General features: G+C 40.4%; 2 protein-coding genes across 3 annotated transcripts; both read left to right on the forward strand.

The window, feature by feature from the left end:
• Nucleotides 1-60506: 60506 nt before the first annotated feature.
• On the forward strand, nucleotides 60507-62141 carry hrh1 (histamine receptor H1). Its single transcript, XM_060835844.1, has one exon. It carries the CDS (start codon nucleotides 60507-60509, stop codon nucleotides 62139-62141), a length of 1635 nt encoding a protein of 544 aa, XP_060691827.1.
• A 6208-nt stretch (nucleotides 62142-68349) lies between these two features.
• Nucleotides 68350-206150, forward strand: atg7 (ATG7 autophagy related 7 homolog (S. cerevisiae)). Of its 2 annotated transcripts, XM_060835145.1 has the most exons (18): nucleotides 68350-68548; nucleotides 68700-68754; nucleotides 71788-71905; nucleotides 72754-72831; nucleotides 76483-76599; nucleotides 80658-80804; nucleotides 82795-82883; nucleotides 84287-84408; nucleotides 85763-85853; nucleotides 88861-89005; nucleotides 90160-90318; nucleotides 114730-114924; nucleotides 117864-118064; nucleotides 118670-118785; nucleotides 119631-119706; nucleotides 128503-128583; nucleotides 139580-139702; nucleotides 205429-206150. In XM_060835145.1, exons 1-18 carry the CDS (start codon nucleotides 68395-68397, stop codon nucleotides 205459-205461), a joined length of 2100 nt encoding a protein of 699 aa, XP_060691128.1. In that variant the 5' UTR covers nucleotides 68350-68394; the 3' UTR covers nucleotides 205462-206150. The 2 variants fall into 2 exon arrangements, with proteins under 2 accessions (XP_060691128.1, XP_060691129.1); XM_060835146.1 differs by lacking the exons at nucleotides 68350-68548; nucleotides 68700-68754; nucleotides 71788-71905; nucleotides 72754-72831; nucleotides 76483-76599 and having other exon boundaries at nucleotides 80688-80793.
• The last annotated feature ends 52987 nt before the right edge of the window (nucleotides 206151-259137 follow it).

The raw sequence follows: 259137 nt of genomic DNA on the forward strand, positions 1-259137 counted from the left end.
GCTTATGAATCAGACTCCAAGAAGAACACCATCGTGCTGCTATATCTGAATGTGAAGGCACGGTGTTGTGTCAAACCTGTCAGCAGAAAGTAAGTGGTCAACCAGGTCAAATACAAATTATGCTTGACTATCTCCAACAATATGTTTCCCACATAGCATTTTCCTTGAATATTCATATGTTGATATTTGAAGAATCAATAACTCACAGTATTGAAGCCTCTCAGCACTCACATTTATGACACACAATTTAACAATGTATATTTAAAATATTAACAAAAATTGTTAAACTTTATTGCAATTTGCTAATACTTTTATTTCCCCACCTGTTTCATTTTCATCCTTTGTTATTTTAATGTGTTATGACTCTGGTGGCAGGAGTGCACTGGTAATCAAGTCCCACAACTCAATGAGCCATACCAAACATTGGAATGGCTTATATAATTTTCAATCACAGAGGGTTGTTTGAACATTTCTCCCGATTTTCTCTCTGGTTCCTTTCCCAAGACCTCTGTCTCCGACTGTTCTTTCCTTGTTACTGAGTTAAAATCTCAGACCTCATTTCCTAATAGCATTGTGGGGTTTCCTTCAAAACTTAGATTGTATCGTACTTACTCCACCTAACCTACTCAATTCTTTAATACCTCTCCCCAACCCCAACTTTCTCAGTTATAAGGAAATCAATCCCAGTTTCTCTCATTTTTGCACATAATCTCATGCCTGTGGAAACATCCTTTACAGCATCTTCAATGCCTTCAAATTCTTGCAAAGACGTAATACCCAGTAATATACTCAGTATTCCTGATGAGGGATAGTCAATGTTCTGTCAGAGTTTAACATAACATGCTCACTTTTATAATCAGTATCCCTACTTGCAAAACTAAATATTCCAACTGTTCTAACCAGTTTCCACCATCGTCAAGAGTTTGTGACGATCGATCCTCAAGACCCTCTGATGTTGCACTCTCTTCCCAACCCACTTTCAAAATGATACCAGTCAGAACACACTGTAGTGTGAAGTTTACAGGCCCCACCTGCATTTTCAGAAATGGGGATGTCATATAAAATAAACTGGTAGCTCACCACTGGTCTCCTTCACACCTCCTGTCTGATCCTCATATTTTGGTGCTTAAATAAGCCATCAGGCAGCATTCCTGCCCTTAGTCATATAATGCTACTGGGGCCCTTAAGCTGCCAATTAAGGTCACTTATGGGTTTATTTCCATTTCCACACCATTACACAGGGAAAGCCAGCAGGAAATGACTAGTCTGCTAATCTGAGGGCAAGAGTCAAAGGATGTGAGGGTTACCTCTCTTCAGAGTGTGGTCACCTGTGACCATCAGAGATACCCACCTTTTGTGCCTTCCTCTGGATTACTTTCTGAACAGGATTACAGAGAAAATGCTCAGAGGGCCAGTGTAGGTGCAATGATCCAAAGGACAACCTCCTGAACCATGGCAATTCAGTGATGACAGCAATTCAATTTGTGTTGTGATGTTAATTGAGAGATGTATTAGCCAGGTCATTGGGGATAAATTGCAGTGGAATATTTTGCCCCCATTAATGGTCTGATCACATTAGAGGAGTGTGCTGCAGTCTCTGGTGTGGAAATTTGAACCCAAAATCTCATGATGAAGTAAGACTACTACCATGGCTGACAGGCTAGTGGCATCATAGCATCTGAGAAAACTGAGGGCATTCATTCCAAAAATAGCCAACTGACATTCAACCTTCAATTGGCTGGTCATTATTATTTGAATTGTGAAATAACAACACAGAGACTGGTATCCTGTCACCAAGTCATCCTTTATTTACTCATACACTATCTGTCGCCACCAGCTCAGAGTCAGTCACCTGTACTAAGAAGGTTCTAATCTTCTGCTTACACCTATTTTTCCTAATCAATCTGTTCAGTGATGCTATTACATGCCTCTGGAGCAAATGGGACTTAAATCTGTGCCTCTTAATTTAAGGGTCACCACACTTCAGGCAAGAGCAAGGAGTTGAGGACCTTCATAGTAACCTCAGCTGGTGTGGGAAATGAACCCATACTATATTACAACCCAGTCACAAGTTTGGAGTAGGGTGGCCATTAACATTAGCCAGTTTGGTGATTAAACCCATGAGCTTAGCTTTATCATCAGTACTCTAGAGCTAATCAGCTACATCTCTGGGTTATATTGGTCAGCCAGGTCTTTCCTGATTGGCCCAGGTTAACAAATCCAATCAACAACCTTATAGTCAACAAGGTCAACCTGGTTCTAATCACTACAAATTGATACAAATATAAAGTTAATAAGATTGTTGTTTTGAGAGTGTTCCTTTAAGTAAGGGTAAAATGGAGGAATGAAGGGTGAATTGGCCAATGCTGAATTTGAATTGACAACAAGGTTGCTTGGCTGAGCTGTTAAAGCAGAGCTAGGCCATCATACTGAGAAGAGGATGTAACAAGAGCGTGAAGTAGCTATGTAGGTAAAGGGACTTTATCCCTAAGTCCCATGGAGATATTAGCAATGTTATGTTTGCAAATAATTACTCTTTAAACTAATTAATTTCAAGATAGGATGGGGCCAGATGTCTAAAAGATAGCCAGTTAGCATTCTACCAAGAAACAAGACTCAAGTGATTCATAAAGGTGAGCTTGAGATGGAAAGAGTCAATAATATGCCCTACAGTCAAGTTATTAAGTTTTTTTTTTAACTTAATATAACAGCATAGTGGCTCAATGGTTACTACTGCTGCCTCACAGTGCCAGGGACCAGGGTTTGATTCCACCTTGGGTGACTGTCTGGGGCATTTGTGCACTCTCCTTATGTCTGCATAGGTTGCCTCTGGGTGCTCCAGTTCCTTCCCACAGTCCAAAGAACTGCAGTTTAGGTGGATTTGCCATGGGAAATGTAGTGTTGCAGGAATAGGATAAGGGGTGGATCTGGGTGGGATGCTCTTCAGAGTCAGTTTGAACTCAATGGGACAAATGGCCTGCTTCTACACTGCAGCGATTCTATGATATTATGGAATCTGACAGAAAAACATAGTCTGAAAAGATCTGCGAGAGAAAAGAAATCTAGTATTAAGACAGAGACAGCTGGTCCTTCACCTTAAGCAGAGAACATGCTGACCTTGTCAGTAACCAGCAAAAATGCAGGTGAAACCTCCTATTCAGATTGAAGCGACCTAGTTTGTGAAGTTTCAAAGGTGGCTGCAAGATTTGCCTCACTTGGTTGTGGAGAAGTATTATATGTTGCAGTGTCAACCACTGGTGGACTGTGGTTTGGATGGTGTCCTACCACAATTTCTCCTTTTATGGAGTCATACAGCATGGAAACCAACCCTTTTGTCTAACCAGTCTACACTAAACATGATCCCAAACAAAACTCATCCCATCTGCCTGCTCCCAGCCTGTATCTCTCCAAACTTTTTCATGAACTTATCCAAATGTTTTTTAAAACATTGTAATTTAACCCACATCCACCACTTCCTCTGAAGGTTCATTCCACACACAAACCACCCTCTGTATTAAAAACATTGTTGCTCATATCTTTTTGGGAAAAGACAACTGCCATTAACTCTATCTATTCCCAACGTTATTTTCTAAACTTCTATCAGGTTGCTTCTCAACCTCCTACACTCCAATGAAGAAAATTCCAACCTTTCTTTATAACTCAAACCTCTGTACCTGGTAAATTTCTACTGAACTCTCTCCATCTTCATAATTTCCTTCCTATAACTTTATATTCTTTGAAAACAAAACACTAATTCAGGTTAATTAGCCCCTGTTAGTGCATTCATGATGTTTAAAAAAAAGGTAGTGAAAGCTTAGGAAACTAGAACAGAAACTTATTAAAATAATAAAATCAAGGGTGATGATGCACCACAGTCTCTGCAGTACCCATCTGTCTCTAAGGGCTTCTAATGCACTCTCCTTTCCTTTACTGAGTCCCAGTACTAATTTAATTAGCAGAGGTAGAGAATAAACCACTATTGAGTCTTAATGAAAAGCCGCACCTGTGTTATACAACAGGATACAGCTTACTGCATGATAGCAAAAGCTATAAGCAAAATTAACTATTTAGGCATGAAGTTAAAAACCACACAACACCAGGTTATAGTCCAACAGGTTTAATTGGAAGCACACTAACTTTCGGAGCGTCACTCCATCAGGTGGTAGTGGAGGGCTCAATCCTAACAGAATTTATAGCAAAAATTTACAGTGTAATGTAACTGAAATTATATGTTGAAAAATTAATTCTATAATTCAATATATAATTTCCATTACACCACACTGTAAATTTTTGCTATAAATTCTGTATGTTAGGATTGAGCCCTCGACTATCACCTGATGAAGGAGCAACACTCTGAAAGTGAGTGTGCTTCCAATTAAACCTGTAGGACTATAACCTGGTGTTATGTGATTTTTAACATTGTACACCCCAGTCCAACACTGGCATCTCCAAATCATATTTAGACATAAATACAGAGACTATCATGTACCAAGGTTGGCACATCTGACTTGATTGGGACCGTCTCTACTTCTTTTCTACCCAAAAACTATGTTAAATCATGAGGTTAGGTGGAGCATAATTAACATTTTCAGAAGCAACAGGAAGGATATTCAATTCACCCCTCACTAAATAAATCACTTTTGGGAATTTTTTGACTGGAAAGGGAAAAGGAATGGGCTAAGAATTGTTCAGGCTCAACCATCATAGAACAACAGCAAGGTCTCAGCATTCACTGGCATTGAAAGATTTGGACCATTACGCAAGGGGACCAAATTCTTGGTCTCTAGTGACAGCAATAAATACATTTGAGAGTGTCTGTTTGGCTGGATTTTGCTGTTAAACAATAGTGTTTGGAGTAAATGCTTCCTCCAAATTAGGTTTACTCAATTGAATTCAAGATTATGTTGCACATATTATAGGTCAAAAGTGCTAACATGCTTCCCAGATGGTGACACCAGATTAATTTTCTCCTCTCTCCCAGAAGACATCAATCTCCTCGCTATGCACAGTTCCACAGGAACCAAGCCCTTCCACATCTTAATGCAAGAGCCATTGCTCATGGTTGAGTCCAAATATGGTGGATTGGCAGGCACGATAGGATTGCAAATAATTCAAAGATTATTTAAAATTCAGGTCATTTAAAGAAATCAGCATATAATTGCCCATTATAAATGTGATAGTTAATACACGAGCAGCTACATGCATTTTCAGCACTGATGTACACCAGACCTCTATAATTATGCCTCACAGCTAAGATAGATTCTCTTGAATAATCAAAACTACATTATTATTTCCTTAGCATAGACATGTACCTTATCTTTGGCATCCAGCTGAGATTGTAATAACTGCAATAGCTTTGTACTGATCACAAGCCTTGTAGCTAAAAATCACGCAGATTGTCACAGCACTGATCTGTCAGCAGACTGAGGGAACATTATTCTCAGGAAAAGCAGTTCAAGATGCCCTGTACATTTAAATGAATGGAAAAACAAATTAATTGTAATTTAAATGTACAAATTTTGGGGCCTAAGGAAAAGAGAGATAGTTAAAGGGAAACACAATCCCATAGCCACAGAGAAAGCTGAAAGTGAATAGTAGATTGATAACTGAAACAATAAAATTTGAGAAAGAAAATACTTTAACAACTGAGGTGTAAATCTTCATTGATAAGTCGAGCAAAAGTTTATGCCAGAAATGTAAAACTCTGTTTCCAAATTCTGATTTATTTCTTGTGATACATGAGCATTTCCATGACGGTGAAATGTAGCCTCTGATTGGATTTGGTTTTCATGGCTCAGCAGGTAGCAAGGTTTGTCCAACAATTTGGACAAGAATCATCAGGTGCCTGGTGTTCCACTTCAGCCAATTAGTTAACATGGAAAGAAACAACATTGATAGAATAGCAAGAGCATAAAAAGGAGCAGGTAGCTTTAATCCCGATGATTGTGTCTTTACATCATTCAGAGCGGACTATCAAAGGGCAACTAATCAGCTCGGAGTAGCTCTCTTACCGAAGTCCATACAATGTAATTGCAGGGGGCGCATAGACAAAGTTTATAATGTGAATGATCTGGCCAGGTAAACTGGTGTTCTAGCCAGGAGGCAGCTGAGGAACTATTAACCAATGGCTCACCAATCATGAAACCAGGAGTAGAAAAACAATTCTGTATCCACAAAATTATTATGTGCTACTGTTCATCTCATGCAGTAACCCACTTGCATCACCTTCATCCCTTTCCTCCCAAGTTGCATGACCCCACCCAATGCATTTAGCTGCCTGCTTGTTTGGTATCTACAGTTTGTCAAATTCAAATGAGGTCTGTACTTACAATTGCAGTGTTCTGTTATCTACTGCAGAATGGGAATATTCAGCATGTTCTATCAGTCACCACACGAAAGGCGAAATCACCTTCCATGTCTCTCTCAGTGGAGATTTTGAGATAAAATATCAAGAATAAAGACAACAATGCAAAATAATAATCAATGCAGAGCCTAAACTAATATAATGTGGTTGCTGATTAACATCTACATGCTTTTTGTTTTGAGCAGCTCCACTTGATTGTGCAAGGTCCTGCCACAAGAGGGTGCATTGCATTGTCCAAAAGTATTCTGTAAATAGCCATTCTGCAGTCTGCACCTTGTTTTTAATTGCAACTATTTCTTCAATTCAGTAAAATCTTGAACATCCCCAATATGATGCATCTAAAATGATAATGCATATTATAGGTATTAGGAACAAATCATGGCATCACTCTTTGAACGATGAAATCATTCTTTCTTTCCCTCTCTTTAGGTAACTCAACTGATGTTGAATTCAGAGCTGAAAATGTGTTGCTGGAAAAGCGCAGCAGGTCAGGCAGCATCCAAGGAACAGGAGATTCGACGTTTCGGGCATAAGCCCTTCTTCAGGAATTCAACTGATATTGAATTCAACCACACGAATTTAAACTTCCTCCTTTATCATCCTGCTGTTAATTTGGTAATTCTTCAATCTGATTTATTGAGATGTGTGCTCAGGACCAAGATGCCAAGCTTTCGTCATTCAGGACATTATTGGCTTGTTTTCACTGACTTGCCATGTTATGAAGGGGCTTCATATTTAATATTTCTTAAAGGATTTATGTGAGGGATATGTGAGATGGAGCTCAGAAAGAAAGATATATGGAAGAGACAGGTAAACAAGAGGATTATGGATGGCAGACCAGGACAGAAGAGAAGCTGAATAAATGTGATAATGAGAGCAGAGAATGTGTAGCCTATGTGGAAAGCAAAGCATGAAATGTGATAATAGGCTGGAGGGTAGATGAAAACGGGTTGGCTGTGCTAAAAGCAACCCACTGCGTAACAAGACTGGTTTGGTGAAATGGTGTGGGTGAAAAACATGAAAGGAATCAAGCTCGAACGTTATTGAACTCAGTGTTGAATCCTAGATGCTGTAGGGTCCCCAAGTGGAAAACGAGATGTTGTTCTTCCAGCTTGTGCTGAGGCTAGCTGAAACATTGCAGCACACAATGACAGAAATGTTGGCGTGGGAACACAGTGACGTATTGAAATTACAGATCATAAAAATGACCCCAAACTTCCAGTTGCTGCTCGATAGCACTATTGATCAATACTTCCATCTCCCTCCTGATGATTAGGATTAGACTGATGGGCTTGGGTTGGATTTGTTTTTATATACAGAATATACTTAGGCAATTGTCACATTGCAAGGAAGGTGGCACTGCTGAACTGGAACAGCTTGGCTAGGAGTTGGCGAGTTCTGGAGCACAAGTCTTCAGTAGTATTGCCAAAGTATTACCAGGACCCGCAGTCTTTGCAGTATCCAGTAGATCTTGCCATCACAGGTGATGCAATGGCTCAGTGGTTAGCACTGCTGCCTCACAGCACCAGGAACCCAGGTTCGATTCCAGCCTCAGGTGACTGCCTGCATAGAGTTTGTACAATCTCCCTGTGTCTGTGTGGGTTTCCTACCACAGTCCAAAGATATGCAAGTTAGGTGACTTGGCTGTGATAAATTGCCCTCAGTGGCCAGGGATGTATAGGTTAGGAGCGTTAGTTATGGGAAGTGTAGGGTTGTAGGATAGGGGAATGGGTCTGGGTAGGATCCTCTTTGGGGGGGTTGATGTGGACTTGTTGGGTCAAAATGATCTATTTCCACTCTGTAGGGATTCTATGGTATCACATGGAGTGAATCTATGATGCTGGGGAGTCAAGGAGGCTGAGACAGATCTTCCACTTGACATTTCTATATGAAATTTGTTACAAATGCTTCAGTGTTAATTTTTGCAATAATTTGCTAGCCCTTCCTCCCATCACTGAGGATAGGGTTATTTAGGAAGTGTCCTCCTTTCATGAGTTGTTTGATTGTCCATTACCATTCACAAACTGGATGTGGCAGCCCTGCAGAACTTAGATCTGATCAATAGGTTATGGGATCACTTAGCTCTGTCTACTACGTGCTGCTTGTTCGGTTTGACATGCAAGTAATCCCATATTATCACTTCACCAGTCAGACATCTCATTTTTAACTATATGGTGCTGATCTTGTCATGTCCTTCTGCAGCCTTCATTGAACCAGGGTTGATCCCTTGATTACAATGAGAGAATATCCTGGCCATGAAGTCATGGATTATGTTAGAACATGATTCTGATGACATCTTGTGGATGCCCAGCTTTTTGTTCGATCTATTCAAATGTAACACTGTGGTCATGTTACAAACACAAGATTGAGGGATAAATTGAAGGTGGGATGGGTGGGGCAAACAGGTGCTAATAAGCAGGAAGTTTCTTAGTTCTGATGGCATGACACTGCATAGACCCAGATTCAAAGTTGAAGACTGCCAAGACGATTCCCTGGCCATGTGTATTCCATTGTACCACTACCTCCTCTGGTCCTGCATTGCTAACATACTGGACAAACTAAAGGATGGCAATGGTGAAGTCATGGACACAGCCATACTTACAGAATAAAACCTTACAGACAATGCCATGCTATTGCTTGAGTTAACCTCAGATAGGAAGATTTTTCAGGGTTGACACGGCTGTCATTTCCAGTCATTTCCCCCACGCTGATCTCCCTCACCACGCCTAACCGTACCCCCATGCCGATCTCCGTCCCCAAGCCTAACCCCGCCCCCACTCCCAGCTCCAGCCCCACACCAGGTCCTAGCTCCCAGCCCTGCCGTATTTTCACCATCCCTCCAGAACCACCCCTCTCTGAGGATGAAAGATCAGTCCTCGGCAGAGGCCTCACGTTCATTCCCCTATGCTCTCGGATTAATGAGTTCAACATGCGGCGAGACATCGAACAATTCTTTTGCCGCCTTTGACTCCGTGCCTACTTCTTCAACCAGGATTCTCGCCCACCCTCTGACGACCCCTTCTCCCGCCTCCAACATACCCCATCCACCTGGACAGCCCGTGCTGGCCTCTGACCTGCCCTCGATCTCTTCATAGCCAACTGCCTCCGCGATATTAACCGCCTCAACCTCTCCACCCCTCTCACCCACTCCAACCCCTCCACATCCGAACGTGCAGCCCTCCACTCCCTCCGTTCCAACCCCAACTTCACTATCAAACCGGCGGACAAGGGAGGTGTGGTGGTAGTTTGGCTCACCAATCTTTACATTGCTGAGGCTAAACGCCCACTCGCGGACACCTCCTCCTACTGCCCCTTGACCACGACCCCACCTCCCACCACCAAACCATCATCTTCCAGACCATCCAGGACCTCATCACCTCAGGGGATCTCCCATCCACCGCCTCCAACCTCATGGTCCCACAACCCCGCACTGCCCATTTCTACCTCCTGCCCAAAGTCCACAAACCTGACTGCCCCGGCCGACCCATTGTCTCAGCCTGCTCTTGCCCCACCAAACTCATCTCTGCATATCTTGACATGATCCTGTCCCCCTTAGTCCAAGAACTCCCCACCTATGTTTGGGACACCACCCATGCCCTCCACCTCCTCCAGGATTTTCGCTTCCCCGGTCCCCAACGCCTTATCTTCTCCATGGACATCCAGTCCCTGTATACCTCCATCCCCCATCATGAAGGACTCAACCCCCACCGCTTCTTCCTTTTCCGCCATACCAACCAGTACCCCTCCACTGACACCCTCCTTCGACTGACTGAACTGGTCCTCACTCTGAACAATTTCTCTTTCCAATCCTCCCACTTCCTCCAAACCAAAAGAGTAGCCATGGGCACGCACATAGGCCCCAGCTATGCCTGCCTCTTTGTAGGATATGTGAAACAATCCATCTTCCACAGCTACACTGGTACCACACACCATCTTTTCCTCCGCTACTTCAATGACTGTATTGGCGCTGCCTCGTGCTCCCACAAAGAGGTTGAACAGTTCATCCACTTTACTAACACCTTCCACCCCGGCCTCAAATTTACCTGGACCATCTCAGACTCCTCCCTCCTCTTCCTAGACCTCTCCATTTCTATCTCAGGCGACCGAATCAACACGGACATTTACTATAAACTGACCGACTCCCACAGCTACCTAGACTACACCTCCTCCCACCCTGCCCCCTGTAAAAACGCCATCCCATATTCCCAATTCCTTCGTCTCCGCCACATCTTCTCCCAGGAGGACCAGTTCCAATACCGAACAACCCAGATGGCCTCTTTCTTCAAAGACCACAATTTCCCCCCAGACATGGTTGACGATGCTCTCCACCACATCTCCTCCACTTCCCACTCCTCCGCCCTGAGCCTCGCCCCTTCAATCGCCACCAGGACAGAACCCCACTGGATCTCACCTACCACGTCACCAACCTCCATATACATCATAGCATCCATCGTCATTTCTGCCATCTCCAAATGGACCCCACCACCAAGGATATATTTCCCTCCCCTCCCCTATCAGCGTTCCGAAAAGACCACTCCCTCCGTGACTCCCTCGTCAGGTCCACACCCCCCACCAACCCAACCTCCACTCCCGTCACCTTCCCCTGCAACCGCAAGAAATGCAAAACTTGCCCACGCCTCCCCCTTTACTTCCCTCCAAGGCCCCAAGGGATCCTTCCATATCCACCACAAATTCACCTGCACCTCCACACATATCATTTACTGCATCCGCTGCACCCGATGTGGCCTCCTCTATATTGGGGAGACGGGCCGCCTACTTGCGGAACGTTTCAGAGAACACCTCTGGGACGCCCGGACCAACCAACCCAACCACCCCGCGGCTCAACACTTCAACTCCCCCTCCCACTCCACCAAGGACATGCAGGTCCTTGGACTGCTCCATCGCCAGACCATAACAACAGGACGGCTGGAGGAAGACCGCCTCATCCTCCGCCTAGGAACCCTCCAACCACAAGGAATGAACTCAGATTTCTCCAGTTTCCTCATTTCCCCTCCCCCCACCTTGTCTCAGTCCCAACCCTTAAACTCAGCACCACCTTCCTAACCTGCAATTTCCTTCCTGACCTCTCCGCCCCCACCCCCACTCCGGCCTATCACCCTCACCTTGTCACCCTCACCTTTACCTCCTTCCACCTATCGCATTTCCAATGCCCCTCCCCCAAGTCCCTCCTCCCTACCATTTATCTTAGCCTGTTTGGCACACTTTCCTCAATCCTGAAGAAGGGCTCATGCCCGAAACGTCGATTCTCCTGCTCCTTGGATGCTGCCTGACCTGCTGCGCTTTTCCAGCAACACATTTTCAGCTGTCATTTCCAGTAGTTAGGCTGATATCAAGTGGTCCACCCAATTTCATTTCTTTGGGACATATTTTTAGCTATTTGCTACAATTGAGTGGCATGCCAGGCCATTTCAGAGGGCAGTTAACAGCCAACCACATTGCTGTGTGTCTGGAGTTTCATTTAGACCAGAACAGGTAAGCATGGCAGATTTCCTTCCTTCCTGAACCAGTGGGTTTTTACAAAAAGCAACAATGGTCTCATTGTCATTATTAGCCTGTTAATTCCCAATTTTTAAAATTGAATCCAAAATGTGTTATGTGGGTTCAAACCCTGGTCTCCAGTACCACACCTGGCTCTGGATTACTAGTCCAGCATCTATTCTATGACACTATTTCCTTGAGTTTAGGGGAAAGTCTTTTTGGTCTTCTTGTTATGGATCAGATCAGGCCCCCCCCCAAAGTATATTATGTAGATAGTCTAGATTCTACCGTTTATATTTTTTTAAAAGCTAAGTGTAAGGCACTGTATTCCAGATATGATTTAATTGTTGCACTACTAAGCTTTCAACAAAACACACTTTATTCTTACAGTACAGTTAAAATAAAACAAAAAGAAGAATTGGCATAACTTGCCTCTATTGAAGTACTTTACAAGATAATGTGTTCTTTAACCACTCATCGTTTCCTGTTACAATATCGGCAACATTTCATAAGTAGACCCTTGGCAAAGGCAATTCAGCAAAACAATTATTTTTCTAACGTGCTGTCACTTCACTCGGGCAGCAGAGCATTTAGCTCTGGCAGCCAGAAAACCCATCGACTCACTGAAAGCAAAACCAAGTTCCTTTTAGACTGCATGTGCCTGACTCCACCTGTTCATGATTCTTTTGTCTTACTTTTTGACAAATCACATAGGGAGGACTCAAAGCTCAGAAATTGCTGGAAAAGCTCAGCAGGTCTGGCAGCATGTATGGCCAGAAATCAAAGTTAGCATTTCAGTTTGAGTGACCTTTCCTCAGAACTCAGTTTTGAGTTCTGAGGGTCACTCAACCCAAAACTTTAACTCTGATTTCTCTCCACAGATGCTGCTAGAACTGCTGAGCTTTTCCCGCAATTTCTGTTTTTGTTTCTGATTTACAGCATCCACAGTTCTTTCAGTTTATATTGAGAACTCAAAGTTGCTTACTTATAAATCTGAATGAAGGAGACATTTCAATACCATTGTGACAACACCACTCTGCAAGAGAAACAGGACAGAATAGACCTCTGAAAGGCAAAGTATTGTCACATTCTGACAGTGATTGGAGGAACTTCACAATGTTATATTTCCTGAGCAATTTGTGTCCAAAAAATTCCAGAGACAACCAAGTGGCATGAATGGCTTGTCCACACAAGCCAAAAAAATTAGAGCAAGAGTTCAGAACATTCTACACTTTATCCTTTTTGTCTTGAAAGACCAAATCAGATTGACCCAAATGGTTTTTAATCAAATGAGGTATTTGCTTTTTTGCCTCTTTATATGTTTTGTGTGTGTGTGTGTTTTGGAAATATTTAGAGAGATAAGCATTTATATTTCTATATTGCTTGCATCTTTATTTAATGAGTGTTTATTAAGAAGCCTAATTGGAAGATTTTTTTTGGAAGTTAATGTAGGTAAGACATTTAACTGACCAGTTTGGTTGCTGTGGAGTAGTAGGACTAATGCAACAGAGCACTCCCTCAGTCTTGGTCATAACCCCACATTAAAAACAATTAAGAGTCTAAATGTGCAAGGTCAGTCTAAGTACAACAGATGCTGCTAGATGCCCTGCTATACAAAATAACGACCCAACAAAAATTAATGCAGGCACAAGTTACCATGGAAATATTTTGCAACAGTTATCAGTGTTCGCATTATTCATTAGCAAGAGATTCTAATTTATTTTTATTGCTTACACCGGGTAGTTATTCACATGATTTTCCATGCCAACTCTTTCAGATACAATTCACAGCATCAATTTAAAATCTGATTAACCTTCTTCACATCAAAATGGGCCTCCTGTGTTTCACTGTCATTACATTGCCAAGAATGTAATGAGATTTCTTCCTCAAGGATCACCCATCCCACAATATGCGCAGACTCTTCCTAATCTTAAAGATTGTTATACTTCTCTAAATGAAACTGGTCTATTCAGAGAAAAAATAATATAGTAAAGTAAAATTTGACTACAGAGGGGATGTGAAACCTGATGCATTCTTTCTGCATGGCCACATGCATGATCAAATTGATACATATATAAAGTTTAAATTGTATTTTAATTAATGTGCTTATATCTTCAGCCACAGTGTAAAGAGATTCAATCTTTATCCTAATTAAGCAACATCAGCAAGATGAGTCAGTTCCAGGCCTGTAGCCTCAGAAAATTTAAAATGGGCAAAACAATTACCATGAAATGTATAAGAATAATTAAGTTACTTCAGTTAATTAATCCAATGTAATTAGATCCAAAGGTTCATATTGCTAAGGTTCAACTTGGGTGAAATCAAAATGTCGCAGATGCCAAAAAGCCTAGACCATGTAACCTGTTGACAGCAGTTTGGATGGTGATACTTTAATGGGTTTAAATTTTATTTCTTACTGTACTTAGGAATGTCGTGACAGTGGTAGTGTCTCTAAGTCTGTGCTGGAAGATCTGGATTCAAGTCCCACCTGCCCCAGAGATGTGTCATTGCAATCATTAGTGGCTTGACTGTTTCCTACCTAAAGGTCCAGTTTCAGTTCTAAAGTTTATTTTCTAAAGTCTCCTAAAACAACAAACAAATGTAATTTTTAATGTATCAACGATAATATTCCTGCCAGAGTAACGATTGTCTGATAAATGTACATTATGGTTAGTATATCTAAAGACTTGCCTGAAACAGGAAAACTGTGGCCATCTAATAGGTACACTAGCAGTGGTATCAAGATGGTAAGGTCCATGCATTACGTTCAGAGTTCTAGCACCACAACATTCCCTGGCAGAGGCAGTGGTAACTGTCAGGCAGACATCTCAAGGAAAAATGGACCTAGCATCAAATGGAAATGAACTGCAGTTAAAGGAAGTGTCATAAACCCCAAACATTATGAACTTATGAACATTGAGCAATACTATTTGCACAAAACAGTGGACTGACCAAACTCCATCCCATGTTCGCTGGTGTTGTTACTGGTTTCCCCTCCTTAGGTACTGTCCCTTTCTCCTTTAATTTGCTCTCATTTCACTTCTTCTAAAGAAAGCACTTCAGTCCTTTGTCCTTAAAAATTACAGCTATATTTCCAACATTCCTTTCTTCTCCAAACACCTTGGAAGCAATTTTGCCTCACAAATCTGTGGCCTTCTTTGAAAGTATAAATGTGATTCATTACAACTGATACTGAAACAGACATTATTAATCATATTACATTCTATTTAAATGAATGTGATAAACTATCCCTCCTCATCCTTTTTCACCATTTGAACACACCATCTTTCTCCAATGTCTCTACTCCATCATCCAAATGGTTTCATTTCTCTTCCAACTCCTACAAGTTACCAGTTACATTCTCACAGGGTCTATCTTTGGCTCCTTTTTTCTTTCTTATCTCAGGCTGTTCCTCAGGAACTTGATCTGAAAACATGTCAGGTTCCATCGATATGCTGGTGATGCACTTCTCTACCTCACTACTTTCTCTCTTTTGACCCTCATGCTATTTCTGATTTTTCCCACTGCTTATCTCCCATCCATATCTAATGGGAAGATATTTCCTGCATGAAATATTAGGAAGACCAAAGCCATTGTCTTCAGTCCCCACATTAAACTTTATTTTCTGGCCACTGAGTCCATCTCTCTCTCTCTCGCTATCTCTCTCTCTAGTAACTGTCAAAGTCAAACCACACTGTTCAAATCATGACTGTTGTGATTAACCCTGAGATTAGTATCATTTGTCTGCCCTATCACTAAGGCTGCGAACTTCCACCTCTGTAGAAACTTTTGACTAGCAACCTGGCCTCAGCTTGTGTGTTCATGTGCCTGTGTTACCCATTTTGTGATATGTTTCACAGACAGTAAGTCTGTACATCTTTATGTGAGGTAAAGTTGCCACCTTCCCTGAAATTCATAGGGCTGCTCTCTCATTAGATAGAGATGACTGGTGGTGGTTTATTGAAAGGTAACTCGGGTGAGGGGCAAGGTTGAGGAGGTAGGACCTCTGCCAGTTCAGGAATTCAATTCATGCTGTTGGTGTTACTTTGCATCAGAGATCAGCTGCCCAGCCAACTGAGCTAACCAACCCTCACCCTTTAAAAGACATGCTCACAGGTTAATATACCTTTAAGAGACATGCTCACAATATCATCACTATCATGGCATATGGCCTGAGGGTAAAAAAGTCTCAGATGTCATCTTATTTAGGATCACTAGAAGAATGGCACACCACTAAAAGCATATTTTCCTTCTGTAACCAAATAGTTTAGTACTAGCCCAAACACTTGTGACTATGAATGTATAAATTGAATTTAATAGCTAACTATAAAAATTGTCTGCTAGATCAGTTAATACCATATTATCCATCTAGTTTCTTATCGTAGGAGATTAAATAAAAACATCACAGCTTCTGCCTGAGACAGCCCACTTCACAGTTAGCAATAGTTACCATCTATTTTTTTTAAAAGTCCAAGATCTTGATGGTAAATATTTGGAAACCTAATTAAAAATCAACTTGACAACAGCCCTAGACATGAAAGAATTTGTACAAACAACAGCATCAGGTTCTATGAGTACTGACAGCCCATACTGATTTGTAAATCAGGTATGAGCTAGAAGGCAGTTAATTTTTCCCTGATTAAAAACTAAGGTTCTTTCAAGTAATAAGAAGTTTCTAACAATACCTTCCTTAAAAGGTAAATGACTGAAATATAACCAAAATGAAAGGCTCACAGTGATCATTCTGTTTTTTACTTCAAAAACACTGACAACTTGCTGTTTTCATTTAACACAATTAAAGCAACGGCAATGAAATGGTTCTCACAGTATAGGTTCACAGCTCTTGTAAAATAAAATGCAATGACAAAAACAATAGAAAAGTGGTCTCTGCACTAAAAAGGTTCACTTCTATCCAGACCTTGGTAGGTTTCATCATTTTCTTTCTCCAAATTGATACATTGTTCTTTGGCATTAACACCATCCTACAAGCCTGCTATTTTAAGCTGATAGGCTTGTAGTTCTTAAATCCACATCGCTTGAACAGACAAGGCCAGTAAATGTACAGCAGTAATAAAAATGCAGGAAAGACAGAAGTTGCACAACACCAATTTATAGTTCAACAGGTTTATTTGAAATCACAAGCTTTTGGAGCACTGTTTCTTGGTCATGTGAAGTGGACGATGCACTTCTAACTATAACCTGGTGCTGTGTGGCTTCTGACTTTGTTCACTGTGGTCCAACACCAGCACCTCCACATCAAAAATGTAGGAAACAGTGACAAAAATGGAAAAATAGAAGGAGGCAGAAACAAATCCTATAGCAGAAATAAACAACTGTTGCATCAAACTCTACTTTTATTGGACTAAGTACAGAAAAATTAAGGGATTTGCAAATTGTGATGTTTCAGATGATGAAAGGTTTTGACAGCTAATCTGGCAGGGAACTATTTCCTCTGGTACGGTTCTCTAGAACAAAATGAGGGATGGGGATAACTTTAAAATTCAAGCTAGGCCATTCAAAAGTGTTATCAAAAAACACTTCTTCATACAATGGACAATGCACATTTGGAACTCCCTCCTCAAGTAGGTCACTGAGGCCAGGTCAATTGAAAATTTCAAAACTGGGATTGGTAATTTTTTGTTAGATAACTGCATTAAAAATTACAAAACTGAGCCAAAGATTAGTCATGATTTAATTGAATGGAATGGAAGGCTTGTGGGGCAGAATAGCCTACCCTGAGTTTTTATGACTGAACAATTGTTCAAAGCTACTTCAACAGTTGTTTTAATGACCTTATTTTTATTTTAAATATACAAAATTATGGGTGGTTTTTAAATCACTGAGAACTAATTTCCCAAAAAGATTACGTGACATCTGGTGAATAAACTAGAATAGCACAAATGTCTGCAACAATCAAACAAACATTGAATACACATGATGAATTTAGAAAAGGAAGGAAAATACTGAAGTGAATAAATGGTGGCCATGGTCACAATATCAATACTCTCCAAATGATTAGTGAGAATAGGCATAATCATTACACACAGGGTGAGGAGCAGGAGAAAGGATTCAGAGAGCATTCTGAATTTGACAATATTCATGTAATATTCCCCATCAACAATTATTCATTGTGACTTTTCTCCAATGCATTAATCATGAACAAAATGCACTGTACTTCAATGTATTATTAAAATCACCATAGTTACCATTGAAGATAATACTTCATAAAAGATTAAATTAGTTGAATCACAAAAAGATTCATTTACAATTTAATTCAAAAATGATCTAGCTCAAATTATTTTTGGCAAAATCAGCGAAGAAGAATTCATGAAGAACAAATCAGACAATGCAAATCCTTCATAAAATCAACTGTCGAAGCCTTGATTAAGTTTTTCTCAGACTTCGTATAATTTAAAAAATCACACCATCCTTGTATACATAAATGAACATTTTAAATCTCAAAAGATTTTGTGAAGTTTGTCTGAAATTGAGAAATTATTTCTATGGTATCTTACTAATTTCAGTTCAGTTTTCAGTGAAATTAATCTTTGGATCTCAAGTAAAACTGATTGAAATATTTGTACATCATTACTTCACTGGTTTCAGAGAAATAATCAAAATATTTCATCAGATGAATTCCACTTGTTGAATATGTTTACAACTTTCAAACAAGATGGTAAACCAAGGATGCATTATCTCTTTCAGATGCAAGTTAAAGATTCTTTGGTATTGTTTTGAACAAGGGAATGGAATTCTCCTTGTTGTGGTGGCCAATATTTATGCTTCAACAAACATCACAAAAACAGATGACCATGTCATTATCACACTGCCTTTGCAGAACATTTTTGCAAATAAATTGGCCATCACATTTCCAATATCACAACAGGGGCTACAATTGAAATGTAATTTATTAACTGTAAAATACCTTACAATGCCCTGTGGTCATGAAAATTAATATATAAATGCAAATTGTTATGAAGAGGTGTTATCTAAAATATTTAATTTACAGTTTATGAGAAGATTTGTAGCTTGGGTGCTCGTTGTTGTGGTTCTGTTTGCCGAGCTGGGAATTTGTGTTGCAGACGTTTCTTCCCCTGTCTAGGTGACATCCTCAGTGCTTGGGAGCCTCCTGTGAAGCGCTTCTGTGATGTTTCCTCCGGCATTTATAGTGATTTATATCTGCCGCTTCTGGTTGTCAGTTCCAGCTGTCCGCTGCAGTGACCGGTATATCAGGTCCAGGTCAATGTGCTTATTGATTGAATCTGTGGATGAATACCATGCCTCTAGTAATTCCCTGGCTGTTCTCTGTTTGGCTTGTCCTATAACAGTAGTGTTGTCCCAATCAAACTCATGTTGCTTGTCATCTGCGTGTGTGGCTACTAAGGATAGCTGGTCATGTCATTTCATGGCTAGTTGGTGGTCATGGATGCGGATCATTAGCATTTGTCCTATGTAGTGTTTTGTGCAGTCTTTGCATGGGATTTTGTACACTACATTGGTTTTGCTCATGCTGGGTATCGGTCCTTCGTCCTGATGAGTTGTTGTCTGAAAGTGGCTGAGTGGCAAGTTCAACCCAAACTCTGGGTCAGATATGTGGATGACACCTTTGTAATCATTAAAAAACACAGAAATAGAGAACACACACCAGATCATCAACGCCACACTCACAGGAATCCGATTCATGAGAGAGGAAGTAAAGGACAACCAACTCCCATTCCTAGACGTGATGGTACAGAGAACACCGAACGGAGAATTCACCACAAAGGTATACAGAAAAGCCACACACACAGACCAAGTCCTGAACTATGAAAGCAACTACCCCAACACACACAAAAGAAGTTGCATCAAGACACTGTTCAAAAGGGCCACAACACACTGCAGTACACCAGAACTGCAAAAAGAAGAAGAAGAACACCTATACAATGTATTCGCCAAAAACGGATACCCGCGCAATTTCATCAACAGATGCCTAAGGGAAAGACAACGGAACGAGGACATGCCGCAACCCAAAGGACTAGCCACACTACCATACATCAGGAGCATTTCCAAACTGACAGCCAGACTACTGCGACCACTAGGACTCATAACAGCACACAAACCAACAGCCACTCTCAGATAACAACTCACCAGAACGAAGGACCCGATACCCAGCATGAGCAAAACCAACGTAGTGTACAAAATCCCATGCAAGGACTGCACAAAACACTACATAGGACAAACAGGAAGACAGCTAATGATTCGCATCCATGAACACCAACTAGCCACGAAACGACACGACCGGCTATCCTTAGTAGACACACACGCAGATGACAAGCAACATGAGTTCAACTGGGACAACATTACTATTATAGGACAAGCCAAACAGAAAACAGCCAGGGAATTCCTAGAGGCATGGCATTCATCCACAGATTCAATCAATAAGCACATCGACCTGAACCCAATATACCGGCCACTGCAGCGGACATTGGAAGTGACAACCAGAAGCGGCAGATTCAGACCACTATAAATGCCAGATGAAAGATCACAGAATCGATTCACAGGAGGCTCCCAAGCACTGAGGATGTCACCTAGACAGGGGATGAAACATCTGCAACACAAATTCCCAGGTCGGCGAACAGAACCACAACATATTTAATTTACGTCATTGGCTGGATTTATGATTTTTTGTGCATTATTGACCAGACAGATATTTATTTTGAACTTTTTGAAAAGAGCACTTTCCAAGGTAGAGGATGCTAGCTACAGATGCAAAACATCACATTTGCGAAGAACACACGCTGCCAGATAATGACAGAGCTTTCAGAGAAAAGACACCTGGCCTATTTCTGGGTGTGATAAAGCTACTGGAGTTTTGAACCGATGGCAACAGCCACATGGGCAACATCTTTGTCTCTCTCCCTTTCCCTGAAAGCTCTATCACCAAAGTTTTGATTTAAAAACACATCTCACTGGAAACTATGCATCCTCAGAAGTGCAAACTCTAAATCAGCTCTGATATCTTCAAAAGAATCCATCAGCCACAACTGGTCCAGGGAGAGATCAAGGAGCGTAGGAAGGACAGGAAGATTGCAGGTTTGGACATGAAGATATAGAGAGTCATAAAGGTCGAGGAGTGGAAGGGTAACACTATGGGGGATTGGAACAGGATACTCCTCAAAGGAGGTTCCATTCCTTCTTTCCTGTCTTTTCAGTTGAGGTCTCCTACGTTCAACAAACCTGAGCTGTATATATTTTTGCAGTAGGAGTGGAGTCAATTACAGGCATTTCAGTGTCTATGCTGACATTAAACTATTTGATTACAAAAAATAGCAAGTTTCCATTAGTGCATTTTGCTTCATGTGACCTGTATTAATATGGAGTCTGCTACTTTTCTAACCACAGGTCACATGTTATGATACAATAACGATATCATGAGCATGCCTCCTAACGGTATGCTAACATGTTGTGTCTTTTACACTTATTCTGATACACAAACCATCAGACACAACACAAGAGTACAGAAGTAAACAGACCTCAATATAATTAACTCCTTTGCATGTGGAACCATGACTCGTGTGTGAAATTAACAGGGCAGCCATTTCGGTTTTTCTAAAGACTGATTGTAAAAACTATTTTGTGCTCAGATCATGACAGAAACATTTCAAAGCAATCATTGTTTCTCAACAGAGGGAATCAGAGGAAATTAGGTCTGATGTTCTGCAACTGGCTCCCAAAATCCCCAACCTTCAATTCCATAAAAGCATATTAAAGGGGACTTCACTCACTCCAAATACCTGTTCTACTTAATCCACCTGCAGGAGCAACCTCTGGTGATCTGACTACAGAAGCCAGCTGTAAGAATTCAGACATACTAACTTTTAATTTTTTTTATGTATTAATAATCATATCAATTTTACCCGAACAATAGTTGCAGTAGTAGTTTTGCAATAAACAAATCTTAACCTTATTGGTGATTGAAACTTAGTTACTGGCATTTGAAACACATGAAAGTAAAAAAGATGCTGTAAATGTGCTTTTACATGTTAATTGTTCACAATCCACTCTGAGGACATGCCCAGTGTGGTTGTGATAAGCTATGGACTCAGAATTTACAATTTAGCCCCATTAGTCTACGTCAATGCTTATATTTCACATGGAGGTCTTGCTCGTCTTCTCATTGGTTCTCAAGCCTTTCTGCTCTCATGGTTTTTATATATAAATAAAGCTTCAACAACCAGAACAACAATCTGAATTTATATAATACCTGTAATGTAAAATTAAAGTCCGCAGAATAATGTAAAGGAAATGTTGGCACAATCCTACATGTGGTGATATTAGATTTTAGGACCAAGTACTCAATTAAAAAGATGGTTTTCAGTGGCATCATACAGGGGAGAGAAATGTAAGGAGGAATTTCCATAACTTAGGCCCCTGATAACTCAAGACATCAGCATTAATAAATGAACAATAAAATCAGGATGGACAAGAGGTTAGAATTAAAAGAAGTCTTGATACTTCAAAGTGTTCTATTCTGAACAAGATTATTGAGTTAGAGAAAGACATGACCAAGGAGATATTTGAGAATGACTGAGAATTTTAAATTAATGTCTTCTTCAATGAAAAAATCAGTATAGATTTGTGGGCTCAGGGTGAATGATGCATTAGACGTGTTGTGAGTTAGGAGTCTAATTACTTCAGTTCATGGCGGATAGAATATGGAACTCAGGACAGAAGCATGTTGGAGTAGTCTAGTCTTGGAATGTCAGCAGCAAATCAGCAGGGGCAGTGTTGAGTAAGGTTACAGAGTTAGAAATACTTGGTTTCGGTACTGATGTATCCTGTGATTAAATATGAAACCAAGATTGTGAACATCCAGAGAATGGCAGGGAGTCAGTGGTTATGGGACAGAGTTTGTCATGGTGACTGAAGATCATGACTTTAGTTGTGCCAATTTTTAGTTGAAGGAAATTTTGATTTAAATGAAACCTGATATTTTGACAAGCAATCAGAAAACGTAAGGTCAATGAGGTAAGAATGAGTTCAAGCTGGATGTCCTCAGAGTTCATCTGGAAATTATTTTGTGATGAAGTTGCCAAAGCATCATTCCTTTTACATGCTAAACAATTATTATGTTTTCATTCTTAAATGTAAACATTGCTGACAAGCTGGTTATGTATAATTAAGAGATTCAACCAATCCAGAACTTAAGTTTAATATACTGGAAACTTAGCTTTAAATCCCACCATGATAGAAATTTCAATTCAATAAAATAAATCTAGAATAATAAGGTTGACTAAGGTCGACCATAAAACCATTGTTACAAAATCCCATCCTGTTCACTAAAGTCTTTTAGGGAAGGGAATCTGCTCTGACCTGGTTTGGTCAACATATGACTTTGCAATGTGGTTGATTCTCAATAGAGATGAACAATAAATGCTGGTCTAGTCAGTGATGCTTACATTCCATAAGTGGATGTTAAACATTGCTGTTCCAAAGGTGAGAATGAGCCACCTTCTTGAACTGCTGGACTCCATGAGGACCTGTACTCCCAAAGTGCTGTTAAGTCAGACAGTTCTTCTACAATTTTGACTCAGAAAAAAAATGGAAAAGTGGATTATGTTTCAAAGCTGGTCTGTGACTTGGAGAAAAACGTGGAGGTGGTGGTATTCCCATACGCCTGCAGACTCATGATAGCATAACTATGTTATTTTGGAGATCAGTCAAGCTTCTATAGGTATATAAAAGGGAAAAGGATCATTAAGGTGAATATTGGTCTCTTGGAAGACGAAACTGGAGAGTTAATAGTGGGGAACACTGAAATGGCACAAATGCTAAATCGATACTTTGCCTCAGTTTTCATGGTGGAGGTCAATTCTTATTGGAACGGGCAAGTCAGAGGCAGTAGAAAGGGTAGAACTTAGAACAATCAACATCAATAGGGAAGAGGTACTCAGCAAACTATTAGGATTGAGGGCAGACAAGTCCCCCGAGCCTGATGGCCTGCATCCTAAGGCATTAAAAGAAGTGGCAGCAGAGATAATGGATCCATTAGTTACAATATTCCAAAATTCCCTGGATACAGGAAAATTTATAGTGGATTGGAAAATTGCTAATGTAATGCCAAAAATGGAAGGAAGCAATATGTCGGAAATTACAGACCAGTTAGTTTAACATCTGTTGATGGGAATGTGCTAGAATCAATTATCAAGAAAGCAATATCAGGGCATTTGGAAAATCAGAACACTATCCATCAGAATTAGTATAGTTTTATGAAGGGAAAATCATGTTTGACAAATTTGCTAGATTCCATTGAAGATGTAACAAGCAAAGTTGATAATGGAGATCCAGTAGATGTAATCTATCTGGACTTTCAGAAGGTGTTTGATAAGGTGCCACACAAAAGGTTAATTCACAATGTTGGATCATGGGGGATTAAGGGTAATTTATTAGCTTGGATAGATGACTGGCTGATGGACAGAAGACAGAGAGTTGTGATAAATGGTCCTTTTTCTAGATGGCAGGAGTAACTAGAGGGGCGCCACAGAGTTCAGTCCTTGGGCCCCAGCTATTTACAATCTACATTAACAACTTGGATACAGATACAGAATTCTGTACAGCTAAATTTGTGGATGACACAAAAATAGGCATCCGGTAAACTGCATAAATCAATCCTTGCTTTTCTAAATACATGTAAATCCTGTCCCTCAAGATTCCCTCTAACAGCTTGCCCACCATCGGCATCAGCCTCACTGGTCTATAGTTCCCTGGCTTGTCCTTACCTTCTTTCTCAAACAGTGGCACTACGTTAGCCAACTTCTAGTCTTCCGGCACCTCACCTATGACTATCAATGATACAAATATCTCAATAAGAGGCCCAGCAATCACTTGCCCAGCTTCCCACAGAGTTCTAGGGTACACCTGATCAGGTCCTGGGGATTTATCCACTTTTATGCATTTCGAGACATCCAGCACTTCCTCCTCTGTAATATGGATATTTTGCAAGATGTCACCATCTATTTCCCTACATTCCATATCTTCCATATCCTTTTCCACAGTAAATACTGATGCAAAATACTCATTTATTATCTGCCCCCATTTTCTGAGGCTCTACACAAAGGCCGCCTTGCTGACCTTTGAGGGGCCCTGTTCTCTCCCTAGATACCCTTTTGTCCTTCATGTATTTGTAAAAACTCTTTGGATTCTCCTTAACTCTATTTGCCAAAGCTAGCTCATGTCCCCTTTTTGCCCTCCTGACTTCTCTTTTAAGTATACTCCTACTTCCTTTATACTCTTCTAAGGATTCACTCAATCTCTCCTGTCCATACCTGACATTGCTTCCTTCTTTTTCTTAACCAAACCTTCAATTTCTTTAGTCATCCAGCATTCCCAATACCTACTAACCTTTCCTTTCACCCTGACAGGAATATACTTTCTCTGGACTCTCATTATCTCATTTCTGAAGGCTTCCCATTTTCCAGCCGTCCCTTACCTGCGAACATCTGCCCCCAATCAGCTTTTGAAAGTTCTTGCCTAATACCATTAAAATTGGCCTTCCTCCAATTCAAAACTTCAATTTTTAGATGTGATCTATCCTTTTCCATCACTATTTTAAAACAAATAGAATTATGGTTGCTGGCCCCAAAGTGCTCCCCCACTGACATCTCAGTCACCTGCCCTGCCTTATTTCGCAAGAATAGGTCAAGTTTTGCACCTTCTCTAATAGGTACATCCACATGCTGAATCAGAAAACTTTCTTGTACTCACTTAACAAATTCCTCTCCATCTAAACCCTCAATACTAGTTTATGTTTGGAAAGTTAAAATCCCCGACCATAACCACCCTATTATTCTTACAGATAACTGAGATCTCCTTACAAATTTGTTTCTCGATTGCCTTCTGTTTATTAGGGGATCTATAATACAATCCAACTAAGGTGATCATCCCTTTCTTATTTCTCAGTTCCACCCAAATAACTTTCCTGAGTGTATTTCCAGGAATATCCTTCCTCAGTACAGCTGAAATGCTATTCTTTCTCAAAAACGCCACTCCCCCTCCTCTCTTGCCTCCTTTTCTGTCCTTCCTGTAGCATTTGTATCCTGGAACATTAAGCTGCCAGTCCTGTCCATCCCTGAGCCACGTTTCTGTAATTGCTATGATATCCCCGTCCCATGTCCTTAATCATGCCCTGAGTTCATCTGTATTAATTGATGATGGGTTGAAAGGTTATGGGGAGAAAGGCAGGAAAATGGGGTGAGGAGCAAATCAGCCGTGATTGAATGGAGAGCGGACCCAATGGACCAAATGGCCTAATTCTGTTCCTATATCTTGCAAACCTCTCAACTGTATTGCTATAGGTATGGAATCTCATGAAGCCCAGCCATGTAAAGGTGGCATATTTCCTCCCTAAAAAAACCAAATTTTTTTATAACACCAGAAATAAAACATTAAGCCCAACCAGTCCACCTCCACTGTTAGAGTATTCAAGGTAGCATGTAAATGATGCATGATGAAGTCTAACATGAAGGATTCTTTGGTAGTTAGATGTGAGCCGTTCCCTGGAAAATTAAATAAGCAAGTTTCTTTCCTCTTCAATTCATCTGCTGGTAGATTTTCTCCATCTGATTTTTCCAAATTTATTTTCTTCCATAAACACCATCAGCCTATAACTGTCCATCAAGGTGGCTTTTATATTTCAAGTTTTTTCAAACAATGTTGGATTGATGGGAATGATCACACCTAAATAATAATGGAACAAAAACATACATTGTTTTGAGGAAGGATCATTGGAAATATTATCTCTGATTTCAATGTTAGCTCTGATAACAAAAGCTTTGGGAGTTAACAGGAAATCCCCTGATCCATCATTATCTACAAAAACCCAAAAGAACTGCAGATGCCGCCAGACCTGAGCTTTTCCAGCAATTTCTGTTTTTGTTTCTGATTTCCAACATTTGCAGTTCTTTTGGTTGTTTGTAGATAATGATGGGTCAGGCAATTTCCTGTTAACTCTGAAGCTTTAGTTATCAGAGCAGATAATTGGATTCATTTAAATTATTTAAATTTCATACAGGCACTTTGTAAATATGCATTGGGTATTGTGAGGACTGCTTGGATTGTAAGCAATCGTTCATCTCCAACGTCCACAATGACTATTTCTCAGTTTCGGATTAGTATCCAAACCAAACTTTAGTGACTCAGTAAAATATTAAAATCTAAGCATTGTTATAGATATTAAGCGCAGTCTTTCACATTGGTTTTAATGAGACTTAATTTCATTTATATTGGGAACGGGAAACGACGCAGCCCTCTGGTTCCCAAGCCTTGTTCCAGTTTTCTTTTCGAGGACTTACGACAAAAGGAAATACGGTAAATATTGTTTTGTCTCTGAGTAGGAATTTGTTGTATGGATGGGACGAGTTTCTGAAGGGAAGTCTTCTAAAAGTGATAAGAAATATTTGGTCGAGTTTAGTTTAATCTGCAGACACATCGAAAGAACTCTTAAACCGATTGTTTAAAAGGTACGTAGTTTACCATATATTGTTATTCACTAACAAGTGGATTGCAGAACCAAACTAGTGCACACAATAAACTGAATTACTGATTACACAGCGAATAATATTGCATGTACATAATTTACGAATTGTATGGTTTTCAAATGGAACCACATCCCTTGTGTAAAGTACCGAATAACAATTGCAATAATAAAAGTTTGGCCGAAATTCAGACAGAGCCATTTTCATAGACCGAAAAAACTGGATTTTTCTCAACGTATTTTTTAAATTAGCTAACATGCTAACGTTACATTGTAAACTGGGGCTGTTTAAGAAACAGAAACAAATTTGGATGAAAATAAACAGAAACGGTACCCTTTTCCAATAAAGCCATACGTACCGTGGAAAGTACAATCTCTGGATTGGTTTAACAAAATAATACATTTCGGTTGTATTTCACAGATTGTTAATGAAGAAGTGAAATAAATACAGCTAATGAGAATCTCGAAGCTAATTAGCATTCAGAAAATAAACTACGGCCAAATGAGTAATACTGGGAAAGATGACTTGAGATGTATCAAAGCAATCATGTTGTTGGCTGAGGCAGTTGGTTCTAAATACGTCCTATGGTGACCTTCCATTTGAGCAGATTTCAGTCGACAATTTAATTTTTTCACATTTTTGTTACTACGCAAATTTCATTTTATTAGCCCTTCCTTTTTTTAGCATTTGAAAAATTGGGCATCTTTGATTTATTATGTTTCTCTTTCATACAAGTGTAAATGGACTTGAATTTTCTTTCTAAGCGCAGACTATAAATTGAGCCCAACACAGAAAGTGATAAGAGTAACTCAGCAGTTCTGGGAGCATCTGTGGAGAGAGAAAATTAACCCAGCTTCTTCAGACTTCTTCCTTTAATTTGGTTACCGACTTTTGAAGAACTGTTTAACAGGGTCCTAAAATAACTGTAGGACCACCTAAAACCAGGAATGGAAATCAGTACCTTGTGTGTATACTTCATGGAACAAAAGGGACCCTAGCAACAGGGATACCAAGTTGGCTGAGTGACAGCAAATGGAAAGTGATCAACGGTGATTTTGCAAACTGGAATAAGGTATATAGCAGAGTGAGAATCTGTGATCTTTCTGATGTATATTAACAACCAGACCCTGATTACAAGGCACAATTTTAAAATGTACAGACAATACGAAACTGGGGAATATCGGGTACTTGAGGAGGACAGAACTTTGTGAAGTGATAGATAAGTTGGTGGAATGGACAGACAAGTAGTGAATGCAATTTAATGCAGAGAGTAGTGCAGTGGTTCATTTTAATTGGAAGGACATGAAGTGACAAGGGCACTAATCTAAAGGGGGTGCAGGATCAGAGGAAGCTCAGTCATTGTATGCATAAGTCACTAACACCTGTGGAATTCTTAGTTTTACTATTAGGGTCATAGAATACAAAAACAGGGAGGTTATGTTAAAACACAGGTGTAAAACACTGATTGTGCTGCAACCGGTGTATTAGGTCCCACTCTGTGTTATCCTTTAGGAAAGAATAAAATAGTCGAGTAAAAAATGAGGTCTGCAGATGCTGGAGATCACAGCTGAAAATGTGTTGCTGGTCAAAGCACAGCAGGCCAGGCAGCATCTCAGGAATAGGGAATTCGACGTTTCGAGCTTAAGCCCTTCATCAGGAATGAGAGAGAGTAGCCAAGCAGGCTAAGATAAAAGATAGGGAGGAGGGACTTGGGGAAGGGGCGATGGAGGTGGGATAGGTGGAAGGAGGTCAAGGTGAGGGTGATAGGCCGGAGTGGGGTGGGGGCGGAGAGGTCAGTAAGGAGATTGCAGGTTAGGAGGGCGGTGCTGAGTTGAGGGAACCGACTGAGACAAGGTGGGGGGAGGGGAAATGAGGAAACTGGAGAAATCTGAATTCATACCTTGTGGTTGGAGGGTTCCCAGGCGGAAGATGAGGCGCTCGTCCTCCAGCCATCGTGTTGTTATGTTCTGCCGGTGGAGGAGTCCAAGGACCTGCATGTCCTCGGTGGAGTGGGAGGGAGAGTTAAAGTGTTGAGCCACGGGGTGGTTGGGTTGGTTGGTCCGGGCGGCCCAGAGGTGTTCTCTGAATCGTTCCGCAAGTAAGCGGCCTGTCTCCCCAATATAGAGGAGGCCACATCGGGTGCAGCGGATGCAATAGATGATGTGTGTGGAGGTACAGGTGAACTTGTGGCGGATATGGAAGGATCCCTTGGGGCCTTGGAGGGAAGTGAGTGTGGAGGTGTGGGCGCAAGTTTTACATTTCCTGCGGTTGCAGGGGAAGGTGCCGGGGGTGGAGGTTGGGTTGGTGGGGGGTGTGGATCTGACGAGGGAGTCATGAAGGGAGTGGTCCTTGCGGAACGCTGATTGGGGAGGGGAGGGAAATATATCCTTGGTGGTGGGGTCCGTTTGGAGGTGGCGGAAATGACGGCGGATGATACGTTGTATGCGGAGGTTGGTGGGGTGGTAGGTGAGAACCAGTGGGGTTCTGTCTTGGTGGCGGTTGGAGGAGCGGGGCTCAAGGGCGGAGGAGCGGGAAGTGGAGGAGATGCGGTGGAGGGCATCGTCGATCACGTCTGGGGGGAATCTGCGGTCCTTGAAGAAGGAGGCTATCTGGGCTGTGCGGTGTTGGAACTGGTCCTCCTGGGAGCAGATGCGGCGGAGACGAAGGAATTGGGAATATGGGATGGAGTTTTTGCAGGGGGCAGGGTGGGAGGAGGTGTAGTCCAGGTAGCTGTGGGAGTCAGTCGGTTTATAGTAGATGTCTGTGTTGAGTCGGTCGCCCGAGATAGTGATGGAAAGGTCTAGGAAGGGGAGGGAGGAGTCTGAGACAGTCCAGGTGAATTTAAGGTCGGGATGGAAGGTGTTAGTAAAGTTGATGAACTGTTCAACCTCCTCGTGGGAGCACGAGGCAGCGCCGATACAGTCATCGATGTAGCGGAGGAAAAGGTGGGGGGTGGTGCCAGTGTAGTTGCGGAAGATGGACTGTTCCACATATCCTACGAAGAGGCAGGCATAGCTGGGGCCCATGCAGGTGCACATGGCAACTCCTTTAGTTTGGAGGAAGTGGGAGGATTGAAAAGAGAAGTTATTCAGGGTGAGGACCAGTTCAGTCAGTCGAAGGAGGGTGTCAGTGGAAGGGTACTGGTTGGTGCGGCGGGAAAGGAAGAAGCGGAGGGCTTTGAGTCCTTCGTGATGGGGGATGGAGGTGTACAGGGACTGGATGTCCATAGTGAAAATAAGGCGTTGGGGACCGGGGAAGCGAAAATCCTGGAGGAGGTGCCTGGAGTTGCCATGGGCACCCGCATGGGCCCCAGCTATGCCTGCCTCTTCGTAGGATATGTGGAACAGTCCATCTTCCGCAACGACACTGGCACCACCCCCCACCTTTTCCTCCGCTACATCGATGACTGTATCGGCACTGCCTTGTGCTCCCACGAGGAGGTTGAACAGTTCATCAACTTTACTAACACCTTCCATCCCGACCTCAAATTCACCTGGACTGTCTCAGACTCCTCCCTCCCCTTCCTAGACCTTTCCATCTCTATCTCGGGTGACCAACTCAACACAGACATCTACTATAAACCGACTGACTCCCACAGCTACCTGGACTACACCTCCTCCCACCCTGCCCCCTGCAAAAACTCCATCCCATATTCCCAATTCCTTCGTCTCCGCCGCATCTGCTCCCAGGAGGACCAGTTCCAACACCGCACAGCCCAGATAGCCTCCTTCTTCAAGGACCGCAGAATCCCCCCAGACGTGATCGACGATGCCCTCCACCGCATCTCCTCCACTTCCCGCTCCTCCGCCCTTGAGCCCCGCTCCTCCAACCGCCACCAAGACAGAACCCCACTGGTTCTCACCTACCACCCCACCATCCTCCGCATACAACGTATCATCCGCCGCCATTTCCGCCACCTCCAAACGGACCCCACCACCAAGGATATATTTCCCTCCCCTCCCCTATCAGCGTTCCGCAAGGACCACTCCCTTCGTGACTCCCTCGTCAGATCCACATCCCCCACCAACCCAACCTCCACCCCCGGCACCTTTCCCTGCAACCGCAGGAAATGTAAAACTTGCGCCCACACCTCCACACTCACTTCCCTCCAAGGCCCCAAGGGATCCTTCCATATTCGCCACAAGTTCACCTGTACCTCCACACACATCATCTATTGCATCCGCTGCACCCGATGTGGCCTCCTCTATATTGGGGAGACAGGCCGCTTACTTGCGGAACGATTCAGAGAACACCTCTGGGCCGCCCGGACCAACCAACCCAACCACCCCGTGGCTCAACACTTTAACTCTCCCTCCCACTCCACCGAGGACATGCAGGTCCTTGGACTCCTCCACCGGCAGAACATAACAACACGACGGCTGGAGGTGGAGCGCCTCATCTTCCGCCTGGGAACCCTCCAACCACAAGGTATGAATTCAGATTTCTCCAGTTTCCTCATTTCCCCTCCCCCACCTTGTCTCAGTCAGTTCCCTCAACTCAGCACCGCCCTCCTAATCTGCAATCTCCTTACTGACCTCTCCGCCCCCACCCCACTCCGGCCTATCACCCTCACCTTGACCTCCTTCCACCTATCCCACCTCCGCCCCTCCCCCAAGTCCCTCCTCCCTACCTTTTATCTTAGCCTGCTTGGCTACTCTCTCTCATTCCTGATGAAGGGCTTATGCTCGAAACGTCGAATTCCCTATTCCTGAGATGCTGCCTGGCCTGCTGTGCTTTGACCAGCAACACATTTTCAGAAAGAATAAAATAGAATATCCTTTATTGTCGCATGTACTCCAGGACAGAAGGAAAAGAGTATAGTGAAAAGTTTTTACAGTGGCTGTCTTCTAATGACACCGTCTTAGGTACAAGTACCTAGGTACAAACCTTGGATACAAAAGATGAATAAAAGAAAAAGTACACACATTACTGACTGTCTAAAAATTAAGTTAGAAATAAGGTAGCTAGAACAAAGTTAAAGGATTGACATTACAGTCTGGTAAAGAATTTCAAATAGCACCGCTCAGCTTGTGGTCTGATTGCCTGTGCAGGGATATGAGTATGCAGAAACAATTTTCAAAAATAGTTCCAGAAATGAGGAACTTTAGTGAGGTAGATAGGTTGGAGAGGTTTCTTTGGAGAAGAGATGTTTGAGAGAAGAGTTGATAAAGGTAGTCAAAAGTGAAGAAAAGTTTTGACAGAGTAACTTGGGAGAAGATGTTGGAAAGATCAAGAACTGAAGGTCACAGACTTAAAATAATTGGGAAATAAAACAATGGTAATATGAATTTTCTTCATTTTGGTGTGAGTGGTTAGGATCTGAAATTCACTGCCTGAGAATATGGTGGAGGTAGGTTCAATCAAATGATTCATGAGAGAATGGATTATTATCCAAAATAGTTTAATGTCCAGGGCTATGAGGAGAAGATGGGTGAGTGGCACTATAATGTAAGATGTTAACAGAACAGAAGGAGTCCATTTGATGATGCTATGAACTTACTAGTACCCAAATTTCCATGATTTTTCAGGCCATGTAGAACATTGAACAGAGAACATTACAGCTTAGTAAAGGCCCTATGGCCCTTGATGTTGCACTGACCTATAGAAACAATCTGAAGCCCATCTAACCTGCACTATTCCATTCTCGTCCATATGCTTATCCAATGACCATTTAAATGCCCTTAGAGTTGGCGAGTCTACTACTGTTGCAGGCAATGTGTTCAATGTCCCTACTAGTCTGAGTAAAGAAACTACCTCTGACATCTGATCTATCAACCCTCAATTTAAAGCTATGTCCCCTCATGCTAACCATTGCCATCGAAGGAAAAAGGCTTTCACTGTCCAACCTAACTGACCCTCTGATTATCTTATATGTCTCAATTAAGTCACCTCTCAACCTTCTTCTCTAAAATGAAAACAGCCTCAAGTCCCTCAGCTTTTCCTCGTAAGGCCTTCCCTCCATGCCAGGCAACATCCTAGTAAATCTCCTCTGAACTCTTTCCAAAGCTTCCACATCCTTCCTATAATGCACTGCCCAGAACTGTATGCAATACTCCCAGTGTGGCCACACCAGAGTTTTGTACAGCTGCAGCGTGAACTCATGGTTCTGAAACCCAATCCCTCTACCAGTAAAAGCAACCAAATCATATGCCTTCTTAACAACCCTATCAACCTGGTTGGCAGCTTTCAAGGATTTATGTACCTGGACACCAAGATCTCTCTGCTCACCTACACTACCAAGACTCTTACCATTAGCCCAGTACTCTGCATTCCTGTACTCCTTCCAAAGCAAATCACCTACATTTTTCCACATTAAACTCCATTTGCCACCTCTCAGCCCAGCTCTGCAGTCTACCAATGTCTCTCTGTAGCCTACAATATTCTTTATCACTATCTACAACTCCATCGACCTTAGTGTCATCAGCAAATTTACTAACCCATCCTTCTATGCCCTCACCTAGGTGATTTATATAAATGACAAACAACAATGGACCCAAAACAGATCTTTGCAGTACCCCACTAATAACTGAACTCCAGGATGAATATTTCCCACCAACCTCCACCTTCTTTCAGCTAGCCAATTTCCAATCCAAACCACTAACTCAACCTCAATCTCAGGCCTCTGTATTTTGTGCAGTAGCCTACCATGCTATCAAATGCTTTACTGAAATCCATATCACCACATCAACCTTTTTACTCTCATCCACCTGTTTGGTCACCTTCTCAAAGAATCAATAAGGTTTGTGAGACATGACTTACCCTTTACAAAACAGTGTTGTCTATCCCTAATCAACTTATTCCTCTCTAGATGATAATTAATCCTATCTCTTATCATCTTTTCCAATACTTTACCCATAACCGAAGTAAGACTCACTGGTCTATAATTTCCAGGGTTGTCTCTACTCCCCTTCTTGAACAAGGGAACATTTGCTATCCTCCACTCTTCTTGTACTATTCCTGTAGACAAAGATTACATAAAGATCAAAACCAAAGGCTTGGCAATCTCCTCCCTGATTTCCCAGAGAATCCTAGGATAAATCCCATCCAGCCCAGGAGACTTACCAAATTATCTAACATCTCCTCCTTAAGTGCCTCAATCCTATCTGTTCTAGGAGCCTGTATCTCAGTGTTCTCCTCAACCACATTGTCCTTTTCTAGATGAATACTGATGAAAAGTATTCATTTTGTGCTTTCCCATCTCCTCTGACTCCACGCACAATTTCCCACTACTATGCTTGATTGGGCCTAATCTTAGTCTCGTCATTCTTTTATTCCTGATATAGCTATAGAAAGCCTTAGGGTTTTCCTTGATCCTATCCACCAATGATATCTCATGTCCCCTCCTGGCTCTTGTTAGCTCTTTCCTTAGATCTTTCCTGGCCAACCTGTAACTCTCAAGCCACCTAACTGAGCCATCACATCTCATCCTAACATAGTTAAAAATCACACAACACCAGGTTATAGTCCAACAGGTTTAATTGGAAGCACACTAGCTTTCGGAGTGACGCTCCTTCACCAGGTGATTGTGTGAAGGAACGTCGCTCCGAAAGCTAGTGTGCTTCCAATTAAACCTGTTGGACTATAACCTGGTGTTGTGTGATTTTTAACTGTGTACACCCCAGACCAACACCAGCATCTCCAAATCATCCTAACATAAGCTTTCTTCTTCTTCTTGAAGAGAAATTCAACTTCCTTAAAAAAACACGGCTCCTGAGCTCGACCACTTTTTCCCTGCCTGACTAGTACATACTTATCAAGGACGCACAGTAGCTGGTCCTTGAATAAACTCCAGATTTCAATTGTGCCCATTCCCTGCAGTTTCCTTCCCCACCCTTTGCATCCTAATTCTTGCCTAATCACATTGCAATTGCCTTTCCCTCAGCTATAATGCTTGCCCTGCAGTATTTTACCTATCCCTTTCCATCACTAAAGTAAACATAACTGAACTGTGGTCACTATCAAAATTTATCACTTCATAAAATAAAGTGCTCACCTACCTCCAAATCTAACACCTGGCTGGGTTCATTACCCAGTACCAAATCTAATGTGACCTCACCCCCTGTTGGCCTGTCCACATATGTGTCATGAAACCCTCCTGCATACATTGGACAAAAACTGACCCATCTAAAGTACTTGAACTATAGTATTCCCAGTCAATATTTGGAAAGTTAAAGTCCTCCATAATAACTACCCTGTCACTTTCACTCCTTTCGAAGATCATCTTTGCTATCCTATCTTCTACATCTCTGGAACTATTTGAAAACCTATAGAAAACTCCCAGGGTAATCTCTACTTTCCTGTCTCTAGTCTCAGCCCATTCTACCTCAGCAGAGGAGTGCTCAAACGTCCTTTTTGCAACCATAATGTAATTGACTTATGCTCAGATGACAGATTTCTCTCAGGACAGATATTCAGGCTTTTCAACTTTTGTTGGAAGAACAGAGAAGCTATAAATCTTCAGTAACTATAACGGTAAACAATGACTGGATTTCTTTTGCTTATTTTCTTTACAAAATAAACTGTTTATTATCTATACATATTACAGTCTAATAGAAACAGGACACTTATTTTTTGCCTCTTCTTATTCACTCATGGGGTGTGGACAAAGCAAGCGTTTAAACACCATTCTTAATTGCCCTTTAAAAAGGTGATAATGAGCTGCCATCTAGAACTATGTTGCTGTTCAGGAGGGACTTCTGGGTTTTGACCCTAGTACAATGAAGAAACAGTGATGTATTTTTGAATCGAGATAGTGTGTGATTTGGCAGTGAAGTTGCAAATGTTTCCATGTACTTTTGTCTTCCAGCTGGCAGGAGTTGAAGGTTTGAAAGTCGTAGTTACAGAACCCTTAGTGAGTTGTGACAGTGCATTTTGTAGAAGCTCACAGTTCAGTCATGATCCACTGATATTGAAGTAATTGTTCAATGTGGTGGATGGTTGGCAATCAAGTGGGTGATTTTTTTCTGGATACCTTTGCGTTATTGTGTTGTTAGAGCTGCATGTATCCAACCAGGTGGAAGTTTGCCAGCATTTTCCTGATTAGTACCTTGTACATTATGAAAAAGATTTGAAGAGGCAGGCCGTGAATTACTCTGTGTAGAAAACCCAGCATATGCGCTCTTCTCACAGGATTCATGTCAAAATATATGTCTTTCTCCAATGAGAAAGTAGGACGATGGCAATTTTACCTTTTTAAAATTACCTATTGTCTAAAAACCAAGTTTTGAAAGCTACCTGTGGCAAACATGGTACTGGGTTCAATTTAAGAGCATCCAAGCATTTCAACAAGTTAAGAAAGTGCTTCAGTTTTGCTGGAACAAAAAGAGGAAATGTTGTTGAAACATTTTGTCTTACATTCATCAGGACAATTCACAAGAATGCCAATGTAAAGGGGAACAACAGTTTTTAACCACATGGGAAGAGTGTACTGGTTGGTTGACCAGTGGACTCTGATTGGTAACCACATTACCACCGAGAATGCACCAATTTGATAACGACTAACTGCATGTTGCACTTGCGAATACTGGAAGCTAGATATATTAATATATAGGACTCTGTCCTTTGCAGACGGAAAAGCGTGTACATGCACTGTGCCTGTTTCAAATGAACAAAATATGCAACAGCCACTCTGTGGTTCATTCCTCACAGAAATGCCTTAACCAATTAGAGTTAAATTTTAACAAAAAACAAGAGTTAACTACCAATTTTTTAAAATCTGGTATTCTCCATAGCAAGGTTACTACCTATCTAAGTCTACTTGCTAAGTAGTCAGCACACTCTTCTCATACAGTATAATGATGTTGTTCACCTTTACATTGTAAATTGACAGATGACGGATATGAACATCTTCAACAAAATATGCCTTTTTTCTTAAATACTCAAATTCTGTACAACCAAACAACTGTTTATAAGAAAAGTGGAGATGTAGTATGCTTGTTCTTTTGTTACTTCTAGATTTTACTATAAAATTACTTCGATTACTGACCTTAATGTAAATGTGTGTGTGTGTGTGTTAGGTGGCAGGGATGGGAGATGGGGAGCAATAAATTAATATTTGTAGTTAATCAGACCAAGTGATCTGTTGGGCTGAATAGTACTACTAAAAATGGAAGGAACAGGTCACTCAAACGATATCTTTTTATGTTATATGTTTGTCTACTTGCCACAAAACTGGACCTTTTTTTTCCTAAAAGCTGTTCCTTGGCTCAAGGATACTCTGTCCTTGATTTCTTTTCAGAGGGATAATAAACCAGGCCAGTCTGATCAGTCTGGTTTGGTACAGGATGAAAAGGAATTTCAGTGACCTTTTGTTTATATGTAAACAGATGAGACTTCAGGCCAAAGTGGTCATGTTTTAGATGTGACCTGTGTAAAGAAAGGTGAGTGGTCAGCTCTCTTACCTGAGCAGTTTAGTTCAGTCTTGAACCGGTGAGGAGTTCAACAGTGAGCTGTGTGGAAACTCTCTCTCTCTCTCTCTCTCTCTTTCTGCCCTTCAACCTCAAACTGTAAGCATTTGTTCCATTTTTACTGGTTTTTAAAGGGGGCTTGCTTATTGGGAACTGTTGTGTATATTCAGAGCAGCTTAATTAAGTCATTTGGATAGACTGCGTTCTGTAGGGGTTCTCTATTCTGTTCTTTGTGGTTTCATTATGTAATTTTGTGAATAAATTTTTGTTTTAAAATCTAGTTGTCAACCTAGCTAACTTACTCTGGGTAATGTTCATTGTACGCTTACTGAAACAAATTGCAAAGTTATGGTCTGGGGCTGCCTGCTTAAGAATGTTTTGAGTGGTCTGGCCCAATCCACAACAGACTGGGGGATCTTTACGGGATTTTAAACAGCGAGTGGTAGGTGTTAGTGCCTTTATTTAGGATATTGGTTTGGTTGGGTAGACAAAGCTTGGGATAGGAACGGCTCTTTCAGTCACCAATCGTTTTCTGGATGTGAATGCGGTGACTTTGAAAGTTTTGCCAAAAGTGAATAAGACCAAGCTGCAAGAATTAACAGAGAAGCTGGAATTGGAACTGCCTACTTCTGTGAGGAAAGCAGAGATAATTGCAGCAGTAGTTCAGCATTTAAACTTGCTGGAGAAACCATCAGAATCTATAGAGATGGCAAGAATCAAATTGCAAATGAAGCAACTTGAATTAGAGGCAAAAGACAAGGAAGGGGCAGCAGAAATGAAACCGTTTGAGTTATCATTAAAAGTAGAACAGAGGGAAAAACAAGAGAGCAGAGAGGGAAAAACAAGAGAGCAGAGAAAGAAAAAGAGAGAGCTTTTGAACTTCAAAAACTGACACTTAAAAAGGAAAGTCAGCTTAAAAGGCTGGAGATAAAGGCTGAGGTTAGGCTCAGTGAGGAAGTAGAGCAGAGAGTTAAAACAGCAAGGTTGGCAGCTGAAGGGGGTGATGGTTATGAGCTGGAAGTAAAACTCGGTTTGGCTTCCAAAATCAATTTCAGTCCATGAGGGATAGAAACTGGGGCAAAGAGAATTCTTCACTTGGAAAGGGAAAGGTAGATCTCAGTGAAGATCATAAGGATAACTTACCACAGGGTAAAAAAGAAAACTTTTGAGGGGGACAAAGAAGTTAAAAAGCTCTGGTGTTTGCATTGAAATAAAGCAAGCCATACAAAATCACAGTGTTGGTGGGCTAGGAGAAAGCCAGATGTAGGAAAACTGGATAAGCCTGGAAGGATAGTTGGACTATTAACAAAATGTACAACAGAAGTTAGACAGCTGCCTCAGAGTGTACAAGATGATCAGAGGTTGGTTGAGGAGGAACTGCCAGATCTACTTAAAAATATACCTGCAAGGGTAAAGTTTATTCACATAGGCCAGGAGTAGTAGGTAAGGAGGTTACAGTATTAAGGGAAAAAGGATCCTCTCAGTCTGTGATGCTGAAGGATGAGGAGATACGTACTCCTGAGGGACTATTGCCAGAAAAGGTACTGGTAACAGGAATTCATGATGAGAAAAGTGCTCCATTATGTAAAGTGAAGCTAGAGTCCAGAGAAGAGTGGAGAATTTGTGTTTCAGGAATCCAATTTGTCCTTACAAATAATATACCTGAGTCACCATTAGATGTGCTGCCTACTCTGGTTGAAAAGCCAGTGGAGACGCAGGCAACTGAAGATATGGAGAATGTTTATCCAGGAATTTTTCCTGATTGTGTGATCACAAGGTAACAGGGGCACAAGTTGAAGCAGGAGAGATCAAAAGTCACAGATAAGGAAGCTGACATAGCATTTTCTGAGACCACCTTTGATCAGATAAGAGGAACAGAGAGGGAGCAAATAGGTAAACATGCCAGTATCTTTAGATCTGCTAGGCTGATTAAATTACAAGAGAAAGGTGAGGAGTCGAAACAGTTATATCAAAAGGCATTTACAGAGAAAGAAAATTAATGCATTCCTGTGTGTTATTACTCAACAAATGATGTCTTAAAGAGGAAATGGAGACCATCATACATTCAAGCAGAGAGAAATAGGTAGAGATTCATCAAATTGTTTTGCTAATAGGGTATAGAAAGGACGTGCTGCAAGGGGTGCATGAGCTACCACTTGGAGTTCATTTAGGGGTGAGGAAAACACAGGCTAAAATACAAAGACATTTTTACTGGCCTGAACTACGCAAGGATGTTATTGAGTTTTGCCCGGAATGTCATACATGTCAGCTAATCAGAAAACCTCCACCTTTAATACCTATTCCAGCATTTGAGGAACCTTTCACAAGAGTCTTGATTGCATAGGTCCCCTACCTCAAACAAAAAGTGGGAATAGATATTTATTAACAATAATGGATATGTCAACTAGATTTTCAGAGGCAATCCTACTATGCAACATCACAACTAAAAGTGTTTTATCAGATACTTAATTTTTTTTATCAGATATGGACTATCAATAGAGATGCAGTCAGATCAAGGATCAAACTTCACATCCAAGCTATTCAAGGAGGTTATGGATAACTTAGGAATAAAGCAATTCAAATGTACTGCCTACCATCCGGAATCACAGGGAGTGCTAGAATGATGGCATCAAACACTAAAGACCATGTTAAGAGCTTATGGTCAGAATTATCCAGATGATTGGGGTAAGCGAGTTCTGTTTGTACTTTTTGTGGTCAAAGATGCACCAGATGAATTGACCATATTCAGTCCATTTGAATTAATTTTTGGCATGAAGAAAGAGGACCATTAAAATTTATTCAGGAGAAATTAGTAAGTCAGAATTCAGAGGCCACCCATTTGGAATATGTGTCAAATTTTAGGGAGCGACTAAATAGAGCTGAAAATATGGCTATATAAAGTTTAAAAGTAATACAATGAAACAGGAAGCAGATAAGAAATTTAAAATTTGCAATTTTGCAATTGGGGATAAGGTATTGGTGAGCCTTTAAAAGCAAGGTTCAGTGGACTGTATCGAAGTGAGAAGAAATTGAGTGAGGAGAACTACTTGATAAGGACTCCAGACAGGAAGAAATCTCAGTGTGTCATGTGAATGTGCTCAAAAGGTATTTTGATATGGAAGGAAAGCAAGAGGAGAATGTGTTCATTATTGCAGCACAGAAGGAAGGAACAAGTTCAGAAGATTCTGAATTGGACATTCCTCAAATTAAATTGGACAATGAGGAAGCTGTCAAAAATTGGGATAAATTATTGAGTTACCTTCCACAAGAAAATTGAAATGATCTGAGGCCTCAGGCAACTGTCTGTGTGGAGTTTGCACATTCTCCCCATGTCTGAATGGGTTTCCCCCGAGTGCTCCGGTTTCCTACTTCAGACCAAAGATGTGTTGGTTAGGTGAATTGGCCATGCTAAATTGCCCGTAGTGTTAGGTGAAGGGGTAAATGTAAGAGAATGGGTCTGGGTGGGTTGCCCTTCAGAGTGTCAGTGTGGACTTCGGCCGATGGGCCTGTTTCCATACTAAGTAATCTAATCATCTAATCAAAAGAGTTATTACTATCACACGGGAAGATATGCAAAAATAAACTGGGAATTACTAATCTAATTGTACATGATGTAGATATAGGAGATGCTGTTCCAATTAAGCAGCACCCTATCAGCCTAACGCTCCTAAAGTTGGCACAATTTCAGAAGAGGATAGAGCGCATGCTTCAAGATGGCATAATCGAAGTGAGTTACAGTGACTGGAGCTCACCTATAGTCATGGTGCCAAAGCCAGATGGTACCCAACGGGTATGTGTGGACTATTACAAAGTTAACGTCGTTACAAAGACTGATGCACGTCCAATTCCATGGTTGGAGGACTGTATCGAAAAAAATGGGTCAAGCAACTTACATTTCGAAGTTGGACTTGCTCAGAGGCTACTGGCAAATATCTCTGTCAGAGAGAGCAAGAGCAGTTTCAGCTTTCGTAATGCCAAATAGACTTTATCAATTCAACGTCATGCCATTTAGTATGAAAAATGCTCCAGCCACATTTCAGAGACTGACTAATGAGATCATTGCTGGATTACCCAACTGTGTGGTATATATTGATGACCTGGTGATTTTTAGTCACCCATGGAAGGAACCTTTACAACATTTGTCGGACTCGATCGAATGACTCCGGAAGGCAGACTTGGTGATAAAGCTGGCTAAAAGTGAATTTACCAAAGCCCAAGTCACCTTCCTGGGCCATGTTATTGGACACTGAGAAATGGCTCCGCGAGATGCAAAAATGAAAGTAATTGGGAAATTTCTCACACTGTCGACGATGAAATCAGTACTACGGTTCCAGGGATTGAGTGGATTTTACCAAAAGTTTGTGCCAAACTTTAGCAGTGTGGTTGCTCCACTCACTGAATTGTTAAAAAAGGGCAAGATATTTCAGTGGACAGCGGACTGTCAAAAGGCATTTGACAGCCTAAAAAACTGTCTTAACCACTGCCCCAGTATTAGGCACACTGCATTATACAAAGCCTTTCAAGGTGGCTATTGATACCAGTGATGTGGGTGTCAGTGCAGTGCTCCTGCAGGAGGATACCAAAGGCTTAGAAAGACCCATCAGGTATTTTACCAGGAAGTTGAACATTCATGAACAGAAATATTCAACGGTGGAGAAAGAGACTTTTTAAGCATGGTGTTGGCATTACAACATTTCAGTGTTTATATTACCAGCAATACATCTGAGACAGTCGTACACACTGATCATAACCTATTGACATTTGTGGAAAAATTTTAAGGACAAAAATGCCACATTGTTTAGATGAACCTTGTTGTTGCAGCCATTCAATTTGATAATTGTGCAAGGGGCAGGTCGAGAAAACATGATTGCCGATGTGTTATCGAGACTTGAATGAGATACGGAGGTGTTCGGTGCTGGGTGTATTCGGCCTGAATTTGCATGTGGCTGAGCATATTTTTTGGTTGGTATAGTGTATATGTGTGTTCAGACTATTAACTGGGTTTTGAAGGGTTAAAAATTAAGCCATCTTTTGGTATTGATGGTTCATTTTTTTAAGGGGGGGGGGAGGTGTCACAAAGCTAGTCCCTTTTTTTTCTCTAAAAGCTGTTCCTTGGCTCAGGGATGCTCTGTCCTTGATTTTTTTCAGAGGGGCAATAAACCAGGGCAAGCTCCTATGAGTTTGGTTTGGTACATAGATGAAGAGGAATTTGAAAGGCCTTTTGTTTATATGTAAACAGATGAGAGTTCACGCCAAAGTGGTCATGTTTTAGAAGTGACCTGTATGATGAAAGAGGAATGGTCACCTCTCTAGCTGAGCAGTTTGGTTCTGTCTTGTAGTGGTGAGGAGTTCAACAGGGAGCTGTATGGAAACTCTCTTTCTCTCTTTCTCTCTGCCCTTAAACTTCAACCTGTGTTCCATTTATACTGGTTGTTAAAGGGACTTTGCTGTTTGGGACTGTTGTGTATATTTGGAACATCATACTTGAGTCTAGTTTGGATAGACTGAGTTTTGTAGGTGTTTGTTATTCTGTTCTTTGTGGTTTCATTGTGTAATTTTGTGAGTACATTTTTGTCTGTTTTAAAATCTAGTAGTCAACCTAGCTAACTTACTCCAGGTAATGTTCACTGTACACTTACCGAAACAAATTACAATGTTATGGTCTGGGGCTGCCTGCTTAAGAATGTTTTGAGTGGCCTGGCATGGTCCATAACATATATCCAATTCTGTTTTTTTTTCCCCATGCATAAACTTGAAATAACACAAGATTAAAGCTCATTATATTTGTCTGGCTTTGCAGTAAAAATTACATTGAAACTAACAATACTCAATGTAGCTTTAATCTAATAACTTTGAGCACCTGTACATGCACAACTAAAAATCAGAAATTTAGAAGTAGTTTTGGCCAAAAGATGCTCCTCCACAACATGAACTGCTATGGTCCTTACACTGAAATTAGTATTTTAGCATGAATTTAGGGTTTCCCCTCTCAACTAGTTTTGCACTTAAAGAAAATGCAAGTTAAGACACATGCATTAAGAATGCCATGGGTAACACAATGGCTGAGTGGTTAGCACTGTTGCCTTCCAACACCAAGGATTTGGGTTCAATTCCAGCTTCGGATGACTGTGTGGAGTTTGCACATTCTCCCTTGTCTGCATGGGTTTTCTCTGGGTGCTCCGGTTTCCTCCCACAGGCCAAAGATGTGCAGGTTATGTGGATTGGCCATGCTAAATTTCCCATAGTATCCACTGATATGTAGGTTCAATAGATTAGCCATAGAAGATGCAGGGTTACGGGATAGTGTGGGTCTAGTTGGGATGATCGTCAGAGGGGCAGTATGGACCTGATGCTTCCAAACTGTACAGACTCTATGAATAATTTCACAATGTATTAAGTGACAATGATGAGCAACATATCTAGCAATGAGAACTTCATTTGTTAAGATGAAGCTCCATTCTTTCAGAAGAGCAATTGTTTTGTACCTTGTTTCTCTAATGTTCTTCAACTGAGTCTGTAGATCCTGATATTGACTTTTCTTCCTGTTCAGTTATTTAAATTTAATTTATACTTCTTGATTTTTACTTTCTGGTTTACAGTTTGCAGTTTGTGAGAATCCTTAAATCTGATTGGTTAAAGAGATTAGTTTCTGCTTATCATGCTCAGAGACACCACAGAATCATTGCAAAGGATCCCACATAGGATCAGTTGGTAAATGAATGAAGTTCTTCATTTACAAGTCTATAAAGATTCACTAACAATTTGTATGAGAGGTGAATGCTGAAAGATATTCTTTCACTGCTAGGATCAAAATCTAGACTGTTGTATTTTTATAAATAGTGTGTACTTGTGGAATTTACTAAATAACAAAGTAAAACACTGCAATAAAAACAGAAATAGCTGGGAAAACTCAGCAGGTCTGGCAGCATCTGTGGAGACAAAACAGAGTTAATACTGTAAAAGACTGCATTTTCCAATTGTAATGAATGTAACAAGGTCAGCCAGGTGGACGTCATAGAATATGAGTTCCCTGCTTGGACCCGGTTAACAGCCACAATGAGGGAGCTCTGGCTGACAGATATAAACAGGAGTGTTAAAGGTTCTGTTCACTCAGAAAGCTGTGTCTGAGGAAGCCAGACCAGTGTTAAGTATAAATGACTTGCTGATGGGATACTGGCCTCTAAAGAGTTATTTCACCAATCATGTTTAAACATTTCCTTAAATGGCTTGATCCTACTTGCAACAAAATACCAACAAACTTGTAACATCAGTGGTGTGAATATATTTCTATCCATAACACAGGATTTAACCTTTCCTAAAATGTTTTGCTGCAGCCACCCAAACACTGACTTAGTAGACTACAGACAGAGGAAAACCTTACTCAAAGAATTTTGTTTGTAGGACACTTGGTAATGAATATAAATTTGATGAGGTAATAACTTTTAAAAGGCTTCTGTCTGTTAATCAGGGGAAGTTGTGACGGTGATGGACTAATTGTTCTCATCAGCAAAGGGAGAGATATAAGTCAATACACTTCCTTTTATGCACAAGAATTGAAACACATCAAATGGCTTTATTTGTGCCTGAAGTATACAATCCAGTAAAAACCCAAATTGTCAACGCATGAGAAGAAGATACTAATTAATGCACCTCATTCCCTCATAACTGGATGAGGATGAGCATGAAGTGAATGAGCATCAAGAATATTGATGTTGGGACAGCCCATAGCCAATGGTGGCAAACAAATGCTCGCCATGAATTTTTTTGTTGGCATAAAAATGGCAGAGGAGGAAGTGAGGACTACAGATGCTGGAAATCAGAGTTGAGACTGTGATGCTGGAAAAGCACAGCGGGTCAGCGGGACTTATGCCTGAAGTGTCAATTCTCCTGCTGCTTGGATGCTGCCTGACCTGCTGTGCTTTTCCAGCACCACACTCACGATTAAAAGTAACAGCAAAAGTTTTAGTTGCAGTAACATAAATAACTTTAGTTCAGCATTAGAATGAGATCTTAAGTTAGAACAGTGATGGCTTTGAGAATAAGATAAACCAAGGTAACAGATAAAACAAAGAATCTTACAAATTAAAGTGCAGGAAGTATTGTACCAAACTCATAGTGGCAGATATCTGTAAGAGACAGTCTGATATGAGATGTTTGGGAACAGACAGCCACAAGTTTGTAGTTTATCAAGAATTAGAAGAATGATAAGAACAGAAATGCTTTTAGGAAATTGAATATGGAGAAATTTTTAAAAATGCAATCCACACCTAAAGTTAAGACATTTCATTGAATTCCTTTAAACCAAAGGCTATAGATTGGGGGGAGCTCCTATCCATTGGCAATAGGGATTGAATGACAAATGGGAAGCAGATATACAAGGGCGCCAGCTTGATTTTGAGAAAATAAACAATGGCAGGTTCAGAACCTGAATAAGCAAACCTAGGTTCTGAGAATTCAAATTAATTCATCCAAGGATCAAAGACTGAGATAAACCTTAGGGATTCAGACAAGATTCTTGAGCTGGGAAAATGGTTGTGTTTCAGTCTTATAATGGAATTTGAATAGATGTTGTTTTATTAAGTAAAATAGTTAGTGTAGAAATATTTAGAGTAGAGATATAAATCTTATCTTAGAAGCAAGCAATCTCCTGTTTAAAGCACATTTTGACACAAAATATGCATGGAAGAAGCTATAAATGCAATTACAAGATAGGGGGCAGTGTTTGATATTCTAAGGTCAGGTGAGAAAGAATCTGCTCACAACTTCTTAGCTAAAGAATTTTAACATTAGGTTTAACTGTATAACTTTATACATAGCTAACATTATATTAAAACTGACATTATGAATTTTATAGCAATTAGTAGGAATTAACGTATTTTTGTATCTCTTGTAATAACTGCAAGGATTGGAATGTATATTAATGAGATGCATTGTAAGAACTCAGGGCCAAGTGATAAAAATGTAAGGTAAACATCATGAGGTCACGGGCGAACCTGGGGTTGTCCATAGGAGTGTCCATCATTGATCAGGTATTTACAGGATTGAATGTGTATATTTGGGAGATGGAACAATGACATTGATGTTGCATGTAATTTATTGTATCTTGAAGGATACAAAAAACCTGGGAGTTTATTGGGAGAGTTAGAGTGTCCTGAAGACCTCACCTTTGCTCTGAACTGTAATTAAGAGGGCAGCTGGGCCCCATGTGAAAACCAGTTTAGGAGTCGTCTCTGGTGTCTCCCACACATGTGGAAAAGGAGCTCTGAATAAAGATCCATTTTTGTTACTGAACATGGGACTCAGACTCTTTGAAATCTCACTCCAACAATTGAACACAGCACAATCTATGTAAGACATAACCAAATATTTATAAATTCTACAATTTTTTATGTGCTAGTTCATACTTACCCAAGTGTTCAATTGTCTCTGATAGATTAGGCAACTTCAGCACAACTGATGAATCTGCAGTTGCCCAGTTTCTTCCTCTAACAGTTCTTAAATAATCCAGTGACATTTACAAATTTCAAATGTAAGGTGCAATTCCACAAACTAGACAGCTTAGATTAGCAAATTTCTCTTTCCTGTTCCTTTTAATAATACATATGGAAGAAAATCAGAAATTTGAGATGTTAAATTGCATTTTTTTCATTTATGTTGAAAAGTTAAATTTTATTGAGTTTGGGGTTATTTATTGTCACGTATATCTGAAAAGATGCAGTGAAAAGTGGTTTGTCCTCATTGGATTTTTAGCTTCCTTTGTTGCTATATTATTTTATCCTCACGCTTAACTGTTCAAATTAAAACAAAGTATTCATTAAATGAGTCTGCTGTTTCCATACTGTCTAATTTATGGAACTCCCCACCTGATAGCTGTTGGGGAGTATCTTCTCTAGTTGGACTGCACTAGTTCAAGATGAAAGCTCGTTACCATCTTCTCACATTCACCTAGGGATAGGCAATAAATGATAGTGCCACCCATATCCCAAGAATGGAAATAAAAGCCATGCCTGCAATTGTGTACATAAATAACTCAGGTAAACGTATAGACTAATGTGCAGTTTTATGAATCCCATCAAAAAAGAAAATTGAAGTCATAGAGGGCATGTAATGTAGATTCTCTCAGCAGAAAAGTGAAATTGTAATCATGAAGAAAATCTTGAGGTACTGGGACTGTTTCCAATGGAGCACTTAAAGCTAAGATGACATTTAATTGTGTTTAATTTAATTTAAAAGTGTTGAGAATTTTGCAGAATGAGTAGGGAAATAATATTTCCTCTACTCTAAATGCCCACACCAAAAGATCATCCACTTAAAGTTATCACTGAGAGTTTGGAGAGAGGTTAGTGTAAATTTCTGAACTTAGTTATGGGTTGAAGAATAATTTAAGGCAGAGGCATTACATCTCGTAGTTGAAAATAGGATAAATATTTGAAACTGAAAGATATACAATTATAGAGGAGAATGCAAGGCAGAGGCATTAATTTTGGATTGGTGTAACTAAAAATCTCTGCAGCCAAAATTGATGTTCCCAAAAATTGGAGCTTTTTAAGTAAATAAATAAGTTTAAAATTCAGGGAATGGATTATGAATTAGATGTTGCTGGATCAAAGCGCATAATACATATATTAAGTAGCTAGGCAAGCAGAAAGATTAGTTTTTTGTGTGACATGTAATTTTCTCTTTGGCACTGAGTGTCAGCAGAGAAAAATTACCATGCAAGGTGATGTGGGGGACAAATCCATAAGATCCATTGGACCAAAGTCTATAAAATTTAATGACAAACTTTAATATCTAAATAAACAGCAGCTGACTTAAAATCTGCAGCACCCAGTAACTCTCAGTGTCATGCCCATTCGACCAGTTTTTGTTGACATTAACTCTTAACATATGAAAGAGAGTAACTGTAGTTAGGTAACTAAATCTAATGTGGCATTTACAATTGAAAAGTTTTTTTTTGCTGCCCCACTGATAGATATAACAGCATTTGAATAATACATTAAATTATTACTGTAAGGCATGAGTACCTGAAGAGGCAATTGAAGACATATTACAGAGATGTGCACAAAGATCTAAAAAGAGAATGATGCTAGACAACTTGTATATGAAAGTGTGAATCTCAAAACAAGCAACTGAGGATCGCAGCTCAAGGTCACAAGGCATGGAGAAATGAGTGGAGGACATGTCTTTCTCTAAGTTACTGCACTTGGCTTTACAGTCCAATGTAGAAGGTTTCAATTTGTTTTAAATTATAAATTGTTTTACTCACAATTTAGTAAATGATAGATAATTATTTCATCCAAACTATAATGTGGATTCGCCACTTCGTAGAATGTGCTTTCAAATATTTTCTATTTCAATCACTGATTGCACCTGGGACATAGGTGATTTATAATCATTAGATGAAAAAAAAAGATAAGGTACTTTATTTTGGCCAGAAGTAAATCCATGGGTTACTGTGACTGAATAAATCAACAGGTGAGGTTTCAGAGTTTGTGCCATTGCTTTGAGGGGGATTGCATTCTGCAATTCTGGCAGCTTCCAGTTAGACCCACTGTTTGTGGTAGCAAAGTTTCCCAGACTTTGTCTTGTGTTTTGGAGATGGTCTTCCACTATTATGGCATCAGCTGGAAGATGAATATTTTATCAGGGTCTTATCAGTATTTTTGAAGTGGTTATGTTGAAATTCAATTGAGTTTATCAAGTTAAATGCTTGCAATCTTTATTTTCCAGTCTGTAGCTGGAAGGAACAACATGATATGCAACTTTTTATTTATTGAATCACTGCTGTTTACTGTTTCTAAGGTACCAGTCAGCCATATTTTAACTGAATGTTGAAATAAGCTTGAGAAAATTAATCTCCAACTTCTGTTCAGGAGCACAGAAAGAAGCTTTATATTTCAGGCCAATGATGCCACGTTTTCTGTAACTGGAGAAAGACACTGCCATTGAAGAACACATGAAGAGTGTCGGAGAATTCAGGAATGAATTACAAGACGACTGTTTTAATATTTCTGTCCAGGCTAAAGAATTTGGATAGACCAGGATTCTTTTCCTTGGAGCAAAGGAGGTTGATAGAGTCATTATTGAAATATTTGAAATAATAAGGGGTATAAAATAGGGTAAATAGGAAAAAACCTTTCCCCATGGTAGAGGTATCAATAACCTTAGGGTATAGATTTAAAGTAAGGACAGGAAGTATAGAGGGGATGTTAGGAAAAGATTTTTCACCCAGAATGTAGGAATCTAGAACTCTGCCTGAAAGGCTGTTAGAGGCAGGAACCCTCATGACATTTAAGAAGTCAAGGCACACAAGGCCAAGTGGTACAAAATGGGATTTGAATATGTATGTGGTTGTTTTTGACCTGCGTAGACTGATGGGCCAAAGCACCTTTTTTCTGTGCTGAAGACCTCTGTGACTCTATGCATTTGCTGCCTTTCCAAGTGAACCTTCTTCATTTTGGTCAGTCACAAAACAGGAACCCCCGTGCAATATGGAGATGTACAATTTCACCAGGAATATTCTGAGGACATTCCGAAAGTATTCCACTGTCCTTCTGGCATGTGACTGAGTTCTGAGCTGGGAGAATGGAATCAGGAATCCAAAAGACGGGTACTATGCAGTGCAGTTGGTGTTGATTGATTAGTATCTTAATACTGGGCACCTTGGTTTGGGGAGATGATACTATAGTTTTGATTTGGAGATGCCGGTGTTGGACTGGGGTGAGTAAAGTTAAAAAATCACACCAACACTAAGTTATAGTCCAACAGGCTTATTTGGAAGCACTAGGTGGTTGTGCTAATGAAGGAGCAGCACTCCGAAAGCTAGTGCTTTCAAATAAACCTGTTGGACTATAATCTGCTGTTATGTGATTTTTAATGCTATAGTTTTGGACTGTCTTGCCACTAGATTTAGAGGTTTTGGTGAAGGCACCACTGGTAAAATCATGAGGGGCATGGATAGTGTAAATAGACCAAGGTCTTTTCTCTGGGCTGGGAGAGTCCAGAACCAGAGGGAAAGGTTTACGGTGAAAGGGGAAAGATTTAAAAGGCAACTTTTTCATGCAGAGGGTCGTGCCTGTATAGAATGAGCTGTCAGAGGAAGTGGTGAAGCTGGTATAATTACAACATTTAAAGGCATCTGGGTGGGTGTATGAGTAGAAAGGGTTTAGAGGGATATGGGCCAAGTGCTGGCAAATGGGACTAGATTAATTTAGGATATCTGATTAGCATAGACAAGTTGGACTGAAAGGTCTGTTTCCATGGTGTACATCTCTATGACTCTATTGTACTTCTACAGTGGTACCTGCTGTAGGTTGACAACAGAAGAGAAGCCAGTTCTGGCAAGTATACGAGACAGTAATCATACACCAAACAGGGTGGAGAAGGAGAACAAAAACATTGACACATCAGGTAAAATTTCTTGCATCAGGCAATACCCACATTAGTAAGCAACAGTGTTAACACACAAATAAAACTAGCAAGATAAACGTTAAATTGTTGTTTGATAGAATGGCATTTGAAGTTCAAGAAATATATTTTTAAAACAAGTGGTTTTAATCTTCACTCAAGTTTAAAGAATATCTCTACTGAGAATTAATTCATTTCAGTTTATGAAATCAAGGGATACATTTTTATCACTTAAATAAATAATCAGCAGTGTCTATATGAGAACATTTTAGGTAAGATCAAGCAGGAATGAACATGGAAAAACTTGAATTAATGAAATGAAAATCAAGCAAATTCAATAACTAGTTCGAGTCTTCCTGATCCAATTCTCCCCTCTCTGATCCACCTACTTGTGTTTAACATCAAGGCAGTAAAGGCATCTCATGTGTTCAGTTTTGATACCATCTTATAATGCAGCCATAATCTAAGTACTGATTAAAAATCTAATGAAAAATTTAAATCCTAAGCTTACAAAGTGCAAAAATGCTTCACTCAGTTTGTATGAGCAATACTTGTTTTTGTGGTTTTATGATAGTCAACACAATGTTAAATGTTTAATACTTCAGTCATGTACTTTAAACATTTTGCCTTCTTTAACCACCCCAACGAAAATCTCTCAATTTGTTTAAAGCTGACATTTCCTGTTTTTGTTTTCAAAATTTTAATATAAATATGACTGAGTGACTTTCGCAGCCTGGTTTTCTGCACTATATTACTTAAAGGCACTTATTTCAAATTCCACTTGTCATTACATTTGTATTTTCTTGGATCAAAGAGGATCCAAGTTGACCCAAATTGTTTCAGCGACAAACATTCCATAATGCTCATGGAAAAAAAGAAAGTACATTTTCATAGTGCCTTCCATTCAGTGTGCCCTAAGATCAGCTACTGTTGTTTAGTTGGCAAATATGCACTTCATTAGAGCACAGAAACAACAGCAAGAGACCATGTTGTTTTTTTTTCAACCCAGTACAGTCATGGCTCATCTTCTGTAGCAACTCCACTTCCCCACCAGCTGCCCAAAATGTGATCCCGTGTCAGCATTGTGCCTTACATATTTTTCATGTTCCAATGTAGCAGTTTCTCTCAGCTTTATTCTCAGCATCTGCAGCAGCAATCCATGCATACTGTCTGCCCAAAACACCAATCTTGCTATAATTTGAGTTCCTCAGATGGTGTCCTAGGCCAAGTCACCTTCAGCTGCTTTATCCATAACCTTCCCTCTATCATAAGGTCAGAAGTTGGGATAATTGCTGAAGAGTGCACAATGCTCAGCATTGTTCATGATTCTTCAGATACTGAAGCAGTCCATGTCCGAATGCAGCAAGACCAGGCTTGGGTTGACAAATTCAAGCCCCTCAAATGCTAACTTTTCTAATAAGGGAGAATGTAATTGTCATCCTTTGACGTTTAATGGCATTACCATCACTGAATTTCCCACTATCATCATCCTGGGAGTTACCATTGACCATAAACTGAACTGGACCAGCTATACAGTGTGGGTAGAAGAGTACGTTGGATGCTAGGAATCCTGCAGTGAGGAACTAACTTCCTGACTTCCAAAGCCTGTTCACCCTATACAAGACACAATCAGGAGTGTGATGGAATAATCTTCATTTGCCTGGATGACCGCAGCTCCAACTATATTTGAGAAGTTTGACACTATCCAGGACAAAGCAGCCTGCATGGTTGGCACAATATCATAACCATTCATTCCCTGCACTGCTGATACTGTATAGCAGCATTGTGTACCACCTACAAGATGCATTGCAAACATTCACTAAGACTGCTTAGACAGCACTTTCCAAACCTACAACAATTACCAACTGGAGGGATGTGGATGGTAGATACATAGGAACACCACCACCTGTAAGATCCCCTCCAAGCCACTCACCATTCTGATTTGGAAGTATGTCACCTACCTTCAGTGTTGCTGGGTCAACTCTCTGACACTCTGTCCCTAAGGCATTATGCACCTACCTAACCTGAATGGACTGCGGCCGTTCAAGTAGACAGGTCACTTGCAGCTTCTCAAAAGTATTTAGGGATAGGCCAATAAATGTCAGCCAAGCCAGCAACGCCCACATCATATGAATGAACTTAGAAAACAATCAAATACGGCTATATTACCACAAATGACAGTTAGGGAAATGGCTGGGGTCATTGGTGTTCGTTGAGTGATAAATGCTGGCAGGACACTAAGAGAACAGTTTTGGGATCTTTTGCCTCTACCTTTTTTAACCAGATGTTTAATGTTATGACTTAAGATATGTTCTAAAAGATGGCTTTCCTCAATCTTGTATTAAAGTGTCAGCCAGGATTATGCACTTGTGTCTGGATTGGGTCTTTTGGATAAAGCAGAGTAATGAGATATGTCTGTACTATTGTGTTCAGGCTGTCTGTATAATATCCAGATCCCACTCTAATTAGAAACTAAACTGTGCTGCTGATGTTATTCTGCATTTTAATTTTCATTTTAAATGTTTCTCAACTGTTCTTATAGCTTTTAACACAATGAACAACGATCATTGTTCTGACAAGTCAGCTGAGTTTCAGTCTCATATTTGGTTGTAAGGAATTATGCATTAATAAAGTTAATTTTTTTTGTACTTACAACACCTAGCTCTGTGTAACCAGATGTATACAATTGCTCTCACACTAATTTATGTAGGTTCTTTTGAATGTTGAGAAGTAACAGTTGGATCTTAATATGAATAGACCTGAATTATTATTACCAAAAATGTAAAGATCATAATTTTCCACTTTCTCTATTTATTTAAAGGAACAGAGTTCCTTCTCAATATCTAGCCCCATTTTAAGTCAATTTCATCTGACAAACGTTTTAATGCTGAATTGTGAATTTTTAAAATTGACATCTAAAAATAGTTCTGATTGTGGAAAAATTGCAATCAATTTTCATATTCTAAAAAGATACATGATGTAATTTTTAAAAACTTTTTTCCATTTTTCTTGATTCAGAAATATACTTATTACTACACCCAATAAAAGTCTGGTTACAGCAAAATGTCTAGGTAACCCTGACCTATCGCATTTAATGAAATTTGCCTGCAGTCACGAATCAGTGCAATTTTAAACGATTGTTTAATATGGTAGTATTTCAAATCTTGAAGCACCATACATATAAACAACCACCCACAGACTGTTTGCAGCCCACTGTAGACTGAAGTTCAAAATGTTATTGAGCAATAGAGAAATCTCCCTTGTTTATAACAACAGTTCAAACGCATTACAAATGTAAGCAGTCTTAATTTAACTCTTGCCCAATGGAATAGAAACAAATGTCTTGCATTACTAATACATGATTGGTAGAAATGTAAACTAAAACTCTCAAATCTGAAGTTAACCTATGCTGAGATTCTATCTAAAGTCTGAATTCCAAGTGCTAAATTACAATCTATAATTCAAAATTACTTGACTGTTACTCATGTAGCTCAGTCGTACCCTGGGTGCACATTTTGACTTCACTTCTACTAAGGAGTATAACCTGTAGCAAATAAGGAGTTAAAAAATAAAATTCCAAAATGATTTATGCTGCAGATACAGTTCTAGCACCAAAGAGATTAGCCAAGGTTATTCTATTCAGCATGTGTGTTTTTCACATGTGAAATACCATTGAAGTTAGTATTCACTGCTGTACTTCAGGTTTGATGACTTATGGAAGAAGCTCCCAACTTAATGATTTCGGTAAGATAACTCTTCTTTTCTCTGGGTGTGTTTAGGGTTAAATGACTAAGGCTTTTTATGCTGGGCAAATGTACTTTTCCCAATTTGTCTACTGTGTTAAGATCCCGAATTATTGGGTAGGGTGCAGCTTGCATTAATCATCAGGATAAAATGCCTGCTGTATCTTTTCTGAAACAAGGAGCATTTTCACACTAAGTTTGTTGCAAAGTTTGCATTCTCAAGTACAAGTATGTAAAATTGTGACTCAGTGTAATACACTAGGGCAATTTGAAACTTTTACCAGCTGATCATCATCATCATGAAGAAATGATCAAGAACTGTACCTTGAATTTATTTTAATGCTTCAGCTGAATAGATTTTGAAAGAGATATGTTTAGATTTTTTTAAAAGAAAGCAACATCTGAAGAAACAAGGTGCATCTTGAACCAGGAGAACCAGGTTTTTATTTCTGAACGGTTAGCACAAGAAACAATTGACAGAAGATATGGTGTTTGGAGGACAGGTGCTGGAGAAGGGTTGTAGCCATGTAGGGATTTAATCATAATGATGAGATAACTTTGATATAGATGAAAGGTGGCACATACACAATAAGCCAAATGATCTCCTCTTGCTATAATTTTTATGACATTTTAAATATTAAAGCAGGTATTTGCAGGCAATTGTTGCTGCAGAAAAATCTTGAAAGATCACCTGATTAATCCTATGATATAAAACAATATGAATTACTATGCAAACATTTTCCCTATGCAAACAGGGACGCTGTACGATTTTTAAACAAATGTTTCAACCTGTTCAGCTGCATTCAAATATTTGTACCTGTGAACCCTCAGTTCCTTTTGCTCAAAATGTTCGGTGACACTAATACCAAGATATCACTGTCCTGGGTGACTATCGCGATCGAGATTGGGCGGGTCTGGTGGCCTCTTCCCTAGTTCTGGGGGAAGAGAACAGACCTCCACTGCACAACATATATACCAAGATCTGCAGGTCCTTATCCTCCAAGTGATGCACCAATTTCCCCTTCTCTGGGACAAACGTTACAAACCAATGCAGGGCAGCTCTAGACTGCCAACACTTAACCTGGATTCACAGCAGCCTTAGTTTTGATGCCAAGGTTTCCAGGATATCCCAGCAGTGGTGAGTATTTTTAGTTATGGCAAGTGGGAAAAGCAGACTAGCATTGAACACGGGGGGGGAAGGGGGGGTGCTACAGGAACGTGATACATTGTTAAAGAAAACAGGTTTGAGATGATAATGGAAGAAAACTCATTAGCCTCACAAAGAGAAACTCTCTGTGAAACTCAATAAAAATATGCTGCCAATTTCTGGTAAAGTTCACCCCTTGTTGTCTATTGCTAAATAGAGACACATGATGTTGAAACGATTCATCAGAACATTTTGTAAAGACTATCTTTTTGTCATTTTACTTTCAAATCATAGACTGAAGTGAGAAAGAACTATTTTAAAACCAGTGTTTCAAAAATAGCTGCATGTTTTGAAAAGCATATAACCTGACCCACATGACAAGTATCATGTAAATTATTGTTTGAAGAAGCAATAATTGACACAGTTGCAGACAAATTACAGCCAAGACATTTTGTGTACAGATGTGTCTGGATGGCAAAACAAATTCTTTGGTCTATGGACTAGTGACCAGTTATCAATGACAAAAGCCTTTTGTGAGATTGGTTTTCAGCTAACTGAACAGCTTGGGGCTGGAAACAAATAGCACAAGATATTTTGATCTTCACCAGCACAGGAGCTGTCTCTCTATTCTCTGCAGTCAAAACCTGTTTTAAACATGAAGAGAATAAGTAAACTTTCTTTTAACAGTTGTTGTCAGCTGTGACTTTTACTGGTAAATCAGAGATCTTTTATGAGTCAACCAACATCTTGTGTCTCTTCACACCAGTGGAAGCATCTGGATAAAGATAACTGAAAAGCAATGTTCAGACCAGTAGAAGAATCACAAGGATCTTCTCAGCACCTGTGAACAGGAACCATTGAATTACCTTCCAATTTTTTCTTCACATGATGTGATTTTTCCTGTCTGTCTGTATATGTGTAAGGGGGTGTTGAAAGAGCATTATTGTTTTAATTTGTAGTGTAATAAGCCAATGGTTTATAATTATTTGCATGTAGCTACAGTCAAATTATTTATAATAAATAGTAACTCTTATTAAGTACAGAAATTTGATCAGTGCTTTCAATCAACCTAGATCAGAAAACCAGGTAAATTTGGCAATATTATATACTTACTTCAAAATGATTAACTTTTATGATGACTTTGGGAATAGCAGACCTTGATTTCCAGCATGCTATCCCAGTGGGTCATGACAATTTATAGTAACACAAATTCAAAGGGAAAATCAGCATTTATACTGTGGTTGTCCAGTGGACTCTGGTTGATAAAGGTTTTGCTGTGGAGAATGCACCCATTAATGCTGATTGACAATTGACAGTTAGGTTTTGTTATTTTTTTTACCAGGGTGGTTGACCCTGATTGACCTAAGAAATAAACCAGTGAATGATTGTCAACTATTTTGTTCAACTGGACCAGGCACCATTCATCCTGCAAAGAACAGGATGCTTTGTTTTAATATATGTAGTTTACAGTACTTGGAAGTATGTCATGTCTCATGTCCCTGCTTTATGTCGGGGGTGGATTTCTTCTAAGGGTGGCTGGCAGGTCACGAGGACTACATTCTCCAAGCATTGCTGATAACTCCAATACACAAAATCCTGATTGTATCTATTCTCAGCCTCAATGCACCCATTTTTCTGCTGTGCTATTAAGGACCAAACCAGGGCTCCTCAAGATAGTATTCTCTGCTTGGACAGTTCTGGGGTTACCTTGCAGTAGAGAGTAAGCTGCATAGTCTTTGCATGCTGTTCCAGAGCCAACTGGAGCAGGCAAAAAGAGGGTGTGATTGATGATGAGGTGCAGCAAAAGTGGTATCATTGTACCAAGGAAGAAGGTGAGGAAGAAGAACAGAATACCACCTTCACCATCACAGAGTACAGGAATGTTGGATGCAACAAGCCAAACTGGATTTCTTTGACACCCACCTCCAATGTAACTAGGGTGAAGTCACCATTCACACACCATAAATGTATAGAGACTGGAAAAGCAGCAATTCCCATTTTATTGCCAAATACAAATGTAGATTTCTGAGTTGTTCTTTTTTTTTGGCAAAGTTAGAGTGATGCTGAAAAAGCACAATAAGTCCAGCAGCATCCGAGGAGCAGGAAAATCAGGCAAAAGCCCTTCATCAGGGATGACCGATAAAGGGCTTTTGCCCAAATGTCGATTGTCCTGCTCCTTGGATGCTGCCTGACCTGCTGTGCTTTTCCAGCAACACTCTAACCTTGACTCTAATCTCCAGCATCTGCAGTACCCACCTTCACTTTTCTTTTTTTCTTTTGTGCAATTAAAGTTTATGTTCCAAACATTATTGCAAGGTTTCATATCTTTCGCTCCCCCATTCAAACATGACAACATTTTATGCTGTAATGAATGCTCGGGAGGAAGTAACACTCCTTTAGACAGGACTCTAACAACAATGTTGTGGAATCTTGTAGAATTACAACATTTAAAAGAATTTGGATGGGTACATGAATAGGAAAGGTTTAGAGGGATATAGGTCAAATGCTGGCAAGTAGGACTAGATTAATTTAGGATATCTGGTTGGCATAGATAAGTTGGACCGAATAGTCTGTTTCCTTGCTGTACATATCTATGACATTATGGTTCTGTGACTCTGTGCAGCAGGAAGGAAGGGGAGCTTCTCTGGCTTCATTCCCTCAGGTGTCACCCTTCAGACCATTTCCTTTTCCCTTTCCCTCTTGTTGGGGGTTGTCCCAAGGTGGAGGGACTTAGTGGATCCTGTGGCCTTTGAGTTTTGGGTGAATAACCCCAAGGGCATTTACATACCAGACCCAGTGTGGTACAGATGACATTGTTGGACATCACCAACCTTTTGATCAAATGTCCTGAGTGTCCAGAAAACCTGTCTGCTGTGCCTGTGACTGCTTGTGCATTTGCACAAAGTTAATAATTGCCAACATCAGGAGGTCCTCTCCTGTCTGAGGCTAAGCAAGTGCCATCTTCTGACTGCCTTTTGAGCGCAAGTGACCTGGGGTGTTTCTTCCTCAGCCTGCTGCATAGACAAGTCAGTGATGTGCTCAGCAGAATGTGTTCCGGAGTCTAATACATCTAACGCACCAACTAGGGTGTCAGTAGTTGAGTTGGTGGAGAGTGCAGGTGACAGTCTTTCTTGTTCCTCTGTGGGATCTATGGCTTCTTCCTTTAGAGATGGAGGAGAGATTAGTGGCCAGAGGAGCTGGCCTCTTCTAGCAAGATGTTCCTTCAAAGACACTTGTAATTGCAGAAGAAAGAGAGGGGATGAGCTACACTTTAAGGGTAGTAGTTTGAGAATATTAAGAATATGTTCACAATGGATGAACAGTGAAGCACATCACAAGGAACCTTACTTAATTGCTGGTTGTGGAGGTCTCAGCTTCAACACATGAGCAGTTTCTATTCTCTCCTACCAATGTAAAGAATCATCCCTCATATGTGGTCAGTGGACCAGTGCCTGCCATCTCACCACACGTCTTGACATTGTTTGGACTGTTGTGGACCATTTTGTTTCCTGAATGAGACAAGCACGGGTATTGAGTGAAATGAAAGTAGCTGGTGTAGATTTTGGTAGTGGTGCAGGGTGGGGGAAAAGTGGTGAGGTGTTCCCAGTAATGGAGTAGGAGGCAAAACTGGCAGCACAGATTGGTAATTTGGGGGAAATAGGGTGTTTATGGGAAGATGTGGAAATAAAGCAATGACAGTGGTAGACCATAAGCTTTGGAGGTAGATGGAGAAGGAGTTAGAATGAGCATGAAATAGCAAAGGGATTTACCTTTCTAGAGCACAGAATATCATTGATCACCTTCTGGCACTGCTGGGTGTTTCTCCAGACTGTGGAAATGGGCCTGACCCACATGGCAACTTCATATACGACTGGCAGGTTCTGGTGCTATGGCTTGTGGTGGCAGTTCTAAGGAAAGAGAACAGCCCTCCTCACCATCACCTTGCCTTCCAGGACCTTCTTATCTCTGTTTCTGTACCAGGGTGCTAATCTCTGTCATCTCAATCAGATACTCACACACAGGAATGTGAAGGGCAATTCGTGACTTCTAGCTTTTGAAGTGGTATGCAGCTTTACTTTAAATATGGCACAGGCTCATCAATGCTTGAAGGTCCTGGAACCAGGGAGCATTTCTGCTGCTGTTTCATGCAACCCAGCATGAGAACAGTGGCATGATTTATGCTTAAGGTGAGCACACATAGAGAAACCCTCCAAGAGAGAAGGTGACAAACTTTGGAAAATTTAACCCAGTGCAACCAGTTACATAATTCATAAGCTAAGTGCTTTAATTTTGGTCATTGTTGAATATGCTAAGTATTGACTCACAGACTTTTGTTTTTCAGACACATTCTTTAACATATCGATCAGGAGTCTCGGCTCAGACAAATATATGTACACAGGCTGTGGAACCCAGTCCTCCTTGTCCATGATGAATATTACTGCAAGCTCAATTATACATATCACAAACTATACAGTGTTTACAACAAACAATTACACAATAGAAGATTTTCACCACCAGCTTCCCGCCAAGAAAATTTTACTCGGCCTGGTCTTAGCCTTTTTATCTTTACTCACTGTCATTATGAATGTTTTGGTGTTATATGCAGTAAAAAGTGAGAGAAAATTGCACACTGTTGCAAACATGTACATAGTTAGTCTATCTGCCGCAGATCTCATCGTTGGCTTGGTAGTCATGCCCCTTAATATTGTATACCTATTAGAAAATGAATGGAAACTAGGAAGAGTGATTTGCCAGTTTTGGCTTTCTGTGGATTATATGGCTAGCACAGCTTCAATTTTTAGTCTTTTTATCCTATGTGTGGATCGTTACCGCTCAGTTCAGCAACCCTTGCGATATCTGAAGGATCGAACCAAAACCAAAGCAGCAGCAATGATTGCAGGAGCCTGGCTTCTTTCACTGACTTGGATCATCCCCATCTTAGCATGGCACGTCTTTGCAAATGGAGGTATCAGGACTGTTCCAAACAATACATGTGACACTGAATTTCGTTATGTTACCTGGTTCAAAATTCTTACTGCAGTTCTGAACTTTTATGGCCCATTTTTACTGATGTTGTGGTATTATTCAAAAATCTACACGGTTGTAAAAAAACACTGCCAGCAACAAGATCTTATAGGGGGTGATATCTTCTCAACCATAGAGAGAAAAAAGTTCAAAGAGAATATGAAACTATCCTGGCACAAACATGAAATACATCTGAACCAGCAAGGTGAAAACTCACAAGAAGGCACAGATGCAGGAATCATAGATTCAAGCAAACTTTCACAGTGTCGGTTTAACTGTTCTGACTTAAAACAAATCAAAACGCTTGATACTGAAAATAACCAAGACATTGGTGACTTTTCAATTTCAGCAGCAGCGCAACAAATTCCAACAAGACTTTACCATACGTCACTGAGAGACAATAAATCACAAAATCAGAACATGGAACTGAACTACAGATCAAATTATACTGTGAACTCGAGGGAAAATTTAACCCTGGATAATCCTGCTGCAACAGCTAAACTAAAGTGCTTTCCTGTATGTGGTCGCTTCAGACAAAAAAGCAGTAAGACTCAACAAACAAGTGTGATGACAAAAGAAGGTAACAAGATTGTAGATGATTCAGATATCTCTGATTCACAAACATTCAATACGATGCTGCTCCAGATTGCTTCCCTGTCTTGTCCACATCCAGAATCAACATCTTGGGATAATGAATCAGAAGAAACTATAAGAACTGATGGTACTAATCAATTGAAACTACCATGGCAAAAGTTTTTCTCACGGTCTGTGCAGTACATGCAACAGATTCTCATTGTAAAAGAAAAAAAAGCTGTCAAACAGTTGGGTTTTATAATGACAGGGTTCATGGTGTGCTGGATCCCCTACTTTGTGATCTTTACAGTCATGGCTTTCTGTGATAATTGTGTCAATCACAATATACATATGTTCACAATATGGTTGGGTTACATTAATTCAACGCTGAACCCATTCATCTACCCTCTGTGTAACAAGAGCTTTAAGAGAACTTTCAAAACCATTCTTCATATTCAAACTTAATTAGTAGCTTGTAGATCATTAGATGTAATCTAAACATTGCTTTGGAAGAAAACCTGCCATTTTTGTAACCATGAAAACCTACAACATTGAAAAATGTCAGTTCACTTTATAAACATCATATTGATGTAGAAATTCCAAAAATAAAGTAGTTTTATTGGTTAGAAATACATGAAAATAATGTAACCTTTTCAACAATTCATCAATGGAGGTGAAACAAGTACCTTTTAAAACTATACAGTGTGAGAAACGTACTCAGGGTGCCATTTGGTTAAACTTCAAAATTATTTCATATTGTGAGTGTAACCGTAAAATATAAATATTACTGACAGGGATTTTCAGTATCAATGTGAAGGATTGGTAAATATTCACTAAATAAAAATGTTTTCTCTATATCACAGAGTTGGAGAAGGTCTGTAAACCACGACAAGATGAATACAAAAATCATAGTTTCACCATTGTTAAAGAATTGTGTTCTGTGCACTCTATAGCATTTATAAAGTAATCCATAAACATAGGCTACAAACCTGTTTGTAGTTAAGTTCTAAAAAGTGCTGAAAAATAAGTGCATTTTATTTTCTTATTTTAGTTGTCTTTAACTGAAGTGGAGCTTTTATTAAAATCTTGCTACTTATTAAATGTATAGCTTTCAATTTTTTTTTCTTTTTACCAATAATAAAGACCTTTCTTTGGAACATAAAGTTTAGAAATTGGTAAAAAAAAATACTTTGTTTCAATGAACATGACCCATTTTAATTGATCTCAAATCAACTCCTCACTGCATTCCCTCAATTGATAATTCTCAAAAAAACAAATTTCAGTCTCACTCAAATCCATTGGGTAATCTGCCTTGTAATTGTTCTATATTTCTGCTGATTTCTCAAATTTCATAATTTATATTAAATATTTAAATGCATACCACCAAGACTTTGAACCCTTACTCAATGTGCATATTGGTTTTGGATTGCTTTTCTCACCAGTATAACTAGGTTTAGCAACCTTTTCCCATAAATTAGACTTCTAATACTGAGTGTTGTCAGCACATTCAGTATTCATTAAAATAATGGAAAACTACTGAGGAGATGTGCTTCTGACAGACAAAGTTCCTCTCTGCATTGTCACTGCAAAGTTAGTCCATTGATATTATCCTGGTTTTATATGTATTAGACAATAGACAATTGGTGCAGGAGTAGGCCATTCTGCCCTTCGAGCCTGCACCACTATTCAATATGATCATGGCTGATCTTCCTTAATCAGTATCCTGTTCCTGCCTTATCTCCATAATCCTTGATTCCACAATCCTTGAGAGCTCTATCCAACTCTTTCTTAAATGAATCCAGAGACTGGGCCTCCACTGCCCTCTGGGGCAGAGCATTCCACACAGCCACCACTCTCTGGGTGAAGAAGTTTCTCCTCATCTCTGTCCTAAATGGTCTACCCCGTATTTTTAAGCTGTATGTATGTTATTATATGTTATTGAGAGCTGAATATCCTTGCTATGCTACTGTAAGCAGTGACCTTTCCAGTAACTTCCACAGTAATATGTACACCTCTTCTGATCAACCGCCTTTTCACTGTTAATGTAATGTTGTACTTTGCTAATCTCTTTTCCTACTAATTTCTCTGATGTGGAGGTGCCAGTGTTGGACTGGGTTGGTTAAAAGTTTATAGTCCAATGGGTTAATTTTCAATTTGCATAAGATGTCCCTACATTAAGGTCATGTAAGTGACTCTTGGATAAGCACATGGATGATACTGAAATGAAGGGTATGTAGGTTTGTTTGATCTTAGAGTAGGATAAAAGGTCAGCACAACATCAATGGCCAAAGGGACTGTACTGTGCTGTACTGTTCTATATCCTATATTTACATTTAATGTAATTTTAAAGTCAAAACTCATTCATCATGTAGCAGAAAGGATTAATAACCTTCCTTCAAAAAAAATTGTCTTCATTTTACATTTGTTTCTTTAATAAACTTTCCAGACTTTCCACAAAGATTCTCTATAACTTCTGAGGAAACACACAGAGAAATGGTGCTTATAAGATTTGCAAGCAGAGGATTAGGCGAGATGTCATAAGATTTTCTTTTTATACAGATAGTTGACAACACTTGGAATAAGCTTCTGTCTTAAGAGCAAAGTATGATTTGAAATCTGAAAGGAACTCGATGCATTCTTTGCTGTAACATACAGCAGTGCATACAAAAGTTAAGTAGGATTTTTCAATACATACCTTATGATCAATGTGATGTCCTTCACTTTTGGACAATGGAGAACAATTTCTGAGATTATTTTTGTCTTTTTTAGATTAATTTTTTTTACCTTATAACTACAAATGGAGTGTTGTGCAGGCAGTCATGATGATTAGACTTGATCTACTTTAGATTTTTCTCACAAATTGAGTTATAATCATACTTGACCATATAGAGATTAAGCATTGCTCAAAAAAGAGATATATTGTGGAACATTTTCAACTTGCGTTTCATCAGGGTGGATTGTCTCTCTTTTTCAGCAATAATTGAGATCTGTTAGTCATTATATGGGAAAGGTTTGGAATGAAAACAATATTCTATTGAATTGTGGATTAGAGAACTCGACAACTACACTGCCTCAAGGATAACAGCTAAGTTGCTTTTCTTTACTGTATATTTCACTCTTTTATCTCAATTCAATTTATGTTTCAACAGAACTTTCAAAACTTGGCAGATTTTTCAAACATTGTAGCCTGAATAATTCTGCCAAATTCATAGAAACAAATAGCAGAAAAAAACGAGAGCTACTATTGTTTACATCTGAAGATTATTTTCGATTAATGACTTAGAACATTACAGCACAGCCAAATTGGCAAGAAAAGCAAGAAAATTAATTCCCTGTACTTGTCTTCACTTTATTCATACAGTGAGGTTTTAAACTTTCTTATAAATGTGTTATGGGCAGGGAAAGTATGAATAATCCACAGTTCGAACCTAGCCCCAACACCACATCCTAATGTATGATATTGTTATTCTAAGAGAGTCTTTGCATACATATTTGGAAATTAAGCCATTTATGTTAGTTAATTAATGCATTTATTATGTCATTTTGATATATTATGTCATATTAATAAGTCAAGTAGGATAATTGAATTGGTAAGCAGCTATTTGGCCAAGGAACTGGTGATGTGCCATGGGATAAATTAGCACCAATTGTTTAGAGGATGTTGTACTGGGAACAAACTAACCCACAATCTTTGCATCTAGTGACAGGACTGACTGGAATTGTGCCTATGTTAAACTACTGCCTTGAAATCAGTGCACTTCTCTTTTTGTGATGCAATCCAGTTTAGAATTGACAATATCATTATTTTGCCCCACTCCTAAATAAAGGAAAGCCTATTATCCAAGACCTTTCTTGTTGGAATGTTATTCATTAAGAGGAAAACGGTGACAGTAACTATGTATTAATTTCATAATATTAAATGCAACTTGGTGTAAAATAGCTTTATGACCACTAAATTCAGTCCTCTTACAAAGAACTGCAATATGTTAGATAAGACAATATGTAATATTCAAAGATATGCTGGTAATATTTTAAAACTTTCTTATAGTAACATTGGAATGATCAAAAAATACACAGTTCTTGGAGTCTTTTTGAGAGCTCTATCAAATATTCAGTACAATAACTTTTAATTAGCAATCTACTTTAAGCACCAAACCTGACAAGGTAAATGTTTTTATCTTGACAACGTGATAATCTATCATACAAAACACAATACAAGTGTGACTTCTTGTCAAGAAAAAGTAGAAATAGGAGTTGCTAAGATATTATGTTTGAACACAGTTGACTAAATGTTGGGTAATGGAGTGAAAGGTATAGCTTCACTTATAACTATAGAAAGTACAATGATGTTGAAGAGAGAGAACAGTAATAGAGAGAGTTTCCAAGTTTCTTTCCAGTATGGCTTCAATTTAAGGTCTGCTTTTGCAATAATTTTTATGTATTATCAAACATTTATTTATCAAAATAAAATTGAGAACTCTTTATAACTAAAAATTAGGTCAGTATTTATTGCCCATTCCTAATTGCAGTTTAGAGTCAAGCATATTATTGTATTTTGGAGTCACATGTAAGCCAGCCTAGGAAAAAATGACAGATTTCCTTTTCCGAAGGACATTAAGCAACAAGTTTTTTTTAATGACTGTCAACCAATTGGGCTGATTTTTTTGTACCAGATGATGCAAGATTTGCATAAACTCTTTTAATATAAGAATTCAATATGGGTCGAATAGTTCTGAATAACTCATTTGATGTTTATTCCAGCTCCTAATATATACACATATTACAGTCACAAGCTAAGATGGAGTCCAGAACTTTTGTAGCATCAGGTCACATGCTGCAGATGGCAGTGATATTGTGTGTGTCTCTTAAAGGTATAATAAAAACAGAAGACTGCAGATGTTGGAAAATCTCAAACAAGAAGAATGTTGGAGAAACTCAGCAGATCTGGCAGCATCTGAAGAGACAGAAATGGAGTTAACATTTAGAGTCTGATATGACTTCTTCAGAACTGTTTTTATTTCTCTTTAAAGTATACTATACACCAGCTGAGAGATATCACACAAGCCTCAAAACTCATGGGATTTTACTGTGCATTTCTGTCTCTTCAGATGCTGCCAGACCTGCTGAGTTTCTCCAGCACTCTTCTTGTTTGAGATTTTCCAATATCTGCAGTCTTGTTTTACTGTGCTTGTCTAATTCTGGTCTGTTCTGCGTTCACAATTATAAATTCTTCACCATTGATAGACATACTTTCAGTGGCCTAGACTCAAGCTCTGAAATTCTGTCCTTCCAGCTCTCCACATCTGTAATTTGTTTTCTTCTTAACAGGACTTTGAGAAAAGCATCTTAACAAAATCTTTTTATTGTCTAACCTCGGGCCTCTTTCTGTGGCTCAGCAACAAGCTTTGTTTTATCACATACTCCTATAAAAAGTACCTTTTGTTGAGGTGCAGTTTGTAAATATGTATGACTCCCAGTGAGTTTAGAATGGCTGCCCTTCCACATAATATGGAGGTGCCGGTGTTGGACTGGTGTGGACAAAGTTAAAAATCATACAACACCAAGTTATCGTCCAACAGGTTTGTTCTGGAAGTACAAACTTTCAGACCACTGCTTCTTCATCAGCTAGCTAGTGGGGCAGGATCGTAGAACACAGAGTTTATAGTAAAAGATCAAACGTTAAGTTATCTTGGGAATGTGACTTGAAAGAAGACCTGGGATTTACATATTAACGAATTGAAACCTGCAATTCCATTCTAAGTAGGTTTGTTCAATGTATTCCTTCAGTTGTATCACACTTTGATCTTTTTCTATAAATTCTGTATCCTATGATCCTGCCCCACTAGATACCTGATGAAGGAACAGCGCTCTGAAAGCTTACACTTCCAAATAAAGCTGTTGGACTAGATTCCCTACACTGTAAAAAAAAAGGCCCTTCGGCTCAACAAGTCCATACCGACCCTCCGAAGAGTAACCCACCCAGACTCATTTCCCTCTGGCTAATGCATCTAACATTATGGGCAATTTAGCATGGCCAATTCAGCTGACCTGCACATCTTTGGATTGTGGTTGGAAACCAGAGCACCCAGAGGAAACCCACACAGACAGTCACCCAAGGCTCAAATTGAACCTGGGACCCTTGCACTGTGAGGCAGCAGTGCTAACCACTGAGCCATCCTAACAGGTCCATATACACCCTCCAAAGAGTAACCCATGCAGACCCATTCCCCTACATTTACTCCTGACTAATGCACCTAACACTACGGGTAATTTAGCGCGCCCAATTCACCTAACCTGGACATCTTTGGATCATGGGAGGAAACCAGAGCACCAGGTCACCGACACGGCGAAGACTCTGCAAACTTCACACAGTCACCCACTGTAGGAAATTAACCCGGGTCCCTGGTACTGTGAGGCAGCAGTGCTAACCACTGAGCCACCATGCCACCTTCTTCCACATAATGCCAGTTGCTGCACTCAAGAGTCATTCAGAGTGCAGCAAAAAGGGTTGGATGTTTTGCTGGAGTGACCCTGCACAGTCTCAGTGAAGAGGTGGAAGAGGCTGATATGGATGTTCAGCTCTTCAATTGGCCCCGCCCCCCGGGGCGTGAGGTAAGGGGGTGTGGCTATGACGATGATGCCATCAGGCTGTGCCGGACGGCGTGACGCACTAACCACGCGCCCGGCGGCCGCTGGGTCAAGGCGGAAGTGTTTAGCGATGGAGAGCCCCGGCCCCGGCCGCTTGGTGCTGCAGTTTGCTCCTTTCAGCAGCGCTTTGGACGCCGGTTTCTGGCATGAGCTCACTCAGAGGAAACTGAACGATTACAGACTGGACGAGAGTCCCCGGAACATCAGGGGCTATTACTATAACGGTACCAGCTTCTGGGAGGGGAAAAAAAGCACTGTCCTGGGTTTAATTTGCAAAGGCCACCCCCTCTCCTCCTCATTATTACTGGCTTTATACTAAAATAAAACTTATTTTAAAACATGCAGCAAAATAAAATGTATTTTCTTATTCGAAAGGTGACCCTGCTGGACTGCCAACTCGACTAACTTTGGAGTTCAGTGCATTTGATGTGTGAGTAATTGTGGGGTCATTCGATAGAGTGATAAAGCGCCTTGTTTCATCTTTGCTCACTGTGGTGCTGCTCAGTTGTTTGAAGTTGTGTATGAGTAGATGTGAGTTTAATTGTTTCTAAAGCTATTGCTATCTGAGAAACTGAATCACTACACTGAAAAACTTAATAAACATTAGCAATAACATCAATACTTGTTCTTCACCTACATGGGAATGCCCTTGATAGTAAAACCTGAGCACTTTTTTAGAAAAGTTAAAAATCAGACAACACCAGGTTATAGTCTAACAGGTTTATTTGGAAGCGCAAGCTTTTGAAGCTCTACTCCTTCATCAGTAGCTGTGCCTCTGAAAGCTACTGCTTCCAAATACACCTGTTTGGCTATAACCTGGTGTTGTCTGATTTTTAACTTTGTCCACCCCAGTCCAACACCAGCTCCTCCACATCATGAATTTTAAAGATGTTGCTGCAAATACATTTATGCAGCAGTCTTTCCTCATTTGTAAGCATAACTTAGATTGTACTACCACATCACTATAAATGTTGTATTCTTACAGACATTTATTAATTGATGGGTAAATGTGAAAAGGACATAGATTGTCATGTGTGTATCCACTGAATAAAATCAAAAGCTTCATCTTTACGGACAGATTGTTGATGTTTTGAAATATCATATTTTTTAAAAAACCTTTATTTAAAATAGGTAGATCTAAATTAGAATATATTTGTTAACTGCAGACATCCCTATACTGAGATTCCTATGCTAAAACTTTGCTGAAATTTTAGATCGAGAGGCTGCCCAGCCCTGCCCAGTCACCAGCCCTTTTTAAATTTCATTCAAACTTACCGTATTCATTATTTGTTAATCAAAGAGTTTCTGGCCACTTCATAACACTGAGTTTTGATTGCTCGAGCTTGAGGTTTAAGGATAGACTTTATTGTTTCATTTTATATTTTAGGCAGTTCTGAACTGAAATACACAAATAACTGGAGTGACCAAGGTGTCAAGGGATTGTGCATGCGATGGTTGAAACATTTTTATTGTGCACTGAAAGTCATGTGTTATTTGTGAAGTTTTTTAATATTTATATTCAGTATAGGTTTAAATTAATGTTGAAAATGGACGCACCTTTCCATGTTGATTATGCATCAGAAGCCCCATTATACTGCAGGGTGGCTTCTTGTGATGAAAGTAACATAGACAGCTGGTCTGTAGTGTCAGTGACTGTCTACTCTTCCCATAAGAATTAGCAATCCAAACCGGTGGGGATTTTATATGTTACTGTTACCACAACTCCCACTGCAATTAATAACTGCACATTTTGGAGTCTAGACATTGATAGGATAACCTGGTTGCCTGGCCATTAATTTTTATAATTGCTAGGCTGAATGTCATTGCTGAAGACTGTGCATGAATTTGGAAGAAAAATGTCTGCATATGTCGTTGCTCCTTGTTTATGTCATCCTGCAGTAGAAACACAAGTGAAAGCAGCAAAATAGAAAACAAATATTTCCACTAGAAATGGATTGAAAACATAAAATTGATAAATTTATTTCCAAACAATTAATATCATTGCAATTTAAATCAAAATTTTAAATTAAGATCTGATTAATATGACTATGGTGGAAACTTCAGATGCCAAACTTTTGTTCCAGAAGCTTGCTGTTAGCTGAATTTAATGTTAAAATAGCAAACTTCAATATTTTGTGGTCTGTTGGTTGGATGCCTTTTAATGCTTTGAGGATTCAGCAGGGAAAGCATTATTTTCTGTGCCATGACTTGCTTCCAAATAAATCCTCGACCAATTGTTTGTTAGTTCAGGAACTTAATTTTTACATGAAACCAGTCTTTTTTATAGTTCTCAGTTCAGTCGTTAATACGGTTCTGCTGATTTTGAGGGTTTTGTTCTGATTTTGAAACTGCTACCATTTCGATGAAATTAAAAGCAGGATGGAGCTGTTTGTCTATTGTATCACCATGACTTTAGAATCAAATTGGACATATTGAAAGAACTGCAACTGAGATCCTAACCACTTTATTATGGCAGAAACCACAAACTTCTCTTTTTTTAAGCTGCTATATATATTTTTAGATGCCCTCCAACTGTCGTTTGTCACTGTGCTGTTTGTGAGCCTTGACTACAAGTGCCATTAGGCTATTTTAGTGAAGACAGACCTCACCTCTATGCCTAATGTGGGCCACTGATTTACTCCCCTTGGTGAGAAGGAATTGTTTCTCATCGCTGCCTTAAGTGTGCAACCCGTGATTCTGTACTTTACATAATAACGAATTGAAACCTGCAACCCCATTTTAAGTAATTTGACTTAACAGCAATCTAGGTTTGTTCAATGTTTTGCATCAGTTGTATGACACTTTGATCTTTTTCTATAAATTCTGTATCCTATTATCCTGCCCCACTAGCTACCTGATGAAGGCACAGCGCTCTGAAAGCTTACACTTCCAAATAAAGCTGTTGGACTAGATTCCCTACAGTGTAAAAAAAAAGGCCCTTCGGCTGAACAAGTCCATACCGACCCTCCGATGAGTAACCCATCCAGACTCATTTCCCTCTGGCTAATGCACTATGGGCAATTTAGCATGGCCAATTCACCTGACCTACAAGGGGAAATAGCCCCTCAGTATCTAACCTGTCAAGTCTGTATTTCATGAGTAAACACTGTCAAATTCAGTGCATTAGTTGAAATGTACTTGTGGCAATAATATCATTTTCTACACAGCCGGCCAGGTAGCATCTGAGGAGCAGGAAAATTGACGTTTCGGGCAAATGCCCATTTGTCAATTACCACTTGCAGCAAAACATTGTCTACCTGGAACCTCTTTCAAGCTCCATTTTATTGTCAGTCATTAATATAGTCAACATTGTTCAATGACCTAATGGGTCTCTTCGGTCAATAATTAAAGGACCTTCAGAAGTATAGTTGAATTCAGGCTAAATATCATGCATCTGGAGCAAGTAAAGTGCTATCAACATTCTTCTTACTGGTGTAAGAAAATAATTTTGCATGTTCACTAGGAACGCTGTGACCCCACCTCGGTGTTGCCCTGCTTTCGGCACTCTGTATAATACCAACACCTTCCAGTCATTTAAATCCACTGATAAAAAGGCTTTGCTGGAGCAAGTGGGAAAGGAGGTGAGTTTCAAAAGAGAACATTCTTTCTTCATTGATGGTCAGGTGTTTGTGTTTTTAAGATGTATAAATGTAAGGGATGTTGGTCAGATTTTTAGAAATTTAATTTATTTACTTCAATGTTCCTTGAGGAAAGTCATCTTTAGTCCCTTACTGCCATTTACCTTACATGGTTTGGGTAAGCTGTTCTACAAAAACAAGAGGTGAGCATCTGCCCTGAATGATAAAAATGATGGTTGTGATTGTTTACCCATATTTAGAATGTAGAGAGAGCAGATGATGTCTTGTGTGATACCAGATTGTGAATTGATAGCCTCTTGAGAAAGTGAGGACTACAGATGTTTTAGAATCCGAGTCAAAAAGTGTGGTGCTGGAAAAGTACAGCAGGTCAGGGAGCATCTGAGGAGCAGGGGAATCGACATTTTGGGTATAAGCCTTTCATCGTGAGTTCCTGATGATGAGCTTATGCCCGAAAAATCGACTTTCCTGCTCCTTGGATGCTGCCTGAACTGCTGTGCTTTTCCAGCACCATATCTGTTTCCGTCCTGTACATCTCCATGACTCTATGACTTTTTGACTCCAAATTACTAGGCACAGTATATAAAAGAGCAGCGGGAGTGAAATTATGCTTCGCCCTTTCCTTCTCTATGCATATATTTGAAACTGGACGCTGTGAAATATTTTCACCTATAATTTAAATCATGTAATCTTGAAATGGTCTATTTAGCTTATCAGCCATGTGTTTGTGTGCTGAGAATTCATCAAATTGAACTCCATTGTAGTACATCTTTGGTTGAGAACTATTCTCCAATCAATGTTTGTCCTGCTTCATGTCACATTATCTCTTGCAGATTTGGGATGCAATAAAATCTGGCAGAGCAATTGAAGATCCTTCTTTGTTGAACACGTTTCTTTTGTTGACTTTTGCAGTAAGTATCTTTTTATTTTTAAAAAAATCACAATATAATACATTGTCATTTCATAGAAGACTATGAAAATATGTTAGCGAAACTATAAGCAAGTTTTAAATCTGTTTTCCGTTCTAAGACATGATTAATTAATTCCTATTATTCAGAATTCAGAATCAGTTTCCTTATACAATGTTACACATAACTGTTGTAATTTTGTATAGATGCATTTATTCAGTTGCTTATCTTATCAGACCAATTTACACTTTTAAAAAAAAAAAATTTCGATATGCAACTACATTTTTAGGACAATATCAAAGATCTCTTTAGCAATGTGTTATATGAGCAGTTCATTTACGTTTAGCAGTAAAAAGAATGTTTACATAGACACTGTCAGGCAGGAGTAGCATGCATTCCTTTCATGGTCCCAAGGAATCACAAAATGTTTCACAGCCAATTAATTGCTTTTGACCTGTAGTCACTGTTGTCAGGTAGACAAATACACCAGCTAATGTCCCATAAACATCAATTAACCAATGTGTCTAATTTGAGTTTTGGATTGATAAAAAAAATTCACTGGAGTCCTAAAGAAATCCTGCTCTTCAAGTACTGGCTTGGGTGTTTCTTACATCCATGTGCACAGACAGATGATATGGAACTTCAAAGTGCACTTCTGAAAATTAAATACATACTTGGTATTGTGCTGAGATGATCTAAGTTGAGATTGTTTGCTCAAGCCTTAGGAGTTGGGTTTGAACCCATGACATTGTATCTCAGGGTCGTGGTGCTAGAACTAAATTGGCATGTGAATGGCTGATGTGGGGCTTTTGCCCAGAGCATGGATTCTCCTGCTCCTCTGATGCTGCCTAACCTGCTGTACTTTTCCAGCACCACACTCTCGACTCTAATCTCCAGCATCAGCAGTTCTCACTTTCACCTGACATGTGAATGGTGCACATTTACCTTGGTGGTGATACCTGATGTTTTTCAAATCATTCTATGTGATCTTCAATGTCAGCCTAAACCAGTAGAGTAGGTAGGTTCTTTATTTATCTAAAGGGCAATCTCTCATATTTGTAATGCTGTCGGAGCATGGCACTGTAGTGTCAGCTGAAATTGTATTCTGATCTTGGAGTCGACTTGATTATCTCCCTCTAAATCAGAACTGAGACCTGAGAACAATTTGAAAGCAAGAACATCTCCTTAGTCTATCTGCGTATCTATACAGTTACAATAATCAAACTTATTTGATGTTGCACACATTGATCTTATTTCATCTCTGCCAATAGTTGGTTTTGAATGAGTTAAAATCTCACTTTTCTGTCAATAGCACCATAGTTTTGTTAGCGCAGATGAAATGACCTCAGTCCGAGCCCAGAGTGCGGTTCGACAATCGGTAACTTTATTAAAGTATGTAACGCCGGCAGAGACCAACCGAGGTTTGAATCTCGATCGCTCTAACGTTTCCCGTGTGATGTTACAAGTTATATACTTCATGAGTCAGGATGTAGGAGATTGGGTATGAATGAGTGTGAATGGTGGTAATCATGGCTGGAGTATGTGTGAATGTCAAGCTTCCTGCCGTCCTCGGAGAGTCGGCAGCATACACAAAAGGTGTGGTGTTCATTTTTATGTGAATGGGTCCGGGTGCTATCTGCTTGTCTCTCCGTGAGGGCTGGAGGCTAGCACCCCCCTTTGTTACTTCCAAAGTGTTAGGTTCATCCTTTTGTGTAGGACTGTTTTGCATGATCAGGTTATGGGTGTGTGTCAGTTGGAGCCTTGACGAGATTATAAGGCGGGTTTCGATCTGTGAGTCATGACCATTGTCTAGAGTCCTGACTAGTGTCTGGTCTGGTGTGTATTTGGATCTGTCTTTGGGTCCCCTTCTCCCGATCACGTGGTCGGGCTGGCAGCTGCTGTTTTTAAAATGGATACATGCTGGCTTAAAAATGGATATGGCTGGTTTTCCCGATGTGGGCCTTGCTCCACGGTAAACACGGGGCGCCTTCAGTTTTTTGTCAAATTTTAAAATAGCTCAAATAATCATGAAGTATATAGTTAACTCTGCTGATTTGTTTAATTATCTAACTTTTAATAAACAGTTGGGAAAACTGACATTACAGATGATCAACTTCCATGAAAACAAGCTGTCAAATTGTCCAAAACATATTTGAAACCAGAACTAGACAACATTCTTTGTGATTTCTTCACCAACCATGTTATTCATCAGCAATTAACGTTTCTTAACAGATGAGAGATATAGAATTTGTGGAAGAACTGTTTAAACTGAAATGTAAACAGGCCTTACTTCCTTTGAAGTTTTTTTCAGTTGGGTTCTTCCAGAAAGACCACCTTTGCTCAGAAGCTTAGGATTTATGTTTTGCTTCTTTCCTGTACTTCGCTTTATTCAATTTGACATTTCCTATATTTATTTTTCAGACTTCTACAAATGCAGTACTCAGTTTGCTCTCAATCTCCTGAGCTCCCCTCTAGTCTGCTACCTTTGAATTCTCCCTCAAAAGGTTTTCTATTTTCAGAGCTCAGATTTGAAACTGAACATAATTTAAGTAATTTAATCCCAGGACTATTATTATTTGAATAGTTCTTGCCAACATTTTTGGAATTATTTTTATCTTGCATGTGGTTGAGATGGCAGTAGTTTCTGAATTATTTAAATTTAGATGGGAACGATATGTACTTGTAAAACAGATTAACAAGGGACAAAGATTTAACGATAGTCATTTAAGTAGATTGAGCATTTTATGATGCAGGGTAAATTGCCAGCTGTGAAGCTTCCACTTTGCCTCAATGGTTAATTACCTTGAAAAATTTCTATTAAAATATAATAACTAAAACTTAATGTTTTCAGTTAGTCCTAAACAAATAGATGAATAATGACTTCTTGCAAAATAACAATTTAAATTAGGAAACCACACTCCTGTTGCGATATTGAAAGCTTTTGTAAATAAGAGAGCTCATAGTCAAAACATTCAACACTTTGGCTAAGCTTTTGACATGCTTGTGAAATTTTCCCTTTACCACCCTTCCCAATTTCCTGTCAGGCCATTAGTTGCAACTGAGAGGGTGCTGTCTGCACTGACTTTAGCTTAATTATAAACAAGACCCACCTAGTCTCTAAGAGAAAATACCATTTGCTATCATATTCATCTCTGTTCATCCATTTCTGTCCTAGGAAAACCTGACCACTGGTTACGCAATGGTTAACTTATGCTTTGGAAGCATAATTTTGTTTTCTTTTGAGGGGGATGAAAGTTATAGACTTAAGTCTCTCAGCCATGTAAACTAGGAAGGTCTGCGGATCATCTGGAAGTGTGTGCAGTTAGCCCATGTTATGACAGAAATTCATTCTGAAACTCAAAGTTGATTTTTAACACCCTCTGTTTTGGAAGCAAGACAATTCTAGTAATTTTTCTGGAAATGCATATATGAAAATGGTGAGGCAGGGTATTGTTCTTTTCACACGCATCACATAATTGATGAGTTCACCTCTTTCATTTTGCTTCTTCACACCATAAACAAAGTACCCGGCTTGATTCATGTTGATTAGATGTATGTGTGAGATTGAGAAATACTTTGCATGTTTAAAATCGCTGTTAATTTTTAATACTGTTAATCTTGACGCATTTGTTTCATTGAAACTATCTTTTACAGGATTTAAAAAAGTATCATTTCTACTACTGGTTCGCATTTCCAGCATTGTGCTTCACTGAGGGGATAACCATATCGCAGCAACCGGCCAGCTTGGCGGAAAAGTTCTCCACCTGTCAGGTATTTCAGAAGGGAAGCCACAATGTGAATCTTTTCCTTCTTCTTCAAACACTTTTCAAATTTTAATAATGCTTCTGCCTCAAAGTCAGACACTGCAACATATTTTGAGTTTGTCTTAATTCGTTTTAATAAAATTCAGCCTTACCTGTGGTTATGTTATACATTTTGAAAATATTACTCAAAAGTCTTGAATAAAGTTGATATATTTTTATTATTTAATGAAATGACTTCTTGCTTTCATTCTTTGAATGGTTTATGAAATCGCTTTGCTGTGCTATAAGTGTGTGATAGATAAAAATAGCTACTTATATTGATAGGCTTTTACTGAAAGATTCTTATCAGCTTTCTTCTCTTCCCCACTCAGCTAATGCTTTTATATCATTGCTGGTGAATATTTTCATCTTGACATCTGTACTTAGCCTCCTCCAGAGGTCCTTTAGCATTGCTGGTACTAATCTTCAGCCATTTGATTCACGACATGTGACATCAAGAAATGGTTGGATACTGCAAAGGCTATGGACCCTGACAACTTTCCAGCAATAGTACTGAATACCTGTGCTTCAGAACTTGCCACTCCCCTAGCCTAGCTCTATCAGTAAAACTGCAATACTGATACTAACCTGACAGTGTAGAAAATTGCCAAGGTGTGCCCTGTACAGAAAGCAGTACAAATCCAACCTGGCCAGTTACCACTCCATCAGTCTACTGTCGATCCATCAATAAAGTAATTGAAAGTGTCGTCAACAGTGCTATCAGCAGCACTTGATCAGCAACAACCTGCTCAGTGACACCCAATTTGGCTTCTGCCAAGGCCGCTCAGCTCCTGACCTCATTAAAATCTTGGTTCAAACATGGATGAAAGAGCTGAATCCTGAGGTGAGGTGAGAGTTACTGCTTTTGACATCAGGGTTGCAGTTGATTGAGTGTGTCTTCAAGAAGCCCTAGCAAAACAGAAATCACTGGGAAATTGATGATGATTCTGGTTGTTGGAGATCAATCATCTCAGCTCCAAAACATTACTGTAGGTGTTCCGCAGAGTATTGTCCTAGGTCAAACCATCTTCAGCTGCTTTATCAATGACCTTCCGTCCATCAGAAGGTCAGAGTATTGCATAATGACTCAAATGCTGAAGCAGTCCACATCCAAAGCCAGCAAGGGTCTAGAAAGTATCCAGGCAAGAGCTGAAAAGTGATAAGTAACGTGTGAGTCACAAATGACTATTTCCAACAAGAGAGAGTCTAACCATCACCCGTTGGAGTCCCACACAATCAGCATCCTGGAGGTTACCATTGACCAGAAATTCTAGCTCTAAAGTTACTTTAGCTACAAGACCAGCTCAAAGGCTAGGAATACCACAGTGAATAATTTGCCTCCTGACTCCTGAAAGCCTATGCAGTCATCTGTTAGGCACAAGTCAGGAGCTTGATGGAATACTCTCCACTTGGCTCGATCTGTGCAGCTCTAAGAACATTGAAGGAGCTTGACGCCATCCAAAACAAAGCAACCTGTTTGATTGGCACCACATCTGCAAACATCCACTTCCTACATCACCAATGCTTCCTAAGAGCAGTGTGTACCACTTAAAGGATACTCCTTAGACAGTACGTTCCAAACCCATAACTACTGTCATCTAGAAGGATAAAGGCAATAGATACATGGGATGCTATCATTTGAAGATTTCCCTTCAAGACTCACCATCCTGACTTGGGAACATATCACCGTTTCTTCACTATTGCTGGGTCAAATCCTGCAATTCCCTCCCTAATGACATTGTGGGTCAACCTAAGCACATGGACTACAGTGATTCAAGAAGGCAGCTCATCACCATCGTATCAAGGATAACCAGGGATGAGCAATAAGTGCTGTCCAGCTGGCGAGATCTACATCCCATGAGTGAATTTTTTAAAATGTGTATTTCTGAAAGTGATGTAATGACTTAACAGCACCTGCTGGCAAGTAGGTAAAGGTGAAAAAATAGGGAAAGGTGTAGAGACAAGAGGAACTCAAATAGAGGAGACCGAACTTAGAAGTGGCAGGTATTTAGTAGGTAAACACTGAACGAAGGAAAAACAAGGGCATTGAGAAAGGACCTGGTGGAGAGTGGGGAGACTACAGGTAGGAAGCTAAGGGACTGAGATTGTGGGTGGTGAAAGTGAAGCTTAGGGGTTGGGGGAAGGGGGAACATGAGAGGGCAAGCAAGTGGGAAGGAACGAGGAAGGTGATGAACCTGGTGGAGAGTAATGCAGAAATTGGGGAAGGGAAGGGAGTGACTATGCATGAAGGGGATGGCTCCAAGAGGGGTGCAGAGGCTGGAGGATCTACTGGAAGGTGGATGGAACCTTGGCAGGATTGATGGGTTAGAGAAAAAAGGTCAGGGGTTCAATACTTTACTCTCTCAGCATCTGAAGCTTGCAGCTTTTGTGAGGTAACTGAATAGAGCTCAAAGTGAGAACTTTGTCCTGTCTCATATCTCCAGGTCTGACATCTAGATTTTAATAAGCTCAGCTGGCATGGATTTGAAACTGAAAACACAGACCTGTACGGTTTGTGTTGTTTAGTTAATTACTGGATGTACATCGTGAACTATCAAGCGAGCAAGATCCCTGCTGTCTATCCTCCCATTTGTGGAATTACGCTTTGAAGTGGGTTTTTATTACTAGTGGGAGAAGGTGAGGACTGCAGATGCTGGAGTACCAGAGTTGAAAAATGTGGTACTGGAAAAACATAGCAGGCAAAGTAGCATCCGAGGGGCAGGAGAATCTTCTTCCTGTAGAAGGGCTTATGCCCGAAACGCTGATTCTCCTGCTCCTCAGATGCTGCCTGGCCTGCTGTGTTTTTCCAGTACGACATTTTACTACTAGTGCTAATGTAATGGCTTAAAATTGGGCTTGAATCTTCTGTTGCTCCCCGAGGTAAAAATTCAGTTTGAATTTTTATTTGTGTGATGGGTGTCACAGGCAAGGTCAGCATTTGTTGTCCTTCCTTATCCTGAAGGAGTTGCTAGTGAGCAATCTTCTCAAATTGTTTTAGCCCATCTGAGGATTAGTACCCCCACATTTTAATCAAGCATTAATGAAAAATGGTGATGTATTTCCACATTACAGTGCCTGCTTTGCAGGAGAGTTTCAATATTGTAATGCATCCGCTTTGTTCTTCTCGGCGGTAGGTATTTGCTGCAGTACATCTTGTAGATCTCCACTCTTCTGCTATTGCACTGGTGGTAGAGCGAGTGAATGTTTGAAGTGGTCAGTGGAGTGGCAATTGCTTTTTTCTGGATTGTGTTGAGTTCCTTGTATTTTGTTGGAACTGCACTCATTCAGCCACAGGGGACAGCATTCTGTGACACCCTAATTCCTGACTCATGCATTGTAGGTCCTCAGGAGGCTTTGTAGGTCAGGAGATAAATTATTCCTGGTAGAAATTCTCAACCTTTGACCTGTTGTTGTAGCCATAATAGCTACATGGCTAGGCCGGTTTTATTTCTGGTCATTGGTGATGTCCCGGGTTTTGATAGTGTGGGATACAACGATGGTAATGTTGTTGAATTTCATTGTGAGGGGATTAGATTATCTCTTATTGGACATGCTCATTGCCTCATATCTGTCTTGTCCGAATTGAAACTGCATGTGTACCTGAAGAGAGGAAATTTGCGGAGCTACAGGAAAAGGGCAGAAATTGCGATCAGCTGAGTTGCACAGATTTGGTACAGACATGACTTGGTGACTCACTTGGTCCTGTGCTGTAATCGTTCTCTAATTCTGTGAGCTGTTTTCCATTTACCAGCTGAAGCCTGACAATAACTAGTTTCCACTGTATGAAAGCACAGAAATACATTTAACTGTAAATACTACAGAATGTTCAGTTACATTTATTGAGCATCCCATCTTCAGCTGTTTGAAAGGAAGGAAGGCCATTGATGAAGCAGCTGACGACAGTACTCCATTACCCTGGCCAGAGGGGCTCCTGTGGTGCTATCTTGCAAATTCTATCAATGTAAAGTCTGAAGTAAAACTGTGTGTATTGGTTTGCTGATTTCTTTTATGCTGTTATCTGAACAGATCCAGGCATTGCAAGATGCTTATGATGAACTTTGTCAAAAGGAGGAAGTTACAGCGGTTCCCTATTTTCTGGTCAAGTACACGGAAGATTCTGTTTCGTTGGCCTCTTTGAGAAACTGGAATGAATTTTTCAAAGGTCAGACCAAGGTACAAATTTACATCTAAGGATTAGATGTATAGTGGAGAAATGATTGGGTGACTGAAGATAGTTTTGAGTTTTCTGAGCAGCTTGTTCGTACTGGAAGTGACTCTGCGTAGCTTTGTAAATGGCATTCAACCTTTTCTTGCTGAAATCATTCATCTGTCAAGTAGATACCCTCTGCAGTGATGCAATCGCTTGATCTGACATAGAGGTGCCTGTCTGAGCAAGTTCAACTTGTTCTACTGTAAATAACACTGCATACTTGTAACAATGATTTGGAGATGCCGATGTTGGACTGGGGTGTACAAAGTTAAAAATCACACAGCAGCAGGTTATGTTCCAACGGTGTGGGTGTCAGTGTGCGCGTATGTGTGTCCATGTGTATGTGTGTATACAGACACCCACACACACCCTAACAGACACACACACACTCCCACACTCTCACATGCACCCCCTCACAGACTTAAGACACTCTGCACTCACTACACACATGCACATACACTTTCTCACACTCTCAACCCCCACCCCAGACAGACACACACACACAGACAGACAAAGACCCACATGCGCGCACACATTTTGTGGGGTGAATTTGTACTTGCAGCGTTACATTGTACTTTGCTCAAAAACTGCATGCATTCATATAGAACTCTGAGCTCAAAAACTGCATCAATTTATGTAAAGCTCCGTTATCTCACTTTTTAGATTAGAATCAATCTAAACCTCATGGCATAGCCAGAGAACACAGGGCGCAGCACCTTCTTCATCTTGTCTAGCTATCAGCATTGTTAACAGCTAACCCGAGAATGCAACTTTTTTATAAAAAAAGGTTTTGTGATTTACACATGAAAAAAGTGAAACTATCACTGTATTCTAACAGATGAAAGGCCTAACAGATGAAAGGCTTAACAGACAATCAATTTTTCAATGTATAATTTCAGTTACATCACACTAGGTTTTTGCTATAAATTCTGTGTGTAAGGATTGAGTCCTCCACTACCACCTGATGAAGGAGCGTGCTTCCAGTTAAACCTGTTGGACTATAACCTGGTGTTGTGTGATTTTTAACTTTGTACATGTAGCAATGTATCATTGGATAGTTATTCCTTAAATTGTGCAGTTCAGGAAGTTCTTGTACTTATTGTTCCATTCAAATTCTCAGCCAGCACTCAACACTTTGCAAAGGAAAGTGACCACAACCGTCTTGCTCCTCCAAACAAAGTTCACTGATTGTACATTGGCAAATATGAAAATCACCCTCTGTTTGTATAACATATGCATGTGCTAAACTATTTAACTTTTTACCAAAGATTTCAGATTTGCAAGTGTTTAAAGTGAGCACAATCAGCTTAAAAAAAAACTGAATACAGGGTAGGCTTGTGGGCTGCTGCCAAGAGTACATTATTTAGCAATTTTAAAAATAATTTGAATTTAATAAAATATCCAATTATCTTATAAACGTAATAGCAACATGTATTTTTTTTAAATTCTGAAAATTGTGAATGCCCTGCACTCTTACACGGTTGTTACTTTCAGTTAACTTGTCACTAATCTTGACACCTTATATTCCAAAAGGAGATAATGATGGGCCTTTCTCATTATTTTTGAATGTTGAATGTTAGCCGCAGTTCAATGACAGCACTTTGGTCTCTAGGTATGAATGCTGTGGCTTCAAGTCCCAGCATCAAGACTTAAACATAAAATATAGCTGCCGCTTTAGTGAAATTTTGAGGGAGGGTTGCACTGTCGGACAGTGCTATTTTTCAGCTGCGACAATAAGCTAGTTTCACCTGTATTTACAGGTTAATGTAAAAGGTGCGATGGCATTATTATGAAGACTAATAAAGAAGATTTCTTCAGTATCCATGGGAACATTTTGAATTCTAAAGTACCAACTTGTAACAAACTACTTTAAACTGTTACTGTTACCATTTTCATTTCTTATGAATGCTTTGGCAGCTACTTCCTGTTAAATGTTGTTTTTTTTTTCTGTAGGTTACAATTGGTGTCTATGATCCTTGTACATTAACCCAGTATCCAGGATGGCCTTTGAGAAACTTCCTGATGCTTGTAGCCTACAACTGGTACAGTAATTATTTTATCATTTATATTGTCCTTTTCTAATGTGTGTTTTGGAAAGGATTTTGTTTTCAGGAGAAGGGTTGTTAATTAAAGGAAAACAAACCTACATTTAGAAGGTAATATATAAAATAAAAGGCAACTGTTATTTTGATGTGAAATGGATAATATTGTAAAGCTAATTCATGTGGCTCAGCTGGTATGAAATGTTCTGTAGCAATTGTCAAATTTTACTCATTATGTCTGTGAAAAATACATCAGTCAGTTTATTTTGTGACAATCAGTGAGTAGTTCTCCCCCGCCATCTTTTCCCTCCCCACCCTGCATTGCTTCCTTATATTATGTCCATTGCTAATCTAGCTCTCTGGGGAGAGAATAACAGCATTATTGTTTCACCAGTATGACGACTCTTCAGCACTGGGATTCAGAGCAGAGTTTAAAAGACGAGCCTTACTGGGTTTGAAATGTTAACTCGGTTTCTCTCTCATCAGATACTTCTAGACTTGCTGAATTTCTCCAACATTTTCTGTTTGATTCAGAATCTAGCATTTAATTTTACTTTTACTTGCTAATTTGCTGCTGCTGCTTCAAATCTAGAGAGAGAGCTTTGTTTGCTGCCTCATTACTTTTAACAGTCATAAGGGTTTTATTAGCAGTGTTGATAATAAAAAAATGCCTAATTGCTGTTTGAAAATAACTTGCTTCCCTCATAACAAAGAGCTGTTATTTCTTTTTTATGATTTTAGATGCAAGATGCTTTTCTGATGTTACTGATGCACTAATATAAAACATCTTGCATTTTTAAAAAATTCTGATAATTGTGACAACCCTGCACACTCTCACGGTCATTACTTTCAGTTAACTTGTCACTAATCTTGACACCTTAAGTTCCAAAAGGTGTTAACATTGGGCCTTTCTCATTATTTTCGAATGTTGAGTGTTAGCCGCAGTTCAGTGACAGCACTTTGGTGTCTATGTCTGAATGCTGAGGCTTCAAGTCCCATCATCGTGCCTAAAACATAAAATATAGCTGCTGCTTTAATTAAATTTTGAGGGAAAGCTGTACTGTCAGACAGTGCCATTTTTCAGATGTGACAATAAGCTACAGTTTCATCTGTATTTACAAGTAAGTGTAAAAGATCACATGGTGTTATTATGACAGTGAACAAAGAAGCTTTCCCCAGCCTCTGTGCCAACATTTAAAATTCAACCAAACCATTGTCTGCTCATTATCATATTGCTGTTTGTGTGGTGCGAGTTGACTGCTGTGATTTTTGCATTGCAACAATTACTATATCTTGTTTGTAAAGTACTTTGGACATTGTGAGGTCATGAAATATAGTATGTAAATGAAAATCTTATTTCTTTTTGGGAATAATTCAGTAATTACTTTTCTTTGGGATGACAGGGGCAGCTTTCTGGACACACTTGAAGTTCTCTGTTTCAGAGACCGAACTATGCAAGGAGTCAGGGACACCCAGCACAGCATCATCTTTGAAGTAAAACTTCCACAGACAGCATCAGTAACAGGTAATTAAAGATCAGGACTGCTGAGAAGAGTTGAATGAAGTTTCTTTCATAAGCGTATATGGTAATTGGAGTATTATTGCGATAGTGGTATCAAAATTCACCATGAACAGGGTTGAAAGAGACAGTCATGAATCAGAGAGCTCCTACTTCCACTCTGTTTAGGTCCCACCTTTTGATATACCTTGAAATGTTAAGCCTGGTAGAACAAATGTGAGTGGATTTTTAAGTGCATAGTAGCTTCAGAATTATTACTAAACAAACTCACTGGCCCATTTAAGAGAGATCTTATTTTGAGAAGGTTACTTTAGTTAAATAAATGACTCTTAGTAGATTATCAGAGATTTTTAAATAAAAAGTGAAGGATAGGAATTGCTTTTAACATCTTGGTTTGTTGAGTATGACTACAGCAAGACGATTGGTTGTCTACCAGCCCATTGACATCATTGCTGCTGCATACAGAGACATACTTTTGACTGGGTGCCAGATTGGAATCGGTACTGGGAGAAGGGAAAACCATCCTCTAAAAGGTTGCTTTCTTCAAGGCCATCATTGAGTGCCCTTGATTCACATCTGGCTGCAAACTCCAGGCCAATGAATTGAAAAGAGTGTTAAAAGTCCCTGCTGTGTTTTCAATACCATTAAAGATTTCTTGATGCACTATTAATGGAAGTAGGTGGTGACATTGTGTTACTGATCACTCCTTTCTCTCTGCTGCGTGATAAAATGGTAGAATCTCCTGTGACTTAATAGCTGCACGCTTATTGGAAATACAATTGGATAGCAAATTCAGGACACCCTTGAATTGTTGCATCGATATTCCTGAATATTACATGGCTTACCAATCATGTGCATTTTATGGAAACAAAAAAAAAGCCATCTTGGCCCAGGGTGCAGAGTGACTGGGGCTAATAGTCAAATTCATAGACAAGCTGATTAACACAACAAGGCACAGGAAAATATTGTGGGTATAATACTTAATGATAAAATCACTGAGCTCAGAATAGGTGAAAATAGCCATAGGCAGCAGTGCTAACCACTGAGCCACCATGCCACCCCTCCAAGATCAGTTTAAAAAAACTGTAATGCTGTCAGGAGAAAAGCCAAACCTGTTTATAAAGAAAAGAAAATAGTGGAATGCTGAAGTAAAAAACAGAAAATGAACAGATTGATCATCTGAAAGACCGAGTTTGGGGCTCAGATGGGGCCACTTCTTAGTTTCATTTAGGCAATGATTTCTCAAAATGTTAAGTTTATTTCTTTCTTTAAATGATTTCCTGTAAATTTTCACCATTTTTTTTTTAATTTCAAAGTTTCAAAGTTGGGCAACCCTAACCTACTTACAATGAATTTACAGATTGTCCGAAATGTGTTGGTTGGGAGAAAAATCAGAAAGGAAGCCTGGGTCCGAGGATGGTTAATCTTAGTGAATGTATGGATCCAAAGAGGTAAATTAGCATCTCTTATCCAGGCTTGGATATGAATCAGGAATCCTCATATAAACTACTCAGACATGTTAGAAAGTCTACAGTCGATCATGTGAAGTAGGCCATTTTGACCCTTGATCCTGCTCTCCTATTCACTAAGATCATGGCTGACCTGATTTTAACCTGAACTCCCTCAGACATAGGAACAGAAATTGACCATTTGGCTCATTTTGGCTGATCTGGTAACCTTTAACTCCACTTTGCTACCTTTTCCCCACAACCCTTGATTCCCTTACTGGTTAGAAATCTGTCTCTCAGCTGTGAATATGTTCAATGACCCAGACTTGGTTAGAAAGAAAAACACTGCAGATGCTGGAATCCAAAGTAGACAGGCAGAAGGCTGGAAGAACACAGCAAGCCAGGCAGCATCAGGAGGTGGAGAAGTTGACATTTCAGGTGTAACCCTGCTTCAGATTACCTACACCCACCCCCAGTCCTGAAGAAGGGTTACACCTAAAATGTCGACGTCTCCACCTCCTGATGCCGCCTGGCTTGCATTGACCTTCCAGCCTCCTGCCTGTGTACTAATGACCCAGACTCGCCAGCCCTCTACAATAAATCATTCCACAGATTCAGTCCCTTCTGAGAGAAATAACAATTCTCCTTCTCTTAAAAGGGCTATTCCTTACTCTGCAATTATGCCCTCTGGTACTAGACTGTCTCACAGGAGCAGCAACATCTCCGCATCTTCCTGTAAGAATCTTATTTGTTTCATTCTTCTAAACTCCGACAGTAGTATTGTATGCCACCTGCAAGGTGCACTATATAACTTCACAAGTCTCCTTAGACAGTTTCTTCCTAATCTGCAGCTACTTCCATCTAGGTGAACAAAGGCAACAGATATGTGCAAACACCACCGTCTCCAAGTTCCCCTGCAAGCCCGACATGGAAATAATTGTCATTTCTTAAGTGTTGCTGTGTCAAACTCCTGGAATGCCTTCCCTAACAGCAGTGTGGCTCTAAGCACAGTCCATGGGCTGCAGTCGTGAAAGAAGGCAGCTCACCACCACCATCTTGAGGGCATCTAGGGAAGGGCAATAAATGCTAGTCGAGCCAGCAATACCCATGTCCAATTAGTGCATGTTTTTAAAACAAAACATGAAACCCATTCCACGCACGCCGATCTTTCAGTCACACATTTAACTCCTTAAATTTATTTATGCTCCATCTGTGACACAGGCAGTTATCCTGAAACTATCACCTTCTATTTTCGTTTACCTCCCAACTATTGAAAATCTTGCAGCATAGCCTCTTTTCTACTCTTATGAATGTTGCTACCAACCTGGATGACAACAATTGGATCTCTCTCCTTCCCTGCTCTTCCATGTTCTAGTGCCAAAGAAATGGCCTTAACCTTGGCAGCACAGCTTTCAGCACTTGCACTTACCTCTGCAGAGAATATTATCTCTTCCCCCTAATTTTGCTGTCTTGTTCAAGGATACATTCCGATTTCCTCCCCCAAATTGAATGGCTCCTTGTATTATGGTGTTGTGGTCAATTCACTCATCCTCTCTAGTCTTTGTTCTCCTGTAGATGGATTGCAAGGGACTGAGGCTTCTTGAGCCATTTCTACCTGATCTATAACCATGCTCTCCTGTCCTTGATTGCAGACCTAGTTAAGATTGCCCAATCTGCAGGGTGTGGCTACCTTCTAGAGCAAACGTTGAGGTAACTTCCTCCCTCCCTGATGTGGCACAATGTCTGCAGCTCAGGCCGCAGGTCCACAACTCATGTCTGAAGTCCCTTGAACTACAAACACTTGATGCAAATGTTTTCATTGTGGATCACCTTGATGTCCAACAGCACATCATCCAACCTTCACTTTCCTGCCAGACTCCAATAGTCCTTAACTCTTTCTAAAAGGTCAAAAATTGGTCAGAATCTTTAATGTTTCATTAAAGTCATGTCATACTCTCCTAAACTTCAATAAGAGAGCACAAACTTCTCAACCTTCTCTCATAAGGCAAATACTTTGTAGAATCAGCCTTGTAAATCATCGTTATACTGCCTCTAATGTGAGTCCATCCTTCCTTGAATAAGGAATCCAAATCTGTACATGGTGTTCTTGATGCAGTCTCACCAACGCCCTCTGCAGTAGTAGCAAGGGTTTGCTAGTTGTATATTCTGTTCCCCTTCCAACAAATGCCAATATTACATTTATTTTCCAAAATACTTTCTGCAACCAAAATCTAACATTTTAAGATTCATGTACACAGGCACTCAGATGCCTCTGTACTACAGCATTCTGCAGTATTTTTTCATTTGCAATATATTCAACATTTCTATTCTTTCCAGAGTGGACAACCTCTCATTTTCCCATATTATACTTCATCTGCCATTTTTCACCCATTCATTTACCTGCATTTTTCCATTGCATACTCTTTGAGTTCATCCCACAGCTTATTTCTTTCCCATCGTTGTATTGTCAACAGGTTTGGCTACTATGTATCCTGTTCCTTAACCCAAGTCACTCATGAAATTGTTGCAGCCTTCAGTATTAATCCCTTTGGATCTCCGTACACATGGAGAGAGTTGCAGTGACATACCTAAGCATATACCTAATGATTAGTCAATCTGATGTGTTACGTAATCAAAAAAAAAGTTTCCAAGTAAAATATCACAGTAAAGTGAACAGTCTTCGAGCAGAGGCATCTTTATCACGCTGCATATTATGGATGCCTCTTCCAAGATCTGTAGACATTGTTTTAAATGTGACGTTTCCATTAGATTGCATACATGCAATGAGTCTAATATTGAGCATTGAAGCTTTTAAAACAGCCAAGCTTTATTTTAAGCTGATAATTACCATTTGAGAAATTCTAGGTATGCATGTTTTTTTTGTAAACAACATTGCAAAAATATGCTTTTAAATTAACCTGGATATCTGTAAATAAGAAGCAGATCATATTGTTTCAGGAAGATATTTTTCTGAACTCAGATATATTATCGTTTTTCTATTCTATTGAAGACTGGCTGAATCATCAGTTGATCTCAATCTTAAATTAATGCGTTGGCGTCTGGTCCCAACCCTTGGTCTGGAAAATGTTATGGCTACTCGGTGCTTGCTGCTTGGAGCTGGTACACTGGGCTGCAATGTAGCACGGACTCTAATGGTAAGAGTTTTATTATTTGCTAATGTTTTACTATTGCGTTTTTTTTTAGATGATTTTCATCACAAACTGCATTTGTTGCCTGTTTGCCTTTTGGTTAATCCGGTACCTCTCATTTTGTGCCACCACCCAAGATAAACTTGTATCCTGTTACAGTCAGATCAGGATTTCTGTGATTAAACTATTTTAAAATTATAATTTTGTTTCATACTACAAAATTCCTATGAGAGAAAACCTAAATTGATTTATATACTGCAACCTCCATGTGCCATCAAGATGTAAATCTTGAGTATGTTTGGCAGCATGTATCAATCTGTTTAGCAGTTTATAAAGTACTGTCAAAATTCGAAGAGTATCAATTAATTAAAAGTGCACATTTATCTTCTGTTAGCTGTTGTATAATCTATAATCAATACCAGTGGGATATGATTTAAACCATTTCATTTGTCATCCCTGCTGGGCTCAGCATCCTTATTTTAAAATAATTATTTTTCATCAACTATATGCATGCTTGAGTTTTAAGTGTGAGTACGATATTTATTCCATGCAACTCCAACGTGTCGATGAGGTTAGGCTTAAAAAAAAACTTGCTTAAAAAAAAGTCATTGAATCTCCTTGAAAAAAGGCCACAAAGCCCATTGTTAAGGAGCTGACTGTTCGGAAGAGAAATGCAATTAGACTTGCTTCTCTGCCCTTTCCCCATTGCTCCACAGTTTACTTCCTCTGTAGAGATAGATCCGAATGCCTTTGAATGTTGTTATTAACCCTGGTCCTATCACCGGTCCACTCCAGAACATAACTTTTATTGAATTTTAAACAAAAGGTTTTCTATGTTCTTCTAATTCTTTTGCATTTGTTCAATTTAATGCAAGTGTTGAAAATTGCAGAGAATCTTTAGGAGAGTTAGTCAACGTCTTGAGTTTCTGATTACTGTCATTAAGTGTCTCCATTGCTCACCTCTGGGGTGAGTGTTTCATTGGTAAGGAGAGCATTTATTGTCTATTCCAGTTGCCCAGGATAAGGGAGTGCTGAGTTGTTTTCATGAACCACTGTCATCCATGTGACATTAGTACAGTAAATGCACTAGTGCTTTACATAACAAATTTCGTGATTAGATTGTCTTCCTTCTGAAATAGTTTATTATCAATTTTCTTTAGGGCTGGGGTGTAAGGCAGATCACTTTTGTAGACAATGCAAAAGTGTCCTATTCTAACCCAGTGCGGCAGTCGTTGTATGAGTTTGAAGATTGCTTTGATGGTGGGAAACCTAAAGCATTGGCTGCTGTAGAGAAACTCGAAAAAATCTTCCCAGGCGTGGTAAGCAGAGCTTTTACACCATTTATATCTTACTGTTATTTTTGCTACATTATGGACTGCAAGCCTTAAGTTTATTTCTGAAAATAACACCAAGCCTTGCTTTTTTGACTTTGGACAATCCAAAGAAACTCATAAAATGGTGTCACTAGAATATTTAAAATTGTATTGATTTCTACTTTTAAAAATGAATTATTTTTCTAGATGCAGGTTCATTCAGGAGAGGAAGGGCACAAAGATGTTTTAATCACAGTTCAATGGTTTAGATCCTTCTGTATACATGATTATCTTCAAAGCCTTTTAGGCTTCCACATTTTCATAGCTTTTCAAAGCTTTACAATTCTATTCTGTGTAACGCATTGTGATGAACACAGCTAAATACCTTGGATAGGCAGACAAATGTGTTGCTTTCAGTGCTTAAAATGCAACAGAGCAATAGTTGAAAATTGGCTAGTGTTGCTCCCTATAAATGTAGCTTGTTGTCCTTGATATAACCTAAACGTAGTGTACATGAATTAATGGAGAGGCAAAGGCCTCGTGATATTACTGTTCAACTATTAATCCAGAAACTCAGCTGATGTTCTGGGGACCCAGGTTTGAATGGTAGATGGTCGAATTTGAATTTGTTAAAAAAAATCTGGAATTAAGGATCTAGTGATGACCATGAAACTATTGTCAATAATTGGAAAAAAAATCCATCTGGCTCACTAATCCCCTCGACGGAGGAAATCTGCCATCCTAAGCTGGAGTCCATGTGACTCCAGACCCACACCAATGTGGTTGACTCTCAACTGCCCTATCAATCGCTATGAAGTCTCAAAAAAGAAATGAAACCAGATGGACCACCGGGCATCGACCTCACCACAGAAAAGAAACACCCTGTTGACCTTGCAAAGTCGTCTTCACCAAAACACAGCACGGAAACAGACTCTTCAGTCCAACTTGTCCATGCCAATCAAATTTCCCAAATTAAACAAGTCACATTTGCCTCCATCTGACCCATATCCCTCTAAACCTTACCTGTTATACTGTCCAAATATCTTTTAAATGTTGGAATTGTACCTGTATCTACCACTTCCTCTGGTAGTTCATTGTGCCACGAACCATCCTCTTGTGAAAAGTTGCCCCTCAGGTCCTTTCTAAATCCTTCTTCTCTCACTTTAAAAATATGCCCTGTGGTTTTGAACTCCCTTACCCTAGAGAAAAGACCTTTGCTACTCATCTTATCTATGTCCCTCATTATTTTCTAAACCTCTATAAGGTCAAGTCTCATCTGCCTACGCTCCAGTGATAAGAGTCTGAGCCTAGCCAGCCCCTCCTTATAACTCAAGCTCTGCAATCCTGGCAACTACTTGGTGAGTCTTTTCTGCACCATCTTCAATTTAATAATATCCTTCTTATAGCAGGGGGACCAGAATTGTAACATTATTCCAAAAATGGCCTCACTGACCTTCCTAATGAAGGGCTTATGCCCAAAACTTTGACTCTCCTGCTCCTCAGATGCTGCCTGATCAACTGTGCTTTTCCAGCACCACACTCTTTGACTCTCCAACGTCTGTACAACAACAACATGATATTCCAAATGCAATTCCCAGTGATCTGAACAATGAAGGCTAATGTGCTAAATGCCATCTTAATCACACTGTCTGCCTGTGACGCAACATTCAAAGAACTATGGACCTGAACCCCTTGGTCTACAACACTACCCAGGACCCTACCATTAACTTATAAGTCCCGCCTTTGTTCCTTTAACTACAATGCAAAACCTCACGTTTATCCAAATTAAACTCCATCTACCACTCCTTAGCCCATTGACCCAATTCATCAAGATCCCTCTGTAACCTTAGGTAGCCTTCTTTGCTGTTCACTATGCCACCAATTTTAATGTCATCCACAAGCTTGCTAACCATGCCTCCTAAATTCTCATCCAAATTGTTTATATAAATGTCAAGCAACAGTGGACTCAGCACCAATCCCTGCAGAACACCACTGGTCAGAGGCCTCCAGTCTGAAAAACAATCCTCCACCACCACTCTGTCTCCTACCATCAAGCCAATTTTCTATCCAATTGGCAAATTTGGGAGCTAGTGCTAAAATTGGGAGAGTTGTCTCACAAACTAGTCTAGCAACAGCCTGACATAGTCATACTCTCGGAATCATACCTTATAGATAATCTTCTAGACATCACCATGACCATCACCACCCCTTGATATGTCCTGTCCCAACAGCAGGACAGACTCAGCAGAGGTACAGGTAGCACAATGGTATACAGTTAAGAGGGAGTTTTTCTGGGAATCCTCAACATTGGCTCTTGACCTCATGAGCACATGGACAAGGAAAGGTCCTGCTGGTTACCGTGGACAGTCCTCCCTCGACTGATGAATCAGTACTCGTATATGTTGATCAACATTAGGAGGAAGCATTGATGGTGCAAAATGTACTCTGGGTGGGGCATTTCAATATCCACTACATAGAGTGACTCGGCAGCAGCACTACAAGGTGGTTGAGTCCGAAAGAACACAGCTGCTAGATTGGATCTGCGGCAGATGGTGAGAGAACCAACGAGGGGGAAAACATGCTTGACCTCCTCCTTACCAATCTGCCAGCTGCAGATTCATCTGTCCATGAGAGTATCAGAAAGAATGGCCACCGCACAGTCATGTGGAGACGGAGATCTAACTTCACATTGAGAATAGCCTCCGTAGAGTTGTGTGCTAAATGGGATAAACTTCAAACAGATCTAGCAGCTCAAGACTGGGCATCCATGAGACATTGTGGACCAACAGCAGCAGGGGAATTATACTCCAGCACAGTCTGCAACCTCACTGCCTGGCATTTCCCCACCTCACTATCACTATCAAGCCAAGAGATGAACCTTGATTCAAAGGAGAGTGCAAAAGCTGTTTCTTCACTTGCTGGGTAAAATTCCCTCCCTAAGGGCATTGTGGGTCAACCCATAGCACGTGAATTGCAGTAGTTCAAGAAGGCAGCTCATCACCATCTTTGAAAGGCAACTCTGGCTCGGCAATAAATGCTGACCAACCAATGACCTATGCATTAAAAAGACACGGGGGAACCCTCAAGAAACTCTTGCTCTATATCTGAATATATTCAATTTGTTAGTCAACAATATTAGATCTGTTTGGTATGTTGCATAGAAATCTACCCATTCTTTCAGAAAGCAGTAGATTTCTACATCAGAAAAAGTGGTTGGTTTGATTTTATAAATCTCCTATTTCTTCCCAAAGTATACTTTCTGCAATTTTAGCAGTATAGCTCGACTGTAAATTCTTTACTATTCATTAAACAGTACTTGGAAACTCTGAGCACAGAATAAGTGATTACTTACTAAAAGAGTAGTGGAGAAACATGTATTAGACAATGGAAGTCTGTGCTTTATACATGTTTGATTTGCGACTGTGCAGTGAATCCCATTCTCCCACTGTTTCCTCATATTTCTGCACAGTCTTTCTTTTCATGGATATAACCAAATCTACATGGAATTTTATAGATGAAACAGAGTGGGAATATAACCATTTAGTCCAACTACTCTATCTTCTCATTCAGCCTATCTTTCTGTTTGCTTTTCTCTCTTGAGCCCATTTAGTTTTGTTTTAGAAGCATCCAAGCTATTTGCCTCGACCACTTCCTGTGGTTGTGTGTACCACATTCAAACCACTGAGTAAATAAATACCCATTATTTCCCTATTGGGTTTATTGTTAGTTATTTTGTACTTAGGACTTTCATTTTATACCCTCCCAAATGCCAAAGCATTCTCTCAACATCTAAGACACAAATTAACAATCTGACGATCACATCAGGCTACATGAAATCTGTCTTGTAGAAAAGCACTCAACCTATTCAGTCTTTCCTGATAAATGTAATCTCTGGCACCATCCTCCTTACTCTCACTTTCTTCAGTACTTTTTTTTTGTTGAGTTTATAGACTAGAACAGTGTACATTACCATGGGTGCAACTTGATGTGGAATTCAAACAAGATGATGGTAACTTTACCAAGTCTACTAAAATACTATTATTAAGACTACCTCCACTATCTTCTCAGGCATTGAACTCTAAACCTTTCTTCTAGTTCTTTCATCAGTCACCTCAGGTTTGTGTTCTCTGGTGAGTAACCTGCTGCCAGAATTTACTCGATCAAAATTCTTCATAGTTTTAAATGCCCACACCCTCCCCCATTCAGTGTCTCCTTAATCCCTCTGATTTAAGATGACTAACCTCAGCCACTCCCATTGCTGCATGTACCTAGAGCCCCCTCATCGCTTGGTAAATTGGAAGTGTCGGATTTCGCTTATTTGGTAACATTCTTACCTCCAAGTCAGAATGTCATGGGTGTGAAACTCATTCAGAGACTTGAATACAAATGTCTTGACTAGCAGTACTTGCACCACTGGTTAATCTCTGCAACTTCTCAAAGGCTTTCCCAGACTGTGATGCCTAGAATTGGATGCTGTAATCCAATGAAGGCCTCACTGAATTTATGTGCCTTGTCCCCGATTCACAAAACTAAGATCCCGCACCACTTTTTAAACAACCTTTATCAACCTGACTAAAGTTTTATGTATGTAAATCCAAGCTCCTTTGTATGTGCACCCCTTTTAAGACTGCCTCTTCATTCTTACACAAAAAAATGCAACATTTCAAGCTTCTCTGCATTGCTCATTACATCATGTCAGCTGAAGACATTGAAGAGTGTCTTTTATGGATATGTTAAGGTTATTAATGCATATCAAAAAAGAGCATTACTATTAATACTGACTCTAAGGGGACAGCACAGTATAATCAATTCCCTTCTGTCTGTGAAACAGCTATTCATTATCACCCTCAGCATTCTGTCTCAGCCCATTTTGTATTCATGTTGTTACTAAATCTTTCATTGCATTGGCTTCAATTATGATTAGATTACTTACAGTGTGGAAACAGGCCCTTCGGCCCAACAAGTCCACACCAACCCGCCGAAGCGCAACCCACCCATACCCCTACATTTACCCCTTCACCTAACACTATGGGCAATTTAGCATTGCCAATTCACCTGACCCGCACATCTTTGGACTGTGGGAGGAAACCGGAGCACCCGGAGGAAACCACGCAGGCACGGGGAGAATGTGCAAACTCTACACAGTCGCCTGAGGCAGGAATTGAACCCGGGTCTCTGGTGCTGAGAGGCAATAGTGCTAACCACTGAGCCACCGTGCCGCCTATAAATTATGTTAACTAATCTAATATGCGACTTCATTAAACCATTTAAAAATATCCATATTCGCAACATCAGCTACACTAATCTCATCAACCATCTATTATTTCATCAAACAACTAAATGTATTTGTCAGGTATCAGTTACCTCAAGAATCTGTACTGTTTGTCATTTCTGAGCCATTTATTTCCCGGTGATTAATGTTGGATCGCAATCTAAGAGACCCTACACAATTAATGGTAGTTGACCAATCCGTAGTTATCACTGATGCCTCTTTGAGCTGTACTGAAAAAGGAATTAATCGTTTCAAACCCCCACTCCCATATCCAAGAAGGATTGAATGATTGTGACCAGAAACTCGGCTATTTCAAATAAAAGCAAAATACTGCGGATTCTGGAAATCTGAAATAAAGACAGAAAATGTTGGAGAAATTCAGCATGCCTGGCATCGTCAAGTTGTGAAGTAGATGGGACTTGTATGGGACTCAAACTTTTAACACTTGTTTCTTGCCCCACAAATGGTGTCAGACCTGCTAAGTTTCTCCAACATTTTCTGTTTTTTCCTCTGCTATCTCCACAACTAGGATGTATCCTGGTGTGCTGAGAAAACTGTGGATCAGGTAACCACTTTTCAACTTATGTATTTCCTTTAATGCAACTCTCGCTGTGACATTAGCAGTGGCCTCTTTGGGGATATAGTTACAAAGTATTGATTCAATACCTCCACTTCCGTAACAATTCATTTATTTTATTGTTAAATTGCTTTCTTTAACTGCCCTTTTCCTTTTTATATGTTCATCAAAGACCTTTTTCTGTTCCCCAGTAAACTTATCATACATTGTCTTTCCTCCCTCTCATATCCTTACTCAGTTTATCTCTCCAATGTCGGTATTTTCCATGGTTCTCTACTGTATTTTGAATCTGAAATTTATCATAAGCCTCATTTTTCTGATTCATTTTAATCTTTGTATCTGTAGTCATCCAGAAAACCCTTTCTTTCTCCTTAATGGATATGTATTGAAGCATCGCTTCTTCAAAGGCTTCCCTTTGCTCATTGGTAGTTTTACTTTCTAATTCTCATTAATCCAGCTGAGCCAGATGCTTTTCAACGTGTTGAAATTAGTCTGTTCCTCTTCTGTGTCGTCACCTCTGATTTTCTGTTTCCGTCCTATTCAATAATTGCACCACACCTCATTTTGTCAACTACTCTCCACTGAAATGTGCTTCTCTTGCACCATTTCTTTCCTTGTTGGATTGGCACGATATTAATCAAGAAAATTCCCCAGTATTTATTTCAGGATTCCTTTCCTTAACCACCATCATCACACTTTGCATTTCACAACTATTTCCCTCAGTTTATTAGGATAATTAAAGGGTATTCATTTTTAACATACTATTGGTTTTATGGAATAAAAATCAGTATTTTGTGTGTAGTGTTACTCTTACAATTTCTTCATGCTATCTGCAGGCAGAGCCAACTTGTTGATACATTAGTTGTCTATGGCTTTACCTGTTTTATCATTTAATTAATTTACCTGGTGTCATCGAACTGTGCTGGGCAAGACTACACCATTGCATTACTTGGTTTCAGCCAATAGAGGGTAGTAACAAGCAGTGACAAATCTTCCACAGCCAGTAATCGAAGTGTTTAGTGCTTAAAACATTTATTTCATGCGTATTATCCATGAGTTTCTTAACCTGTAGCTTTTATTGTTGTATGTTTGCAATTCCTTTTACATTTTGGCACTGGTTCAAAAAAAATTATTACTGCTAAGATTCTAGTCAGAGAATCAACATAGGAGTACTAGACCATGCGCCTCTATCAATCACTGTGGTTCTGGCTGATCATCAGCATTAACTCCACTTTCAGATACATCTGCATATTCCTTTATTTCCTGAGAAGTCAAAATTCTGTCAAGCCCAATCTAAAATTTACTGGTCCAGGCCAGACCCCCTCACATCATTTCAAGAAAGTAACCCAAGCCCAACTTTGCTAGTTGTTTTAAGCGGGTGTCAAGTGGATATTCCAGGAAAAATGCCGCTGGTTAAACCTCTTAGTTTTAAATAAAACAGAATCTGTTTACAAGATTAATGAACGAAACACAAACAAAAGAGAACAGAATAACTTAACCGATCTGAAAACCCAACAGTTTATCCCAGCTTAATGATGACGTTCCAAATATTTGCAACAATCCCCATAAACACTCCTTGGCACAAAATGAAAAATCAGGTCCAGCAGCTTCCTTGCTAAACCCAAACCGAACCAAACCAGAGAAAAGCTGAGCTGGGAGAACTGCCACTCCCCTTTCATTGTACAAGTGTTTCTTTTTAAAACTTGCTGCCTCAGGCAAAAGGCAGTTATCTGTTAGCTATAATCAAATTGGCCCTAAAACCCTTCAACCCCATACCTTTCGGAGTTGCGTCTTTTACGACCTCTCTGGGCAGAGCAAAAAAGCCAAGAGCAGCATAACCTTGTTGAAAGAGCAGCATTGTCACAGAACTCAATGATGGAGTGCTGCAACCTTCCAAAGATTTGTAACCCTTTGAGTGAAGAGCTTTCTCCTCCTCATTGTCAAGTAATGAGCCCCTTCTCCTGAGAATCATTCCCCATATTCCAGATTCTGTAGCTGGCAGAAACAATCTTCCAGATCGATTCTGTCTGCATAGTATCAGAAAAAGGCTGAAGATATCTGCAACATTGCACGAGTAGCACTGAGACTTGTGCCAGAACTTGTCATGCACCTAGCCAAACTGTACCATTACACCCACAACATTGGCATCTATTTGGCAATGTCAAAAGTTGGTCATATATGTCTTTTGCCTAAAAGCAGGAAAAATCTAACATGGCTAATTATGTCCAGTCAGTCTAATTTTAATCACCAACTAAGTGATGAAAGGTGTTGTTGACAGCACTTAACAATAAACTGCACGCTGCTCAGTTTGGGTCCAAACATGGACAAAGAAACTGAACCCAACCAAACATCTCAGCCCCAGGACATAACTGCAGGAGTTCCTCAGGATGGTGTCTTCGGCCCAGCTATCTTCACCTGGGTGGTACAGTGGTTCACATTCGTATCTCAGAGCATCAGTGACCCAGGTTCAGTTCCTGCCTTGGGCGGCTGTCTGATTAAAATTTGCACGTTCTCCCTGTGTCTGCGTGGATTTCTATCGAATACCCAAGTTTCCTCCTACAATCCAAAGATGAGCAAGTTAAGTGGACTGACCATGCTAAGTTGCAACCCTATGGTGTCCAGGGTTGCATAAGCTAGGTGGATTAGCCATGGTAGATTTGGGTTTACAGAGATAGGATAGAATGCTCATTGGAGGGTTGGTGAATAGCATCTATCTGTACTATAGGGATTCTGTGATTCATGACTGGTCCTCACTTCCTCCAGGGGGGTTTGTTTGCTGATGTTTATGCAATGTTCAGCACTAGACCATGCCCTGGATGTTCACCTAAAATGCCAGGATATAATAAGCTATGGACCAAGTGCAGATAAATCGAAATATGGTAATTTGGTGTTTGTTGGTCAGTATAGACATGGTCTGCTGAAGTGCCTGATTCTGACGTTCAAATGCAGAAAGTTATAGGCATAATTCAGGCTTGGGCTGATAAGTGGCAAATAGCATTCATACCACATAGTACTGAGCAATAACCATCTCAAAGAAAGGATGTTCCCTTCACTGAATTCCTGACTATTGGAATCCTAGACACTGTCATTGATCAGGAACTGAACTGGACTATTCTTAAATTCCATGACCTGCTATTATAGTCAATGTCAGGTATTGTCTACAGATAATAACCTTTTGGTTCTAACTTTAGTGCAAGTCAAGAGTAAGATCTTTGTCCTGACTCCTGATTACATAGCTATGTTTTTATGTTAATACACCTCAGTGTGGCATGGCAAACTCTGCCTAAAATACTTTACCCACTGACCCAGAATGACTTCAATACAAATTCTAGGATGGAACTGAGAAGTTACAAAGGGAATGATTATATGACCGGGCAAAACAATGACAAATGGAGTTCAGTATAGAAAGATATAAAATCATTACTTTGGTTTTGAGTTAGGCACATCAGACTGATCAAGTCCGAGGACAGGTTGTGGTGAGCAGAGGGGTTATGTGTGTATAATCTTGTTAAAAGTTACTACTCATACAAAATATCATCAGAAAAAGCTAAAGCAAGGTTGGCCATTAGCTCATGGGCTTGGGATGCAGAACTACAGTATACACCGGTGAAGTGATAATGATCAGACCCCATCAGTGACTCCTTAGCATCTTGAGACTTCTCCCTAGCCCTGATCGCTTTGAAACAACCGATAGCAGCACCTCTGCTCCTATAATCATCTTGCCCCCTGCAACAACCTGCTTCTACCTCCTCCTCAAGGGGTCATAAAACTCAAATCAGCAAACACTTTTTCAATATTCTTCTAAATTGACATGTCAGTCATTCAGGGAGAAAGTGAGCTGAAGAGTGTGGTACTGGAAAAGCGCAGCAAGTCAGGCAGCATCCAAGGAGCAGGAGAATCCACACTTCAAGCATGTAGGTCGTTCAGCTGAAATCTGTCAATTCCTTTTAAATGCTGTTTTGGTCTCCACATTCAGTGATTTCTGACTTTTTTTTTAAAAAGTTCAGATCTTCACAGAATTGTGAAACCAAAATTCATGTTCCTCCACTTGAGAACCTAATTTCTCAACTAATAATAATGTTGAATCTTCATACATTATACCCAATAGCATTTTGGCTCTTGCTATTGCTGATGTGCACCTATACTGATTCAATGAGCCAACCTCCTTTCTCACTAATGCCCTTATGAAATCCTTTATTATCAGGACTATTCCCACCTCCTTTTCCATGCTGCCCGTCAGTTGTCAAGAGAGCAGCTGACCAGCACCTCTTCTCAAGGGCAAATAGGGATGGACAATAACTGCTGGAATTCTTAATAATTTCTATATCAACGTGAATGAATTTTTAAAAGAAGGTGAGTTGTGCACTTTCTCAACTATACTTCACTGAAATTTCAGTGACCGTAATGGGGAGGAGTTACCTTCTTCTTCAAAGGAAGGTTAATGGAGGTAAAATGGAAAGAGAAATCCTAATCTGTTCTCATGCACATTAATTTTTGGCTGCAGAATGCAATTGACCAAAGTACAAGATGCATTTAATAGTTTCCCTTCATTCTGGTATGTAGCACAGAATCTAAAGGGGAAAAGTGCATTTTAGGAACAAATGTTCCATCCAAGTGATATTTTATACGTTGAGTCCATTGGCAGTTGATTATTTATATTACAGCATTGTTAATGGTGTCATTGGCAGTCAGCCACAGCCAGTGCAAACTGCCAGCTGGAAAGTTTGAAGGTGTCCCTTTTGATTCTGGATTGTCTGTGCTAAACCTTCATTAACTATCTTAGTAATGTAGACAACTGTAGTCACTGAATAAAAATAAAAAGAATTGAGTCAAAGGGACAAGAAGAGTTAATCAAGCAATTCTTTTGTTAGTGAATAATTATTTTTCTATCTAATTAAAAGTTGTTTGAAGTCCAAGTGCTTAGCATTGTAGAGGGCTGTTTTGCACCGAAGCTGTGCATGTCTCATAGAGTCGAGAAATTGGTGCTGCAAATGCACAGTGGATCAGACAGCATCCAAGGAGCAGGAGAATCAGCGTTACGGGCAAAAGCCCTTCAGCCCTTCCTGATGAAGGGCTTTTGCCTGAAATGTCAATTTTCCTGCTCTTTGGATGCTGCCTGATCCACTGTGCTTTTGCAGCACCACGCTCTCGACTCTTATCTACAGCATCTGCAGTTTTTTGTATATGTCATAGAGGCAAGTCCAAGGAAAAAAGACTATATGAGATGAGCTAACCCATTAAAGCCATGTTTTAAATAATTGATTGACCCAATATTATTGATTTTTGTTTTAATACTCATACATGAAAAGTTTAAGAAATGGCTTCTCACCTCTATCTCCATAATTGTGTTGCTACTTCATGAACTAAGTAGAAAATCCATTGAGAATTCATTTGCACTTGCAACGGCTTGAATTGTGTTTAGGTAGTGTCACATTTGGGTGATATGGTCTCAGTCTATTGGTGTTAGAGGGTAATTAGAAGATGGTACTATTTCTTTGAATTCAGTAGCTGAAACTGTATTGACAGCTTTTCCTATTGTTCCTTTCCTCTGAGGTCATTCTGTCGCTCCTCTCAAGAAGACCTGTTCTTGTTTTTTCCAAATGTGATGCTAGAACCTCTGTGTAACAAATGCAACTGGTGTATGTTATGTCTTCTGAACAAGGTGACAGGAGATTCCTGTATATATTCTTAAATTTCATTAAGACATTAAAGCTCCTTTGCAATTGTCATTTTGAGATTTGCCACACCTTGCAGGTGTATTACTTTGCTGCAAGTTCTACAATTTTGTTTTATTTTAATTAATTCTCTCACAAATGTAAGTACAGATTTTTCTTTGAAACATTTTGCGAAAGTTTGTGCAAGTTCTGAGACATGCAAGTAGAGAGATTGGGACAGGTTTATATTTTGACAACTTGGGTTTAGTCCAGCTTAAATATCTCACAGCCAGATTTAGGATCAAACTTCCATTTTGCCCTACCAATATGCTCCGATCGCCAACATCAGGAAAATGTCTCTGCTGTATTAATCCCCAGTCCATCCTTCAATTTTTGGACCAGTTCTGTGAATCATATTTGTGAGGTTCCCAAATTAGTCTAAAGTCTGAACAGTATCAAAAGTAATGGAATAGGATCGTGTAGATTTTTGATTTCAGTTAAAACATTTTATGTGTGTATGATTTTGAACATTTTATCTGAATTTTGTCTCTCTGATGCAATAGGATACATAAGCCATACTGTTAAATATGCTGTTAAATGAATTTCATATTCTAAGCATTCATATCTGTTTTTGCATGGTTACATTTTGTCACAATTAGTTTCACCAGATGCAACTTCATCAAGAATTTCTGCTGAATTTAAAATATTCAGTTTAGAACAGTTTTAGATGAGTATAGTTAGACCTACCTTACTTCTGAGAAATGTGGTCATGTTCAGACAATTTATTAATGAGCAGATATGTAGGATACCCATCACAAATTGTGAAAATCATTATCGATTAGATTTTTACAGACTGTTGCTCGTTAAGTGCATAGCTAATTGGATAACATTTTAGCCATGAGAGAATGGCATTGTATGTTGAGGAACTAATTGATGCCACAGATGTATCTCACACATGCTGAGACCTTGGGAAGATTTTGTCTTGTCTTGTGTTGTTTTGGTTGAACATATTGTGTTGTACAAAAAAAGACCAGGGCTTTGAAGGATGAAGAAAAGTTGTTACCTTTTTAAAATGATAGGTTGAGCAGGATGCTACTTTAACAGCTAACCATTCAGTCACTGGAATGTAGCTTTTTGTCACATAAAGCGAGCATATGAATTAAGAGTAGCCATTCAGCCCTTCAAGCCTGTTGGCCATTTAATAAGACCGTGGCCGATCCGATTGAATCCTCGACACTATATCTTCTCCCCCTGCCCCCCCCCCGCCAATCATAGTAACTTTTCACCCCCCCCCTTTAATTGCCAAGGTTGACACCCTCCAAACAGTTGTACACTATGATGGAATTGTCAGGATGGAAGTATGGCTCCCGATTTCTGAAGGAACACGAATCAGAATCCCATCTCAGACATACAGAAATTTTATTGTGGAAGAAGGAAAAACTAAGGTGATCTCTAAAAGATTGCCACTCTTTGAAAAACCTAGGCTAACCGATTTTAGTGTTGGAAATGAATGCAGGTCAGCCAGCTAAGCTGTATTAGTTTTCAGTGGCAGCATTTATAATTATTTATACATGTACTGAAAAATGGTCACCTTTAGTAAACATGTTTTGATTTTCAAAACAAAAAGGCAGTTAAATACTGAAGTCTATCCTTGCAGAAGTGAATTTTTCAATTCTTTTTAGGTACCTATTGAAAATTATTGATCGGAATGTACACTTATTGACTGTGCTGCCAAACCTAGTTTGATTTCAGTCTCAGCTATAAAGAAATCTGCTAAGTAAAAGCAATAGGTGTTCTGGTCGTCCTAGAGTGTAAAAGTGAAATATTATTGCACATGATCGTGTAATGTAAAATTATCTGAGAGCTCCTTTTGATTTTTTGATTAGATTACTTAGTGTGGAAACAGGCCCTTCGGCCCTTAGTGTGGAAACAGGCCCTTCGGCTCAACAAGTTCACACCGACCCTCTGAAGAGCAACCCACCCAGACCCATTCCCCTACATTTACCTCTTCACCTAACACTACGGTGTAATTTAGCATGGCCGATTCACCTAACCCACACATTTTTGGACTGTGGGAGGAAACCGGAGCACCCGGAGGAAACCCACACAGACATGTGGAGAATATGCAAGCTCCACACAGACAGTTGCCTGAGGTGGGAATTGAACCCGGGTCTCTGGCGCTGTGAGGCAGCAGTGCTAACCACTGTGCCACAGTGCCACCCACTTCAATTTTATCAAACTGGTAACAAATTGCAACAATGCGGATGTTCTAATCTGTTTTTATTTTAGTTGACATGTGATGTAACAAGCATAGACAGCACAATATTTTAATATGCATTAAAAATTATTTCAGATATTCCCCTGTTAAGAAATCTCAAGTGTTTGAGTGACCATGGCTGATGGTTTACTAGAAGAGTTCTCTGTACATGTTCTGCAGATTCCATTTCTCGCGGTAAAGATGCTTGATAGGCTGAGCATTTTTATTAACCAGTTTAGGTCTCAAAGATAGCTCCAAAAATCTAATTTATATGCCATGGCAAGGATGTAAACAAATTTCAAGTCATCAAAAGAGTTACAAGTTTCTCTGTTATAACTTAAGTAAATACTTGCAATAGGTTTCCTCTGCATTGTCTTGGGCCTGATAAGTGAGTTCTAGTCTTTCCAGAGTTTGCACTGTTTTCTCGGCCTATCATCTTGATGTTGCCCAGCCACGGTGTATACCTAAACTTCATTTCCAGCCTGTGATGATTTCCAGACTGCCATTTGGAACCTCACAACAACGTTTTGATCTTTTTTACCAGTGGAAAGTCAGAAGTTTTGCAGATTATTTTTATTTCTGAAATTGCCCCACCAAGAAAACCTGAACTGGTCCAAACTTACTAGCTTTGTTTGTGAAGTAGCTCAAATGTGGGGTTGGGAACAAAGAACCAAAAGCACCAGATAACAGACCCCAGCCCCTTTCCTAAGTAAATATCCTTTGTGCTAATAAGCTTGAGGGTCCGACATTGAATACTTCAGCAAAGAAGCCAGTGTTAAGACCCATGCAGAGACCCTGGGAGATATATAGAAGAACAGGATAAGAGAAGGAAACACTTATAAAGAGAGTGCTTGAGAAGAAGTGAAGAAAATAATTGGGTGCACATCATGAATTATATATGCTACATGGAAAGTTGTGTGACAGTTTTGCAAGGTGCGAATATAATAGATTGGGAAAGAGGTAAGGAAAGAGTAGTTGCATGATTTAATTCTTCTGTTGATGTAAAACCAGGGTCAGATTTGTTTGTGTGATGCACTGTTGTCTATGGGCATCCCAGACAACCTGATCCAACATTTATTGTAGTCCCTAGTCCATTACTCTGTAGGAGGTTTGGGAATAATTTCTATTATTTTCTAAATACGTGAGAAAACATTCTCATAATCCTTCCAGTTCAACATTCTAATTTCTCATGGCCTCACCTATTGCTATCTAGGAAACCTCCTGCAGGCATTCTTAATGCAACAAAGCACCTATTTGGTTTGTACCAAATTAAGCAAGCCTTTAATAATTGTCTGCTACTCTCAACAGGGCAATTTGAGCAGGATATTGCTGGCCAAATAGCAATGTGATAGCAGTGCATGCTGTAATAAGATTTTGAAGATTTGTAGCTCAGATTGTGGATCAGGTTGTAAATTTGCTCACTGAGCTGGTAGATTTTATCTCAAACGTTTTGTCACCAAGCTAGGTAACATAATCACTGAGCCTCCGGTGAAGTGCTGGTATTCTGCCCTGGTTGCTATTTATCTGTGTTGGTTTGTTGTGGTAGGTGATATCATTTCTGGCTCCATTTCTGAGAGGTTGGTCAATGGGGTCCAAATCTATATTTATTAATGGAGCTCTGGTTTGAATGCCAGGCCTCTAGGAATTCCCATGCATGTCTGTCTTTAAGGGACACCGGCCCCTAAGCATCATGGTAGCCCACAAGCCTACCACCACACTGAAACAGCTCCTGATAAATTTGTCAACAACTGTTAGAATGAACGTCTTATACAAAATAACCTGCAAGGACTACAACAGACATTACATTGGACAGACGGGTAGGAAACTAGCCACCAGGATGCATGAGCACCAACTAGCCACCAAAAGACATGACTAACTATCACTTCTATCCATACATAGACAAAGAGTGACACCAGTTCAACTGGGACAATACATCCATCCTGGGACAGGTTAAACAAAGACATGCACGGGAATTCCTCGAGGATAGATTTGGACCCCATTTACCAACCTCTCAGAAACATATCTGGAAATGACACCACCCACCGCAACAAATCGGGACAGACAAATAGCAAGCTGGACAGAACACTCACGCTTCACTGGAGGCTCACTGATGATGTTACCTAGCATGGTGATGAAACGTCTGAGAACAAATCAACCAGCTCAGCGAGCAAACTTACAACCTGACGCTGTCATAAATTGGCTAAGAAATTCAGAGCCTTGAAAGATTTGTCTTGTTGCACACATCCAGAATTTTCTGCCTCTGCACTGCTTGCTTCATTCCTCTCCCTGGTAGACAAGCAGGAAGCTGGGAGAACACAGCAAGCCAGGCAGCGTCAGCAGGTGGAGAAGTCAACGCTTATTACATCGAAATATCACCTTAGAATCAGAGAATCCCTACAATGTGGAAACAGGCCATTTTGGCCCAACAAGTCCACGCCAACCTTCCAAAGAGTAACCTGCCCAAACCCATTCTCCTACCATATTACTGTACATTTACCCCTGACTAATGCACGTAACCTACACATTTCTGAACACTATGGGCAATTTAACTTGCCCACTTCACCTAACGTGCACATCTTTGGACTGTGGGGGAAACACAGGCAGATTTGGGGAGAACGTGCAAGCTCCACGCAGACAGTCACCTGAGGCTGGAATCGAACCTGACTTCTCTCCCCCCAATTCTGCCTGGCTTGATGTGTTCTTCCAGCCTCCTGCATGTCTATCTTGGATTCTAACCTGCAGTGTTCTTGTCTCATTCCTCTCCCTGGCTATCCATTACTTTTAAGAATTTACTGAATATGTGCATAAACTATTCATTGGTTTTTGCCTCTTAGGTTTGGGCTGGGATGTAGTAGGATAAGCATCTCTCTAACAATATGGCGATTGTTAATGTTTTGTCAGTAAACCTCTCTGGCCCAGGAAGAGAACTATTTAAAATGTCAATCTCATTTAGTTGTTAAAAGATTTGAAAATGTAATTGTTAAGGTTTATTTCTTTCTTTTCCTTTTGCTGCTTTTTCAATCTAGCTGTTCTTTGTCTCTTTATTTCTCTTTCTGTATCTGACCGATTCTAACCGATCCACTCTAAGGCACTCTCCTTCTATTTGTTCTTTTTTTTTTCTTCGATCCTTCAAACGCATTTGATGAAGAGATATGCAGCTGATCCCAGCATTTCCTGAGGTCCTACGCACACCCATGTTATTTGCATGTCCAGCAAGTTGGGGAAGGAGCAGATGTTAAATTGAAAGATGCAAGAGTAAATCCAGTGCAAAGTGCTCTTGTCTTGTGTCGCTAGAACATGTGTTAACTTTAAGTACAAACTAGGTTGTTGTGTTGCCAAAACTTGCATGTAAGAATTTATTACTATGTTTTGTAAACTAGGTATAAAAGACACATAGAATAAAGTATAAAGTACACATTGCTGTTGTGTCTAATCAAGAGGTTTTAGATATCCTCCTGCTTTATGTCGCTGCAAATATAGAATCATGGGGCCTATTGCATTTTGTTATTTCTGGAGGACATTATGATGTATAAGCAGAAGTAGACCATTCAGCTCATTAATCCACAACTCTACTTTTCTGCCTTTGCCTTTTAATGCTTGATATATTTGCTAGTCTTTTCTGCCATCTCGTCTCCATATCAATTTCTTCTCCTTCATGTCATGGATATGCTCCAATACTGAAGATGGGGACTTCTCCAACACTCGTCGCACTATTAACTTTCCTTTCTACCAGAAATCTCCAGCCAGTTCTTGCTGCTTTGCCTGTCTCCTTCTTCAAAAGAAGACCCCTACTTTCTCGTGAGGCCTTTTCCCCTGCCTTGATATCCTCTATTGTGAAATGCTCCGAGGTATCATCTTCCATGAGCATTCTTTCAGTTGCTGTTCTTTGTTCCTATTATTTTTGCATGTCTTATTCTTAAGTTTTCAAATGGACATTTGCTGCTGTTTGAAATTTGTATTTGTTTAATTTAATTGTTAAATTTCTTTTAGAAAGTGTTTTATTGTTTAAGATTAATAATTATGCATAATTAAATACATTTGTGTTCCAGAAATCAATGGGCATATGTCCAAACACGTCTGCAATTTTTCATTGTAAATACTTTTCATGTCAAGTATTGAACACACTGATTCCTAAATGGACTTTTGATTACCTGTGGTAGAATGAACTTCCCCTGATTGGTGATCTTTCCTTTCAGATAGAGATCCAGTTCTGAGGTTTTTTTTGTGTTGTTCATCAAAGAGAGATGCGGCTACAAAGGATTATTACAAGCTCATAATTAGTCTCCTATATTTTTAGTCTATCTTTTTTAGATTAGATTACTTACAGTGTGGAAACAGGCCATTCGGCCCAACAAGTCCACACCGACCTCCGAAGTGCAACCCACCCAGACCCATTCCCCTACATTTACCCCTTCACCTAACACTGCGGGCAGGTTAGCATGGCCAATTCACCTAACCTGCTCAATTTTGGACTGTGGGAGGAAACCTGAGCACCTGGAGGAAACTCACGCAGACATTGGGAGAATGTGCAAACTCCACACAGGCAGTTGCCCGAGGCAGGAATTGAACCTGTGTCTCTGGCACTGTAAGGCAGCAGTGCTAGCCACTATGCCACCATGCTGCCCAGGTAGGGTAAATTGATTGCAGTGATTATTATGCTTTATGATAGTTCACTTCTTTATGAGCTCATTAATTTATCTATTTAGCAGTTTTATTTGCATGACCAATAGCACATGAGACAACATTCAAGCTATTGTTTACAAATATTCCAACCTAGATTCTAGGGCATCGGAACAGGTTCTTTGAGCAGACGGCCATCCTTTAAAATGCGTAGGTGTCGCTAGCTTGGCAAGCATTTTATTGCATGTATCTAGTTGCCCTTGAGAAGATGATGCTAAGCTGCCTTCTTGAACAGCTGCAATCCAGGCCCAATAAGCAAGCTAATAAGGTTTTTCTCTTCCATTGAAACCGAGGGTTCAATATCAGTCTTTTGCTGGCGCAAGTTCTTTCAGCACTTGTAGGAACATAGAAGATAGAAACACATATAGGTCGTTTTGCTGTACAATTCTCAGATCCTCTTATTCTCAAACTAAGTAGCAGACAATTTTGAGCTTGTCCCCTAGTTCTGTCTCCTACTGTCCCAACCAAAGGCAGTGCCCTTTCTGCATCTCCCCCGTTGAGCACTGTGGAAATGTTGTTTCATTTTGTATAAGATAGTAAAACAAATTCAACTGTACATGGGTGGTAGTGGGGGTATTCATTCTTTGCTGCTGTTTCCAAAAATGTTTCAGCTTCCTCACACTGTAATGCTCACTTTGATTGGTACACAACCTTACCAGTAAATATAAATTAAATATGAAGTTAAGATAGATAGATAGGTGAGGCAACCAAGATCCTGTAAACCCTCTGGCTGATCACTGGGCCCCTGGCAGACCACTTAGAAAGGACTGTAAAGTTGAACACTTATTCTTTATTTCTTTATTTTTCTGCTTTTGTGTTCTACGTTTTGGCTTATTTTTTAGAGAGTGATGAACATTATACAACACTTTTCACTGTATTTTGTAGTGACAAAAAATAAATGTGACAATAAATAAATAGTATTTCCAGCAACCTTTAAGATTGGCAATGTGTGTAAAATCTTCGAGTAAAAAGTGAGGTCTGCAGATGCTGGAGATCAGAGCTGAAAATGTGTTGCTGGTTAAAGCGCAGCAGGTCAGGCAGCATCCAAGGAACAGGAAATTCGACGTTTTGGGCAAAAGCCTGATGAAGGGCTTTTGCCCAAAACGTCGAATTTCCTGTTCCTTGGATGCTGCCTGACCTGCTGCGCTTTAACCAGCAACACATTTTCAGCAATGTGTGTAAAACATCAAAGTGGGGGTGGGTGCTGGTTCCAGTAGAACAGGGCCATTGTGCCTTTTAAAGGACTCAAATAAGGTACATTGAAAGAACATGCAACACACACAAAACAAAACCAGACAACTACTAGCTCAAGTGTTCTGATATTGGATTGGTGCTAATGATCAGTTTATTTAAGATTACAAAAACAACCTTTGCTTCATTTATTCATCTCAAACTTGGAAGTAGCAGATGCAGTGAAGAGGAAGGGATTTTGCAAGCAGTTGTTTGGCAGTAGTGCATTCTTTGAGTCATTTTAATTTGATTTGATTTATTTCTTGACCCAAGTATTTGTTACGAATACAGTGAAAAGTGTTGTTTGGTGTCACCACTCTCCGCTGCCGTTTCAAAACACCGAAAGTAAACAAACTCAAACACACAATATTGAGCCAGAAAAAAAAACGCTAAAATTAAAATATGTTAATAAGCAGCAAGGAAATGTATTCTCAAACTAAAATGATTAGTCTTAGGTTAATGCCATAAAACATGAGAGCAGAAGTAGGTTTCGACCCATCTAATCTCCTCCACGATTCAATAAGGTCGTAGTTAATCTGAAGATGCTGAACTCCACTTTATTGGTTTATGCCTATAATCCTTGGTTGCTTCACTGATCTATCTAACTTAACTTTGAATACACTTAAGAACCCAACTTTGACATCTCTCTGTGCTAAAAAAACCCACAGATTCACCACCAGAAGAAATTCCTCCAATGTTCTGTTTTAAATGGGTGACCCCTAACTTTGAGATTATGCCTTCTGGATCTTGACTCTTCCATAAAGGGAAGTAACCACTCCATATCTATCCTGTCAAATCTCCTAAAAATCTTACATGTTTCAATAAGGTCTCCCTCGTTCTTTTAAGCTCCAATGAATAGAAGTAAAACCTATTCAATTTATTATAAGATCCGAGCCCCTTCTGGATTGCATCCTATGCCAGATACAGGACCAAAACTGTTCACAAGATTCACGCTATCATCTAACTAGTTTTACCAAATAGTTACTAAATAGTTTTACCAAGACCTCACTATTTTCGCACTCCATTTGCTTGGAAATGAAGGCCAACTGTCCAATTACCTTCCCTATTGAACTTGGATGTCAGCTTTTTGTGAATCATGCACAAAGATCCCCAATTACCCCTCTGCTATAACTTTTTGCAGCCTTTCTCCATTTAATTAATATTCAGCTCTTCTGTTCTTCCTGCTAGAGGTACATAATGTCACATTTTCCTACGTATTCTATCACGTTTTGCCCTTTCACTCAACCTGTCTGTGTCCCTCTGCAGATTGTTTGTGTCATCCATACTATTTGCCTACCCACTATTTGTTCTGTCATCTACCGACTTTGCAATAGTATATTCAATTCAGTCATCAATATAAATTATAAATAGAATCTCTACAATGTGGAAACAGGCCATTTGGCTCAACAAGTCTGTACCGATCATCTGAGTATCCCATTCAGACCCATTCCCCTACTGTTGCTTTACATTTCCTCTGACTTAAGCACCTAACCTACACATCCCTGAATGCTACGGGCAATTTAGCATGGTCAATTCACCTATGCAGCACATCTTTAGAATGTTGGAGGAAACTGGAGTACCCAGAGGAAACAACACAGACACAAGGAGAACGTGCAAACTCCAGACAGACAGTCACCCGAGATTGGAATTGAACCTGGGTCAATGTGAGAGTCATTCCTGATGAAGGGCTTATGACTGAAATGTCAATTCTCCTGCACCTCGGATGCTGCCTGACCTGATGTGCTTTTCTAGCACCACACTTTTTGAATTAAGTGGCCTTATCTAATATCTTTTTGGAAATTCAAGTATGTTACACCTACAGGTTCCACTCTAACTGTCCTGCCTGTTACTTTCTCAAAGAACTTGAATGAATTTGTCAAAAAAGACTTTCTCTTCATGAAGCTATGCTGACTTTGCTTGATTATATTGTACGCTTCTAAATGCTCTACCATCAGATCATTTGTAAATTACTATGTAATTTTCCAGTGTTATGCTAACTGACCTATAATTGCTGGGTTTTTTTATTTGTCTCCCTTTTTGAATAAGGTATTATATTTGTACTGGGATTTTTTTTGCTGAGAGTCATAAATTATATTTTTACATATCTATTATTGTTTCTCAACTGTCTTCTGATAAATGCCTTTCCCAGTCCACTCTAGCTAGTTCTCTGCTCTAATTGCTATGTAACTGCTCTTATTTAAGTTTAGCATTGTTTCTGACCCAAGTTACCGAAATAAGAACACAATTTCCGTTTCTTTTCCACTGAATACATTACTATACCCACACCCATTATTGCTTGGTCAATTTGCTGTGAGCATTAAGAAAGCAAGGACCTAACCCTTCCAGCGTTGTTGGTGAGCGTTACCTCTGGTTTGTATTGGCAGGTATTGACACTGATGTACTAGAACATACCTTAAATGTAATTCATTCTCTTTATATCTTTATGCTGTATGTGCTCAAGTAGTAAAACAGAACTGTCTTTTATTTATCTTAATAAGCTGAAATGCTGTTGACATGATGAAATTGTAAAATTGTTTCAAATATATGTTAAAAATATGTATTTTTGCTGGTATTGCTTAAATATATGCAATGCCAAACAGAGTTTGGACCTGTGTTGAATTCTTCCGTAATGGCAAAGCGGTTATGGCCAATATTCTGCAGAGGAATTTGGACTCCTGCTACGATTCAACCAACTTAGTGTAAATTTTACACCGATATAGAGATGGCATAACAATATAAAGCTAATAACAGTCCAATAATTTTCTGTCTCCTTGGTTAACCACATATTGTTAAATTTCGGTTAGTATTTCACCACTGGCTATCTGTAGAATCTTGTTTTGGTTCCAAATTGCACACATCAAGAACTCTGAATGGAATTGAGTGTTTTTTAATGCAGTTTTTTTTGATAATTCTGAATTATGATGATTACTTGTGAAACAAATAGCTAACTGACACTTTTCAGGAAAATAAACAATACTTTCCGGTAATAACACAGAGTCCACTGGAAGTATAAAAGCATTGTGAAATCAGTGTTATTGATTTGCAAAGCACTTGTTTAGTTACCATATGTACTTTATAGTGTCCATTCCTGGTGAGTAAGAATTCCTGCCTTGTGTATTTGTTCTGCATTTTCTATAACAATCTGTGACTCTTTTTATAGCACTGGCAGAGAACTCTGCTTTAATGTATTTCTGTATAATGTATTCGTAAAGTATTGATCGTCTGAAAAGAATGAAAAAATATATAAATAGCTTAATTTATTTTGTAACACGCGATCTTCATTTTGTTGCATGCCAATACAGTTTATTACCTGCATTTGATGTTTCATTTTGACAGTAGTGGAATAGTAACTTACAATATTATAACATAGTTGTACCACAGTGTAATGGTTCAAATTGTGTCAAGGTATTAAAGCATTGAACTGCTACAAATTGTTTATGTTACATTGAAACAATGAAGTGATGGATTGATTATGCAAAAGTCATACTAAAACTGATGCTTATTTTAAAAGCTGAGTTTAATTTAAAGTTTGTCCACTGTAAGGAAAAGCTTTCACCAGACAACTGGCTTGAGTTGGCATGAGAATTGGAGACGGGAGTTGATCCTGGTTCCTGTTAACTACTAGCTTTTGACAAACCTTTGCTGGATAAGTAGGATGGGAGAGCTTGTATTTTTCAAATGCTATTCACAACTGCAGGATACCCCAAAATGGGACAATGAGTTGATTTAAAGCATGGTCACTGTTATCTTCTGGCAAATGAGATGGTGGCGAGATAAGTGATAGCTTAAATTATTTTGAGGTGTGTTGACTTTGAAGTAACTTAGTCAGGGCAAGAGGAGCTCCCTTTAGTTTCTTCAGACTGTAATGCCATAGAATATTTTGTGTTCACCTAAACTGGTAGGTTTGCTTCACAATCTCGTCAAAAGTACAGAAATTGCCTCAGTATTATATTGATGGGTCAGCCCTAGAGTGGATCTTGATCAACCAACCTTCTGACTGGATATAAGGGTGTTACTGTCAGGCCTCAATAGTACGTTCTATTTGATAACTGGGCTCAGACGTTAACAATGGCCACTTGTTATGCTGCGTTGAAGGTTGTATCCAAAACTATCTCAATCCCCCAATAAATGAATACACTTCACCACATCGAGGATGTGGTAACATTTTTTGATTGCAGGAAGAGTAGAGATTTCTCTCAATATTTTAACCAAAATGAGATGAACAGATCATTTCAATTGCTGTTGTGAGATCTTCATTTGATTTGTACTATTTGATTGCCATGTTTGCCTCCAAAACCGCATCTACACATCAAAATAAATTAATTTGGGTATGTTGAGACTTCCCTGAGCATGTGAACAGTGTTATATAAGTGCAATATCTTTCTAATTATTGAAAATTTTCCACAGTTCACAGGTTTCCCATTCACAATCCTTCCTTCCTGTTGTGACTTTGGTTTTGTCTTCTGTCCAAGCTTACTAGTATGAAGTGTTGTATCAAATTTCAAAGTTTCTATTTGTCAATGATGGCATTGTAATTCTGGAAACAAAGTAGTTTTGTGGAGTTAGTCCCTGGAATTTTTTCCCCCAACTTCAATGTCATTTAATATGTTAATGACATAATTAGCATACATTATCTTCCATGAGCAAAACCAAGGGCAATTTACAAACATGACAGATCAGAATATTATACAGCAATTCTGCAATTCCTTGTAAGTGTGTCTTATTGTAGACTTTTTCATTATTGCAGAAAGTGGAAGGTTTTAACCTAAGCATACCGATGCCAGGTCACCCGGTGAATTTTTCTGCAGTGACGATGCAACAGGCTCAGAAAGATGTTGAACAGCTGGAGAAACTCATTTGCTCACATGATGTCATTTTCCTGCTAATGGACACACGGGAAAGTCGCTGGCTTCCCACAGTCATTGCAGCCAGTCAACGAAAGGTACAATATCATTAGCAACTCAATTCACTACCTGTCAACAGTGGCTCAGTGGCCAAGTTCTGTTGATGTAGAAAGAATTGGTGATGAAAGACTGGAAGTAAATCCTTTAATTTAGGATATATTTCCCCTTTTTGAGTGGCCAGTTTTCTTCTCATTTACAAGTTTAAAAATGGAAAAATATATACACCGGATTATAAAAATGACACACACTTGAACCATGTTTTTACTGTTCCATTTGTCCTGAAGTTAATGATCTAGGGCATGGTACCACAGTTTTGCCTTGCTTATTTCAAGACTCCATTTTCCATGTTTAAATCAAAGTGCTTAGTATTGTCAGGCTGGTCAACTATAGGAATGGTATCAAGGCCAATGTTTATTCCATTTACTTTTGAACAATGACTTTGCAAAGGTCTTGGAAGTAACAGTGCTCCTGTGTCTCTGCTAGTTTTGCCCTCAATGGGAAGCAGCTGCTATCAAAGTAACCCTGATGAGTTGCTATAGTGGATTTAGTGCACTTTGGAGTTGATATGTACTGCTCCCATTGTGCTCCAACTATTCAGAGAATGGATAATGACTCCAGGAGACAGGGACACTGACCAATTGAACTATCTTGGATGGTGTCAAACCTCTAGCTGTTGCTGCAGTACCCATTCAGGCAAGTGGAGAGCATTCCATTACTCCCCTGACTTGAACTGATAAGATCTTGGGTTGGAAAGTAAGACACTCATCCCAGCCTCTGTCCTGCTATTGATGTGGCTAGTCCTGATCTGGTTGAGGTCTCGTTGGTGGTGAGCTGAAAGTTGTTGATGATAATGAGGGACTTGGTGCTGTTGGTAATGCTTTGAGTAAGGGCAGAAAGTGAGGATTGCAGATGCTGAAGATCAGAGTCGCGAGCGTGGTGCGGGAAAAGCACAGCAGGTCAGGCAGCATTCAAGCAGCAGGAGAATCTACGTTTCGCCTCCTCCTCATCTGTTCCCAGGATGACCAATTCCACCTTAGAAAATCCAACATGGCCTCCTCCTTCCAAGATCGCAGTTTCCCTTCCCACATGGTTGACAATGTCCTCCAGCACAACTCCTCCACTTCCCACACCACTGCCCTTGAACCCACCCTTTCCAATTCAACTTGGACAGAAACCCCGGTCCTCACTTTCCACCCCACCAACCTCCGCATGCATCGCGTCATCCTCCGTCACTTCTGCCACCTCCAAACAGACCCCACCACCAGAGATATTTTTCCCTCCCCACTCCTATCAGCCTTCCAGAGAGACCATTGCCTCCGCAACTCCCTTGTCAGGTCCATGCCCCCTACCAGCCCACACCCCACTCCTGGCACCTTTCCTGCCACTGCAGCAAGTGCAAAACCTGTGCCCTCACCACTCCCCTCACCTCTGTCCAAGGCTCCAAAGAATTGTTTCACATTTGATAGAAATTTGCCTGTACCTCCACCAATGTCATCTAATGTATTCATTGCACCCGATGTGGTTCCCCCCTACGTCAGGCAGACTAGGCACCTTCTTGCGGATCATTTCAGAGAACATCTCTGGGACACCCGCACCTACGAGCCCCACCGCCCCGTGGCTGAACACTTCAACTCCCCCACCCAAGAACATGCAGGCCCTGGGCCGCCTCCACCGCCTAACCATTACCACCCGACGCCTGGTGGAGGAATGCCTCATATTCCACCTTGGGACCTTGCAACCACACAGGAAAAATGTGGATTTCAACAGCTTCCTCTTTTCCCCTCCAGACATTATCCCAGTCCCAAGCCTCCAACTCGGCACCACCCTCCTGAACTGTCCATCACCGTTCCCATCTAAGCACTCCAACACCCCCCACCCCCTCTCCCATCGACCTATCACCTTCTCCCTCACTTTCATCTACCTATCACATTCCTAGCTACCTCTTCTCTTCTCTTCTCTCCCCCAACCCCACCACCCCCATCCCCTTCCCATGTATCTCTCAGCTTCCCTGGCCCACAAGCCTCATTCCCGATGAAGGGCTTATGCCTGAAACATCGATTCTTCTGCTCCTCGGATGCTGCCTGACCTGCTGTGCTTTTCCAGCACCACACTCTTGACTTATGAGTAAGGGCATGTGACAGTTACGTTGCATGAATGTTATGTGTGCCATTGCTAATTCTATTATATCCATTATTCATCTTGTGGGAATTCACCTTTCCTATGAATAAATAAAGCATTCCTACTATCAACAACAAAAAAAATTGCCAGCATGCACATAGACAGACTGTGTTTTTAATAGGTAAGGATTGAGAAAAAGATTAAATTTGAGAAATATGAAGAAGGAAGTGCAAGAGAAACTTCGAGCTGAGAGTAATGCAGCTGTAGAATTCCTTTCCATTATTAGTGGTTGTAGCATAATCCACATCATTCAAGATTAGATTGGATATCTGAATTTTAAAATATGGTTGAGAGGTATTGGGCTAGGGTAAACAAATCTGATCAGGGCTGCTAACACATGCAGACCAACGCATGGATAGCAGTGAGTTGAGGGGTGCGTAGGTTAAGTTACTTTATTTTACCTTAGGATTAAACCTCGGCACAACATCGTGGGCCAAAGGGCCTGTTCTGTGCTGTACTTTTCTATGTTCTGTGTTCTATTGACATCTATCTATGTTCTATCCATTTGTTTGCACTTCATGTAAAATTATTGGAGCATATTTTAAAAATTCATAATACTCTTACAGATGTTTGGAAAATAAGAGTGTAGATAGGATTTTGGCAGTAAAGATGGTGCTCCCACCATAATCACCCATGTGCTAAAATTGAAATCCACTTCATAAAACTTTCAAAAGCATAGTATGTGTCTTATTTTGAAAAAAACTCCATCTGGACAAAGGAATAACAAAGCAGGGATTTATTATTTTAAAATGAAAATACAGTTAAACATGAATGTAAATTATGTATTTTTTGCCTCCAGTTAGTTATTAATGCAGCATTGGGTTTTGATACTTTTGTCGTGATGAGACATGGCTTGAAAAGGCCAAAGCAGGAATCCGGCGAACCAGCTCTCGTTGCTGCTACCGTCAGTTCTTCCTTGGCAGGCTCGTCACTCTTTTCAAACATTCCTGGCCACAAATTAGGCTGCTACTTCTGTAATGACGTCGTTGCACCGGGAGATGTAAGTTGCGTATGTGAAAAATAGTTTCTGCCATAATTCAATGATATTTTCTCTTGACCTCTACCCACTCCATTCACTGTTTTAACCAACAAAGCCTCACATAGCACTTAAGACATCATATTGAGTTCAGGTTAGTTCAGAAAAATGAGAATTTGGAGGCTAAGTTTCTGCTATTTGGGAGATGTTATTCTGTGACCTGTTGATCTGGTCAGGGAACTTGTTTTTGTTTTACGAAAATAACTTGGCATTAATGTCACTGTATTTTACAGTGCACAGAAAAAAGTGAGGTGCAAGTTTCTGCCTGAATCCAGGTATAATATTTCTGAACTCTGGCAGATCACTGGAAGAAGTTCTGAGAGTTTCCAAGAAAGAAAACAGATTAGTGCTGATGGGTTCAGTCATCTTTTGACACTTTCTAGGTATCAGGTTCAGCTGTAAACTTTCTGCCCTCTGGAGAATGATGCATGCAGCACAGGACTCAATGAAAGGGCATTTTGTTTTCCAACTATCGTATAAAGATAAAAATCTTGATATTCTTCTAAACTGATGGTAATTGTTCACAACCAAGTGTCAAGATGGGAGTAATTTACTGCCTTTTCTGTCAGTCAACCAGAGACCGTACTCTAGACCAGCAGTGCACTGTGAGTCGGCCTGGCCTGGCCATGATCGCTGGGGCGCTTGCCGTGGAATTAATGGTTTCTATACTGCAACATGTTGAAGGGTAAGCTAAAGGATTTGTATGTAATTGCCCTTCTAATTAAGTGCCTCTGTAATTGACAAGCTGGGAATGTAGATCTTGAAATGTTTGCTTTTGTTAAATGTTTGCAGAAGTCTGCAGTTTCTGACTAGTTATATCTGTTCCCTCTACTGGAGTAGTTTTAAAATGTGAATGTTGAAATACAGAGCACATAATTAAAATGTGTGATTACAGCTTGCTACGGGTTAGTTGAAAGATGTCCATAGATGCTACTGATGCCCCCACGTAGCTTTCTAACACCGTCTTACTAGTAGACTTGCTGTAGATTATTTTGTTCAGTTTTTATAAACTTAATTAATGTTGCTGTCCTTTAATGTTTCTCTTTTCAAATAGTCAAAACTGGGGTTTGTGCCAAAGAACCATTTTCTAAAAATCACTTTTTCACTTCTTTTGATAAATATCCTACATTTATGTTTTTGCTGTCTTCTCACTGACCAATGCAAGCAATCCATCACAATCTACTTAATTGTAATCCTTCATAATCTTGCAGACCAATGTGTGGTCACTGCTTAACCATCTCCACTCCACTAAAAACATTTATACAACCTTTTAATGACTGATGTAACTGTACATCAAGATTCCTCTGCTTCCCAGAATTGAGAGCATTTTCCCTCTCCTACTTTTACATCCTAAAGAATAATTTCTCTAAAGTTGAATTTGTTTGCTATGTTTGAAGTTATCATATAGTTTCCACTAGATTTCTGTGCGATTTTTGGTGTCAGGCCAATTAGATTTATACTTGTTGACTTTTCGTTTTCAATTAAAGAAATTTGACAGTTTCTTACCAGCACCATTTGTTGGCTTTATAGTGGGTATGCAGTCGCCAGCAGCAGTGATGACCGGCTCAATGAGCCTCCAACATCTCTAGGACTTGTCCCTCATCAGGTGGGTAACCTCTTACCTATGCCTCGAGCACAGTGTATTAGGGACAGATCTCTTATGACATCTCTTTCAATTATGCCTTTTTTTTGTGAAAGTTTATTGTTTTTAAGAACCACTTTCCTTTATCAGAGTTAGTCTTGGTGGTAAAAGTTGTCAAGTATAGCTTTATTACTGAATAAGATGAAGTGCACTTCGTTAACAGGAACAGGAGTAGATCATGCAGTTGCTTGAGTATGTTCTGCCATTCAGTGGCGTCATGACTGAACTGCATCTCAATTCCACATACCCATCTTTGATCCATATCCATTGCTACCCATTCGTAATGAAAGTATGCCAATGTCAGTCTTGCTAATTTCACTTGGCGCAGCCATGATAACTATGAAAATTCTGTCCTCTTATTCTAGATCCCCCACCAAATTAAGTACCTAACCTGTTGTCTTAATGTCACTCTTGAAGCTTGTTGAATGTACGCTGTGATTCCAAAACCGAACAAAGTGCTTCAGATAAATTAATTCATCCAAGTGCTTAATATATATGATGAAAAACTCAAGCCCCCATCCAAGGAGCACAGTCTGTCATTCCTACTCTCTGTCATCTTCCCAACTGATCATCAACCCATCCCAATGGTACCTCCATGTGCTTATTTTTTTTAATCTTGTGGAATCTTATCAAATGGACTTCCAAAAGACATTTAGACACCATCAATAAATACCCCTGCACTGAGCTGATTTATGATATCATCAAAAGTTTCAATCAAGATAATCAAAAATACCTTCCTTTCCCATTTCACGCTCTTTGATCAAATCATACTTCACTGACTCGCAGAATAATTACAACACAGGAGGAGGCCATTTGGCCCACTACATCTATGGATAACTCTCAAACTCTATCCCTGGTAGTAATTCCAGTAACTGCCCCACATCTGATGTTAAACTGACAGATCTGCAATAAACATGAGTAGAGTTGCACTTTGGTAGTGTTCCAAGCTTTTAAGTTTCTTGTTTGTGGAGATAGTTCTTCAATCTAAAAACAAACTTGACCTCATCTTTGATGGAAACTGTGGTGCTGGAAAAGAAAAGCACAGCAGAGTTGATTATTGACCTCATCTTCTCCAATTTGCCTGCTGCACATGCATCCGTCCCTGATAATATTGGTAAGAATGAGAAATGGAGGCCTGTTTTCACATTGATACCCTCCACTAGTGTTGTGTGGCATGATATCTGGGCTAAATTGGATAGATTTCAGGCAGGTCTATTAACTCATGACTGGGCATTCATGAGGTGCAGTGGCCCAGCAGTAGAATTTTATTCAAACACAATCTGCAACCTGTTGGCCTGGTTTTTTTCCCTCACTCTCCCATGACCATCAAACCAGGGAGTCAATTTTGATTTAGTGAAGTTGTCAAGTGGGCATGCAAGGAGCAGCACCACACACATCTAAAAATGAGGGTCAATCCTGATGAAACTAGAAAACAGGACTGCTTGCATTTCAATAGCAAAAACAGCAAGCAATAGACAGGGCTAAGTGATCCACAACCAATCGATCAGATCTAAGCTCTGCAGTCCTGCCACAACCAGTCATGAATGATTGTGGACTTTGAAACAAGTTACTGGCAGAGAAGGCTCCATAAATACCCATCCTCAATGATGGGAGAGCCCAGATATAAGTATAAAAGATAAAACTGAAGCATTTTTAAGAGACTTCAGCCAGACCTGCTGAGTGGATGATCCATCTTAATATCCTCCAGAGCTAAGCAGCATTGTCTGAAGCTAATTTATTTTGCTCCATGTTATTTTTAAAAAATGGCTGGATACACTAGATACTGCAAAGGCTAGAGACCTTATCAACATTCTTGTATTTGCACTAAATATTAGCGCAGGCTGCATGCTAACCCAAGCTGTTCTAGAACAGTTAAAATATTGGCATCTACTGTATGAAACATTGCTGGGGATGCTCTATACACAAAAAAACTGAATCAATTCAGCCGAGCCTATTATGGCCTCGTCAATAAAGTGATGGAAGAGGTCATCAACAATATTATCAGACAACATTTGCTCAGCAATATCCTGTTCACTGTTGCTTAGTTTGTGTTTGATTAACGTCATTTAGCTCCTTACCTCATTAAAGTATGGTTAAAACATAGATTTAAAAAAGACTGAATTCTGGAAGTGAGGTGAGAGAGTGACTGTCTTGACATCAAAGCTGCACTTGAAGACATGTGGCTTCAAGGAAGCCAAGTAAAACTGGAATCAATGGAAATCAAGTTGGAGTCATGCCTAGCACGAAGGAAGATGGTTATGGATGTTCAAGGTCACTTATCTCAGCTCCAGGATATCTCCACAGGAGTTCCTTGCAAACATCTTGAGATGTTTCTTTAATAACCTTCCATCAGAAGTGGGGATGTTCGCTGATGATTTCACAATGTTATGAGTCCCCAGATACTGAAACAACTCGTAATTTGCCACTCGTCTTGCTGCATTTGGATGTGTTTGCCCCACAAGTGCCAGTAGTTACAGACTCCAGCATGAAAGAATCTAACTATCAAAGGCATTTCTATCACCGAGTCCCTCACTGTCCATATCTTGGGGGTTGCCAGTGACCAGAAACTGAATTGAACTAGCTATATAAATATTTGTGGCTACAAAAGCGTATCGAAGCTAGGCACCCTGCAGCGAGTAACTTACCTTCTGATTCTCCAGAGTCAGTCCACCATTTACAAGGCACAAGTTAGGAGTGAGCTTCAGCAGCACTCGAGAAATGTAGCACTATATATCCACAAAAGTTCATTCCCTTCTTTGGGAGTGCTCAGTAGCAGCAGTGTGCATTATCCACAAGATGCACTGCAGAAATTCACCAAGGTTCCTTAGACAGCACCTTCCAAACACACTACACATCCAGAAGGATACAAGCAGCAGATACATGGGAGCACCACCATGAACAACAGATACGTAAGAACACTAGCATGTACAAATTCCCCTCCAAGCCACTCACCATCCTCGGAAATATATTGCAGTTCCTTCAATTTTCCTGGGTCAGAATCCTGGAACCGCCCCCCCCCCCCCCCCAAAGGGCATTGAGGACAGAAGCACATGGACTGCAGCAGTTCAGGAAGGCAGCTCATCACCAATGTCTCAAAAGAAACCAGAGATAAATGATAAATGCTGGTCCAGCCAATGAAGCCCAGATCGCTGAAATGAATAACAAACAAATAACTAAACCCCTTCCAGGTGTTTTAAGTATTGAAAAGAAAGCTTTAATACTTTCTTTTTCATGCTGGGGCAGCCATTCCTCTTTAGTTCCCAGATGTTTTACAAATTTTTCAAAGCTAGATCGGTGTTCCAGTGGACATTTACTCTGGTGATGCTATCAATGTTTGTGGAGAAGTGCACTTTCTAGGTAGTGAGTTCATTATGGGGCTCAAAGTATATTATTTGGCTTGTATTCCTGGCAGTGCTGGTTGAATGCCAAATCACGTCATTGAAGTATCCTATACTTATTAAATATAAGAATTGGAAGACATTAAAGAGCATGTAGAAATTCTCAAAAAGTGAGAAAAGACAAGTATATTGGAGTGTTTTAAATAGTGAGCATCCCGTTTTGATTTTTTTTTAATCCTTCAGCTCTCCAATAGTTTTTCCATGTGCTGAACCATTGTGGCCATGTGGTGTATTGAGTGGGTAGGCAACATACATTGATAGGTGATGGCTGAGTGGTATTATTGATGCACTGTTAATCCAGAGAGCCAGGTAATGTTCTGGAAGCCTAGATTCAAATCCTGCCATGGCAGATGGTGGAATTTAAATTCAATAAATGTCTGGAGTCTACTGATGACTATGAATCCAATGCTGATTGTCGGAAACACCCATCTGATTCACTAATGTCCTTGAGAGAAGGAAACTGTCATCCTTACCTGGTCTGGCCTACGTGTGACCCCACACCACACAGCAATTTGATTGACTCTTAACTGCCTTCTGGGCAATTAGGGATATGCAATAAATGCCAACCCACCCAGCAACATCCTCATCCTGTGAATAAATGTTTTTTAAATTACAAACTATTATCACAAACTGCATTGCAGTCTTATGAGGTGATTTCAACTTTCTCTCTTATAGGAAGCAATTTTCTGCCACTGTTCCCATGGTAACCTGGTTGAAGTCAGAAACACTTCATATGTATAATTATAGGCACCTAACCAACTGCTGTTATTCTGGGCAACAGTGAGTTAGTCATTGGACTTGATGCAGTAAATATTACTGCATAGAAGTTCTCAAGCTACTTCTGAACAGAGCTAAAAGTCGAGGAAGAAAAACCTACATTCAGGGATAAATAGTATTAATCTGCATTTTTCAGGTGACACGCTTGATAAAAGACTGCCCAATTCCTTTTGTTTTTTTTCACTTGGTTGAGTGTTTAATTCTCTTGGCAGTAGTTAGTGTTATTTTATTGTTGAAGAGCTGATTGTAGTAGTTTGTGTTCAGCTCTGGTATGATACTTGAAAATCGTTTTTTAAATAAAAGCAGGATTGGGTTTGATGGCAGTGACATCTCAGGACTCTAGGTGGTGCCATAAGAAAATTGATATATTTGGTTAAGCAAGATTTAATTAGCAGTCAGTATGCCCTAAAGAAAGTGAAATGATTTTATTTAATCCATTCAATACAGTCATTGTAAATTGAAAACTGATTTTTGAGCTGAAATTATGCTCCACTGTCATTATTGAGGTGAATACAAAATTGGAATTAGACTGTGGGGAACACACATCTTACACTGCCCCACCTCTGCACATGCCTACTTATGAGATTTCACTTGCAGCTATTTCTCTGTGGACAGATAGGTGGCAGATTTAGTTCAATGTCTGAAGAAAAATGATGCAATACTTTCTGGAAGTAAGTATAAGGTAAATAAATGGTCAGATATTAATTGGTGTGGAATCCAGAAGGACCTTGATGCACACATTTAGTGGCCACATTGCAGATACCCTAATTATAATCTTCCAAATGCTTCCAATTCATAAACTTTCCATTTAATTTAGAAAATTTCACTATTTAAGATACATGAGAAAAAAAATGTACAATTTTAGGTAAGTTGCCCAATATATTTGGGCAATTAATAGCTAGCCTATACTTAAGCATTTGTAATTAAGCTGATCAGAGAGCAAGTTTGGATTTTTGAAAGGTAAATCATGTTTGATGAAATGTTTGAATTTTTGAAACAATAACAAAAACTAATGGACAGACCATAAGGTACAGAAGGAGAATTACTTCACTCAGCCCATTGAGTCTGTTCTGCTATTCAGTCATGGCTGAACTTTCTCAACTCCATTTTCCTGCCTTCTCCCCATAACCCTTTTTTCCTCTTTTACTAATCAAGAACCTAACTATCTCTGTCTTAAATACATCCAATGATTTGGCTCCCATAGCCTTCTGAGGCAATTAGTTCCACAGATTAATCATTTTGTGGCTGAAGAAATTCCTCCACATTTCCATTCTAAAGGTTCATCCTTTCATTTTGAGACTATAGCCCAGGATCATAGTCTCTTCTATTAGTGGAAACGTCAACTCTATCCAGGCCTCTCATATTCTGTAAGCTTCAATGAGATCCCCTCAACCTTCTAAACTCTATCGAGTACAGACCCAGAGACTTCACTCACTTCTCATATAACAAGATCTTCATCCAGCACATCCTTTATTAGATACAGAGACCAAGATTGTTCACAGGAGAATCTCTATGGGTGTTGTTAAGCGCATCAAGAGTCCTCATAAGATTTCTTTGAAGCTCGTGAAGTTGAAGGTCGTCTTGACCAGGTTAGGAAATGGGTTGAGCAGCAGAAGACAGTAAGTACCAATTTGGGACACGTACTATAATTGTCAGGGTGAGAGTATTTGGTGTGCCTCATGGATCTGTCCTGGGGCCTTGACTGTTCGCAGTAATTATTGCTGAGTTAAATGATGAAATAGAAAGCTACAAACCCAAATTTGCGAATTGGTTGGATTTTAAGGAAGTATACAATTGCAACAAGATATAGAAAAATTATTTTGAGTACATCATTGAAATGTCACAAACAGGTCCAGAAAATAATCAGAAGACTAAAGGAGCCCAAGTACTTTTCCCTAAAGGACTGATTGCAGAGGGCCGAAGTCATACTTGAGCTATTTAAGATCCTGGTAAAGCCACACTTGGAGTCCTGTGAGCATTTTGTGGGAAAGATATATTGGCCTTTAAGGAACTCGGCTTACCTGAATGATTCCCAAACACTAATGATTATTCCATAAGGAGGAATTAGCCAAAAGATGATGGTATTGCCTGAAATTCAGAATGTGTAATTTGATAAAAACTTTTAGCACATTAAAAGGAACGAGTAGGCTAGATGGAGTTAAGCGGCTTTTGCTGTATGAAGAGATACAGACCATGCATTGACCTCTCATTTTTAGATTTTCAGGAGTGAAGTTAGAAAACCCTCCTTCACAAAGATTGATAGCAGTTTGAAGCTCTTTTCTGAAAGCATCAATTGATGATGCTGCATCAGTTGTTAGTTCTAAAACTTAATGATAGGTTTTCTTCTGTAGATGTTGTTGAGGAGTATGAGGCAAAGGCAGGTGCAGGTCTTGAAGATTAACCATGATCTCAGTGAATTACAGAACTGGCATGGGCAACTACTTCTCCTGTTCCTATGCTCAAGGGATATTTCTACCATCCTTAGTTTTACATCTGAAGAAAAGGAATACAAAAACAAAAGAACTGCTTTTGAACTTGTTCAGTACCACCATTAGGCTGTTGCTAACAAATTGTAAATCATTTTAGATATTTTAAGACTGAAGGATTAGAAGCAAAATTGACTGTCTGGATATAGGTGAAAGTGAGGACTGCAGATGCCAGAGATTAGAGTAAAGAGAGTGGTGCTGAAAAAGCACAGCAGGTCAGGCAGCATCCAAGGAGTAAGCAAATCAATGTTTTGGGCAAATGCCCTTCATCAGGAATGAGTCTGGAAGTCTCCGTGGTGGAGAGATAAATGGGAGGGGAGGTGGAGTTGGGGAGAATGTAGCTGAGAGTGTGATAGGTGGATGGAGGTAGAGAGTAAAGGTGATAGGTCGGAGGGGAGAGTGGAGTGGATTGGTGGGAAGGAAGGTGGACAGGTGGGACAGATCATGGGGCAGTGCTGAGCTGGAAAGTTGGAACTGGGATAAGGTGGGGGGTGAGGGGAAATGAGGAAAGTGGTGAAATCTACACTGATGCCATGGGGTTGGAGGGTCCTGAGACAGAAGCTGAGCATTCGTCCTCCAAGCATTGGATGGTAAGGGAGTAGCAATGGAGGAGGCCCAGAACCTGCATGTCCTGGACAGAGCGGGTCCGTAGGCAGGCACTGAGGAAGGAGATAGAACATAGAAAAATACAGCGTATTACAGGCCCTTCGGCCCTCGATGTTGCGCCGACCAAAGCCTACCTAACCTACACTAGCCCAATAACCTCCATATGCTTATCCAATGCCCGCTTAAATGACCATAAAGAGGGAGAGTCCACCACTGCTACTGGCAGGGCATTCCATGAACTCTCAACGCACTGAGTAAAGAATCTACCCCTAACATCTGTCCTTTACCTACCACCCCTTAATTTAAAGCTGTGTCCCCTAGTAACAGCTGACTCCATTAGCGAAAAAAGGTTCTCACTGTCAACCCTATCTAAACCCCTAATCATCTTGTACACTTCTATCAAATCTCCCCTAAACCTTCTTTTCTCCAATGAGAACAGCCCCAAGTGTCTCAGCCTTTCCTCATACGATCTTCCTACCATGCCAGGCAACATCCTGGTAAACTTCCTCTGCACTCGTTTCAATGCCTCCACGTCCTTCCTATAGTATGGCGACCAAAACTGCACACAATACTCCAGATGAGGCTGCACCAGAGTCTTATACAACTGCAACATTGAGTTGCAGGACTGCGGAACTCAGTTCCTCTACCAATAAAGCCCAGTACACCATATGCCTTCTTCACAGCACTATTTATCTGGGTGGCAACTTTCAGAGATCTGTGTACATGGACACCAAGATCCCTCTGCTCATCCACACTACCAAGTAGCCTACCATTAGCCCAGTAATCCATCTTCTTGTTACCACAGATGTGGCTGTGGTAGCGAGTCTGATTCAGGACATGGTTGAAGAGCTTCAGGGCAGAGGCGAAGCTTGGGGGTGCAGTGAGAGCAAGACTCACTGAGATCTCTGTAGAGAGAGGAGGAGAACCTCTTCAAGGTAGAGTTTGTTTGTTAGGATATGACCATTGGTGAGGGGTTTGCAGTTTTGAAGACAGAATGGGGACTTGCAGGTTTACAAATAATGTTGAGGTTATGAAGAGCTGTGACAAATAAATGGAAGTGTAGAATGTTTAAACCTCAGTAAGAGTCCATTCAGTCCATAATGTCCATGCTGGTCCTCTACTGCTCTGAGAGCCCTATTGCTCTGCCTTTTCCCTCAAAATATCTTCTCTTCAGATAATTGTCTAGTTCCCTTCTGAAAGCTACAATGACTTGCTCTGTACCACGTTCTCTGGCATTCTAGACACCAACCACTCACTGTAAAAACAATTTTATCCTCTGGATGTTTCTGATCATTATATCTGAAATTTTCTGTTTCTGTGGTATATTGTTTCCTCTTCCATATGAGGAGCAAGGGAAAAGAGAGGATTAGATCATCAGTCTTATGTGGAGAAAAGCAACAGCTCTGGTCCCAGTAATCCCTGATGTTTACAACTGCGGCAACCAATCGCTCTTTACAGATTGTGATCAATATACCATTTCCCCCTTCTCTTAGATCCGTGGCTTTTTGTCAAGATTTGACAATGTCCTTCCAGCAAGTTTAGCATTTGACAAGTGCACAGCATGCTCACCAGTGGTAAGTTCTTTCACATGCAGACTTAACAGAGAAATCGTTTCAAAGCAACAAAAACTGAGTTTAAAATGTCTCATTCTGCAAAGCTCCTCCTCTTCAATTGTTCACAAGTCAGTGCTTCTAGTTTTGAAAACAGCTTGTTGTAGTTTTAATATTGATCTTTTAATACTGTTACTACTTTGTTCTAGGTTGCAGGTGGGCAGTGGCTTCACATTTTTTTGTTAGAAGTATTTTTTATATATTGTCTATTTTTCTTCCCACTTTCACAGACCCTCCCAAAGCACCAGATCCAAGCTGAGTGGATGGGAGACCTTCTCCCAGGTCCCCCTATAACCAGCCACCAAACTGTTCTGCTGGTGTGTCACTTATCGCAAGCTATATTATTATTGCCACATTAAAATACGAGTGGTGTTTTATTTTTATAGGCGACAATCCAGAGAGTAATGTGTGTTTTTCCTTACCTTGGGACCCTGTTGTAAATTGGCCGTTTGCACTATGTCAGCCTGTTCAACTGATTAATGCTTTATGCAATTGTAAACATTTGGACTTAGTGAGGAGAAATGTTTTCAAGTAGAGTTTTTATTGGGAAAATTGAGTATATTCATACCCAAGGTCAAATAACCTGGTTTAAGATGTTGCCTTCGATGTATATATTTCAGTAAAACAATATTTTTATTCTATTAGTTTTCTCTAAGTGGTTATATTTGTTCAGTAAGCCCCCTTTATTAGCACATGTGAACTCTCCAGTAAGCGCATGGGCCAAGCTTTCCTTCTTGGGTGGCACAGTGGCTCAATGGTTAGCACTGCTGCCTCAAAGCGCTAGGGACTGGGTTTGATTCCACCCTTGGATAACTGTCTGTCTGTGTGGAGTTTGCACGTTCTCCCCGTGTCTGCGTGGGTTTCCTCCAGGTGCACCGGTTTCCCCTCTCAATCCAAAGATATGCAGGTCAGGTGAATTGGCCATGAGACATTGCCTGTGGCATCCAGGAATGTGAAGTAGGTGGATTAATCTTGGGAAATGCCAGGGTTACAGAGATAGTGGAGGAGGGGTGGGTTCGGGTGGGATGCTGTTCAGTTCCAAGATGAGCAGATGTGGAAAAGTTACTCGATATTTCGCTGTACTCCTGCCTCAATATCTGCTAATCGGCAGCAACAAACTACCCAGTGCCTTCATCATTCTGTTGTGTTCAGCAAGTATCATTGGTGAGTGTGGGATGCTGATCTGCTCCACTTCAATGAGGATGGGTATGAGGTAGTCTTTATCTTATTCGATTCATCAAATCAGCTACTTTGCTGTGTCTTGCTTTTCTCAAAATTACTATCTGTAAATCTGTATAATGGGGATTTGCACAGCTAACATTTGAAAGGTTAATAATGAGTCATAGCACATCTTTTCATTGTCAACTCCCTGGCCCTCCACGCTGAACCACTTGACAAATCTGGAGTGTGATTGGTGGGATGAGGATTAAACTGTAATGTTGGTGACAGTAACATACAGTGTCTTCCAAAAGTGGAGGAAGTTGATGCTCACTTATGTGGTCATGGCAATTAAAACATGAAATGAAGGAATGGGTCTTGAAAAACAAGTTAGAAAGAGTTAGCCATGTACCCTCAGCTCAGTCCAGCCTCTCCACCTCTTCTACCTTCTACCTCCTATCATATTGCACCTTCGAAGGGCTGTTTAGGCTGCCTTTTTACAAGTGACGAAAGCATTAAGGTTCTCGCCCTCTCTCAGGCATTGTTCACCTGCAGAACATGTGTAAGATTTAAATAAAGGGCATTGATATAGTGGAACCAACCTTGTCCGAAAACCAAAACATTTACTTGTTTCCTTGATTGCTGGCGAACTGTATTAAGCAAACTTCTGCAAGTGGTTTCTTCCCTTGATCTAAAAAAGAAAGCAGCTGACCTTTTGAGATCTTGAGCAGAGTGTAATTTCTTATAACTAGTGGATGAGCTACCAATTCCAGGCATTGCACAGACCTGTAATTCAACCAGCATGTGCTCATGAAGCTGAACCCAGAAATTTATCCAGATTCACTGCTAGTTGCTGAGACCAACCACTATTAATGCTGCATCCAGCTGCTATCAATTCAAACCCAACATACAGGTCCCCACATCTGTATCTTAGCAAGGATCCAGTCTGTATTAAATGGAGCATTTAGCAGCTGAGCCAACGGGGTACTCCAATTGAAGTTTATCCAAATGTAGACTGTTGCAAGTGTGATTAGATTTGTATTTTCTAGCTGAGGCACCCAAGTATATGGTAATAATTATAATTAACATTGATGTGCTGTACAGGTTGTTAAAATTCTAGACATTAAGGCCACATAAGCTTTGAGGGGGCAAACTATTTAGAATAAATGTCAGGCTGAGGAACAATGCTTAAGCCTCAGAATGGTTAAATCCACATACTCCATGCAATTTCAGATATGAACTTGTCCAAACTATAAATCTAACGCCTTTCATGTTGGACCACGGGATGGCCGAACTGTGATCAGGTGAAGTTCTGTTATATTCAATCAAGTGAACAAGGTTCTGTGAAAATAGTTCTATTTCATAATCTATTGCTGAAGTTGTTCACCCCTAAATGTTTCAAGTAATTAAAATGGCCATTTCAGTGTTACTAATCCTGCACTCCCCTCATTATAGTCCTTTCAGCATCCGCAATTTTAACTGCACCTTGGTGGCTACTTTGTCTTGAGCTCTGGAATTCCCTCCTTAGATTTCTCACTGCCTCTACCTTACTTGCATTCTTCATGATGCTCTTTAAAACCCATGTCTTTGACCATGGATTTGGCTATCTGATCTTATATATCTTTATGTGAATCATGTTATATAAAGTAATATAAGTTCTGAATGGGTTAATATTCATGTTACATTGGCTGTACCTATTCTACTGATATTTCTCATAGTCTACAGATGGAAACAAGGGGTTCGACTTTAACTTTCAGAGTGAGCAGATCCTGAAGGTCCTAGCAATTATGCATGTCCAAATGACGCTGAACTTGCTGCTATTGTTGAACATTCTTAGCAGCCAAAAAATTGTGCTTTATCTGTGTTACTCTACAGTGGTATATTCTCTATCACTAATCACTAGATTGTCCCAAGTCAAAACAAAAATAAAGGAGAATTGGTAGTAATGCACTACCTCAAATAATCCTTACCCAGAACCACAAACTAGTAGGGATGGAAAATACCACAAGTACCAGTTGTGGTCTTCTGTGAAAATACATAGTCAATGTTACATTCTGTCTTATAACGGTCTGGGAAGTACCTTGGGGTGTTTTATTACGTTCAACACGCTAAGTAAATATAAGTTGTTGAAAATGTATTTGTATATGATCTGCCAGCTAGGCTAATTTATATGTAAGTAACAAGCTATCCTTTAACCTTTCTTTTTGTAGTTTAGAGTTCTGTAGAGAAATTTACCAATAAAAATATTTGTTGTACCTATCAGTGGGATGTTGCTGCTTGTGCTGTGGGAGTTGACTGCAGGTTTGATGAGGCTTGAGCACTTGCCAACAGTCATACTGACAGTACTCAGTTAAAAAGGAATTGCAATTGAGCTGTTATGCTGGAAGGTTTGCTGGTGCCCTTGGAATGTTAACTAAGCATGGTTCACCACCTTGAGAATGTGCTGTGGAGGAAAGTGAACCGAGAAAATAGATCCTCCATAACTGCATTTTCTGTTGCACTAGAAGTATTTTGGGTACATTGTTTTACTAAAATCATTCTTAGTTAATATGTAACTTGAGCTAATTCTAGACCATAGGTTTTAACATCAGTGAGAAAGAGATCTTCAATCCCAGGTTGGCAGCCTCTTGTGAGAGATTGCAATCCAAGATACATAATTGCTACTGACACTTTAGAACAGTACTGAAGATGGTCCACATTGTGTTGCAGCATTTCTGTCACAATTCAATTCAGGCAAGTTTTCATATTGTGGTTGAATCAGTTTAGTGTAGGTAGTGGGCAGGTAATTGGGAGGAGTTGGAGTGTCTTGAGTGCAAAACATACTTACAAGCCTATAGTTTGGCCTGGAATAACTTAACTTCCAGACCTCGTCAGTGTGTTGCCAGTCATTTGTCATACCAAGACACCTAGAAGGAGGGCATGTCAGGGGTAGGACCAGGCTCAAAATGAGATGTCATCCAGCTGAACCTCCCAATGCAGGGCAATGTGTATGACACTGCTGAAAATGTGTTGCTGGAAAAGCGCAGCAGGTCAGGCAGCATCCAAGGAGCAGGAGAATCAACGTTTCGGGCATGAGCCCTTCTTCAGGAATGAGAAAAGTGTGCCAAGCAGGCTCAGATAAAAGGTAGGGAGGAGGGACTTGGGGGAGGGGCGTTGGAAATGCGATCGGTGGAAGGAGGTTAAAGTGAGGGTGATAAGGTGAGGGTGACAGGCCAGAGTAGGGGTGGAGACGGCTTCTGGGCAGAGGAGATGACCAGAGGGACTCACTGAAATCCTTCTAGAGGGAGGAAGAGAGCTTCATCAAGGAAGGCATCCTTGTGTATGACAGACAGTATAAGTAGCATGTGATAGGGCTAATGTATCCCACAACCAATGCGTCAGATCTAAGCTCTACAATTCTGCCCGTATCCAGATGCCAATTGAGCAGCTAACAGGAGGAAGAGGCTGCTCAAACATCCCCACCCTCCATGATGGGGGTCCCTTGCACCTCAGTATAAAAGAGAGGGCTGAAGTATTTGTAACCATCTTCAGCTAGAAATGCCAAGTGGATGCTCCACTTGAGGTTCCCAATATCTCAGATGCCATTCTTCACGCTATGGAATATCAAGAAATGGCTGTAAGCGCTAAAAACTAAAAAGCCTACATGCGTTTGACATTTGGCTGCTCTTGTAGCCAAGCTTCTTCCAGTCTAGTTACAACACTCTGATCTACCTGACAGTGTGGAAAATCTTTTTCAGGAATCTCCTGTCCACAAATGGCAGAGAAAAGCAAAAAAGCCAATTACTACCCATCAGGCTACTCACGATCATCAGCAGAGTGATGAAAGAGGTCATCAACCATGCTATTGAGCAGGACTTGCACCACCGTAATCTGCCCATTAACACAGTTTAGGGCTGTCAAGGTCACATGGCTCAGACATCATTACAATACTGGTTCAAAGATAGACAGAAAAGGTGAATAGTAGATGTAAGGTGAGAATGACTGCTTTTGACATCAAGGCAGCTTTTTATTGAGTTTATTTAAATTCATTTACAGGATGTGGGTATCGCTGGCTAAGCCAGCATTTATTGCCCATTCTTAATTGCCCAGAGGGCATTGTTACCACATTGCTGTGGATCTGGAGCCACATGTAGGCCAGACCAGGTAAAGAAGACCTTAATGAACCAGATGGGTTTTTCTGACCATCGATAACATTTTCATGATGATCATTAGACTCTTAATTCCAGGTTTTTGTTTGTTGAGTTCAAATTCCACCATGAGCAATGGCAGGATTTAAACCCTGATTCCCAGAACATTACCTGCGCATCTGAATTACGAGCCTAGTGATAATATTGCTAAGTTATTGCGTTCCCATAAGACAGATGTATAGGGGAGCAACACCAATTGTAGTATCCCCTCCAAATCTTGCACCATTCTGACTTGGAATAGTATCACCACTCCTGCACTATAATGCTATTCTTGCGTCATCAAAGAATAGTACAGCACAGGATCCGGCCCATCAACCCTTCAAGCCTGTGGCAACCCATTTTGTCCGTCAATATTAAAATTGTCTTCACTTACAGAATTCCTATCCCTCTATTCCCTTCCTATTCATGTATCCATCCAGGTGCATCCTAAATGGTGCTATTGTGTCTGCTTCCACCACATCCTGTGGCAATGTGTTCCAGGTACACACCACAAGTGAAAAAAACTCACCTTGCACATCTCTTGTAATTTCCCCCATTTCCTCCTCCTCACCGAACCCCACCCAAGCACCTTGAATCTGTGTCCCCTAGTAATTGACCCCTCCACCCTGGGAAAAAACCTTGTATTCTCCGTAGCATTTACAATCTTATAAAGCTCTATCAGGTCGCCCACAGCCTCCTGCATTCCGGTGAAAACAAACTCGGTCTATCAAACCTTCCTGCGTGGCTAAAGTTCCCCCTTACCAGGCAACATCCTGATAAACTTTCTCTGTACCCTTACCCTCTGGAACTTCCTTCTTATGCCTCTGGCTGTACCTACCTGCCATGGGCCACTGTGATTTAGGAACACAGCTCACCACCATCATCTCAAGAATAATTAAAGATGGACAACAAGTATCTGTCTAGCAAGTAGCATATGGCCTCTGAATGAATTTTAAAAAGGTGGAGTAACTAGAGGCTATTGGCCTGCACTGAGAAGTTAAAGGTTACATCTTTTGGATTGAGGGAAGCCATGACTTCTCTTGTGAAACAGTCAGGAACATTCCTATTACTGCCAGCCTCACAAAAGTGAAGTTTTCTCTTAGCTTCGAGAATCACTTCCACCTCTGCAGATCTAGTTCAGCTCAGGAAGAATGCCAAAGCAGCTTCCCCACTTCGTTTGGAGTTGAAACATGATTGGGTCTTTTTTGACATAGAATCATAAAATCCTTACAGTGCAGATTCAGCCACTCGAGTCTAGATCAACCCTCCGAAGAGCATCCAACCCAGACCCAGTCCCCCACACTATCCCCATGACCCCACAGTTAGCATAGCCAAACCACCTAAGCTGCACGTCCTTGGACATGCTATGGAACACTTTCACTCTTGAGGCCACTCTGTTTTATTGCCATCTATTTCATCTGCCACATCCCTCCAATGGATAAAAGTAGAAATGACATGAAAGGATTGAGGTTGAAGTGGATGTGTTAGCAGTTTGTTTTTCAGCAGCGCGCCATCTCAATTCCTGCTGGGCAAACTGGATTAATATCACTCCTATTGTAGACAATATTTTTATCAAAGCTAATGTCTCTCTTGAGATTAGGGAGGTGAGCACACTTCAGAAGGAAATTATAAGGTGGTTTTGCATGGTTCCTGTGTGGTTTTTTTTATATAGATGAGGTTCATGAATTACTGTTATCAAGATGATGTAAGACAGGTTCAACTAAAATCATATTGGATTGAACTTGAACAAAAATTGAGTAAGTGTCACTTTCTGGCATTTACAGTGTTGAAAGAGCCAAGTGTCAGTGTCAGGGAATTTCATAGAGGCTTTCTCTGGCAGCACCAGAGAGGGATAGCCTTTCACAGCACACACCGTGCAAAAGAAACACACAAAAGTTCCTGAGAGCATGTAGGGGAACGAATAACTCCTCATTGGAAATAGAACATATTTGTAAATGTCTTGCCACTTCACACCATCATACGTTGGATCTCCTGTCATGGTAGCCGCAGCTATATGAATGAAGCCATAGACACTCCTGGTTCTTGGTGCCATACCATGAGAGGCCTGTCTGAAGGAGACCTACTCTTTGCCTGACACCTCGCATTGTATAACATTGTTCAATACAGGAACAACATATTTTGGAAAGCCTTTAAACAGTTGATAACCAACTATGTTTGAAATGAGCAGAAAAGGGGAAGAATGAAACAAAAAAAAAGCTGCATTTTCTTCTGGAACTAAGGTGCTTCTTGTCTTTGGAGCAATAACAGACAATGAATGATGACTTCCACCAACTGAGATTTATTAGAAGCCTTTTTTAAAGCCTTAATTACGTCTTTTCTAGCTTGTTACACCAAACATTGGATTGTTGTATCGTGCTGAAGGTTGTGTTCCACATACTCTGTGCCATCATCTTCCTCCCCCTACTGCTCTCCCCATTGTTCAATGTCCATCACATCCCTCCCTCCCTCCTTATCCCACTCTAATGCTGTGCTCTACATGACTGGGGCGTTATAAGGTGCACACTGTCTGAATTGTGCAGCAAAGCCACAGAAGAGTGACGCAAACAACAGAACCTCCAGCTAGGAGCCCTATCCTCTCCTCCGTGATGGCTTTGGTGGAAGAATGTGCATCAAATAGGGGATTGTATAACAGATAGTGATTGCAGAGGGTTTTCCTGATCTCCCACCAGCCATCCTTGTAGGCCATTCAGCCCTTGTTTTGATGCAAGAATGAGTTCTCAAGGATATGGGAATCATAGCAGTTGCAGTGTACTTGGTGCAGACTTCTGAGATGTAATATGATGATCAGAGATGACCTGTATGTTGAATGGAAGCCTTTTTCTATTGATGAAGTCAGCCACATTATGATATAGTTAAAAATCTCTCAAAACCAGGTACTGCTCCAGCAGATTTATTTGGAACCACTAGCTTTTGGAGAGCTGCTACCTGATGAAGGAGCAGCACTCTGAAAGCTAGTGCTTCCAAATAAACCTGTTGGACAATAACCCGGTGTTGTGATTTTTAACTTTGTCCACCCCAGTCCAATACTGGCTACTCCACATTATGATATGGCATTCTCTGTATTGTGTGTACAGTTTTTGGACACAGGTCCCCAGCAACATTTACGAAGCCTATTGACCAGACTATAACACTGATGTCATCCTGGAGAAATGAGACTAATAGGCGTGATCTGTCACAAATTGCATCAGTAACAGTCTTGATACGTTTGTGAGGTTAGGATTGAGGAATCCCACACAGGGCCACAGTGGCTTCTGGGACGCAGCCAGTCACATAGAAGTTTCGTATAGCTATCACTTTAATGGTCGTCAAGATAGGATGGTCACCCACCCCTTCAGATTTCAAGACATGCTCCATCTGCTGAAGCGTCTCTTTGACAATGTTCTGGGGGGCATCCTCAATCTGCGATGACACTATGTTTCAGTCATCTGGAGAAGGTGACATTATTTTATTATTAGATTCCCTACAGTGTGGAAACAGGCCATTTATTGACAATAGACTGTAGGCCACTTGTATTTCATTTGAATCCCAAATGGATTTTCTGCTGCTTCATCTTCACGTGGACGGGGTTCAGCAGCTGTAGGATGTTTCTGCCGTTCCTGATGCATTTGTTTTTCCTCCATTTACCAAGTCTTTGTAGCATCACAACCTCTCTGATGATTTCTCTTGCTGTGGCTGGATCCATTCGTCACAGTTCCAGTGAGCCAACATGGGGATATCAGAAACCCAACATCTACTTAATAATGTGATCAGTTACTAGTTGCATCATGTATAAGTGACCATTTAATATAATCCTTTATGCAGGGGTCACAGATGCCTTTGGATGGAAGTATATGGGATACCAGCACACAGGCTTTTGACATAGTCTACCTTATTTTGACATATTCAGTCATTACGTTGAGTCAGGATGTCATGTTGTGGTTGTACAGGACATTGGGAAGACCACTTTTGGAATACTATGTACTGTTCTGGTCCCCCTTCTACAGTTGAGAGTATGCAGAAAACATTTACAAGGATGTTATCAGAACTGGAGGGTTTGAACATAGGAAGAGGCTGAATAACCTGGGCTTTTTTTGCTAGAGCATTGAAAGCTGAGTAAACATCCAGAGGTTAATAAAATCATGACGGGTGTGGGTAGTGCAAATTTAGCTCCAGACCAAAAAAACTGCAGATGCTGGCATCCAAGATAGACAAGCAGGAGGCTGGAAGAACACAACAAACCTATGGGTAGTGGAGATAGCCAAGGTTTTTTTTCCCAGAGTGGGGGAATCCAAAACTAGAGGCCATAGGTTAAAAGTGAGAAGGGAAAGATTTAAGAAGAACCTGAGGGATAACTTTTTCATGCAGAGGATGTGCACATATGGAACGATCTGCCAGATGAAGTGTTGGAGGCAGGTACAATTGCAGCATTTATAAAGCATCTGGGTAGGTATCCAAATACGAAGGGTTTAGTGGGACATGGGCAAAATTGTGACAAATGGGACTAGTCAGAGTGGAATGTCTGGTTGGCATGGATGATAAGGGTCTATTTCCGAGCTCTATGACTCTATATGCAGTAGAAGCCATGACATTTAATACAGTGGGAAATTGTAAGTCAGATTACTGATGCTTTCTGCAACAATCCCCTGACCCTGCTCAAGCGGCCAATGGACTATGTCCAAGCCCAAGTGCAGGTATTGGCTGATGCTGTTGACTGATTGTGCCAATAGCCCCTAACTGATGACCTGACTTGGAATTTAATACATGGGCTGTTGGTTGATGTATATTTGCTGTGTAAGCTGCTGGCACGTTGTATAGGTGTGACATAGACGTGGCCTGGTGCCGTACAGCAACATTTCCATCCCTTTGTCTGATCGCTGCTGACAATTACAACTACCTGTCTGTGCTACAAGGCATGGCAACACAGAAATATTGTAAGGCTGTAAGGTTCTGATTGAGGCAGCAATCTAATAAAAAGGCAAGACTGAGAACCTTTGAACACCCAAGTAAGTACAAAGCAAGTAATTGCTAAGAATGCAAGTGAAGAGCCCTGAGAGGTATTCAGCTACAGTGCATACATTGAGTGGCCCGACATGGTGTATTTGCCTGATGTCTTGGCCGGTCGAGGAGGTGTCACGGCCTGGTCTCTCGACCCCTCATGGCCGTGTCTCAGCCCGGTCTCTCAACCCCTCGTAGTGGTGTCTCGGCCTGGTCTCACCACTGCTAACGGCAACCTCTCGGCCCCTTGTGTCGGTGTCGGTGTCTCTTGTCCCCTCGTGGCAGAATTTCTCGTCCCCCCGTGTCGGTGTTTCTCGTCCCCTCATGTCGGTGCGTCTCTCGGCACCCCGTGTCAGTGCGTGTCTCTCGTCCCCTCGTGTCGGTATATCTTGATGATGTAGTATGCGTTTGAGAAAGTATTGCACTTGATGTTTTTGAAGATTGTTGGATGATGCTCTCAGGGAAATCAAAGAAGCAGATGGCCAGAAGTGCTGGGTTGTTGGGTTTTGAAGCAGGTTGCTCCCTACTGTTGCCATGGTTTTGCTAGTTTTTCTTTACAAGTGTTTTAAATGTTTATTTTCCAGCATTTATGAATTGTCCTATTTGTTCTACTAATTTTGATGTACTTTGTCTCTTTGTAGGTCCTTGATCACTTTGAAAAAGAAGGTTTCCAGTTCCTTGCTAATGTGTTCAACTCTTCTCATTCTTTCCTGGAAGATCTTACGGGACTGACCCTTCTCCATCAAGAGACACAAGCTGCTGAGGTAAGTGCTTTAGTTATCCTGTTCCTGCACTATTGCTTCTACACGTGGAGAGCTATCGTTTTTCCAACCTATTTAGTAAATTGTATAATTCAGAATAAAAAGCGAAAGGTCCCAATTCATGTTATCTGTGGTTTTTTTTGGAAAATTTTTGATTTTTCTCAAAGTTCACACTGCTTAAGAACTACTTTCAATCAGACAAACCCATTTTTGTAAACTGTTCCAAAATGATAATTTAGAAAACTTAATTTGACATTTGTAATGACAGAAGTTGAAGACCAGGTCACCGTGACAGCTGTGTTCTTTGATCAGTCATGCCAGGTGACACTTGCAATACTTTTTATTGCATGTTATGGCAGAAATGCTGAACGTGGAAGATTTTGTTTAGGATTAGAATTTATTAGCTAGTACAGCAAAGTTCTCAAGTGTTCATTATTGCAAATACCATGTTAGTAAAAGTTAGGACAGAGTTTATCTTTTCAGAGTCGGTAGTCTTTATACAGCGTCCCATCTTCTGAGGATCAGTGCCCAGAACGTTCCTGAGAGAAGGAGAAATGTTTTGAGGTATCAGCTGTCGACTCTTGTGCCAATAGGTGAGAGAGTGTATTCTGGATAAATTACGGAAAGACCCTGCAACAATGTACCTTGCTGAGTATGATAGGTAAAAACAAATACTGCAGATGCTGGAAACCAGATTTTGGATTAGTGGTGCTGGAAGAGCACAGCAGTTCAGGCAGCATCCAGCAAAATCGACGTTTCGGGTAAAAGCCCTTCATCAGGAATAAAGGCAGAGAGCCTGAAGCGTGGAGAGATGAGCTAGAGGAGGGTGGGGAGAAAGTAGCATGGAGTACAATAGTTGAGTGGGGGAGGGGATGAAGGTGATAGGTCAGGGAGGAGGGTGGAGTGGATAGGTGGAAAAGAAGATAGGCAGGTAGGACAAGTCATGGGGACAGTGCTGAGCTGGAAGTTTGGAACTGGGGTGAGGTGGGGGAAGGGAAAATGAGGAAACTGTTGAAGTCCACATTGATGCCCTGGGGTTGAAGTATTCCGAGGCAGAAGATGAGGCGTTCTTCCTCCAGGCGTCTGGTGGTGAGGGAGTGGCGGTGAAGGAGGCCCAGGATCTCCATGTTCTCGGCAGAGTGGGAGGGGGAGTTGAAATGGTGGACCACAGGACGATGTGGTTGATTGGTGCGGGTGTCCCGGAGATGTTCCCTAAAGCGCTCTCCTCGGAGGCGTCCAGTCTTTCCAATGTAGAGGAGACTGAATCGGGAGCAATGGATGCAATAAATGATATTAGTGAATGTGCAGGTAAAACTTTGAAGGATGTGGAAGGCTCCTTTGGGACCTTGGATAGAGGTGAGGGAGGAAGTGTGGGCGCAGGTTTTGCAGTTCCTGCGGTAGCAGGGGAAAGTGCCAGGATGGGAGGGTGGGTTGTAGGGGGGTGTGGACCTGACCAGGTAGTCACGGAGGGAACGGTCTTTGCGGAAGGCGGAAAGGGGTGGGGAAGGAAATATACCCCTAGTGGTGGGGTCTCTTTGGAGGTGGCAGAAATGTCGGCGGATGATTTGGGTTATGCGAAGATTGATAGGGTGGAAGGTGAGCACGAGGGGCGTTCTGTCCTTGTTATGGTTGGAGGGGTGGGGTCTGAGGGCAGAGGTGCGGGATGTGGACGAACTGCGTTGGAGGGCATCTTTAACCATGTGGGAAGGGAAATTGCGATCTCTAAAGAAGGAGTCCATCTGGTGTGTTCTTTGGTGGAACTGGTCCTCCTGAGAGCAGATACGGCAGAGGCAGAGGAATTGGGAATACGGGATGGCATTTTTGCAAGAGGTAGGGTGGGAAGAGGTGAAATCAGGTAGCTGTGGGAGTCGGTGGGTTTGTAAAAAAATGTCATTGTCGAGTCGGTCATCATTAATGGAGATAGAGAGGTCCAGGAAGGGGAGGGAGGTGTCATTGATGGTCCAGGTAAATTTAAGGTCAGGGTGGAATGTGTTGGTGAAGTTGATGAATTGCTCAACCTCCTCGTGGGAGCACGAGGTGGCACCAATGCAGTCATCAATGTAGCGGAAGAAGAGGTGGGGAGTGGTGCCGGTGTAATTACGGAAGATCGACTGTTCTATGTATCCAACAAAGAGACAGACATAGCTGAGGCCCATACGTGTGCCCATGGCTACCCTTATGGTCTGGAGGAAGTGGGAGAATTCGAAGGAGAAATTGTTAGGGGTGAGGACCAGTTCGACCAAACGAAAGAGTGTGTTAGTGGAAGGGTACTGTTGGGGACATCTAGAGAGGAAAAAACGGAGGGCTTGGAGGCCCTGGTCATGGCGGATGGAGGTGTACAGGGATTGGATATACATGGTGAAGATGAGGCGTTGGGGGCCGGGGAAACGGAAGTCTTGGAGGAGGTGGAGGGCGTGGGTGATGTCTCAAACGTATGTGGGGAGTTCCTGGACTAGGGGGAATAGGACAGTTTCAAGGAAGGTAAAGATGAGTTCAGTGGGGCAGAAGCATGATGAGACAGTGGTTCGGCCAGGGTGGTTAGGCTTGTAGATCTTGGGAAGGAGGTAGAACCAGGCAGTGCGGGGTTCCCGGACTATGAGGTTGGAAGCTGTGGGTGGGAGATCTCCTGAGGTGATGAGGTTCTGTACGGTCTGGGAGATGATGGTTGGGGGGTGGGGTCATGGTCGAGGGGGCAGTAGGAAGAGGTGTCCTCGAGTTGGCATTTGGCTTCAGTGGTGTAGAGGTCAGTGCGCCAGACTACCACGGCGCCCCCTTTATCTGCTCATTTGATGATGCAGTTGGGATTGGAGTAGAGGAATTGGAGGGCTGCGCGTTGTGAGGGTGAGAGGTTGGAGTGGGGGAGAGGGGTAGACAGGTTGAGGCGGTTAACATCCCGGCGGCAGTTGGAAATGAAGAGGTCGAGGGCAGGTAATAGGCAAGCGCAGGGTGTCCAGGTGGATGCAGTGTGTTGGAGATGGGCGAAGGGGTCCTCAGAAGGTGGACGGGAGTCCTGATTGTGAAAGTAAGCTCGGAGGCGGAGGCAGCGGAAGAATTGTTCGACGTCACGGCGTGTATTAAATTCATTGATGCGTGGACGGAGGGGGATGAAGGTGAGTCCTTTGCTGAGGACTGATCGTTCGTCCTCGGTAAGGGGAAGGTCTGGAGGGATGGTGAAAACTCGACAGGGCTGAGAGCTGGGATCTGGTGTAGGTGTAGAGCTGGGAGTGGGGGCGGAGCCAGTAACTGGAGTGGGTGTGATGGTGGGGTGAATGGGGATGGAGTCATGAGCAGGGGTGGTGCTCCCCTCAGGGTTCTGGGGGCCGGGAATGGTGACAGTGGGGAGCGTGTCAGCAGAATGCAGGTGAGTGGCGTTGGTGGGGGCAGAAGTGGTGGCAGACACGGCAGTAGGGGTGGCGGAAGTCACTGAGCGTGTGACATCAGCGATGATGTGAGGGGTGGAAGTGATGTCACGTGTGATGTATGAGTATTTGTGAGAGGCGAAAGTGGTTGTAGGAGTGGCCATGATGGGGGCAGAAGTGACATCATCAATCAGCGTGGGGGTGAGTAGGAAATGATCTATTTGTATCAATCTGTTTAAATCTGTGTGCATGGTGTAGTGAGAAGGTTGGAGGGGTGAGAAATGTGAATGGAGGTGAAAAAGATGAATGGCAGATGGGAGGACTAAGATATAAGGGAAAATGTGTGAATTCAAGGTTTGGAGACTAAAGTGGACTGTGTATGGGTGGAGAGGAGTGAGGCAATGAGAAGGAGCCTAATAATGCAGTGGTAGAATGCAGACCACAGGTTAAATGTTGTTAGAGTCAGCTTGTCTCCTATGTTACTGTTAGACTTCATGTAATAAGTAACATCATCTTCTTTAAAAGATTTTTTTTAAACTTACAAGTTAGAACTGCTCACTAAGCTAGGCTGACTTACTACTCTCTAAGCTACATCTGGTTTTAATTGAATTCTAGAGAAGCAATTTATGTATTTTCGACAAATGTTAGAGGCTGGTTCACAGCTTCATCAAATTTCAGAAGACTGGTATAACTTGAGCTGTGCCATACATCACTGGGGCCAGAATAAGACTTTTGGGAAAGAGCCCTTTTTTTTTGATATGATGTCGCAACATTAGTTGTACAATCTGTGATGCAATAGAGTTGCTAAATACCTGCTAAAACTTCAATAAAGCTGCAGTTCATCAAGCATTTTCATACCATATGTACATACAGTCCCATATGCCGTGTGTTTCCGTTTTTCATTGTGCCGCTTCCTGTGTATGCTCACTTTAGTGAGGAGGATAGTAAACTAATGCCAGAAAAAGTTTTAACTTTTACATGCTTTGCCAACCTTTTAATAAAAATTCCTGTCAGTTTACAGCTTACAGGGGATGATGAGCCTCCACCACTCCCACCTGGGAGCTTGTCTAGATTTATAGGCGAGGGCTGGTTTGGGTAAAGGGATTAAAGACAGTGAACATTCAACTCTAAGTAGTAATGTACTTGGGTCACTAATACTTAAGGGTTTTTGATCTGTTGAGCTCTTTTTGATTTGATTCAACCCAGATTAAACCATTATCGAGGCAGAAGTCATGTGAGAACTCCAGGTCTTTGTTCGATGCTTTTCAATTGATTGCTACCCTGATGTTACTTCATGTTCCACTTGTCACTAGCAAAATGAACTAAAATTGCAAAGATGTGCTGAAGTCAGTTGCACATTTCAGATGCTTCATCAGTCGTGGTCATATGAGTATTGCTATGTATCAGTTGCTCTGAATATCAGAAACCTTTAATCATAATTTGCGGTTGTAGGGCAGCAAGTGTTTAGACTTGCATTTTCCCAATAAATTATGATGTATTTTGTGCTACAGTTGTTGAAACCTCAAGCAAATAGTGACACAACTAGGAAAAACTGGGAATTTGGTACCTGACTAATCAGGACAAGCAACTGTTTGTCTCCTTAACCAATTAGATTGAGGGACTGTAAGATTAACCATGTAGAGACTGCAAAGGAAGTGAAAGCAATTCCACACCAAGTGCAAAAATGAGTAACAAAATGCTGGGAACATTGATGTAAAGGAACAAAAGAAAGAGAAATGAATTTTAAAATATATCTATAAAATCTGTAACAATTCTGAAGGAATGAGACTCTGCATTCAAAATAGCTATCTTTGAGGAACAACAATGTTGTTTTGCAATAATTAATGCTTAGCATGTATTTTTTGTTTAAAGTGGTACTCTGCACTAAAATCAAGAAGTTTGAAACTACAGGAATTTTAGTTCATCTATAGTGCACAAGTATGGGAAGTTTCATTTCAGACAGAAACATGGTGTTTTGATAAAAGCTACCTGCACAACAGTGCATCTCCGACAGAAAGTTTTGGAATTCCATGCTAAGAAAGAGTGTTTCTTTATCTGAAGTTGCAGGAGCATTTTCACTTGTACATCGTGAGCAGTATTTACCTCTCCATTGATTTTGTCAGCAGGTTATGGCCAAATGTATTTTTCTTATGGCACCCACCATATACACTTCTAATTCAAATAGGAACCCAAGGATCTGTAGTTTTACATTAATACCAGTATTAGTGCAAAACCAGTCTTAAAAAGACTCTTCTCATGCATAGCATGATTTCATTGTTATTTGTACTTAATAATTGTTGAATTACACTCAGAAATTCCTGGAGAAACTCAAAAGATCTGGCAGCATCTGTGGCAAGAGAAACAGAGTTAATGTTTCAAGTCCCATGACATCTCTTTAGAATAGCCAAAGTTCCAGAGAGTAGTCAATTCGACCTTGTTCCACTCGCCACTGATGATGCCAGACCTTCTGAGTTTCTCCAGCATTTTCTGTTTGTATTTCAGAGCTCCAGCATCTGAAGTATTTTGTCATTATTTTCGTAGAATTATCCCTGATGTTCTGCATTTTGGAATGATTTGCGATTCACCTACAAATTTTATTTTCTGCTCAAGACATGTTACTGAACAATCTTGTTTTTTTTCATATATTGCACAATGCAAATGTTTAGACATCACTTGGCAAGCTTAATTCTGTTGCTCAAAGGGGTTTCATTTTAATAACGGAGGCATGAAACGGTACAATACGTGCTTGATTAATAATGAGCAGTTGTAGTGTAAATGGGGCCCTGTAGGTTTTCTGTTGTCTAGAGACGAGTTGTTCATTGCAGTTAAATTATAACCAGATGTAACTTTCCAGAAGTTTAACAGTTTGTCTTTTTTCCCTTTTGTACTAAGGTGCCATTTGTATATTTAAGGTAATTGTAACATATTCAAACAGCTAAGCATGTGATTCATGGAAAGTATTAGATTGATTCTTTCACATAATGGATGTAATTTCCCTACCAACGGATAAATAGAAATTTGAGACTTTATGCTCCTGACAAAAGCTGAAGTCAGTTTGTTTAATTTGAGTCTGTTTTGTGTTTCATTGGTTTCAGCTTTGTATTGAAAGCCCCAAACTTGGTGCATTCAGTGCATTATTTCGAGGCATTAGAAAGGTTGCATTTTATTTCTTTGAAATCATATTTATAATTTATATTGCTGCATCATTAACAAAATTTGGAATAGTGATTTTATTGCATTTTAATTCATTAGAATTGTGTTTTACACTAGCCATGAGTTGTAAACTACTTGTTGCTTTCTGGTATTTAGTTGGTAACCTATTTGAAGTTTTTTTTTCCCTAAAATGCTGCTGTGATGGAAGCTGCGTATCGTTGGACTGAATATTCCGGAACAGTTCCATAGTGACATCTTGGTTGCCTTGACAACATTTTCACTGTATTAAGATTTCTATTATGACTGAGCCAATGTTGGGTTTTCTAACTGAAAAAGCCTTGTTCAACCAGAATTAATTAAAATTTGAATACTCTTTAAGTACAGTAAAATACAGTTTCTAATTTTACCAGAACATTTACATGCAAAATTATGTTGGACGTTTTCACTCGGCTAGTTATGCCGTTCAAAATTTACAGACCTTCTCTTTTGCATTTGAATTCAAATATATAATTGCTGACCTCCCAGCGTACAGCCATTGTTTTGTTTTCATCGCCTAAGCTTGGTAAAATAATTGCTTTGAGCTAGTTTGATGAAAAGATTATGCTGTATTTGGTATTCAGATTTCTGAATGTGACATGAAAGTGACTGTTACTTCATCAAAGAAGTGGAGGTTTGATGCTTTCCTGTGGCTCTTGAGTTGGTTGATGCACATTCTGTATAAATACCATTGAGCCAAAGCACTATCCATTCTCCCTGATAGTTTAAGTGGCCCAAACATCCAGGGAGTGGTCATTCTCATTGAGTAATCATTGTCACTTTTCAGTGACTCATCAAATTTACATCTATTGTGTAAAGAGAGCTTCATTAACATAATCTGTAACTGCATGCAGGAGTATATTTTAGATATTATACTTGCAATAGACAATCTACTAATTTTACTTCAGCAGAATCAGTTTTTTTGTGTTGCCATTGTACTGAATATTCATTTATTTTTAGGGGTGCGAACTCCCGTTTCCCTGTACCTACTTGCATAACACCTGGGATTGGGATGTCATAATAGTGTTCTCTTGTGACCTGAACTGGATAATTGTGCCTTTTTCATAATAGCAGATCAAATAAGCACTTTGTTAAGCACAACCATGTATGAACGATTAATTCAATTACGCAACTAAGCTCTGAATAATAATATACATTAAAAATGTGCCCCAGGTCAAATATAGGCAAGGAAATGTCTAGCTAATTACCACCTAGTACCTTTTCTCAGTACTCCTCCACATTGAAAACCATCGGGAAGAAATGCTGAGATTACCATGCGGACAGAATATACTCTGACTGGGAGACATTTAATGTCCATCACCTCGCAGAATCCAGGAGTTGGTTGAAAACAGCAAAATACTGCAAATGCTAAAGCTCTGAAATACAAACAGAAAATGCTGGAGAAATTCAGAAGGTCTGGCATCATCTGCCTCTGTAATATTCCACTCATCCAGCAGAGCAAGCTTCCTCTCAGGCTTCTTCCTACCTTATTCCTTAACACACATCTTTCATTAATTTTGCTCATACCTTGATTCATTGTTTCTCCAAGATTGTCTTGTCTACACGCTGTATTTGCTCCCTTGACCCTATTCCCATTAAACAGCTAACCATGCTACTTCCCCCTGGTCCTTGGTTTGGCCAATATTGTTGCTGTTTCCCGTAAGTATAGGAATACTAAAGGGCATGGTTTTTGGCCAGATCTAAACATTGGTCCTCAGCCACCAATTCCATCTTACTCCCTGGCAACAAGCTGAGACTAAACCAGCCTGTTCACAAGCTTAATGTCCTATTTGCCACCAGATTGAATTTTTAACTGCATATTTGTGACTTCACTGAGGCCTATTTCTACCACTGACATTGCCCAATTTACTCTTGTCTGGGCTCTCGTTCATGGAGAAAGTGAGGACTGCAGATGCTGGGGATTAGAGTCGAGAGTGGTGCTGGAAAAGCACATTAGGTCAGGCAATATCAGAGAAGCAGCAAAATCTACATTTCGGGCAAAAGCCCTTCATCAAGAATGTCACTCCTGATGAAGGGAAATTGCCCAACACGAGCTGTGCTTTTCCAGCACTGTGCTCTTGACTCTGAGCTCTCATTCATGTCTTTGCAGCACACACCTTGCCAGTCTGCCACATTTTACACTCTGTAAGCTTGAGATCATACAAACATCTGCTCGTGTCAAAAGTTAAGATTAGACATCAGGATGAAGGGCTCCTGCCCGAAACATTGGTTTTCCTGCTCCTCGGATGCTGCCTGATCTGCTGTGCTTTTCCAGCACTACTCTCCAATCTTGACTCTGATCTCCAGCATTTGCAGTCTTCACTTTCGTCTGCTCGTGTCATAAGTCATATTAAGTGCACATAAGTGTTTGTAATGTTCTTCAGCCAGCTGTGCCAAGTTGATCATCTCCTAAGACATCCACTTTTGTTTTCAGCTATTATTCACATATAATGTCAAGGAATTTGTGCATAGCCTTGCTACAGCAAAGGCTGTGTCCTGACAGCATGCTGGCCAAACTGTTAATAGTTTGTACTTTAGAATGTGCTTTACCTGTAGCCAAGTTATCCCAGTGCAGCTACCATGAACTGTTATTAATGAAAAGTGAAGAGTGATCCAAATGTGAGCAAAGTAATGGAAGTTTTATCTAATTGTGCTATCGAGAGCAACTGACTCACCAATGATCGACTTAGCAGATTTATGTTTGCATTCTGTCTCACCAGACCTCATTACAAGTGTCCTTTCCCAACAATCTTTAACTGCTTCATTAACAGCCTTTTCTCCACTATAATGTTAAGGATGTTCTCTGATGTTTGTGCAGTATTCATCCATTCATAATTCTCAACTCCATGAAGCAAGGTGTAGCTACACTCAATAAGACTTAGACACCATTCAACACCCTGAACAATTTCTCCTTCAAATCCTTCCACTTCCTCCAGATGAAAGGGGTAGTCATGGGCACCCGCATGGTCCTAGCTATGCATGTCTCTTTGTCGGCTACGTAGAACATTCCATCTTCCGGAGTTAAACCGGCACCACACAGCTTTTCCTCCGCTAAATTGATGACTGCATCGGCACCACCTCGTGCTCCCATTAGGAGGTCGAGAAGTTCACCAACACATTCTACCCCAACCTTAAATTCACCTGGACCATCTCTGACACCTCCCTCCCCTTCCTGGACCTCTCCATCTCCATCAACGATGACTGACTCAGCACAGACTTTTTTTTTACAAACCACCGACTCCCACAGCTACCTGGATTACACCTTCTCCCACCCTACCTCCTGCAAAAATGCTATCCCGTATTCCCAATTCCTTCACCTCCGCCGCATCTGCTCCCAGGAGGACCAGTTCCACCACAGAACACACCAGGTGGCCTCCTTTTATAAAGACCGCAATTTCCTCTCCCACATAATTGAAGATGCCCTCCAACGCATCTCATCCATGTCTCGCACCTCCGCCCTCGAACCTCATTCCTCCAAGTGCAACACAGACAGAACCCCCCGGCCCTCACCTTCTACCCCACCAACCTCTGCATAAATCGCATCCTCCACTGACATTTCCACCACCTTCAAATGGACCCCATCAGGAATATATTTTCCACCCCACCCCATCCGCTTTCCACAAAGACCGTTCCCTTTGCGACTACCTGGTCAGGTCCACGCCCCCTATCAACCCACCCTCCCTTCCTGGCACCTTCCCCTTCCACCACAGGAATTGCAAAACCTGCACCCACACCTTCCCCCTCACCTCCGTCCAAGGCCCCAAAGCAGCCTTCCACATCATCAATGACTTTCACACGTCATTTATTGTATCTGTTGCTCCCTATGCGGTCTCCTCTACATTGGGGAGACTGGACACCTTCTCGGAGAGCACTTCAGGGAACATCTTTGGGACACCCGCACCAATCAACCCCATCGCCTCATGCCTGAAAGTTTCAACTCCCCCTCCCAATCTGCCGAAGACATGCAGGTCCTGGGCCGCCTCCATCACCACTCCCTCACCACCTGACGCCTGGAGAAAGAGCGCCTCATCTTCTGCCTCGGGACCCCAGGGCATCAATGTGGACTCCACCAGTTTCCTCATTTCCCCACCTTACCCCAGTTCCAACCTTCCTGCTCAGCACTGTCCCCCATAACCTGTCCCACCTGTCAATTTTCCATCCCACCTATCCATTACACCCTCCTCTCCAACCTGTCACTTCATTCCCACTTCCATCCACCTATTGCTACATTTTCTCCAACCCCCCTTCTATTTATCTCTCCACCCCCAAGGCCCGCCCTCATTCCTGATGAAGGGCTCCTGCCCGAAACATCAATTCTCCTGCTCCTCGGATGTAGCATGACCTGCTGTGCTTTTCCAGCACCACACACTCTCGACTCTGATCTCCAGCATCTGCAGTCCTCACTTTCTCCTTAGACACCATTCAGTCTTGTGCAGTCTAAATGACAACTGGCAATCAGATGATGCAAGTGCCAGGCAATGACTGACTCCAACAAGACAAAGTCTTAACCATGTCCACATTGAATTTCATCAACACAGGTTGGCAAAAATGCTTGAATTGTTTTTAATCTCTCATGGGATGTGGGTATTGCTGGCTGGCCAGCATTTAATGCCCGTCCCTGGTTGCCCTCAAAAGTGGTGGTGAGTTGCCTTCTTGAACGGCTGCAATCCATGTGCTGTAGATAGATCCACAATGTCATGAGAGAAGAAATTCCTGGATTATGCCCCAATTACAATGAAGGAATGTCGATGTATTTCCAAAATGCAGCTTATTAACATCTTGTATATCAATCATCTCTGACGTTATTTTCTAAATTTGAACTAATGTAGAGTATTTTAAACAACTCTTTTTCAAACTGTTCTATGCAGAGCAGTCATAATATCCTGGAACATGATAGTTGTAATCTACAATTCTATTTAGAAAGTGATCTAATATAATCAGTTAAGGTATTTTCCTCTACTGGTTCAATTATGTTGTCATTATCTGTGCACTATTTATGTCTGTAGCTTGTCATTGCCTTTTCTCTTAGTACGTCCAGAATCTGATGCGAGGTTCTTAGTTCGGACATATGCATTTTATGTTATAGTATGGTGCAGATGACTTCATTTCTTACAATAGTACAGAGATGGTGATGCTTCTGTCTATCAGGGCATCTATTAATAAAACCTAAAAAGGGGTATTCCGGGTAACATTTGCTTTATAGTTATAAATGTCTGCTAAGTGTGGGTGTCAGCATCCTAAGGATTAGAAATGTGCAAACCATAAAAATATTTAAAGTCTTGTGCAGTAAACCTTAGTTTTAAAAGCTGGTGTGTACAAATTTAATGTACTATTAGTATAATTTCTGGTTAATCGCTATTCCATTTAAGAATAAAATTACTTCATGCTCTTGCATCTAGCAGCTGGACAGAGAGACTACCGTGGTCATTTAAAATTAGAAAGGAAATGCTTTGTAATCACTGTGTCTGGTGGCTGAGCCATGGCAGTAGGGTACTCTCACATTTCTCTCAAATATAGCATACTGAATAATTCATTAGGTATGTACACTATGAGCCTCTCATTCCTCCTTGCATACACTGTTACAGCCAGCAGGCACTGCTGGCTCAGCTGACTTCATCAGTGCTGCAGACTTTTGAACTGTGAGGTGATTCATTCATGAATTAGTGAAATATTTGTGCTGGCATTCCACAGTTTTCAACTCCCAATGTATGTACTTTCCTGGTTATAAATCATTTGAGCCTTGGGTTCATAACATCAATTTTTAACAAAAAACAGTGCAAGGTACTTTGTGATCATTGTTGGGTTAGATTATTTTGTAATGTCGAGGTATCAGGTTTCAGAGCGAAACTAGGTATAGTACAAACACTGAAGGGGACAGGTGTGAGTTATTGAGTAACCCAAAACATTGTCATTTGCATTTTGGCTTGAAATGACATTGAACTTAATCTTAAACTGTATGAGTATTAACATTGTTGAGCAACATTTAAAAAGTATTATGTAGTATTTTTGTTACTTCAGAATGCTAAATTCTCTAAAATGAAGTGTTTTGCTATGCATATCCTTTTAAATACTGATGGATCTCCCATGATAATTGCAATGGGACGTGGACTGGGGCTAATAGAATGCAGGCAGCTGAATGTTGGAAGCAAATTTGACCAAAGGAGCAGAACAATTCAATGAAGTGTGAGCTGGAAAAGTTAAAAGTTCTGCTTTTAACTAATAGCAGCAAAGTCTGTGGAAGTTGAAGTTGTTGATGTTCCAGGGATGAGGATGATTGAAGTAGCAGAGTCTGTCTCGTACACTGTATGCACGGGTAGAAAATATAAAATGGGGCAGTAAGTGCTGGAAGTACACATTAGGCTTAGTGTTGTTGATGAATATGAAGTGCCACTGCTAGGCTTCTCACTGGAATGATTTTTTTCTCTCTCTCTTTCTGTGTCTGTGTGTGCGCATGCCGCACATGTTGAACACGAATATTGGCATCCTCTTTGAATGTGGCAGACATTATGATTGTATTCAAAATACTTGCTGCATGTTTGTGTCTCAGTCAACTTTCAGCAGATGGTTCCTGGTTTTTCTGCTGTCTAATCAAAATGTGTGGGTCAATTCTTGTACTCTTATATGCAAGCAAACACCTTGACTCAAATCAAAATCGGCCAAGGGTATAGCTTGTGGCCTCATGGCCTGTGTTGTTCAGCTACTGACTGGCTTGATTCATCATGAGGAGAGTGTGTTCTCTCATTGTGACTATGCATCCTTTAATTTATCTTATGGATTGCTAGTTTCCTGTTTCCCGATTTCCCCTGCCAACGACTGTGGAAAGGTTTTTGAGAATCGTATCGAGCATTTAAAAATGTTTGTTGGCGTCACTTGGCCTCTTGCTCAATAGCTTGACTAAAAGGATCTGCACTCTGACTCATACCTGCTGTGATATGACACATTAAATGTAAACTGTGATATACTGATTGGTGGAAAACATGTCAATTAGTCGGCAAAGGTTTTACTGAAATTTGCACAAAAGTAAATCGATAGTGGGCATGGGGAAGAGTGCTATAAGTATTTTGAAACTAACTACAGCTTTTCTTTGATACAAGTATATATCAGGTTCTTCCATAACTGGTGATTCATCAAAAGGTCACCAAAAAACTTTATTTTTTCATTATTATAATTATGATTTAATGCTTATACGACATGAACATTGCAACCTAAACTGTATTTATTTAAAAAATTATGTCTACACTTTATTTTTTCTTTGAAAATGGTCTGTCTAAATGTAGCACTGTAAATGAAGATGAAGTAAATTATAGCTTTATAAAGTCTACCAAATGTAAATGTGTTTACAACCCTATTATATGGGACTTATTGATGTCTGGTGTTCTACTGGGCAGTTCAATTTTTTTTAAAAGAAGTCTAGACTTATTTTCCCTTCCTCTGAATTTCATGCTTTGACCCCTAGGGCTAATAATCAGAAGCACTTCTAATTTCATTGACTTCTCGACTTGAGAGGTAATTTTAGATGCAGGACAAAGTAATAAAAGATTAAAGCATTTGGCCACCTATGAATGTTCCAGTGGCCAAAGGGAACCAGCCCTATTGTCGTCCAAATATTACAAACTACCATCTCCAGAAACTGCATCTGTATCGCTCCCAGCTGCTGCCTTCACATAATAATTTAACAGATGGTGTTGCTGAGCATTTGCTAAGGGAGTTCCATTTGCTGCTTTATTTTAGCAGCAGAGACTCTGGGAATTTTGGCGTTAGCCATCCTGACCCAGTTTGTGATTAAGGGGTGTTCATTGTTTAAACTAGAGCAAAAAAAAGGTCAGCTATTGCAAAACTCACATATAAGTTCACAGTTTTGTAATTTTAAAGGGGTATTGTCAAAATTTCAAGAACTTCTTGCAGGGGTTGCCTTTATCTATGTAAATTATGTGAAATGTTTTCATTCCATTGTTTGCTGTTACACATTTCCAGCCAACAGTTAAAACGTATATTCAAATATGAAAACTGCATGGAACAAAATTGTATTATAACATGTGCAAAAGTTGTTCTGTTGCAAACCTTTTCTGATGTTCACTGTGACTGAAAGATTGTAATTGGTCTAAGTTTTCAGAAGTTAATTGATGAACAACTTCTGTTACAAGTTCCTCACTCTTTTAAAGTAAATATCCATGTTCAGCTCAACCACCTCAACTATCTTCAATGTGCTATTGACCAAAAAGGTTTTAGTTGTTACAAATTGTACTCATTTTCTTCATGAATCAGTTATAATTGTGTACATTTCCTGTGTTCTCATGGTTGAGTAGGATGTCTTTCATTATTTTGATTACGTATAACCCATCAATCTTTCTCCAGGGAAAACGAATTTAGTCATAAAACTTGGAACACAATCCCCAAAAATCTGAAACTGTACTTGGTCACATGACTCTAAAATTGACGTTGTTCCGAGGAAGGGTCACTCGATTCAGAACATTAATTCTGATTTCTCTCCACAGATGCTGCCAGACCTTCTGAGCTTTTCCAGTAATTTCTGTTTATGCACATGCTTCAAGTTGGTTCATTTTATCTTCTTTGAAGAAAAGTAGTCAAAATGGCATATCTGTTGTGAACTTCAGTTTTGGATATAAAGTGGTATTTTTAATTATTCAGCATTAAAAGCACCCTTGCTTTGAAGTGAAAAATGCAAACATTACCATTTTAGTATAGTGCATATAAATTGGTCAGGTTTTTGCCATCTGCAAAGATGCTAAATGTATTCTTGGCTGATCTTGAAGAAAGCTGCCCAACAAAGATCTGGTTATCTCTGTGCCATTTGTTTTCCTTTTTCCTAAAACACTTTCTATCGGTCATCAAACTATAAGGTATATGGCAATGGCAATGTCAGCAAGCAGGTAAACGGACAAACGCGTTGAAGTACAAGCAGGCATGCATCAAACCCAGAACTTGAAAGCAGTTCTAATTTAAAACTTAAGAGGACGAAATAAATGATTGATTGTGTAGCCTTATTGTTTATTAAGAAATTTGACACTCCACTGCATAAAGTTAGATGAGGTGAGAAGTCACATGACCCCAGGTTGGAGACCAGGTTTAGTGAAGTCGCAGCTTACAGAGCCCTGCTCCTTCATCAGATGAACACTTCACCTGACAAAGGAGCAGTGCTCCGAAAGCTTATGATTTCAAATAAACCTACTGGACTGTGACCTGATGTCGTGTGACTTCTGACCTTCTCCAACCCAGTCCAGCAATGGCACCTCCACATCATGGCTAAAATTCGATATCCTAAGTTACTGATGGTTAATTATGGAATTAGTACGCTTTTTTTTAAAAGGGATACAATTTTTTTTAATGAGATACAACTTATTGAAGGACTTTCAGATGCTTTTAAGTATGGTAAGTGGTTGGTAAGTTATGACGCGCCTCTCAAGCAGATGGGTTTTGAACCCAGACCTTCTGGTGCAGAAGCAAGGATGCATTTCTGCACCTCAAGCCCAGATTGAAGGATTTTCACAGTGAGACTAATGGCCGTACAGTGGAAGTTCACTTTCTTTCAGTTGATTTTCCATGATTGTCATTTAAGGATACCTCCAAAGCACATATGAAGACTCCAGGAGTTGCTGTCAGTTTCATTGGCAGAATGATGGTGAGCCTTGCCTATTTCATTCAACCAGAAAAATAACATGAGAAAATCCATCTAGTTATTTGACAGAGGAGAAAAACTTACTTTCTGTATTGTGTGACAAAAATCAGTTGTCTGCAAACAGATTTATGATTTTGTTGCATGTAGAATGCACAGGAAATCATGTTTCCCAGATAGATTATGCATCTCCTGATATCCAACTGGATGTTTGCCCATTTTAATGAAAGAAAAGTAGTACAAATGTTAAAATGCAGCTTTTTAACTTTAATTTACTTTTCACTGATATTTGTGGAGGTTTCACATCCAATGTTTCAAAGGTTCTTGCTTCTAAATTGCTTTTGTTTTGATGTGTTTTGCTTGAAAATATCCAGAAACTTTATCAGCTGAGTACAGAACCAGTTATTCGGCTGTTTTTACATTAATGTTTACTCATAGTTGAGTCATCATTAGGAAAATAGAAACAGATGGTTCAGATGTTCTGCATTAAAACACAAATTGTGCACAGAGCTCAAAAGTACGATTGAACAACATTTGAAGGTAGTACTAACGTTTTTGCTGTCAACCAACCAAATTATGCATTTGCTATCCAGAGATTCCAGGAAATCACTTGAGTGCTAGAGTGGGAATTATGCACTTGTGTTGCAGCAGCTAATTCTTAACTGTTGGCATGCATGGTTTGATATTTGCATTCAGTGCTGCAATATGACATGATACATTCATAGATTAATACAGTTTAGCTACAACAAATAGTATTCTGGTTTTCTGTTTTTTTCTGTCGAAGTGGGCCACCTCACATTTTGCCAATTAAACTCCATCTACCAAACGTTTTGTCCATTTGCTTACTATCGATATCCAATTGCAGACTCTTTGCATCCTTCTTGTAACTATTCCAGGTACCAGACAGACATTTGTCAAGTATTAGAAAATAGCAGAGAAAGCTTATAGAAGGTAAGGAGGAGAAAGAAAGACGCAATCCCAAATATATGTAACTGATGATTCCTATCAGAAAGGACAATTCTCCTTGTTGTTATTGAAGAAGAGATTTTCTAATTGAAAATGTATTTTCAATAAACTCTGGAATCCATCTTCCAGTATAAAAACGGTCTGTAGTCATAATTTGGCTTGAGGACCCTTTGTGGTTCACAACTATGTGACTTCATTCAAAGCCTTCAGCAGAGCTTTTGTTCTGACTGTCAGCCTTCAGCTGATCAGTTGCTGACAATTATATATTGCTAGCAGCAATTCTTTGGTGGTCTAATGGATAGAAAGCTCTCCTCTGTAAAATTCAAACTAAAAAAGTAACCTGAATTTCGATGAGCAACACAAATGACAAACATAGCTGAAACATCTTAATATAGTTTTATTGGTTTGTGGTTTCCATTTTTTTTACATTTCTTTTCCATTTTTTATCTGGTCAAATTTGAATTGTTTCAGTCTTGAGCAACATTTTTTCAGAACCAGAAGAAATAAATGGATAATAACAGGGTTTACAATTTCATGGGTCTGTAATCTTTGCATATGTTTTTTGTCTGAAACGTTAAACTTTGCCCATTTTGTTGAACCACTGAGAGATTCTCAATTAAGCTATTTCATGGGAAGAAGAATCTTTTTCAAGCAGCATACGTTCCATTTGAAGAATCTAATTTGCTTTTACTCAGCAGAAGTACATTATCTTTTTTCCAGTTTCTATTTTTCACAAGAATTCCTATCTAGTAGAGGAGTTCAAATCAATATTGGTTTATGTTGAGGAAACAAGTACTCCAAATAAAAGTAAGGTTTCAGCCATTTTTTTCAATTGTTTCTGATTTATTTTCCATTTTATTATCTTCATGGGTTAATCATCAGCCACTATGGTGAAGATGCTCTGGCTTGCAATGTAGCTTGATGAGAAACTGCCAGTTCAAAGGAGGTGAGGAGGGCTATGGTTTTTATTTGCCTGACTATTGCATAATATTGAACTGGCTAAGACCTGTTTAACTCCGGCAATTTCAATCTTCAACAGGATAATTAAGTGAATATACTGTCTGCTACACTTCTGGCTTAATATCAAACGCTCATTACACCAGCTGTTAAAGCAGTCTGCAACAAAGGGGTTAAAGGTTGACCACCTGGTGGTCTGTCCAAACTTTTACTATGTAATTGTTATAACCTTGTAATATGGAAGTGGGGCAGAAGATTTCAACTTCTTTGAAAAGAATTCAGTAATTTTACTTTATTTGTTTAGGTTACTAGGTTACTTGCTGTATTTAAATAGGTAGTGAGTGCACATTAGGCATGGCTTCCCTTATTTTGCAGTCCGTTCAAATTTAGCATCAGATCAAAGGGAAAATCACTTTCTAATATGCTAAATTTAGGATGTTATTTGGGTCTGAAGACCAGAGCTAGTTCCAGAAACAACATGATACATGGAGTGACCTACAGGGAGTTTAATTTCATTTTGTTTCAGTGTCAAGTTTGATTCTGACACCAGATTCACACTGCATTGTACCTGCAAGTTGGTTACAACATGGGCTTGGTGCACATAAGTAAACATTTTTGTGCATATTGTGCAGCTCTGAATTAAGCAAAGTGGACTGGATTTTGCTGGTAAACCTAACAACTGTCTGTCATTGTTTTGGTTAGAGGCCCAGCAATTTGTTGCACACCTGAGCACTGAAATCTCAAAGTTGCAGTGGGCCATTCTGAACTTCTCTGGAGCACTTACCTACAGCATGATAACAATGAAAGAAGTAGATGTTGTGATTATTCCATTATAATGACCTCTTCTTAAGAAAACAACGTAGAGTTAATTATTCCCCCAAATTTTATAACACCTTAATTATTCAGGTTATTTTCAAAAGAAATGTTCCACATCTGATTATTTTTAGTCTTCTAATGGAATCCAAATCGCATTTTGCAGTATATTATTTGGTGTGGACTTCCGGTCTTGTGATGATTCCTCAAAGTGAGTTCCCACTGTGGCTCAGCACTTCAGAAAGACTGAAATGTTTGAACTTTCAGCTTTATTTCTTTATTTTCTACTTAAAACTGAGAAGGTCTGTAATGTGTTACTTTTAACATATTATTTCATATGTTTTACGCTATACTATAATTACTTCAATGTTTATCTTTTAACTTTCTTTCTTTCAACCCTGTTCTTAAGATTCTGTAGCTAAGTACTTGTACCTAAGATGGCGCCTTATGTGGTGACATTATCCACTTTTCATTGTATTCCTATATCTTTTACACTTGAGTACACATGATAATAAAATCAAATGAAGGAAAATAGTTTAGGAGATATGTGCTCCTGCCCTTTCATGGGGATTCTGGAATCCATTCAGTCTGTCACAGTGAAACTAATTGTACTTAATCTTTGCTCCTGGATTTGTTCAGTTGTTTCAGGCAGTAAATTATACTGGTCCATTGGAAAATACTAAATCGATTCCATTTTATATGTAGTGAACTTGAATACAATTCACAAATTATACTTTAATACTTATTGCAACAAAATGAAAGGGATGCAATCTTCTCCAGAGATGGAAAAATTGGAGGAAGAAAGGGCGTTTAATTGTGTGGGGTGGTGATGCACTCAAATCCCTGGACAGGAAGGCCTATTGTCCTTCCTAACGCAAACAATACTGCCACAATGCTTTCATATGTTTCTCCACAATTCGGTATGCTGCTGCTATGATTTGATATGTACTTATGTGTACCTCTGACTGTGTATATCTGCACATGCACTTTTGAAGGTTGCTATCTATTTTGCAAGCTAACCATACATCTTGGCCAGTAGTATCCCAAATTCAACCTTACCCTAGAATAAGATTCCCTTGCTGTCTTCAGTTTTGCAAACTTACAAAGTACTGAATACAACTGCCCAGCAGAGTCTACTGTTTGCATAGTTTTCTTGACTCCATCTTTTGTCTACTTTGCTGTGCATTATCATGTCCAAATTCAATTACATTACATTTCTCTCCCCTCCCCCCACCCCCACCTCCAAATCTCTCTCTGTCTTAGTTGAGACAACTTCAATCATTTGTTTGTCACTGACAGAATTAATACTATTGCTAACACTGTCTGCTTCCCATACCCAAATCTGACTCTCTCAGGTCATGGAAAATTGAAACTCTGGTTGCCTCAATCGGGTTCATTTGATTTCCACATAAGAGTAGTAGTTTCTACCATTCCTAGATCTGCAGTATCCAATGAAATATCTTAATTTGTGGTAATTGTACTTGTTCTCAATTTTTGGCTTCAGTAAGGTCACTGCGTTCCTGTTTTTCATGGAGAAAGTGAGGCCTGCAGATGCTGGAGATCAGAGTCAGGAGTGTGGTGCTGGAAAAGCACAGCAGGTCAGGCAGCTTCTGAGGAGCAGGAGAATCAATATTTTGGGCAAAAGCCCTTCATCAGGAATAGAGGCAGAGTGCCGGCAGGGTGGGGAGATAAATGAGAGGAGCGTGGGGAGAAAGTAGCATAGAGTACAATAGGTGAATGGGGATGGAGGTGATAGGTCAGGGAGGAGGGTGGGGGAAGTTAGCAAAGAGTACAATGGGTGAATGGGGGTGGGGATGAAGGTGATAGGTCAGAGAGGAGGGTGGAGTGGATAGGTAGGAAGGAAGATAGGCAGATAGGACAACTCATGGGGACAGTGCTAAGCTGGAAGTTTGGAGCTGGGGTGAGGTGGGGGAAGGGGAAATGAGGAAACTGGTGAAGTCCACATTGATGCCCTGGGGTTGAAGTGTTCCGGGGCGGAAGATGAGGCGTTTTTCCTCAGGCGTCGGGTGGTGAGGGAGCGGTGGTGAAGGAGGCCCAGGACCTCCATGTCCTCAGCTGAGTGGGAGGGGGAGTTGAAATGTTGGGCCACAGGGCAGTGTGGTTGATTGGTGCGGGTGTCCCAGAGATGTTCCCTAAAGCGCTCTGCTAGGAGGCGCCCAGTCTCCTCAATGCAGAGGAGACCGCATCGGGAGCAATGGATACAATAATTGATATTGGTGGATATGCAGGTAAAACTTTGATGGATGTGGAAGGCTCCCTTGGGGCCTAAGGAGGAGTTGTAGGCGCAGGTTTTGCAATTCCTGCAGTGGCATGGAAAGGTGCCAGGACAGGAGGGTGGGTTGTGGAGGGGCGTGGACCTGACCAGGTAGTCATGGAGGGAATGGTCTTGCGGAAGGCAGAAAGGGATGGGGAGGGAAATATATCCCTGGTGGTGAGGTCCATTTGAAGGTGGCGGAAATGTCATCGGATGATTTGGTTTCTGTGAAGGTTGGTCGGGTGAAAAGTGAGCACCGGGGGGGTTCTGTCCTTGTTACAGTTGGAGGGGTAGGGTATGAGGGCAGAGGTGCGGGATGTGGACGAGATGCGTTGGAGGGCATCTTTAACCACATGGGAAGAGAAATTGCAGTCTCCAATGAAGGAGGCCATCTGGTGTGTTCTGTGGTGGAACTGGTTCTCCTGGAGCAGATACAGCAGAGGCGGAGGAATTGGGAATGCAGGGTGGCATTTTTTGCAGAAGGTAGGGTGGGAAGACGTGTAATCCAGGTAGCTGTGGGAGTCGGCAGAGAAGGCTGTGGGGGTTACGTCAATGAATACGTTAATATTTTTAGAGGCTAAAGATGGCAGAGTGGTAGTGTCTCTACCTCTGGATCATCAAGTTGAGGTTTATGTCTGGATCTGAAGGCATGTGTTAGACAGACCAAGTAAATAAAACCGGTTTCCTTCCCTGAGGATCATTAGTGGAAATAATCTGCTCAGCCAGGTAATGACGCACCTGTAGACAGGTGAGACTTGAACCCCGATTTTCTGCCCCATAGACAGGGACACTACCATAGTGGCACAAGGCAAACTAGTCAGGTTAAATAATCATCATTGACCCACTCCGAATCTAGAGTAGGAGTACCAGTTAGAGAATTCAGGTTAATGGCAGATCGCGTACAAAAAGCAAATTATGGAGATCCAAGTAAGGAAGTGTGAGGGAGAAAGAAAAATGACAGTGCGATAATAGCAATTTTTTTGTAGCTCAAGTTGAGGTTCAGGTTGTAAGTTTGCTTGCTGAGCTAGCAGGTTTGTTTTCAGACATTTTGTCACTATACTAGGTAACATCAGTGAGTCTCTGGTGAAGCTTTGCTATCCTGCTTCTCTTTATAGGTATTGGTTTCTTAAGGTCAGTGATGTCATTTCCGGTTCTTTTATCAGAAGCTGGTAAAAGAAATCCAAATCAATGTGTTTGTTAATGGAGTTCTAGTTAGAATGCCAGGCCTCTAGGAATTCCCATGCATGTCCTTGTTTCACTTATCCTAGGATGGCAGGGCAGGTGACTGAGTTGTCAATGGGGGAGCACTTTGGGGCCAGCGTCCATAATTCTATTTATTTTAAAATAGTGATGGAAAAGGGTAGACCAGATCTAAAAGTTGAAGTTCTAAATTGGAGGAAGGCCAATTTTGAAGGTATTAGGCAAGAACGTTCAAAAGCTGATTGGGGGCAGTTATTCATAGGTAAAGGGATGGTTGGAAAATGGGAAGCCTTCAGAAATGAGATAATGAGAATCCAGAGAATGTATATTCCTGTCAGGGTGAAAGGAAAGGCTGGTAAGTATAGGGAATACTGGATGACTAAAGAAATTGAGGGTTTCGTTAAGAAAATGAAGGAAGCATATGTCAGGTATAGACAGGATAGATCACATGAATCCTTAGAAGAGTATAAAGGCAGGAGGAGCATACTTAAGAGGAAAATCAGGAGGGCAAAAAGGGGGACATGAGACAGCTTTGGCAAAAAGGATTAAGGAGAATTCAAAGGGTTTTTTATAAATACATTAACAACAAAAGGGTAACTAGGGAGAGAATAGGGCCCGTCAAAGATTAGCAAGGTGGCCTTTATGTGGAGCCACAGGAGATGGGGCAGATACTAAATGAGTATTTTGCATCAGTATTTACTGTGGAAAAGGACATGGAAGATATAGAATGTAGGAAAATAGATGGTGACATCTTGAAAAATGTCCGTGTTACAGAGGAGGAAGTGTTGGATGTCTTGAAATGCATAAAAGTGGATAAACCCCCAGGACCTAATCAAGTGTACCCTAGAACTCTGTGGGAAGCTAGGGAAGTGACTGCTGGGCCTCTTACTGAGACATTTGTATCATTGATAGTCACAGGTGAGGTGCCGGAAGACTGGAGGTTGGCTAATGTGCCACTTTGAGAAAGGTGGTAAGGATAAGCCAGGGAACTATAGACCAGTGAGCCTGACGTCGGTGGTGGGCAAGTTGTTGGTGGGAATCCTGAGGGATAGGATGTACATATATTTGGAAAAGCAAGGACTGATTAGGGATAGTCAATGTGGCTTTATGCCTAGAAAATCATGTCTCACAAACTTAATTGAGTTTTTTGAAGAAGTAACAAAGAGGATTGATGAAGGCAGAGTTGTAGATGTGATCTATATGGATTTCAGTAAGGCGTTCGACAAGGTTCCCCATGGGAGACTGGTGAGCAAGGTTAGATCTCATGGAATACAGGGAGAACTAGCCATTTGAATACAGTACTGGCTCAAAGGTAGAAGACAGAGGGTGGTGGTGGAGGGTTGTTTTTCAGACTGGAGGCCTGTGACCCAGTGGAGTGCCACAAGGATTGGTGCTGGGTCCACTACTTTTCATCATTTATGTAAATGATTCGAAAGTGAGCATAGAGGTGTAGTTAGTAAGTTTGCTGATGACACCAAAATTAGAGGTGTAGTGGACAATGAAGAAGGTTACCTCAGATTACAACGGGATCTTGATCAAATGGGCCAATGGGCTGAGAAGTGGCAGATGGAGTTTAATTTAGATAAATGTGAGGTGCTGCATTTTGGGAAAACAATTCTTAGCAGGACTTGTATACTTAATGGTAAGGTCCTAGGGAGTGTTGCTGAACAAAGAGACCTTGGAGTGCAGGTTCATAGTTCCTTGGAAGTGAAGTTGCAGGTCGATAGGATAGTGAAGAAGGCATTTGGTGCGCTTTCCTTTCTTGGTCAGAGCATTGAGTACAGGAGTTTGGAGGTCATGTCGCGGCTGTACAGGGCATTGGTTAGGCCACTGCTGGAATATTGTGTGCAATTCTAGTCTCCTTCCTATGGGAATGATGTTGTGAAACTTGAAAGGGTTCAGAAAAGATTTACAATGATGTTGCCAGGGTTGGAGGATTTGAGTTACAGAGAGAGGTTGAATAGGCTGGGGCTGTTTTCCCTGGAGTGTCGGAGGCTGAGGGGTGACCGTATAGAGGTTTATAAAATCATGAGGGGCATGGGGTGGGGGAGTCCAGAACTAGAGGGCATAGGTTTAGGGTGAGAGGGGAAAGATATAAAAGAGACCTAAGGGGCAACTTTTTCACACAGAGGGTGGCGCATGTATGGAATGAACTGCCAGAGGAAGTACCATTGTAACAATGAAAAGGCATTTGGATGAGTATATGAATAGATACGATTTGGAGGGATGTGGACCAGGGGTTGGCAGGTGGGACTAGATTGGGTTGGGATACCTGATCGGCATGGACATGTTGGACTGAAAGGTCTGTTTTCATGCTGTACAACTCGATGACTGTATGAACTCTGTGTTGTCCCAGTCAAAGTAGTGTCCTTCTTTGCCTGTATGTAAGGAAACTAGTGATAGTGGATCGTGTCTTTTGGTGGCTAGTTGGTGTTCATTTATCTTGGTGGCGAGTTTTCTTTGGATTGTTGGAGGAAACCGGAGCACCTGGAGGAAACCCATTCAGACACTGAGAATGTTCAAGCTCCACACAGTCGCCCAAGGCAGGAATTGAACACTGACCCCTGGCACTGTGCTAACCACCGAGCCACCGTGATGCCAAAGGATCTGTGTAGTCTGGAAGTCATATCTGATATGTGCTTGATGTAAGGCAAGTTTTTGGTTGCGCTGTGTCTGCTTATTTGGATTTGTTTCTGAGGAATCGGTGGACTTTGTTTATTGGGTACCTTTGTTTTTTGAAAATGTTGATTAGGTATTTCTGCTGTTTGTAGTTCTTGGGTGCTGTAGTGTGATGTAGCTTGTCCTGATGCAGCTCCATTTGTGGGTTTTAGGGTAACTGCTTCTGATGTTGAGTATTTTTCTGTGTTTGCTGTTTTCCTGTAGGCGCTGGTGTGAAGTTCTCCATTAACTGTATGTTCAACTGTCACATCAAGGAATGGGAATCTGTTGTCATTCTCTTTTTTTAATTGAACTATCCATAAATAATTAAAATAATTCTGGAAGTTAATTTTCAATGTAAGAGATGATGACTGGCAGCATAATACTGGTGAAGCTTCACTTCCATTTGAATGATTGAGCCCCAACTTTCCAAAGAGTTTAATGAGTATCTGTCCTGCAAGTATGGCAGCATTACACTGTTTCATGTATTTAGTGGTATGTTTTGGTGAAATACTGTTATAATGAAGCTTTTGGATGAACAGAACAATCCCAGCAACAACTTGAACATCCGCATTTAACTGTGCAGTGTTGTTAGAAGTAACTGTCCAATTTGCACTTTAATAAGTGGTGTTCATTTCCCTGTTACTTTTACCACAAGAGCCCATATGTAATGAAATTCTCTTTCAAATCTACCTGATTGACTAAGTATTGTCAACGCAGTTTGATCACACCTCCATAAAGTGGCTCAAAATATAGTGTGTCCTGAAGTACTGTATAAACACAAGTTGTTGCTGAAGTCATAAAATTTCCAAACCCTTAGTGGTGGTGAGGGGCCTCACTTGACACTTATGCATGTTATATAATCGTCCATGCATTGTCACTTGTAGAGCGTGCTTGAGAGTACCCAGTAGATTTTTATTGCCACCTTCATGAGGGAAGAAAAGACTATTCAGTCTTTAGGATTGCATGTGGTAACTTGTAAAACTAATTAAGATTCACAAAAGACTTGCTTATTACCGTATAAAGGATTCATAATGAAACCAATCTGACCTTTTCTTCTCCCATCATTAATTACGATGCTAATGATGTTGTTGTTAAAATAAGTTCATACCTGCCGATTGAAAATTAGGACATTGTTCAAGCTTGAAAAATACAAAAGCTGCTGACCTTTTTAAGTGTTTAGCCACAACCCATAGTCAGAGCGTCCTGTTAGTACTGGAGGATTCTACCTTGTTAAAAAATATAAAAGAAATCAAAGAAGGTCTACCATTTGCTTTGATTTTTTAGCCTGGAGCCCAATAAGAATATTGAAGCGTTTGATCCAATCACGATAAAAAAAGCTATTGAGTTAATGCTCACCTGGGAGATTATGTTAATTATAAATTACAACACACTTTAGGTACATCTTGGATTACAGGCGTTGCATTCAATGTTTGCATTTTTAACAGACTGTGTACATTAGCATTTTGTGTAAAGATGATCCTTCTTTATTCATCCTTTTTAACAAGGTTAAAGGCACTGAGCACCCAGGATTCCAAGTGGACCCGTTTAAATTCAGAATTTGAGCAGCAAACTTGCATGTCAACGGCACTTAATTTCTAGTTGTCTGCTTCTTGCCTTGATTAGCATAGGTTAACAGGTTGGACAATTTTACATTTTTTTAAAAAATGAATAGCAATGTATCCAGCATTTCTTGCATATGGAGATTTTTCTAACATTTTAAAATTATTTTGCAGAGTTGTATTATCAAAAAATACTTTGATCATGATCTGATTATATTTTTACTAGTCGTAGTAAATTCCCTCTGTTCACATCTTTGTCATTTATGGATTCACTTACCTGTCTGAAACATTCTGTGCACTCTGTTGCCCGTTGCAGCGTCGATGTTCATTTATCCACTATTTTTAGGAAACAAAAATGTCAATGGATTTGATTTACTGAAGGAGGTACTGAATGGTAAATAACCATGGCATCATTTGGACATGTCATGTCATGGGATGCAGCACTACTCACTATGAGGTTTTATCAACTACACCCTTATAAAAGACACCTGAATCCACTAATATTTTGATCTCTGGCTTGATGCCAATAGGTACATGATATAGTCACATCTATCCTAGTGTCATTTTTATATCTATATAATCATCGTTTTGTGAATATTTTGTGTTTGATTCTTTGATCATGGATGATTCCATTCATACTGTCAAATTCCATCGCTTTCTGTTTCCCCTACCATAACCTTGGCAGAAAAAGTTAGTTTATTGCTTTTTCACCAAAGATGACCATTCATGTGAGAGTCAGGTTTTCTGTATTAACTGAAAATTAGATTGCTGTACACTTCAAATAGCTGGACTAGATTTTACTCACCTGGACAGAATAATCAAAATAAACATTCACTGTTAATTTTTTACTGGATTCTGCTCAAGTAGCAAATCTCTTGCATGTTTCTATTCAAAGTGGGGCAATCCTATCAGTCTGGCATTCATTAACAAGAATTTGATTGAATCTGTAGTTAAAATTTATTTTTTGACGGTCTTAATTTTGATTCATAGAATCAGTGTTTGTGGATATCAAACATTTGGACAGTTGCAACCTATCTATTTGACCACTCATTCTGAAACATGTTCACTGTTTACAGTTCTGTCATTTATAAGGTTTTCTAGCAACGTATCCCCAGCAAACAGTGGGATTTTACTATATTTGTTCATGGGATGTGGCTGTCGCTGGCAAATCCAGCATTCATTATCTTTAATTAATTACTCTCAAGATGATGGTGAATTGCTGCCTTGAACCACTGCATTTCATGTACTGAAGGCACTCTCATACTACTTTTGAAGATTGAGTTCTAAGGTAATGAAGGAATGGCTATTTAGTTTCAGGTCAGCATGGTAAGTGATTTGGAGAGGAGCTTGTGGGTGGTGGGCGTTATGTCCACGTATCTACTGCACGTATCCTAGGCATTATAAGCTGTACCTTTGAGAGATGTGTCCCCCTGACTAAGCTGCATTTCAATAATTTTACAAATATGTAAATGGCTTCTTCCTTTTTAGTGAAACCAGATAGCTAAAAGTAACTACTCTGGTGTCTAGACAATTATATCAAGCACTTCCCATTTGATTTTTTTTAAATGAGGTGACCGAATATTCTATAAAAGTTTAGTTGGTCTCCAAAATAGGGTAGATTTTGACCTGTAGTAACTGTTTCTTATTTGTCACACCCTATTTAATTATTTGATGTAATTATTGGTAGTTGTCACCTGGGTTTGCACTTATCAAAATTTAAATGAGTTGTGCATGTTAGTTAACAAGTGGCAGCCATACTTGAGTTCTCTGAGCCAAGCTGACTTAAAATTATTCTTATCCAACGCAGATGGAGAAAGTAGTTTGCATTACAGAACAACAGAGAAAGAGCTGAAACAGTGCGATTGATTTTGGTTTGGGATAGCAGTTGACACAGTGGACCAAATGACCATCTTCTGAACTGTAAACATCTATGGTTTTCTAAATAACCACTAGAACTTGAGTGCATTTGCCTTAGAGTCGTAGCTTTTGACAAGATCATGTTTTTGAATCATTCATCTGATCTTGATTTGGATAGATACATTTAGTGGACGTTTCGTGATCTTATATTTTCAGCATTTACGACCATAAGTCAATAAGAAATAGGAACAGCAGTAGGCTATTCTGCCCCTTGAGCCTGCTGTGCCATTCAATAAGATCATGGCTGATCCAACATTCCTCCACTTTCTTGCCTTTTCTCCATAATCCTTGATTCCCCTACTGATCAATCTATCTCAGCCTTAATTATTCTTGGGGACTGAGCCACGCAATTCTTTGTGGCAGTGAGTTCCAAAGACACTTAGCCTCTGAATGAAGACATTTCTCCTCATCTCAGTCTTATATTGATAGATCTTTATACTAAGACTATACCTTCTGATCCAAGCCTTTGCTCATAAAACAATCCCTCCATCCTAGTGAACTTTCTTTGGGTTTCCTTCAATGAAACAATATCTTTCCATAAATATGGGTTGCAAAACCACTCAACCACACCATATGGGGTCTTACCAGCATCTTGTACAGTTGCAATAAGACTGCCCAGTCATTTATTCCAAACCCCTTGAATTAAGGGCCAACATTCCATTAGCCTTTCTGATTACCTGTGGCACCCGTATGCTAGCTTTCTTTGTTTCAAGCACACATACCACAAATCCCTGAATGTTGCAGCTTTTCTTCATTTAAGAATATTCAATTCTTTTGTCTCCCTTCCAAAATTAACAACTACACATTTTCTCATATTACTATCCATTTGCTACTGATACCACTCTGTAAACTATTTGTATCCCCTTCACGAATTGCCTGTCCACTTATTTTTGTGCCATCTGCAAATTTGGCTACAGTATATTCATTTCTTTCCTCCATGTCATTCATATATATCATAAACAATTGCAGTTGATTCCTGTAGAAGCCCATTGGATACAGGTCGCTAACCTGAGAAAGAACCCGTTATTCCTAATGGCAGTGCTCTAGCCAGGCCAGAATGCCACATGGGCTCTTATGACTCAACCTTCTGTGAGCTACCTTGTTAATCACCTTCTAAGTCCAAATACCACACATCTTCTGGTTCCCCTCTATCTGTTCTGGTTGAAACTTCCTTGAAAAACCCTATATTAGTTATCCCTTTCATGAACTCATTATGCTTGACTAGATTATGGTTTTCCACATATGCAGGATTTATTTTCTTAGTAATTGAATCCAACATTTTTCCATCAATAAATGTTAGGCTAATCAACCTGTAGTTACCTGTGTTTTGCTTGCTTCCCTTTTGAAAGGGGTGTCACATTGCCAGTTTCAAATCCTCCAGTACTTCTCCAGAATTGAAGGATGTTTAGAAAAGTATAACCCAATGCATCCACTCTCTCTGCAGCTACTTGTTTTAGGAATTTCAGATGCAAGCCATTAGAACCAGGGAGTTATCTGCCTTTAGCCCCATTAGTTTGTGTATGACTATTTCCTTCGTGATGGCGATGGTAAGTAAACCTCTGCCCCCCCCCCCCCCCCTTTAGTATTAATGGGATGCAAAATATCTGTTTAACTGCTCAGCCATTTCCTTGTTCCCCATAACTACTTCCTCAGATTCATTTTCTAAGATGTGGATGTGCTAGTGTTGGACTGGGGTGGAGAATGTCAGAAGTCATGCAATACCAGGTTATAGTCCAATAGATTTATTTGAAATCACAAGCTTTTGGTAAACAAAGGAGAGCACTCTGAAAGCTTGTGATTTTAAATAAACCTTTTGGGAGTATAATCTGGTGTCATGTGACTTCTGACATTCTCCAAGCATACACTTTGACCTTTCTCTTCCATTTTATGTATTTAAAGAAATTCTTATTGTCAGTTTTTACATTCCTGTCTATTTGCCTTTGGTTATATTCTCTCTATTATCTCATTAGTGCTCTTGTTGCTGGATTCTGAATTTATTCCAATCTTGGGAGCTATCACTGACTTTGACCTCCTTATATGCTTTATCTTTCAATTTTATACCCTCCTTAACTTCCTTGGTTAGCTATGGTTGGTTTATCCCTCTCAGAATCTTTCCTCCTTACTGGGATATATTTTTGCTGAGAGTCATGAATTGCCTCCTTCAATGTCTACCATGGCCTGCTTACTGTCTTTCCTGATACATCTGCCCAGTCCACTTTAACCAACTGTGCCCTTATTTCATTGTAATTCCCTTTATTTAAACTAAACATTTTTGTTTCCTACCCAATAACTTTATCATGTTATGATCACTACTTCCTAGGTGATCTTTTAGTCTGAGGTCATTTATTAAACCTGCCTTATTACCCATTACAAGATTTAGAGTAGTCTGTTCCCTGGTTGGCTCCATGACACATTGCTCTAGGAAACTGTCCCAAATGCACTGTATGGGTTTGTCATACCCACCCTGTCCAACTTGATTGGTCCAATCAATATGACTATAATACTTACCATAATTATTGCTCTATTCTTTTACATGTTCCTATTATTTGTAGATTTGTACCCTTTCTGACCATTTTCAGTATGGCTATTGTTGGAGGTCTGTACATTACTCCTACCAATGTTACTTTCTTGCTGTTGGTTACCTGCACACAATTCAGCTGTGCATCCTTTTGAGCCCAGACCATCTCTCACAGCTGCCTTCATTTCATCTCTTATTAATAGTGCTACCCCACCACCCTTGCTTGCCTTCCTGTCTTTCTGAAAGGCCAAAATCCCTGAATGTAAAGTTCCCAGTTCTGATCTCCATATAATAATGTCTCCATAATGGTAATGAATTACTATCAATTTACTTCAATTTCTGCTGTCAGTTCATGGACTTATTCAAAATTGTGCATACAGAGCTTTTAGACTTGCCTTTTTGACATTTTTAATCCTTAACTTTTCTTTGTACTGTAACCCTAATTGCCCCTCATCCTTGATTGCCCTGTCTTCCCTTTTTGCATTTTACTGTTCTTTCTTTTGTCACAATCCTTATTTCTCTTTCCCTTGTCACCCCACTTAGGTTCCCACGTTCTACCATTCTAGTTTAAGCCTGCCCCAAACATTCTACAAGATACTTGCCTCCCATCCACTTTGTACAAGTCCCACTGTCCTAGAGCTAGTCCCAGTATTCAAGGAATTTGAAACCCTTTCCCTTGCACCATCTTTCCAGCCACGTATTCATCTTATAGATCCTGCCATTTCTATTCTGACTAGCATGTAGTTCTGGTAGTATTCCTGACATCACTACCTTTGAGATCCTACCTTTTAATTTATTTCCTAAATTTCTTCTGTTTTTATGACTTCATTCTTTTTATTAGTCTTTGCCGTTGTTACTAACGTGTACCATGACCATTGGCCATTTGCCCTCCTCTTCCAGAATGTCCTGTAATTGCTCTCTGACATCCTTGACCCAAGCACTAAGGAGTTGAGAGTCTGGTGCTGGAAAAGCACAGCAGATCAGGCGGCATCCGAGGAGCAGGAGAATCAACATTTCTGGCATAAACTCTGGTGAAGGGTTTATCAGTTTCGACTCTGATCTCCAGCATCTGCAGTCCTCACTTTCTCCAAAACACTAGGGAGGCAGCATACCACCATGGAGTCTCATTTGTAGCTGCAGAAAGGCCTATCTATTCCCCTTTCTGTTGAAACTACTCTGACCCTTGCGTTCTTGCAATTTCTGCTCCTCTCTTGGGTAGCAAATCCGACTGTGGTGCAACTAGTTTAGCTGTTACTGGTTTGTCCTGAGAGTGCATCCCCCCCCCAACCAAACAGGATCCAAAGCAGTAATCGGTTTTGCAAGGGATTAGCCACAGGGAGTAGCTGTATTGCCCAGTCGTCTTAATCTGCTCGATGGTCATGCGTTCCCCTTCTGTCTATGGAGTCTTGGGCTGAGGTGTTACTATCTTTCTCTATTTGCTGTTCCTGTTACTCTCAACTTTGCAGATGCCCTAGTGTCCCAGTGATCACACCATCTCCAAATCCTGGGCTTACAGGAGCTGCCTCTAGATCAAGCTCCAGCGTTCCTGCCATGACCCTTTGGATAGAACCTTTAAAAGCTTTTAGAAAAGAATGCTACTTATTAATTTAGCCCTCAAACTCTAAACTATAAAATAGATTTTCCAAGATCGAGGCAATGCTAATAATACATATACTCGCTGTCCATACTTGTCCAGTCAGCAGCTTCCACTTCTCTTGTGTCACTTTGAATCCTGGTGTCTCCTCAGGAACTCTGTCTCTACGCTGAATGAAGGTCACACTGAACTGCTCCTTTGAAAGTTTTTCACTGCACTGCTCACCTGCATCTGGCCAGATTCGCAGTCTCTAAACTGCAGTTTATAGAGAGTTTAAAAGAGTTCCATAAGGTTGCTCTTTCCCCTAAAATCCTAAATACCCTAAGACCTTACTTTTATATAAAGGAGTATAAGTAATCCCTGATGAGAGAAAAGGAAATCATCTCCCTCTTTCCAAGCTGTTTCACCAAATTCCAGTTGCACTTAACTGCAGCAAAGTAACTACTTGGGTACGGGCAAGGCAGCACTGAACAAGGTTTCCTTTATGCCTCTAATTCAAACACTTCTGAACCTTGAGACTTCTTTGCCTTATTCACCACTTCATCCTTTTCTAGAAGGCCAATAATAGACCCAACAGAGTCACAAATCCTTGGAATCCCTCTGGTTATTATCCAGGTTGGAGCAGATTTTGTATCTTGAGAACCCTGAGGACAGGTTTGTTTGTTTTTAATTTGGGGCTTGGATGATTATGTTCAAATGAAGCTGGTTTGGCAGTATTCCATTGGCATCAGCAAATGACCAAGGTCTAAAAATGCCGAACTTTGTAGATGCCTACATTTCTGTAGACAGCTAGAATTTGAATGCGTTCAGAAAAAAAAATTGTTTCATCATGTAACTTGTGCATGTTTAATTTTTACCTATGGTCTCATTTAATGTGAAATAGATGTAAACAGTCAAACTGAATCTTCAGCTGCTTACCACCTTGAGGAAAACCTCAATTGTGTACATTAAACTGGACTGGCAATTTAATAGCCTTCAGTGCACAATTTGAGTAAGGCAGATGTGAATGTAAATGTTTCCAAGTTTCTGTTTGATTTGGATTTGTTTACATTTGAATTATTTGTTGTATGTGGCAGGAATGAACGTTGAGCAAAAATAAGTCTGAGACAACATAACTCCCACACTACCAATGGTGAGAGGATCTGGCACCAGTAAATAACTTCCAACTGAGCTCTTCATCAGAGATATCATTTCACTGATCTATGTAGTCACAAGGTGGCACCAGATGCGAAAGTTCATTTGGTTCACCCTGACTTATCTGTACAAAGGGCTTGCATTTCCTCTGACTTGTTTCTTTACTAAGCCTAAAAATATTGCAAAAGAAGTAGCCTATTAATCACGTCAAACCTGTTCCACCATTCAATTAGATTATGGCTCATCTGTACCTTAACTTCATTTACCTCCATTTGTTCAATAGCCCCAGGCACTCTTCCCCAACAAACACCTACCTGTCAGTCTCTGTTTTGAAAGTTAAATATGTCAATATTATTTGCCAACACCAATGTGGCAGTCAGATATTCTGAGAAAAATAGAAAGCAAATGCACTTTAAAAGTATATTCCTACAATGTTACCTAGGGTCTTGATTATTTTGTGCATGTGTTTAGAACTTCATGGGATAGATCCTTAGAAATAATCTGTTGTATATCATTATCAAGTCCTATTGAACACCATTTGCTCATGTTTTAATTTTAGAATGCACATTTCAATCTTCTACTTTGTATACAGTGTAATGGTTAAAGGTCAAGTAAAATTACTGTACCCTTTACAAGTGCTCCCCTCTAAGTGACTTATGTAAAAACCTCAGAGTTCCACATGCTTCCTTCTGTGCCAGTGGAAACCTGTTCCTGCATAGCAATGCATCAGTCTTTTGCAGGATTCTCAAATGCTTCAAAATCTGGGAATATTGCACATGAGCATCTGAGCAGTCAGGTCAGGAAGCAAACTGTCAGACTTGAACTCACTGAAGTCCCACAGACTCTACCATTTAGGGACCCAAAAAGATAAAGGTGAAAAATTTGTACAAAAACAGAAATTGCTGAAAAATACAGCTTGTCTGACAGCATCTGTGCAGAAAAAGCAGAATTAACATTTTGGGTCCAGTGATCCTTCTTCCAAACTGATTCTAGTTAGGAAAAGATTGATATATATTCTGAAGATGGGATGGAAAAGACGGGGAAGGAATAAATGATGGGCGGGGATGGAGATATATGCCAATCTTTTTCTAGATGCCATCAGTTCTGAAAAAGAGTCACTGGACCTGAAACCTTAACTCTGCTTTCTCTCCCCAAATGCTGCCAGACCTGCTGAGTTTTTCTGGCAATTCCTGCTTTTGTTTCTGACTTCCACCATCCACAGTTCCTTTCTTTTTATATAATGAATGTGTAGTTGTTCAAAACTATTTGGATATTTAATACTGTGTTGCATGACAACTCTAATGCAAACATGCACACAAATGCATAATGTTATAACCAACTGAATGTTAACAAAATAGAATCTGTTTCTGTTGAGGGTAGCTCCAGTTTGAAATGAGGATGCTTCATTTAACACTTTTAGTCTATGACTTCCTTCAGCAGATTGTAAGATTCCACAAACAGCCCCAAGCCTAGAAAAGGTCCATTGCAAAGTGGGTTGCAATGACTTTGCATATCCATTTGGTTGAAAGCACGTCCACTGCCTGGAGGCTTTCAGTAACCACCTGACAGGAATGTCTGGGGCTCCTGAAGCACTGGCGTTCACTCATTCTCTGCAGACAGTTTGTCTCCTCTGCGAGCATGGCAGGTGTTTGAGATGGAGGTGCCTGCTGCTGTTATTGCTGATGCGGTTCCTGAATTGTCTGAGGTCTTCCTCATCTGCATAAAGGAATTCCATGGTGGCCAAAAGGTTGACAGCTGGGTTTAAAAATAAAAACTCCAAGGTAGCAGAAAGGGCATCCAAAGGAGCAGGGTAAAACAAGCAAGCAAGAGCCTTTCTCTTCAACAAGAAAACAGGTGTCAGTTCTCTAAGCTTTTATTTCCTCAATAAATTCCCCACTGTTTCCTTGCCTGTTTTACTTGGCAATTCCAGGCAGCCTGGGACATCTATGTGCACAGAGATGCAATCAGAATCCTACCTCATGATCATTCAATAGATTTAAATGGGAGACCTGCCTGTTTCACAGGAGTTTTCTGCAGACTGAAGTGTGTGTTTTGTTTAAAGGCACTAGTCAGCAGAATTCAGACAGCTTCCCTCGATAGCAACAATACTAGGTATTTAACCTGATTTCAGCACAGACAAGCTAACTTTCCCTTCAAGTCAGCCTGTCGTTAATGTGTTCAATTTTTAAAAAAGCATTTAAGTGCAGAAAATCAGCAATAATGTTCTTTTCAGGAAGCGTTAATGGAAGACTGACAGCAGGTTGTCTGTGTGCCCTCAGTCACAAAGAGATGGTTAAAACAATGAGGAAAGAAAATTGAAGGTGCTTAACATTTAAATAACCATAATTAATTAAATTGCAAAATGGAACTTCTTCCTAAAATGCAATTTTCATGTTCAACTGTTGGTGAGTGTTGGGGAATAGAATATTTCCTATTTTTACATCTGTCAGTGCAAATCTTTCATTGAAGTTACAGCAAAAACACACTGTATCACTGTGCCACTTTGATTTCCCCCACCAACTATCATTTAACCTGTTGATTTAATGGTACTAAATTCACATTGTCTCAAATGCCTTTATTTTATAGAAGTTTTACAATTAGGGAGGCAGAGAAATAGCTTTATAGTGGTGCAATAACCAATTTACCACCCAGAATCTTTAACTAATAAGCATTCTATTCAAAAAGATTTTTGTGATTAGCTAAAAGATTTTTTGTTTTAACAATGAAGTCCTTTCATTTCAGAGGTTTGCTTAACCCAAGTGAAATGTCAGTAAAACCAAGGAAGTTAAAGCCAGTTATTTTTAAAAGACATTATGAACTAAGTGTTATTACATTTCATGCTTCTCTATTTGGCTCATAATAAAGGAACATCATTTCGTATTGTGTTTTGTGAAAGGAGCGTGAAAATCTCATGTTTCCACATCCCTCAATTCTCCATCCTCCCATTGATTGAATATGGGATCTAGATCTCATATTTCATAAGATATATGTCTCTGTTTGAACCTGTGGCATCATATGAATTAATAGTGCTCTCATGGAGAACAGCTGGTGTAATGGCTTTAGTTCCAGCATATTGAGCTCATCAGCTACGGACTTTGTTGACCCTTATGTCATGTGGTATGAAACAGAGTTGTCCTTTGACCAGGTTCCAATTTCTTGTTTAAAAAAAACTGTCTCCAGTATTTAGACCTAAAGAAAAGATATTTCTGAACAAGGGCTAATAATTGCATTCTTCATTCATCAGAGTACCCAGGAAAGACTTGACTAAACTTCTTCAATCTACTAAATGCTGACTGTCTTTGGGACCTTGGTTTAATGTGCAAATTCCCTTTTTCTGCAAGATGTTCTCCTCTTTTTAAAAAAAATGCCAACTTTGTTCCTTATATTTTCATCGAAAAACTTATTCCAGTTTTCATGGAGTAATTGTATCTTTTTGTGTTCTGTTTCTTTATGAATCCAGTTCATAAATATGGTTCAGAAATTGAATCATAAGAGCATCCAATGTATATTATTTAGTTATTCTGATTCAAGTATTGACTAAATACTGAAGATGCTGAGCCGATATTGATCGGATTCTGTCCAGGGGTGTAAAACACCTTATACACAGTAGCTTTACACAACTTCTGCTTTTCATACATATGCCTTTCTGAAGATCCCATCCAAAATGTTAACTGCACAAGAACCTTTTAAATTAAATTTTAACTTTATAGCATTAGGAAACACTCAATTCTGCCAATGTTTCTTCAAAATAAAACTATTTGTATGCCAGGAAGCATGTGTATACATGCCCAAAAGCACGTACCAAGGTCTGTGAGCCTGGCAAAGCAATTTAGAGTTGGCAATATAGGTCAGCACTTTTACAAGGAAGGCACCGCCTCAAATAGAGAGACTCTCAAGCCAGCAGAAGGTCGCCAAATATCAGTTCTGGTTTCTGTGGTGATTGAGGGTAGTGATTTTTTTGAGAAATGGGACACATTGACAAATTGTTTAACTCTTTTGATTAAATAAGTAACTGATTTTAATGTGTTTATTTTTGTTTCAAAATAATGTTTCCAAAAGGGGTATTTGTAGTTTTCTTTTTTTAAAAAAATGAACTTTTAAGTAGAGGATTGGAACTTGCCATTTTTTTTTGTCAGCAATAAAATTAAGAGCTGTATTAAACTTGAACTTTGGTAAGATTAATGAACCTTGCTAAAAACAATGGCAAGTTTATAATCTATATAGTTTTTAATTCTCTTATAAGTGCGTTAACCCAAAGTTCAATAAATACCTTTCTGTGGTTAGTATCAGAGACAATAAAATGTAATTTTATTAATAGATTGTGAACAGAAGTAAAGATTTAACATTTGTATACAATGGAATGGACCTTGATTTAATCAATGATGGCCAATTTGGTTAAGTAATTACTTGTGTTGAACAGAAAGAAATTGCACTAATGTTCTGCTTTCTTTGTTCCAGGCTGTTCCTGCCTTGTTTCTTAATTTTTAAAGTTATAGTTTTCTGTGACCATAATGTCAAATGAAGTTAGTATGATTCTAGGCTACCCTTTAATATTAAGTATGTTCAACTTACCCATGCTATGTTAACTGTTTAGTTGGAAACAAATGACTTTGAAGATGGATGGTATTTGAGTGATTTTTGTTTGGGTCCACTCACTGCCTTATTGAACAGCCATGCTAATGCTTATTTATCCAAGGCATCAGGTAATATTGGCTCAAAAACGTTTGATTATTGTATGCTAAACTGAAATTTTACAAATGCCTCCTGGTGTTGCTATGTACTACACAGGCAAATAAACTTGAAAAATCTTGAAGAGTCAAAACCATGCCAGTTCCAAACAGGAACTTTACCGGCACACACACACAGATCTGTTTGTGACTTAGTAGCTCTTTCATAACACTGTGCAAATAGTAGCTATAAGTAGGAAAGCAGAGGATTACAAAATTCTGTATGCACATAAAATTATTGACTATGGTGTTTTGCTTACTCTTAAAACAAATTCATAATCCATATTGGTCAAGTAAGTTCAACAAGTCAGCTTCACAATTGAGATGAAATTGATCTTAGCACCTTACTGACATTATAATGTGAAATATTATATCTTATTTATAGTCTATTTGGTCCAGTAGATCAATGTCTCTGTTTGTGCTCTATGCTAGCCGTGTCCTACAATCCCCACCATTTCTACTAAACACATCCTTCATTCCTTTCTCCCTGTTGTACTTGTCTAGCTTCCCTTTAAATGCATCCAATAAGTTTGCCTCAACAATACTTTGTGGTAGTAAATTCTAAACTTTGTAGGATTTTTTTTCTTGAATACCCTGTTAGATCTATTAATGAATGTTATATATTTATGCCCCTAGTTCTGTTTTCACCCACAAGTGGAAATATTGTCTCTACAGAAACACTCACTAACATTTTATAACCACCTTGAATTGTGTAAAGCCACCTCTTGGCTTTCTCTTTTCTGGAATAATTAGCCACAACATTATCAATCTTTCCTGATGGATATAGCTACTTAGTTCTGGTGTCATTTTCATAAATTTTGTTTGCATCAACTCCAGTGCCTCCATGCCCATGTTATAATAGAGAGACCAGAACTCCCAAGTGTGGTCTAACTTAGACTCTGAGCAAGTTTAGCATTGCTTTTCAACTCAATCCTCTGGGAATGAATTTGAATGCTTTGTGGGGTTTTTTTGGTGTGATTTTATTCATGCCACATTTCATGTCTATGCCCTAGATCCTTTTCTTTCTCTATCCATCCAGATATTTATTTTCTAAGGAGGATACGACCTCCCTATTGTTTGATGCTAACTAATACTGGCTACAAGCTAATGTTAAAATTGCGCCCGGTGCATTCATGTGAGTGTTGTTAGTAAGATGCTTGTCAATTTAATAATAACTTTTAATAACTCATCTCCATCTTCGAAAGAAGCACAAAATATTTATTAAAAACTGCTGAAAGTGAGATGATATTTATAATGTCACCTAACTCTGAAGTTAAAAATTAAAGGAATATCACATCACAAATTGCCACTGAACTTTTAGCAGCACTGAAAGACTCACAAACTCTGAGAGTGTACTGTAGAGTAGTGAGTAGCAGACAAGCTTGTTTTTATTTAATTATCAGTTGGTTCAGCAGTGTCTTTGCACCTCTGGACCTGCGCACAAATCCAGTGCAAAATGATGTTGAAAGTCTCCTATCTTTGAAGAGTGAATAAGGGTCCTTTGTGAAGTGATTTTGAGCAGTCTCAACCCGGTTCCTGGTGGGCACTCGTCCACAACACAAATAGAACAAGTTGGCACAATGCTGATGTATCGTTCTATTCATGACCATATCTGTTGTAGAAAAATCACATTGGTGATATGGGATGCTGTTCAGAGCTGCAGATTCATTTCAAGAATAATGAGACGTTAACTAAACTAATACCCTAAGCTCAAGGCCAGTCAAGATAGGTAAAACATACTGGTTTTCCTAGTGATGCCACAGCTCATGAAAGAATTTCTAGGTTTGATTAGACATGTTGCTGCCTGAGTATCTTCAGCAGTAGCTTCTTTCCAAACCTCTACCACCAAACCGAGCCACACCCTTCACAGTGCACTTAAAGATATATGGTCACTTTTCCTTCTTTATTTTACTGAAGACAATCAACATTTCCCACAACTACTTTCCGTCTAATGCTGCAGTATATGACTGCCTTCATTCAGGTCTCCAAAGCACTAATATTGCCTAAGACTTCATCATTAAATAGCAGATGAATCAAACTTGTCCAAAACTGTGCTGTGTATCCTTTTGTGCTTTAAGTCCCACTCATCGATTACTCTCGTCTTCACTGGTCGACAATTGATTCCTTGCTTCCTCTATGCATTCGTAGTGAAATTATTTCCTTTAGTTCCAACCGTGACCCTCTGCACTTTATCCATGTAATCTTCTCTAGCATTCAATTCAGCCTCCTCAAACTTGACACATTTCTGTCTCCCAGTATTGTAATTCTCACTTCTGTGCATCGTCCCATATTCGGTGGCAGAACTGGAATCCATGCTGTGAAATTCCTTCTCTAATCCTCTGCCTCAATATTTATCCTTCTCTCAGTTGTTTCACTCTGTTCTTTCTGTCTTTTACTTCAATTAAAAACAAAGCTGCTGAAAATCAAGTTATTTGACCAAGTGTTTGACTATCTTCTCTAATCTTCCCATCCTTGTGATTGTGGAGAATCACCTGATGAAGGAGCAGTGATCTGAAAACTAGTGCTTCCAAATAAACCTATGGACAATCTGGTGTTGTATGATTTTTAACTTTGTACACCCCAGTCCAATACTGGCGTCTCCAAATCATTTTCTTTGCAGCCATTTTGTGAAATGCCATGGAACTTTAAAGGTACAAAATAAATAGATAATTGAGCAAATATTATAATAATTGGAGGCTAAGGTAGTAAAGTGTACTTACAATTGATGATTTAACTGCAGATGATAGAGTAGTATTTGGATTGTTGGAAAAGTGCTTGATGAAGGAAAGACGACATGGGTTGAATGAATATTAGCATCTGTATTAGTTTATGTTATAACTGACCAGTATTGATCTGGTTTGTCAGTTATTATTTGACTCATCCTTTCACCCCTTAACTAAGCTTTTGACATAAGTGGAAAGTAATGGATAGAAAACGTCCTGAAGCAAAAATTAGAAATGTACAGCAAATTAGTTGTCAAAGAAGAGGACAATTAAGATTTCAAATGGAGCTATTAATTACAGTAGCATGGAGAATAATGGTTATTTCTTCCAGGATAACTGTTTTCAGTGTATTGATTCGCAACTGTAAAGCAATACAAGCTAATTTGTTTGAGAATTTTATTTAACCCTTTGGTTTATTATAAATGATTAAAGTCGGCATTTTGCTTTCAGAAAAGTAATCCATGTGTGCAGAAAGATGAAATAAAACTAGATTAAATGGCTTGGAATGAAGACATTATCATGGTATTGGTAGATAGAGAGTAAAAAGAATTAACCTTTTAAATTGATACGTCATTTGATACTGACCTAGCAGCTGCATTCAGTCTCCAGATGTGATTATTAATCTGGAGCTGTTTATTTAATTGAAGTTGTACAATGCCAACTAAAATAAACTTCTTAAAATTATTTTATAATGTCAGTGCCATATTTGTCAATGTTGTTCTAAAAATATATTTTAAACTGTGCAAGAGATTAGATTATTATAAGTTCTTGGCACTGGTGTCTTCGGTCATTGCTGTTTTGAAAGAGACCAAGTCATTTCTTGGAATCCTGTGTTTTGATCGTGTCCACAGGGCACCGTTTCTAGGTAGAACTTAGGAAATAAAAGACAGGAAGAGGCCTTGCAGCTCCATTCGGAAAGGTTGCAGCACTTTCCTGTTCAAGGCATATATCCCTTTTTGAAACCCAAAATCCTTAAGACATTCCAAAGCTAGCCTGGCACCTGGAGTACATATTTACATGTTTGCCAATTTCAGCACCCAATTCATTAGCAAAACATTTGAAGGTTTTATTATTTAGAGCGGAACTTTGCCCTGCTAAGTATTTTGGCCCAGATTTTTCCAATGCCAGATAGTTTGCAATGTAAATTTTTGCAATGTGGATGCAAATTTTGCGCTGGGACTCTGCAGAATCTCTGACTGATAGCAGACTCCAAAGGAATTGCCCAGCAAATTGCAAACTCCTCTGGGCAATTCCCCTGTTTCAGGAGCCCTCTGTAGTTATTCATTTAAATCAAAGAATTCAGAATGTTCCACTGTTGTTGAGTAACTGTTTACTCAGGGAAGGTTAGACTATGAAATATCTAGCCTAACTCCTGAGTACCATTAAACTGACCCCCAATTGACCATGGGCCTGTTTCTTTCCCCCCACCCCCGCCCCTTCCCCTCCCAGAAATGCATTTCCTATTAGCTAAGAAGTTACCACGATGTAAGACTATTAATTTGAACCTTTCAGATCAGAAGAGTTTGGTTTGACCGCTGGAGGGATTATTCACAATTGTGAAAGTCAAAGCTGAGTTGAAAGTGGAGTCATAGTTAGATAGGATTGTGAAGAAGGCATTTGGTATACTTGCCTTTATTGGTCAGAGCATTAAGTAAAGGATTTTGGAAGTCATGTTGCTGCTGTACAGGACATTGGTTAGGCCACTATAGGAATAGTGTGTGCAATTCTGGCCTCCTTGTTCTAAGAAGAATGTTTTGAAACTTGTAAATCTTTTCTGAACCATTTGAAGAATGTTGCCAGAGTTGAAGGGTTCAAGCTATAGGGAGAGGTTGAATAGACTGGGTCTATTTTCCTGGAGGGTCAGGGGCTAAGAGATGACCTTGTAGAGGTTTGTAAAATCCAGGGGGTAAATAGACTTTTTTCCCCCAGTGTGGGGGAGTCTAAAACTAGAAGACATAGGTTTAGGGTGAGAGAAGAAGGGGGACTAAGCACACAGAGGATAATGTGTGTATGGAATGAGCTGCCAGAAGAAGTGGTGGAGGCTGGTATAATTATACCATTTAAAAGACATCTGGATGGGTATATGAATAGGAATGGTTCAGAGGGAAATGGACCAAATGCTGGCAAATGGGACTAGATTTATTTCTGATATCTGGTCAGCATGGACGAGTTGGACTGAAAGCCTGTATCTGTGCTGTAATTTTCTTTGACTCTAAGCTGTGCAAATGCTCAAGGAGTACCTACCAAACTCTCAAGCCTGGGTATTGAAAGAAACGGTTAATTCAAACCCATTGCTTTGATAGTGAAGGAAGTATTTCTGATATTTAAGTACTGCAATGTGATGGTTTTGAGAAAGCGTGATTGTGTTATTATTGTGTTTCATAGTCTTTCAAATTGTAAATATGAAATAGCTTGGTTTTTTTCTGTTATCTTTCTTTTGCATAACAAACTTCTGTTTCACTGTCAAGACTAAATTTGCAGCATTGTGAGCTTGTCAAGCCAGTAATGCCATGAACTGGGATCACTGTAACAGGGACATGAAGAATGGGATCAAGGGAGGGCCTCAGCCCTTCAATTTGGCTGCACTATTCCATAGCATCATCAATGCTACTGCTTCAACTACGACATTGTGCACTATTCTCTATCCCATGTCCCTCGATTTCCTTGCTATCTAAAAACTATTGATTCCTGCCTTGAATGTTGTAAATAAGTATCCACAGTGCTCTGGGGTGAAAAGTTAAAAAGACTTCCAAACATTTGAGTGAAGACATTTCTCCTCATGTTGCGACCTCGATAGCCAACCCTTTATCCTGACTCTGCGGCCCTAACTTCTAGATACGCCTGGGTGGGCAAATATTCTCCCAGTATCTATCAGATCTGTGGGAATTGCAGAGTTCTTACTTATGTGGCCATATCGCTAGATTTTATTCTCTCTCAATTTTTTCTCAATAAGGTAATTTTCCTAAACACTGCAAAAGAAAAGCTTCATCTATTCACTCTTTGGTGGTCATGATTTGGAGATGCCGGTGTTGGACTGGAGTGTACAAAGTTAAAAATGACACACCAGGTTATAGTCCAACAGGTTTGTTTGGAAGCACTAGCTTTTGGAGCGCTGCTCCTTCATCAGATAATTGTGGAGAATGAGATTGTAAAACACAATGTATAGCAAAAGTTTACAGTATGATGAAACTGAGATTATATATTGAAAAATTCCTGGATTATTTGTTAAATCTCTCATCTTTTAGAATGACCATGTTGGTTTCGGTTCTTTCATATGTAAATTGCAAAACTTTTTTTAAAAAAGTTACATTCTCAAGTGAACTTTAACAATTGGTGTCATGCTGGCCCAGAAAAGGGATTGAAGGTGTAAGCTCCCTGTGAGGCTGTCTGTGCCACAATGTTAAAAATCTCACAGTACCAGGTTATAGTCTAACAGGTTTATTTGGAAGCATCTGGTGCTGTGAGATTTTTAACTTTGTACACGCCAGTCCAACACCGGCATCTCCAAATCATGTGCCACAATTTGCACTTGCAGAATTACCTTTTACTTTGCTCAAAAACTGCATGAATCCATGTAAGATTCTGTAAATCCATTTTTTAGATTAGAATCAGTCTAGCACAAACAGCCTCACACAGGGCAGCTCACACCTTCAATCCCTTTTCTGGGCCGACATGACACCAATTGTTAAAGTTCACTTAAGAATGTAACTTTTAATAAAAGTTTTGCGATTTACATATGAAAGAACTGAAACCAAAATGGTCATTCTAAAAAATGAGAGACTTAACAAACAATGCAGGTCTTTTTCAATATATAATTTCAGTTACATCATACTGTAAACTTTTGCTATAAATTCTGTGTCTTATAATCTTAGTCTCCACAATGATCTGATGAAGGAGCAGCGCTCCAAAAGCTTGTGCTTCCAAACAAACCTGTTGGACTTTGACCTGATGTTGTATGATTTTCAGCTCTATTCACTCTCATCATAAGACAATTTTGGCAGTGCAAACATCAGTTTAGTGAATCTTGGTTACATTTCTTTTGAGAGACATTCATGTTTCCTTGTATAAGGGCATCACTGTAGAGTCTAGACTATTCTGGAAGTTCAAAAATGACTCTTTTTTTTAAAAAAATTTATCCGTCCATAAGATATGGGTGCCACTGGCTGCGTAAGCAATTATTGCCCATCCTTAATTGCCCTTACAAAGGTGATGATGTTTGGCTTCTTGAACTCCTGCAGTTAACACGGTATAGGTGCATTTGTATACTTGAAGTGAGTTTCAGGATTTCAACCCAGTAACAGTGAAGAAATGGCAGTACATTTCTATGTCAGGATGGTGAGTGATTTGAAAGGGAAGTTGCAGTTGATGGCATTCTCATATAGCTACTGCATTTGTCCTTCTAAGTGGCTGTACTTTTGAAGGAGTCGCTGCAGTATATCATGTAGATGGTCCACACTGCTGCCAGTGTGCATTGGTGATGAAGGGAATGAATACTGGAAATGGTAAACGGGACACTAGTCATGTTGGCTGCATTGTCCTGGATGGTGTCAAGCTTCTTGAGAGGTTTTGGAGCTGTGCTCATCCAGGCATGTGCAGAGTATTCCATTACAGTTCTGACTTGTGCCTTTGTAATGGTGAACAGGCTTTGAGAAATGAGGCAGAGAGTTTCTCACCGAAGAACTCCCAGCCTCTCATCTGCTCTTTAACCCATAATATTTATCTGGCTAGCCCGTTGGTAGCTCCCAGGATAATAATGGGAGAAAGGAATTTCGCAGAAAGTAATCCATTGAATGTCAAAGGGAGGTGGTTAGATTCACTATTGGTGGAGATGTTCATTGCCTGAGATTTGTGTTTGTTATTTCCATTTATCAGCTGGAGCCTAAACGTTGTCCAGTGTACATATGAACATAATCTGCTTCAATATCTGAGGAATTGCAAATAAAGTTGAAAACCATGCACTCATCATTAACATCCATTTTTGTTACAATGAAGGCTGGAGGGGTGCTCTGTCATTCTAGTCCTCCACCGTGTAAAACAGGAAGTAAGACATTTTTCAATCACCAGGATGACTAATGAAGTACCTTATTGATATCAAGTTTTTAAATGAAATGATCTATCAACTAAGTTTCTTAATATATACGCACTTTTCTTTTATTCATTCATGGGATGTGGGCATCACTGGCTGGGCCAGCATTTATTGCCTATTCCTAATTACCCAGAGAGCAGTTAAGAGTCAACCATGTTGCTGTGGGTCTGGAATCACATGTAGACCAGACCAGGTAAGGATGGCAGTTTTCTTCCCGAAAGGACATTAGTGGACCAAATGGGTTTTTCCAACAATTGGCGATGTATTCACGGTCATCGGCAGATTGTTAATTCCAGATTTTATTGAATCTAATTCCACTATCTGCCTTGGCAGAATTTGAACATAGGACCCCAGAACGTTACCTGGGTCTCTGGATTAACAGTCCAGCAATAATACCACTAGGCCATCACCTCTCCCGTTTGAGTTTATTAACAATCAAAGCTTATTCAGTGAAGATGCGATTAACGTAGTCAGTAATGTAGGAGTAGAAATGCCTATGCCTCTAAGTATCTCTAGAACACGTGCACAACCTTCCCTTTCTGCAGGAAAAAGGAGCAAATGAAACCGATTATTCTGCAGAGATTGGCTTCCGGAATAAAGCACAGAACAATTGGCTTTCTTGAAGGCAAAAGGGTAAAGTGTAGGATGTTCCAACATCTGTTGCTGTAATGTTCTGGCTGGTCTGGCCAACTGAACAACAATTTACAGTTGTCTGCAAAGTCTCTCAAACACAGCTTGCTCAGGAAATATAATCTTGAGATGGTTTTTCAATCACTTTCTCAGAAGAAACAGGCAGATTTCACCCTGAACTGATGTAGAAACAGGAGCAATCAGATGTGAAGCATGTTCTTAGCAAGTTTTCCTTTCGCACAGCGAGGAAAAACATAAATCACTCCAAGCTAATGACTTCACAACCAGCTGCCACAATAACTACAGCAAAGCATAATTTCTAAGTCTATTCCTGAGATGCTGCCTGGCCTGCTGTACTTTGACCAGCAACACATTTGCAGCGATAATTTCTAAGTAGCCTTCTTTTAAAGAAATTACCCCAGGTATGTCCACAGAAATTGAAACCAATTTTGTTTTCCACAATCCTTCAAACTTTAAATCCTCTAAGCGATATTAAATAAAAATTGCATTCAAAGCAGCAATCATCAGAGAACAACCCTCACTTCTGACTTTATGATAGAGGGAAAGTCAATGATGAAGATGGTACGGTCTAGTAAGATACGCTGAGAAACGCTTGCATTGATGTCCTCATACTGAGACTGACCTCCATCAATAAGCACCTTCTTTTGTGCTAGGTATGACCCCAAGCATGGGAATGTTTCCTCCTGATTCCTATTGACTCTAGTTTTGGTGTATCTTCTTGAATCTGAAAAAAATATGGGTAACAGAAATCAAAGGTCAACAAACATGCTCGATATGATAATCCACATTCTACAGCTGTACAAAAGGTGACCACAGAGATGTTGGATATACTGGCTGTTCCAGTATAGCCACAACATGGCGTCTACTTGCGATGTGGACAATTGTCTAGGTATATCCTTTCTCACACGTCCAACCTGGCCAATTACCAATTGAGAGTTTACTCTTGATATCAGGAAAGTGATAGAAAAGTAAGTAAAGGCACCACAGTCCTAGCAGACTGTAGGGCTTTTCTCTCATTACACAGAGGCAACTATGGTGGTTTAACCTGAGGATCACACCCCACAGCCGGTGCAGGAACCGTACTCACCATCACTCTGCATTGCAAACCAGCCAGCCAGCAAACTGACCCAACCAACCCCTTAAAGTGATATAATGGGGTTACTGACGGTGCCAGCAAATGGTACCTGCTCAATAATATTCAGTTTGGGTTTCACCATGACCACTCAGCTCCTGATCTTGGTCCATACATGGGCAGAAGAGCTGAATTCTAGTGACAAGGCAATGGTCATTATCCTTGATATTGAGGCAGCATTGGACTTTGTTTTTTTACAGCTGTAGATTTAAGTCCCTAGTTTTGGAAATTCTGATTAATTTTGGCTCTTTGTATTATCCTGGATCTAAAATAGTTTGTTTTCTACTTGCTCCTTTGTCATACTGATGTGAAAAATCTATCTTGAGTATATTTCACAAATTTATCTTCCTTACTATTACTGTAAGTTTGGTTTGCCCAGTATATACAAATTAACATCTCGTGATGGCTTTATTATCCTCTGAATTCCTAACTGATATTCTGCCCAGAACTATAATTACTGCTCCAGGTTCTAAAATCTACTCCTGCTAGTGTTTTTCTTTTGCCAGTTTCATACTTGCCCTCTTTTTTTTTGAATCTCCACCTAAAAGAATTCGACATCTGATTTTCAATTATCCTTTTTCTCTAATGTCTTTATTCTCCTCCTCCATTTTCTCCAACTGTTCTAAGAGTCAATTATTCCAAAAATACTTAATTCCCAACCTCAGCCACAGTGCTGCAATGGCTCCATCTTGGCAATTTTGATCAACCTATTAATTTCTATTTGTTGTATAAATAATCTGATTTGTTGTGAATGTTTCACACCCTCTTTAGCTTTATTTCTTTTTCCTTGCACCACTTCTGTCACTAATGCACCATTACTTTTGTCAGTTTTGCTTCTAGACACACTCCAGCTCTGTTTAACTGGAGCCTCTATCAATAAATAGCTTCTTCGTTCCCCAGTACTGGTGCCACTACCTCATGAATCAGACATGCGGAACAGGAGTATGTGAAGAATTGAACACACTTTCAGGTTTCCTATCAATTGTAAAATGGTCAAGCATTTTGGACCAAGAATTATTTGAATCACCTACATCGCTGGGCTTCTCCCACTATGTTATCTGAATCCACTATGTTATCCCAAATCTTAATCTGCGCATCCCCTGTTGCACAACAGATTTCAGTTTTCCATTTTTTTTTATTGACTTGCTTGTCTTGTACAAGCTCTTCCTTGCTCTGGATGTGGTCCAATTTTGAAACAGATTTGAGACTGTCGCCCCTCCTGTCAGCTCAATCCATTCAAACCCTCCATGCTGGCGAATAAAAGAGACTTTGCTGCCAACAGTCTTGGATGGATTAATTTCTGGAGACATAATGAATGGACGGTTTCCATCCCTGTTTTTTTATAACAAGTTAAGGTGCCTCTAAACCAATTTAGATGAACTTTTGAATGTATAAATAGAAATGGAGAAACTGACTTGGCATGCTTCACAGAAGATGAATTTCACTTTTTATCAGCTCATCGCAAAGTTAGCAAACATGCTGCCTGCATATCCCTTGGAATAGCACATCTGTTCATTTCACATTCCTTCAATGGGAATGACACGCACATCTCTCATTCTCTCTGAGGAACAGACGAGCCTGCCTGGGATCCCCAGGATAGTTAATGCACATTTCGCAGGTCCCCAGGATAGCTGATGCATTCCACTCATGAGCTCCAGTTCATATTGCAACTGTGTGTTTCTGTCACTCAAGTGTAGTCATTTTCATATGAAGGTTGAATTTTTGTGATCAATACTTTTGGCCAACAAACATGTGGTTGACTTTCATGCAGGGATGGATTTAAGAGTATTTATAGTTAAAATGCATATTTGAGTTGGGCCTAAAATGTAAACCAAATGGAGGAATTTTTTTTTTTAAAACCAGCAGCACAAAAGAAATAATTAAATATTAACATTATTTTATAACCTATTTCATCCCACGCAATGTGTAAATTTGACAGATTAGCTACAATGTTTCATGCATCAACATTTCATAAATTATTATTCTTGGTACTGGTAAGCACATACGATATGCCACATCTTTAAAAATGAAATTTTAATAATATTGACATTGAATTCTCTCCATGCCTCTTCAATCCATTGACGCAAGTTGCTGTTGAGGATGCTTGCAGATTTCTGCCCCAATAAATGTTTCCTGACCTTCCAACATGCAAATGCTTCACATCTTTTGGGTAATGTCCTTGAGGTTTATTTACATGCTTATCCAGAGGCTGAATAATACAAGTAGTATCAAGATGTTATAACCAAGTAAGGGTGACATTGAAATTTTGAATTGGATATTTAACTTCAGAAGACATTTGCTAAATTGATGGGTGTGACATGAGGTCAAGAAAAGACAGAAAGACCAATACAACAGGCAAATGGTGATCATGTCACCACCAGTGCAGCATTTGCACATCCTCTAAAGTTGCTATGTGAATTAATTTTCTTTCCTGCTTTATTGCGGATATATGAATGCCCTGTTTAATCATTCATAGCAAAATCATTCGATTCACTACGGTATATGCTGACAAAACTGCTTATCTATTCAAAATACTTTCACAGAGCTCTCAAGTTGCAGTGTTTGAACAGGCATTCTGCTTTATTATTGTTGACATTTATTACATCTATTTACTAGTGAGAACAATGCAATCTTTCAATTTGCAAAGCAGGTAAGAATTTATTTCCTCTTGACTTGGGTCCAAAAACACTCATTTCATTCACATCCTTGCAATCAGTTATCATATAGTGTTTAATTAAAGATTTGTACCCTTTGGGAAACTATCCAGCAGGTGACAATGGTCAAAAGCTGTTGTGACCTAATTTCATTTAAAATTGAGCCTGGTTACTCCCACTTTTGTAAATATGAAATACGATGTAGGTACCTGCTTTGCTACATGGAGGGAGTGGGAAAGGATGCATGATATGCCAGGGCATTTATAAACTCATTTCAAAGGAACAGTCTTACTGGATGCAATTTGAAGTTTTTCTCTTTCATATCAGCATAAACTATCACGTACGGAGAGGTTTGTGTGCTCTTATCATTATCCTCCTGAAGTGAGCAGAAACTTTTTAATTGACATACTGACCTTGGTTTCAAAGTATTTCATTTACTTTCTTGTGCCTGAGTCAGTAGCCGCAGGCTGGGGCAGTAATGTCTGGCATTTCATTTGACTTCCGTGCCCTTGAGTTAGAAGTGAAGAAAATAGCTAAGTTTTCAACATTTCTTTATTTACTGACTACTAGGAAAGTGAACAAATGCAGATGTTCAGGTAAGAACTATTTTGGTCTTATAACCTGTCTAGTGTATAGCAAAGCATGGCCAGTTGGGTAACATGCTAGAGGTGGATGTGAAATTATAATGTACCAAGAACCAGCTCCCTAAGGAGTGGAAGAAATCTTTGAGAAAATATGTAGCTCAGGTTGATGATAAGTCTATAAGTTAGCTCACTGAGCTGGAAGGTTTATTTTCAAATGTTTTGTCAACATGCTAGGTAACATCATCAGTGAGAGTCTCTGGTGAAGTATGTCCCACTTCTCTATTAATAGGTCTTGGTTTCTTAAGGTGGGTGTTGTCATTTCAGGTTCCTTTTATCAAGGGAAGGTAGGTAGAATCTAAATCAATGAGTTTATTGATGGAATTCTGGTTAGAATGCCATTCCTCTAAGAATTCTTGTGCGTGTCTTTGTTTTGCCTGTCCGAGGATGTCTATTAAGATTAGAGTGGTGCTGGAAATGCATAGCAGGTCAGGCAGCATCAGAGGAGCAGGAGAATAGATGTTTGGGGCTGGAGCCTGCCTGAAACTTTGATTTTCCTGCTTCTCAGATGCTGCCTGACCTGCTGTGCATTTCCAGCACCACTCTAATCTTGACTCTAATCTCCAGCATCTGCAAACCTCACTTTTGCCTGGGATGTATGTGCTGTCCCAGTCAAAGTGGTGTCCTCCTTTGTTTGTGTTAAAACTAGAGTATTGCTGCCTGAGAAATGAACGTTTACAGAGCAGTTGTAAGTACGTTATTCATCATGATTAGATTAGATTCCCTACAGTATGGAAACAGACCGTTTGGTCCAACAAGTCCACACCAGCCCTCCAGAGTGTAACCCAGCCAGACCTATTCCCCTACCCTATCTTTACCCTGACTAATGCACCTAATATTATGGGCAATTTAGCATGACCAATTCACCTTACCTCCACGTCTTTGGACTGTGGGAGGAAACCGAAACACCTGGAGGAACCCACGCAGACACAGGGAGGATGTGCAAGCTAACACAGACAGTCGCCCGAGGCTGGAATCGAACCCAGGTCCATGGCACTGTGAGGCAACAGAGCTGGTCACTGTGCCACCCTTGTGCCGATGTAATGGTGGAAACTTCTTCAGTATATGTTGTGCTGCCTTCATATAAACCAGTCAAATGATACAATGCTCTAATAAAAGAAAATTTTACATAACTTAATTTAGCAAAAGTTGCCTCATACATCCAGGAGTTTGCGCAAAAGCAGCAAAATCCCTGAAATAATGGAAACAAGGCATTGTAAAAATCTAACAAATACCTAGAAATGAAAACAAATTAATGAATAATTGTCAAAGTGAATAAACTTAAGGAATTTTTTTTTTCTTTTTAAAAATCATCTTAATATTAAGCATAAGTTTGAATAAAAACCAGAGGAGCATGCTGTTTATCATCTGATCATTGGCATCAAAAAGCATTCTGTTTAGAAATATATTCATTCAATTATGGAAAAACTTTGCCTGCAGAATCTAGTGTATTGCATTTGATTTGACAGAAGAAATTTTGTATACAGTCATCATAATCAGTTATTGCTATGTGAACTGTGTGCATGGTCTGAAAGTATTAACTGCAATTACTGTTTAAACATCCAGCAATTTAACTGATAGTGGAAAAAATTTGATAAACTTATCAATAAGGATTCAAGATGCACAAGCTGAATTTTCACAATCCCTCATCAGGACGGGACTGATGTGCATGGATGAGACTAAGCAGCAAAGAATTATTTGCTAACGTATTGCAAACACCCATCTCTGAATTCCCAGAAAAGGATCACCAAACTAGAGTAGGTCAAGTGGCAGCATCTCTTGGTGGTGCCACCAAAACACTTAAAGTTAGGGTTCGTTCAGGACACTTTATTTCAAAAGCAGGAATACTGGCTTCTCCTCCTCTACCTGGCACTACTGAATTCATTTGTCCTAGTTTTATTGAGTTTTTTCATTCCATTTAACATAATGAGTAGTCCATCTGCAGTATACTGAAGAACACGAGTACAAATAATTGAATTTGAAGAGTTATAATTGAATTCGCCTTAAATGCAAATTGAAATAGAGTAGTTGGTCTCTGCTCTTAAAAATAAAATGGCAAGGCTTGATAGGCATACTTGGCTTCAGTTGCCTGGGGCTAGAGGCAAAAAAATTTCTTATACATGTTTGCATTGGTGATCATTAACCAATGCAATGGAATATCATATGCATGGACACCAAACTAATCCCGAATAAGGTACAGAAGAAAAACATTTGAATGGAACCAGGTACAAAACTTCAGTACTGTGGAGAAACTGAGATTGTTCTCCTTAGAGCAGGGAAGGTTAATTGGACATTTAACAGAAGTGTTCAAGAGTTAAGAGTTATAAACTATGGCCTTGTCAATTCCTTGCACAGTTGGAGCAAGGCATCTCTACTCGGGTACTTGAATCCTGTTGCTGTGAAGACCAACCTACTGTCTGCTGTACCTACATGCTTACATTTAGTGACTGATGCTCCTCCACGTCTTGGTGCACTTCCTGCTTTCCCAATTCAAATAATAATCATCCTGCCTGCTTTTGCTAACAAAGTGGATAATGATTTAAAATAATTGCAAAGGGCCAGGAGAGGGGAACAGCTTAATACGAATAGAGCAGGAGTAATTGGACAAAGGTCTGGCACAAGAATGATGAGCAAAATGACCTCTATCTATCCTATACAGTTCTCTCATCCTGGTGTAGGTTTGGACTGAATTCTAGTAGTTGCAAGGATAAATCTGTCTACTTTCAATTACAAACTGATACTGAAAGAATGGCTATAAGAACAATTTCCTGGAAAGCCACTCAAATAGTGTTTCAGTAACTTCAGATGAATAAGAGCAGGAAAAGCAAAGTGTTGCACTAAAATTTCAAGGTCATCCTTACGCTAGCAAGTTTATCTCAAGAATGATGTTTGGGCTGTTACTGTTGGTATCTATGTAACTGTGTTAGAAAGGAAGACTCATCTAGGAAACCTATTCCTACTGGATATGGTTGTCTGATGAAGATGTGATTGAGCAAGGTTCCCATAATGCAAAGGTCTGTTCATACTCATTGTTAATAAAGACCAGAAATCATACACCAAGGCAGAATGATTTAAATAAGCAATTCAAAGTATTGTATGTCAACGGTAAGATCTGATATTAGATCCTAATAACCTTATGCATTTGTTTTGGTTCTTACATCTACTGAATGGGGTCCAATCTTAGCCTTTGATAGAAAAATGGGAATGGAAGGCTTGTCATTTCGAACTTGTAGCGAAACAAAAGGGAGAGAACTTCAATTTCCCATTCCTTAAATAGTGACAATCATCATGTTCCCAACAAATAGATTGAATGAAGAGTTGCAAGTTTCTTATACTTATACAGTGAACTCCTATCTCTGAGTGTCAGCACATGATTCCTACAATAAGAAGAGGGAATTTTTATTTCTGTCTGTCCAAATTCTTTCAAATGCCAAGAGATATCTCAGTTTGTTTTTGCCTCTGTCATTTTAAATGGTGGAAGAGATTGCAAATATTATGTATGAATTCAGCAGCTGTTCATCAACCAGCTCGATGGAGCTAAAACTATCATGCTGATTAATTCAAGTGTAATAATCCCAAATTACTAGGATAGTCCAGCTCTACTGCTACTTATAATGTTTCTCAATCATACCTTCATCAGATGCTCATGTAGTCACACAGCACAATCTAATGGTAAAGCCTGAAGAATCTGCAATTAATTTTTAAAACAAATTCCTGGCTGGTGTGATACTTTGTTTTAATATGCTTGCCCACGTCTGAGTTACCGGTAATGTCGGGTTTGCTGACTCTGAATTTGATATCAACTGAATCAGCAGTAAAGGTGCAATGGTCAATATTGCCCCTGATTAGGGAGGGGAGCCTAACCAGGATTCTCCATCAATGAAGCAATCTAAGGGCCTAGAAATTTTACTGCGAGCAAGTTGGGTAAGCATAAAAGCACACAAAATGGCCACTTGGCCAGTACTACAACATAACTGCAATATGTGACACAGCATTGCTTATGCCTGCTGCGTTTGGATAGTCAGAGGCTTTTTCCAGGGTGCAAAAGTCAGGTGCAGGAGGACACACGTTCAAGGTGAGAGGAGGAAAGTTGAGGGGAGAAGTGCAGACAAAATCAGAGGGTGGTGGATGCCTGGATTGTACAGCCACTGGGGGTGGTGGAAGCACATTAGTAACATTTAAGGCGTATCTTTATAGACTCGTGAATGGGAGGCGAACAGGAGGGAATGAAACTTTGTATGGACAATAAGTAGCATGTCTAAATAAGGATTAGAAATCAGCACAGGCTTAGTGAGCCGAAGGGCCTGTTCCTGTGCTGTATTGTTCTTTGTTCTCATACGAGGTCAAACTAAAGTATAAATAGCCAAACAAAACATGTAAATAGATGAAGGGTTTTGAAGGATTGTATCAAAATGGGTTTATTTCATGTTCTGTGAGATACCTGAAATGAGTTTGGTTTTTATTTAGAAAAGGCTTGGTGAAAGGAATTTTTTGTTGTAAAGAAAAGATATTTCTGGAAGTCGTGTTGGAGGTTGGACACTATAGAAAATACTTACCTGGGTTTTATGGCTGTCATGCTTGAACAATGTTTTGCTTCGAGGTTGCTTCGTTTTCACATGGGGCTACAGCTAAAAAGCTTGCAGAACTAAGACCGCCTAGTTCATCTTTCCCCTGTTTCTGAAACGCTTTGTTGTTCCTCCATTGTGAAATCTAATTGTCCTTTTGAAGAATGTGGGAAAACTTCTTGGTATGTAGTTCCTGAGCAAGCTGTGTTTACCAAGACCCCAGAGAAAACTGCCCAATGATCATAAAACATAGGAGCAGAAATTAGGCCATGTTGCCATTGAGTCTGATCTGCATATAATCATGGTCGATAAGTTTCTCAACCCCATTCTTCCACTTTCTCCCTGTAACCTTTGATCCCCTTGACAACCAAGAACCTATCTATCTCTGTCTTAATATCCTCAATGACCTGCCTTCTATGTCAATGCATTCCATAGATTCACCATTACTCGGTTGACGTAGTTTCTCCTCATCTCCGTTTAAAGGGTCTTCCCTTAACACTAAGCCTGTGCCATTGAGCCCTAGTCTCTCCTGCTAATAGAAATATCTTGCCAGCTTCCACTCTGTCCAGGCCATTCGGTACCCTTTAACTTGCAATTAGATCCCCCCCCCGCCAATCCTTCTAAACTTAATCAAATATAGACCCAGAGTCCTCGAATGTTCCTCATACGTTAAGCCTTTTATTCCTGGGATCATTCTTGTGAACCTCTTTTGGACCCATTCCAGGACCAGTCCATCTTTCCTAAGATATGGGATCCAAAATTGCCCACAATTTTAAATATGGTCAGACCAGAATGACCTGTGTGTGTATGTCAGGGCATCAGATCAACAGGCTTCTGAACCTTTTTTCTGCTTATCATCCTTCAAGAACTGACCTTCATTGGCCATAAGATGTTTCCCCTACAGTGAATCTTTGCAAACAAATTGTCATTTTTGCCCTTTACCTGTTGTATGTGTTATTTGAGTTATTAAGAGAGGTAAGCATTTATATTTTCAAATCAAAAACTATGCAGTTTTGCATTTCATTTAAGAAGCTCTCTCTGTTATAATTAATCAAGTTTTATGTTAAAATAAACCTGGTTGGTGGATGTTTTTACTTCCATATTGAGTTTCAATAGATGAAGGAAGCTTGTGATTGGCCATATTGGAAACTGGGTAAAATGTTTAATTTAATGTTGTGACCCGTGGAGTAGTTGACTGAAGAGAGACAGTGTGCTCCTCCCATCTTGAGGTTATAACATCACAGAACTTCAATTTGAGCAATCTCACAATGCAAATGATGAATTGTGAATGCATCTTAGCCAGTATCCATTTACATTCCCTTTGAAGAGAAATCTTGCTACTGATTTGCAATTGCCTGTTCCTGTGCTGCCTTCTAAGATCAACTTCACCCCCAAGATCATTTGTCTGACCCATATTCCCAAGCATCAATGAGTCAAACCCAATTGTCAGCTTTTAATATTTATTGTAAGTGAGATGCAGTACATCACCCTTTTCTTGCACTTAAATATCATGTTATTCAAAAACATAAGCATGCCCTATAATCTGAGAACCATATTTCAGTATTGTTTATTTTCAGAAGACATTATTATGTATTTTCAGAAGGTCTACATAATAACCATATTGAAGATCATCCAGTGCAGATTTATAAACACTATAATTCTACTGAGACAAGTCCAAGCAATACCCAGCTCTCCCAACTTGTAGATCTAGTTATACAGAAAGCCTTGCTCTTAAAACATACATGCCACTGGAATTCTTTAGTTTTAATAGAAGCATTATTCCATCTTCTAAATAATAAGATCAACTTTTTTGCTTTGCAGGACTATTGTAATCATTGTATCACTTCCAAATATTTGTACAGTTGTATCGAATGTTTACATTTTAATCCTTGCCTTAAAGTCTTTTGCCGTGCCAAACAGTGTGAGCAAGGCGAACTGTAGGGAATCTGATTGCAGCTTCTTGTATACTGCTTTCCTAATTTTACTTAAACAGAAGTGAGAAGTAATGTATAAGAAAAAACTGTTTTATAACAAAGTAAAGGGCTAACTTAGGTGATGTATGCTTTTATTATTTTATTGGATTTGGGCATTGTTGCCAAAGCCAACATTGGTTGACCATCCCTGATTTTTTATTGAGAACTGAATGGTTTACCAGGCTGTTTTAGAGAGCAGTTAAGAATCACGCACATTGCTGTGGGTCTGGAATCACGTGTAACCCAATCTAGGTAAGGATTTTAGATGACCTTCCCTAAATGGCATTCGTGAATTAGGTGGGTATTTGCAACAGATGACAGTAGTTAAGTGGTCATGATTAGACAGCATAATTCCAGAATTCTATTGTCCTCCAGTTTAACCACTGCTACGGTGGGTTCGAATCCATGCCCAGAGAACATTAAACTGGGACTCTGTGTCATTACTGCTACGCCACAGCCTCCTTCATGACTTGATGGAACTTGCAGCTTCTTGTTTTCCACATAGTGATTTCTGCATCTGGGTTCGATCTCTGAGCTCGGAGTTGAGTGGAAAATGAGTCACTTCTATCTGAAGAAGCAGAGAACATTAGTGGGAGAGTTGCCCCAGGCCAGCATTGCAGACAAAATCTGATGTGGAAATGTGAAGAATCTGGCTGTCAACTTAGTTAAATCAAGGAAATGAAACTGTTGTGCACTCTTTTATTGGGTTTGTTGATTTGAAGAAAAATAATAAGCTTCAGAATGATTCCATTAATCTTGTAATCCAGACCTTGGACTTGAAAAATTTTTTTTAATGAAACACTGTTTCAAATGACTACTTAAATCTATTGCTATTCTCTATCCTATGCAGCCATATCCGATTTCATTGGCAAGCACTCCAACCATGCTATCTGCTTATCTTCCTACATATCATGTTTTTGTTTTCTTTATTGTTCAGTTGGAAAGCATGCTGGAATTATCATAAATATGTTGAGAAGCATATAGTCTGAACTCATCAATGAAGTTACACCACTTGTATTGCAAGCATGTAATGCCATGAGTTTTTCACAAGTTTACAAAATAATCAGAGATGAGGAAGATCATTCTGACCATCTGAATTTATTCGTTTGTTCCCCATTTTCCTAAGGTTTCAAACATCACTGATCCAACTGGAAATCTATTAGATTAGATTCCTTACAATGTGGAAACAGGCCCTTTGGCCCAACAAGTCCACACCGACCCTCCGAAGAGCAACCCACCCAAACCCATTCCCCTACATTTCCCCCTTCACCTAACACTACGGGCAATTTAGCTTGGCCAATTCACCTAACCTACACATTTTTGGACTGTGGGAGGAAACCGGAGCACCTGGAGGAAACCCACGCAGACACTGGGAGAATGTGCAGACTCCACACAGACAGTTGCCTGAGGCAGGAATTGAAACTGGGTCTCTGGCACTGTGAGGCAACAGTGCTAACCACTGTGCCACCATGCTGCCCACTATTGTCAGACATTGGGTGAAAAAGTGACAGGCACAAGGTCAAAAATGACCTTTACTAATTTGAATGTATGTCAATTTGTTCCACTTCTGCAAATTAATATCCTGGATTCATTTTTTCTATCCCCTTAGCAGTATTCTGTAAACCTCTCAGATGATTCCTGACTATGATGAAATTTGCCAAATTTCTTGTGTTTTTTCATCACGTGATGCATATGATGTTAGGGATCAGCCTGCTTAGTCCCCTGTGCAATGCTTCCAAGACTTTAAAGATTTTCCTTGTTTCTTGCCATTCAAGACTAGACAGTGTACACAATGCAACCAGAATGCCCTAAAGTTCAATCATTACCTTCTTTGATATATTCGCCTGTTTTAACTAAGCTGTTCAATTAGTTTTGCTGCTGAGTATTAATTGGATCAATGATCACCATTGTGTCTCGTAAGACTCCTACCTTTCATTTCATTCTGCATAGAGTATGTGTCTCCTGTTCCTTTCTCTGGGCAGTACTTTGCATTCTACTTTAAATTTCATCTGCCATTGTTCTATCCACTTATATATTTTACCCAAATCATTCTGCAGTTTCTACATTCTCCTTTTGATTCCACTTCCTCATCCTATTTGCTATAATCTTTAAATTTGTCAGGTTTCTGATATCTTTCAATCATATCATTTTTGGAAATTTGACACATTTCAACAGCACCAAAGGTTCATTTCCTAAGATTTATCCTCATTCCACAAAGCTTTGAGCAGAATTAACTAGAAGCATTTTAACGAGCACTTTGGAGGGTTATTACTTAAACTGAAATATGTCATTTGACATCTGATATTTGTTGCGGTGTCTCTCTTTATCCCATTACTGTGTCACAGTACAGTACTACCTATCCTTTTAGATCTATCTGCTAAACCATTTTACTACTTGCCTTTTGTCTCCAATTCAGAGATCATCCATTTATTTGTTGTTGACCTTACCCACTAAATCAAAGCAACCATTTTTCCAGTCCAGTCCCCATTCTAACACTGAACTCTTGTCTCACTTTAAGTCTCCCTTCTGTCATCTTTCTGCTTTCCCAAGCTTCTCGTTCATCTTGACTGAATCTCCTGCTGCTTGGACTCTAGTTCCATTAACCTTCCAGCTTCCGACTCTGTCCGCAATTTTAACTTACATTGGAAATGATTTCCTCTCGTCTGGAGTTGCCTGTCTACCTTTTGGAACTGCTAGCATTCCTGTCCTCTAGACAACTTACCTTTCATCCTGCTGTAGCCAATGGCTACTGCACTATCTCCAACCTCTCTCACAATTGCCTGTTTGAATTGCTAGGAGAAAGTGAGGACTGCAGATGCTGGAGATCAGAGTTGAAAAATGTGGTGCTGGAAAAACACAGCAGGCCAGGCAGCATCCAAGGAGCAGGAGAATCGACATTTCGGGCATAAGCCCTTCTTCATTCCTGAAGAAGGGCTTATGCCCGAAACGTTGATTCTCCTGCTCCTCGGATGCTGCCTGGCCTGCTGTGTTTTTCCAGCTCCTGTTTGAATTGCTCCAATCAACTCTTGCTCATCGCAATAAAGCAGTTCAAACAAAATCATTAATAGCATTCTCTTTAACTCTGGCCTTGACTCTTTGACTACTCTATAACTTGCAGCACATCAACTACACCATCCTTCCCAGCATCTATTGTCCTGCCCCATGAAACTCTCCTTGTTTGATTTCACACTTACTTACCTAGGCATTGCCAGTGAATTTTGAGCACTAGTACCTTTTCTCTCACTCAAATACATAGCTCCAGAATCAATGAAAGGGTCCACTTCTCATCTCACTCTTCTTTCTTACTTGAATGCACAGCCCTTGACAATATTATCCAAAATGATGGGATCATCTGATTTGCACGTTTTTTCCTCCTCCACCTCTCGACACTTTTTATTGCCACCTGTATTTCAACTGCCTGTCTGACTTACACATATATGAATAATAACGTCCTTGTACTCAACATTCAAATGATGGATGTTGTTGCTTTTTCCCCTTGCTGCCAGTTCTATCCCTCTTTTCGGTGAATGTTTCAAGATGAAATGGATTGGTTGCAACCTCACCATCTTACTCCTGTTCATTGTCTAATCCTGTACCTTGTTATTGCAAAAATCACATCAATAGCATCACCTCCCCAGTTTCTGCTTCAACCTTTTGATCACCCCTCTTAATCTCTCCTTTGGTTCAGTACTCATCGTTCACACATTCAGAGCACATTTATCTACAATCAAAGTGCAATACGTACGGAAGCATCTGCTGCTGTTCTAGGACTTTCATCTCATTTATATCAAAGCCCCTGACTTTATTTGGGATACATTGAGAGAGCTCCAGCATCAATTGCACAATCAAAAGATTCATTGTTTCTGTGCATCTACATGTCACAGATTGGCAAGCATTGTTTTATGAAATCCAATAGAGAGAACAGTAACCTGGTTTTGTGTAGATCAAAAATCAGTCAAATTTTGGTTCAGAAACTAACAGCATTAATTTATTTTTCATGAAACACTAGGTGTTTCATCTGAAATAACAACATATCAGAATTAAGTCTTCGTATCTTCAAAGCTGATGGCAGGTGTGTGCTGCTGTTCTGGTTTGTTTATGTACGGGTCATGTCTTCATTATCAGCAGCAATGTTCCTGAATTACAAATCTCATTGAACTCTCGCCTGTCATTACCTGCAGCAAAACAAAGTGTGTGTCCCCAGGTGCAGTCTCTAACAAAAGAGTTAATTCTTTTCCTTAAGTCTAGCTTGCTTTGATGCCACCTGCATCTGTTGGGCCTTATACCCTTTATCCACAACCGCTTATCTTCTAAAGAACTTGCTGCCAGGCTCATTTCCAAATATTTGCACGTCTCAAATATACGAAACCATAGGTAGTTGATGTTACTTAAAAGGTTTGTCTGGAATAAAGACAGACTTTTTTTTATTTTCACTAATAATTGCTGTGTATTTGATTCCTAAATACATGCCCATTGTTTATTAGAACCTTTTAGTTAATTTTGTAAGTACCATACAGATAGCACTTTAAAAATGGGGAAACACTACTGGGTATGTTCTGCATAAATTCAGTTTTTAAAGACCCTTTGCAGTTACCTCAGTTTCTGCAGCAGCTCAGAATAGTTTGAATTGTCTGTTATTGACCACCACTGTATTAGTACTGTCACAGTTAGCAACTGGTTGCAATCACTTAAGCCTGGTCCTGATTTTCAATTCCAAAATTTTCGCCACTACCAACATTGTGTCCTGAACAAATATATTAGATTGGAGTTACTTCAAAGGAATGAGCTGCTGCTATTAATCTCATCAATGCAAGCTGCAGGCACATGTAACATTAGGTAATGACATCAGTGTTATGGCTCAGGGCTTCTCCTAACCCACACCTCCTGTTTTCAAAGCAGGAAGAAAATGTTTTCATAAGCAGCACAACCTTTAGAAGAACTCAAATCTGTGTCTTTATATGTGATATTGGCAGCATAGCGTTAGAATTTCTCCTTAGCTCTGTGACATCACACTGAATGTTTAGAATGCATCATGTCTTCCTACTAAAGATAGTAAATAGCAATGTCAATTGTTTACTTATAAGCCGGTGATGATGGGTTTCTTTACTGTAAGATAGCTCATGTTATGCAATACTTAGAAAATGTTAAAGATAAAATCGGTTCAAGAATACTTAAAATGTCCTTGGATGCATTTTGATTTATTGTCACATGTAACTAAGTATAGTGAAAAGCTTTGTTTGTGAGCAATACAGGCAGATCATAATAAGCAAGAACATCCCGATTATAGGGTGAAAAAAAACTTAGGCAGAATGAAATGTTCAGGTTATATTGTACAGGAGGTGCGCCAGGCAAGATCGACATTAACAAGTTCAACATTGTTTGAAGTTAGAGAGTCAATTCATCAGTCGTATAATGGCAGGAAAGAAGCTGTTTTTGAACCTGCGGGTGTGTGTGTTCTAGCTTCTGTATGTTCTGCCTCATGAAAGAGGTTGTAGGAGAAAATACTGGGATGGGATGGGTCTTTGATAATGTTGGCAGCTTTTTCATGGCAGAGATAGGTATATATGGAATCCATGCATGGGAAGTGTGGACTGCTATTTGAAAGACTGTTTACCCACCAAACATCTCTAGAGTGACTTTTATTCTTGAGACACATGGCTACTGTGCTATAGAGTAACAGCCAGGAAGCAGTGGAACTAATTTGGGAATTAAGGTTTTGTTTGTGTTAGAGCAGCTGCCACTAATCTTTAAAGGCACCCCTCTGTATTGATATTGGATAATGTCATCTTCTATACACCCAGGCATTTATGCTGAACATTTTGCCCCCATTACTCTATGTACATTCATCTTCCCTCAACACACAAAGCACTAGGTTAGGAAAAGACTTGCACTGCACCTTCAAAGGAAATAAAAGAAAATGTTGTTTTTGGGCTTCTTTCCAACAACCTAGTCTGCAATGTTTATGATCTTTTTAGACTCTGAATGCACAAAGAAGACTTGCTGACTCGTCAAAAATCTGAATAAACTTGGTAAATGGTGTGTCATTGCCAGACCACTAACACAAGACAGAGACTCTTCCAAATTGGATCTTCCTGAATGCAGTGTTTAAAATTGTTTTACCCTATCTACTAAATAATTAAACGGTACTAATGAAATATGATAGGTGGCATTAGTTAACTATTGTGAATGCATTTTAAGTCCATCCGCTTGTGCCAAAGAACCTGTTTCTGTGCTGTACAGTTCTATATCCTTCAACTACAACTTGACACAAGATAGATGATGGCCTCAGTTCATTACGAGTCTTCTACCTTCAGCAATATTTTCCCCCTTTACAAAAGCAAAGGCACACTTTTATTAATCCTTTATTTGAACATTTCTCCTTTGTTTGGGATGGAATGATAGTCATTTACAGTGCTGTATTCTACAGTGCCACAGATTTGTTCACAGATTTTTGACTCTTGACAGGAAACAGACTGTGAATGCTTTGTGCATCCTGAATTAATTCTAAGCTAATTTATTTCCTGTTTTGAACATTATTTGACTTATCTGTTCACAGATGCCATTTGAATCTGTCTGCATTTTTTTTCAGGCAAGGAATGAATGCGTTGTGTTCCTGCTATTTGAATCTAATTTATATTTTTGCAAACACTGTTGACTTTGTGCTGATTAATAAGTGCTGTCAAATTGCCTTTCTTGATCTATTTACAAAGCCAATAACACTGAATAAAGAAAAATGTAACTCATTGACAATAAGTGCCAGAGAACCTGAAATAGACAGAAATCATGTGGGTTAAATTTGCAGATGAGACTAAACAAGGAAAGCCAAGGATCCACAGAAGAACCTGAACAAATTTATTAAATGGGCAGAACTGTGGTGTATTTGAATACAACACCTAAAAGTATATTATTGCACATTGCATAAACACTGTGCATGTTTTATGACTGGTGCCAAACTCGCCAGCAGAGATGCTAAAAGAGACCGAGGAAACTCTATATTTACCACGTCCACTTATTGTGGGCAGCAAACAAAAGAAACGGTGTGAACTTTTTTATAGAGTAGAATCCCTACAGTGTGGAAACAGGCCCTTCAACCCAACAAATCCACACTGACCCTCCAAAGAGTTACCTACCCAGACCCATTCCTCTCCGCTATTATCCTATGTTTACCCCTGACCAATGCACCTAGCCTTCACACACCTGAACCCTACGGACAATTTAGCATGGCCAATTCGCCTAACCTGCACATCTTTGGACTGTGGGAGGAAGCTGGAGCACCTGGAGGAAACCCACACAGACACTGGGAGAATGTGCCAACTCCACACAGACAGGCACCCCAGGCTGGAATCGAACCAGGATCCCTGATATTGTGAGTCAACAGTGCTAACCACTGAGTCACTGTGCTGCCCATGGATTGCTAAAGTAGTAGAGGCACTTAGAGCCAAAGCCAATTAGCTCAGATTAGCTTGTACCTCTGGTACCTTTTAGTTCTGGTCACTGGCCATAAGAGAAATGTTGAAACGCCTTAAGTGATCCCTAATGCCAGGATTGAGGTACGAGAAAAGATTAAGAAAGATTCTGAGTCTTCCAGAATAAAGAGAAATGAATGCTAGATATGTAAAATGGCCTAGAAAAGATTAATCATCTGTAGAGCTATTTCAGATTAAACCATCTCTGCAAGATTGGTCTACTGGCAGGAAAAACTGAGTGAGCCTGTTTCTTGGCTTGATTTTGGATCTCAATACAAAAGCTCAATGACAATTTTTCTATTAACATTTAAGGGAAATGTATTTTCTGATTGCAGATATGGGATATGAGTGATGACGAAAGTTTCTGAGGAACAGTCTGTAACCTGAAAGGAAACTGCAAATTGAAGAACAAATCCAAGACCTGTTTCCAGCTTTTCAGAATCTTGAAGTGCAATAACAGCTGCCCTGTGCAGGTCATGGATTCTTTGTGATGATGGCATTCAGCTTAATTAAGAAGCAAGTTATCTCCCAATGTCATTTTGGAATCAAAAACATGCGAATGTTCCTGGCCCTTTCATCCAGATCACAAATCTGGAGATTATGATGTTAGCATTAGTGATAACAGCAATAATCTAAATCTTTCTAAACCGAAAACTGTTCCATGTATTTGAGTTCTGTGTATATAAATACAGGTCTGTCTGAGTAAGAATGTTTCATTTAAAACGAGTTGCTCTAACACAAATATTTTGTTAAAGTTGTTTCTTACTTTTTCTTAAAATTAAGGTTCCACTATCTCCAACCATTTTTGACTGTAGCTTCCCAGTTTTTTTTAAATCATTTTCAGTACAGACAAATAGTTTATGTCATGAATTTTAATTAGATATGAAATTTATCATTTCAGCTACCAACTCCACTTCCATTTAAAATGTTCTTTTGTATCGAACTGATGTTTGTTTCCTGTCAACGCGTTTGTTATATGCCTGAAGCATCTGTATTGTGTACATGCCGGTGTAATCTGCATGCAACACTTGCTATCTTTTACACAATTAAAAATAATTTAACTGAGTTCACACTCAAACATGTCTCGATATTTAATTTCACAGGAGTGAGAAGGTGAATCTGTATAAATGTACCAATAACTCTTGTTTAGCTTTCATCTCTGTCAAATGAAAGCCAAAACGAAGGCTGGAATACCGATACCATCCAGTCACTTTCCATGTTAGTTTAGTATGTGACTGTTTGGATGCAGTCATTTCTGCAACTGGCCTGATTTCTCTTTTTCCAATTCATTGGCTTGAAGATGATATAGCAAAAAGCTTTAATTTTTAATAGCTGGCAATATTAAGAACATTCGCTTGCAGTGTGCTGGAGTGCTAAGAGAGCTTAATTAGCATATTTAGCTGGTACATCAAGATTGATGGAATGACTACCTACTGCAGTTGATTCAATGCTGCTATCAGGCCAAGTCATTGTATCTAGTCAAGGCCATCAGTGCTACTGTCAATATTTATTATTTTAAACAATTATCAACCACAGATGCTGAAATTGTTTAAATCTCCTTATTGTTGCCCTCATAGGCAAGTCTGCTAAGAGCTTTGTGTAAACCTTAAGTTTATCTTTGCCTCAGTCATATAACTTGTGATTGCACTTTGAACCGCTTACTCCAACCGTGTGCTGGAGGATAATGGATAGTGGAAGCATTTATATAATTGTTCACTATATTTCAGATAAATACACAAGTGTTAATGGTGAACCCATTGACACTGTTTTAATGAGACTTAATAGAGATCTGAGGAGCATCTCTCATCTTTTGATAGGCACTTTACAACCTTCCGACCTTTCCATTGACTTTGATTTCCGATCATAACCACCATTCCCATTCTTTTTGTTAGCATATTGGTAATGATTCTGCTGCTGCTGTTCACACCTCCTCTAGTCTCATCTTTTGTTCCATGTTCCATTGTCATCCTCTTTTGATCTTCCCTGTCCTCCTTTTCTCTGCCTCTGTACGTATTATATTGTACGTCCCTAATAATTTTTTCCAACTCTGGGAAAATTTCATTGCCCTGAAATGTTGGCTTTGTTCTGTTTTTGTCATTGCTGCTGCCTGATCTTTTGAGTATTTCCAGGATTTTCAGTGTCTGTTAGGCATTAATCTCTCTGCTCAGTTGATGTGCTGGGTGAAGATTCTGACTGTCAGACACTGATGTCATTGATTTGAATTGATTTTCTGGGCATTGGTCAAGTTAATGTGTAAACCCCCATGACTGAGGTTTTTTCCTAGTTTAGAAGACCAGGCAGCACATGAGGAAAAGGGATAGGTCACTAAAGACCTTTTCAGATTAGATTCCCAACAGCATGGAAACAGGCCCTTTGGCCCAACTAGTCCACACTGACCCTCTGAAGAGTAACCCACTCCCCCTGACTAATGCACCTAACATGATCAATTCACCTCATCTTTGGACTGAGAGAGGAAACTGGAGCACCCAGAGAAAACCCACGCAGATACAGGGAGAATATGCAAACTCCACACAGACAGTTACCTGAGGCTGGAATCGAACCTGGGGCCCTGATGTTATAGAGGCAGCAGTGCTAACCACTGAGCCACCATGCTGCTCTAGGTTTGGCTCAAAGTAGCAAATTTACAAGCAAGAAGTTTAAGCAGAAGAGGCAAGGCTAGAGAGTGTCCAGATTACAAGCTTCACGACAACGATGTTGATGATCAATATTCTCCTGGCAGTAGACCACTGCTGGAAAAAACAAGTTGTAACCCCAGACTAATATTCTGATAACATGGGTTTGAACCCCACCGTGACATTGTGAAATTTGTATTCACTAAAAAGCTAGCCTAATGACAACCGTATAACTAGACTCAATTGTAAAAACCCAAATCATTCAATCATGTCCTTTTAAGGAAGGAAATCTGCCATCCTTACCCTATCTAATTTACATGTGACTCCAGACGCTTAGCAATGGCTTTGACTCTTTACTGGGTTTGGGGATGGGCAATAAATGCTGACTTAGTTGACATCCTGTGAACAAATTTTCTAAAAATCATAATTTGTCAAGGAAAAGAGTGTTCAACATTCACGACTTATAAGTTGTTGCTCAACTATGCATGGTATTTTCTCACCCTAATACCTTGTACCCTGGTGTCAATAAAGCACAGTAGTGTGTCCAAGTGTCCAAAAACATAGATATTTATGTTTGCAAATAGACCGCCCTCATGACCTCACCTGCATCACCCCACCCCCCTTCAAAGCCTCCTCTGGAATGTTGTTATTTACAGGATCTGTCATCTTCTATTAATACTCTGTCTGCTCACAATTGTGTATAACTGCCTACTATCAGCCTTTCATGCCTGAATTTCTTTCCAGGAGATCTCCAGAGGAGGTTCCATAGCTGGGACATTGAAGTCAGAGAAGTTGGAGAATAAGCAATAGCAGTGCGTTCTGTTGCAATTCCATGCTTGATGTGGGATTACTTTAATGACAGTGCAGAAAGCCTTTCAGTGCATTTCTGTTATACACAATGGTACTCTTTCTGGCAATCACTGTACGCTTTCTCCCTGTAATAGAGCAATGGTCTAGTACATTGAACCATAGAATAGAATCCCTACATTGTAGAAACAGGCCCTTTGGCCCAACAAGTCCACACTGACTCATTCCCCTACCCTGCTAGTATACAGTTACTCCTGACTCTTGCACCTAACCCACACTTCCCTGAACATTATGGGTAATTTAGCATGGCCAATTCACTCAGCCTGCACATCTTTGGATTATGGGAGGAAACCCATACTGACATGGAGAATATGAATAACTCCACACAGACAGTTGCCCAAGGCTGGAATCGAACCCTGGTCCCTGGTGCTGTGAGGCAGCCATGCTAACCACTAGCTTTCTGTTGCTCTCCTATTCAGATATCTCTGTAAGAGTGAAATGATGAATACTCTTATTGGAATGTATCGCAAAGATCTATCTTAGTACATGAAACCTGTCATTTTATAGAATTGGTGCAATTATTGCATAATAAGATCATTTCTGCTTTTTATATCATTCCTGTTTTGGAATCCTAAGGAACTTTAAAGGGAACATCATTCCAGAGCCAAAAGGGTAATCTTCATCAAATGACTATAATCTTAAAATATCTCACTGTACTCCTGAATCCATGTGACAATGAAACTAATTCTAATTTTAAAGGTTGTGCATTTCATTGTTACATCACGAAGCCGGGGACGCCATTGAGAGTTATGTGTTGAGCTGTATTATATTCTGATGGCCATATTCTAACTGCAGAATGGAACTCATTTTTTCTTTATGGAAGATACAGTGTCAGTTTGAGTTCCTTAGGTGATGTAAGCACAATTTGACAGCCTCTAAACAGCGGGGAATCTGCAGAACCCATGCTCTTCCTATCCTCTCACACTGAGACCTTTCTTTCATTTGAAAACACATGATATCACCTGCTTCAGTGAGCAAAACAACAATCATCTCCTCGACTCATTTGGCTTTTATTGCAGGGAACTGTCGCCAGGTTTGTGAAGCAAAAACCTTTTGTGGAATTCAAGAGTTTGATGGTGGTGTAAGAGGGGGGCTTTTAATCAGGTGCAGGTGGGAACTAATTGATACCCTTTAATGGACATCAGACTGTGGAGTGTAAGATACTGAACATCTGAGGGCCTCAAGAAGCAACCAGGAAATGGAGTTGAGCTGCTAGGGGTTACCCCATGCTCTTACTGCTGAACTTCCTGCACCATTCCCCTGCATTACCACTGGTGCCATCACTTACCTGTAGGTGGGTGAAGTAGTTGCAGCAGTCCCCACAACCGAGGGATGCAGTTTGGTTGGCAGCTCTTTGTTCCCGGGGAAGGCTTTCTGCTGCCCAGTTAACTGTCTCATTGGCACATACTTTGTATTCCTTTCCAAAAGAAAATGATGTAGGACTATCAACCGCCTTGAACACATTGGATGGAGGTTGGCAGAATAATGGTGCAAATATGTCACACCACTCCTGAATAATTTCCTTGTGGACTCCTATGCACTATTCCTGGATTCCTGTCAAGTCAGCAATGGAGATAGATAATGAAAAAATTTCAAGATGGACAGTTGTGGAGCAGAAGGTAAGCCCTCGATAAACAACAATAAACAGAAAAGGTTTTTTTTTAAATAAAAGTGTTGCAATAGCAAGGATCACCTATTTCTTAATTAATGCACTCTCTAAGCTCGATGTTTCAAAACATTGTATGGTAAATGTTTGCCCCCTGGAAGAAGGGCACCGAGGAATTGATTGTACAAAATTGTTTAATGGTGTGTTTGAAATCCAATGCAAATAGGGAACAATTTTTCCTCAATTATTTTATTAATTTACTGTGTTATGAATGTGTGGTTGTTATCTATTTTGTAAAGCAAAACTTCATTTTTTTTAAAAGGTAGGTGCAAGAGATCTTGAAATTTTTACCAAAAGCCATGTGACTTCTGTGGATTTAACTGCAACCAAATTGGACACTCAGACTGTAACCTGAGAAGTCACTCACACAGGGCAGTTAAATAACTCAAAGGGTAGTTAAGTAATTCAAGGAGTCCAGGACTGTCCACTGAATCCTCAAAAAGGTGAGGTGATTCATTGCTCCTGTCGTGTTGGGCAGAAAGGGGAGGGACCAAAAGAAAATCTGACACAATCAACTTCAGTTAACATTTACAGTAGTTTGGTTTGATCAAGATAAAAGCTGACTGAGGGCAGCCATTTTGAGGGGAATTATCGTGAGAGAGATATCTTGAAACAGAAACTGCTTCTTAGTACGGAAACAGAAAGCCTACAGGACACAAAACAAGATCAAGGGATTAGTGTAATGAACCAGGCTGGCAAGAGCTACAATCCGTAGTGCCATAAAAATGAAACAAAGGAGCCTTTGGTTACTCCTAGGACCTGTTCTGCTGACTGAATCTAGCTCTGGGAGCAACTTACAACGACAGAAATCATCTCAGCTGCTGAACCCGACTCACAGTTTCAACTCCTTCACTTTAGGAATAGAATAGAAAGCTAGGCCCATCTTTGTTTTCTGATGTGGCTTTAGTCCTTAGCCCTAAGTCTTTGCATATGCACTTTAGCAAGTAACTTTGTCACTTTCAAATTGGATTGAAAGGTTTCTCATTACCTTTCAGTAATGGTTGTTCAATAAACTAACTTTTTATCTTGTTTGAAACACAGCTGTGTGCTGTTGTTTTTTTTAAAATTGAAATAGGGCCACATAAGAGTTTGTATAAATTCTTCATTCACTCTGCAGAAACAGTTGGTGGGCAGTTTGACAATTATGTTTAGAGAGCTATAAAGTTAGGATTCTTTCTAGCAAGCATTTGACATGCATGTTTCACTTTTCAAAAAAAATTTTCAAAAATATCCAGCTAAGTTTATGGTCTTAATGAAAAGTATTGTATTTGTACCTTTATCCAAATCAATCAGATTATCAAAGTCAGACTGATGTTCACACTTACAATTTTCTTTAATGAAAAAAGAACCTCAGAAATGGAAGTTGCTAGGGAGATGAATTGTAGCAATCAGGACGAGATTAATGAGGTGTGATCAAAGGCTGTCCCAAGAAATGCTTTGAGAAAAAAAACAATGATTGGTGGACATACTTTTCCATTGGGAGCTCTCCTCTGAATGGCATTATGGGTTTAGCTACAGGAGCATTAGTGCAACAGTTTAAGAAGGCAACTCTCCACACCTTCTGAAGGGCAATTGGGAATGCACAAGATTCACATCACATGAAAAAAAAATGGAGAGTAGCTTGATTAATTAAGATCAGATTCCATACAGCGTGGAAACAGGCCCTTCGGCCCAACCAGTCCACCCAGACCCATTTCCCTCTGACTAATGCACCTAACACTGTGGGCAATTTAGCATGGGTAATTCACCTGACCTGCACATCTTTGGACTGTGGGAGGAAACTGGAACACCCGAAGGAAACCCACACAGACACAGAATGTGCAAACTCCACACAGACAGTTTCCCAAGGCTGGGATTGAACCTGAGACCCTGGTGCTCTGAGGCAGCAGTGCTAACCACTGTACCACTCCTTTAATTAATTAATTAAACAATAAGTATTGTTTAAGAAATGTATGTGTATTTTAATTTAAACATTTTGTGTGATTATTTGATATGAAAGAAGTTAAACCAGAATACTGATCAGGGTACAAGGGCAGCTGGTAGATCTGGAATGGGTTGTGAATTAAGTAAAACTTGGACACCTCAACTGTACACCATGGCAACAGAGAATAACTGGTTTATGCTGAGCTTTCATACAACAGCTGTAAGTTAATTCGTAGCTGCCAAAATGTTATCATTGACTTCATCGTGCCTTCATTGTATGTCAGAAGTCACAACAGCTTTATTTAAAATCACAAGCTTTCGGAGCATTTCTGCAGTCTAATACCTAGGTTTCCACTTCATGACACGTGTCCAAACCAGTAAAAGGATAGGCAGTGCCATCACTTCTATGCCTGCAAACCATATTACACCTGACCAGTTATTGCAGAGGGATGCTTGAGGGAAATTATTGCTCAATATGTGGATTGTTGTCACTGACTATCTGTGGAATAGCTTCATCCAATTTGATTTAAATCCAGGAAATAAGTATTATTGAAGTAACCAGCAGGTTTTCTAATTGATAACCTTTATAACAACCTTTTTCTATCTTCTTTTTCCAAAACATTGGAGTTAGAAACAAAACAATTTTGATGACTAGTCTAGTGGTTGTGACAGAGCATCTCCCAGGCGAATAACTTAGATTTTCTATCACCATTGAAAGCAAGACACAACGTGAGTTCTTTTTCACAGATTTCATGGGCACTGGCGTTCATGGGTATTATATTTCATTGCAATTTCGTGGACTGCATCAATACCATTTGAGAAAAGTTTAAAATGTCAGAATTGGCTCTGATTAGGAGTTGTCATGTTTCAGTGGCAGGGAATAGAACTCTGCCATAGGATTTAAAGATCTGTAGGAAGCTTAAAGGGGAGGCACCCTCAGAATTAAGTTCGGAACAATTTGGAAAATATTCTTGATTAAGTCAGGAGCTGACCACAGTTCTTCTGACGTAACTGCTTGTTTGTTATCAAGTGACACAGGGGCCTCAAGAATATGGCCAGCAGACAGGATGAGCTCAGTTACTTCAAGCATGGGCCTCTATTGTGGAAAAGGCTTAGCAACCTTAGCAGCTTTAGAAAATTAAAGGAATTTCCAAGGATACACCATACCTCACAAGGAAAGGAAAATAGGAATGGGTCAACAGAAAGACACTTGAATGAGCAAAAGAAGCTTGAGTTTGAATAGATAATTAGTGTATGTCAAATAAGTTACAAAAAAACCAAATCAGCAGTTTGAATTTTATAAATAGTAGCACAGATAAACTGTACAAAACACTGGTCAGAACTGTATAATGCAGTTTTGGTATCCCATTATAAAAGGGAGTTAAATGTATTGAGAAAATACAGTGCAGATTCATGGATATGATACCATGGATGGACAATGACTAGAGATACTAAAAATACTTTGACTACATATTTTGATAGGTTGAATAGGTGAAGGTTATTTTCTTTATTTGGAAAATCTGTGATGAGCCATTCAATTAAATATTATTACTTTGAATGAAGAAACCAGTTAGGAGAATCTTCTTAACATACATCACTATTCCTAGGCAGTTGTTCAGGCAGAGAGCATTACATCTTTTAGAGCATAATTGGATAAATATTTTGAAATAGACTAATATTTCACATTATTACACAGCTGTTTGGAAAGACAATTTGGAACGATGAGAAAAGCTTTGGATTGTTTGAGCAAAGAGGGAGTAGAAAAGTGACATCATGGAACTCTGTTCACCTCACACATAAATGAAGCAATTGAGACCGGAAACCCTGTGTTACTAGGTACAAGTTATAAGAATGGCTGATTTACAGTGACTCTTCGTAATGCACACTTGGGGGATTGCCAGATGGATGAAGTTTTGGTTCATTTTGTAATTCTACATCAGCAATGAGAAAAATGATAGCTTATCTGACTGGATAGTTAACAAGCAGTAAAGCAGCACCGAGGCAATGGGAGAGCTGTCCATCATTTCACTTACCCAGAAGTCAGTGTTCTGAATACAACATGTGAGGCATTCACGGAGCCAACTTTCGCATATCCACTGTTGGGTCTCAGTTTCCTGTACCTCTCCTGTTGCCCTGGTGGATGTTGTGTTCAGAACCCTGACTTCTGGGTAAGTGCAATCAATCACCAATTGGAGTGTTTCCCCCACCCCAACCACCCCCCCTCCCCCCCACACATACACACAAACACACATGCACACACATTCCCCAAGCAAGGAAGAAGCTATAGGCTACTATTAAAGGTGGAAGAGAGAGGGGTCTGAGGAGGGGTGCAGGTGGTTGGGCATGCTTAGTATTGGCTAAGGATGAGGGTCTCAGTGCAGGCCTGAGGTACTGCCTCCCCATCCCACCCCTCACCCTGCCATCAGGAGGCTGCATTTAGGTACCCATCACGATCCAGAGGCTGACTGGTGTTTTCCAGCCAGCCTCTGATAATCAGCCATTACCTTACTTAAAAAACCACCTGCAACTTGAGGGTTGGTAGCCAGTCTATCTCTGCTTCCATCTTCATGAAAAATCAGCACGTCAGCTGTCCAGTGACAGGACATTGCATGCCCATTTACCTCTGTTCCTGCCCTAATGGCAGAAATCCTACTCCATGTCTGCTATTGACGTCACCAAATGGCAGTATATAGATGCGGAAAAGCTGAGAGATCAAGAGTGGATCTTAACGATTTTCCAGATGATAGAACTAGAATAGCATGATATTCCTTGCTGGAGATGCTGTGGCCTTTATTAGGTGAAGGATAGAACCAAAGTCAATTCCACCAAGCCTAATCAACTGGGGGACATGACTAAAAGGATGATTAGACAGTCAACTGTGTCAAAGGCTGAAGAACACTGGAGGAAGATGGGGAAAGAGAATGCATTGCTGTCCATCACAGAGAGTGTTATTCATAACTTTGGTTATAGCCAATTGTGGTAATATGCTTGGAAGATTTAAATACAAAGTTGCAGAGTGAGACGTGAGAACACATTCAAGGATGTTATAGAATTGGAGGTGAAGTGGTAACTAACAAGGACACAGGAATCAAGAGCAGCTTTTTAAGGGTTAGTGACGACAATTTTGAAAGGTAGAGATCAGACCAATATCTGTACACTGAAGTAGACAATGAAAGTCACTCAGATTTGCAACAGTTTTGTCTGTAGCAGAAATAACAAATTCTACCTTTCCCTGTCCAAAAACGACTCACTACTGAGGAAGCATTCAATCTTATTTTTAATCAACCTGTCCAGATATGTCATGACACGTCTCTGGAGTGGTTGGGAATTGAACCCAAATATTCTAGCCCAGAAGTAGAGACCCTACTTGGGATGGCACGGTGGCACAGTGGTTAGCATTGCTGCCTCACAGTGCCAGAGATCTGGATTTGATTCCACCCTTAGGTGACTGTCTGAGTGGACATTCTCCCTGTGTCTGTGTGGGTTTGCTCTGGTTTCCTCCCACAATCCAAAGATGTGCCGTTCAGATGATTTGGCCATGCTAAATTTCCCATAGTGTAGATTAAAAGTCAAGGGTAAACATAGGGGAATGGGTCTGGGTGGGTTGCTCTTCGGAGAGTCAGTGGGGACTTGGGCCGAAGGACCTGTTTCCACACTGTAGGGATTCTAATTCTAACACTGATACCACAACCTTTAGAACCCAATCTTTCTCTTAAATGATTTTTTTCCTGTCAGGTAGGACATAGCTCAGAGTAGGTGGGACTTGAAACCAGATCTTCTGGTCTAAGGCTAGAGACTCTACCACTGCCCTGCAAGAACCTTCAGAACTCAACTTTTTTCATATCCAGGAGTACTATCACACGCAACCAAACAGTTGTTTTTCCCATCACTAAATCTCCCTTGGCATTTTTTTTCATCTATTGATCACCATCAGTAAATCACCCATATTTTCCATTTGATTAATTAACATGCAAAGCTTGTTAAGGTCAATCAAAAGTCAGGGAGTGAGGGGAGTCTAATGGAGTTGGAACGGAAGATAAAGCACTTTACAGAATCCAGCCTTTTTTTAATATTTGAGCTATTTTTCCAATCAACTTGCTCAGAAATATTATTGCACGCCTTTGGAGCAGGTGGGATGTGAACCTGGGTCCCTCAGTTCAATGGTAGGCATATTACCACTACACCACAAGGGGACCTTTAGGAGCCTGTTCTTTTAATAAAAGTCCAATCAGTATCACTTGCTCTCAATCAGTTTTGAAGCTCTTCCAGTTTTCCTTTGCCACTCTGACAAAGGTGAGAAAACCACTTATGGTATCAGTAAGCATTGAAGCCAGAAGGTAGGTTTCTGGAGTTCAATGAAATAGGGATACAGATAAAGGGACTGGGATTTAGATAAAGTGACAAGGGCAAGAATAAAATTGGGGGAAACTAGACTGAGAATGGGGTTCAGTTTGAAAGTGGTGGGGGTTTGGATTGGAAGGCAAATGGAAGGGGAAGATCTCCATCCTTAGTCCAAACGTAATTCATGAACTGCTCTCAAATTGCAGGCAAGGGTGAAAAAGCCAGAGGCATCAGGGGATGTATAGCCAAAATACAGCAAATGTTTGCATAAATGCTGTAGTAGCAATTCTCATTGAGATTCGTGTCTATAAGGCAGGAATCAAGTCCAAACCTGTTTAAGTAATTAGGTGGTGACTGAGTCAATACCATGCTTCAACAGAAATCTCATTAGTTTGGTGTCCAACTGATTGAAGTGACAGGTAGATCCATATAGAATAAGATCAAATGCAGAACTTAAAGGTAAATCATTTTGCTGACTAGAAAAACTAAGTCATGTGGGGGAAGGGACAAAGAAATATTCAGAAGCAATGAAAAACTGAATCCTGGAAATTGTGAAAAATAAGTTGTGTCTGGTCTCTTTTATGATTGTTTATTGAGGTAAAACTCCCGAGTAGAAATGTGAAGCAAGAATTAGATCTTTATAGTGTGTAAATTCTCAATGAAATTATTCTTCATGCTTTATTACATGCATCTGATGGGAGAGGAACTTTGTATATGTGAAGTTTAATGTAAGCCTGTCTCAACTCCACTTCAAGGCCTGTTCGAGATCTGCAGCATTGGATCCCAGTAGCTGCACCACCCAGAACGCGTGGCTGAAAGCCCAGCTTGCTTTCACCTTTTTGTGTTACAGCCACGTTAAGATTATCGTTAATGAATCCACCTGACAGAGGAATCTGAACAAAGATTTGAATTCCTAGCATTCACAGCAGTTTGTTTCTGGAGTTCAGGAATGGCTTACTTGAAAGCAGGTGAATCTCTTTTGGAGTAAGCACACAAGTTGACAAAGTTTTATAATCTTATCGCTGAAATGACTGCTTCACTGCATTTCATTCGAGAGTTTGCTATTATGCTTAAGTACTTAAAAGCCTTTTTCTGTCATGCACCTTATGTCTGTGCCAGGATGATATGAAACAATTTTGGACATGAAATTGGGCTCGATACTGCCATGTTTAAGACACTTTAAGGATCTAAAATGACAGAGTGGCAACAGTTATTAGCAACAGGAGAACACAACAGACTCTTCTTTCTCAGGACCACTGCCACTATCCCAGGCTGACACCTTCTGCTATCCTCGAGGAGAAAGTGAGGTCTGCAGATGCTGGAGATCAGAGCAGAAAATGTGTTGCTGGAAAAACGCAGCAGGTCAGGCAGCATCCAAGGAACAGGAGAAAGATGAAGCCCTCTTGAAGAAGGGCTTATGCCCGAAACGTCAAATCTCCTGTTCCTTGGATGCTGCCTGACCTGCTGCGCTTTTCCAGCAACACATTTTCACCTTCTGCTATCCTGGTAATCTGTCAGAAAGTAGACTGCTAGACTTTTGTGAGGTCCTGAAACTTCTTTGGAAGACTAATATATACAGCCATGATGATAACAGTCTGACATTGGGTGGCTTCTACTTGTAAGACATTGGCCTTCAGATGCTTCCAAATGGTTGGTTCTACAAGTGTGTAAAAGGAATTGGCTACTTATTCCAAGCAGGCAAAGGTGGTCACCAAACTCTGCACAAAGCCTTGCACAAACTTAACATCAGACTCCATCATACTCCTGGATATTACACCTATATATTTTCTGACAGAATTCCCAGTTCTCCAAACATGTTGGTAATTTCATTCATCAGCATTTGTTTGTAGCCCAACCCATTAAAATCATCATCCAAGTCCTTTGCGGAAGATCTAGTGTCCAGTTGCACCCTTCAGCAAGTTGGCACCTGCTCTATCCTTTCATCTTGCCCTAACTATCGTGTCCAGGGTCACACCATGTGCAAATCCCTTAAACTACATTCAGAGTCATCATCTAAGCTGGTGGCCGATAGTGTGGAGTGACTTGTTGTCTTCATCCTCACAATCCTCCTACAGTTGCATCATTTCCTGGGTAGGTTAAAGCCTCTGGATGTCTAAGATGAAAAATAAATAAGGGTGGTTTATGTTGAGGAGAACAGCGAAATCATGAAGTGTACACTTACAGCAGCAGCGAAAAGTGGCCAAGCAGAGTCTGATAGCTAAGTTCGGTACCCATAGGGAGGGCCTCAACCGGGACCTTGGGTTCATATCACATTACAGGTGACCACCAATGCACTACACACACACACACACACACACACACACACCTATACACACACACACATACACACAGATGTGCACACAGACACCCACACACACCCTTAAAGACATACACACTCACACATGCACCCCCACACAGATTTAAGACACTCTGCACTCACTACACACACACACACACTTTCTCACACCTCACAACCCCCAACCCACACAGACACACACACACAGACAAAGACCCACATGCACACATATATTTTGTGGGGTGAATTTGTACTTGTAGGGTTACATTGCACTTAGCTCAAAAACTGCATGCATTCATGTAGAACTCTGAGCTCAAAAACTGCATGAATTTATGTAAAACTCCGTTTTCTCACTTTTTAGATTAGAATCAATCTAAACATCATGGCATAGACATTGAACACAGGGAGGCAATACCTTCAATATCTTGTCTAGCTATCACCATTGTTAACAGCTAACCCGAGAATGCAACTTTTTTTATTAAAAAAAGGTTTTATGATTTACACATGAAAGAAATGAAACTATCATGGTATTCAAACAGATAAAAGTCTTAACAATCAATTTTTCAATGTATAATTTCAGTTACATGACACTGTAAGTTTGCTATAAATTCTGTGTGTTAGGATTGAGCTCTCCACTACCACATGATGAAGGAGCGACGCTCCGAAAGCTAGTGTACTTCCAATTAAACCTGTTGGACTATAACCTGGTGTTGTGTGATTTTTAACTTTGTACACTTAGACCGGCAGCCATAAGTCAGATATGAGAAAGGTGGGATGTGCAAAGGAGATTAGCTGGGAGGATACCATTATTTTCAATTGATTCAGCTTGACTAGTGTCCTCAGCCTCAATAATAGGCCACCCATATTCTCCTTGAGGTTCCACCTAACCCCTTTCCGTCAGTTCTTTCCACATCTGGTTGTGTGTTATCTTGTCCTGCAAGAGAGAGGTGTGTCAGGGAAAGTTCTGTAAACTCTTAGTGATGTAGTTGTCCTGGTTGAATGGCCAATGGTATAGACGGGAGAATATAAGAAACATTAACAGGAATAAGCCCCTCAGATAACAGGTCCCTCAAGCCTGCTCCATCATTCAGTAAGATCATGGCTGATTCACCCCAGGCCTTAACTCTTGTGCCAGCTCTTCATAGACCCTCAGCAAGCCTAATATTCCATAAATATGTGTACTTCCTCTTTAAATACATCCAGTATGTGGGCTGAGGACTGACAATGGTGTGAAGTGCTTGGGGGTGACCATGAAGCATCTAATGTGTATATGGTTTTCCTTTTAATTCACTCACAGGATGTGGACATCATTGGCTGGGCCATCAGTTGTTGCCCATCCCTAGTTGCCCTTAGTAACTGAACGGTTTGCTGGACCATTTCATAGGGCAGACAAGTCAACCACATTGCTGTAAGTCTGGAGTCACATCTAGGCCAGACCAGGTAAGGCCAACTATTTCCTTCCATAAAGGACATTAGTGAACCAGATGGAATTTTACAACAAATGACAATGGTTTCACAGTCATCATTAGACTATTCATTCCTGATTTTTGTTGCTTATTTCCAAATTTAACCATCTGCCATGGTGGGATTTGAACCTGAGTCCCCAGCACATTACCTAGGTCTCTGGATCATTGGTCTAATAATAATGACACTCGACCTAGACCACTGCATCAAAAGATGGATATTGTTCATCGGTAAGTGATGGGGATGTGGTGAGTTAAGCAGTGCCTCTGACTAATGTTGCAGTTGGTGAGATATGGCGCTTGAATGGTTCATTCATTGATCTTGACCATTTGTATAAAATTACTGAATTCCTCACAGCACTTTATTTGGTCCTTCAAGTTAAACATCTGACAATATGCTCAGCAGCCCCTATCGTTCACTGCCTTCTCATTATGTATCCGAGAATCCAGGTCATCCTTCTTCCTTTTCGTCTTCCCAAAACAGTGTCTAAAAACTTCATGAAATACTGTATCCTATGGTCAGCCATTCTTCTCTCGTTCTCAGGTCAGATTAAGTTGCAAAATGATTTCCCAATGCCTACTTCAGTCACAAGACACCTCACTTTAAGAAGGTGAAGCTGGCTTTAAACAGTGCAAGGTACAAGCAGCGTTAGGCCTCCTGCTGATATGTACAGCCAGTGAACAGCTCTGGAAGTAGTGGATGAATGCAGCAGCATGCGGCATACAGTTGGTGTGATGCCTACACTCCAAACCAACAGGGGCTAATCATATATTATGATCTCCTCGCTCAATTTCAGGGGCTGGTCAGCATCTCTTCATTGCTCGAGTAATTGAATTTGTAGCTGAAAGCAATCCAAAATCCTTCTAAAACAGCACTGCTAAAAGCTCACTACATGGAAAACTAAAATCTGGAGACAATTCCCAAGATTCAATGTTGGCAGCAGTTCTTTCCTTCTTATTTTAACCAAATAAAATAGCTGCTTTTTACAGTTAACTCAGTTATTTTGATCCTTACCTAATAATTCTAATTCCATCTTTAAAAAAATATTTATTAGCAACAGATAGCCAGAGGGTAAATGGCACTGGAACAAAGAAATTGAGAAGCACAGTCTCCTATACAGCCAGCTTGGCTGCCTTCCCACAATTGTATTCAGTAATTAAAATATAAACATTACATGCCTTAAAGCATTGCAGAACGTTCACTGTTTTCTAATTCAAAATCATTTCTTGATGATTTGTTTTCGGCATCCGAGGTCTCTAGATCGCAACTTCCAAGGCAATGCTTTTCTCAGTATCTGTAGGATTCACAGAGTTAGAAACATTTTAAGTAAATGTCAACTAAACACAGCTGGAGTGGAAGAATCACTGGGCGATGCCTGCTGATGTGTAAACAGAATATTTACACAGATTGGAAAAGATTTTTACACACTTTCATATAGAAGGTTCGGAACCAAGAGAAAGCTCACAAACGTGGACTGTGATGTTAAGGACAACATCCATACCAAGAATTATTTTTCTGTTTATGGGATTTGAGCATTTCTGGCACTTGAGAAGACAGTGATAAGCCGATTTCTGAACCATTACAGTCTATATGGTGTAGGAACACCCATATTGGATGTTTTAGAATTCTGACCAGTGACAATGAAGGTGCAGCGATATAAGTTTAGGCCGGGATGGTGCATGACTTGAAAGATGTCTTCTAGGTGGAGGTAGAGATTGCAGGTTTGGGAAGTGCTATCAAAAGAGCTTGCTGGGTTGCTGCAGTGCATCTCTTAGATAACACATACTGCAGTCACAGTGGGGGGAATGTTTAAGAGGATGGATGGACTGCCGATCAAATGAATCTAGATTGTCTTTTTGGCTGTTATTAGAGAAGGACTAACCCAAACAAATCGAGAATGTTCTCTCATACTCCTAACTTGTGCCTTACAAATAGTGGATAGATATTAGGAAGACAGGAGGGGAGTCACCCACTGTAGATTTGCTCAAATCCCATACACGGAAAAATAATTCTTGGTATGGATGTTGTCCTTAACATCACCTCCACGTTGGTGAGCTTTCTCTTGCATCAGTATTCATATGGCCGGTCATCTTAAAGTTTCTGGTCCATGGTGGTCCCTATGAGTTTGTAAGTGAAGGCTTCAATAACAGTAATACATATGAAAGTTATGAGGAGATGATTCACCTCCACCTTATTGGACTCCACCTTATTGGTGATGGTCATTTGCTGACATTTGTGATTATCACTTGCCATACTATCTTAAATCTGAATGTTGTCCAGGTTCTGCTTCAGTATCTGAAGGAGTTGCAAACTGAACCGAACATTCTGCAGTTATCAGCGAATATTCCCACATGGATAGGGAGTCCAATTATTCAGCCTCAAGCACACCATGCTGAGAAACTCCTGCAGTGATGTCCTGAAACTGAAATGATTAGCTTGTAGCAATAACAAATACTTTCTTTCGTGTCAGCTATGATTCCAGCTAATGGAGAGTTTCCCTCTGACTGAAGTTTGGCCTCTGCAATTCATATCTAGACAAAAGCAATAATGAGGTCTGGAGCTATATGGTCCTGGCAGAACCCAAACTGAGCATCAGTGAGTCAGTTATTTCAGTCAGTGCTGCATGATATAATTGTCACTGACACTTACTGTCACTTTGTAGGTGAATAAGAATGGACTGATAGAATGGTGATTGAGAGAATTAATGGACCCTATGTTTTGATACACCCAATGCTTCATTTCTTTCTTGACATTGCACAGAGGATATCAAATTGATTGAAGAATGACCTCTGTGATAATGGAGTTCTCAGGAGTAAGGTGAGATGGCTGTCCACCTAGCAGTAGTCACTGAAGATATTTGTGAGTGCTATTAAATGGCAGGTTGGAAATTTCACTCTTATTTTCATGTAGTGAGTATAACTCATATTTAGTAGAAACAAATTTTTACATTTTATTTATTCATGACCATTGATGTGATATTGAAAATTATATGGCCTCAGTGTTTGCTTTTATTCTGCAGACCAATAGAACATTTTTCAAAGAAATTTCTCTTTTTACAATTACATATGGGGGATTTAAACAATTTACAACCAAATTGTTAGAAGATATAGCTGCAAGGAAAAATCAATGTCATAAGCTAAAACTGACTGAATAAGCAAGATAATCTTATTAAAAATAGTACAGGCCATTAATCCAAATTAGGTCTGCATTTCTTCACTTCAGACATCAAACTCTTCATTTATTGCTCATACATTTGTGTTTTGGTGTAGAAAGTAACTACCACAAAAATATAATGGCTTAAAGGTTTATCTATATCAAATGAGTGTACATTGAGACATCTCTAGAACAGCCAAACATATTTCAGATCAAGGCATTAATTGACTTTGGAGCCTTGAAAAATCGTACCAAAAACTAGGGGCAACTTCTGCGCCAAGTTTAAAATGGTACAATGTTTAGCTAGAAACCAGCTTCAAATGTCATTCGGTTTGCCAGTGGACCTGCATCTATTCGTCATTTCCTACATGTGATCTGTTATGAGGTCAAGTCTCAAACTCCTAAACATCTTCATAGAATCACAGAATCCCCTACAGTGTGGAAACAGGCCCTTCGCCCCCACAAGTCCACACCAACCCTCTGAAGAGTATCCCCCCAAACCCATTCCTCTACAATAAACCCTGACTAATGCACCTAGCCTACACATCCCTGAACTCTATGGGCAATTTAGCATGGCCAATTCACCTAATCTGCACATCTTTGGATTGTGGGGGGAAACCAGAGCACCCAGAGGAAACCCACGCAGACACGGGGAGAACGTGCAAACTCCGCACAGTCACCGGAGGCTGGAATCGAACCCAGGTCTCAGGCACTGTGAGACAGCAGTGCTCACCACCGTAGCACCCTTCTTTCAACACAATTCATTTACACCAGCTTGATTCCAAGTGCCAAACTATAAGGTGAGTAAACATACATTTCAGATGTGAAAAATTGAGGTTTATTATTACTGTCATAGAGTGATAGAGATGTACAGCAAGGAAACAGACCCTTCAGTCCAACTCGTCCATGCTGACCAGATATCCCAACCCATCCAGACCCAGCCCATATCCCTCCAAACTACTGTCATTGTAATATTTCCTAACAAAGGAAATTGAGCTGGGGAATGTTGGTGGAGAAGTTGACTTATAAGCCAAGTATATGCCTGAAAATGATTCTGGCACCAAAAATGGAATTTTTTTATATACTAGGTTGAACTACAATAGTTACATGCCTTGGACACTTCCTAATGAGTTGAGAAAATGGTAGAAAACTGTCTGATCATTCTTTCTTCAATCCAAGCCAGTTGAAGTTCTGCCATAGGCTACGAAGACCTGCCCACAGTTTTTAAATGCTCCAAAATGCCTCACTGTAGTGATTGGAACAAGGTCAGCCAGGTGGAGCTCACAGAATGTAAATTCCTTGACTGGTGCTGTTAACCAGCTCTAATCAGGGAGTCCTGGCTATCAGATATAAACAGGAGTGTCAGAGATTCTATTTACCCTAGGAGTTGGCACTCAGCTAGTTAGCTCAGTGTGTTGTACTGTGCATGTATAAATAAAGGGTAACTTGGTGACGGGCTACCAACCTTTGTGGAGTTATTTCAGTGGCAATGAGAGAAAACAATACCCCTGAAGAGCTGTGCGTGCAACAGTCATTTTTGTGTTCAGGTAAGCTTATGCCACTATTTCAGAAGTGTTCGATCCTGCTGGTGAAGACTGGGCCCAATATGTGAAAAGAATGTGTTATGTTTTTCCGAGCAAATGGCATTGTGGGAGGTGAAAAGCAACGAATAATCCTCCAGACAGCTTGTGAACATGCAGCGGTTTCAGTTATTAGGAGCCTAACTTTCCCTGAGGCACCAAATACTAAAACCTTGCAAGAGTTGGCAGATTTAGAAGGGAATTTTATGACCCTAAGCCTTCTCTAATTTTGATATACTATCAGTTTTACTCAGCAGTTTAAGAACCGGGGAATCTGTATTGGGATTTTTGACTAGGTTAAGATGACTGGCGGAGGCATGTAATTCTGATATAACTCTAAGTGAGATGCTGAGGGACCATTTAGGATTTATGACGTGACCACGCAGAAGTACCTGCTAATTGTCGCCCAATTGGACTTCAGCCAGACACTACAACTGGTCTCGTCATTAGAGAATGCAGCAAGTGGAGCATGTGAGTTACAAGGTACTGTGATGGAAGTGGACACCGCCGCCAGGCTGACTGAGCTTGGGCAGTACTACTTGAGTGAAGGCAATTGCATAGCCTCCCTCAGGACATGTCCTGAACAGAGGGACTCTGGGCCAGCCCCACAGCAAAATCCCAAAACAAAGCCAAGCCTCGGCCAAATGGTTAAAGTTTTCTGGAGGATCCAGGCCAGCAAGCCATTGTAGTTGCTACCACTGTGCAGACTGGGAACAGCAAAACAGTCCGACAAGGCCTGAATTGAGTAACAAAATTCACAGGTCGCTATTCAGAAGAATGCACACCCTGGAAAGCCTACCTACAGCTGCTTTGGAACAGTTAAATTGCTGAGCAACATCCAAATCAGAAACAATCAAAATAAATGTCTGGTTAAATGGTTGCCTGGTTCTAATGGAAGTTGACACCAGTGCAGCTCTTTCAGTGATTGAACAACTTTTTGATACCAAACTGTTCTGATTCATGTTTGATTTTGAACCAGTCTTTCCCAAAATTCACTCAGGATTTACATAAATCTCAGCCAAGCTGAGAAACCTCTACCAGGAAACCTTCACAGATTAAGAGTGCAACTTCAATTCCAGTCTCTTGTGGGAAAGAGCTGGTTCAGTTACCACTGAATTTAGTCAAAAGCTCAGGCCCAGACTTGATGGGCTGTACATGTTTAGTCATTGTGGATGCCCATTCAAAGTGGTTGGACGTTCACTCGTTAAATGTGGGGACAATGATTGAAAAGTTGTGAGCATCTTTTGCAGTACACAGACTCCGGAAGGTGTTGTTCACAGACGTCAGGCCATCATATACCAGCAGGCAATTTGAGTATTTCCTAAAGTCAAAACACATTCAGCATGTAAGGACAGCTCCATACCATCCATTATCCAATGGTTTTTTGGAAAGAGAGGTCCAAACTTTGACGATAGGCTTAAAGAAACAACTTTTTGATGCCAAACTGTTCTGATTCCTGTTTGATTTTGAACCACCCCTCAAGCAACAACAGAGACAGTTCCAGCAGAGAAGATTTTGCACCAGGTTACATTTGATCCTCCTGGGCCTGTGGATTTGGTGAAATATCATCAGGAACATCAAGGACCAGACACATAACTCTAAGAGAGAGAGGCAGTTTTTACTTCAGGAGACAAAGTTTGTTGTCAAAACCCACAGGAATGGCCTTGCATGGGTAAGAGGCATGGTTAATGTGAGGTCAGGTCCCGTGATGTACAAAGTTTAGGCATGAGAGGTGGTCCTGAACAAGCATGTTGACTACATGAAAGCAGCAATCTCGCAGACAGGGAAGGAGCAAAACCTACCCGACCTCTCTGAATATCCGACAAGGCTGTCAGAACCTGAGAGTTCTTCCCCTCCTCCTTATATCAAAGAAACCTCTGAGGAAGTGATAGAAATGGCAGATGTTGCAGCCTCGATGCTGTTACTGCCTGAAATCACTCCAGGAGCAAGAGGCATGCTTTGGTCCAGTGCACACTGCCAGTATCAGAGGCTGAGTCAGAGGAACCAAACCTAAAGTGAAAATGACCCAAGAGGACCCAAAAGGACTGGCCTATGTCCCAGGATTAGGAGGGGGAAGGATGTAATGATTGGAACAAGTGGATCTCAGAATATGAGTTCCCTATTGAGGCTGTTAACCTGGTCCTGTTAGGAATCCCTGGTTGACAGATATAAACAGGAATGTCAGGATCCGTTCATTGTCGGAGTCAGCACTGAGCTAGCTGGATCAGGGTCTTGTACAATTCAAGTGTTAATAAAGAGTGATTTGGTATCTGGACGCCAGCCTTCATGGAATCATTTCACCCACAAATACTATTTTCTGAAAGGCAGGTTTTATTTTCAAGCTGGATTATTAGAAAAGGAAGTAGCAATAAAATGGATGTGACGAACCCAGTGTTTTTCAAGTCATATCACAAAGCACAGAATGATCAGACTGCTCGAGCTGATTCTCACCATAGAGGCAGGAAACTGGGACTGGGTTCTGTTTTCAGGTCAGAGACCTGGTGACACACTGATTCAAGGTCAGGCTTTTGCAAGAGGAAGCCCTATGGAGCCAAGTTTCTTTACACACGGAAACATTGGAGTTTAATGCCTCAGTGACTCTGACAGCTACTGCCAGAGTATGGCAACCAATGCTGGAAGACGTGAGATCTTCAGCAACAAGAATGAAGATTTCTAAGAATATTGCAGATCTCTGTGACCAACTTCCTGGAGAGTCAGTCTCCCCCATCTCTGGTTCCTAATCATCTCCGAGTAGCGCCATCTCCTATAGTAGATCCTGTATTTAGTGCTTGATATCAGTTGCCTTCCTACCCTTCTTTTCTGTCCTGTGGTTTCCTTATTCCAATAGTGGAGTTTTGTACCTTCCCAATGAGGGGTTTGAAGGCAGCAGGGGACAGATGTCCAGAGTGTTTCCTTCCCTCTGTCCTACCTGTCCACCCCAGAACACCAGTAAACTATTTTCTGCAATTTAGATGGCCCATTATAAACAAGTCGTTAAAGGCACTGACACACTATAAATGCACTAGGATGGAGTCTGAAACAGAATACTATAATAATGTGATATTCCATCAGTAAAGATAAAGAGGACATTTAGTATATGTTTTAAAATTAAGGATTTTGGTAGCATTAATAAAAAAAATTATTTGCTCTGGGTAGGGAGTCAGAGAAAATGTGTCATGAATTTTAAATTCATTACTGGTGGAGGGAAGAAAGAGAGAGAGGGAAATTTTTCTGCTCAGTTTTGTTGGAACATGGAGTGCTTTTCCACAGGGAGTGGTTGCGGCAGGAATCATTGGATGTTTTTAGGGAAAGTTTTCTGAGAGAAAATTGGAATCCTCCCAATTCCACTCAGGATTGAGTGTAGGAGTAGACTGATAATGCAGATAAATGTGTGAATGGAAAGATGTCGCAAATGAGTTTAACTTCCTAGGACATTTGGACCATGTCTCGGGGGTACCAGGATGTGTACAAGTCAAATGGGTTGCAACTAAACAGGACAGAGACTAGTTTCTTTGCAGAATGACTTGCTCGTACCATTAGGAAGTTTTAAACTGACTTGGCAGGAGTGGGGAAGCTGGGAAATAATATTAAAGAAGGATACCAAGGTCCACAGAATACTGGGAGAGTCAGCTAGTACTAGAATAGAAAATAATAAGGAATTTAAGTGGTTTCAGAGTCATGGAGGAAGGAACTAATATTAAATCCCGGGCTACCAAGTATGTTTGTGAATGTACAGGTGTCATAAATAACACTGGTGAGTTGCAGCTGCACATTTCCATATGGAAATATGATGTTCAAGCTGTAACAGTGATCTGGCTCAAAAATGGGTCGGACTGGGTATTATATATTACAGAAGGACAGGGAATAAAGGAAGGGGCAAGGACTGGCAGTATTGGGTAAGAACATTGCTGTACTGGAGAGCGAGAGAGAGAGAGAATGTCACAGAGAGGCTCAGAACAGAATCTATTTGGTTACAGCTGGCGATCAAAAGTACACAGTTACATTGCTTAGTCACTAACTACTAGGAAAGATTTGGAGATGCCAGTGTTGGACTGGGGTGTACAAAGTTAAAAGTCACACAACACCAGGTTATAGTCCAACAGGTTTAATTGGAAGCACTAGCTTTCGGAGCACTGCTCCTTCATCAGGTGCTTGCCCCATAACCTGGTGTTGGGTTTTTTAACTTTGTATTAGGAAAGATGTAGTGAAGGAGATTTAAAAAGTAGAGATATAAGAATTATAGAGTAGTTCGATTGGGGGATTTTCATTATCCAAATATAGACTGCATTAGTTGTTTAATGGGCAGAGATGGCATTAGTTTGCAGTCTGTTCATGAAAATTTTCTCTGTCGCTATATTTTCCATACAATGGGAATGCAGGTACCAGTAGCCCTGGCATAGTGCCAGAGGCTTGGTGCCATGTTATAGAGAGAGTTGATGTGGATGATGCTGTTGATATGCATTTTGATTTCCAAATGTCCTTTTGAAAGTGTACATCAGACCTGTGAGCAAAGTTAGATCTCATGGAATTAAAGTGACAATAGCAACATGAATACAAAATCAGTTGAGTGATTGAGGAGTGGTTCATGAAAGCATTACAAACTCAAGGAAGGCTTGTACTGTAAAGGTCTTCTGGATATATTTACTTATTTAGAGAGAGTTACATGGCACAATTAAAAATTTGATGATGTTATGAAACTTGGAAATATTCTGAGCAGTGAGAAGGAGGTACAGAATTTCTAAAGGATATAGGCAAGTCAACAGATAAGCAACAGGCCAACTTTGATGCACAGTCACATGAAATTGTTGACTTTGGTAGGACAAATGTAGAAAAATATCATAAAATAATGGTTAAAATTCCAAAGAGAGTACAGGAGTGAAGGGATTGACTATACATGTGTGTAAGTCATTGAAGATGGCAACAACAGGTTGCTAAAGCATACAGAGCATTGTTAATGGAAAATAGAGTACAAAAGCAAGGAAGTTATAGGAAACACTGATTCAGCCTCAACTGGAGTACTGTCTAGAGTGCTGGGTGCCACACTTTAAGACAGACATAGAAGTGTCAGAAGGAGTACAGAAACAATCAAGGGAAATGATTCCAGAGAAGTAAAACTTCATAGAACAATACAGTGCAGTACAGGCTCATCAGTCCTCAATGTTGTGCCGCCCTGTGAATCATTTTGAAGCCCATCTAGGAGAAAGTGAGGACTGCAGATGCTGGAGATCAGAGCTGAAAAAATGTGTTGCTGGAAAAGCGCAGCAGGTCGGGCAGCATCCAAGGAGCAGGAGAATCGATGTTTCGGGCATAAGCCCTTCTTCAGGAATGAGGAAGGTGTGCCAAGCAGGCTAAGATAAAAGGTAGGGAGGAGGGACTTGGGGGAGGGGCATTGGGAATGCGATAGGTGGAAGGAGGTTAAAGTGAGGGCGATAGACCAGAGAGGGGGTGGGGGCAGAGAGGTCAGGAAGAAGATTGCAGGTCAAGAAGGCGGTGCTGAGTCCGAGGGTTGGGACTAAGATAAGGTGGGGGGAGGGGAAATGAGGAAGCTGGAGAAATCTGCATTCATTCCTTGTGGTTGGAGGGTTCCTAGGCGGAAGATGAGGCACTCTTCCTCCAGGCGTTGTGTTGCAATGGTTGAGCGATGGAGGAGGCCAAGGACCTGCATGTCCTTGGTGGAGTGGGAGGGGGAGTTAAAGTGTTCAGCCACGGGGCGGTTGGGTTGGTTGGTGCGGGTGTCCCAGAGGTGTTCTCTGAAATGTTCCGCAAGTAGGCGGCCTGTCTCCCCAATGTATAGGAGGCCACATCGGGTGCAGCAGATGCAGTAAATGATGTGTGTGGAGGTGCAGGTGAATTTGTGACAGATATAGAAGGATCCCTTGGGGCTTTGGAGGGAAGTGAGGGGGGAGGTTTCGGCGCAAGTTTTGCATTTCTTGCAGTTGCAGGGGAAGGTACTGGGAGTGGAGGTTGGGTTGGTGGGGGGTGTGGACCTGATGAGGGAGTAGCGGAAGGAGGGGAGGGGAGGGAAATATATCCTTGGTGGTGGGATCTGTTTGGAGGTGGCGGAAACGACGAAGGGTGATACAATGTATCTGGAGGTTGGTGGGGTGGTAGGTGAGGACCAATGGGGCTCTGTCCTGGTAGCGATTGGAGGGGCGGGGTTCAAGGGCGGAGGAGCGGGAAGTGGAGGAGATGCAGTGGAGAGCATCGTCAACCACGTCTGGGGGGAAATTGCGGTCTTTGAAGAAGGAGGCCATCTGGGTTGTTCGGTATTGGAATTGGTCCTCCAGGGAGCAGATGCGACGGAAGCGAAGGAATTGGGAATATGGGATGCCATTTTTACAGGGGGCAGTGTGGGAGGAGGTGTAATCTAGGTAGCTGTGGGAGTCGGTCGGTTTATAGTAAATGTCCGTACTGAGTCGGTCGCCCGAGATAGAAATGGAGAGGTCTAGGAAGGGGAGGGAGGAGTCTGAGACGGTCCAGGTAAATTGGAGGTCGGGGTGGAAGATGCACCTCCAATTTACATGGACCGTCTCAGACTCCTCCATCCCCTTCCTAGACCTCTCCATTTCTATCTCAGTCCCAACCCTCAGACTCAGCACCGTCTTCTTGACCTGCAATCTTCTTCCCGACCTCTCCGCCCCCAACCCCTCTCCACCCTATCACCCTCACCTTAACCTCCTTCCACCTATCGCATTCCCAGCGCCCCCCCCTCCCCCAATTCCCTCCTCCCTACCTTTTATCTTAGCCTGCTTGGCACCTTCCTCTTTCTGAAGAAGGGCTTATGCCTGAAACGTCGATTCTCCTGCTCCTTGGATGTTGCCTGACTTGCTGCACTTTTCCAGCAATACATTTTTCAGCTCTGAAGCCCATCTAACCTACACTATTCCATTATCATCCATATGTTGATCCAATGACCATTTAAATGCCTTTAATGTTGGCGAGTCCACTACTGTTGCAGGCAGGGCATTCCACAACCTTACTACTATCTGAGTAAAGAAGCTAACTCCTGTCTATGTCTGTCACCCCTCAGTTTAGAGCTATCTCCCCTCAAGCTATCCATCTCCATCCCAAGAAAAAAGGCTCCCATTGTCCACCCTATCTAATCCTCTGATCATCTCATATATCTCTATTAAGTCACCTCTTAACCTTCTCTATATTGAAAACAGCCTCAAATCCCTCAGCCTTTCCTGATAAGACCTTCCCTCCATACCAGGCAACATCCTAGTAAATCTTCTCTGCACCCTTTCCATTGCTTCCATATCCATCCTATAATGCGGTGACCAGATTTTCTGCACACCAGTGTTCTGTACAGCTGCAGCATGATCTCATGGCTCCAAAACTCAATCCTTCTACCAATAAAACCTCACACACCATACGCCTTTTTAACAACCCTATAATCTGGGGATGGCAACTTTCAGGGATCTATGCACGTGGACATCCACACTACCAAACAACTTACTGTTAGCCCAGTACTCTGCATTCCTGTTACTCCTTCCAAAGTGAATCACTTCAAACTTTTCCATATTAAATTCCATTTTCCACCTGCAACTCTGCAGCTTATCTATGTTCCTCTGTAACCTGCAATATCCTTCTGCACTGTCCACAACTCCATCAACCTTAGTGTCACTCACAAATTTATTAACCCATCCTTCTACGCCCTCATCTGGGTCATTTATAAATATGACAAACAGCAGTGGCCCCAAAACAGATCCTTCTGATAAACCACTTGTGACTGAATTCCAGGATGAATATTTTCTATCAACCACCACCCTCTGCCTTCTTACAACTAGCCAATTTCTGATCCAAACCGCTAAATCGCCCTCAATCCCATGCCTCCATATTTTCTGAAATAGCCTACCATGGGGAACCTTACCAAACACCTTACTGAAATCCATTCCACCACATCAACTGCTTTACCCTCATCCACCTGTCTGATCACCTTCTCAAAGAAGGTTAAGTGAGGCAAAACTGTGTTGACTACCCCAATCAAATTATTCCTTTCTAGATGATTATAAATCCTATCTCTTATAATCCATTCCAACTCTTTACCCACAGCTGAAGTAAGGCTGACTGGTCTATAATTACCAGGGTTGTCTGTACTCCCCTTTTTGAACAAGGGGCAACATTTGCTATCCTCTAGTCTTCTCCAGACAATGATGACAAAAAGTTCAAAGCCAAAAGCTCTGCAATCTCCTCCCTAGCTTCCCAGAGAATCCCAATATAAATTCCATCTGGTCCAGAGGACTTAACTATTTTCACACTTTCCATAATTGCTAACACCTCCTCCTTATGAACCTCAATCCCATGTAGTTTAATAGCCTATATCTCAGTATTTTCATCACCAACATTGTCTTTTTCCTGTGTGAATACTCACAAAAAAAAAATTCACTTAGCACCTCTCCTATCTCCTTGGACTCTATGTACAATTTCCCACTACTTTACTTGACTGGTCCTAATCAAGTCATTCTCTTCTTCCTGAGTTACTTATAGAAGGCTTTAGGGTTTTCCTTGATCCAACCTGCCAAAGACTTCTCATGTCCTCCCCGGTTCTTCTTAGCTCTCTCTTTAGGTCCTTCCTAGCTAACTTGTAACTCTCATGAGTCATGTTTGCAGCAGTTGAAGAAGACAGTTCACCTTCACCTTCTCCAGAGCAATTAGTGATGGCCACCAATGTTAGCCTAGTCTATGAAGCCCACATCCCCTGAATGAATATATTTCATAAATATTACATAGAAAGGATTAGATAGGCAGAAACCATTCTCATTGGTAGAAGGATTGAGAACGGGAGGGTGCAATCTAAGGTACTTGGAAAAAGCAGTTGTGTGGAAATTATATCTGAAATGCACTTCTTGAGAGTGTGGTGGATGAAGGGTTAATCATAGCTTTTGAGAGGGAATTAAATTATTACTTGGAGAGAAACGTGTAGGGTATGGGGAGTGGCACTGAGTAAATAGCTTCTGCAGAGAGCAAGTGCTGATGGGATTGTCCCCTGTGATTCTGGGAAAATTTACTCACTATTTGAAGTTTGGAAAGATACAAGGTTGCTCGAAGGGAGGATATTGTGGGCTTAGCTTCAAATGACTTCAGCAAAGATAATATAAAGATTCCATTGATTGGTCCCTTTCTGTACTGTAAATGAATATTTGTGTAGATTAAACCTGCTGTATTGTATGTACTGCTGTAAGGATCAATTCCTATGATAGCCAAAAACCCACAGAACAAATGGCACAAGTTCATGGGACAAGCCATCGTAACACAAAGTGTTAAAATGTGGCTTTCTGCCTATACGTCCCTGCATAAGTTATTAGTCCCAAATCGGTCTTCAGGGAAAGTGTAGAATGAACCAGACACTTTCCCACTGGAACGGAAGAAATTTGGCAGACAAGATTCTCTTGGGCACCTTTCTGCATTCAGTTCCAGAGTAGTATTGCGAGAGACCATGTTGTCTGGGTGCCTGTCTTGAAGATGGGAAATGGTGACTGCCTGGAGGATAAACAATGATAAAAGAAGAGATTCAATCAAAATAAAACAATCAAAAATTAGACCATGATTCATCATTACATTCGTAGAATAAAAATGATCAGTTGAATTTGGTATCATTCCAACAACATGCTGCAAATTATAATTTTCTTCTGTTTTCACATAAACAGTTACTTTTTAAGAAGCTGAAGAAATCAATTTTAAAAAAATGGTACTTCTGGCAAAAATCATTCATAACAATTTGAATAAATGCTACTATGTCCTGCAATCGTTGTATGGCTTTACCTCTCCTCAGGTCTGTAACCTCCATGAGCCTAACAATTCTCTAGGATATCTGTGGTTCCACAGTTCTGGCATTTTGTGCAACCTCAATTTCCTTCACCTTACCAGTGGTGTCTATGTCTTCAGCTGCCTAAACTGTAAGCATCAACATTCTCTTCCAAAACTTCTACGCCTCTGTATTTCTCTACCTCCCTCTGATACTCGTTAAATCCTAAACCTCCTACCAATCTACCCTCATGTATTGTAAAGTGGCTCAGTGTCAATTAAGATATCCATAAGGTGTCTCAAGGTGCTTTACTGCAGTAAATAAAAATTATAAATGCAATTAGCCTTGAAAACAATATCTCAATGTCTTTTTTTTCCCTGGCATTAAGGAATACATTCATTTTAACGCTGTCATATGTTCTGATCTTGAAGGAAAATAAAGTTTGGTATCAGGCTTACCTTATGCTGTTGTGATTTATAACATCCTTACTAGTCTTAGGCAGAAATAAAATCTTTGCACAATAAACATCCTGTTTTATCAGAATGTTGAATATCCCAACGATGTCTTGAAGCTGGAGGAGATTATAACAATGGGATCATGTGACCATTTAAGGAATTGAACAGGAGGATGAGAATCTTAAAATTAAGATGCTAATGGCCAGGGATCAATCACATTAGTTTAGGACCCACAAGTTCAAAAAACAGTTAAACTGTATGTAATCCAGCAAGATTAATTATTCCCATACATTATTAGTAATTCATAGTTGAAGCCCAAATAGCAAGCAAACAGTTCCTTAAATAAAATCTCCAGGAATTCTGACTTCAAACAATATCGCTGTTCCTTCATGTCACTGAGTCAAAATCCTGGCTCTCCCTTTCTTACTGCTGTGGGTTGGCAGTCTATTATTGGAGGCAGAAGGGCCGGCTGGGACATTGAATTTGAACTTTACATTGGTATTTGTCATGGGAGAGAACTCTGCTGAAGCTACATTAAAATGAGGTTGGTATCAGAATGCAGGATGAGATAAAAAATAAAAAGGTTCCACTTCAGTTGGTAGTAATTACCTTGGATAAATCCCACCCAGTCTAGGTGGAATACATTCTCAGTTGCTGAGGGGAATAAGGGTAGAAATATTGAGGTATTGGCCACAATCATCGTTAGACACACAGGTGTTACCAAAGGACTAATGGATTGTAAATTCTACACCTTTCAGAAAGAGATATGTCAAGCAAGAATAGACCAAAAAAGTTTAACATTGGCACTGAGGATGCTTCTAGAGACACTTATCCAGATGAAAAATCAGCTACCATTTGGACAGGTAGGGACTGATAAAGGACAGACAGCTTGGATTTAACAGCAAATTGTGTTTGATTGTTGTTGCTATATATCAGTCTTTGAAATGGTATTTGATCAAAAACGCATTTTATGTTTGTTAGCAAAACTGAAGTCCATGGAGTGGTTTGTATCACCATCATCAGGGTTGATACCAAATACCAAATACAGGACAGAAAACAAACAGATATGATGGATGGCTGTTCTTCAAATTGGAGTCAGGTAGATCGTGAAGCTCTTCAAGCTTCAGGATGTGACCAATACTGTTTGATACGCATTAATGAATTGGGGTCAAAGGGCACCATTTTAAAAGTTGTTGATGTCACAAAACGTGGAAGTGTAGTAAATAATGAGGAAAACAAGAATAAACTTCAAGAATAAACTTCAAGAGGATGTAGACCGGCTGGTGGAATGACATGACAGATTGAATTCACAAAGTGAGGTGACGCATTTTTCAAAGATATGCATGAAAGACTTGAGGTCAAAGGGCACCATTTTAAAAGTTGTTGATGTCACAAAACATGGAAGTGTAGTAAATAATGATGAAAGCAAGAATAAATTTCAAGTGGACATAGACCGGCTGGTGGAATGACGTATGACAGATTGAATTCATGAAAGTGAGGTGACACATTTTCAAAGAACAAAGGTCAAAGAACAGAATAGCTCAGGAACAGGCCCTTCAGCCCACCAAGCCTGCACTGACACATGATGCCTTTCAAAACTAAAAATGGTTTTGCCTCTGTGTGATCTGTATACCTCTATTCCCTGCCTATTCAGGTATCTATGAAGATACCTCTGTATCTGCTTCTACCACCTCCTCTGGTAACGCGTTTTAGGCACTTAACATCCACTGTGTAAAAACTTGCCTCTCATATCTCCTTCTATTTTCAGATAGAAAGTTTATTGGGAATGAATGGGACTCACGGTTGGTGTGTTGTGCCTCCCAAGTGCCAGGTCTGTGATGTCTTGAATCATGTCTTTGGGGTCCTGAAGGGAGAGGATGACCAGCCCCAAGTCGTGGTCCACATGGGTACCACTGACATAGGCAGACAGAGGGATAGGGATGTAAGGCAGGATTTCAGGGAGCTAGGGTGGAAGCTGAGAGCTAAAACAAACGGAGATGTTATCTCTGGTTTGCTACCCATGCCATTTGATAGCAAGGCAAGGAATAGAGAGAGACATCGGTTGAACATGTGGCTGCAGGAATGATGCAGGAGGGAGGATTTCAGGTACTTGGATAATTGGGGCTCATTCTGGGGAAGGTGGAACCTCTACAAAAAAACGGTCTTCACTTGAACCAGAGGGGTACTAATATCCTGGGTGGGAGATTTGCTGGTGCTATTCGGGTGGGTTTAAACAAGCTCACCAGGGGGACGGGAACCTGAGGTGTAGTTCCAGTGCACAGGAGGATGAGAGCAGGGAGGGCATGGACAGGATTTCACAGTCACAGGAATGTGCTAGCAGACAGTAAGCTGATTTGAAGTGTGTCTACTTCAATGCCAGAAGTATTCAAAATAGGGTAGGTGAGCTTGCAGCATGGATAGGTACCTGGGCCTTCGATATTATGGCCATTTCGGAGACATGGATAGAGCAGGGTAAGGAATGGATGTTGCAGGTTCCAGGGTTTAGATCTTTCATTAAGAACAGGCAAGGTGGTAAAAGAGGGCGAGGTGTGGCCTTGTTAGTCAAGGATAGTATAACAGTGGCTGAGAGAACTTTTGATGAGGACTTGTCTACTGAAGTAGTGTAGGCTAAGGTTAGAAACAGGAGAGGAGAGGTCACACTGCTGGGAGTATTTTACAGGCCTCCTCAGAGTTCCAGGGAGATGAAGGAGAGGATTGGCAAAATTATTTTTCATGGGAGTGAAAGGAACAGGGTGATCATTATTGGGGACTTCAACTTCCCCAACATTGACTGGAAATGCTTTCATTCTCGTACGTCAGATGGATAAGTTTTTGTCCAATGTGTGGAAGACGGTTTTCTGACACAGTTTGTCGAAAGGCCGACAAGAGGGGAGGCCACACTGGATCTGGTGCTTGGTGATGAACCAGGCCAGGTGTTTGATTTAGTGGTAGGTGAGCACTTTGGAGAGAGTGACCATAATTCAGTTATGTTTAGTTTAGAGATGGAAAGGGATAGGTACATGCCACAGGGTAAGAGTTACAGATGGGGGAAGGGCATTTGATAGAGACATACAAGATAAACAGGGGATTATATAGGGTAGACAGTGAAAGTCTTTTTCCTAGGATTATGATGCCAGCTTGTATGAGGGGACATAGCTACAAATTGAGGGTGATAGATTTAAGACAAATGTCAGAGGCAGGCTCTTCACTCAGAGAGTGGTAAGGGCATGGAATGTGGTTAACTCAGATACATCAGGGAGATTTAAACAATCCTTGGACAAGCACATGGATGATGATGGGATAGTGTAGGGGGATGGGCTGAGAATAGTTCGCAGGTCAGCACAACATCGAGGCTGAAAGGCCTGTTCTGTGCTGTATTGTTCTATGTTCTAAACTTACCCCTTTTTACCTTAAACCTATGCCCCCTAGTAATTGACATTTCTGTCTGGGAAAAAGACTCCGACTATCCATTCCCATAATTTTGTAAACTTCTGTCAGATCGCCATTCAGCCTCTGACATTAAAGTGAAAACAAACCAAGTTTGTCCAATCGCTCCTCAAAGCTAACTAAACCAGGCAACATTTCTGTACCTTCTCCAAAGACTACATACCTTTTGGTAATATGTCTGTCAGAACTGTACATAAAATTCCAAATGTGGTCGAATTAAAATTCTATACAGCTGCAACATGACTTGCAAATTTTTATACTCTGTGCCAATACCAATGAAGGCAAGCATACCATATGTCTTCTTGATCTCCTTCTCCACTTGTTTTACCAATTTTAGGGAAACTATTGTCCTTTATGTTTAGATTCTTCTGGCTATTAATGTTTCTAAGGGTTCTGCCATTTACTGTATACTTCCCTCCTGCATTAGACCTTCTGAAATACATCACCTTGCATCTGTCCAAATTACAGTCCATCTGCCATTTCACTGCCCATGAATCCAGCCCACCTATATCCTGCTATATGCTGTTTCCTCTGGCAATCCTCCTCACTATCCACAGCTCCCCCAACCTTTTTGTCATCCACAAACTTGCTAACCAGGCCAGCTACATTCTCCTCCAAACTATTTACATATTTTACAGACAACAGGGGCCCCAGCAGTGATCCCTGCGGAACACCACTGGTTACAGATCTCCAGTCCAATAAAACCCCTTCCACCACTACTTTCTGTCTTCTATAACTAAGCTAGTTCAGTATCTATCTTAACATGGAACCCATGTGACTTCACCTTCTGTATTAGCTTGCTATGAGGGATCTTGTCAAAGGCCTTGCTAAGTCCTTGAATGTAACAATTCCACCCCCTGCCCTCATCAGTCATCTCTGTCACTTCCTCAAAAACTCAATCAAGTTTGTGCGACACAACCTCCCCCATTCTACCTATTGCTAGTGAGTTCATGTTTTTCTAAATGTGAATTAATCCAGCCTCTAAGAATCTTCTCAAATAATTTCCCTGCCACTGATGTAAGGCTCGGTGGTCTGTAATTTCCCTGATTATCCCTGTTGCCCTTCTTAAACTAAAGAACAACTCTGGTTCTTCTCCAGTCCTCTGGGACCTCTGCTGTGGCTAAAGAGGATACAAAGATTTCAGAGAAGGTCCCAGAAATTTTCCTCCCTTGCCTACCTCAGTGTTCTGGGATAGATCCCATCAGGTCCTGGGAACATGTCTACCTTAATGTCCAAAGATGTGTAGGTTAGTTGGCTTGGTTATGTATATCGCCCATAGTATCTAGGGATGTACAGGCTTGGTGGGTTAGCCATGGGAATGCAGGGGTACAGGGATGGGGAGGGATCTGGGTAGGATGCTCTTTGGAAGATCAGTGTGAACTTGATGGGCTAAATAGCCTGTATCCACACTATGGGGATTCTATGATTCTATGATTAATTCTTTATAAAACACCCAACACTGCAACTGACAGGGTACCCTTCGTTGTTCAGTACTTCCCAGGGGCTGAAAAATTACGCCATGTTCTTCATGACCTGCAACACATTATCAATGAGGATGAGCACCTCACCAAGACCTTCCTCACACCTCCACTACTTGCTTTTAAACACCCACCAAAACTCAAACAGATCATTGTTCATAGCAAATTGCCCGACTCTCAGGACAACTCCATACAACCCTGTCACAGTGGACGCTGCAAGACGTGTCAGATTATGGACATAGATACCACAATTACGCTTGGGAACACCTCCCACCTTGTACATGGCAGGTACTCATGTAACTCAGCCAACATTGTCTATCTTATACATTGCAGGCAAGGATGCCCAGAGGCATGGTACATTGGGGAAACCGATCAAAGGCTACGCCAACAGATGAATGGGCACCGCACAACAATCAACAGACAGGAGAGTTCCCTCCCAGTCGGGGAACACTTCAGTGGTCCAGGATATTCAGCCTCGGACCTTCGGGTGACCATCCTCCAAGGTGGACTTCGGGAGAGGCAGCAGAGGAAAGTGGCCGAGCAGAGGCTGATAGCTAAGTTCGGTACCCATAGGGAGGACCTCAACCGGGACCTTGGGTTCATGTCACATTACAGGTGATCACCATTGCACTACACACACACTCTGTTATCTCACTTTTTAGATTAGAATCAATCTAAACATCAGGTCATAGACAGAGAACACAGGGGGCTAACACCTCCAGCATATCGTCTAGCTATCACCATTGTTCACACTAACCAGAGAATGCAACTTTAAAAAAAAGGTTTTGTGATTTACACATGAAAGAAGTGAAACTATCACTGTATTCTAACAGATGAAAGGCTTAACAGACAATCAATTTTTCAATGTATAATTTCAGTTACATCACACTGCAAATTTTTGCTATAAATTCTGTGTTATGATCGAGCCCTCCTCTATCACCTGATGAAGGAGCGCCGCTCCGAAAGCTAGTGTGCTTCCAATTAAACCTGTTGGACTATAACCTGGTGTGGTGTGATTTTTATTTTAACGCAAGGAGTGTCAGGAATAAGGATGATGAATTTAGAGCAGGGATCAGCACTTGGAGCTACGATGTTGCGGCCATTAAACTTGGATATCACAGGGCAGGAATAGTTGTTGGATGTTCTAGGGTTTAGATGTTTCAAAAGTAATAGGGAGGGAGGTAAAAGAGGAGCAGGAGTGGCATTGCTAATCAGGGGTGGTATCACAGCCACAGGTCATCGAGGAGGGTTTGTCTACTGAGTCATTATGGGTGGAAGTCAGAAACAAGAAAGGAGCAGTCACTTTATTACGAGTTTTCTATAGACCCTCCAATAGCAACAGAGACATGGAGGAGCAGAATGGGAGGTAGGTTTTGGAAAGGTGCAGAAGTAACAGGGTTGTTGTCATCAGTGAATTCAACTTCTCTAACATGGATTGGAACCTCCCTCATGCAAATATTTTAGATTGAGCAGACTTTGTCAGGTGTGTCCAAGAAGGATTCCTGACTTAATATGTAGGCCAACTAGAGGGGAAGCCATATTGGATCTGGTGCTTGGCAGCAAACCAGATCAGGTGTCAGATCTCTCGGTGGGAGAGCATATTGGTGATAGTGATCACAACTCCCTAACCTTTATTATACGCATGGAGGGGGTAAGAGCAGATGGTATGGGAAAGTATTTAATTGGATGAAGGGGATTTACAATGCTATTAGGCAGGAACAGTGGAGCTTAAACTGGGAATAGATATTCTCAGGAAAGTTCACGACAGGAATGTGGAGGTTGGTGAGGAAGTACTTACTGATACTTCTGGACAGGTTTGTCCCATTGAGGCAAGGAAGGAATGGTAGGGTGAAGGAACCTTGGATGACAACAGATGTGAAACATCTAGTCAAGAAGATGGTGGAAGCTTACTTAAGGTTGAGGAAGTAAGGATCAGACAGGGCTGTAGAGGGTTACAAGGTAGTCAGGAAGGAACTGAAGAATGGACTTAGAAGAGCTAGAAGGGAGTATGAAAAAAGCCTTGGCGAGAAGAATTAAAGAAAACTCCAAGTAGTTCTACACTTGTGAGGAACAAGAGGATGGCCAGGGTGAGGGGAGGGCTGATCAGGGATAGTGAAGGGATCTTGTGCCTTGAGTCAGAGGAGGTAGGGGAGGTCCTTAATGAGTACTTTGCTGTGGTATCCATTAGTGAGAGGGACCTTGTCATTTGTGAGGACAGTATATAACAGTCTGAGATGCTTGAACAGGTTAATGTTAAGAAGGAGGATATGTTGCAAATTTTGAAAAAAAATGTGAGGCTAGCTAAGTCCCCTGGGCCAGATGGGATATATCCAAGGTTATTTGCGGGAAGTGGGGGAAGAGATTACTGCGCCTTTGGTGATGATCTTTGAGTCCTTACTGTTCACTGGAGTAGTACCAGATGATTGGAGGGTTCAAGAGAGGGAATAGGAATAACCCTGGGAATTATAGACCAGTCAGTCTTAGGTCAATGGTTGGCAAATTATTGGAAAGGATTCTGAGAGACAAGATTTATGAATATTTGAAAAAGCATAGCTTGATTAGAGATAGCTGAAAATGTGTTGCTGGAAAAGCGCAGCAGGTCAGGCAGCATCCAAGGAACAGGAAATTCGACGTTTCAGGCAGAAGCCCTTCATCGTGATTCCTGATGAAGGGCTTATGCCCGAAACATCGAATTTCCTGTTCCTTGGATGCTGCCTGACCTGCTGCGCTTTTCCAGCAACACATTTTCAGCTCTGATCTCCAGCATCTGCAGACCTCACTTTCTCCTCCTTGATTAGAGGTAGTCAGCATAGCTTTGTGAGGAGCAGGTCATGCCTCACAAGCCTTATTGAATTGAGGATGTGTCAAACCACATTGATGAAGGTAGAGCAATGAATGTGGTGTACCTGGATTTTAGCAAGTCATTTGATAAGTTTCCCCAGGGTAGACTCATTCGAAACATAAGGAGACATGGGATGCAGGGAAATTTGGTTGTCTGGACACAGAATTGGCTGGTCCATAGAAGACAGAAGGTCTTAGTAGATGGAACGTATTCAGCCTGGAGCTCAGTGACCAGCGGTGTTCTGCAGGGATCTGTTGTAGGACCTATGTGATTTTCATAAATGACTTGGATGAGGAAGTGGAAGGGTGGGTTAGTAAATTTTCCAATGACATGAAGGTTGGTGGAGTTGTGGATAGTGTGGAGGGCTGTTGTAGATTGCAACAGAACATTGACAGGACACAAAACTAGGCTGAGCAATGTCAGATGGAGCTCAACCTGAAAGAGTGTGAATTGATCCATTCTAGAAGGTTGAATGCAGATTAAAGGCAGAATTCTTGGCAGTGTGGTGGAACAGAGGGATCTTGGGTTCCATATCCACAGATCCCTTGAGGTTACCACCCACGTTGTTAGGGCTGTTAAGAAGGTGTACAATGTGTTGGCTTTCATTAGTAGGAAGATTGAGTTTAAAAGTCGCGATGTTATGCTGCAGCTTTATAAAGTTCTGGTTGGACCACACTTGGAATTCAGTTCTGGTTGCGTATCGACCCAACCACTCAAAGATGATGCCATTTCCATCATTCTCCATCTGGCCCTCATCTACCTGAAGAAGGAGGACATCTATGTCAGACTACTGTTCATAGACTTCAGATCTGCATTTAACACAATCATTTCTCAGCACTTGATTGGAAAGCTGAGTTTGCTGGGCCGAAATAACTCCCTTTGTAACTGGATCCTGGACTTGCTGACTGGGAGACCTCAGTCAGCCCAGATTGGGAACAGCATCTCCAACACCATCAAACTGAGCATGGGGACCCCCTAGGGCTGTGTGTTCAGTCCACTACTGTTCACTCGGCTGATACACAACTGTGCACAGGTCGAATTACATCATTAAGTTCACTGATGATACAACTGTAGTGGGTCTCATTAACACAACCGACAAGTCAGTATACAGGGAGGAGATGCAGCGGCTAATGGACTGGTGCAGAGTCAACAACCTGGCTCTTAACATGGACAAAACAAAAGAGACAGTTGTTGACTTCAGGAGGGCATGGAGCGACCATGCTCCACTGGACATCAACTTCCCCATGGAGATCGTGAAGAGCACCAAATGTCTTGGCATACACCTGGACCCTCAACACCAGCTCCATAGCCAAGAAAGCCCAGCAGCTACTTTCTGAGCAGGCTGAGGAAAGCCCATCTCCCATACCCCATCCTCACCACATTCTACAGAGGGTTCATAGAGAGTATCCTGAGCTGCTGCATCACTGCCTGTTTCGGGAATTGCACTGTCTCGGATTGTAAGACCCTACAACGGATAGTGAGGACAGCTGAGAGGATCGTCATGCTCTCTCTTCCCTCCATTGCAGACATTTACACCACACGCTGTATCCGAAAGGCTAAGAGCATTGTGGAAGTCCCCACACACCCCTCACTCAAACTCTTCTCCCTCCTGCCATCTGGCAGAAAATACCGGAGCGTACGTTCTCTCACTGCCAGACTATACAACAGTTTCATCCCCCAAGCCAGCAGGCTGCTTCACACTGTGTGATCGGTTTCCCGTCTGAAATTCTTTGCACAACTTCAAGTTGCTGCTAGAAAAATGTCTGTTATTTATCATTCTTCTATTACACTGTCACTTGTGTGTTTTGTACTTTCTGCCGTGTATGATTGTGTAGTTTGTGCTGTCTATGAAGCACCATTGGTCCTGGAGGAATGCTGTCTCTTTTTTTTTACTGTATCTAATGTAAATGGTAGAAATCACTCTATTCATCATAAGAAAGATATGGAAGCTTTAGAGAGGGTGCAGAGGAAATTTACCAGGATCCCGCCTGGAGTGGAGGCCATGTCTTATGAAGAAATGTTGAGGGAGCGAGGGCTTTTCTCATGAGAGCGAAGAAGGATGAGAGGTGACTTGATAGAGGTGTACAAGATTATGAGAGATATGGGGAGAGTGGATAGCCAGAGACTTTTTCCCAGGTGGAAATGTTCATCATGAGGAGGCATAATTCTAAGGTGATTGGAGAAAGGTTTAGGAGAGATGTCAGATGTCGGTTCCTTACACAGAGAGTAGTGGGTGTGTAGAATGCACTGCCAGCAGCGGTAGTAGAGTCAGATACATTCGGGATATTTCAGTGACTCTTGCATCGGCACATGGATGATAGTAAAATGAAGGGTTTGTAGGTTAGTTTGATCATAGAGAAGGATAAAAGGTCAACACAACATCGAGTGCTGAAGAGCCTGTACTGTTCTATGTTCTATAAGTGGCACTAGTAAACCTCCCTGCCAGGATATTGGTGTCCCTGCAATTCAGGTGCAACCCATCCTTCCCATACAGGTCCCACCTTCACTGGAAGTCATCCCAATGATCCATATATCTCTCTCCTCCTACATCAGCTCTTTAATCACGTGCTTATCTGTATCATCTTCCTATTCTTAGGTTCACTGGCACATGGCACAGGGAGTAATCCTGAGATTACAACCTTAGATGTCCTGCTTTTCAATTTACTGTCTAAACCCCTTTGCATGACCTATCATTCTTGCTACCTATGTTGTTCATACCAATATGTACTTTGACCTCAAGCTGCTTGCTCTCCCTTTTGAGAATATTCTGCATCCGCACAGAGACATCCTTGACCTTGGCACCAGGGAGGAAACGCACCATCCTGGAGTCTCTTTGTAGCTATAGAAATGCCTAACTGTGTTCGTGCCTGTAGTGGCCCCTGTTACTACTCCTCTACTGCACTTAGACCCTCCCTGCCATACAACAGAGCCAGTTATGGTGCCACCATTCTGGCTATTGCTGTCGGCATTCCCCAATAGGCAATCCCTCTCCCCACATCATCATCTAACATGGTAAACTTGTTCGAGAAGGGGATAGCCACAAGAGACTTCTGCACTAACTACCTGCCCCTTCTAGCAGTCACCCATCTTGGTGCCTGAATCTTGGGTGTGACAGCAACTCTAAAACTCCTCCTCTCTAATGCTTCCCGCCTTCTCCATGATCCTAAGTGTGTCCAACCACTTGTTTGAGAAGAGCTGCACTTTGAACTGTCTCTGATTTCCCACATTCTGCAGGAGAAGTAAACTGCCCCACTGACTGACGTTTGTAACCTCAAGCAATGGTTTAATTACAAGCTGTTTTATTTTATATCTTAGGCAACTGTCATGAATGAAAGAAATGATAATTGTCAATGAACAAAAGAGTGCAGATTAGATTGCGCTGGAGAAGCACAGCAGTTCAGGCAGCATCCAATGAGCAGGAAAATCGACGTTTCGGGCAAAAGCCCTTCATCAGGAATGAGGCTGGGACCCACTGGGTGGAGAGATAAATAAGAGGGGGGGGGGGTGGCTGGGGAGAGAGTAGCTAAGAGTGCAATAGGTGGATGGAGGTGGGGATAAAGGTGATAGGTGGGAAGGAAGACTGGCAAGTAGGACTGGTCATGAGGATGGAGCTGAGTTAGCAGGTTGGAACTGGGGTAAGGTGGGGGGGGGGGGAGGAAATGAGGAAACTGGTGAAGTCCACATTGATGCCCTGATGTTAAGACTCTCACTACTATCAATTTCAATATGCTGTCTGACTCTATGATACTACTGTCAATTTCTGAAAACACTTCATTGCAGATTGCAGATGACCAACCAATATATGGAGCTGAAAGGAATTCTAAACAGCCTTCTAACTGGATTGTCTGACGAAAGGAAGGCATTATGAATCTTAAGGCCTTACAGTTTTTTGACTTTAAGTACCTATACTTTGTTACTCATGAATACTTTTGGACAGGTTACTGTCAGAATACAATAATGCAGAATTACAATCCAAATCCCAATACACAAATGTATATCCCCAAGGCACATGTAATAATGAAAACACATAGAATGCTAGAGAAACCCAGCCAGCTTGGCAGCATCTGTGGAGAGAGAAACAGAGTTAATGTAATGACTCTTTTTCAGAACCAAATAACATGGAATATTCAACCTCATCATCACAGAGATGGTAAATTTCTGGGACTTACTGACATCCTGCCAAGAAAGAGGGCTGAAAATCAGGCCGCAAATGCTAGCAGATGCCCTCAATTAAATCCTTTGTAGAAGGCTGGGAATTTAAGAGGGGAAGGGGAACGTTAGAAAGGGAGGGTAGGTAGGATCAAGCAGGTTTGATAATGGTTGCTGATGATTAGGGATGAAAGAGGTGGTTGTCAGGATAATAGTTGCTGTGGTTACCAGCATAGCAGAGTAGGGAGATGGACGCAATGTCCAGGTATGGTTTGAATGTGGGGTCACGATGAGCAAAACGATAACAGCCAACACCAGTTGCATTTTGGGAAACTCATTACTACAGAGAGGCTTGAAGCAGACGGTCAACCACTTTCTCAAACTTGTAAAGTATCTAATGTCCATGTCAGTCTGGACACTAAATTCCCTTGTTTTGCCTGCATTCATACGTTGATCAGACTTCAAGGGCAAATGTCTGGAGATGTTTGAGACCTTGTTCTCAACTTCTCTGCGAGACCGAGTTGGTAAATGTCCTATTGACTATAACCTAAGTGGGAGCCTGACAATGCGATTTATTGACTCATTGTGAATCATTCACTGGAGGAGCGACATAGAAATGATGTGCATTACCAACAGACACAATGTACAGGCTTGCCAGAACAATGGTCATATTTTAAAATCCTGCAGGCAACACTGGGGACAATCTAGAAGGTCACCCCTGGTACACTTCTCGAAGAAAGGCTGCTTTAACCATTCCCTTCGATCTGCAAAGCAGCAGAAATGTAATGGTCTCCTCCATTGGTTATTTGCCAGCGTGCTTGTAACTTGCTGAAGCCTTTGGATATCATATTCTCTGGCTGCCTATTTCTAAAATCATTATTAATGTCTACCAATTAGTTAGCAATCTTGATATAGTACTTCTGACAAAAAAAGTTCTCATGATCTATATTAGTTTGTTTTCCTTTCTCTCTCTTAGGAAATCAGTGTTTTTGCAATGAAAATATTCAGCTCATTTTGTTACACGAAAGCATGGGAATATAAACTGCTTCAGAAGTTTTGATTTGAGCACAATTGTGTTGTGGGACTTGTTTAACATATGTCACACTGGCAGTGCATTTCTAATTTAAGGTTAATTTACATTCCTTTGTTTAAGTCACTCTTTGAAAATATTTCCTAACCTATTTTGTCAAGTCAAATGCGTCATATGAAGTTTTCAAAGTTCTTGGAGCGCAACACCATTAATTCTATTATTTGGCCAATTAAGGATATAATAAATGGATATAATACCTGTGAAACCCATGCCACATGAACATTTTTACAAAACCATGGTATCACAATGCTGATTTGATGCAAGTGGTACCATTTTGGAACCCAATGCTAAACAGCCTCTCTTGAACTAAACCTTCATTCAGCAACAGCAAGGGACTCCCCATGATCATCAAAGCTGCTTAAACACACAGGGTTAAGCTGTGGTTGATTTCATCTGGCTGTACCTACAATTACACAAATTTTAGTGGCTTCAGGCTTCCCAGGGTTCTTCCAGTTTGCTGGTGTCTGCCAGAAGTGGTGTGGCAGGTATTGTCAGACTTTGTCCTGAATTCAATCAGTGCATCATTAGAGTTTTATCCTAGAATACAGCAAAACCAGAAATATGATAAAGGTTTAAAGTCTGGTTGAAGATTTGTAGCTCGGGTGTCCGTTGTTGTGGTTCTGTTCGCCGAGCTGGAAGTTTTTGCTGCAAACGTTTCGTTCCCTGGCTAGGGAACATCATCAGTGCTATTGGTGCCTCCTGTGAAGTGCTGCTTTGATGTTTCTTCCGGTATTTATAGTGGTTTGTTCTTGCTGCTTCCGGGTGTCAGTTTCAGCTGTAGTAGTTTGTATGTGGGGTCCAGGTTGATGTGTCTGTTGATGGATCTTCTTGCCGTTTCCGGGTGTCAGTTTCAGCTGTAGTAGTTTGTATATGGGGTCCAGGTCTATGTGTCTGTTAATGGAGTTTGTGGATGAATGCCATGCCTCTAGGAATTCCCTGGCTGTTCTCTGTCTGGCTTGTCTTATGATGGTAGTGTTTTCCCAGTCAAATTCATGTTCCTGGTTGTCTGAGTGTATGGCTACTAGGGATAGCTGGTCGTGTCGTTTTGTGGCTAGCTGATGTTCATGGATGCGGATTGTTAGCTGTCTTCCTGTTTGTCCTATATAGTGTTTTGTGCAGTCCTTGCATGGTATTTTGTAAACTACGTTAGTTTGGCTCGTGCTGGCTATTGGGTCCTTTGTTCTAGTGAGTTGTTGTCTGAGTGTGGAAGTTGGCTTGTGTGCTGTTATGAATCCTAAGGGTCGCAGTAGTCTGGCTGTCAGTTCTGAGATGCTCCTGACGTATGGTAGTGTGGTTGTCCTTTTGGTTGTGGCATGTCCTCGTTCCATGGTCTATCTCTTAGGCATCTGGTGATAAAGTTGCGTGGGTATCCGTTTTTGGCGAATACCTTGTATAGGTGTTCCTCTTCCTCTTTTCGCAGTTCTGGTGTACTGCAGTGTGTTGTGGCTCTTTTGAATAGTGTCCTGATGCAGCTTCGTTTGTGTGTGTTGGGGTGGTTACTTTCATAGTTTAGGACTTGGTCTGTGTGTGTTGGTTTCCTGTGTACCCTTGTGGCGAATTCTCCGTTGGGTGTTCTCTCTACTAACACGTCTAGGAATGGGAGTTGGCTATCCTTTTCCTCTTCTCTCGTGAACCGTATTCCTGTGAGTGTGGCGTTGATGGTTCGGTGTGTTTTTTCTATTTCTGTGTTTTTGATGATTACAAAGGTGTCATCGACGTATCTGATCCAGAGTTTGGGTTGGATTTGTGGTAGGGCTGTATGTTCTAACCTTTGCATAACTGCCTCTGCAGAGGGACTCATAGCAGAGGCAGTTATGCAAAGGTTAGAACATACAGCCCTACCACAAATCCAACCCAAACTCTGGATCAGATACATCGATGACACCTTTGTAATCATCAAAAACACAGAAATAGAAAAAACACACCGAACCATCAACGCCACACTCACAGGAATACGATTCACGAGAGAAGAGGAAAAGGATAGCCAACTCCCATTCCTAGACGTGTTAGTAGAGAGAACACCCAACGGAGAATTCGCCACAAGGGTACACAGGAAACCAACACACACAGACCAAGTCCTAAACTATGAAAGTAACCACCCCAACACACACAAACGAAGCTGCATCAGGACACTATTCAAAAGAGCCACAACACACTGCAGTACACCAGAACTGCGAAAAGAGGAAGAGGAACACCTATACAAGGTATTCGCCAAAAACGGATACCCACGCAACTTTATCACCAGATGCCTAAGAGATAGACCACGGAACGAGGACATGCCACAACCAAAAGGACTAGCCACACTACCATACGTCAGGAGCGTCTCAGAACTGACAGCCAGACTACTGCGACCCTTAGGATTCATAACAGCACACAAGCCAACTTCCACACTCAGACAACAACTCACTAGAACAAAGGACCCAATAGCCAGCACGAGCCAAACTAACGTAGTTTACAAAATACCATGCAAGGACTGCACAAAACACTATATAGGACAAACAGGAAGACAGCTAACAATCCGCATCCATGAACATCAGCTAGCCACAAAACGACACGACCAGCTATCCCTAGTAGCCATACATTCAGACAACCAGGAACATGAATTGGACTGGGAAAACACTACCATCATAAGACAAGCCAGACAGTGAACAGCCAGGGAATTCCTAGAGGCATGGCATTCATCCACAAACTCCATTAACAGACACATAGACCTGGACCCCATATACAAACTACTACAGCTGAAACTGACACCCGGAAACGGCAAGAAGATCCATCAACAGACACATCAACCTGGACCCCACATACAAACTACTACAGCTGAAACTAACGCCTGGAAGCGGCAAGAACAAACCACTATAAATACCGGAAGAAACATCAAAGCAGCACTTCACAGGAGGCTCCAATAGCACTGATGATGTTCCCTAGCCAGGGAACGAAACGTTTGCAGCAAAAACTTCCAGCTCGGCGAACAGAACCACAATATGATAAAGGTCATCCATAATAAGACTGGCCGTTGGAAGAGAGAGAAGCTCTCACAGGAGGGGGCTATTTCTGTCCATGCAGTTCAGGGAGGAATTTTCCTTCGAAAACATTAGTGTGGAATTTTGGATAGATAATTGCTTCTGAAACACAGAAGTTCGGCGTGGTGACCCCATTGTAGCAGAATCTAAAGGAATTGCCTAGGAAATTGATGATTCTGCTAGACCATTTCCCCAAGCCTGTAATCCACTGATGGTATCCCTTTAAGTTGGAGGATTCAGCGACAGTCAAGAAATTGATTTATCAACTTATTGAAAAACTATGAGGAAAGGAAGGGTCATCACATGAAACGATAAGGGTATAAGTGAAAAACAGAACAAGGGGAAACATGCTGTTGGCCATGTACTGTAGGCTCCCCCAAATAGGATGAGATAAAGGACCAAACACAGATAAACACATATTCATGGAGCAAAACCAACTCGTGTACAAAATCCCATGCAAGGACTGCACAAAACACTACATAGGACAAACAGGAAGACAGCTAACAACCCGCATCCATGAACACCAACTAGCCATGACCAGCTATCCATAGTAGCCATACACTCAGACGACAAACAACACAAATTCGATTGGGACAACACTACTATTATAGGGCAGGCCAACAGCCAGGGAATTCCTAGAGGCATGGCACTCATCCACAAATTCTATCAACAGACACATCGACCTAGACCCTATATACCGGCCACTGCAGCGGACAGCAACTGACAACCGGAAGCGGCAGATTCAAACCACTATAAATGCCGGAGGATTCAGCACAGAAGCGCTTCACAGGAGGCTCCCAAGCACTGACGATGTCACCTAGAAAGGGGACGAAACGTTTGCAACAAAAACTCCCTTACTGCTGGAACGTTGTGTGCAGTTCTGATCTTCTATAGGAAGAATGTGATTGCACTTTATAGCGTTTTGAGGAGAGTTACCGGGATGCTGGCTGGACTAGAGGGTTCTAGCTGTGAGGAAAAATTGGACAGGCTGAGCTGTTTTCCTTGGATCAGCAAAGGTTGAGAGTGACCTAATAATATTTACTTTTGAGGGGAATAGATAGAAAAAGTACCACCTGATTCACCTTTTTAGTAGAGAGGTCAATAAACAGAGAGTATAGATTGAAAGAGAAGAGATGGAAGGCTAGGGGGACTTTACAATTAATTCAACATGCTGAAATCTTTTGCATGTTGGGACCACAGCTGCAGCTTTCTTTTAAAGAAAGGCAGGCTAGCTTTAAGTGGGGCAGGGTAGAGTGAATATTAGGTCTCCTGCTCAGGTGTATTGCCAGTGAACAGCAGACTTAGTCCAAACTACATGCCAAATATCATTATAGTGAACACAAAGGTGACTATACTTGAATCAATAGGCATAGGGTTATTGTACCTCATGTTTCCCCATTATGCTCAGCTAGGAAAATCCTGGGCTGGCCTCACCAATCTCACACTTACATTTGCAGATTGGCTGCCGCTGTTGCAAGTGGATAGCATTTGCTCAAAAAACCCAAAGAATTGTGGATGCTCAAATTAAGAAACAAAAACGGAAATTGCAGGTAAAACTCAGCAAGTCTGGCAGCATCTGTGGACAGAAAGCAGAGTTAATGTGTCAGGTCCAGTGTCCCTTCTTCGAATGGATTGTAGCTAGAAAAATCTGCATATATATATACTGAAAAATTGCTGGTTGGGGTCCTGGGGTGGGGGTGGTAAATGACAGGTGGAGATGGAGTCCAGAGACAGAGAGAGAGAAAGGATTGGGTAAAAGGTTCAATAGTTGCTAATGGGTACCATTAGTGATTGACAATGGGTTGTTTATCATAGCAGCCTATCGTGATGACAAGGCCTGGTGTGTGGACTCTAGTGAAAGGAGATGGGAGAAGGTGCTCAGGCCCTAAAATTATTAAACTCAATATTGAGTCTACAATGGTTCCCATGTGGAAGATGGGGTGTTGTTCTACCAGTTTGCACCGAGCTTTGTCAAAACACTGCAGTGCCAGAGACATTGAGAAGGGAACACGGTGTAGGAAGCGACAGGCAACTGGAAGCTCAGACATTTTTGCAGACAGAATGTAGGTGTCCTGCAAAGCATTTGCTACTTCCCATCAGGTCCTCTGTATTCTATCTTTATCTCAAATTTGGCATCAAAGCTGCCTTGTTCGGACTGGTGAGATTCTACCCATTCTGCTCAAACCAGTTTAAATGTCATCATCTAGCTTTCAAACAGATGAAGAAACTATTAATCAAAATCTCCAGTGCATCATTGTCTCTGATTAATTTTATGTTTACTGTTCAACAGTTCATTTTGGTAGTTTATAGCTGATGCCACAATCTAATCAAGGAAGATCACAGGATGCTTGATGCTGCAAATCAAACAGAGGTTGAGTGTTCAATTCTTGCGCTTGCAGCAAAGTATTCAGGTTTGGCAGGTGAAGATATCCTGCATAAGTTTTAGCCTGCCTTCATTTACTGTCTCCCTACTAGTTGGAATGTTGGTTCCAAGAAAACATCTCTAGCCGTTCCACAATTACACTGGAAACCTGAGACATGGCCCTTATTGTGTCAGTTTGAGATAGACTTTGAGATATTTCACAAATTTGCCCAACTAGCTTTGGTGCAAACATTCACCTTTTGCTTATGGCTTCTTTTAAACACCCAGTGCAAATTCACTAATTCAAAACACAGCATTCAATATAACAATTTCAAAAAATATTCCATTCAAAAGAAAGATAAATCCCAAAACTGAGACACACTGCAGTCCATAATGAGCATGTAAACACCTATCAGACTAAGTCCAAGAAAAATAGGAAAACAAAAATCCCAAAAGGACCTGTGTCTTACCAGCATGGCTTTCCTTTGTACAAGAGAAGGACCCACCAATTTCAAACACAGGGAATGCAATTTTAGTTCTAAATTAAAGTTTGGAGGTTGGACCCAGCTGACTTTACATTATGGAGTATATGCTTTCAGGTAAAAGTTAGCAGCTGGTTAAATGGAAGGGAGAATGAATAGTCAGATTAAATTCTAATAGCATTTCAACCATGAGCTGGGGATAAGAATGAAAAACTAGCAGATTGAATATTGCTGAGGAAAAAAAACTCAGAACGTTTTATTTTGCATTCATCAGGAAACTTCATTATTCATGAGAAGCACAAAAGCTTGTCAGAGGAGAATGCTGATTGGTTGACAATTGAATTCTGAGTTCCCAGAAGGACAAACCAGTTTACTGGCAAATGAGATCATACCGGGGTATACCATCTTGTATACTTAAAATGTTTGTTTTTAATGGTCATCCCTCTGGGTGGTGGAGCTGCTGCCATGAACAATGTACCGATTCATGATTTAAACTTTTTTTACATTTTAAATAGGTAGGTTGACTAATTGGTCAAGACAGTTTTCTGTGAAACAAACCAGAGATTGGCCATCACCTCATTTGTTGTACATTGTACGTGCATGTTCTTTGGGTTAAGCAACAACAAGACTAGTAGCTTCCAGTACATGTGAGTGAGCCACACTGAGTCGTAAATTGGTTGTCAGCATAATTCTTCAAACACACAATAATATGTAGCAAATGGCATCCAACTGTGGAATTGCATCTTATGTTGGGCACTGCTGTGAGTTTTACAACTGTGAGTTGGTTATATCTAATGAGTATATCCCTTTGACTCTCCATAAGGTTAGGACTGTCAGTCATTAATGGTGCATTCTCCAGGGCAACACCTCCAATTAATCAAGGCATTTGCCAACTATCAAGCTTAAGAACAGCAGAAAAGTTCCAGTAACTGGTGCACAAAACACAAGCTTATTTCCAAAATCAAGGCTAAAAGTCAAAACAGTTTTCTAGAAATAGTAGCGTTTAAAATATCTATATTTGTCTTTGCAACCTTTTTAATGTTTCATTCCAGTCCGGTCTCAAAATCCAATTTTGGAATAAAAAGAGATCGAGTACAAGGATATTGCAGATCAATCTTATTTTGTATTTGTGATCAATGACTGAGATTTGTTTACTTCTTAGATGTGATACCAGTTAGTGACAAAGCAACACTGATGAGGTTCTGAGCTTCTTTCTTTCCCACAATCTAAAGAAAGACAGCCAGGCAGAATAGTTTTGTTTGTTCATGTTGGCACTGTCATCATCGCCAGCCAGCAATCATCAACCCTAGACTTTACCCAGCCTTACCTCTTTTCTTTCTTTGAAGATTAGTGAATTTGTTGCAATCCATAAATTTTACTAATAGCGATTCTAAATTTCTAGGTTTCTGAAGTAAAAATCAAAGCCTTAACATTTCCATGGTGGAATTTGAACACTCATTTTCTGCATTTTAGTCCTGAAGCATAACCACGTAGCTTGCTATTCTGCTATCAAGAGCTCTTAATGAAGGGCAGCAGCTTCTTTCCAGTAAGCAGGGGAGAGAAGATGAGAGATACTCTGCCAACTCGAGAGCAGTAATGAAGATCTGGCAAGAGAACTTGAACCTTAGCCTTTATGCAAAGCTGCAGGGCAAACTGGGACACATTGCAAAAAAATTGTCCCCTTCAGGCAACAGCACAACATCAAGCAAATGTGCACAGGGACTGGCAATGTCACCCTCGTACTGCACTGAGGTACCTCCGCCAAAAACAGTGTTCCTCACCAAAATTGATACAATTTACCTCTAAAAAGCACACTACACAGATTCTGCCAAGAGATGTAGCCCCCACCCTCTGCCATGTGCAAACCATCCGCCCTAATCCCACCCCACTCCACTCCACTCCTCTTTGAAAAGTGGTTTAGCCTCACTGTGTCCCTGTCAGGCTGCTGGCGAAGATGAATACAAACCATTGTCTCCAAAGTAGAAGCCTTGCAATCAGAACCAAGATTTTCAGCATGTAATGCTGTAGTCTTCAGCAGGCTTTAAATAGCAATGCACCCAAACACTACTACAAACCCCAGCAACTACCTGAAAATAGTTGTTGATCCTTTTACTTAGGACACGTGGATCCTTCCTGCTGCAGAACACGTTAACGTGTGCAAGATTAAGCCAGGTATTAACTGGAGCATGAAGCTTGGAAATAAATTAGCTGACATTAGCTCAACTTTCCTGACCTGCCCATTTTGGATACTTCCTGCTTTTGAGCCCTGGCGCTCATTCGAATGCTCTTACCAAAATGGTATCAATGGGGCCAGCAACAGAGGTTTGTGCATGCATGTATCATCTGGGCCTAAAACAATATCAGTCACATTGAAAATACATGAACATGGCATAATAGTAATACCACTGGTCTAGCAACCTAGAACTTCAGTCTAATGCTCTGGTAACATTGTTGATTGTTGTCAAAAGATCTGTGTGTTCACTAATGTACTTTAGGGAAGTGAATCCTTACCTAGGGTGCCCTATACGTGACAATAAATTTTGGATGAGCCAGCAATACCCATATCCCACAAACAAATAAAATAAATGGGACTGCAGCAGGATATTAGTAATGTTTAAAAAGATTCCATAAGCTTTAACAAAAGCAAAAACAAAAATCAACTAAGTGGTGGAAAACTGAAATTTAAAAAAAAAGTTGAGGTACTCAGCAGGTCTGGCACTCTCACCAGTTTGAGCCGATTAGGAAACATGTTGAGTATTGAAGAAGAGTGGAAACAAAGAATTACAAACGGAAAGTGGTGGGGGAGGGGGTTTGGAAAGAACAAAAGGATATGACAGAAATATGGTAGAAGTTGAAGCAGCCATTTACTTGTATATCTTTCAAAAATAGTATACTTTCTTCAAAGCTCACAATGCAGTCCACTTTACAATGGAGACCAAATACAAATTGGTTGATTGCTCTGTTGTCACCTCTGCTCAGTCCATAAGTATAACCCCAAATTTCTGCTTGCTTACCATTTTAATTTACCATCTTATTTTTGTGCTCACATTCGGTCCTTGGTCTGTTTCAGTTTTCCAGTGAATCCCAACACATGCTTGAAAAGCAGTAGCTCATCCTCTGCTTAGGCACTTCACAATCTTCTGGATCCAACATGGATTTCAATGATTTCAGATCATGTAATCTGCCCCTCACCGAATTCTGCAGCTTTCTGCCATGTGCTCCTTTGAATTTTGGTGCTAGGGTATCTGCATCATTCTGGCATTTACAGACAAAATAAGTGTGTTTATAGTCTTAGTACAATCATTACCACTCCCTTTGTGTTTTGTTCCATGACACCTTTGTCAATTAATGTCTCCTGTCCTCTAGTCTATAACAGACCTTAAAAACAAAAGCAAAAGATCTGTGGATAATGTAAATCAGAAGTTACTGGAAAATCTTAGGTCTGGCATTATTGTGGAGAGAAATCAAAGTTAACATTTAAGATGGAGTGACCCTTCCTCAGAATATTATAAATTTTATACTTCTTCAGTGAAGAGGTCATATTCGACACAAAAATGTTAACTAGGTTCATTTAATTCGATGCTGCCAGACAGAGTAATTCTAGCACTTTCTGTTCTTGCATGATACTCTGCTCTTCCTTTCTACCTTCATCTGATAGTGAATGTCTACATGGTTGTCCAATTTTGACAGCAATTATAAATTTCAGTCAAGGCTGTCACAATCCCTTCCCTATATCCCAATCACTCTTTGTGTCTTTGAACAAAATAGAAATTGTTGGAAATGTTCAGCATCTGCGGAGAGAATGAAAGTTAATATTTCAGGTCGAGTGACCATTCCTCAGCATGTTCGGAGGAAAGATCACAACCCAAAACGTTAAGGCTGACTCTCTCCATAGATGCTACCAGAGCTGCTGGACTTTTCCAGCAATTTCTATTTGTCTCTCAGATTTACAGCATCCACAATTCCTTCAGTTTTTACTATTTTCTTCGAGTTTGGATTGGTTTGGATTTCTTATTTGTGAGGTGAAAGGAGGAAATATGAAAAGATGAGTCACTCTTTATCACTGGGTTCATGGGTTCAGTCACCCTTCCATCGGTGACTGAATTCTCAGAAGCAGTACATGATAAAGCATAATTCACAACTTAAATTTCCATCATGATAATTATTGTATACTTTAAATTTCATACATTTAACAAGATTTAGCACTTTTTCAGTTTTATTACTTCAGTAGTTTTTTTTGTTTTAAAAGGAAATCAGCTCTAGGATGATTTAGGATGTATTATCTTCAGTCATGACACCAGACTTCCAAAGCAACTATTCTCATCAGAACTTGGCCACAGCAGGAATCTCCCAAAACAAGTGAAAACACAACAGGGTCATTTTCAAAGCCCTCTGAAGAGGTCAAATATCCACACTGATGAGATAGCTGCATATCATTAGCAACAGAATTGTTTCTCAAAAGTCTACCTTTTTTTGTAAGATGGCAGATTGCCTTCTCTAATGGATATTAGTGAACAAGAGGGGTTTTTAATGACTATTGATGGTAAATTCACAATACAGTGACTAGTTGTTTATTCCAGAAATTTTAAGTGAATTTAAATTCCAGTCACGGTGGAATGTGACCACATATCCCAAGAGTATTAATCTAAGTCTGGATTAGTGGTGCTGGAAAAGCACAGCAGTTCAGGCAGCATCCGAGGAGCAGGAAAATTGACGTTTCAGGCAAAAGCCCTTCATCAGGAATACAGGCAGAGTGCCTGAAGGGTGGAGAGATAAATGAGAGGAGGGTAGGGGTGGGGAGAAAGTAGCATAGAGTACAATAGGTGAGTGGGGGAGGGGATGAAGGTGATAGGTCAGGGAGGAGGGTGGAGTGGGTAGGTGGAAAAGAAGATAGGCAGGTTGGACAAGTCATGGGGACAGTGCTGAGCTGGAAGTTTGGAACTGGGGTGAGGTGGGGGAAGGGGAAATGTGGAAACTGTTGAAGTCCACATTGATGCCCTGGGGTCGAATTGTTCCGAGGCGGAAGATGAGACGTTCTTCCTCCAGGC

Source organism: Hemiscyllium ocellatum, chromosome 14 (assembly GCF_020745735.1).
Source record: "Hemiscyllium ocellatum isolate sHemOce1 chromosome 14, sHemOce1.pat.X.cur, whole genome shotgun sequence".
Classification (NCBI taxonomy): domain Eukaryota; kingdom Metazoa; phylum Chordata; class Chondrichthyes; order Orectolobiformes; family Hemiscylliidae; genus Hemiscyllium; species Hemiscyllium ocellatum.

Bases quoted from the DNA above. Each gene is read 5' to 3' on its own strand.
- hrh1 (XM_060835844.1), top strand. From the start codon at position 60,507: ATGAATATTACTGCAAGCTCAATTATACATATCACAAACTATACAGTG.
- atg7 (XM_060835145.1), top strand. From the start codon at position 68,395: ATGGAGAGCCCCGGCCCCGGCCGCTTGGTGCTGCAGTTTGCTCCTTTC. The intron at 76,600-80,657 runs GTATTTCAGAAG...TTATCTGAACAG, and splicing joins AAAAGTTCTCCACCTGTCAG to ATCCAGGCATTGCAAGATGC. The intron at 139,703-205,428 runs GTAAGTGCTTTA...TTCTGATTGCAG, and splicing joins AAGAGACACAAGCTGCTGAG to ATATGGGATATGAGTGATGA.